The following is a 269,034-nucleotide window of genomic DNA, read 5'->3' on the forward strand; positions in this document are numbered from 1 at the left end:
GTGCAAGGGAGCATGAGCGAACCGAGCTCAGATATTTAAAAGTAAGCGGCGTGCGAATGCTGCACCCTGATGCAGGGGCTGGGAGTGCCTGGGTTCCTGGTGCGGGGCCGAGCAGGTGCCTGGGGGCTGGGCCTGAGCTCTGCGCCTGCTGCCCCGCTGTGTTCCCACACGCCAGCCTCGGCTGCCGGCCGTCCCCCTGGTGGACAGTCCCAGGCCCCAGGACTCGGTCTGTGGTCACTGCACACACTGGGCCAGGGCCGGCCCTCGTGGGCCTCCTTCCACTGCACCCAGGCCAGCGGCTGCTGCTCAGTCACCACCGCATCTCCGCCCGCAGGGTGGCCGAGGTTCCCGAATGCGCTGCACGCGGCCGGCCTGCCAGCCTGGGGGGTCTGCGCCCAGACAGCCTGCCGCTCGCTGCTGTTGGCTCCCTGTGTCGCTTGTCCCCAAACCCAAACGAGGGCATTGTCCCCACTTTAAACACGAGGACCTGAGACTCGTAGGGGATGGGACAGATGAGAAGTCAGGCCCCAGTGTCCCATCCAGTGGTGAAGGCAGGAAGGCTGCATGGAGGAGGCGGCGTCCTAGGGCTTTGGAGGGCTTTGGAGGGCTTTGGAGGGAGGGCGGGCGCCCTGGGCTGTAAGGGAAGGCTACAGGAGCTCAGGAGAAGGTGCGGCCGGCAGAGTGGGCAAGGCCGGCAGGGGCGCGGCTGGGCAGGCGCCCGGAGGGAACAGCCGAGGCCCAGGGGGCAGGGGAGCCCGGGGGCCACGGGCCGCAGGTGCAGGTCGGGGACTCTGAGGCCACCCCGGGCCGGACCTGCAGGAGCCAGCGAGCAAAGCTGGGCGGGGAAGGGTCCTGCTGGGCCGGCGGGCTCCCGCGCTGCCTCGGAGCAAGGCTTCTTTCCCAGCCTGGCCTCAGTTTCCCTCCCGCGCCCCCGCGCCCCCGTGCCCGGGAGCCCCGCCCAGCCCAGCCCAGCGCAGCCCAGCGCAGCCCAGCGCAGCCCGGCGGCCCGGGCATGCGCACAGGGGTCCGCGGCTGCGCCGCCTCGGAGGCCACGCCCCGCGTTGCTATGGCAGCCGCGTCCCCCCGCGGCGCGCGGAGCAGCCTCGCGGCGGGGGTTGCCGGGGCAACGGGGGCGGGGCCTCAGGGGGCGGGGCTTGTGTCCCCTCCCCGGGCTGGCGGCGGACCGCGGGGGGTCCGGGGGCGCGGGCCGGGGCTCGAGGCCTGCAGCATCTTCCGACCTGCGCCTTCCCCCCAGACGCCAGCCCCGAGCCCCGGGGCTCCCATGTGGGCGGTGGCAGCTGCCCCAGTACTGCCCGGTTGTCACTTCTTTTCAGGAAACCTGTCCTGTCCCTTTGCCTATTTTTTTTATATTATTATTATTATTATTATTATTATTATTATTATTATTATTCTCTGGTGTTCTGCGGGTTTGGTTTTATTTTTCCTATTGGGGACCATGTTGATTTCTCACTGAGCGTTTCTATCTGCAGTTCTGGAAAATTCTTTTTTTTTTTTTTTTATTTCTGGAAAATTCTAAGCCAATATTTATTCAAATACTGTTTCAATGTCCATCCCTCTCCCCGGAATTTCACGCGTCTTTCCCAAGCACAAGCCACAGGCTTCCCCCTGGCTTCCCGCCTCCCCCCGGGGACCCCACCGCCCCTCCTGGGCTTTTCTGCTGTATGCTGACCTCACCTGGACCTCCCTCCCGAACCCCAGCCGGGAGCCTTGTGGCTTGATTTTTTTTTTCCATCTCTGCTCAGACCCCGGGGACTCGGCAGGTGCCATCCTGGTGCTCCCAGAGCTCTCCCAATTGACCGGAACCTCCTTCTCCACTTTATTCTCCAGGTCCCCTCTGCACCTGCCAAACTGCTGTCCAGACATCACAATCCCTGCTCATCCCAAGTGGCTTGACTTGGCTGCAGCCAACATCACCGTTTTGAATTTCCTCCTGGCTGGTGGCACTTAGCTGGTTTATCTTTTCTGTTTGCAAGCTTGGTTTGTGGATTTTTGAATTTTGTGATATATTTTTCCGCAATTTATTTTTATTAAGTTAAACCATTTGAAATTACCATTTTTTGTAGGTCAAAAATAGTTGAACGTTAGCAATTTCATGACTTAACCTAACATTTGGAGCGGCTAGGGGTGGTGGGGGGCTCTTTCCAGATTGTTTAGCCATACAAAAGTCTACACCTCTGATAGGATTTAAAATTTTTTAAATTTTTATTAAAATTTTTTTTCAAATATTTTATTTATTTATTCATGAGAGACACAGAGAGAGAGGCAGAGACACAGGCAGAGGGATAAGCAGGCTCCATGCAGGGAGCCCGACATGGGACTCGATCCCGGGTCTCCAGGATTGCACCCCGGGCCCAAGGAGGCGTTAAACCACTGAGCCACCCGGGCTGCCCAAAATTTTTAAATTTTTAATGTAGTATTTATCATATTGTAAATTCAGAATGGTTCAAAAAGACAGCATAAAAATGAAAATGGGTCTTAATTGGGATCCCTGGGTGGCGCAGTGGTTTAGCGCCTGCCTTTGGCCCAGGGCGCGATCCTGGAGACCCGGGATCAAGTCCCACGTCGGGCTCCCGGTGCATGGAGCCTGCTTCTCCCTCTGCCTGTGTCTCTGCCCCTCTCTCTCTCTCTCTGTGTGACTATCATAAATAAAAAAAATTTTAAAATATGGGTCTTAATTTCTGCTCTTAGAGACATTGAAACAAAAACATATACCTATATAGGATTAGAAAATTCAAACTGTACATAAAGAAAGACTATATATGTATTTTTTAATAGTGAAGGCATCCCCAGTCTTGGCAAACACGGTGTCCATTTATTTTGTGCTTCCTTTCAGGAAAACAAAGGCAGGGGTAGCTATTATGCACACTCTTCTGTGCCTCTTTTAAATAATTTAACAAACATCCTGGTGATCTTTGCACATCAGCACATAACTTTTGAGACTCATTGATTTTAGCAGCTTCAGAAAAATCCCCCCTGGGGACGCCTGGGTGGCTCAGTCAGTGAAGCGTCTGCCTTCAGCTCAGGTCACGATCCGGGGTCCTGGGATGGGTCCTGAACCTGGCTCTCAGCTCAGCTGGGATCCTGCTTCTCCTTCTCCCTCTGTCTGCCGCTTTGCTTACTTGTGCTCTCTCTGTCAAATAAGTAAATAAAACCTTAAAAAGAAAAGGGAAATCTCTCCTGTATATACCCCCAGTTCATCCAACCAGTACTCATGGGGGAACACCTGGATGATCTCCAGGTTTGGGCCAAAGTTTTGTGTGTAGAAACCACAAGCAAACGGGTAGCCAGCAGGCTTCCTGGATCAAGGACGGGAGCCCTCTGCGGGCACGCGGCTGCCTCAGTTGGTAGAGCACGCAACTCTTGGTCTCAGGGGGTGAACTTGGGCCCCGCATTAAAGACAATAGAAGTGGGGATCCCTGGGTGGCTCAGCGGTTTAACACCCGCCTTCAGCTCAGGGCGTAATCCTGGGGTCTTGGGATCAAATCCCACGTTGGGCTCCGCGCATGGAACCTGCTTCTCCCTCTGCCTGTGTCTCTGCCCCCCCCCCCCCGTGTCTCATGAATAAATACGTTTTTTTTTTTTTTAATTTTTATTTATTTATGATAGTCACAGAGAGAGAGATAGAGAGGCAGAGACACAGGCAGAGGGAGAAGCAGGCTCCATGCACCGGGAGCCCGACGTGGGATTCGATCCCGGGTCTCCAGGATCGCGCCCTGGGCCAAAGGCAGGCGCCAAACCGCTGCGCCACCCAGGGATCCCCCAATAAATACGTTTTTAAACAAACAAACAAAAACAAAGGATACAAGCACTTTAAATGTGGAAACATTTTGACAAACCGCCCTGCAGAAAACGACTGCTTCTTGTCCTGGCCATTGCCACATCCTTTCCCCACAGCCCCGTCTCACTGGATATCACACACTCACATTTTTGACAATCTGATAAGTCAAAAAAACAAACAAACAAACAAACAAAAAACAACCCTCACTATTTCACTCTGCATTCTTTTAACTGTGATGACCTTTGCTTATTGGTCCTTCTGTAAAGTGTCCCTACATAGTATCTGGCCACTTCTCTGGTGGTCACTTGTATTTTTTGCTATTAGTTCACAAAGGCTTTTTTAGTTTTAGGAAATTCCCTTCATCTTCCTATGTTCTGCAATATGTTTTAGCATGGAGTCTTTCAATTTCATTTATAATGTTGAGGCCACAAAGATGTTTAGTTTTCATATGGCCTATCGGGCTTCTTTGGTGCTTTCAGGCTGCATGTCCTGATTTCTCCACCCCAAGATACTATGTCCAATCACACTTCTTTCTACTTTCCTAAAGTTTCTTTCTTTCTTTTTTTTTCATTCGTTTTTTACAATTAAATGTTAACTCCATCAGAAATTTCTCTTGATAATGTCCAGTGGTAGCCAACTCTATGGATCTCCCATGGTGGCCTATGCCAGTTACAAAATCATGTATTTTCCCCAAATTATTTGAAATGATACCATAAACGTTGGATCTATTTCTTTCAAGACTTAGAATTTTAGAATTTCATAACATGTTTTAACGTCTAATAGGGCAGACCTCCCCATTCGTCTCCTTTTAAACAAATTTCCTGATTAGTCTTACATGTTTGTTTTTCTTTCTTTTTTTTTTTAAAAAAAGATTTTATTTATTTATTCATGAGAGACACGGAGAGAGAGAGGCAGAGACACAGGCAGAGGGAGAAGCAGGCTCATGCAGGGAGCCCGACCTGGGACTCGATCCCGGGACCCCGGGGTCACACCCTGGGCTGAGGGCAGGCGCTAAACCGCTGAGCCACCCAAGGATCCCCACATGTTTGTTTTTCCACGTGAACTTTTACTGCTATTTTAATTAAGGCTACATCAAATGTGTACTTTTAATTTAGGGAAAACTGTACTTTTTACAATATCGCCTTTGTATTAACTTACCTTTTTTCAGTGGATTTTTAGTTTTTCTATAGAATTTCCTTACACATGAGAGATTTGCACATTTCTTATTGTTTCTGGGTGTTTTATGTTAGTGCTATTGTGCTCAGACTCCTGCATTATAGGCTCCAACTGTTCCCTCTGCTTTACAGAAACTGCTGTCCTCTCAGTGATGGTGCTTCCTGCGCACCCCTAACCCACTGCTTCCTGTGGCTCTTCACTCATCCCCCAGGTTTCCTAGGTAGACAATGACCTTATCTGCAAACAATGATCATTTTGTTTCCTCCTTTCCAGTATCTTTACCTTTCTTTCTCTCATTTGTCATTACTTCTGCATGGAACGGAGGTGACTGCACATCGCTCGTTGTCACGGGAGTCCTCTTGTGGTTCCTCCATGTGGCACACGGTCCACACAGGGCTCAGCGCGCGCCCGGCCCTGCTCTCTGCATGTCACCTGTGAGGTCCGTACTGCTCTTATCTCGCCTGAGGACCTGCGACAGGCATAGGGAGTGAATGAACTTGCCGGGAGTCGCACAGCAGGTGGAGAGCGAAGCCCACAGGAATCAGAGTGTGGGTTGGAGAAAATAGCGTGCAGGTGCAGGGCTACAACGTGAAGGATCTGGTTGTTGGCCCAGTCTCCTTGCTCGGGGAGGGGCTGAATTTCATCCTCATCATGGGAATGGGGAGTCAGGGAGTACTCAACCAGAAAGGGTCGCAGAGGATAGAGGGACCAGCGTGCGGCTGCTAGGCATCCCAAAGTCAGAAAAATCTTAAGACTGAGAGGAGAAAATATTTGAAAAGCAATGGAGGTTAATTTTCCAGAATGAAAAAAAATAACCTCAGAATGTAAGGCTCACAGGAAAATTCACCCCTTTAGAAAGTTCTAGAAGCATCTTTAAAGAAAGAACATGGAACGAGATCCCAGTGGACATGGGAGTTCTCAACAGCATACAAGACCATGGAGTGTTTTTTTTTTTTTTTTTAATTGAAAGAAACAAACATTGCATCTAGGATTTTATATCCAGCCAAGTGGAAAATATAGTAAAAGTAATCTCAGGAATCGAAGGGCTCAGAATGTTTTTCACCCCAAAATCCACATTAAAAGTTCTTTGTATTTCATAAACAACAGAAATCCAGGCGCAGCTTCAAGAAGTATGGAAAACAAGGATGATCAAGGTCCTTGGAATGAGTATTAATAATTTTAAACAAAAACGAGGACCAAAGAAAAGAAAAAGTATATCCACAATAACTCAGAACTATAATCCTAGACAATATCAGTGGCTGGGAGTAAAGAATACGTGGCCAGGCTGGAGAACTCGAATGTTAGGGAGGATGCATAATTACAGAGGGTACGTAGGTTATGTGAAAATAGTATTAAATTCAGGGCAAATGCCATAAGAATAAAATTTGAATGAGGATAAACCACCAGAAGAAGATTCACTATACTCAGTGTGAAATAGAAAAAAGTAAATACAGTAAATAAAATTTTGAATACGATGGCAAAACTCAGTCTCAATATAACAGTAATTCCTATAAATGTAAGTGGATTAAATTCCAATTAAAAGGAAGAAACCGGGCAGCCTGGGTGGCTCAGCAGTTGAGCACCTGCCTTCGGCCCAGGGCCTGATCCTAGAGACCCGGGATCGAGTCCCAGATCGGGCTCCCTGCATGGAGCCTGCTTCTCCCTCTGCCTGTGTCTCTGCCTCTCTGTCTCTCTGTTTCTCATGAATAAATAAATAAAATCTTAAAAAACAAAAAAGAGGTACAAACTGATTAGATTTAAAAATTCTAACAATGGGTAGCTTAAAAGAGAAACACTTAAAAAAAATACGGAAAGTTTAGAATAAAAAGCTGGCAAAAGACATACCAGGCAAATATGAACTAAAGAAAACTGGATTGACATCTTAATATGTGACTCTCAGACTTAATAAAAAAAAAAAACCCCAAAAACAAAAACAAGAAGAGAGGACATCCCATGCATACTGGTGAAATGGGCCACGGAATGATAATGCACACCCATCAGAATTATTGAATACCTAAGAATATGCCTTAATGCCTGTCATGCAGCATCTGCCAGATTTCAACAATTGTAACAGGAGATTTTAATTTTAAAAATAATGATTTAATAGCTCAAGCGGACAAAAGCCTAGCAGAAATCTCCAAATCCGGATCAACGTAATTAATAATCTTGAACTATTAAATGTACACAGAACTCTATACCCGTCAAGCAGAGAAATGCAGCCTCTTTGAGCGCATGTGGAGTATTCACAGAGAGACCATGTGTTAGGACCTAAGAAGCCTTAATAAATTTCTGAGGCGAATTCCCTGCCCTCTGGGCTGCTATGTTGGGTATGTGTTTCCAGGTCCCCTTTACCCCATGTGTTAAGAGAGCACCCTAAATGGACCTGTCAGTGGGTGCCCCTCCACCCAGCTGCCTCTTGGGCCCAGCCAGAGGGAGCACTCCCAGATCCAGAGAGTCGGGAGCGTGAGGTCTGATCCCTCCGGTGGGTGCTGGGGCTGGCTGCACCCTCGCTGAGGCCTCTGCCCCTACCCGCGGCCGCTCCCTCTCCCCCCCCACCTCCCTGCATCAGGCGACAATGTCAGCGCAGTGTCCCTCCGTCCTGTGGTTTCCCCGCTCCTACCTACACGTTTGTAAACAGCCTCTTTATCAAATGCTCCTCAAATTACCCGGTTGGAGTGTGCCATCCACTTCCTGCCAGGATCCTGACTCAACACAGACTTTGTTCTCAGACAATAATGCAATTAAATTGGAAAGTGGTAACAAAAAGTGATAATAAAGAAAAATACTGAAGCAGGCGAGCAAGCAAGCAGGAAACACTACTGGAGAGTGAATAACGTTATGAAGTAAGGCAGGGGTTTGTAACCTGCGAGGCTGAAAGGAGATCGGCAGGGACGATAAGAAATATTTAGATCTGAATGATAATGAAAACATCGTCCGTCCCAATTTGTGAGGCCCAGGAAGGCAGTGCTGGAGAGGGAATTTTGCAGTTTAAATATATCCACCAGAAAATTAAATAGTTCAAAAATAAATGAGCCTAAGCACTTAGCTCAAAGCGGAGCGGCATATCAGATTCCAAGAATCAGGAAGGAGGGAAATAATAGACAAGTGCAGGGATAAGGGAAATAGAGGGAAAGATGAGAAGACGAACAAAACTAAAAGTTGGTCCTTTGGAAATATCTAAAAAATATTAAAGCGGAGAAAAATGCAAATAAACAAAAGTACAGAATAAAAAGGAGCAATAACTAGAGACGCGATTGATCAAGAAATGAACACACGCTGGTGATTTTGAAAGCTGGATGACATGGATTCCTAGAAACATGTAAGATTTGGCTCAAGAACGAGAGAAGTCGACTGGATCAATACATACGATGAAAATGGAAATGATGAAGCCCCCTCCCCCCTTAGTTTTATTGTTTCTACCCAAAGTTTGGAAAAGCAATAATTTCTCTTTTACGCAGGTGGTTGCAGGAAATAGAAAGAGGGAAAGTGTCCGGCGGGGCCGGGGGTGGGGGTGGGGGTGGGAGGGCTTGGGGGACAAGGGGGGAGGGTGTGTCCTGTGCAGGGTGCATGTGTGTCTGCGCCCTTGTTGGTTTGGGGGCACATGCCCCAGGGATGCTGCACATGGAGGTGAAGCCCCCTCCCTCCCTCGTCCTGTGAGGATTAGGCCAGTGACTAAATAAGGCCCAAGGGGCAGCGCCTGGCACCTGCTGGGCGCTGGGGGAGGCGGAGCCCGAGCACTGAGGACAGGGGCTGGGCTGGGAAGGGGCCTGGGCGCCCCGCGTTCGCGGTGCCGTGACGTCACTGCACCCACCGCCGCTGGGGTGGGGGAGCGGGCCGGGGGCTTCCTCGACGTCCCCCGGGGCGGGGCGGGGCGGACGGAGCTCACGGGCGACGGGGATGCCAGTGCCCCGGGCCCGGACGGCCTCTGCGGAGGTCGGAGGTCGACGAGGCGGGTGCGCCCGCGGGGCCGGGGCGGCGTGTCTCGGGGACACAGGCTGGAGGCCGGCGGGGACCGGGGCAGCGGGGGCGCGGGGTCTCGCCCAGGGCATGCCGGGAGCAGGGGCGAGGCCGCGCGGTTGCATCATCCCTGCGGGAGGAGCCGGGGTGCTCGGGCCCCCCAGGCTCGGGCGCAGGCTGTGCGCGCGGCTGCAGGTTCACCTGTTACACCCGGATCGCCCCCCCCGCCGGCGCCCGCGGGCTTTGTCCCCCGCGCCGGGCGCTTGTGCCGCGGCCCCGGGGCTTCGTGTGCGGGGCGGGGGCGCAGGTGCAGGTGCCCGCGCCGGGGGTCGGGGCGGAGGCCGCGCGGGGTCCCGCGGGGCGGGGGTCGGGGCCGCCGAGGTCAGCCCGGGCCCCGCCGCTCCCCGCTCGCCGGCCGCGGAGTCGGCGGTGATGTCACGGTCGGCCCGGCCCCCGCCCCTCCCCGCGCGGCGAACCAGCTGGCGGCTGGGGCTCGGGCTCCGCGGCAGCCAACCAGCGCGGCGGGAGGGGCGCGGGGCGGGCCGGGCCGGGGGCGCGCAGCCCGTCACGCGGTGCCGCCGTCACAGCGCCCAGCGAGCCCGGAGCCGCCGCCGCCGCAGCTCCGCGCTCGGGGACCCGCGCCCTGCCGGTGCCCATGCGGGGCCGCCAGTGACGCCGGAGAGGTAAGGCGGCCGCCCGCCCGCCCGCACCCGCACCCGCACCCGCACCCGCACCCGCACCCGCATCCGCACCCGCATCCGCCCGCACCTGCCCCGCACCTGCCCCGCATCCGCACCCGCATCCGCACCCGCATCCGCCCGCACCTGCCCCGCACCTGCCCCGCATCCGCCCGCACCCGCCCGCACCCGCGGCCGCCCCGAGCGGAGCCCCGGCCCGAGCGCGTCCCCGTGGCCGCAGAGGCCCCTTCCACCCCGCTTGCTCCGTCTTTGCTCCCCCGTCCCCGAGGAGAACAATGGGGCAAATCGGGGTGTCCCCTTCGTCCCCGGCCCCGCGGGACCCCGGGAAGGGCCGCGTCGCTGCGGCGCCGGCTCCAAGGGTCGCCGCTGTGGCCCCTCCGGAGCCCCCTCCCTGGCTCCCGCGCTGCGGTCCCTCCCGGGGTCGGGGGCGCGGGCTGGGGCGCGGGGCAGCGGCCCGAGCCCGGGGGGGGGGTGGGGGGGGGAGGGCGGGTGCTGGGCCCGGGCGGCGGCGGCGGCGGCGGGCGGGGCGGGGCGGGGCGCGCGGGGGCTGCGGCGCGGGGCGGGCGAGGTGCGCACCGCGGGGACGGCCCTGCAGCGTCCCCCGCGTCCCCGTGCGCGGGCTCGGGCTCGGGGCGGGCTGTCAGCGGCCGGGCCCGCGTCTACGCAGCCAGCGCCCGTCCCAGGTGCGGCCCGCGGGTCCCCCCCGCCGGGCGCTCGGCGAGGGGCGGCGGAGGGCGCTCGGCGAGGGGCGCGCGGGGAGGGCGCGGGGAGGGCGCGGGGAGGGCGCGCGGGGAGGCCGCGGGGAGGGCGCGCGGGGAATGCCAAGTCATGGGCCTGCCGGGCGCGGGCCCGAGGCGCGCCCGCGCTCCCGCAGCCGGACCTTCCCCGACGGGCGGCGCTGCAGGCGGAGGCCGGGCCTGGCGCTGCGCTGCGGGTGCGGGGCCGCCGCCCGAGGTGGCCGCCGCGAGCCCGCGGGGACCGCGCACAGCCCCGCGCAGCAGCCGCTCCAGCCGGCGGGGCCGGGGTCCGCGGGCCGGGGCCGGGCGGGGCCGGGGCTGCACCTGCCGCGGCCATCTTGCAGGTGTGGTTGGCCGCGCGCCCCCGGGACAGGTGCGCAGCAGGTGCGGCGGCGCGGCCGGGGCGAGGGATGCTGCGGGCGGGCGGGCGCCGGGGCGGGGGCGGACGCCGAGGGGGCGGGGCGGGCGGGTCCGCAGGGGCCGGGACCTCCCTGCAGGCGGCGCCTCCGCGGGGCGCGGTGCCCCAGCCCCAGCCCCAGCCCCAGCCCCAGCCCCAGCCCCAGCCCGCTGGGCGCCCCGCACCGCCCGTCCCCGCCCCCTTCGGGTCTCCCTGGTGCCGCCACCGCCGACCCGGGGCGCCGAGTCCTGGAGGCAGAGCAGGGGAGTCCTCTGCAGTCCTGCGGGGCTGAGACGGGAAGGGGGCGGGGAGTGGGGACAGGACGGGCAGCGAGGCCTGGGGCCCGGGGAGGCCGCTCAGCCTGCACAGGCCGAGGGGAGCTGGGCGTGGCCGGGAGGGGCGGTGCTGGGGGCCGGAGCCCCGGGGCGGGGGCGGGGGCGGGGGCGGGGGCGGGGGCTGCCAGCCCCGGGATCCACGCCGGCCCCTGGGAACCAGGACGCGCCCTTCTTGCCGGAGACCCCACACCTCTAAGTGGGGGGCGGGCGGGGCCACTCAGCGCCTGGCTGCCCCCTGCCCAGTCCCCAGGGCTCCCAGGGGAGTGGCCCCACCCGCGGTCACCGCCGTGGTCTCCGCCGCCCCATCCGGCCGAGCATCTCAGGGCCCAGATGCGGGCTTGGGGCTGGACCACACCCGGCCCCGCCCCTGCAGCCCGGCTGGGGTGCCCAGCGCGGGTCTGCCCATGAGCCGAGGGGCCCCCCCAGCAGGCCGCGACAGCAGGCAGGGCACGGGGCGGGCTTGTAGGCGTGTGATCGGGCCCACCCAGACCGTGAGGGGCCCGGCTCTGGGCGCCCCAGCCCCAGGCCTCGGACTCTGTGGGGCGCCGGAGGGGTGCAGGCCCTACTGAGCCCGAGCCTCCCCGGAGCCCCCGGGCCCTCCGCAGCCCTTCCGAGGGCCTCTGTGCCATGCCCCCACCCCCGGCCAGCTTCCCCCCTGCTTCCGTAAGGTGAGCCCCTCAGGAGCCGGAGGCCTCCCTGGGGTGGACGGGGATTGACCTGTACCCAAGGACCAACCGGGGACTTAATCCCCTAATCCCAGCCTGCAGGCCCCGCCCGCCCTCCCAGGAAGCCGAGGGGGGAAGTGCCCCGCTGCTAGGTCTTGGGCTGGGGGGGGGGCTGGCCAGGACACCCCAACGCCCTGCCAGGCCTCCCGCCTCCTGCACGGTCACACGCGCACTCGTCCGTGCTCACACTCCCAGGCTCACACACTCGTCTGCACATTCACACGTGTGCACTCACGCCCACTCCCACGCACACCCAGCCTCACCCTCTCACACGTACACACTGTTCCACAAGCAGCCTCACGCCCCCACACTCGTAGAATCTCCCCCCCACAGCCCTCCCCACATACCCTCGTGGTTTCACGTACTCACACACTCACGCGCAGCCCTCACTCTCTGGAACATTCCACCCAACCTCCACAGGCGGTCCCAGGACCCCCTCAGATGCCACCACCTTGAAGCCTGCTGCAAGCCCCCACTGTAGGTGGTGGGTCGGGGAAGGAAGTGAACATTACCGGGTGCAGACTTGGGAGGCCTCCTGGGGCGCCCGCAAGACCCCAGCCAGCAGGTGGTGCCCCGCATCTCAGCCCTGGAGGCAAAGGCTCCCTAGACCCCAGAGAGGGGTACCCTTTGTGCTTTCTGCCCACCTCTCTGCCGCCACCCACCCCCACCCTGCTCCTTACCCCACCTCACTCCCCCACCCACCCCTCTACCCATCCTCAGCCACCCCCAACCTGCCCCACACCCCACCTACCTACACCCTACTACTCCCCAGCCTCTCTCCCCCACCCCATCCCTCTACCCATCCTCAGCCACCCCCAACCTGCCCCATACCCCACCTACCTACACCCTACTACTCCCCAGCCTCTCTCCCCCACCCCATCCCTCTACCCATCCTCAGCCACCCCCAACCTGCCCCACACCCCACCTACCTACACCCTACTACTCCCCAGCCTCTCTCCCCCACCCCATCCCTCTACCCATCCTCAGCCACCCCCAACCTGCCCCCCACCCCACCTACCTACACCCTACTACTCCCCAGCCTCTCTCCCCCACCCCATCCCTCTACCCATCCTCAGCCACCCCCAACCTGCCCCCCACCCCACCTACCTACACCCTACTATTCCCTAACCTCTCCCCGACCCCACTCCTCTACCCATCCTCAGCCACCCCCAACCTGCCCCTGCTCCCTCCTCTACCCACCTACCTACACCCTACTACTCCCCAGTCTCTCTCCCCCACCCCACCCCCTACCCATCCTCATCCTGCCCCCCACCCCACGCCTCTACCCCCATCTCCACTCCTCACCTCGTCACCTCTCCAGCCCTGACCTCTCCCCACCCTACCTCGCAGCTGCTCCCTACCTTACTCCTCTACCCCACATCCCCCCACCCCCACTTCCTCACCCTCACTCTTCCATCTCCCCTACCCAATCCTCTACCCTCACCGCCCCACCCACCACCCCTACCTGTGCCCTCAGACCCCCACCCCGATCCTCATCCCCACCCACCCTAGTCAACACACCGTGGGTGCCCAGTAAATGCTATTTTCTTGTTGAGCCAGTTGCTGTGGTGCAAGTGGGCCGTTTCCCGTGGACCATTTCCCGTGGGGCGGAGAAGCAGCCACGCTGGCAGGATGCAGGCCGTGTCTTCCTGTCTCCCAGTTAGGGCCCAGTGGTTCCGAGGCAGATGCCCCCTCGCTCTGGACCTCCTGCGCGGCTCCTGGAATGCAGCGCTAGGGAAGGGAAGGGGGCGGCCCAGCTGCTCCTGCGACCCCCCCTCCCTTGGGTCCGCCCTCAGAGTGGGGCTGGTGGTGCCCAGGAGTGCCTTCAGGGGTGTCAGGAGTCCCGTCCCTGCTCTCCTGTCTCGGCCCTGCAAGTAGAGCTCAGTTTCCTTCCCCACCTGCCATCAGCTCGGCCAGGATGGTGAGGGGCAGGGCAGGGCAGGGCGTCGGTGCCCGAGGCCTGTGGGTCATGGGGACCCAGCTTCTGGGGGCCGTCGTGGGGCTGGGGCAGCGGGGGGACTCGGCTGCTCTGCATCATCTGGTCCCCGTTCTTCACCTGCCTCTGAGGCTGGGGCCACAGCATGGCCATGGGTCCCCGGTGCCCGGCGGGTGCGGGGTGAGCAGGGGTGCGGTCGCCGGGCCCAGATGGGAGGAGGACACTCAGGCAGGACGTTCCTTAGTAGCCTTCCATTTCCCCGGCTCTCAACCATACATACTTTGCTGTCGTCCTTCCTGGCGACTCGTCGGGCCCACCTCCCTCCCGCCTGCCCGCCGCTTCCCCATCCCCTGCCTGGGGACTCTGTGTCTCGAACCCCGGAGCTGCTCCTTCCTTGGCTCCTGTCTTGTGTGACTTCCTGAGAAGGGTGACGAGCCCTTGCTGTGGTTGTGTCTGCTCTGTCCTCATGTCGGCTGTGGGGTGTCCCGGCAGCTCCCCGTCCCCATAAACACTCCCCTCTGAGCACGAGGCACCAGCATCACGACCTGCTGCGTCCACCTGCTTATGAGCGATGTCCCCCCCTTTTGCTTTTCTGTTTCCTTCCCAGACTTGCTGCGTTGGTCGTCTTGCCTTGTTCTTGTTTCTTTCTCTCCTGTGTTGTGTCCTATTTTCTGGGCGGCTCAGGGCTTCATTTTCGAGTTCCTTTTGGGATCCTGTATTTCAGCACTTGTGTTTCCACGTCTGAGAGCTCCTTCTTCCTCGTCTCTAGCGGTTCCCGTTTCACCGCATCCTGTTCTTGTTTCAGGGATGTATTGCCTTCTCGAAACATTCTGAGTCTATTCGTGGAGGGTTTTTTGCTTGATCGCTTGTTCGATTGTTTTTGCTTCCTCCTGGTTTAGTCTGGTCTTGAGCGTCGAAGCAGCTTTATCCTCTTCTGGGGTGTGTGGAAGGCCTTGGGGCCTGTTCACGTTGGGGAGGCCCACGGGGCAGTAGAGCCGCTGCTGTCGGATTCCGACCGGAGCCCGGGGTCGGGGGTGCGGGTGTCCATCGGCAGGCAGGCCTGGCTTCCGGTCTGGGAGCTGGGCGCGCGAGGTCCCGTCCCCCTCGGCAGCATGCGGGGTGCCAGCGCCCGTACCGAAGCACTCACTCCTGCCAGGCTGTGGGGAGGAAGCTTCCGATGCTCGCCTGGGGGTGTTGGCAGCCACCACTCTGTGGGGTGGCACGGGGTACAGGCCCCACTGCTCCTCGCGGCCGTTCTGCAGACAGACTGACCCCGCGACCTCCCCAGCCTCGCATCCTGCCGAAGCGCCCCACTGGCTCCGCGAGCCCCCGAGTCCAGACGCCCCGAGCTTCCTGCGGTTGTGGGGGCCTCCTCTGGCGTCCGCTGCCCCTGCCCTCCAGGAAGGTCACTCGGGCCTGAGGCCCTAGGGACGCCTCGGCCCTGCCCTGTACACTGAGGTGACTCCCGTCGCGCTGTGGACCCTGGCAGCGCCTGGCTGTCCCCTCGCCGTCCCCCCGCCGTCCCCCCACCGCCCCCCGCCGTCCTCCCGCCCACGGGCCTCCCACCTTCTGAGGGGCCCCAGCACGGCCGGCTCGGACTCTGATCACGTGTGTCTGACACTAGGAAAGACGGGCTGGGTTTGCTCAGACTTCGGGGAAGGCCGCCGTCCGGGGCCACGGCGCCCATGGGGCAGGGGTGGCCCTGGGGCTGGGCTCGGCCCGTCGCAGGCCGCCCTCCCCACCGTCTGTCCACGGGCTCGTCCTCGTGCTCCCCACCCACACTCCGGGCTCTGCGACGTGGGAGCCACTCCAGGCGCCCGCGGTCCCTGAGGGCTGGGCCCACCCGTGTCTGCGCTGCCCGGCCCTCGCGGGGCCTCAGCCCGTCTTCCCCGAGTGACCGGGCCCTGCCCGTGGCTCCGTGGTCCTTGCCACCGGTCACATCCTTGCCGCGCACGGCCCTGGCGCCCGGCCCCTCATCCTCTGCCCCTGTGGGGGACGCGGCCCGGGGACGGCACCCGCGGAGGGTCGGCAGGGCAGGCCTCCGGCTCAGGGCCTCCCGGGCAGCTCCGCAGGCGCTCCTCGGGCCCGGCGGCCTCCCTGCCTCCGTCCTCCTCCTCGCCTGGCCTCGAGGCTGCGAGCGGCTGGCCATCGGGCCTCGCCAGGCCCTGCCCGGCGGTGGGCAGCCTCGGCGGCACCTGTGGCCCGAGACTCCGCCCCCGAAGGACCACGTCCCCCTTTCCCGTGTCCTCAAGCTCCTCCCCCAGCTCTGTGGAGGGGGGCTGGCCCTCCTGCCGCTCTCCAGCACGTGGTGTGGCCGACGCAGCAAGCCCCAGCCAGTGACCCCTGTGCCCTCTGCCACAGGCAGGCCGGGCTCCCTCCCCTGCCAGGTCACTCTGATGCTTGCTCTCCTTCATGGCAAGACTTCTTGAAATAAGTCAAATCTTTGAAAAATGCTATCATGTGACAGGACCCTGGGAAAAGCATCCAGAGTATAAAAGGCCTCCCCAAATGGCCTTGTTTCAGAGATAAAGCGTTTTCCAACATGCACCCGGGACGCTGGTGCTTCGGGCAACCGCTCACCTAACCCTCACGGGGAGGAGGGGCTGTGTCGTGACCCCACCTCCCAGGCTTGGTGGGGGCCCACGTCGGGGCCGCGGACCGCCAGCGCCTCAGAGCCCTGAGCTGACCCGGAGGCGCCCGCCACCCGGACTCCGGCGTCCAGCGTGCTCAGGATGCCATCCCTGACCCCGAGGCTCCGGGCAGCTCCCTTGTGAGCGTGAGGCCCTGTGTGGGCCGCAGCCCCCGCGTGCATCCGCCTGCTTCTTGCTGGACGGTCCAAGTGACCTTTGCTGTCGTCAGATTCCCAGGGGCTGTGGCTCTGCCTCGCTCGCTGCCACTTCGGGACAGCCACCGTGTGACTAGGCCACAGTTGTCCCTCTCCGGACAGCGGACAGTCGGCTCTCCATCTCCTCCCACCTCCCTGCCCTTTCTCTTTTCTGCGGCAGGTACTGCAGTGTCTGGGGACGTTTCTCCCGTGATCCCGGGTGGGTCTAGTTGAACCCCTGGTGGTCTCAGAGTCTGCAGCTTTTCTGGGCAGCTCTGGATTGTTTCCACGGCGCCCGTGCTAGTGAGCTGCTCCCAAGTGGACCGTGCTGTTCCCGCTGCTCTATCCTTACGACATTCCCTGTTGCCACGTGTTTTCATGTTGTGACCTGATGAATATGGGTTTGTTTTTTTTAAAGATTTTATTTATTCACGAGAGACACAGAGAGAGGCAGAGACACAGGCAGAGGGAGAAGCAGCTCCCTGCGGGGAGCCCGATGCGGACTCGATCCCGGGACCCCGGGGTCATGCCCTGAGCCAAAGGCAGATGCTCAACCGCTGAGCCCCCCAGGCGTCTCTGGATATGGGTTTTTTTAACAGATTTTATCTATTTATTTGAGAGAGAGAGAGAGAGAGAGAGGGAGAGAATGAGCCCTTGCACACAAGCAGGGGAGAGGCAGAGGGAGAGGGACAAGCAGCGTCCCTTCTGAGCGCAGAGCCTGACCTGTGGCCTGAATCCCAGGACCCTGAGATGACCTGAGCCAAAGCCAGACGCCTAACTGATGGAGCCACCCAGGCGCCCCTAATGGACATGGTTTTGAGCCGCACTTTCTTGATTACCATTGTGGTTGACTGTTTTGTTGTATAAATTGCCTGTTTATACTTTTTTGCCATTTTTTTGCGTTCTTTTTGTTTGATTTATGCGTGTTCTTCACGTGTCCTGCTCGGGAACCTTTGTCAGCAGATGTGCTGCAAAGATCTCCAGGTGGGTGAGCTTCTCTTCCCCCACTAGCGGTGTCTTGATGTCTGGCCTTCCCTTTTGGTGCCTTCTGGGGCCTGAATCCTCGAAGGAGAACATGGAGGTACCACTTTTCTTCATTTTCTTCCAAATCTGAGGTTCACGTTTGGGTCTTGAGTCTGCACGGCATTTGGTTTGGTACAGAAAGGAATCTAATTTTGTATTTTTCCGCGTGGCCAGCCAGTTGTCTTTGTCTGGTCTGCTGTAGCAGAATAGCACGGACTGGGGGCTTGTAAACAACAGACACTGGTTTCTCACAGTTCTGAGGCTGGAAGTCCAGGATCGGGGTGCCGGCAGGGCCAGGTTCTGGTGAGAGCCCACTTCTAGGTGGCAGGTGGCCCACTCCTCGTCGTAGAGAGGAAGCAAGTCTCTTGGGATCTTTGTAAGGGCACGAATGCGATTCGTGCAGGCCCACCCTCATGAGATCATCTGAGCTTAACCATGTCCCACTGCCCCCTCTTCCTAATCCCAGCCCGTTGGGGGGTTGGGTTAGGAATGTGGGGACCAGACATTCAGTCCATAACCAGTTTTCTCACCAACACAACTTCACTGTTCCTTCTCCTTCCCACTGACCTGCAAAGCCCCCCTTGTCCTCTCCCAGAAGGGCTGTGTTTGTGCAAGTCTGTTTCTGGGTCCCTGTTACACTGGTGGTGACTTACCTTGTCCCGGGCATCCCGTCTTAATTACAAAACTTTACATTAAGTCTTTTATTTTTTTATTTTTTTTATTTTTTTTTACATTAAGTCTTTAAAACAATTTTTTTATTTAAATGCAAAGAATTAACATATGATAATGCATTATTGGTTTCAGAGGCAGAGGTCAGTGATTCATCGGTCTTATATCACACCCAGTGCTCATCCCATCACGTGTGCTCCTAATGCCCAGTGACCCAGTCCCCCCACCCACCCAGTGACCCTGTCCCCCCCACTTCCCCTCCAGTACCCTGTCCCCCCCACCCAGTGACCCTGTCCCACCCCCCCACCTCCCCTCCAGTGATCCTCAGTTCATTTCCTATGATTAAGGGTCTCTTAGGGTTTGTCTCCCTCTCTGATTTCGTCGTGTTTTATTTTTTCCTCTCTCTCCCTATGATCCTGTTTTGTTTCTTAAATTCCACAAATGAGTGAGATCGTATGATAATTATCTTGATTCCAGGAGGACATGTTGTCTTCTATCCTCCTGTGCTTCTTTAAGTGGGTCACTGGTATTCATAGCATCTCTTCCAAAAAAATTTTTAGCAGCCATTTGTCCACTTTCACAAAAAATCTGGTTGAGATTTCACTTCAAATTACATTGAATTTTTGACTCATTTGAGTGAAAATAAACATTTTTAAGATGTTGAAATTTTTCCATGAATAGGTTACAGTTCATTTATTTAGATTTTCTATAATATTTTTGTGAAGGCTAAAAATTTTCTAAAAAAAGTTATATGCATCTTTTGTGACATTTATTACTGTAAAGATTACTACATACTTTGGATTATTTTTTATTTTTATTTATTTATTTAAAGAATTTTATTCATTTGGGGGAGAGAGAGGGAGTGCACATGAGTGGTGGGGGAGAGGCCGGGGGAGAGAGAGAAGTAGACTCCTCACTGAGCAGGGAGCCTCGTCGGGGCTGAAGGCAGATGCTTAACCATCTGAGCCACCCAGGCACCTCTTTGGATTATTATTTTTTTTAATATACTGTAAAAAATATATATTTTAACTATTTATCTCTAGTGTATTCCAACTTTGTGGTACCTTCCCACTAATTCAAATAATTTGTCTGTGGATGCTCTTGATTTCTGTGTAGATAAGCAGATAGTCTGCAAATGATGACATTTTGGGTTTCTTCATTTCCAATCCATATTTTGTCATAGTTGTTTCTTTTTCCTGCCTTATCACTCTGGCTAGCACCACCACTCCAATGTGAAGTGGTGACAGGCAACCTAAACCTGTTTCTGAATTTAAAGGAAATGTTCCTAATATTTTACGGTCAAAAGTGTGATATTTGGGTAGGTTTTTAGTGGGCGGCTGTTATGAGATTAAAGAAGATTTCTTATATTTCTCATATTACTAGGAGTTTTGTCATAAACACATTTTGAAAAATTATTAAATGCTTTTTAAGCACCTGTTGAGGACCTCGGTGGCTTTTTCTCTTTAATCTGGTATGTGGTGAATTATATTAATATATGTCCTTATATTAAACAATATGTATACTATCATATCAGTGTTCTTGGAATAAGCCTAGTGCATTATCCTTTTTATTTGCTCCTGGGCCTTCCTGCTAATGTTTTGAACTTTTATATCTATATTCATCAGTGAGATCAGTCTCTGATCTTCATTTCTCAATTTTTTTTTTGTCTAATTTGATGCCACGGTCGTAACCTTTTCTCCTGTCTCCCTCTTTTTCCTGTTCTCTTAAAAAGGGTTTTTATACGATTGGAATTATCAAGGTTTTTTTTAATGTATGTTAGGGCTCACTTGTAAAAAGTGTCTGAGTCTGATGATTGTTTTTGGTAAGTAGATTTTTAAACTATTGAATCAACTTATTTAATTGTAAGAAAATTCAGGTTCTCACTGACTAATTTTTCTCCTGGTTATAGGTCATCTTTTCCTGCTTCTTGGCATGCGTAGTAATTTTTTTAAAAGGTTATTTATTTATTTGGGAGAGGGAGAGAGAGAGAGAGAATGCAAGGAGAGGCAAGGAAAAGGGAGAGGGAGAAGCAGGCTCCCTGCTGAACACAGAGCCCGATGCGGGGCTCGATCCCAGGACCCTGAGATCATGACCTGAGCCAAAGGCAGATGCTCAACCAACTGAGCCACTCAGATGCCCCAGTTTTATTGTTGCTGTTGTATTCTAGACATTTCTACATTGTGGAGTGTCTGAATTATACTTCCATCCTAGAAAGCATGTTGGGCTTTGTTTTGTCAGGTAGTAAATTACTTGAGATAATTCGAGCCTTGAAGACCTGATTTTAAGCTTTCCTAGAGTTACTCTAGAGTAGATGTCACAGGGATAGTTAAGCCCATTGCCCAACTATAATTTCCTTGGGGATCTACTGGATGTCTGGAGTAGAGGGGTCAAGGGGACCATTATGACTGATTAATGTGCAGATAACCTTCTTATTTTATGTGAGCTTTGGGAATCCCTGTGTTTTCTTTGCCTGGACTAGATGGGGATGTACTAGTCCTCTACAAAGACTCAAGGGAATCCCTATCTTGACCTCTGCTACCTGATGGCTCTTTCCTTTCCAGAACTCTGACTCACAATTTCCGGCTGTCTCAAACTATCCTAACCCCGGCCTCTATCTCCCCAACTCATCAAAGCTGCTGAGCTGTTGGGGTCCTACCTCCCAAAACCTGAGGTCTAGAAATGGCCTCTGGGCAGATTTGGAGTGACTGTTGGGTTCCCCTTGTATGTTCCCTTCTCTCAGTGATCACAGTCCTGCACTGCCTACTGTACAATGTCTAAAAACAGGTATTTTCATACATTTTGTCTGGTTTACAGTTGTTTACAGGATGGTCCCTGTATCTCCCATTGTTGCTGACTGTGAGAGTGCTGTAAATTTTGCTAGTAGTATTTTCGTTATCATTCCCTACTAGGTTATTTATACCTCCATCACGATTTCTTTTTTGTATGTGTGTATTAATTACTTAGAAGTTTATTTTTAAATTTTTTTCTTGGCTATGAATATCTGTTTCCTTCCCCAGTTTACGGAAGTTCTCAGCTATGGTTTGTTCAGATATTTTTAGATTTTCTAAACATAGGTTTTTAAATGGTCTTCTCTCGATTTTTGATTGTCTTCAAATTACAAGATGCATTTGGTACAGTCTTTGGCATTTAGTCAAAGGAGTTGCTTTGTGACCTCCTACATGGTAAAATGTTGTAAATGTTCCATGTGCGTTGGAAAAGAATGTGTTTCTCTAATTTGCAAGAAAAAGAGAGCACATGTGTTCATTAGTTCATGATTATCATGTTCAGACTGTCTACATCCTTGTTAATTATGTCTGCTTGGTCTGTCAATTAGGGAGCAATGCGTTAAAATTCTTGCTATGATGAATTAGTGAATTCTTTCGTGTTGTGTGACTTTTAATCTTGGCTTTATGTTTTCATCATGTTGTCTCTCTGGGACCATTCTGAGTAATTTTTTCTGATATGTTTTCCCGTTCATTAATTCTCTGCTCAGCTTCATTTAATTTGCTGATTATCATGTCTGCTAAGTTTTGAAGTTTGAAAGGTTATATTTTTATTTCTATAAGCTCTGCATGATCCCTTTCCTGTCTATTTCTCTAAACGTTTTAGGCAGACATATTTTGTGATTTGTATCTGACAGTTTCAGTATCTGAAAACCTTGATAGTCCAAGATGAGGATCTAATTCTGGTTCTCTTTTCCTTTTCCTTAACTCTTGCTCATAGTGAATTGCTTCTCTGGTGTTTGTTTAATATTTAATTGTGAGCTCACATTTGACTGGTCTTCATCTGTGGGGACCTGAGAAGAGGAAGCTTTTTCTAGGATTTGTATTTGCATTTATGATGTGCTGTAGTTGCGAACAGCCGAGACCTACTCCGAGCGGACTTCTCAAACTTGGGTTTCACTGATCACGTAGGTCTTGCAAATTTGAAACGCACGCTGGCATGAAGACAGGTCTGTGGCCTCAAATTCTCAGAAATACTGGCTTTTTCAGCACATGGAGCTGAGAATCATTCAGAGTAACTTCCCTGTGTCCCTTTAATGACAGATGGCCTTTCCCCAGCCTTCCACGTCACTGGGGTTGTAGCTTTAGAGGATCCAACTCTTCATGGTGATTTGGTTCCAGCTCCAGCTTTGTGTGTGTTTGGGGCCATGCCTCCCATCTCTATTCAGCGGGTGAAATCCAGGTCCTCCCATTTCTAGTGTCAGCGTGTGCCTGCAGCTTTCTCCCTGGTGGCCTTGCCTCTCTGATTCAGCTCTTCCTGCTGCCTTTTCTCCCCTTCCTCAGATATTCTCTTATGTTTGCTATATATCCTAAGTTTCTAGGTCATTCCTAATGGGAGGGAGTCTTGTCCGCCATGTTGTCAGCAGTGGAGGTTTCTCGTTCACCTGTTACTCCTGTTGGCTTGAGAAATGCTAATTTTTTAAAAGATTTTATTTATTTATTAGAGACACACAGAGAGAGAGAGAGAGAGAGAGAGAGAGGCAGAGACACAGGCAGAGGGAGAAGCAGGCTCCATGCAGGGAGCCCGACGTGGGACTCAATCCCGGGTCTCCAGGATCACGCCCTGGGCCAAAGGCGGCGCTAAACTGCTAAGCCACCCGGGCTGCCCAAGAGAAATACTAATTTTAATGAGCTAGCCATTTTTGTATTCTTGTGCTGGTGTTTGTCAACCAAAATGAGGTCTTTTTACTTGTTTACTTATTTACCTGAACCATTTGGTAATTTTTTTTTCAAGATTCTTTATTTGTTTGAGAGAGAATTTGAGCAGGGGGCAGAGGGAGAGGGATAAGCAGGCTCCCCGCTGAGCAGGGAGCCCAACATGGGGCTTGATCCCAGGACCCCAGGATCGTGACCTGAGCCGAAGGCAGATGTTTCACCAACTGAGCCACCCAGGCACCCCACCGTTTGGTAATTTTTAAAAAATCTTTAAATATGAACACAGTTTAGAAGAGTCAGATCGATCTGCAGAACTTATTTAGGAAATCACCAGGCTTTCCTCTCCATCCTCAATCTCTTGCAGCTCCCTTAGTGGTGGTGCTTGTTGATGCTGTTCAGCTCTATCTTGCTAAATAATGTGCTTCTCCTGCTATTTTTTGGCCTGTTTTACAAGTCGCATAGTAGCATTATGAAGAGTCTGCCCCTCTGTCCTCGGGTCATCTTTTCTCTGCGTCGTTTGTGAGGTTCATCCATCTCTCTTCTCTCCCTCCCGAAATGCCCGAATGTTAAAATAACAGTAAAGGTAAAGGCGAGAAAGACCTAAAGGCTCCTGGAAGGGAAGAGGAACAGAGAAGGCACCGCGACCCGTTCGGGCAAGTGAAGAGCTGACCCCTTAGCAGCGGAGCCCGGGAGCTGAGCGGCCGAGGCGGCTGGGAGGCGACCTGCGGTGTCCCCGGGCTCGGGACTGGGTCCCCGGGGTGGGGGCGGGATTCTCCAGGCCGGGCCAGGTCCGCGGCCGCAGCACCTAGCACCCCGGCTTGGCCGTCAGCTGCGAAGGCCTCCGCGCCCGGTGCTCACGGGGACCCACCTGTCGCCCTGCCCGACCCGCCCAGGTGCGCTCCTCCAGCGCCTCCCCGAGTGCTCCCCGGGCTCGCCCCGAGGGTCCCCCCCCCCGAGCCCCCCAGGGACGCCGGGGTCAGCGTCTACCTGGGAACCGCGTGCAGGCCGCCGGGCCCAGGCTTGCGAGTCCGCCTTCAGCTGCATCCCGCGGTTCTAATGTGTTCTATCTGCATCATCGTTCAGTTCAGAATCTTTCCTAATATCCGATGAGGTTTTTTTTCTTTGTCCCGTGGGTTATTTAGAATCATAGTTGCTTAATGTCCAAGCAATCGGGGGATTTTGTAGCTTTTGTTTTGTTTTGTTTGGTTTGGTATTGATGTATAGCCCGATTGTACTGTGGCCAGAGAACATACACCTTATGATCTCAATTTTAAATTGAAATCTGTTAGAGTTTGATTTAGGACTAGCCTATGGCTAATTTTAGTACATGTTTTAGGCGCACTTTATTTACTTATTTGCTCGTTTGGCTCCACTCCCCGCGTGGATCCCAACATGGAGCTTGAACTCACGACCCGGAGATCAAGACTCGAGCTGAGATCAAGAGTCAGATGCTTAACAGCCTGAGCCACCCAGGCGCCCCTTGATGTGCACTTTAAGGGAATGTGTGTGGCATGTATTCTTCCTTCTCAGGAGCTGATAGAAAAAGCAAGCCAAAAATTTTTATCCTCTATTTTCAACCTTTCTGTCTTTTTATTTAAAGGTGTTTCTTGAGGGTGCCCAGGTGGCTCAGTCGGTTGAGCATCCGACTCTGGATTTCAGCTCAGGTCACGATCTCAGGGTCATGAGATCAAGCTCCACGTGCGGCTCCGTGGCCCGCGGGGAGCGTGCTTCAGATTCTCTCCCTCTGCCCCTCTCCCCTGCTCGCACTCTCTCTCTAAAATAAATACATAACATCTTTAAAAAAAGATACCTCTTGGCAACAGAATAGAATTCTTTAAAAATCTGTTTCCACAGTTATAATGTTTTACCAGGAGTGTTTCTTGCATACTGATTGGGCTTTTATCTGCAGTTTTAAGTCTTCATCTTCCATTTGATGTAGCTTTTTTTGTAGTTCTGTTCTTCCTCCTTTGTTTCCTTCTATTAGATTAATAAAAAAGATTCACGTTTTTCTCCTGTTTCTCTTGCTACTAACTTATTTACACATTCTTTTTCTGCTCTTTTAATGATCTTAGCAGTTGAAACATGTATCCTTGAAAGTCTGATATAAAGTGCTCCTTTCCCCTAGTAACGCTGAGACCTGACCTTGTCTTGCGGCTTCCATCGTTGCTGCCCAGAGGTCAGCTGTCAGTCTCATTTTTGTTCCTTTAAAGGTTATTATGTGTCTCTTTTTTTCTGGCTGCTTTTAGGACCCTTCATCTTCGGTGTGCGGCAGTCTTACTAATAAGGTGCCTTCATGTAGTTTTCTTCATGTTTATCCTACTTTGGTGTTTGCAGAGCTTCTTGGATCTATGGGTTGAGGTGCTTCAGCAATTTTAGACAATTAAAGGTCATTATCTTCTTAAGTATTGCTTCTCTTCTGTTCCGTTTCTTCTCCTTTTAGATTCCAGTTATATGCATGTGAGACCATTTCAGTGTGTCCTCGGTTACTCTGACTCTACATCCTGTATTCTCTATTCATTTTTTCTCTGTTCTGTAATTTCTCCAGCTCATGAACCCTGCTTTCAGCTGTGTCTAGTCTCTTTCATTCTTAATGTCTGTTATTGTGTTTTCCATTCTAGCATTACCATCAGAAAATCTTTTTTTTACAGTTTTAAATCTTGCAGAATTCTCCATTTTTCCATTTATTTTCTCTCTTTATTCTCCATTTCTTTATCTTGAATATATGTCATGGTTATTTGAAAGTCCTTGTTTGATAACTGCTAGATCTGGATCACGTGTAAATATATTTCTTTTCATGGTTTTTTATCTACCCCCACAACTTGTTGTGAAACCTATAGTCCTTTCTTTTTATATGCTCTGTGACTTTGATTTAATGTCAGATCTTACCTATTGAGACACATTTGAGTGGCTCAGTCAGTGATGTGCCTGCCTTCGGCTCAGGTCATGATCCCCAGTGTCATCGGATTGAGCCCCGCATCAGGCTCCCTGCTTAATAGGAGGCCTGCTTCTCCCTCTCTATTCTCCCGTTCCCCCTGCTTATGCTCTCTTTCTCTCAAGTAAATAAATCTTAAAAAAAAAAAAAAAAAAAAGAAAGAAAGAGAGAAAAGAAACACAGTAGAGGCTCTGGATGGTTCGCCTTTTTCTTTCCAAGCAGATAGAGTGGACGGTCATCCCTAATTCAGGCAGAAACTAAGCTGAGTCAGGGAAGCATTGCAGTTTTGATAGGATTTATCCTCCCAGTGGTTCTGCCCTGGTTTTAGACTCTGCCTCCCAGGGCGTTTTTGTTTTTGTTTTTTTCCCTCCCAGGGCTTTCAAGCCCGTAGGCCCTGGTACGATTACTGGAGCCCTCCCTCCCAGTGGATCCTGAATGCCGACCCTTTTCTCCCCAGCACCCGAGTGAGAATGCAGAAGGCTCCTCTGATTTGCAGAGGCTTTCTGCTTGGGTCTGTAAGCTCCTGCTCCTCGGCTTCTGAGTTTAGCACATATCTGAAGGGGAGACCTGGCCGAGGGCAGCTCCCTACTTCCTTCTCCTGGGCTTTTGGCCTGTCAAGTTTGCTTCTCCTGACCAAGAGCTCAGTGGGTTTCTCCATCCCTCAGCAACAGCTCCCTGCCAGGGAAGACTCCAGATTCCCAGCCTCTTTGCCCCGTGCCCAGAATGCAAATGCCTTTGGGGAGAAAGTGCTGTGGAGTGTTGGAATGTTGTCTCCTGTCCGGGCAGCCCCCCATCTCTGGAATCTTGGCCTGCTGCTCCGCGTGGCTTCAGTAGCTCTTTGATTCTTTCCAACCAATTGTAAGATTTTACCCAGCTTCTCTAGCTGGGCCTGGTGGGAGGGACCTTGCTTGCTGCCAGCCATTCTACTGGCCTGTCCTTTGCCTTCCAGGCTTCGTGCCAACGCCCAGTCTCTACCCCGGAGCCACAGCATCGTCTCCATGTTTAAGACTTTCAAAGGTGAAATCCTCACTCTATTTTTTAACACGAGAGAATCCGTGGTTCCAATACCAATCTCACCGAGTTACCTAAAATGCTGCCTACCATCCGTTGGATGTGTGTGTGTGTGTGTGTGTGCGTGTGCGCGTGTGTCTATCCGTGGTCACGCTTTGACTTTTCTGCTGATCTCTCTATTTGTGGGTCATTAGTGGACTTTGGAAGTCATTAGAGCTTTATAGCAAGTCTGGTAGCTGGTAGGGTACGTTCTTTGCTTTTATTTTTCACAGCTCTCTTTGGAACTCTTGCAAAATTCCACTGAAGAGCCTGTTGGAATATTTTGCTTATTGGAATCGCACTGAATTAACGTGGCTAAATTTGGGGAGAACTAAAAATTGTGCAATATTGAATCGAACATCTGCTTTCATAAATATTTTCTTTATTCCTAATTATTTTCTATTTCAGTACTGAGCATCGCTTACTCAACACATAGAGCCCCCCGCCCCCCTTTTTTTAAGGCACAAGGCATGCTGCTAAATGCTCGAGATCACATTCCAGTTGACATCCTCACCAGGACTTCACAACCTTCTCTTGCTCTTCCCACCCCAGCTGGGACATCTTAATACTTTTCTCCATTTCCAGAGTGTGGAAATTTTCCAGGATAAGGAAACACAGATTCTCAGTGAGGCACATGCCTCCGGTCCCCTCCTGGGTGGTCATTTTTGGGTGTAAGAAGGGGAAACTGTTGAAAAAACACCTGTGGTGTGTGGATATGGGTGCGTGCGGTGGCTGAGGGCTCGGGGGTGTCGCTGGGCGTGATGCCAGGCCCAGTTCTGCGCCCCGCCCACCCGGGCTTTGGCTCATGCCCTGCACTTGTTGACTCCTGGTCGTCGCTGCTCTGGTGCTTCCTCTCCCCCTGCAGACTTTGGCCCGCAAGGAAGGTTCTGGTCCGTGTCCAGCCTTCCCTGGGGAGTGTTGAGGGGTCAAACACCAGACCCTGGGCAGGGCTGGGAGTTTATAGCCCGAGATCTGCATTGATCCTGCTGCGGGGTGGGGTGGGGGTCCCCTCCCTCTGCAAAGAGAGACGGCTCCCAGGCCCCTCCTCAGGCCCCTTGTGCTCTTGATCCCGGGGTCCCCAGGAGGTCCCCTGGGTGGGCGGTTGGGACAGTGCTGGAAAGGGGTCTTTGGGCAGATTCTCCTGAGGGTGGCAGTGATAGGTGGGAGAGTCTCAAGACCTGTCTCCCAAGCCTTTGCTCGTTGGATGCCTCTGGCGACGGGGGTTCACAGCCGAGTGGGCATCTGAGTTCATTTTACGCGGCAGTTGGTGGAAGCCCCGACTTCGTCTTCACATCAGGCTGAGTTCTGTTTTCTGGGGCTCCGGGCCATTCCTGCAACCGCAGCTCCCTGCCCTGAGCTTGCCCTCCCTGCGTTCCCAGGCCCCTGCCCCCCTGGGTAGCCAGCTGCAGCATCAGGCCGCCAGCCCCCTCAGTGGCCTGTGGGAAGGACCTTTCCAAGTGGCTGGAGCCGCACCGTAATTTTTTTTTTCAGTCAAAAATATTTTTTTATTTATTTTTACATTATTTATTTATTTATTTTTTAAATTTTTATTTATTTATGATAGTCACAGAGAGAGAGAGAGAGAGAGAGAGGGGCAGAGACACAGGCAGAGGGAGAAGCAGGCTCCATGCACCGGGAGCCCGATGTGGGACTCAATCCCGGGTCTCCAGGATCGTGCCTTGGGCCAAAGGCAGGTGCTAAACCGCTGCACCACCCAGGGATCCCTATTTTTACATTTTTTAAATTTAAATTCAATTTGCCAACATACAGTATAACACCCGGTGCTCACCCCATCAAGCCGCGCTGTAAGTTTGCAGGGAGTTTGTGCTAGCTTTCCTCCGGGTCCCTGGACCTGGGGGGTGGAATCACTTTGGGGTCATCCGCCTCAACCCTGTCATTTCGCAGATGGGTAAACCGAGGCCCAGGGGTCCCGCCACACGGCTGAGATGAAGGCAGAGCCTGGGCTGGGTCCTGCGTCCCTGGCCCGCACCTGCTTCTCTGTGACGCGGTTTGCTCCTCCTGGCGTGACTTCAATGCGGCCCAGGACTGCCCGGCAGCTGCTGCAGGACATCTGGGCCGGGTCGCGGCCTGGTCCCGTCGCTCACGGCTGCCCGCCCCGTCGGTGGGATCTGCTGAGCGAACCATTCCCTCTCCTGCACACCCGGCAGCCGTGCGCTTGCTGGCTCCGGCTGCCCCCAGAGCCCGGGAGGACATTCTGGGTCCCCTCGCCCGCTGCTTTCTGTCCTCCCACGTGCCTCACATGTCCTGGCCAGCTAGCGGACGTGCTGCGGACATGGCCGGGGCGCCGGGCCGGAGGCTCCGGGAGGGGCTGGTCCTGCTCGGTGGCGTCGCTCCAGCGGGACCCCCCCACCCTGCAGCATGGGCCCTGCTGTCCCTGGGGAGCCGCTTTGTGTTTGCGGCCGTAGGGCCAGCAAGTTCCCCTCCTGCTGCCCCGCACGTGCCTCTGCTGCTTTCTCTCTGAGCCCTTGGGCAGGCCCCGGCCTCGGGCCCAGCTCCCCTCCTGCCGTCCCCACGTCACCTGCCCATCAAGCTCGCCACCTGGGGCCCAGCGCCGTCCTCTGGGCCTGGACCCGCGTCTCGCTCCCTCCCGCGCGTGCCGTGTGCTCCCTCGCTGGTCCTCGGAGCATCTTCTAGCCTCTCCCGGGGTCTCCCCGCTCCTCACTCCCCTCTCGCGCCCCGGGGGTCCGGTGGGCCGAGCCCCACTGCCCTCAGCGGTTTGGAGGCGCTTCTCGAGTCGCCTGGCGTGTGTGCGGGATGCCCGGGCCCCGCCGACTCTCCAGGCTGGGTCTGTCGTGCTCCGGAGGCTCCCAGACTCTTCCGTGGGTGCTGACACGGCACAGTCTGCTTGGGGTGTGACTTTCTAGGGCCGCCAGGCTGGGCGGGGGCCTCTGAGTCTGGAGACTCGTGACAGGCGGTCCTGGGGGGTTTGCTCCAGTTCGCTCTTCAGCGGCTCCTTTTCACGGATCCTCACATTCTTTTCTCTCTCCTTTCACGGAAAATTACTTAATTCCAACCCTTTGGTTTACTTTTAAAGTTGGTGTTTTCGTATTTTTAATTCCCAAGAACTCTCTTATTCATTAAATGGTCCCTTTAAAAATAGCATCGTCCGCCCGTTCGTGGGCGAAGTAGCTTTTCTTTCTGAGGATATTCATTATGAGGAATTTATTTATTTTTTTTTTTTGTTTTTTTTTTTAATTTTTATTTATTTATGTATTATAGTCACAGAGAGAGAGAGAGGCAGAGACACAGGCAGAGGGAGAAGCAGGCTCCATGCACTGGGAGCCCGATGTGGGATTCGATCCCGGGTCTCCAGGATCGCGCCCTGGGCCAAAGGCAGGCGCTAAACCGCTGCGCCACCCAGGGATCCCCATTATGAGGAATTTAAAAATCATTATCTTCTCTTCCCTGTGCTGTTTCGTGCTGCCGTGTTTGTTTCCGGGTGGTTTTAGCCTCTTTCTTGCTGGACGGCGAGGTCCCGCAGGTGTCCCCAGCTAGGCCCCCCCACACGGGCACCTCAGTTGCACCTTAGGCCCTGTCTCTCGAGCAGGTGCCCCACACCTGCCCTCGTCTGGGCCGCGGGCCCCCGGCTGGGCAGGCCTCCAAGGGGGGGGCGTCTGGCCCTGCGCCCGGCAGAGGGGGGTCAGGCCTGGGTGTCTGCGGGGGGCGGGGGGGCCCAGGGGTCCTCACGGGTGTGGCAGGGTGCTGTAACACGGTCCCGCAGACTGGTGGCTTCCAGAACAGACGTACTGCCTGGGGTCTGGAGGCCGAGGGCCCGGGTCGGGAGCACAGGGCAGGCTCCTTCAGAGGCCACGCGGGAGCTTCCGCTCCGGGCCTCCCAGCTCGGCGGCCACGGCCCACCCTTGCCGCCCTGGGCCTGTAGGAGCATCGCCTGCGCCTCCGCCTCCTTCAGGCACGCTCTCCTGTGTGGCCCTGTCCCCTTGTCCTCTTGCTGTAGTGACACCGTGTTGAGTTAGGGGCGTGCGGCTCCGGCGTGACCTCGTCGTCACCAATCACGTGTGCAAGGACCCCGTCTCCAAATAAGGTCCCGTTCTGAGCTCCTGGGGCTTATTAGCATTTTGAGAGGACCTAATTCGACCCTGGTGGGGTTCATGCCGGCTTTCCACAAACACGGTTTGGTCCTGCCCGGACGACGCTTCCGAGGTGCCCGGAGCCTTTCTGGGTCCCCGGGCGGACGGGCTGTTCCTCGCGGGCTGCTGTTCCTGCCTCTGCAGCCGCCCTGCCGGCCCCCGGTCCTCGTGGACGCCCGGCTCGCAGGCGGCATGTGCTGGGATGTGGGGAGGGGGAGGCCCAGTCGCCGCCCTGACGTACCTGTTCCGCCTTTCTGGGTGTTGCTTCTAATTCCCATCTCCCTTTCTCTCAAGGTGTCTCCGCGCCCACTCGGGCTCCTGACGCCGCTGAGGGTGACCCACCAAGGCCGGAGCGATGGCCGGGGCCTCGGTGAAGGTGGCGGTGCGCGTCCGCCCCTTCAATTCCCGGGAGATGAGCCGAGACTCCAAGTGCATCATCCAGATGTCCGGGAGCACCACCAGTGAGTATCGGTTCGTCGGGGCGGCGTGGGCTGCCCGTCGCTCGGGGCCGAGCGTCCTGGGTCCCCCGGCCACACCCAGCGGCCGGCCCGGCCCCCAGCTCCCCATCGCCTGTACGGTTTGTGGGTTCCCTGGGCTGGCAGCAGCAAATGACCACCCGCGCGGGGGCGACGACGGTCTGAAGGCCGCTGTGTGAAGGCACCAGCAGGGTCGTGCCGCCCCGGAGGTTCTAGAGGAGGCTCCTTCCCGCCTCTTGCGGCTTCTGCTGGTCCAGCCACCTTGGCCTGCGGCCCGCCCCATCATGTGGCCTTGCGGGGAGGACCCTGGCCACCTGGCAGGCGGGCAGGCGAGGGGCTGGGTGGGCCCGAAGGAGGGCCCCTGGCTAGTGAGCTCTGGTGGCGTCCGTAGCGATGATCGCCGACACCTACGAGCGTGGCTGTTAACAACTCAGCGTTTAAACAGACTCGAAACACATAAGAGAAGGGAATGGGGGTCGCTGCACTCGGGAGCCCCCGGCCCAGCGTGACCCCCTGTACCGTGTGCAGCTACTCACATCTTCAGGGACCCCGCTTCCGGACCAGTCACCTTCCGAGGCTCAGGATGGGGGGCCTTTGGGGGGCACGCCTTCCGGGCCGGTGCGTGAGGTCTCTCACCTGGTTTCAGCTGCCCTGTGCTCCTCCGTTGTTTTGTCCTTGTCTTTCTGTCTTGCGATCCTAAGTCATCCCCAAGTCCCTGAGCGGTAGGAGGCCTCGGTCAGCGTGAGAGGAAGCGCGGCCCGTCGGCGCCGGGGGCAGCTGCCCGGGGCTTCTGGAGCACACGCGCGGCCGGGGCGGGGAGAGCCCTTGCTCTGAGCCGGACCTTGGCTCCTTTGGTTTGAACTCTCGTATGAGTTGCGCCTGCGTGTAGACGGGTGGTCAGAGCACGGCGTGTGGCTCGGCGTCCTCACTGTCTGAGCAGCCCCCGGACCAAGAAGCAGAGCGGTGCCGGCCCCCGGAGACCCTCCCGCCCCTGCCCCCCCGCCCACCCGGAGGCTGGCGGGGCTCGTTTCGGGCCCCGAGGAAACCGAGCCAGTGTTTGGGGACATCCCCAGCTGACTGACAGCCTGCACCCTCGCGTGGCAACTTAGAACAAACTCGGGGCTCAGCCAGACGGTTTGCCCCTGGGGTCCCTCGCGCGGTGGCCGCACTGTCACCCACCCGCAGGCTCAGCTGTGCCCGGCCCCAGGGGCTCATGGGTGCTTCACCCGCAGGCTGCAGGATGGGGCCCGCCTCGCCCACTCCCGGTGCTCTGCCCCCCGTGTAACCCCACCCTGCCTGCGATCCAGGTTCGGAGGGAGGGGCTGGCTGGGGAGGGCGCTTGCGGGGGGCAGCTGCCTCCCAAGGCCTGTGGAGGGGCTGAGGATTCAGGCGCCCCTGGAAATTTCTGGGCACCCGCGGGCTCTGTGGGACGGGGTGGGGGCTCGGAGGTGGTCCCTTCAGAAGCCCGTGGGGCTCTGTGGCCCTTCACCCCATGCAAGCAGGTGGCGGAGGCCCCGCTCAGAGCGTGCTCAGGGGCTGCTGGCTTGGTGTCCCCATGCACATCTGAGGTCTCATCATGGCTCGTAGGAGCACTATTGTCCCCACTTGGTCCCTGGACGCTGACCATGACGTGAGGATTGGGGCGTCAAGTGTTTATGGAGGACGTGGTCCCGGGATACTTCGGGGGAAGGACCTGGAAGCTGTGGAGGGCGCTGATGCACGGGTGGCCGCCACGGGCAGTGGGGCTCCCCTCGCTGGGACCCTCGCACGTAGAGAATGCACCTCTGAGTCGTCCTCCCCAGGGCCCGGCTGCGGCCAGCATCTCCCCCAACGGGGGCCGAGGGTCCTGGGGCCTGGTTTCCTTGTGACCGGAGAAGGTGGCTCAGGGGGTGTGACTCACGGCCGAGGGTGGGAAGCCATGGGCTGCACAGGACCGTGACCCCTGGTGGGAACCATGGCGTCTCGGGTGAGAACGGTGACCCCTGGATGCAAACCATGACCCAGGGTTTGAACTGTGACCCCTGGTGGCAACTGTGACCCCTGGATGCAAACCATGACCCAGGGTTTGAACTGTGACCCTTGGTGACAACTGTGACATCTGGTGGCAACTGTGACCCCTGGATGCAAATCATGACCCAGGGGGGGAACTGTGACCTCTGGTGGCAACTGTGACCCCTGGTGGGAGCTGTGACACCTGGTAGGAACTGTGACCCCTGGTGGGACCTCTGTGACCTCTGGTGAGAACTGTGACCCCTGGTAGGAACCATGACCTTTGATAGGAACTATGACCTCTGGTGATAACTATGACCTTCGGTGGGAATTGTGACTCCTGGTGGGAGCCGTGACCCCTGGTGGGAGCCGTGACCCCTGGTGAGAAGTGACCCCCGGGTGGGAATCATACCCCCTGCTGGGAGCTGTGACCTTGGGTGGTCAGAGGACACCTGCCCAAGGAGCTGACAGGGTCTGCTCTGTCGCTGTTGGGTGACCCAGGACATCAGGAATGACTGGGGGACCCCTGTTTCTTCGGGTCCAGGCCCTGGCAGTGCACCATCACCTTAGACGGCCGCTGAGGGTCCTGGCGGGAGGGGGGTCACAGGCGACCAAACCTCCAGGAGCCTCCAGAGCACACAGGACAGCACATGAGAGTCAGAACTCGGGAGTGGTCTCGGACAGGGTGGGAGGGCGTCAGGAAGCAGACAGCTGGAGGGGCTGAAGGCTCTGGCCCGCCTCTGGCTGAGAGACCACTCGGGGACACAGGGAGGGAGAGAAGGGTCAGAGGATGGAGACTCGGGACACTCACTTGGGAAGCTGCGTTCATCGTGGAGGAAGCAAAGCGGTGATGGTACTGGTAGAAAGTGCCAGAAGCCAGGTCAGAAGCGTGGGTGAAGGCTGAGGGAGCAGGAAAGGCTTGTCTGAGGGACGAGGCCGGCGGGCGGGCGGGCGTCCTTCCTGATGACCCCGGGGCGCGGGGCAGGCGGGGGCCCCGAGGTGGACACGCGCGGAGGCAGCCACGTTGTCAGTGGCCGTGGGGCCGGGGAGCAGGCGGGGACGGTGCTGCCGGGCGGGCTGTGCCAGGCGTCAGGGGCCGGCCTGAGGGCTCGGCGGGGAGCCGCTTGCCCGGGGTACGGCCAGGGAGGCTGCGGTCGCTGAACCGCGTGGCTGCCCGGGCCGCGCACCTGCTCATCGGCGCCCAGCGCCAGGCCCGAGGTGGGGTGGGGGGCCTGGCCCCGCTCCAGTCGCAAAAGTAGGTGCACGCGGGAGATATGCCGGGTCCCCGACGCGCCCCTCGAAGCTCCGTCGTGACACACGCATTAGAAGCGTTCACAGGTGACCGTGACCTGCCATCCCGTATTCTTCGCCTGAACAGAACCCTGCACTCGAACATTCCAGATCTCGAAATTTCGCCAGGCAAATTGTGCACCGCGTCTGCTCCGTCCGTCCATCCGTGGGGGGCTAGCGGGTTACTCAGGGGGGCAGAGGTCCCGCGTGTAGCCCCCGCGTGACGAGAGAGCAGACCTGGAACTTGAAGGGTTTCCTGTCTCCTTTCTGGGTCCCTCTGGCCCCGCAGAGAAGAAGCCTCAGGATGGGGCCTTCCCGCCCCCGCCCTGCCCAGCGGGCCCCAGAGGCGAGGCCGGGCCTGGGTCTCCACCCCTCGCGCCCATGGCGGGCCAGGCCTCACCCCGGGGCCCCCGCGCCTACGGCCGCAGCAGATCACCGCAGGTCATTGTCGCAGAGGCCAGCAGCGTGCCGTCGAGGTGTCCGTGGGGCGGGCCCCTCCTGGCCTGGCCGCGGTGGCTGCCACGGGCCTGCGCTTGGCTCCGTCCTCACCTGGGCCTTCCCCTGTGAGTGTCTGTCTGTCCGCCTCGGGGGGACGCTGCATTTACGGCCCCCCAGCCTGCACGAGCTCGTCCTCACCAACTACGTCCGCCAAGAGCGTATTTCCAAAGGTCACGTGCTGAGGTTCCAGGAGGATGTGGATCTGGGGAGGACGCTGCTCGTCCGGGACGGTGCCTCCGGAGCCCGGGTGCTGGACAAGGCCCCGGAGCCCGTGCGCCCAGGGCCTGCCCCCAGCCCCCCTCCTGGACCTGGCCAGCCGGGCCCAGGGTGCTTTCAGGCAGCAGACCACTATTCCGGATGGTTCCCTGGAACATTCCAGACCCTTCTCCTCCGCTCATAGTGGTCTTTCTCCCAAAGGCCCTTGTCACCTAGCAGCCCCGTGCACAGACCCCGGTGTTGCAAATGCCTGACTTACGTAAGCCCCCATCTGCCATCGCTGTTCTAGAATGTTCCAGGCTCCTAATAGAGTGAGCTTGGGAACCGAAGGCCGCAGAAGGGAGCTCGGCTGTGGCTGCAGAGGTGGTGGCGCTGCTGCGGGTCTGCTCATGGTATCAGTAGAGGAGCCCTGGAGGCCACCCAGGGAGCGGGTGCCCCTTGTCACTGGCCAGCTCCCCTGCCGGCCCCATCCAGGGACAGCGGCGGGGCCTGGAGCCGCCTTCTCCCCCAGAAGCCCACCACCCATTAGAGTCCCAACGTGGGTGTTGTGCTCGCGGAGTCGCCGTGTGGCCTCCGTTGCTGTCCCCGTAGTCCCACGGGGATGAAGGGTTCCCGAGGCACAGCCGGGACACCGAGACGCTGTGACGTGTGTCATCACGTGGCCGCGTGGAAAGAGCGCGGTGGACGTGGGGCCCCTTCAGTCGTCAGCAAGCATTTGCTGAGCGCGAGCCTTTATGGGGCTGCGCTCTGGGGCCCTAGGATAGCGGGAGGCTCTTGCTGTCGTCAGGGGTGACACTCCAGTGGGGAGGTGGGTGTTGCACACGCCAGTGCCAGGGGCAGCTGGACCAGCGGGGATGAGGGCAGGGCCCTGCGGATTCCAGAAGGGGCGTGGGGAGGGGGCGCAGGCCCGGCCGGGACGCGGGGAGGAGGAGGTGAGGAGGTGCGCGCTCCCCCGTGGAGGAAGGCCACGCCCGGGTGTCCGAGTGACCGGGAGGCTGTGGCCCCGCTGCGGGCGGGCCCCTCCAGGTCCTGTGAGTGGGGCTGCAGCCTGCTGGGGAGCAGCTCACTTGTGCACACGCCGCTCGCACACGTGTGCACCCACACGCACACGCGCGGCATAAATGCTCTCCCCGGGGCTGGTTTCAAGCTACCAACCGCTTAACAACAGGCTCGGGGCTTCCTCAGCACGTAGCCGCCGGCCTGGGGACGGAGAAAATCTCTCCGTTCAGCCCCGTCCCCCGGGCCCGCTGCACCCCCTGCCCCCCGGACCCCCTGCCCTATTCAAGCTGGGGTCTTTGTCCCGGGCGGGCGCCCAGGCCTTGCGCACCCTGGGAAGTTTGCAGGGGCCCCAGCTGCCCCCACCGCGGCCTGGCGGGGGCGGGGGGGAGTGTTCCCGTTGCCCCACCCAGCAAGCCCCACGAGGACCCCTCCTCGCCTCCGTCTCATACAGGAGAAGCTCCAGACCCTGGCAAGGAAGCCCGTGCTCTTGCAGACCCGGCTCTGTCCCCCGGCCCGCGGGCCGACTGCAGGGGGCCGTGAGCCAGTCTGCCCCGGGGGACGCTCTGGGGGTGGCCGGGACAGGCCCGGGTGTGCAGAACAGGCCCTGTGGACCCCGGTTCTGGTCGGACTGTGTCCGGAGCTGTAATGGCAGGGCAGTTGTCAAGACCCCGGGGGACCCCGAGGGGGCCTGGGGACTGGGGATGTGGGTCTCGAGCACAGAGCCCCTCTGGCCGCCGTCCCTGCCCGCTCGGGTGCCGGAGCCCTGCCTTGGGGGGCGCACAGCCCGAGGCCCCTGGCACACACCCCGGCATCGGGACGGCAGGAGGCAAGGCCAGCGCCTGGGACCGGGCAGGTGCCAGGCTGGACCAAGTGGGGTGGCCGGGAGGGGCGGGGGGCCAGGCTCGGCCCCTGGCGCCAGCATGATCCACGCTGGGGGTTCCGGGCGCCGCCACCCCGACCCGCAAGCCGCTCCGGGCCCCGAGCACAGCACTCGGGTGGTCATCCCCTGCCCCTTCCCCGGGCCTCCCCAGGCTGCCGGGCCGTCTCCCGGGACTCCCCACACCGGGGGGCTGGGTCCCAAAGCCAAGTAGTGCGAGTGGTGCCTCAGGCCGGCGCAGGGCTGGTTGCGGGGGGCGGAAGGGGGTGTGCACAGGGCAGCGCCACGGGGCCCACGACAGCAAACCTGGAGGCAAGGTGCCCGCGGGCGGGAGGAGCGAGCTGGATGCCGCGTGGTGGACACCCCTGGGGGACAGCTGGCACCGCCCGCCGCACACGGGGTCCACCTGGGAAGGTGGGGGCACAACCGTGCGGGGACGCCCCAGCCTCCTGGGTGCCCTGGGAGAGCGTGTGCAGAACAGACGGGGGAAGGCCCGGCGGCGCGGTAGACGGGCTGTGGGTCTCCGGAGGACCCAGTGTCTGCAGGGGGGAAGCACTGTGGGTGCCTCGGGGTGGCTGTGGGCGGCAGGGTCGCCGGACAGAGGCGTGGGAGCCCTGGTCTCGTCCGCTGGGGGGTGGCTGGCCTGGGCCCCCCGCCTCCGGCCTCAGGGTACCCCGGGGGCGTGTACCGCCTGCTGCCGCCTCTCCCCCCAGCAGAGCGCTCACTGCCACGCGTGTCCCCTCCGCAGCCATCGTTAACCCCAAACAGCCCAAGGAGACACCCAAGAGCTTCAGCTTCGATTACTCCTACTGGTCACACACCTCGGTGAGTGCAGGGCTGGGGCTCGCGGGGGGTGGGTGCTCGCTGGGTGGCCCCCCACCTGTCCCTTACCTCTCTGAGCTGCGTGTGTCTCTCTAAGCAGGGCTGCTGCTTGGGCAGGGGAGGGGGGCGGGTGCGAGGCTGTTCCCCACGTCCCCTCGTGTCTGACAGCCGGGTCACCCTGAGCGGGGACGTGCGTCGTCGGGGAAACGCCTGGGGCCCAAAGTAACCCTGTGCTCGGAGGTCACCCGCATGGCCTGGTCGCCTGTCCCGGGGCTCCGGGCGCCTCCAGCCCCACCTACCGGCCCACGCTCCGGGCTGCCCCCCACCACCGACGCCGTGGCTCGAGCGCGGGGTCTCACGCTGCCGCCTCTGCGCCCTGGCACGTGGGTCCCCTTGCTGACTTGCCCCATGCCCCCGAGCCGGCGGGGCTGGGAACCCCTGCGGGGAGCGTGCTCGTGCCCAGCCCAGGCGCGCCCAGCCTCCTGCAGCCGCGTTGTCTTCCAGCCCGAGGACATCAACTACGCGTCGCAGAAGCAGGTGTACCGCGACATCGGCGAGGAGATGCTGCAGCACGCCTTCGAGGGCTACAACGTGTGCATCTTCGCCTACGGGCAGACCGGGGCCGGCAAGTCCTACACCATGATGGGCAAGCAGGAGAAGGACCAGCAGGGCATCATCCCGCAGGCACGGCCGGCGCCCGGGGCGGGCCCCGCGGGGGGGCAGGAGCCCTGGGGGGGGGTTCCTGGGCAGGGAGAGATGCCCGCCGTCCGTTCACCGCGGGTGGAGACACGTGCCTGGGATGCTGCTGGGACCCCCCACCCAGCCTGACACCCCCCCACCTCGCACACAAGGGCGGCCCAGAGCAGGGAGGGAAGGTCCAGCTGTCGTCCAGGGGGGGGGGATCTCCGTGACTTGACAGCAGACAGCTGCTCTTCAGCTGCAGGCCTTCTCAGTGCCTTTGAGAGGGACTGTTGGGGAGCCACGGGGGCCCGGGGAAGGTGTCCAGCCCCAGCTCAGGCCGCCCGCAGCACCCCGGGAGCAGGGCCCCAGGAGCAGCCCCGTCGTCCAACGCGGTATCCTTGGCCCTGCAGCTCTGCGAGGACCTGTTTTCCCGTATCAATGACACAACCAACGACAACATGTCCTACTCTGTAGAGGTAGGAGGGGCCCGGACGGCAAGGGGAGGTGGGGGAGGTGGGGAGTGGGGGTGGAGTGGGGGTGGAGTGGGGGTGGAGTGGGGGGGCCCACCCAGACGTGGACAGCAATGCTTATGGGCAGAGGGGGCCCCGGGGCGTCCACATGGACTGGGCTGGGCTGGCTGTGCAGGGGGCAGGGCCGGCAGGACACGGGCTGGCACCCACCTTGCACAATCACACAGGCTGGGGGGTTCCTGCACGCCTTCCCCAGCCTCGCCCCTGCCCCAGGTCCCCGCTGTCGGCCTGTCCCCCCTGACGGTGGCCCCTTGCCCCACCCCAGGGCTCCACTGTCGGCCCCGTCCCCCCCGATGGTGGCCCCTCGCCCCACCTCAGGTCCCTGATGGTGCCTCTGCCCTGCAGGTCAGCTACATGGAGATTTACTGTGAGCGAGTCCGTGACCTCCTGAACCCCAAGAACAAAGGGAACCTGCGCGTGCGAGAGCACCCGCTGCTGGGGCCCTACGTGGAGGACCTCTCCAAGCTGGCCGTCACCTCCTACAATGACATCCAGGACCTCATGGACTCAGGGAACAAGGCCAGGTGCGTGCCCGCTGGCTCGGCGGCCTCCCGGTCCCCCCGGGGCTGTGCGGGTCCCCCAACCTGGGGAGGTGCCAGCCGGGGAGGGGCCTCGAGCACCCCGCCCTGTCTAGCGGAGCACTGTCGCTTAGGCGTGGGCGCTCCTCTAGGGGCCGTTGTGCCCTGGGGGTACCAGGGGCGTCCCTGGCGGCTCCCGGGGACCTTCCCTGCGGGCTCAGAGGTCAGAGGTCTGGAGGCCCAGCAGTGCCGCCTCCGAGGACGAGCAGCCCTGCGGACAGGCCCGGGCAGGGCACCTGGGGAGGGTCAGCCGTGGGGGTGGGCCCTGGGGTCACGGCAGCTGCCCCCCTCCCCGCCACCCATGGCCCCGGGAGGGTGAGGGTCCTGCGCGTGCTGCCGCAGGCGCATGGTCACCACATGGTAGACAGCTGGGGCACCGACGTCCGCGACCTGGGCTGGCACCATCAGCCGTCCTCACGGCCCGCCGCAGGGTGACGGTGACCCCGTGTGCCTTGTCCCCGCAGGACCGTGGCCGCCACGAACATGAATGAAACCAGCAGCCGCTCCCACGCCGTCTTCAACATCATCTTCACCCAGAAGCGCCACGACGCGGAGACCAACATCACCACGGAGAAGGTGGGTGTGGCCTCGGCACAGGGGCCACCTGGGTGGGATCAGGGGTCCGGGGTCAGGCACACTCGGGAGCGAGGAGGCCCAGGCGGCCGCCAGCCCGCCAGGCATGCACTGTGCCCTCAGCCCGGGTGCCGGCACCTACCGCCCCACCCGGCGTGGGCCTTCACCGGGCGTTTGGCCCCCACCCCTGGGTGCAGGCGGGGCTGGGAGTGGGGGGCGCCGCGGACCTGGCGTTTGCCCCCGTCGGCCTCCTGCCAGGTAGTTCTGGTGGAGTCGGGCCGAGGAGGGGGCGCCGAGGGCCGAGCCGTCCCAGGGGTGGCCGCGGCGGGGCGGCTGGCAGGAGGGTCCCCGGCCTCCACGCGCACGAAGCCGGGGCTGTGCCGCCCGCCCCACCCCAGCCCGGGTGCCTTTCCCACGTGGCTCAGTCGCCTCAGTGGCGCGGGGGTGGCTGTGTCCAGTGATGCAGCATGGGCGCTCCCGGGGGGCGGTGGGGCAGGCTCGGGGCCTCGTGTCACCGGTGCCTCTGGCCGTCGGTGTCCGGGTGTCTCTGTGTCATGCCCCTGACGTGCCGGCCGGGCCTCGTCCTGGGCCTGCAGAGCGCGTGGGGAGGTCACCCGCCCTGAGACCCAGGCGCGTGGTCGGCTCGGCCTGGGACCGTCCTCCCAGATCACAGGGGCCCAGGGGCTCCGGGGGGACCAAGCGGGGGCCTCCTGCCGCGACTGTCCCCCTGCCCTGGGCCCCGGGCAACGTCCTGCGTGCAGAGCTGGCGCGGGAGGGCACGCGGGCAGCCCCGGGCCCGGTGGCGTTGGGTCCCGTCCAGTCGCCGGGTCCCCGTGGGGCAGCTGAGCCGCGGCCGGTGCGCAGGAACCGGTTCACGACGCACCGGCCGTTTTAGGGGCGCGGGGGGTGCGGCCTGGGGGGGCTTGAACCTCAGGCAGTGGCCGATGAGCCGCGAGGGGAGGGAGGCCGCGGTCTGAGGCCCTCAGGCCTGGGGAGGGCGCGGTGCCTCAGGGGGGCGCCCCAGGGCGAGCTGGGGGGGGGGAGCCCCACGGTGGCCGGGGCCGTCCCGCGTGTGACACGCCTGCGGTTTCAGGTGAGCAAGATCAGCCTGGTGGACCTGGCGGGCAGCGAGCGGGCCGACTCCACGGGTGCCAAGGGCACGCGGCTCAAGGTGGGCCCCCCACGTGGGCGGGGGGTGAGGGCGGGTCACAGGGACACGGGCGGCAGTCGCGTGGGGCACGCGTGGGGCACGGTGTGAAGCCAGAGCCGCTGCCCCTGCCCCTCCCCGCGGCGGCCGGCTCGGGGAGCGGAGGGCAGCGGAGCGCGAGGCCCTGACCCCTGACCCCTGACCCCTGACCCCTGACCGCCTTCCCCGCAGGAGGGCGCCAACATCAACAAGTCGCTGACCACGCTGGGGAAGGTCATCTCCGCTCTGGCCGAGATGGTGAGCGCCTTGGTCCTGGGCGGTGCGGGCTGGCGGGTCCTCGGGCTGGAAGAGCCGCGGGGCGCCCCCCCCCCCCCCCCCCCCCCCCCCCCCCCCCCCGGCCGCGCTCGCTCCTCAGACCGTCTCCCGTCTCCTCTCCTGCAGGACTCCGGGCCCAACAAGGTGAGCGGCTCCTCGGCGCCGGGCTGTGCTCGACCAACGCAGGCTCCGGGCGCGGCGCTCGGGACGAGGCGGGGACGAGGCGGACGCAGCAGCAGCCCCGGCTCCGCCCTGGGCCCGTGTGAACCCCCTAAAGGGAAGAGATGGGCCGAGCGGGCCCGCGGGAGGGCTTCAGGCAGCGCGGCCGGAGCCTCGAGGACGGTGGCGGCGGGGCTGAGGGCTCAAGCGGCGAAGGTGGTTTCCGTGAGGGCTTGTGGGGGAGGACACGCGAGAACGTGCCGTCGACCACGGGCCGCCGTGTGGGGACACGTGTCGGGAGCGCGAGGACGCGCGGGAGGAACGACGCAGGGCTCGGGGAGCGGCTGCCCGTGGGGACAGCGTGGCCGTCCGTGAGGGGCCGCGTGAGCGCTTTCGCGAGGAACGGGCCGGGCGTGTGTGGAGCCGCGGAGGAGCCCGGGGCCCAGGAGCTGTGCGCGGGAGCAGCGGGGCGGCGTGCGGCAGGCGCGGGGGGGGCGGGGGGTCCGCCGGGGCGTCGCGGGGAGCCGCGTGGGCCGCTGTGGAAGCCCGCGCCTGGAGCTTCGGGAGGCGCGACGGCCGCGCGGACGCCCGGGTGAGCCACGGGCTGTGGCGCGGCCGCACAGAGCCGAAGTCATGTTCGGCACCTGAGGGCTTGAGTGCGAGGGCCGAGCGCGCAGCGCAGGAGGGGGAGCGAGCGAACGTGCGCTGCGGGCCGGGCTGTGCGGAGCCAGGCGGGAGCCGCGGGAGGACTGAGGAGACCGGCGGGGGCTGTGCGGGAGCTGGGCGGGAGCCGTGGAGGGCGCGGGCAGGGGGGATGGCGCGGGGCTGTGTGGGGACCGCGGGCAGGGGGCGCCCGGAGGGGCCGCGCGGGCACGAGGGCCCAGTGCGGGGAAGCGCGGGGAGGCGGGAACTGTTAGGTGCTGCGAGGAGCTGCGCGCAATGTGCCAGGAACCGCGGCGACACGAGCGCAGGCCTGAGCGGCGTGGGCCTGCGTGACGCCTCGGAGGAGCCCGTGTGGGACCGTGGCACACTGGCGACTGGGCGGACGAGGGATCGGCAGCGACTCTGCGGGGACGTCTGCGAGCACCGTGCACTCACCTGAGGGACTCGGCGAGGGACCTGTGGGGACTGTGAGGGACCATGACGGAGACTGCGTGACAGACTGAGGAACTGAGACGCTGTATGAAGACGTGTCGAGAACTATGAGAGAACGTGAGGGCCTCCTCCGGGACCCGTAGAGGAAGTGCCTGGGGACGCTGTGACGCAACTGCCCGGGGAGTGTGTCATCAAGTGTGTAGCGACCCGCGTGAGGGATCGTGTGGAACCTCGAGAGCAGGCGTGTGGAACTGTGTGAGGGAACGGTGGCGGCCTGTACGTGACCGCCAGGAACTGGGTGTGGGACTGTAGCAAGTGTGGGCTTGTGTGGGGCGCGGGGGAGGTGCGGGACTGTGAGGAGGCTGTGGGAGCTCTGGGCTGCGACGAGCCTTGGGCATGACTGTGGGTCCGAAGAACCATTGAAACGCACGAGAAAGTTTGTGGACCGGAGCGTAGAGCTGTGGAGGGATCGTGAAAGGGACTGTGTGAGGAACGTAGGGTCTATGACGGAACTTTGAGGAACCGAGGAATGACGAGATGCCTCGGGGAAACTGTGAGAACGGGAGCCGGGAGGGTCTGTGTGTGCCTTGTGGAATTGTGAGAGGAAGGAGGTGAACGGTTGGGACACGGTCGTGTGAGGAGCTGTGAGAAGCAATTTGAGAAAACACATGAGGAACTACATGATTCTGAGGATTTCCGTGAAGAATTGTGAGGAACGGGGGATCCCTGGGTGGCGCGGCGCTTTGGCGCCTGCCTTTGGCCCCGGGGCGCGATCCTGGAGACCCGGGATCGAGTCCCACGTCGGGCTCCCGGCATGGAGCCTGCTTCTCCCTCTGCCTGTGTCTCTGCCTCTCTCTCTCTCTCTCTCTCTCTCTCGCTCTCTGTGTGACTATCATGAGTAAATTAACAAAATTAAAAATTAAAAAAAAAAGAATTATGAGGAACGGCGTGAGGAACGGCGTGAGGAACTGTAAGTGAAGAATCACGAGGCACTTTGCATAACTATAAGAAACGTGTGAAACGGTGTGGGAGGGCTGTGCGAATTGTGTGAGTGAGTTTTAAGGAAATTTTGGGGGAGCTGTGAGGAACTCTGGAATGCCTGGGGGGCCACATGGAGAACTCTGGTAAACTTCGTGGGGAAGTTTGAAGAACTGAGTAGAACTGTAAGGATGTGAGAGAAACTATGACAAACTGTGTGGGGAGTTATGAGGAAATATACATGAACTCTGGGAGAAACCGTGTGGAACCGTGAGAGGAAGCGTGTGTGGGAAAGGACAGGGGCCGTGAGGGAACCGACCGCACGGGAAACCATGTGAGGGACAGTCCACAGTCGCTCCCACAATTCTCCTCAGTTACTTACCGAGTCCCCCACACAGTCTCAGTGCAGTTCTTCACACTGTTCCCGACAGTTCTACACGCACAGCTCCCACGTACTGGAAAAGGGAATGTGTTTAAGGAACTGTGAGAAACTTTTTTGGGGGGAGAAATGCATGCAGGACCGTGTGACAGACTATGTCAGGGATTTGTGTGGAAAATTGTGAGAAACTCCGAGGGAATGTGTGTGGAAGCGTGTGGAAAATTGTGTAGGATCTGTGTGTGTGTGTGTGTGTGTGTGTGTGTGTGGACTGTGGGGAGCTGAGGAATGGTGTGAACTGTGGGAAACCATGTGGAACTGTGAGAAGCTGTGAAGAACCGGGAGGAACTACGTGTGGATTTTGTGGGACTGTGGGAGGAAGCGTGAAAGATTGTGTGGGGAGCCGCGTGAGGAACCATGAGAGGATCTGAGATGGAAACTACGTAAGGCGCCACGTGTGACGACGGATGATGCCGGGAACTGAGAACAATGGTGTGAGGACCTGAAAGGAACTTTGTGAGAAGCCACGTCAGGAACTGCGAGAAGAGCCGCTTGACAAGCTGTGCGTGGAGCTGTGTACGGACTTGCGCGGTACCGTGTGTGGAGTTGTGTGAGGAGTTCGGAGGATCCGTGTGAGGACATGCGGGGGCAGTGCGAGGAGCTAGGCGAGAAACTGAGGAGCCGTTGGGGAGGACATGCGTGAGCTGTGAGGAACTGTGAGGAGCTGTGAGCGGAAGTGTGCAGCGCGGCGTGGGGACCGTGTGAAGCAGCCGAGGACCGTGTGGGACTGTGGGTGGGGTGTGAGGAGCTGCAGTGGGACTGCGGGGGGAACTGTAAGAAGCAGAACTGTGGGAGGGACCGTGGGGTGGGGAACTAGGTTGGAGCCGTGAGAAGCTCTTTGGGGAAATGGGTGAAGAACCGTGAAGGGCTGTGTCAGGGGCCATAAGGGACTGTGTGGAGCTGTGTGAGGAGCTCCGGAGAGATCTGCGGGGATCTAGGTGCAACCTTGGGAAGAACTAAATAAGGCGCCGTGAGAGGGAACCGTCATGAAGTGTGGGTGGGACGCGGCGTGTGATGGATCGTGCAGAACCGTGTGAGGGCCCGGAGCTGCGCGGGGAGCTGCGGGGAGCTGCGTCAGGGAGTGAGGAAGGGACTGTGAGGTGATGTGTGAGGCACCGCGGGAGCTGTGTCAAGTGCCGTGGGGCAGGTTGCGACAGAAACTTTCCGGAAAAAAAAAAAACAAACCTTTTCCGGGAATTGAGCGAGAAAGTGTTTGAGGACCAGGGCCTGGAGCAGGGGCCTGGGGGCACATAGACGCAGAGGCCGGAGCCGGCGGGGCCGGTGGACGTCTCAGTCTGACGTCAGGCGGTGGCCGATTGTGGCCTAGCGGGGAGCGGCGCTGGCCTGTCAGCAGGGCTCGCCGCCTCATTTCACCTGTTGCTCAGGCCGCCGCACGGAGGGCAGATGGGGAGCGGGGTGGCCCGTGGCAGGCGGGAGAATGGAAGTCAGCGCTGGAGGCCCCGGCGTGAGGTGACGGAGGCTGCCAGTGTGGAAAGAGCAGCGGCCCTGCAGGTGACTGGCCCTGGCCCTCGCGGAAGGGGCCGCGTGATCGCGGGGCTTTACCGTGGAAACGCGGCGTGTGACGAGGGCGGTGGCCTCGGGAATCCAACAGAAACAAGGTAGAAACGCAGCTTGCGCGCGCCAAGTCCGAGGAGGACAAAGGCGGCAGCCCCGGGAGCTGCGGGGAGGCCCGCGAGGCCGGGCAGCCCCTGGGAAGGCCGCCGAGCGGCTCCTGAGCTCCCCTCAGAACTGAGGCGGAGGGGAACCCTGGGGGGCGCGGTCCTGGAGACCCGGGATCGAGTCCCGCGTCGGGCTCCCTGCGTGGAGCCTGCGTCTCCCTCTGCCTGTGTCTCTGCCTCCCTCCCTCTCTCTCTATGTGACTATCACAAATAAAGTTAAAAATTTAAAAAAAAAATTAAAAAAAGAAAAAAGAACTGAGGCAGAGGATCTAGGATGAGCTGATGAGCTCGTGCCTGGGGTGGGGGTGCCCAGGGGCCGGGGCCGCGCGTGTCCGCAGGGGCTTTGGAGCAGCGGCAGCGAGGCAGGAGGCGCTGGAGAGTAGGACACGGCCTGGGCCTCTGTGCGCCCGCGTCGAGCCGTCCGAAGCCGTGGCTCGCCGCAGCCCGTGCACGCCGGAGCCCACGCTCCCCTGAGCCGCCTTTGCTCGGTGGCGGAACACGCCGCGCGGGAGGCCGGGGCTGTGGAGGACGCCTCGTCCCCAGGGTCCGCGGCGGTCACCCCCGTGCGCAGGGAGAGAGGCCTGAGTGCTGCCGAGGGCACTGGCGCCTTTCCCGACGGTTCTGCGTGAGGGGCGGCGGGCTCAGGTTGGGCTCAGGTTGGTCCTTCTGAGGGAGCAGAAGGAGGCCATCGGCTGCGGCCGGCGTGTGGCCCAGGGGCGCGGCGGGAGGACTGGGGAGGCGCCTGCGGGCACGTGACAGAAGCGGGCTTCCGGCGCTGGACACGGGCACCTGGGGCACCTCGTCCTGGGGTTTGGGGGGAGGCCTGAGGCCCGGCGCCCTGCCTGCAGCAGCGCTTGGCTCCGGGGACCCTGTGCCTTGCCTCCGCCCCCCACCCCCTCCGGTGGGCTCAGGGTTGACCTGGAATGTTCTTCCCACAGAACAAGAAAAAGAAGAAGACCGATTTCATTCCCTACAGAGACTCCGTGCTGACCTGGCTCCTCCGGGAAAATCTGGGTGAGGGCTCTGGGCCCCCGCGATCCCTGGGGTTCCGACCTCCGCCCCGGGCCCATGGCCTGCCTCCTCCTGGGAAGGGGCCTTCCGCCGCCAGGGGGCCCCTCACCGTCCTGGGCCGAGGCTGACACAAACCTGGGGATCCTTCCGGAAGGCCTGGGCTGGCGGTCGGCGAAGGGCTAAGGGGGCAGGTGCGGGGAAGCAGGATGCCCCCCGACACCTCTGTGGGTGCCCCCGCTTCACGCCCCTGACGCCCAGAGCAAGTGTGCACCCCTCGCTGGGACCCCGTGGTTCGGGGAGCCCTGCGTGCTTGCGGGTGTTTTGGGAGACGCCATATGTCACCCCTTCTCCCTGACACAGGGGGATGGAGACTCAAGCGTCCCAATCCTGATCCCCTTTTTTCCCAAAAATAGCCTTGGGGGTCTTCCCTGGCCGTGTCCACAGCTTGGGAGGCTGACACCCAGGAAGGTAAACTGAGTCTTGGGCTGACCCGGTGAATGTAGGCAGCTGGGCCCTACACAGCCGTCCTCGGCCTCGTGGCTACGGCCTGGGAGCCCCGCTGGCCAAGCCGGCGCCCCAGAACCATGGCCGCGGGACACACGTCCCTGAGTCAAGGAGAGGCCGGTGGGCCACCCCTGAGCACCGCCCGGCCGCTGACTGTTCTGAGCCCTCGAGTGATCCGGCGGCATCGGAGCCAAAGCCAGACGTCCGCTGCCTCGCACAGGGCAGGGCGCCACCCGACGCCGCGCTCCGCGCTGCCCCGGGCAGGACACAGACACGAAATATTCAGAAAAATGTTCTAAATGAGAAAGATGAAAATGAAAGAAATCGTTGCATCCTGCGTCGGCCTGGATGCTGAAGCTCTAAAGCAAGTAGCAGACGCCGTGAGCTTCGCCGCGCTGCCCTCTTCCCGGTGGGGCGGCCTGGCTGGTGGAGAAGAGCCCCACGTGAGGAAAGCACTGCCCGAGGAGAATAACCGAGGCGCCCGCTGCGGTGGGGAAGGCCAGAACCCCGTGCACACGTTGGCCCGTGACTCGGTTTACCTGTCTGGGCCTCGGCCTCCCCAGCTGCGCGGGTAGGAGGGGACAGGGCAGAGAGGAGCCCGCATGACGCGGCCTTCTTCCCGCAGGCGGGAACTCGAGGACGGCGATGGTGGCGGCCCTGAGCCCCGCGGACATCAACTACGACGAGACGCTGAGCACGCTGAGGTGAGGCCTGCCTCCAGGAGGACGCGGTCCCCTCTCTGCCCGCATCAGGAGCACCGCTTGGGGGTAGGGGTGCGGCCACCTCAGCTGGGCGGCTCCTCGAGGCTCCAGGGGGCTCCTTCACGGCCCCGTCCATTCCTGGCACCCGAGGGACCCCAGCAGCCCTGGATGCCTGTGGTCGCAAACCAGATCCTTCCCGAGCAAAGGGCAGGGGGTGTCCAGACGGTCCCCGTGGCTGCGCGTTGGGCGGCCGGGCCGGGGAACCTGGAGCTGGCCCTGCAGGAGGCCGTATGTTGCTCCGGGTCACATGCCACCAGTGGAAAAGCAGTGGGGCCCCCGTGCACACATGCACACCAAGCCGTGACACTTAGGAGTGCAGGCTACACTCGCCACTGTCACCCGGGGTCCCCCTCTGGTCACACTTGCTCCCCCCACCCCGGACCACAGGTCCAGGTGCAAAGGCCCCCCCCAGGGGGAGAGGTGCCACCCCATCCCTGCTCCTCCTGGGGACTCGGTTTCCCCAAGCAGGGGGGGCAGCCCTGGCTGACCCACCTGTAGGTCTCTGGCCGTTGGCCTCCTGACTCCAAGTGGGGCGACCTGCCCCCCCACTGTGCCACACCCCGGGGCCCCCCCTCCTCACTGCGGCTCTGCTCCGGGCCCCTTTGGGCCTGCCGGGCACGGGCACAGCCCACGCTCCCTTGGCCGCCAGGTACGCCGACCGGGCCAAGCAGATCCGCTGTAACGCCGTCATCAACGAGGACCCCAACAACAAGCTGATCCGTGAGCTCAAGGACGAGGTGACCCGGCTGCGGGACCTGCTGTACGCCCAGGGTCTCGGGGACATCACCGACAGTGAGTGTCTGTGCCCGCCTGTCCCGGGTCCTGGGCAGGCAGCTCCTCAGGGCCCCGGTTGGGCTGCCCCACGGCCGTGCTGCCCGCGCCCTAGCCCTGCTCCAAGTCCCCGGGCGAGCCACCTCGGGTGGGAGGCTGGGGTTTCCGGCCTCGGCCTGGGTGGACTGCATGGTGTGGGATTGGCGCTGGCCCAGGCAGGCCGCGACGGTTCCCTGGAGGCCACACCGGCGTGCCGTGGGTGCTGGGGTTGCGGTGGTCCCTGAGTGGCCGCCCAAGACCCCCGCCCCCAGCCTGGTGGCCGCCTGCAGAGGGGGGCCTCGGACCCTCTGGAGACAAACCTGTTCTTCTGTTTCTCTGTCTCTCCTCCTCCCCCACGCCTCCCCTCCCCGTAGCCAACACTGTGCCCGGAGGACCCAAATGTGTGTATCCCCCTTGCTCTCCGCTTCCCGCTTCTGTCCCTGCTCCGCGGGGTGTAGGGCAGCACGGCGGGAGGGGCCTGCCCAGCCCCCCTCTGCCGTCCCCCCTTCCGGGGGCTGGGGCTACAGCTCTCTTGCTCAGGCACCTGATGTGCAGGCGTCGCGCCCCGCGCCCCTGGTTCGGCCCCGTCCGTGTGGTCATCAGGCCAAGGGGCCCTCGCGGGCTGGGAGTGGCTGAGCTCGGCCGGTCGAGTGCCTTGTGCCCCCAGAGGCCGGGGCAGCTCGGGAGGGCTGGGGGCGCGGGGAGGGCCGGGTCTGCCCCTCCGGCTCCCGGCCCCACACCCCGAAGCCCCCAGCCCCAGAAAGGCCGCCAGAGCCCCAGCCCGCGTCTCCCTCTGGCCGTGGCCCACGGGGTGGCGCCTCCCTGAGCCCGGGGCCGCGGGGTGCCCCGTTCTGTCCTATTCTGCCCCGGCACCCCGTGCTGTCCTGTTTGCCGCTGCTCTGCTGTGTGTCTGCTTCTGCCAGGGGGTCTGGGCACCTTCCGCTAACCAGGGGGTGTCCTTGCCCCAAATCCCAGCCTTAGGGGGGGCACGGAGCCCCGGGGCGGCCCAGAGCAGGCTCTTTGGGGTGGGGGCTCCCTCGGGGATCCCCTGTTCTCCTGTCCACCAGGGTGTTCTTGGGGCCCATTCTGCGCCCGGTGGGGCCGGACAGGTAGTGTGGCACGGTCCCCGCACCTCGGGGGCACAGGGCGGGCGCAGAGAGGATGACGGGTGCCAGGGCCCTGGGTGCAGGAAGGCCACAGGGCGGTGACAGCAAAGGCGAGGGGCGGGGTGGGGGCACAGGGAGGCCACTCCCTGGCACGGGGGGCAGGGAGGCCGCAGGCCCGGGCAGGGCGGGGGTGGGGTAGAGAGGAGCTCGAGGGGTGCCCTGCTGCGCCGGGTGCTGGGGGCTCTGGGGCGGGGTCCCCCGGCCGGGAGGTGGCAGGCAGCCTTGCATGTGCTTGTCCGTGCGGCCCCGCGCTGCACCTGCTGGGGCTCCTGCTTCCGCCTCTCTCCACCCACCTCTTGCTCTTTCCCAACTCGGTCTTTCTTTTCTCTCCCTCCCGTGTGTCTGCGCCCCCCCTTCCTCCCGTAGACGTGTCCGACCTTGAGAACAATAACCGTAACCGTGGCGGGGCGGAGCTGAGTCCAGCCCCTGACAATCTCTCCACAGTGACCAACGCCCTGGTGGGCATGAGCCCCTCGTCCTCGCTCTCGGCCCTGTCCAGCCGCGCCGCCTCCGTGTCCAGCCTGCACGAGCGCATCTTGTTTGCCCCGGGCAGCGAGGAGGCCATCGAAAGGCTGAAGGTGAAGGCGGGGACGCCACCTGCTGGGGGGCCTGGACCGAGGGGCGGGGCCGAGCCCCCTCCTCCCGGGCCGGGCGCGCTGACAGCGCGGGGTGTGCGCCGTGTGCACGGGCGCAGCGTCCGGGGTACCCCCTCCAGTGCCAGCACCACTGAGCGGGCGGCCTGGGGGTCCTGGGACTTCTGCGCCCCCTCCCGGTGTTCTGGGCTCACCCCCGCCGGGTTCGCGGTGACGGACTGACTGGGGGGCTGGGCTGTGCGGGGCGGGGGCGGGGGCGGCTGAGGGGGTGGGACAGGGGCCGGACCGGGGCCGGGATGGGGCGCGGGGTGGGTGGGCGACCCTGGGGCGCGGGGCCCGGAAAGAAGCCAGGAGCTGGCGCTGACGTGGGCAGTGCTGGCCGTGCGCATCCCAGGAATGGCCGGGGGACGTCTGTGCCTCAGAACCACTCTCTGTCCCCGCGTGTCTCTTGGTGTCTCCATGTGTCCCTAGTGCCCTCGTGTGTCTCTCAGCGTCCCTGTGTCTCTCAGTGTCCTGAGTGTCTCTCGGTGTCCCCGCATTTCTCGATGTCCTGCGTGTCCCTGGTGCCCACGTGTCTCTGAGTGTCCCACGGGTCTCTCAGCATCCCTGCCTGTCGCTCCGTGTCCTCGTCTGTCTCTCTCTGTCCTCGTCTGTCTCTCCATGTCCCTGCGTGTCTCTCACTGTCCTGCATGTCTCTTGGCGTCTCTGTGTGTTTCTCAGTGTCCCTGTATCTCTCAGTGTCCCATGTGTCTCTCGGTATCCCCGTGTCTCTCAGCATCCCGGCATCTCTGTGTCCCCAGGTGTCTCTCGGCATCCCCACGTGTCTCTTGCCCCTGCACGTCTCTCAGCATCCGTGTGTCTCTCAGTGTCCCCGGGTGTCTCTCAGCATCCCCGTGTGCCTCTCATTGTCCCCACACGTCTCTCAGCATCCCTGTGTCTCCAGCATCCCCACATGTCTCTTGGTGGTGTCCCTGCGTGTCTCTCTGTCTCTTGTGTCTCTCAGTGTCCTCATGTCTCTCCATGCCCCATATATTTCTCGGTGTCCCGTGTGTCTCTCTGTGTCCCCATGAGTGTCTTGGTGTTCCCGTGTCTCTTGGTGTCCCCAAGTCTCTCGGCATCCCTGGGTGTCTCTCTGTGTCCCTGTGTCTCTCAGCATCCCCATGTCTGTCTCTGTGTCTCTCAGTGTCCCCATGTCTCTCTGTGTCCACACACGTCTTTCCATGTCCCCATAAGTGTCTCGGTGTCCCCATGTCCCTCGGTGACCCCGTGTCCCTCAGTGTCCCCATGTCCTTCAGTGTCTCCGTGTCTCTCAGTGTCCCTGTGTCTCTGTGTCCCCGTGTCTCTCGGCATCCTCGTGTCTCTCCATGTCCCCGTGTCTCTTGGCATCCCTGTGTCCCTCTGGGTCCCTGTGTCCCTCGGTGTCCCCATGTCCTTTGGTGTCCCCATGTCTCTCCGTTTCCCCATGTCTCTCGGCATCCCCGTCTCTCTGTAACCCCCACACATCCCTCCATGTCCCCATGTCTCTCAGTGTCCCCATGTCCCTCAGTGTCCCCATGTCCCTCAGTGTCCCCGTGTCCCTTGGTGTCCCCATGTCTCTCCGTGTCCCCATGTCTCTGTGTCCCTGCACATCCCTCCATGACCCCATGTGTCTCTCAGTGTCCCCACGTCTCTCCATGTCCCCATGTCCCTCAGTGTCCCTGTGTCTCTTGGTGTCCCTGTCTCTCAGTGTCCCCGTGTCTGTGTCCCCATGTCTCTCTGTGTCCCCGTGTCTCTCCGTGTCCCCGTGTCCCTCAGTGTCCCTGTGTCTCTTGGTGTCCCTGTGTCTCTCAGTGTCCCCGTGTCCCTCTGTGTCCCCATGTCTCTCCGTGTCCCCATGTCTCTCAGCATCCCCGTCTCTCCGTGTCCCCATGTCTCTGTGTCCCTGCACATCCCTCCATGACCCCATGTGTCTCTCAGTGTCCCCGTGTCCCTCAGTGTCCCCGTGTCTCTCCGTGTCCCCGTGTCCCTCAGTGTCCCTGTGTCTCTTGGTGTCCCTGTGTCTCTCAGTGTCCCCGTGTCTGTGTCCCCATGTCTCTCAGCGTCCCTGTGTCTCTCCGTGTCCCCGCACATCCCTCTGTGTCCCCGCATGTCCCTTCGTGTCCTGTGCGCGTGCCTCTCTCCCTCCAGGTTTATTTTCCCTTCCGTCTGTGGTCTGGCTGTGTCCACAGGAGAGACTTGTGTCCGTGGGCACGTCAACCTCTCAGCCCTGCATCTTGACCTTCCGGGCATCGTGCTGCCTGGGCCAACCCGGGAGCTGGGGCCTTGGTGTCTACTGACCTGGCCGTGCATCTGCCCCTTGCCTGGAGGCCCGGCCCGTGTCTGCTCACGCCCCAGGCCCCCAGCCTCACTCTGCTCTGTCCCGCTGTCCAGGAGACGGAGAAGATCATAGCCGAGCTCAACGAGACCTGGGAGGAGAAGCTGCGGCGGACGGAAGCCATCCGGATGGAGAGGTGGGCAGTGGGGAAACTGAGGACTCTGGGGCCCCCGCCTGGGGCTCTTGCTCCTGGGGGTGGTCAGGCCCTCGCGTGGGACAGGCTCATCCGCTCTCACCAGGGATTCCCACCCCCGTCACCCATGGCCCCGTTGACCCGATCCCTGATCAGGAGACTGGTCCTCCATCGATGGGGGTCCGCCCGGGGTTGTGTGGCCGGAGCCCTCCCGCCTCCTGGTGGGCCGACTGGTTGGTGGGGACGAGGCTGGTCCCGCGGCCTCGGGGCTTGGGCTGACCTGGACGCTGTCCCTGCAGGGAGGCCCTGCTGGCCGAGATGGGCGTGGCCATGAGGGAGGATGGCGGCACGCTGGGGGTGTTTTCTCCCAAAAAGGTAGGTGCTGGTTCCAGTTCTGGGGCACGGCCTGACCCGGACACGGCCGGCGGCCCACCGCCCTTTGTGGGGTGTCAGAGGGCTCCTCTGGGAGGAGAGGGGGCGGGTCCAGCACCGGCGGCCGCGCTCGCCCACCACCAGACCTTCCCTGTGGGGGGACCTGGCCCAGCCTCCTCACGGCGGGATGTCCCCGGGGCCTTAGGACGTCCAGGTGGGTGTCTCTGCTGAGGAGTGGACGGGGGCCCTCAGGGCTGAGGCCAGACTGGGGCAGGGTCGGGCTGACAGGAGGCTGGGAGGCAGCCGCCCTCTCGGAGCTCAGCGGAAGCGGGTCTGGCTGACCCGGCCGGGCCTCGGCTTCTCCCTCCCAGGCCTGGCCTCCTGGCCCCGGCCCTGTCAGCCGCAGGCCTCAAGGGGAGCAGAGCACCATCCCCTTCAGGAGCTCAGGTGGGGTGTGATGTGAGCCCTGGGGAGAAGTCTGGTAATTCTAGGACCCAGGTCCCCCCTTCACCCCAAGAGGGCCCGACCCTTAGAGCTCCTAGGAGCCAAGTTCCAAGCTGGGAGGCCTCTAAGGAGGTGGTGACAGTCTGCTCTGACCACAGCTCGGGGCTCCCCCGGCCCTGCCTATGACACAGGGTCAGTGAGGACGCACCTGCCCCCTCCCTAGAGCAGCTTCACCCTGGCTGGCTTCTCACCCTGGCTTTGGGGTGAAGCGTTTCTGTGTTGCCTAAACCCGAAGGCAGAGGCACGTGGAGCACCTGCAGTGCGGCTGGGGACCCCATGGCAAGGGGGGCGGATGCTGCTGTGATGCATTCATCAGCCAGATGGCCGCTCCCTGGGGACAGGGCCATGCACTCCGGGCCGGGAGCCAAGGGGCAGGATGGGCCAGGGCCCGGAGGCAGGGGGAGGAGGCGTGCCTGGGAGGACCTGTGGGCAGGCTCTGTGCTGGGGAGCGGGTGCTACGCTGCTTCACGTCCACCCCAACCCCCGTAGGCCTTTCGTTCTCATTTGGAATGGATTGTTTGTGGGCTTCCAGCCCCTGACCCTCCTGGGGGGGTACCCAGGGCCACCGTGCAGAGCCGTGGGGTGGGGGCAGGCGGCTGGGGCCGGTGGCAGAGGAACACTGGACGGCCCTGGTCCGGGCGCTGCCCTGGGAAGGCTGGCATTCCAGGGACTCTGGTGAAGTGCACGTGCCAGCTGGGCCCCTGCTCAGCCCGGCCGGCCAAGCTCGGCTCTCGTGCTCGGGAGAAGGGCTGGTTGGGGACAGTTGTCCCTGGTGTCCGACGACCAGGACTTCACAGTCCTGCACAGGGTGGGGGGCCTGTGGGACTTACCGTGGAGGCTGCTCGTTCTGAGGTGCCCAGTGGGAAGCCGAGGATGCTATCCCGGCCTCCGCCAGCTTGCGGGACCCTGGCCTGGCACACCGTGCGGGGTGGTGCTCCCGAGCTCAGGAAGTGGGCCTGGGGCCCCAGTGGGCGAAGCCTGCGGGGGCTGCTCTGGGAGGGGCCAGGCTGAGGGCAGTGCTCAGATAGGTGGTCACCTTTCACACTCGTGGATGAGAAGGGCCCGAGCCGGGCGGCCCACGGACGGGAGGGGGTCCGAGCCGGGCAGCCCAGCAGGGACTACTTTCACAGCGTCTGCTCCAAGCCCCAGGCCAGATCCCTGTCCAGTCAGCATCCTGATCCTTCTGGACTCACAGATCCACTGGGGCTTCAGTTGGAGCGGGGTACTGGAGCCCCCTTTCGGGGCGGAGGAAGGGACCCAGAGCATGGTGCCCCGACCCTGCAGGACCCAGCCTGCACCCTGTATATCCAAGGGCCCACCCTAGCCCCAGCAGCACCCTGGGCTCCCAGCCTGTCTGGAAGCCCAGCACCCACTAGGTGCCTTCCACCTGGCAGCTGCCTGCCCCCCTGGTTCTGAGCTCCTGGGCTCCTCAGAGAAGCCACCTGGGAGGACACAGTCCCCATGAGGCCAAGCCTGGGGCTGGTGGCAGTCTGGGCGTGAGGAGACAGGGGTCAGGTGGGTGGCCAGCACTGGGCGCCTGCGCCCCCCCGGGAGAGCTGACCCCCCCTTTTTCCTCAGACACCACATCTTGTCAACCTGAACGAGGACCCCTTGATGTCCGAGTGTCTCCTGTACTACATCAAGGATGGCATCACCAGGTGGGGGTCTCGGGGGGTAGGCTCCCCCTGCAGAGGGGCTGCCGAGCCTGGCATCTGCTGGAACGTTGCTCTCCACCCGTGCTTGTCGCTGGAGACAACGCCGACGGCTACTCTGTGCCAAGTGGCTCCCCTGGGCCGGGCTGTGTTGGGGCATTCCTCATCTGTGTGCACCCCGGGCGTTTCCCCAAGGAGCCTACTGGGTATCCCCACGAAGGGGCGGGGACAGGCCAGTGGGTGGCATCGTGAGCACACTGGGTCCAGCCAGCGCTGATGGTCCCCCACGTCTCCCCAGAGTGGGCCGGGAGGATGCGGAGCGGCGGCAGGACATCGTCCTGAGCGGGCACTTCATCAAGGAGGAGCACTGTGTCTTCCGGAGCGATTCCCGAGGGGGCAGTGAAGGTATCTCTGCCCCTCTGTGCCCCCTGTCTCCCCACTGCCCCTGGTGCTGCTGACCATCAGGCCTGAGCGGGGGCTTGTGGGCTCAGCCAGGCTCCCCGGTCAGTCCCGGGGAAGCCCCTTCATTGGATCGGGGCTCTGAGTGCTGGGCTGTGGACGGCAAGTGGGCCGGGGTCTTCTTGGGCGGGAGGATAGTAAAGCCGTGAGGAATGAGCCCGGATGAGGGGTGGAGAGCTAATTTTGGACCACACTTTCCGGGGGGCCTCGGGGTGGCCATCTGTCCATGACCCAGCCCGCCTGCCCGTCTTTGTCCCCGTTGCCCATCTTGGGTGTGGCCCTCTCAGGGAGGCAGCTGCTCTGTCCATGTGGTGTCATGGTGCCCGTGGCCCCCAGCACCAGGCTTCTCCCTGGCAAGTGTCTGGCTGCAGCCCACTGTGACGGGGACATTTCAGGATGACGCCCTGATGGTGTTGGGGATGTCGGCACTCCCAGAATTCTGTCCCAGAGCCTGCCCTCCGCTGGGTGTGGGGGCACTAAGCTCCGGGGGACTCTGGGACTCCCGGGGACATGCTAGCCACTATTTCCCGCCCGTGCCTCCGTGGAGACCCTGGCAGCCATCCTGGTTCTCTGACTCAGGCACGTGGCCTCTCCCTGCGTGTCACGCTCCTCATCTGTTGTGTGAGGCTCAGCCCTCCGCAGGCTTCCCCGGGTCCCAAACGCGGTACTATCTGCCGGCAGTCAGGCTCTGCAGCCAGCAGGGAGGAGAGAGGCCTCCTGGGGGCCACCTGGGTGGCCACCTGGGTGGCCGGGTGGGCCAAGCCCTGCCGTTGGCCAGAGGGCGTGACTACCCAGGATGACCGTCCCTCACAGTCCTCCTCTCCGTCCTACAGCCGTGGTGACCCTGGAGCCCTGCGAGGGCGCAGACACCTATGTCAATGGCAAGAAAGTCACGGAGCCTAGTATCCTGCGGTCAGGTATGGCTGGGGCGTGCACACGCTGGGCCCTTCTCCCCTGCTGCTTCAGGACGGGGCCTGGGGTCCGTGCACGCAGGGCAGGGAGGACAGGCCTCAGCTTGGTGTGTCCCTCCTGGGAGCTGGGCCCGGCTGTGATCAGGGCCCGAGGGCAGGGAGGGCAGAGCGGTGACCAGCTGAGGGTGGCCGGCCAAGGTGGCTGGGGAGGAGCGGAGGGAGGACCCGCCATGCACAGACGGCCCCTGCCCTGCTGTAGCCCATGGAGAGGCCGATGGGCAACGAAGGCCTGGAGCCCACGCTGTGGCCTACGGAGTAGCCGAGCACAGCCCCGGGGGTGGAGGAGCGTGCGGGGCCAGGGCACGGGGGGGAGGCCAGCATGGCTGGGCACTGAGGGGCTGGGCTTGGGGGGACAGTGAGGTCCCAGCCATAGGGCAGGTGCTGGCTGGTGCAGAGCGGGGACCTGTGAGGACCAGCGGAGCCAGCGCCTGTGCTCCACCTTCCCCCTCTCTCTGCCCTCGTCCCCTGCGGCCACCCCAAGGCCACAGCCCCCCTCCATTGCTGGCCTTGCTCGTCCCCCAGGCAACCGCATCATCATGGGAAAGAGCCACGTGTTCCGGTTCAACCACCCCGAGCAGGCGAGGCAGGAGCGCGAGCGCACGCCCTGCGCAGAGACGCCCGCCGAGCCCGTGGACTGGGCCTTCGCCCAGCGTGAGCTGCTGGAGAAGCAGGGCATTGACATGAAACAGGAGATGGAGCAGAGGTGAGGCCCGAGCTGGGGGTGGCCGCCCCGCCCCGCGCGCTCTTCCCGCCGCGCCCTCACCCCTGCCCGCTCCCGCAGGCTCCAGGAGCTGGAGGACCAGTACCGCCGCGAGCGAGAGGAGGCCACGTACCTGCTGGAGCAGCAGAGGCTGGTGAGTGCGGCCCTGCCCGCCGGCCGGGGTTGGGGGCCGGGTCCCCGAGGCGGGAGGGCGGCCAGGGGCCTGGTCTCCGCGCGGGCCCTCAGTGCCGTTTCCGTGGCCAGGACTACGAGAGCAAGCTGGAGGCCCTGCAGAAGCAGATGGACTCCAGGTACTACCCTGAGGTGAACGAGGAGGAGGAAGAGCCGGAGGACGAAGGTGAGGGGCTCTCAGCTGGCAGCGCCCGAGCCTTGGGCTGGGGAAGGGCCTGGACGGAGAGCCCCCGGGCTGCTCCTTTGCCCTGGGGTCCCGGGCCACCCTGCAGGAGCGGCCTCCTTGTCCCCCAGGCTGGCTCCCACGGTGCCGGGGCTCGGGCGAGGCTGTGCGGTAGCTCATGCTCGCCGGTCCGGGTGGGAACCACCTGGAAGCAGGGCAGCCAGGTGCTGCACGACTCGCCATCCCGCCTGCATGGGGCTGGTGCCCCTCCCCAGCCTAGGTCACTGCTCCTCCCTCGGGATCCTTGCTGAGCCCGCCCCCTTGCCCCGTTGACCTCAGGCCTCCGTGGGCATGAAGGGGGCCACAGGCAGGGCAGACGGGGTGGAGTCAGGCCCTGGGTTCAGGTCCCGCGTGGCCTCTGGTTGGCCTCTCAGGACTTTGTGCTCATGTGACCTTGGCCTCCCCTTGTGTGGCATCACCTACCCCGGGAGGCCCCTTCCCTCGGGACAGGAGCGCTGGATGAGGGCGGCCGGGCTCCCAGGCTCCCCTCCTGGGGCCCCTGCTTCCCTTCTATTGGGGTGCCAGCGGGCAAAGGCGTGTGAGCTGGGTCGGGGTGTGGGGCTGAGCCCTGGGTGGCCATCCTGGCCGCCCTCCTGTGGGCATAGGCCCCCCCCCGCGGCCCCCACGGGGCTCTCCCTGCGCGGTGGGTGGCCCTGTCTAGCTTACCAGGCAGGCCCTCCGGCTGCTCCAGGTCTGGTCCGCCTCTCGGGGGGCACATGGAGCCTTTCAGACCTTTCTGCCAGTTCCCCTTCCTTCCGAGCGCCCAGAACGGTGCATGTGAGCCTGGGGTCCAAGCACAGAGCCCTGGGTCCGGGCAGAGGGGGGCGTCGTGGCCTTTCTGTGATGAGCACGGGCGCCTCTCCCCACAGTCCAGTGGACGGAGAGGGAGTGTGAGCTGGCGCTCTGGGCCTTCCGGAAGTGGAAGTGGTACCAGTTCACGTCGCTGCGGGACCTGCTGTGGGGCAACGCCATCTTCCTCAAGGAGGCCAACGCCATTAGCGTGGAGCTCAAGAAGAAGGTGGGCTCCTGCCCCGCTGCCCGCTGCCCCCCTCACGCTGCACTGCGTGCAGGGGACCTGGTGCCGACCGTCCCTGCCCCCCCCCCGGGAGCACACAGCAGCCGCCCCTGACCTGGCCCCCTTAGAGCGCTGGGCAGAGTGAGGGAGGCCCGGGGGGCGGCCCCGGGTGGGCGGGCGTCCCTCCCGCTCAGGGAGCAGCCGGTGAGCTGCATCCGACGGACGCACCCACCCAGGGCTGATGGGCAGTCGTCTCCCGCCCACCACAGGTCCAGTTCCAGTTTGTCCTCCTCACCGACACGCTCTACTCCCCGCTGCCGCCGGACCTACTGCCCCCAGAGGCCGCCAAAGACCGGGAGACTCGCCCCTTCCCGCGCACCATTGTGGCCGTGGAGGTCCAAGACCAGAAGAACGGGGCCACCCACTACTGGACGCTGGAGAAGCTCAGGTGCGGGTGGGCACGGGGCGGGCATGGGGCAGGTGCGGTCACGGCGCTCCGGTGTCCGTGTGCTTGTTTCTCCTGCTGTAATTGCTTTAAATATCAAGAGGAAAAGCGTTATTATCGAGTCATGTTCTCCTTCTACTGACGCAGGGGTAAAGCCTACCGTGCTTTCCTGGAGGAAGGGGCGGATGAGGCCGGGGGGGGGGGCGGCGGGAGGGGGTATGGGGCCAGCAGAGCTTCGGGACAAGCCAGCCAGCCCCTAGGGGGTGCAGGTGAGGGGTCTCGGAGCGCACCGAGTGGGGCTGCATCCTCAGAATCGCTCAGCCTGGAGCCTCCCCACCCCGGGCCATTGGGATCTCCGGGGGAGATGGCAGGGGGCTGGACAGGGGGGCTGGACGGGGGGTCCAGCGTCCCTGTGAGAGACACAGGAAGGTCTAACGCGGCTTGAGGTGCCCTGGACGTGGGGCTGTGCACAGAGGCAGGGCCATGGCACCGGGAGGGAGGCACACGGGCGCAGAGCCAGGCGAGTCCTCGGCCACCGGGAGCAGGACCATCTACTGGGACCGGCCCGGTTGAGTTATTCTGGGGACCTCAGGACACAGGGCAGCCCCGTGGCCCAATGCCTGACCCCAGGGTGATTCTGGGCAGAGAGTGCGGCTCAGTGACGGGGGCTCACCCGCAAGTCGGTCGCCGGCTGGCCCAGCCAGGGAGCCCCCAGAGATGTCTCGATGTCGTAAAATACAGGGAGCGGAAGGTGCCACTAGTGCACACTCGCAGTCCTACCCGGGCACACCCCTCCACGCCTTCCTTCCCCGTGTGGCGCCTTCCCACTCGTGTGAGCAGAAGCCCAGGCTCACCGGCCCTCCCCACCCTCCCGCAGGCGAACGGGGCATGCCCGTCACTCCCCAGTCCCGGGGGGAAGGGACAGCACTTCCTTTCTCCTTCAGCATGTTGGCTTTTCTGGGGATGATCATTTTTAAGATACCTCCCGTGTCTGTATCCTATCCCACCGTTGAGCGCTAAGGGCTTTGCACAGGACGCCCCATCCCGAGCGTGAGGACCGCGTTGGTCCCCGGATGACGCTGAGCGGTGGCCAGAGCCGTGCCGGACGCTCCGCCGAGGCCCACGGTGTTCCCTGTGCCCCTGCAGGCAGCGCCTGGACCTGATGCGGGAGATGTACGACCGGGCGGCAGAGGTGCCCTCCAGTGTCATCGAGGACTGTGACAACGTGGTGACGGGAGGAGACCCCTTCTACGACCGCTTTCCTTGGTTCCGGCTGGTGGGCAGGTGGGCGCCTCCTTCCCTCCCTGGGCCAAGAGAGAGAGAGAGAGTGAGAGTGAGAGAGAGAGAGAAGGTGGTGGGGGCAGGGACGGGGCCTCCTCCCAAGGCCGAGCCCCCCGGCTGGGGGACCCCAGCAAGAGGCCCTTCCCCCCTTGACTCCCCTATCCTCGACCTTCCAGGGTCCGAGGCTCCCCACCCCCCAGCCACTCCTGTCCACAGACCAGTGGGCCCTGTAGCCTGGGGGACCGGGGAGGGCACGGGGTCTCAGCATTGCCCCCGACGCCTGCTGCGGGGCTGTGGCCGCCAGGTTGCACGTGTCCACAGGCGTGAATAGGTGGCTGGTCAGGCTTCCTGAGCCACCCGGTCCTCACACGACCTCCGCCACACCTGGCCAGGATCACGCCAGCCAGCAGGGGGCTTTCCAGAACTTTCCGTAGCCTTCCACTGGCCACACGTGCGGTTTCTTTCCAAGCCTGGGGACGGGGGTGCACTTGTGGTTCTCTTGTCTCTGAAAGCAGCATTCCTGATGGTCTGTGTGTTTGGTTTTGGTTTTAAACAGAAGCCCCCCGCCCCCACCCCTGTCCGTCCCTGCGAGTAGCTGGTGTTAACTTCTCTCTGTCTTGTCGTACTAACCTCAGTTCAGTCATCTCTGGCTGCAACAGCTACCCTCTTCTCAACACATGCATGAGCGAGCGCATGGCTGCTCTCACCCCCTCCCCCACCTTCTCGAGCCCCGACTCCGACGCCACCGAGCCTGCCGAGGAGCAGAGCGTGGGGGAGGAGGAGGAGGAGGAGGAGGAGGAGGAGGAGGAGGAGGACCTGGAGGACGACGTCTTTCCGGAGCACGCGCTGTGCGACGGCCGGGACCCGTTTTACGACCGGCCCCCCCTGTTCAGTTTAGTAGGAAGGTTGGTGAGGTCGAGGACGGCATGCTGGGAAGGAACCAGCTCTTTTGCGCAGGAGCACTGCTGCGGGCACAATTTGACCGCCGTCAGGGCGTGGCCCCCCGGTATGCAGGGGCAGCTCCCCCAGACCCCCCAGGCCGAGGCAGGCCAGGCAGGCCGAGGGGCTGGCCTCCCCGAGGAGAGGGCGTGAGGGAGCGAGAGGGCTCCTAACCATGCTGGAGTGTGCCCAGCAGGGAGAGTCGGGGTGCACCCGGAGCGCGGCCATCCGGCTCCGTGCGGGCGGAGCTCCTTCTGCAGACAGGCTCTAGAACCCTGGGAGGAGTCCTCGAGCAGGGCCCGTGGGGACATCTGGGCAAGTGGGGGTTTGCGTCTCGGCACCCACCACCAGCGGGGCCGGCTCCGCTTCCCTCTGCCTTCTCCTGCTATGGCCCGAGAGGCGGAGGCTGCTGGGTTGCTGTCCGTGCCGCTCCCTCCGGGAGAAGGAGCAGAAGGTAGAGGACGCGGTCCCGGAGGGCGGGAAGGAAGGCTGGCCTCAGGCAGGGCGGGGTCTGCCTCCAAAGCCTGGGGCCCCGGGGGCCCTGCCTCTCCCTGAGCCTTCGCTCCCCCGGCCTCCTGGCTGTCATGGCGGGAGACGGCACATGTGGCCCGTGCCCTCACGGGACGTGCCCTTTGCAGAGCGGGCCCCACTTCACTTTCTGGACAGAAGCGGGAGCCCAAGGGCAGGAGGTAGGGCAGAGGCCCCGGGGCAGCCCAGACCTTGCCGGCAGGTTGGGCAGATACAGCTGCCATTCATGCTTCTGTTGCCGTGGAATGGAAGCAAAACCGGCGAAGGAAAGATCTAGAACCCTAGCTGCAGTCGTGGAGCACCTGGCTCACGAAACAGCTGCGTGTAGATGTCACGCATATAAAAGGGGTCAGACGGCTCCAACAGCGACCCTTGCTGAGTTGGACATCGCTTCCTTGGGCCAGGCCGCTGGGAGCGTTTGCAAGTCTTGACCTCGGAGCAACCAGTCCCGGAAGCTGGCCCCCAGAGAAAGGGGGTTCCCACGGGGAGCCCTTGGGTGCAGACCCTGGAGTGAAAGCCCCACCAACGTGTCCCGCGGGAGGAAGCAGCTTCCCGCGGGGGCATGTCACGGATTTATTCTGATTAGTTTTCCACGAGCGTGACATGCTGGCCTCCTGGATAAGAACGTGGGGCTCTGACCCCGCGAGGCGCCCCGGGTCTGGGCCTCCCGCTCTGCGGGGCCCGACAGGGCGTGCCGCCCCGGGGCCCAGCTCCGCGCAGGCCTCTGGGAAGCCCCGGGGAGCCCCCGTGTCAGGTAGGCGTGGGCTCAGGGCGCAGGGGAGCGAGGGCACCGGGAGAAACGGGGTGCGGGCTCTGCAGTCTCAGCCAGAAAGAGCTGGGTCCTTCCAACACTCCCCCCCTCTGTGGATCTGAGATGTCACGAAACAACCCAACCTAAGTAAAGTCATCCGTGAGAGGCCAGCCCCCCGTACGGCGGGCGGCCTGCAAAGGGCTTCACTTGGAAACGTCCCCATCTTTTTGGTTTGGCAAGAATTGGCTTCTCCCGCGCAGCAGCTGTGCAGGCCCAGGCCCTGAGAAGGACCCATCTTTGGTTTCCTTTCATCCTTCTGGTAGCTGCTGGCTCTCTCCAAAGCTTAAGCAGGATTGGGGCGCCCACTCTTGTCTCCCTTCGGAAAGGCTTCCCTGGCCCCAGCATGCGTCTCTGCACCTCACCAATCTCGTGGTTAGCCCTGCCTCCTCCCCTCCCGCCACACTCAGCCCTGGCTCTGCCGCTCTGCCGCCTTCTCTCTCTCTCTCGGGGCGGGTTTCAGCCTGCTTCAAGGTGTCCTCCCCCGCGTGGACCCCCACGTCTTGACCGTGGGCTCCTCACCCACGGCCAGGGTTAGCCCCCCAGTGGCCTCTCCCTCTGGTGGTCTGGGGTGCCAGGTGAAGTGGGGAGGTGGGGTGGGCCCGGGGGCTCTGGGTTCCCCGACCCTGATTCTCCTCCCTGCCGGGAGCACCGCTTGCAGAAGCTGGCGGGCCGGGAGCTGCAGGAGGAGGGTGAGGGGCTGGCGGCTGGGGATGGAGGGTCCGGGGAAATGGGGCAGGGGAGGGGGTGGGGGACCGCCCCACACACACCCAGGGACGTGTTCCAGACTCTGCGTGGAAAAGTGCTGACTTGCTCTGTGTCCACACCAGGCCACCCGGGCGGGCAAGGCCGGTCCCTCGGCTCCCAGCTGGGTCCCTCTGTGTGTCGGGCCGCTCAGCCCGAATCTTTGCCAGCGAGGCTATGAGCCCGTCGGGGTGCAGTGGGTGCCTGGTGGCTGGCGGGGCCCTGTGTGGCTGCTCCTGATGTCAGGCTGTTTCTGGCACTTACGGGGCATGAAGGGGAGGCCAGTGTCTGTGACGCGGGTGCCCTCCCTGGTGTCCTGGCTTCAGGTGCTCAGGGTGAGGTTGGCCAGGGGTGCAGGGGTCGTCCAGCCCCGGCTCACAGCCCTTGGAGGCTGCTGTGCCCACCACCATCTCAAGGTTAGGTCTCCGGGATTAGGGGTGGCAAGGAGAGCGGACCCAGCATCTGGCACCGGATGCCCTATTACCTTGAGGGAGCATCCCACCTGGGCGCCCGAGGGGAGCGTGCGCCTGTGCGTTCACTCGCAGCTGGGTTATGGCAGGAGAGAAGGGGAAGGGACCCCAGGGGTCTTTTCATGGCATAACCCCCCACCTCCAATCAGGGAGAGGCCCCCAGCCCTCGGAGGCCCTGCCTCTGGGAGCACAAATAGGATGTATCTTGTCTAAGGATCTGAACTCGGGCTTTGCGGTCCTCGATGCCACGGGTACTCGCGTCTTCCTTCTCCTCTGGCAGAAGGAAATCCTAACAGATCGGGGAAGAGTTGATCTACTTAAGCAATCAGCTGTGTGAGTTGGGCAGGTGGGCGTTGAGCGTGGTGTCTGCCTCCACTGGGGCTGGAGAGGAGCCAGCCTGCGGGTTTAAACCCCGCCCCGGGCGCCTTCCTTTCTGTCCGCGAGCCTTGTGCGTTGATCCGCGAGGGGGGTACCGATGCCCTGGCGCCCCGGCTGTGATGTGCCATCTAAGACGCACCCCTAGGAGGGGAAACGCGGGCAGGTGAATACGACGTGCCATGGGTCACGGCAGCCCCGCTCCCACCGCCCAGACGTGAGGGGTGGGACCTTGGGAACTGACCGGCTGTGGGTGCACCTGCTGCCCGGTGGCCGGCAGCACCGCCGTGTCGTCCGGGCCCCTAGTGAGTGCAGGGGTGTGGGCTCGTAGGACTGCGTCATGGCTCTGCACCCACGGGCCACCAGTGGGACGATGCAGGCCTTGGGGTCATGAGAGGCCCAGCCTCCAGCTGGTTTGTGGGAACCTCAGATCTGCAGAGCCACAGGGACCCGCGGGTGGGCAGCGTGGTGGAGAGCATCCACTCGGGAAGAGCTTTTGTGAAGTGAGGCCTGGGGACAGGGCCTGCGTGTCACCGCCTGGCCTCCTGACCTGGACCGGCCCTGCCCTCCGCCTCAGTCTGTCTCTGGCCTGGCCTTTGTTAGGAACGGGGAGGAGAGTCAGGACGTGGGTGGGCATGGACCCTGAGGGCTCGGAAAGGGGGAGGGGTCGTGCTCAGAGCCGCCCCCGCAGGAATCGCCCCCCTGAGCCGTCCAGGAAGGCAGCCCCGGGCCAGGGGATCCGCCGTGGCCTGACCCTGGCTCACCTCCTGGCTCAGTGGCTCTCCTCCCAGGGGTTCTACTGATTAAGGACCCTGGTGTGGGGTGTGGGGTGTGGAGCCCGGGGCCTGGCCTATAGTGGCCCTGCTTCTGAGGTCGTCCCGTTGAGTATAGACGTTGCTCCTCCGTCCGTGCCCGGGGCCCCTGGGAGCCCCCCCAGTGCCTCTCTGCCTCCCAACACGGGGCTTTCCGCAGTGGGCCCTGCCCCAGGAAAGACGCCTTGCCCTGGGAGGTGGGCTTGGGGCTGTCCTGCTCGGTCCCTTCAGCTCTCCGACGTGCTGGGATGGCCAGGTGGGGCCCAGCCAGGGGCCCGAGTGGGATCTGGGCCCGTTCCTGCAGCCTGAGCCCTGGGCTCCCTCCACGTCCCCTTCCGACCTCAAGGCCTTGCTCCTTTCGTGGCCGCCCTCCCCCCCCCATACACACACATGCCCCCGATTTCAAGCAAAGGCTCTTGGCCAGGATTCCAGGGGCCCCGGGGGAGCAGGCCACCCGGACCCCTTCCCGGGTGGGTGCTGGGAGAGGGACCTGTCCACGGGATGCCCTCTGCCGCTGCAGCAAGGGGGCTTCTGCTCTCTGAGCCCCAGTTCCTTTCGGCTTCTGCCAGCAGCCCCACCCCTGCCCCGCCCCTGCCCGACTCCGGCAGAAATGCCCACGCATCCATCCCCACGGCTGCCCTTCAGCGAGTTCCCCAAGAGGACAAGGAGTTCCCTCAGAACGGTCCTCCTCCGGGGTGTTGTCAGAGGGCGCGTTTGGCCAGGGTAGGGGGGCTTCCTCCGTCCCGGGGAAGGGGCAGCCCAGGGTGACACTGAGCCCCCTGGGGCAGCACACCCTTCCCCTCTCGCTGGCACCTGTCTTGGTCTGGGAGGTGCCCAGGAAGTGAGAGGCAGTTGGCAGAGACAGACCCATGGCCGAGTCAGATAACCAGGTGGCCATGAGGAGTTATGTGACGTAGGGGCTGGGAGCAGAGGTGGGAACGGGCCTCGCTGGGTGGCGGGGGGAGCAGAGCATCTGGGGTGTCCCGGGAGATGGGGTGGCTGGGTGGCGGGGCTCGGCCAGCACGCAGGGCGGGTGGGAGCCCGGTGGGAGCCTGGAGCCTCCTCTGGCTGCTGTGGGGGCCGCGGGGGAAGCAGAAGGGCGGCTGGTACTCCAGAGAGATGTTTGGGGAGAAGCAGTGCGGTTGAGAGAAGACCCAGGAAGGTGCTCAGGTTTCTGACCCGTGGGCAGAGGGCCAGCGGGAGTGGGTGCACCTGACGGGGGGCACCAGGGCCTCGAATGGGGCCCTTGGGGAATGGCAGTCGTAGGGTGTCCTCTGGGAGCTCTGCTGGATGGTGTCTGACCTCTGAGCAAGCTGAGGGGGGCCGGGGCTGGGGTGACAGCTCTCCTCCTCCTCCCAGCTCCTCCCTGGGCCGTGCACCCCGGTGCCAGCCCCCACCTGGCCTGCAGAGTGCGCCCTCCCCTCCCCCACCTCCCCTTCGCCCCCACCCTCACCCCCACTGTTGCTCTTGCTTCCATAACCTCCTCTGTTCTCCCTGGCTGAGGCCCTGGGCCTCCCTCACCCCGCCTCTGCACCTGCTCCCCCACGCGTCCGACCCTTCTGTGTCCAGACCCTGCCCACCTTTGCCCAAGCTGTACCCCTCCCCTGGAGCCCCCCAGCCGCCCCAGGACCCTCCTGGGAGCTCAGGGCTGCAGCAGGAGCTGCCCGTCCCCCGGGGCCTGCGGGGAGAGCAGGGTGGGGGCGGGTCCTGCGCTGAAGCTTGAACAGAGCTGCAGGTTCTCACCGGGATTGGGCTCACGGGCCCACCTGTCCGGGGCCAGGGGTCCCCTCGGGAAGGTGCCCCTGAGAAGGGAGGAATCGTGCTCCTCATCCGCCGGCGCACCTGGCTGGATGGCCGGGCCTTCCAGGTCCCTTTAGTCCTCCCAGCTGCCCGTGTGACGTCTGCACCTTGGCTAGCTCAGGAAGTGTGGCAGACGCCTGGGTGACGTGGCCACTGCCCAGCCTGTCCTGCCACTCGCTGGGGGCACAGCTTGGGATGGGGAGGGCTCTGGGCCCTCTGGGGGTGGCGGGCAGGCTCAGCAAGCACTGCCGTGCGGTCTGGGGGTGCCCTTAGGGCTCTGCTCAGCCAACTTCTCTGGCACGGAGCTGGGGGGGTGCCCGTTGGCGGGCACCGTGAGCTCCCACCCGCTGTGTTCCTGGAAGGGTCTGAGAAGGAACCAAGAGCCATAATCCACCATAGGAGCCCTCCGTGGGGCCCTGAGGTCAGGGGTCACTGGGACGGGCGGTGTGCCAGTGTGGGGGTCCGAGCTCGGCGTGGCCGGGTCCCCAGGTCCTCCTCCTCCTTGAAGCAGGCTGAAACCTCCCTCCTCAGCTCTCAGACAGCGGGTACGGCCCTGCGGGCTTTGCCCCGTGCCAGCCCCACTCCGCACTTGCTCTCTGCCCGCCCTGCGCACGCCCTCCTCCTCCTCTGTCCCTCTGCCGCCTCCTGTGTCCTCTGCAGCCCGCGGACCCCCCCTCCCGCCCCCACCCAGCACAGCCCCTGCCTATCCTGCCTGCTCGCCGCCCCGGCTGCTTTGCGCCTGGCTCTGCTTCGCAGTGTTGTGTCGTGAGCCCGGGCCCCGCTGCCGCCAGCGCCGCTCCCAGCGCGCGCCGGGAGGGCCCTGACCCCGGCCTCTGCTCCCCGCAGGGCCTTCGTCTACCTGAGCAACCTGCTGTACCCCGTCCCCCTGGTGCACCGCGTGGCCGTCGTCAGCGAGAAGGGAGAGGTGAAGGGCTTCCTCCGCGTGGCCGTGCAGGCCACCTCAGGTGCGTGTGGGCAGCCCGGGTGGGAGGTCCCCGTGGGCACCCCGTGGTGGCCATGCCACTGGCCTCCATTCAGCCCCCACCCCTGTGGGCACACCGGCTGCCGGTGCATGGGAGGGCGCTCCAGGGGAAGCCCCCGCCGCCCAGCTCTGGGCTCCTTCCTTCCAGACTCTCCTGGGTCAAGTCTGCGGGCCCCCCGATGCCCGACACTGTGCAGGCGGAGCCCCTGGGAGCTCGGGGCCCCAGACCCCAGCCTGGTGCAGAGTGGTGCTCCCTCCCAGCTCCCCGCCGCCTCCAAGCCCTCCCCCACCCCCGTGGGTGTGCAGACCCTGGGCCCCGGGAGAGCTCTCAGAGCCTCTCTCCAGCCTCCCCACTGGGCTCCTCCTTCAGACCCCGGCCTCTCTGGAGCCGGCCTCCCTCCCCAGGGCCCGTGGGCCCTCCCTCCGCTGCGGAGGCTGACCCCCTGGCTGCCAAGCCCCCTGCCCCAAGCCCCCTGGCTGCAGAGGCGGACCCCCTCTGGCTGCCAAGCCCCCTGCCCCTGGCCGCGGCCCCAGGACAGGCAAGCCCCGGAATGAATGCCTGTGGACCGGGGTTTGCCTCCTTATAAATGGCACCTGTTTGAAGCCTCCTACGCAGCAGGAGTGTCGAAAAATCAGTGCAGGACACAGATGCAAGCCTGCTTACCTGGGCAGGAGGCTGCCTTGTTTGCCCTTGGGCCCCCATCCTGTCCCCGGTGGCCTCGCTCTTTCCCTCCCATGGCCTGGGCCCCCCAGGCGATCAGACTGCAGAGTGAGCCCCAGACAAGGTGGGGCTGGGCCGCTTCAGAGCGTGAGCACCCCCACTGGGGAGGTCTCGGGTCATCGCACCCCACCCGATGGCCCGGCCACTTCAGGTGGCTCTGGCTGTACCTTCAGGGCCTTTTTGCCAGAGTCTCACTAGCCCATCATTTCCATGGGCTCTTTATAGCACCTCCCCGTCATGTCAGGGTGGTGTCACGACCCCGGGACCCTGAACAGGGGTGTTAGGAGCATCTGGTGCCAGCCTCATTCCTCAGGGGGACCCCGTCCCTGTAGTCTTGGAGGGGCTCGGTCCCCCGGGGGGTCTTGGCCCTTTGCAGCCAAGCTGAGCCCCGGGGGAGCCGGTCCCACTGAGTGGCCTGCCCTCTAGGCGGATGTTGTGGACACAGTTGACCCTCCCTGTCTAATGGCTGCGGTGGAGAAGCAGCAGCTTTAAAAAGCTCCAGTGGCCACAAAAGTCCCACCTGCCCTGCGAGTCCTGGGCTAGCCCCAGGCCCTCGGCAGCCGGAGTAGAGAGCACAGCAGGATTTGTCCCCCTGGGGGCCCCAGAAGAGGAGCTTGGAGCCCTAGAGGGTGGTAGAGGCCTCCCAGGGTGTTTTCTAGGCTGCATGGCTGGAATCGGGGTTGGGGCGGTGACAGAAGCCAGGTCTCGGGGGACAGGATGGTGCCTCGGGGGGCAGGACGGGATGGGAAACCATGGGATACCCCAGGATGCTGTGAGGGGAGGGGAGTGCACGTGCGACGCTGAGCGAGGGGTGCTCGGGGGCCATGGAGGGTCCAGGTGGATGATGGTGCAGGCCCGCGAGGGTGGCGGCAGGTGGGCAGCTGTGATTCTGGGGGTGAAACCAGGAGGACCCCGTGCTGTGGCCTCTGCCCAGTGAGAATCCGCAGGAGTGTCTGAGTGTGGGGCGGGCGGGGGTGGCCGGGACCCGGGGGCGGGGGTCGCAAGTGTGGGTTTGAAATGTGGGGTTTGTGGCTGTTGGAGCCGGCTGTCCCGGGGTGCGGCCCCTCTCAGGCCTGGAGCAGCACAGGCTGGGGCCGGTGCCTGGAGGGCGGCCAGTCGTTCTGGAGCTGCGGTTGGCGCCCCGCGGCCCCGTCTCGGGTCGGAGCCTGTCCGGCTGCTGTGCCTCGCTCTGCCTGGCGGCTCGGCCAGGCTCTGCCAAAACTTCCTGCGGGACAGGCGGCGCCCTGACCCCTGGCTCCCTGCCCGTTTCAGCCGACGAAGAGGCCCCCGACTATGGCTCTGGCGTCCGACAGTCAGGCACGGCCAGAATCTCCTTCGACGACCAGCATTTTGAAAAGGTACGGCGGCGGGGTTGGCCTGGCCATCCCACCCGTCCCGACGGCACGCGCCCAGCCCGGGCCCAGACCAGCTGTGCAGGAGTCTCGGCATACGCAGAGCGCTCAGCCCTCCCCAGGGCCCTGGGTACCCCCGGGGTTCGCTCCCCAGGGCCCGTCCTGTCTCTCTCCGTCTGGTTGTCCTGACGCACTGGGTCTGCTCATCCCCTCGCCCTGACGCCCCTGGGTCTGTACATGGTTCCTCACCTGGACCTCGGCTGCAGGCTGGGCCACCGGACACCAAGATGCCTCAGGCCCCCCCAAGTGCCCCTTCTCTTGGGCCCTGTGTTTCCACCAGCATCTTTGCCACCCCCGCTGCGACACGCCAGCCATTAGACGAGCCCTCACAATGTCAGCGTTAGTGCTGGGCTGGCCCTGCTCCGCTGCCAAGAAACAAGGAGCTGCCCCTGCCCGCTCCTCATTGGTGCTCTCTGCCTGCACCCTCTGGCCAGGGTGGAGGAGGGGAGGGCCCTGCTTCGTGCCCCCAGACTGGGCTGAGCTCACAGGAGGCCCTTCCCCTCCCCTTAAGGCCCTTTCCTAACTGTCCCCACCTGGCCGCCATTCCCACTTGGCTGCTTGTCCCTACCTGACTGCCCATCCCCACCTGGCCACCTGTTCCCACCCGTCTGCACCTGGCCACCCATCCCCACCTGTCCCCACCTGGCCACCATCTCCATCTGGCCGCCCGTCCCCACCTAGCTGCCTGTCCCCACCTGTCCCCACCTTGCCGCCTGTCCCCTCTCATCCACCCCCCAGCCACCCGTCCCCACCTGACCGCCCGTCCCCACCCGTCCCCACCTGGCTGCCTGTCCCCACCTGGCCGCCCGTCCCCACATGGCTGCCTGTCCCCACCCGGCTGCCTGTCCCCAGCCATCCCCACCTGGCTGCCCGTCCCCACCTGCCCCCACCTGTCCCCACCTGGCCGCCCATCCCCACTTGGCTGCCTATCCCCACCAGTCCCCACCTGACCACCCATCCCCACCCGTCCCCACCTGGCTGCCTGTCCCCCCCCGTCCCCACCTGGCCGCCTGTCCCCACCTGAACACCAGTCCCCACCCATCCCCACCTGGCTGCCCATCCCCACCCATCCCCAGTAGGCCGCCTGTCCCCACCTGGCTGCCTACCCCCAACCGTCCCCACCTGGCTGCCCGTCCCCACCTGGCCGCCATTCCCTGCCTGAACCACTCCCCACCTTCCCCTCTGTAGCCAACACAGGCCATGGCAGCCTAGGAGGCTGAGGCCGAGGGAGGTGGGTGCTCATCTAGGCGGAGGCGGGTCTAGAATGCACCCACAGAAGCCCTGGTGGGGCTCTGGGTTGTCCATGGGTGGGAGTGGCCTCCCCACGAGCCGGCTCTCTCTGACCGGGGCCCCCACCCTCGCAGTTCCAGTCTGAGTCCTGCCCCGTGGTGGGGATGTCCCGCTCGGGGACCTCCCAGGAAGAGCTGCGCATCGTGGAGGGTCAGGGCCAGGGTGCAGACACCGGGCCCTCAGCCGACGAGGTCAACAACAACACCTGCTCAGGTAGGCTTCCCCGCCTGGCCCTGTGTCGCCTGGAGGTCCTGCCCCTCCTGGCCGGGCCCCGACGCCCGGGCTCCCCCAGGTGGGCCCCTCGGAGGTCCTGCCACATTGCTCTGTCCTTGGCCCCTGGCAGCCGTGCCCCCGGAAGGCCTCCTCCTGGACAGCCCCGAGAAGGCCGCCCCGGACGGGCCGCTGGATGCCGCCCTGGACCACCTGCGCCTGGGCAGCACCTTCACCTTCCGCGTGACTGTCCTGCAGGCGTCCAGCATCTCCGCCGAATACGCCGACATTTTCTGCCAGTTCAAGTGAGCCCTGGTGCCACTAGCTGGCTGCGGGACGTGGGCGGGTGGCTCTTGGCACCCCTGGGCGCCCCTGCCGGCCTGCGGTCCCCACCCCGCAGCCCTGGCCCAGCCAACCTCTCCCCCCTTGCAGCTTCATCCACCGCCACGATGAGGCCTTCTCCACAGAGCCCCTCAAGAACACAGGGAGGGGCCCCCCGCTCGGCTTCTACCACGTCCAGAACGTAAGTCCCAAGAGGCCCCTCCCCGCCCCCTGGGGCTTTGTGCGGCTGCCCTGAAGCTGAGCCAAGCTGTGGTCACGGGACGTCCCAGCTTCTCCCTGCCCCAAGCCGTGGGCTGGGCAGCGTCCGGGCATGCACGCAGATCCCCGGGTGCCAGGCGGGGGCTGGGCAGCAGGGTCCCAGTGGGCTTCTGCCTGGGGCTGGGGGCACCACGGGCAGATGTGCACACGGGGGTCTGGGGTGCCCGGGCACAATCTGGGGAGGTCAGGGAAGCTCTCCAGGACGTGTGTCCAGCCAGGCTGTCAGAAGAGCAGGGCCTCGGGGGTGGAGTGGCTTCGAGAGGCAGGAGTGGGGCTGGCCGGCCAGCGGGGAGAGACGTGCCTCAGTGGCCGTGCTGAAAGCTGCCAGGGGGCCAGGCCTGGAGTGCCCGCCGGGGCGTGCGACACTGGCCCTGAGCACTGTGGCTGCTGGGTGTGCGGCCCGAGCAGGAGGGGCCGCGGAGCAGCCCGTGTCGACCCCCTTCTGCCACTTCTCAGCCGGGGCAGACGGCCCGTACCGGGCCTCTGCGTCCTGATTTGCCCTCTCCACGAGGATGCAGGCACACTGGACTAGGGCCACCCTGATGCCCTTGTTCTGCCTCGGGGTTATCGCTGTGAAGACCCCATCTGCACATACGGGTCCCGGGCATTAGAAGTCCGACCTAGGAACCGGGGGTGGGGGACACAGCACAGCTCATAGCTCTCGGGGTGTGGGCAACGGCCCAGCAAGGGTCACGCCCGGGGCTTTGTGCTGTCTGCAGCCCCGTGTCCTGAAAGGGCACTCTCGGGGTAGGGGGTCGTGGCCCCCCGGCGCATGTTGGGAGGTGAGGCTGGAAGGACCAGGCAAGGAGCATCCCCCCTTTGTGGACGGAGGTCGGGCCGGGCCGGGGTCTCCAATCCAGTTGTCCGTGGAGGCTGAGCACTGACCTTTGTGACCCTCCTTCCCCTTCCTGACTGTGACGTGGCCTCGCCCTCCTCCTGCACCGCTCACCCACCAGATCGCAGTGGAGGTGACCAAGTCCTTCATCGAGTACATCAAGAGCCAGCCCATCGTGTTCGAGGTCTTCGGCCACTACCAGCAGCACCCGTTCCCGCCCCTCTGCAAGGACGTGCTCAGGTCAGCAGCCCTGGGGTGGGGTGTGGGGGCGGAGGGTTCTTCCATCTCTCACCCAGCCCCCTGCTGCCCTCCAGGGTGTGGGTCTCTCCACCTCCAGCCAGCGAAGCCACCCTGCCCCAGACAGGCCTGGTGTGGTGGCCGTGCAGCACGTGCCTCCCCCCTTCCCCACAACAGGGCAGCTGGTTACCCGAGGTCAGCCCAGCAGGACCCAGAGCAAGTCAGAGGTCCCTTTAGGACCGAGCAGTGAATTTTTTTGCTTTTGTTTTTAAGATCTTATATATTTATTTGAGACAGAGAAACATTGAGATTGGGGGGCAGGGTGGACACAGCAAGGGCAGAGGGAGGGGGAGAAGCAGACTCCTCGCAGGGCTGGGAACCAGACATGGGGCTCGATCCCAGGACCCCGGGGTCACGACCTGAGCCAAAGGCAGACGCTCAACCACTGAGCCACCAGGGGCCCCTGAGCAGCGAGTCTCTTAGAGGATTGCCGTCTAGACCTCGACCTCGGTGGCTGTGGGCCATTTAGGGCCAGGGAAGCAGGCACTGGGTTGGAGACGGGGCAGACGGCTCCTGCTGCCCCTGAGAACTCCTCTGTAGGGCCCAGCCATTCTGGTCTCCCCGAGCTCTCAGCCCCCAGACAGACAGACGGCACATCCTTCCGTCTCCCTTGTTCCGTGGGACCTCCTGGGGCCTCTGAGGGTGGGCTGGGGCGTCCCCTGTGCGCCCAGGTCGCGGGTGGAAACCACATGGGGGATGCGGGGAGACCTGCAGGTAGGCTTCTGGGGCAGTGGGAGCCTCTTGCTCCATCCGCCCACTCTCAGCTGTCCTGTGGGACCCAGGGCTAAGCGGGGCATCCAGGGTGTTGGAGAAGGAAAAGGCCTCGAGGGGTGCCGATTCCAGGGCGTCTGGGCCCACGAGCCTCGTCTGGCTTCGGGAGCACCAAGGGAGGCTCCATCCTGGAAGTCCCCAGACGGAGACCCGGAGCCAGACCCTGCCCAGTTCTCGTGGCTCATGGGGCCGCCCCAGCAGGGTCTGGGGTCCGCAGGGGCCCTCCTCCCTGTCCAGGCCGGTGAGGGCCTGAGCCTGGGGCCTTTCCTGGGCCCTGGGAGGCAGGGAGGCCGGCAGGGGTGGGAGCAGGTCGTGCCTTGAGCTCCCCCTGCCAGCCCCTCCCCAGGCTCCAGCTTGGGGTCCCGGAGACAGACCCCCTGCAGCCCCCTCACCCCGGCGCCTGTCTCCCCACAGCCCCCTGAGGCCCTCGCGCCGCCACTTCCCGAGGGTCATGCCGCTGTCCAAGCCAGGTAGGCGGGGCTATGCCGAGTCCACCCCCGGGGGAGCGAGGAGCCTGTGCTGCCCTGGACGTGTCCCTACCCCGGGCCTCATCCCTGAGGGGCCCCCGGGATGGCGCGGGCCAGGTTTCCCACCAGCGGGTGCCTCTCCCCTGTCATCCCGCAGTGCCTGCCACCAAGCTCAGCACGCTAGCGCGACCCTGCCCCGGGCCCTGCCACTGCAAGTACGACCTGCTGGTCTACTTCGAGATCTGTGAGCTGGAGGCCAACGGCGAGTGAGTCCCCGTGCCGCTGGGGTCGGGGGTCAGGGGACCCCGAGGGGGGGTGGGGGGTTGGGGTGGGGGCCCGCGGTGGCCCATGCACGTGCGTCCACTGAGCTCCAGGGACTGGACGGCCTCCTCCCCGCCGGAGGGAGGGGCTGCTTTTCCTGCTGGGGTCCGAGGGTTCATCAGGGCGCGGGGGTGTGAGGGGCCCGGGTGGGCGGCCGCGGGGCCTTGCCTCACATGTCCCTCTGTTCCAGTTACATTCCCGCAGTGGTGGACCACCGTGGCGGGATGCCGTGCATGGGGACCTTCCTGCTGCACCAGGTGCGAAGCCCCCCCTGCCCCGCCCACCTCTGCCCCCGACTCTGTGGCCCCCAGGCCATCTGACCGTGTCCTCCCTCCCCCCGGTGCCTGGCAGGGCATCCAGAGACGGATCACCGTGACGCTGCTGCACGAGACGGGCAGCCACATCCGCTGGAAGGAAGTTCGAGAGCTGGTCGTGGGTGAGTGGGCTGGGCTGGGTGGGCGGGAAGCCCCGCTGGTGCACACAGCCCAGGTGGGCCCTGCCACAGACCTGCAGGCAGGAGGCCGAGGGCGCGCCCCTCCACGGCCTGTAGGGGACTCCCCAGTGCTCTCCAGCTTGCAGACCCCTCACGCGGCCTCTTCTTGTGAGGACCTAGACCGGGGCCCCTACTCCAGCGTGGCCTCATCTCAGCCATTCACATCCGCCGAGACCCTGTGTCACCTTCTGAGGCGCTGGGAGTTAGGAACTCAGCACATCCTTTCTTGGCGGGGGAGGTGGCGGGGGCCACAGTCCGGTCACCACGGATCTGAGGTCTCTCCTCCCCGACGTCACGCTCTGAACCCTCTGGTCCACCAGAAACGTTCCTTTGGCTAAGCTGCAAAGAGCCGTCTCCCCAGGTTACAGGCAGGGGCGTGGACAACTGTCCGTCCCTCCCCTGCCCTGGAGCGGATGGATCCCTCCGGAAGCCCTTCCCTGGGCATTTCTGTGGCCAGGAGGGCAGCAGCTTGACAGTGCTGTCCCCAGGGCTCGGAGGAGGGACCCTGGGGGTGCAGGGGCAGGGACGCGACTGGGAGACCCATCATGCTGCGCCCCGAAGTGCGGGGCTGTAGGCAGTGAGCCCCTGGGGGATCTCGGACACACGCTTCTATCTTACACGCCTTGCATCTATCTCCGCACAAAAAGGCTGGAGCGAGCGAGCAAATCCTCATCCTACGTGTCGTGTAGGGCAAGTGTGAACCGGATTTAGGAAAAGATTAAAGCACATCCCCAGCCAGCGCACGGGCCAAATTCGAACGGGAGTGCTTGTCCCGTGTTGGGCAGAGGAGGGGTGCTCCTGAAAGGACGCGGGGAGATGCCAGTGCGACCCCCAGGGCCCCGCTCTGGGCTTCCCAAACCAAACAGACCTCCCAGGGGACGGTCTCTGCCTGACGGGGGCCTCCCGGGCATCACGTTTGGAGCGGGTGGAGCGCCTGGCCGCATCCAACGGGCAGAGAGCCGCTGCTGACACACACGCCCCAGGGGCCAAGGAGGGGTGAGGCTGGCACCTAGGGAGCTTCCTTGCTACAGCTGAGCCCACGGGGCGCCCCACCTCCAGCCATGGGGACATACCCTGGGAGCACTCCCTGGGGAGCCCGCACTTGCCTTCTCCCAGAACCGAGGTGTGGGAAGAAGATTCCAGGAGGTGGGGGCAGGCAGCTCCAGTGAACGTGGACACGGAATCCTGCGGGCCCTGGGCTGTGCCTCGCCTCTGTGCCTGGGGGACGGAAGGCCGGGGCTTCCTTATGGCTTCGTGGAGAAGCTTCCTTGGGGACACAGAGCACTCTGGCAGTTAACACTTCCCGGAAAAAAAAAAAAAAAAAAAAAAAAACATTTCCCAGGCAGGAGAAGATGAGCAAATCCGCCAGCGGGAGCCAGCACCCCGGGGTGGGCGTCACAGGGCTCTGCTGGGGTGTACCCCACAGAGGCGCTTAGGGTACAGATGGTCCCTCCCTCCCTTTCAGTATAAAGACGGAACATTTCTCCCGGGATTTCCTTTCCCAACAAGGGCCTTGTGCGTTCTGGGCTGAGCGGTTGGCGCCTCTTGGTGCGAGAGAGGGAGAGAGAGATTTGTGGCTGAGGAACTAAGGAGCTCAGGTTGCAGGAGGAGCGATGGCACAGTGGTCCTCTGAGTGCCGGGGCCCAGGTGGGCAGCGCCCCGCCACGGCCTCCCCGTCTGGTGCTCACGTGGGCACGTGCAGAGCCGCTTCCCTGACGTGGCCCCACGGTTCCGGAGCCCCGGCTCGGGCAGGGACCCGGCGTCCCCACCCGTGCTCCTGGAGGTGACCGCACTGTGGCCTTTCCCATAGGTCGGATCCGAAACACTCCCGAAACCGATGAGTCCCTGATCGACCCCAACATCTTGTCGCTCAACATCCTCTCCTCCGATTATATCCACCCGGCCCAGGACGACCGGTGAGTCCCCTGGGGGGGCGGTGGGTTCCGTGCCCAGTTCCCCGGAGGCAGGGTCGGGGTGGGGACCCGGGGTGTGTCCTCAGCCTGCCATGCCCACGGCTGACCTGGCTTTGTAAGGTCCAGGATGTGTCCAGCCCCCAGACCCGCGGGCCTTCGTATCTGACGCCTTGGGGCCCGGTGCAGGTTGGGGAGGCTCGTGGCCCTGAATTCAGCCCCTTGGTGTGTTTGTCTGCACGTTGTCCCATCACTGGCTCACGCATTTGTCCAGCCTGTTCATCTGGTCACCTGGTGGAGGGGCCGTGGGAGTTGAGGATGGACGAGCTGGCTTCTGTCCTCAGGGGGTTCTGGGGGGCGGGCGGGGGCGTGGGGGCACCATGGGGTGGTGGGCGGACAAGCAGGCCCGGATTTCCCCGGCCACACTGCTGTGGGTGGTCTGGGCCCCTGGCAGGGGTCCTCGGGCTGGGAGTCCCAGGGGCGGCTCGGGGGTGCACGGGTCAGCGGTTCAGCTCTGGGGTGAAGTGTGCCCTCCGGGCACTGCTTGGCACACGTTCCTTGTCACTGGGCTGTTCCTTTCCAAGCTTGCGGTTAATGGCCGAGACCTGGCAGCCTGGGCGTCCTAGCTCCACCGCACCCGGGGCCGTGGACGGGGTGTGCAGGCCCCCGACACACCGGCCTTGCTGGGGTTTGCCAGGGGTGGGGACGGGATGTGAGGGGTAGCATCTAGGGCCTGACGCGGGCTGGGGGCAGCCCGGAACTGCCGAGCACTGCCCCCTTGGTGGGGACACGGGCTTGGCTGTGTCTGAGATGCTGCTCTCTCGGGGCTTGGGGAAGCGATGAGGGTGTTCCAGGGTCCCGGACGGCTCTCCCAAGGCAGACCTGGCCTGGAGGGAGGAGCCGAGAGCTGGCCCTTGGAGTCTTCACGGGTTCCTGTGGCCGCGTGCACAGGAAAAAAACATCTTTGAGGGCTGGGTGTGCTCGGAGGGGGCCGGGGGGCCCCACACTTGTAGGGAGACCTGGTACCCATAAGGATAAAGGGTCCTCGGGCGTCCCGTCCTGTCCCGTCCTCCTGACCCCGGGGCCCAGATGGAGCCTGGGATGGTCGTGGACGCCCTGGGGAATGGGCTGTAGGGGAAGCATCCCCGGTGTGGGCGGCTGGGGGGCCAGCAGTCAGAGACCGGGGGGGTGGGGGCAGCTGTGACTGGTTCCAGCCCTGCCCAGGAACCTTCCAGAAGAAAGTCCCCTACACTTGAGTCCGGGGGAGGAGGGGTGGCCCTGGGAGGGCCTGTGCCACTGAGTAGGGGTCTTCCGTTGAGTGATCTCAGCATCCCCCTGCCTCTGACCCTGCCTTTGCCCCAGGCATGATTCTTGGGGCCAAAAGGGAGTGGGCGGCAAAAACCCAGGGGGTGGGGGTGAGTGGTTTCCTTCGGGGTCCCCTGCCCTGTGTGCTCTCCCTACGCTAAAGACCATCTCCGAGGCGTCCCTTTGTCCCACCAGCCCTGCTGCTGGGGGAGCCCCCAGGGGCCTCGGCTCGGGGCTAAGTCCCAGGCTGCTTAGGAGGCTCCGGCTGGACCTGGGGTCAGCAGGGCTTGGCTACACGAGTCTCCCCGCCTGGGGCCCCACGGCTGACGGGCCTGTGGGATGTCAGGCTGGCCTCGGGCGGCTCCGGGTCGGTCGGCCTGTGTCTGAGGCCAGGACTGCCCCGTTCCTCCAGGGGTGGAGGAAGGCCCGTCCTGGGGTGGGACCACAGAGCTTGCCCACAGCTGCTCTGGCCTCAGGCGTGGCTCCCGCCCGTGCTGGGACAGCCCCAGGACAGCGCCGAGCCCCCAGCTTTGCCCCAGAAAAATCTGGGGGACCCTCCCCACCTGGTGACCCAGGCAGGTGCTGCTCTGAGGCTTGACTGGCCAAGCCAGCAGCCCCCCCGCCCCCCGAGGACCTGCCTTCCCCACCCCACCCCAGCTGATGTCCTCGGAGCCCGCCCCGCAACGGGCCGCTTGGGTGGGCCCCTCTCCCCCAGAGACGCTGAGGCTCAGAGCCCCCGGGCTTGGCTTGGGCCGAGGGGCGCGGGCTGTCCACACGCTTCGCCACGGCCTCAGCTCCTCCTGCTCCGAGGCCCCGCGCTTCGCGGCCTCCCCAGCTCACAGTGGGCCTGCCGCCGCCGAGGACCGCTTCTCCTCGCGCTGCCCCCCCCGCGCTGCCGCTGCCCCGCTGCCCCGCTGCCCCGCTGCCCTGCCCCGCCGCCCCGCCGCCCCGCCGCCCTCACTAACCTGTAATTGTTTGTGTTTTGCAGGCAGTTTCTTGATTCGGACATGCCTAGGTATCATTTGTGCCCTTGGTTTTATTTTGGCCTTTCTCCCCCAGCCCCACGGCCCTGACATTTAATTTCAGCTTTTTGGATTTCTTCTACTCTCGCTCCCCTTTCCCTCCTGTCTCTCCATCTCCTTTAGTTTTATTTCCTTGGAATACTTTTTTGATTTTCTTTGTTGCTTCCTCTGCCCGCCCCGCCTTCCCTCCTGGCTGAGTCCCCTCCGCCCATACTCTTGATTTTGGCTGCTTTGGTAGTTTCCCGCCCCTCCTAGACGCTGGCTGGCCTCCCGCCCTCCTGCCCCCGAGCCTGGCCGCGCCCCGCGCTGACCCCACCCCCGCCGGAGCGGGAGCAGGTGCCCACTGCATGCAGGCCGGCGGCCAGGCCCCGCTCCCTGCCAGGTGAAAGAGAAAAGAGGGGGCGGGGGACCGTGGGCGACCCAGGACGGGAAGGCAGACGGGAACCAGCCCAGCCAGGGACCTCCACGCTCTGCACCTTCCAACCCTGGGCGTGGGCCCCTCCGCTGGCCGGGCTGGCGGTTCCGGCTGTGCTCCTGGCCTCGGCCGCCACACACCCTTTAGGGAAGTAGGGGGGCCCTTATGCTGTGAAGGGCCCGGTCGGTCTCCGGGCTCAGTCCGGTGGTCCCAGGCCCAGCGCCCCCCGGAGGCATGGCTTTCTGGGCAGGGGACTGCCTCCCCGCCTCGAGTGGGGCCCCTGCCCGTGCCCGTGGGGTGTGGGGTGCAGGGGGCAGTGAGGCCTTGGGTGTGGACGGCCTCAGCGTCCCTAATGGAGACCGTCCGTGAGACTCCAGTCTCTTCTGAGCAGAGGGTCGAGGTCATCTCCTTCGGGGTCGTGTGGATTGTGGTCAGAGCTCCGTGCCGGTGGTCCTGCAGGTCAGCCGTTTGGAAGGATGGAGTGAGCATTCGGAAGGTCCAGCAAGTGTCTGAGCCTTTAGGTTGCGTGGACAGGGACGAGGGTGGGGCTTGCTCCTGTGGAAGGAGCCCCAGCGTGGGGTGGGGGCACAACATGACCTCGGGGTCATGGCTGTGACGTCACCGTCACCGGGAGCGCACCGAGGTTCCTGCTGCTGTGACCCCAAGGGCATGCACGTATGTGCGCCTGTGTGTTGGATGCGGGTTTTCCTGAGGCTGCCGCCCGCCCTCCCCGGGGGCCCTGCCCGGGGTAATGGGTGAAGGGGGCAGCTCCCGCACAGGGCACAGCCACGTGGGCACAGAGCAGGGAGCTGCCTCCGGGCCATGGAGCGGGCTCACGGGGGAGGCCCGGTGGGGAGCTGGGCTGCCCGAGGCCGTCGTCCCCTTGCTCGGGTGCATCCGCTGGACGGGGCCCACGTCAAGGGCTGTTTCCTGGGCAGGTGGACGCCTCCAGGTCCCTCCGTGTGATTGCTTGGGGTGTGGGTGTTCAGGTCTGCGTCTCCACAGCCAGCGCGGTAGGCTCGAGGGTGGCTCGCGGGTCCCCGCCCCCCACCCCCGCACATGCCTCCAGGAGGCTTCGGGGCAAAGCGGGGAAGAGACCCCGTGGCCAGGCGGCGGCGCCAGGGAAGGAACAGGAACCGTTCTTCAGCCCCCAACGCCATGAGGCCCTCACCCCTGCACCCAGGCAGGGGCTTCCCCACGAGGGCTCGCTGGCCCCAGGGGGCTTGGCCTGTACGAGGAGGCCCAGGGTACTGAGGGGAAGGGGGCGGCGGCAGGGAGCCCCCGTGGGGGCCGGCCTGGGCCCTAGAGGACGGTGGGCTGTGGCGCGGGGCGGGTCTGGTCCCAGGTGGGCGGAGTGGGGCGGGGCCCCGGGCGGTGGGGACCCGGGCGGCCCAGCTGTGCCCCGGGGTCAGTGCCCCAGGCTGGCCATGTGCGTGTGGACAGGTGGCAGGGGCTTCTGGAACCTCATTTTCCTTCCCCCTCGGAAAGGGGATAACCCACCCCTGCCCGAAGTTGCTGGGACACAAATGGGATGATTCGTGAAAGGCGCTGGGCGGTCCTGCTTGCACACAGTTGTATGAACGCGCCCATGTGGTCACTGACCCCTTATCTCTCACCCCTGCCACTTACCCTCACCTCATCCCCTCACCCTGTCACTCCCTTACCCCCTCATCCCCTCACCCCTTCATCCCCAAATCTGTCTCACCCCACATCCCTCTTCCTTTCACTGCATCCCCTTTCCCCTTCACCCCTCTGCCCCTCACCCCTCACCCCTCACTACTCTCCCTTCACTCCCGTATCCCCTCATCCCCTAACCCGCATCCCCACCCCTTCATCCTTTTACCCCCTCACCCCTTTACCCCTTATCCCTCACCCCTCACCCCCTTGTCCCCTCACCCCTTCATCCCCAAATCTATCTCCTCACCCTACATCCCTCCTCCCTTCACTGCATCCCCTTATCCCTTCACCCCTCACCCCCTCACTTCTCACCCTTCCTCCCTTATCCCCTCATCCCCTAACCTCCATCTCCACTCCTTCATCCCTTCATTCCCTCACCCCTTTACCGCTTGTCCCCTCACCCCCTCACCCCTTTACCCCCTCACCCCTCACCCCTTCACCCCCTCACCCCTTCATCCCCTCACTACTTACCCTTCACTCCCATATCTCCTCATCCCTTAACCCACATCCCCACCCCTTCATCCCCTCACCCCCTCACCCCTTTACCCCCTCACCCCTCACCCCCTCACCCCTTCATCCCCTCACTACTTACCCTTCACTCCCATATCCCCTCATCCCTTAACCCACATCCCCACCCCTTCATCCCTTCACCCCCTCACCCCTTTACCCCTCACCTCTTTACCTCACCCCTTATCCCCTCACCCCCTCACCCCTCACCCCCTCATCCCCTCACTACTCTCCCTTCACTCCCGTATCCCCTCATCCCCTAACCTGCATCCCCACCCCTTCATCCCTTCACCCCTTATCCCCTCACCCCCTCAGTCCCGTAACCTCACTTCTCCATCCCTTCTGGTCTGAGGACTCTGTTGCTGCACAGTGGGGGACACCGCAGAGCCGTGCACGTGTGGGCATCGGTGCAGGATCATCCCCGAGGCCAGGGTGCAAGCCCATCCCCCTGCTCTTAGCTGTGGGGTCCTGCTGAGCACGAGGTTTAATTTTCAGATTCTCAATGAATCCGTTTGCATCAGGAGGCCCAGCCTGCCTGCCCCCGACACTTGTCACAAGGGCTGGGGACCAGTCACAGCACAGTTGCCTAAATGTGCGTTTTGAGGCCGTGTGCGGTCGGTGTGCCAGAGTCGCATGTGGAACGACCGGGCAGTGCCCTCCACTCACCCCCACCCTGGCCGCCGGCTGAGACCAGCACCCGCCCCACCTGAGCTCTGCGGGGACATGCGCGGGTGCTAAGCCCATTAGGTTAGGCCGGGCAGACGTGGTGGCTCCCGCGGAACAATGTGAGGGGACACGAACCCCCCTGTTCTGGCCGGTGGGGCCCTGAAGCTTTCTGAGCAAGAATCAGTATGGAAAAAACATTTACGGCCTATGATGTTTTTTTCCTTTGCCAACAAAACCTTTTAAGCGTGTTTTCAGTTTTCCCCAAGTGGGTCCTCACTTGTCAGATAGAGCTCCGTGCCCCGAAGCGGAGTCGGGGTCCTGCTCCTGGGCCCCCGCTACCCGACCCTTGTGGCTGGAGGGGGAGTCAGCACAGAGGCCTCCCAGCGGGTCGGAGGCAAGACGTTGGAGGTGGCACAGGGGAGGGCTGCCTGGGCTGGGCCCCAGGCCCCGCAGTCGGCTGCGGGAGGAATCGTGCGGGAGGGTGTTGTCCTTCCCGACAGAGGGTCCGGCAGGAACCCCGAGGCTCTGCCGTGGGCGCAGCCATGCCCTGCCTGCCGCAGCCGGTCCCGGGGAAGGGCCGAGCACCGGGAGCTGTGCGCAGGGCGTCGTTGGACGAGGGACACTCGGGGCCTGGCCTGACGGGGCCTGGACCTGAAGGGTCCGCGGGATGGGGGCGGCCCAGAGCATGGTGAGCGCCAGGGCGAGCTCAGGCCATCCGCTCACCAGGTGGCCCCACCCCAGTGTCTACCCCAGTGCGTCTGGGGTGGGGCCTGAGGATCTGCTCTGCGAGCAACGTGGTGCTCCCGAGTGGCGCTGCTGCTTCGGGTCCAGGGACCCCATGCACGCCCCCCCAGAGTCGTATCTAAGGGACGGGCTGCGTGGGGCCGGAGGGGGTGCTGTGGGGAGTGGGGCTCCCTTCCCGGGAGATCTGGACAGTCCTGTCCCTGCTCACACGTGGGCTTCCTGGCCCTGCACCCCTGGCTCTGGCTCTGGGTGGCCATGGGGCAGCAAGCAGTGGTCCCTGCTATGTCCTGTGGGCTCAGCACTGCCCGTGGCTGTGTAGGTCCTACGTGGGGGGCTGCCACTCGCCACCCCTCCCCACCCCAAGCACACCCACTGTCATCAGTGAGCCCTCTGTCTCTGCAGAGGCTTCAGGGGCTCAGGAGTGTTGTTGAGGGTGGGGCTCCCAGCCTGACCCCCATGACCGTGTGTGCCGTGGGGGGCTGTAGGCCAAGGGCCGTTCTGCAGGAGCAGCCCGGGGCTGGGGGCAGACCTGTGGTTTGGCACAGCCTGTGGGCGGCATCGCGGCTGTGCCAGGTCAGACCCCGGCCCCCTCGGCACCTGGGGAACGGTGCAGTGAGAGGCGCCATCCTGGGCTGTGGACACGGGCCCGAGAGGGGCCCCACCCACCACCCTACCCCACCTCACACATGAGACCCACAGGTTCTGGTTGTCGGACAGATTCTGGGTCCCTGGGGTCTCATCAGGGCAAAGCCACGTCCCAGCTTGGCTGAGGGCCTCTTGGCCGAGAGCATCTCCAGGGGCCCTGGGGGAGTGAGCCTCGTGGACAGGTGGGCCCCTTTCTCACGGCCCCCGCCAGTTCGGCACAGCCCATCAGTCCTGGGCGAGGCCCCTGGCTGAGCCCTGGGTTTTGGGGTGGCCTGACTGGGCCGAGCGCTGGGAGGGCCCGTCCTTCCTGAAGGATGCAGAGTGCACCCTGATATAGGGGAGCCCCTCTGGTCCCCCGTCATGGCACCAAGGTGTGGGGGCAGCTGGCTCCACACACCCAGGGCACTGGTGGGATCCGTAGTGACATCTGAGGCAGGAGAACAGAGGGGACAAGCTGGAGGGTTTGGGGCTGGCTGGCCCACTAGGCTAGGGCCCTCAGGCTAGCCTTCCCCCACGTGTCATCGGGGCCTCTCGGCGGCGAGCACCAGTCATGAGAATAGTGACCCTGGGCCCTGGCCTCAGCAGCTCTACTAGCCCCTTCACCTCGCAGGACACCTCCGAGAGGCAGGGACGGTGACTGCCAGTGGTTTGTCCAGGAGCAGGGTACAGAGATGTCTGGTGACAGCCCGAGCTCACGCGGCTGCGCAGCTGCCCTCGTCCAGCCCAGGCGGCAGTGGGCCTCTGGCTGTGCCTGCGGGCCTGGCCCCAGGACCTGGGGCACTTGGGAGCCCCCGGGGACGGAGGGCGTCCCTCTAGGTCTCAGTCACGGGTCCAGGGGACCCGCCCGGTCCTGCTGGAGATGGACCCAAAGCTCTGGCCGCAGACGCGGGGTTCGGGGGTCGGAGAGGGCCCCAGGAGCCGTCCGGGCGGCCGGCGGGCACGGCGCGCACCCCCGCTCACTGTCGTTAGCTTGTTCCCGGCCGTGTGACGGTGCTGTTCTGACATGTCCATCTCTTCTGTGTGTACGTGTGTGTCCTGGCTGCTTCCACCTTTAGCGTTTCATTCGGAAATGACACTAGGTACAGCTCACTTTTCTCTTCCGCACTTGCTTGGTCTGTCCTCTTCTGCTTTCCAACTTCCTTTCTCCCTCGCCGTCTCCCGCGCTCTCTGTTGGTTCTCTGGTCACCCCGCTGTCCTCACGGCCCTTCCTCCGGATCTGTCCTTGGTGACGTGTACGTGACCGCGGCCCCACCCCATCCCGCTGCTTCACCCTGCGCCCCTGCAGCGTGCCCTGGAGGGCCAGGAGGCCGGGTGCGCTCTGCGCCGCTCCTCCTGGCCGCCCCCCACCCCCGGATGGGGCCTGGCCGCGCCGGGCGTGCGCCGCTGCCCGCAGTGTGTTCACGTGTTCCTCAGCCTCGTCCTTGAGGATGCTTGGATGGAAACGGGGCGCGGCTGGGTGCAGCGCGGTGCCGCCCAGGACTCGCAGGGTGGCCACCCTTTGGAGGGAGGCAAATTCCCACCTCAGACAGGATCCTCACACGTGCACCCAGGCCCAGCAAGAGTCTAGGGGCTCTGGCTTCGGGTGCTTGAACACAGGAAGGGTCCTGTGCTGCGAAACCTGCTCTGGAGCCGAGGCCACGGAAGCCCCTCGGATCCTGGGCTCCTAGGGACGGCCTCGGCCGCCCTTGGAGGGATTCTGGGCCCCTGGCTTCTGCTCTGCCCACTTTCTTCCCGAGGTAGACACGGGGACACGGGGACATGGAGAAGAGCCTGGCCGCAGTGGGCGGGGGCGAGGCCGTCTGCACGGGCCACCCCGGCTTCCACTCCAAGCATCCTCCCCCAGGGGAGGAGATGGGCCACAGAGGCTTTTGGCAAACCAGGCGGGTTGGCCCCTCCTTGCTCGTGTAGGGCAGGAGGGGGCGGTCCCCGTTCCGCCCTCTCCCCATCTCTCACCCCTCCATCGGCCTCCACCTCCTCCACCCTCCCGCCCTGTCCTCCCCCTTGTTGCCCCCCTTGTTGCCACGTCCCAGCCCGCTTGCCTCCCTCCCTTCCTCCCTCCCCGCCCCCCTCTGCCCCTGCCCCCCATTCCTGCCTCAGCGCCAGCGCTGTGGGCCGCCCCGCCCGTCCAGGCGCAGGGACCCCCCCACGCCACCCGATGAAGGACGAGCCCGGTCTCCTCCCCACCGCCGCCGGGCAGCTCGCCCTTCGGTGGCCAGTCTGCATGTCCCCAGCCCACAAGCACGGCCTGCACGCTGCCATGTTTTACCTTCTCTCTGCTTCCTTCCAGGACCTTCTACCAATTCGAGGCTGCGTGGGACAGCTCCATGCACAACTCTCTCCTGCTCAACCGGGTCACCCCGTACCGAGAGAAGATCTACATGACTCTCTCAGCTTACATTGAGGTGAGAAATCCCCAAGGAGGCCGACCCCACGCCCATGACGCTTGCTGAGGGGCAGTGAGGGCGCTCGGAGGCCCTGGACGGCCCCGGGGGACCCTACAGTCTGCTCGCAGGACTGGTCAGGTCTTGTTGAACTCCGTGCACTCTGTGGCATGGCTCACAGTGACCCCCTCCCGCTACCTTCCGTGTGTGGCTTTGCCCTCGGGGTGGCAGGATGGCTGCAAGTGCACCCCCCAAAGATGGTTAGAAGGGGGTCTGGGGCCCGGGTGCTGGGGTGCTTCTGTGCCTGAGCCCCGCCTGCCCCCCGCCGCAGATGGAGAACTGCACCCAGCCGGCCGTCATCACCAAGGACTTCTGCATGGTCTTCTACTCTCGGGACGCCAAGCTGCCCGCTTCCCGCTCCATCCGCAACCTGTTTGGCAGCGGGAGCCTCCGGGCCTCAGAGAGGTGAGCCTGCGGGTGGGGGTGGGGGTGCCACCCGGGGCGCGGCTGGGGCGCCTCCAAGAGGTGAGCCTACCGCGGTGGGGCGTGCCCAGGAGAGGCTCCCGTGATAGCTGCTGCAGGCCGGCCACCATCCCAGCCCGTCCCCTGCACCCAGGTCCCTGTCGTTCACCCCTGATGCTGGGGTCAGTGGAGGCCGCGGGGCACGGGTGGCACGCTGAGGGGCGTGAGAGGCCGAGTCCACCTGCAGCCACGGTGGACAAGGCCTGGGGCTCTCCTGTGGGTGGTCTTGGGGCCCCCACTCCGCCGCCATGCCCGGACACCGCCCCCCAGGGATCTCAGGGATCATGCCATCAGGACCGGGGGTGGGATGCGACAAGGACACTCTGACAGAGCGCCCTGCCCCTTGGAGGTTGGCAGCACCTAAGGCTGTAGAACATCAGGCCCAGGACTGGCCGGACTGCCCTTCTTGCCCTCCCACGGGTCCCTGCATTCCTTGGGGGGGAGCGGGGGAGTGAGGAGGGGGCTTTGCCGCAGGCGCAGAGACTGCCATGGGTGCCAGGCACCTGTGCTCACCTTCAGCGAGTCTCCCCACGCTGTCTCGGGGGCTCAGAGAGCAGGACACTCAGGGTGCAGCCAGGAGGGCAGAGTATGGGGCTCAGATGTATGGCCTGGGGCTGGCTATAGCCGGGACATCAGGGGCCTCCTGGTGAGCAGGGACACTGCCTGCCGGTGGGCCACCTCCACGGTGGAGGGTGGTGTGCCCTCGGTGGAAGGGGCCTGGAGAGGTCTGGGATGGGGACCGTCATTCGGGGCTGCAGCTTGTGCCCCCAGTGCCCCAGCCGCCCCGCGCAAGGCCACCCAGCACGGCCCTGCAGTGGGGCTTGTGTCTCACGTGCACCTGCTGGGCCCTTGCTGGGCGCGGGGTCAACCCTGCCTCCTCTGCTCCCTGCAGCAACCGCGTGACGGGCGTGTACGAGCTCAGCCTGTGCCATGTGGCCGACGCCGGCAGCCCAGGTAGGCCTCTGCCCGGCTCCCTCCACTGCGGGGGGGGGCACCCCGTCAGGAGCAGGGAGCCAGGGTCCCCTGGGGTCACACGGGTCGCCTCAGCTCAGCTGCCGTTTCGGGGGCACCTCCCTTCTGATACTCAAGTGCTCGCCTTTGGACTTTGAGAGGCTGGAAGACCATGAGGGGAGAGGCCACGCTGGGGGCGGCCGCAGGGGCCGCGGTGCCGGTCACTCCCTGTGGGCGAGGTGCTCCCCGGGGGGCCGGCCTCCCTCGGGGCGAGTCCCCACCTGGACGGAGCCCAAGGCCCGGAGCCGGCGGGGATGTGGTCACACCAGGGCGCCCTTTCCAGGGATGCAGCGGCGGCGGCGGCGCGTGCTGGATACATCCGTGGCCTACGTGCGGGGCGAGGAGAACCTGGCGGGCTGGAGGCCGCGGAGTGACAGCCTCATCTTGGACCACCAGTGGGAGCTGGAGAAGCTGAGTCTCCTGCAGGAGGTGAGCATGCGCAGCGGGCAGGACGCTCAGGCCGCGTGTCCCTCTGAGGGCCGTGTCCCTCCGCTCGCCACATCCCCCTAAGCTCACCTCCAGTTCCTCTCCTCTCGCCCCATCCCTCCCTACGCTCACCCAGGTCCTCTCCTCTCGCCCCACATCCCCCTCCGCTCACTGCATCCCCCTCCATTCCCCACCCCCTACCGTCCCTCCATCCCCTGCACCCCATCCCTCTACTGGCCGCCAGCACGGACCCTGGGGCCGCAGATGTGAGACCGAGAACAGCGCGCTCTGCCTTGAAGGGCAGCCGGGGTCTCGCCACATCCCATCAGCACAGGGCCCGAGGGAACGGTGGGCTCTCCGGCCAGGCGCCCCCGGGGTGCAGCGGCCGAGCCGGGCTCTGGCTCTCATGCAGGTTGAGAAGACCAGACACTACCTTCTGCTGCGGGAGAAGCTGGAGACCACCCAGCGGCCCGGCCCCGAGGCGCCGTCCCCCGCCTCCAGCGAGGACTTGGGGTCCCACGGCTCCTCCAGCCCCTCATCCCCGCTCTCAGCCGAGGGCCGCCCGTCGCCTCTGGAGACTCCCAATGAGAGGCAGCGGGAGCTGGCTGTCAAGGTAGCTCAGCACCACCCTGACCCCGACCCCGACCCCGACCCCTCCAGGGCTCCGGGGACTCGGTCTTGTCCTATCAGAGCAGGAGTGGGGAGGACAAGGGGTCCCTAGAGGCCCCTGGGCAGCCTTTTACAGCTTCCTCCCTGGAGCAGGGACCTGCTACCTTGAATACCTGTACTGAGGGGGGAGCTCACCACCTCCATCCAGAGCTGGCTCTTTCTGCATCTTGGGACAATGCCACCCAGCCCCCCATCTTTGCCCAAGGCCCAGGGCCCACTCCCAGAGACTCCCCTGGCTCGCCATCACCTTGGAGGATGGAGGAGCTGAGCTGCGGTGCCCGGGCCCTCCAGGGGCCAGGCCTGTGGCAGGTCCGGGCACCTCCTGACTGGACATTTGCTCTCGTTGCAGTGCTTACGCCTCCTCACGCACACGTTCAACCGAGAGTACACCCACAGCCACGTCTGCATCAGTGCCAGCGAGAGCAAGGTGGGCAGAGAGGGGCTGCCCACCGGGCTGTTGTCACCAAGGGAAATTCCACCGCTATCCGGGGAAGGAAATAAGGGTTTTCTTAGAAACATACTCTCGCGGCCTAAAGGAGCACCTCGTGTCTGAGGGCTGGTGTGCGTGTGGGGTCCGTGGGGCGCAGGCCCACTCAGTACTGTCCCTGCCCCCCAGACCTGCCCACACGCAGCTCCCTCTGTCCCCGGCTGCTCAGGCCCCATCCCCGTGGCCGTCCTTCTCCGGGGGGGCTGGGCCTGGGCTGCCCCTGCCCCCCCCCAGTCAGAGGCTGCACATTGGCAGAGCCTAACCCGACCTCACTGGGGTCCTTGCTCGCTCTCGGGGGCCCAGCGGTCACGGATCCCTCCTGAGGCAGCACAGAGCCTGCAGCCCAGGGGAGGGCAGGCCAGGGGGCGAGTAGGGGCTGGGCGAGGTTCGGGCGAGGCTGGGCAGAGGGTCTGGCCTGCTGTTGGGAGGGCAGGGGGCCCTGGTGGGGGTACAGTGTGAGCAGAGGTGCAAGAGGCAGCCGCCGCGGGGGGGTCCCCACCCTGTACGCCCCCCAAAGGCTCGCTCTCCTTCACAGCTCTCCGAGATGTCTGTCACCCTGCTTCGGGACCCATCCATGTCCCCGCTGGGGGCAGCCACCCTCACCCCCTCCTCCACCTGCCCCTCTCTGGTCGAAGGGCGGTACGGAGCCACTGAGCTGAGGTGAGTGAGCGCCCGGCTGCCGGAGAAGTTTCCAGGGCCGCAAACTGCCAGATGACAGTGGCCGTGACTGAGGCGCAGAACACGGGGTGGGGCGGGAGGAGGCACGAGTGAGCAGGGGAGGGGTCCACGGCTGGCACGGCGCCCGGCTGGCGTCCAGGAGGCTGAGTCTCCAGGGTGCTTGTTTTCTGCTGAAGCATTAACGTAAAGCACAGTGAGGACTAGGACGAGGAATGGGTCAGAAGAGCACAAACCAAGCCGCCCTCGTCCCGGGGAGGTGCTCACCCCGTACTCAGTAGGGGAGCGGCGGCAGGTGGAGCCGAGAGACCCGCTGCTGTGCACGGGGACTGCCCTATTTATTCATGAGAGACAGAGAGAGAGGCAGAGACACAGGCAGAGGGAGAGGCAGGCTCCCTGCAGGGGACTCGATCCCAGGACCCTGGGGTCACACCCTGGGCCGAAGGTGGGCGCTCCACCCCTGACCCACCTAGACCTCCCTGATCCCTTAGATTTTAAATCTGCACGTGCCCACGTTTTGTTCATAAGACAAAAAGGCGTCAAGCCCTGTGGGCCTCACCTGAGACGGCCTCTCTGGCTGTCGTCACCCTGTTGGGGCTCAGCAGGCGCCAGGGCCAGCAGCGGGTCCGTGCAGGGAGACGTGTGACAGCCCCCGTGCAGCTGGGGGGCCCCTTTCCCAAGGGGGGCGGCTGGAGGCGCCGCAGGAGCCCCGTGGTGGATGTTGTGCAGCAGGCCCTGTGGCCAGTGCGGGACCCTCCCCAGGGTGCGGCCGGGCAGCCCCTGAGAAGTGCCCGCGGCCTCCCTGAGGGGGTGATGCTGGCAACAGGAGGGAGCCCCAGCCCAGACAGTCGCCGCTCCGGCCCCGCCAGGAATCCCCTCACCCGAACGCAGAAGCTCGGCTTTTCTTTCCAGGACCCCCCAGCCCTGCTCCCGACCCGCCAGCCCAGAGCCTGAGCCTGTGCCAGAGGCAGATTCCAAGAAGCTTCCCTCCCCTGCTCGGGCTGCGGAGGCCGATAAAGAGCCCCAGCGCCTGCTGGTTCCCGACATCCAGGAGATCCGGGTCAGGTGTGTGGGGGCCCTGCCCCAAACGGGGGTGCTTCTGCAGCAGCACCCAGCCAGCTCTGTCCCCAACCCAGGGTCGGCCACCCCTGACCTAGGGCGTCAGGCGGGAGGCAGAGAACCAGCGGACGGCACAGGGGAGGGTGGGCCAGGGCCAGGCCTGCCTGGCCCTCGCTGCCACGAGAAAGCCCCAGTCTGCAGGTTACGGTCGCATGACCCAGAGTGACTGCATTTTCTTAGTTTCTCCATTTTACAGCTGGGGAAACTGAGTCCCAGCAATGGTGGTTCTGGTCTCCGGCCTCCCAGGTTGGGGCTCTGTCGGGTACCTCGTAGCACCCGGGGCCTGGCTGCGCTCAGAGGCCCGTTTTCTGACCTTCCTGCGGCGGGCACCGCCAGGGGCCCGGGGAGGGGGCGGGGGGCCCATGTTGAGCACTGCCCCTGCGCCCCGATGCGGAGCGCGTGAGCCAGACGCTGTCCCCGCCCCGCAGCCCCATCGTGTCTAAGAAGGGCTACCTGCACTTCCTGGAGCCGCACACGGCCGGCTGGGCCAAGCGCTTCGTGGTGGTACGGCGGCCCTACGCCTACCTGTACAACAGCGACAAGGACTCCGTGGAGAGGTTCGTGCTCAACCTGTCCACCGCCCAGGTGGAGTACAGCGAGGACCAGCAGGCCATGCTCAAGGTACCGCCGGCCGGCCTGGGCGGAGGTGGGAGGCAGCGGGCCCCGTGTTCTCCGTGTCCCCCGGCTTGGCCCTGGCTCCCGGCGCTGGAGGCTGCAGTGCCCGCCAGCTGATTCTTGATGCCCTGCAGTGGGGCTGGGGGCACGACCTCCACCTGCCGCCCACACCTGCCCCAGCAAGGGCTCGGGCCTAGCGGAGAGGCCGGGCAGGGTCGCGGGGGAAGGAACCTCGGCCACGAGGGGGAGATGCAACCCGGGGAGGGGGTGCAGAGCAGCAGCGAGGTAGCCCTGGGGCCTGAGGAGAGGCCGCGTGTCCCGGCCGCATGTCCTGGCCTCATTTCTCAAGCGCCCACACGTGTGTGTTGGAAGGCGCCGTGCCCGCTGCAGCGAGTGGTGTGGCCAGGCCCGCCGTCTCCGCGGGTCGTCTTTCCCCCTCCTCACCCCCCGAGCACCGGGAGGCCCTGCACCGTCTCACATCCGCCGCCCCCGCAGACGCCCAACACGTTCGCTGTGTGCACGGAGCACCGCGGCATCCTGCTGCAAGCCAACAGCGACAAGGACATGCACGACTGGCTCTACGCCTTCAACCCGCTCCTGGCCGGGACCATACGGTACGCGGCTCCGTCCGCACAGCCCGCCTTGCTCTGGTTGGGGTGAGGGGGGACGTTCTGAGGACGTTAGGCTGCTTTTGCGGTTGCTGCCGCTGGTGACGTGTGAATCCCCGAGACGTTCAAGGCGTATGTCCTCCCGGGAGGGGGCGGTTATGCAGCTAAAAACACGACACACGGTCAGACTTGGGGACGGCCGGCCCTGGGGGGCGGGAGCCCCGCCTGCCTCTGCGACCTCTGCAAGGGGCGTCACGCGGACAGCACCGGGTCTCCGGTGATGAGGGCAGCAGAGACGGCGTCCGCGACCGCTGCTTATCTCCCCACCCCTGCAGGTCCAAGCTCTCCAGAAGGCGGTCTGCCCAGATGAGGGTGTGAGCCGGAGCCCTCCCGCCACAGCCAGCAGGCCGGCCCCCCCCCAGCCCTCATCACCACCCGTCATGTCACGCGCCCAGCCTGCCCCCACCAGCCAGCCAGCGAGTCCCCTCTTGGGGGACAACGCGCCGGGCCCCGCGAGCGCCACCTCTGGCCCGGGGACCTGCGCCACACGACCTGTCCTGCTCCCAGCAGAGGCTGCGTCTGTTCTTTATTCTTTCTGAGCGAGCCCTGGGTGGGAAGAGCTGGGAGGTGCTGGAAAGGCCAGAGGGCACAAGTCACAGGGGCATCGCTGCCGTTCTAATATTTTTTTAAGCATAGACAGACTTATAATTAATATACATTAGTTCGTGACACTGGAACAGTCCACCCAGAAATTAACTCTAAGACTGTGTTCTATTTATAAGTATTTATTTCTAATGCCTTCACCTAGACCTGTAGGATTCTGATGGACCCTGTCCCTTGCTTGATCCCATTCACATCCCCCAAGGCTCGTAGGGACGACCACGGCGAAGGCCGGGCACCTCCTGGTTGGCACCACGGGGGCTGCACGGGGGCAGGCCCTCATCCCGGGGTGTGCGTGTGTGAGCGTCAGGGGACCCGGTGCCCGGAGTCCGAGCCGCCCGCGTGCCATCTGCAAGCCTCCCCTCACGGCGGCCACTGAGCCGGGCAGTGCGGCAGCTTCTCCGTGGAAGCGTGTGCAGCCGGGGGAGGCCAGGCGGACGGGCTCCGGGGCCGGGGGGCTCTCCCGGCAGGGCCGGCAGGGTGCAGGCGGCTGGGGTTAGAGGCTGTCCAGGCGGCGAGGGCTTGTGGAGCAGCTTCTCCAGCTGCTGCGAGAAATGGGGTGAGCTCGGGGTGGTTGCTGGGGAGAAAGCACGGGACTTCCCACCTCCGCCCCAAGAGAAGAGTTTCCGGGGGGCCCAGTGAGAACATTCCAGGGGTCAGATGAGGGCAGCTGGCGGTGGGGTCGTGGTCGGCAGGGAGGCCTTCCTGTCCTGCAGCGAGGGTGTCACCTTGTGCTGTTCTTACAACGTCCACTCTGTTCTCTCTGCAGACTCCAGGCCTAAGGGCCAGCCCAGGATCCGCCCCAGGCCCGGGCCCGAGACCCGTCGGAGAAGCCACGGGGCCTGGGGGGGACCAGGGCCTGTTCCACACCCAGGGGCACACGTGGGCTCATTTCTCAGTCAAGGGTACACAGCAAGCAAACCCCAAACCCCAAACCCCCCTCCCCGCCCCGGCCCACCGAGAGCGGATTTCAGAGTCCGAGCGTGCCAGGCCCAGGTTCCCGGGCCTTCCGCGGGCTTTGCCGGACCTGCAGGGCGCCATTCGCTGACCCTCACCTTCCCCTCAGTTTGGATTGCCCCGTCCCACCCCAGCCAATGGTCCCACTCCCCACCCCCAGCCTGAGCTGTCCCCCACGGCACCGACGCAACATGCGGACCTTGTCCCGATTCTACGCATGAGGCCAGAAGCGTGTGTTTCCTCCAGAGGCTGAGGGCTCGGCTCCCACACTGGGCGAGGAGGTTCCCGTCTGAGGCTGACCGTGGGGGGCCTCCTAGAGGCCCCTTTAGCTCCGCCTCGGGCGTGGGGCCAGGCTGATGGGCTCGCCAGTCCGAGCAGCCCTGGCAGCGGTGTCTGGGCCACCAGCCGCACCAGCCCGGCGGGGCGCTAGACGGAGGTGCCTTCCCCACACCTGGCCTTGGGCAGCACATCCGTGGCCACTAGAGCCCACCGCTGCGCTCCCCGCCGGGACTTGGAAGGCCCCGTGGGGGCAGTAGCTCCATCACTAAGAACCACGTCGTGGGAGGCCACATCCGCGAAGCACAGGCCCGGTGGCTTCCGTGGAGACCGTCACGTCCCGGGCTGACCCAGAAACCGGACGTCCCTAGGCCGAGACGCGGAGAGCAGGGGTGCGGCTCTGTCCACACCAAGCACTTACACTGGCTTCTCTGATGGGCTGGAGGGCAGGGAGGAGGAGCAGGAGGGAGGGAGCGTGCCAAGATGATGTGGTTCCCAGGAGCCCCCGCCCGCCGCAGGGAGACCGGGGTGCGGGCCCACCCAGGCCGCAGCCCACTCAGGCCAGCCAGCCTGCAGCCGGGGCCTCGGGGGGTCTAGGCCCTCGCACCCGGGGCGCAGGTGTCTGAGGCCAGCCAACCTGCAGGGCACCTGCCTCGTGGGGCGGGCGAAGGAAGAGGGTCCCCCGAGGGTTCCTGGGAATCACCCTGACTTCGGGAGCCTCCACGGCCATGGAGGTGCGCCGACGACTGCGTCATTTTGGCCTGGGGCCGCTTGGCAGTTGACCAGGAGCCAGGTGTGGGCCACACGGACGCCCGGCCCCGTCGTCACCACCAGACCCTCGGAGCTCCTGGGGAGAGAACTCGAAGTCCGGAAACCTGGTCTCCTCACGTCTGCCCTGCCGGAAGCCACCCGCGTGTCACGTTAGTGGGGACAGGCGTCTAACAAACCGGGACGCGGTCACGTGTGTGACCCGGGGGCCCCCGAGGGGCTGCCCGTCGTGCGGTGCAGAGAGGAAAGTCGGACCTGGCTATTTCCCACTACCTTGGGGGGTGGGGGGGATCCAGAAAGCCACCTCGGGGAGGTTTTTTGTTTTAACGCCGATGCCGCTCGTTTTGGTTTAAGGGACAGCCGTCCTCGCCCAGAGAGGGGTGAGCTGCTGCCGCGGGCCCAGGAAGGGGTGCGGGGCTCCGAGGCTCCAGGCTGGCGCCCGGGGCGAGGGTTGGGGTGCCCCTACCTTCCAAGGCCGCCCCGTTCTGAGTCCACTCCCACGGTGCCCATGTTTCCGTCGCACACACACGCACACGCACATACACACACACACCCCGGGGTGGCTGCGGCGAGGTGCCCTCCCCTTCAGTCCTGGTCCCGACCCCGTGCCTGTGGGCGGGGTTGGTGAAGCCCCCGGGGAGGGCCCCCAAATGTCGCAGGTGTACGGGTGCGAGCGGGGGCGCGGTGCCGGCCCCCGTCAGCTCCCTGCAGTGTGGGACCCCGGAAGGCGCCCTCCTTTCCCCCGGGGCCAGGGCAAGCATTCCCCCGGGGATCAGCGGAGGCTGTGGCTTCTCCCAGGGCCTGTGCTTCGTGCAGCTATAGCCGTCCCCGAGTTCCTCCGTGGCTTGTACATATGTGGTTGTGTGGCACCCCCGGCCCCTGCACCGTAACCGCCATCCCGACGTAACGACTCTAGTTCCCTGACGTCCTAAACCTGAGTGTTAGGCTCTAGGCTCTGTACTGTGTGTGCACTAAGATCCTGTCCAGTTAAGAAATAAATGTGGCTCCTTATGCAACACCAGACCTGCGGGCCTCCACTGTGGCTTTATTGTCGTGCTAAGTCCGGGTGGCGCGGCCAGAGACCGGGGGTGGGGGGGCGGCCGTGCACCCCGGGAGCGCCCACCTGCTTCCCTCGGGCTCGCCAGGCGGCCGCACGCTTTTCCGTACGGTCACGTTTGCCTCTGGCCAAAACCACACGGAGATCCCAAGAACAACTACAGCCCAGTGTCCTTCAACAACATCGAAGATGAATATTTTCAGTTACATTTTACCAGGACGCCTGGAGGGCTCAGGGGTGGATCATTGGCCTTCGGCCCAGGGCGTGACCTGGTGTCCCGGGATCGAGTCCCACATCGGGCTCCCCGCAGGGAGCCTGCTTCTCCCTTTGCCTGGGTCTCTGCCTCTCTCTGTGTCTCTCATGAATAAATAAATAAAATCTTAAAAATAAAATAAAATGTATATACTGAAAATATAAAACATTGATGGGAGAAACCGGTCATTGGACGTAGACGTTACGTAATGAATCAAGGGTGTTCGCTGTACCCTCGGGTTAGCAATGAAAGTCCATGAGGAATTTTCGCCAATGAGCTAACAGAAAAGACCAACGGGGCAATAAAAACATACCGGGTCAATCAAAAAGCATGAAAATGGGGGATCCCTGGGTGGCGCAGCAGTTCGGCGCCTGCCTTTGGCCCAGGGCGCGATCCTGGAGACCCGGGATCGAATCCCACATCGGGCTCCCGGTGCATGGAGCCTGCTTCTCCCTCTGCCTATGTCTCTGCCTCTCTCTCTCTCTCTGTGACTATCATAAATAAATAATAAGAAAAAAAAATTAAAAAAAAAAAGCATGAAAATGAAAGGTAAGAGGGAAAAGAGCAGTTGGGCAAAAAAAGAAAGCAAATGCTAAGACGATAGGTGTCTGTGCAAATGGGCCCTTCGTGCCACCTGCTGGCAATGGGCGGGTCCTGCTCCGTGGGGGAGACGCCAGTGGCCCCGGCAAGGGGAGGCGGTGGGTGAGCGACCCTGGCTGGGAGCCCGTCGCGGCTGCATCACGGCCCCACGGCACGCGGTTATTTTCCACGAGAAAACGGAGGCAGGACGGGCTCCGCTTCTGGAGGAGGGGAGGGCGCCGGCGGCTGCAGCATCCCCCCCCGGCAGGCTTGTGGGTTTGGGGTGACCCCAGATCCACCTGTGTGTGACCTGAGCGAAGTCGTCTTGCTCTCGGGGCACGTGTGTTTAGCTGAGAAGCTGTTGGGTGGCTGTTCCCGACATCTGTCGTCTGCAGTCGCAACCGTGGACCCGGGCGTCAGCCCTGCGGGGCCAGGCGACTCCTGGCGGTGGTCAAAGCGGCCGACAGACACCGCTTCCCGCCAGCACAGCCGCTCCGTCCCCACCCCTCCCCGGCGGGCTCGGCCGCTGCGGACCTGGGCTTCGGGCCCCGGGAATCCGCCCCCGCTGGCCAGGCTGCCGGTGCCTGGACCCGCTCCCGGCAAGGGACGCCTCCGCTCCGGTGGCCTTCTGTTCCGTCCTCCGCCCTCGCCTGGAACATCGTGCGACCGATCAGCTGGAGAATGTCACCTATCGGCTTTTAAGAGACATCGTCCTGGAGCAGCCCGGGGGGCTCAGCAGTTTAGCACCGCCTTCAGCCCAGGGCGTGATCCCGGAGACCCAGGATGGAGTCCCACATCGGGCTCCCAGCATGGAGCCTGCTCCTCCCTCTGCCTGTGTCTCTGCCTCTCTCTCTCTCTCTGTTTCTCATGAACAAATAAATAAAATCTTTAAAAAGCAAAAAAAGAAAAAGAGACATCGTCCTGCGAGCTCTTGGCTTGGGAACTGTTCCTACTATAAATGACAACTCCCCGGTGGGCCTGTGTTAAATAAACTATTGGCAAAGATAAGTAGCAGTTTCTGAGTATGATTTGCCCCAAATAAAACATCCGGAAGGTGGCAAACTTTATGCAAAAAAACCTCAGTTCTTCAACAGATAAACCGTTATGATGAGCGCATGAAGCTCTCACCAGGCGGGACGTGTGCTGTTGGCGAAAGGGCCGACGAATACCTCGGTGGAGCAGAACAAATCCACGCAGAGTCCACGGTTGTTGCCAAAGGAGCAACAGCAACTCGATAGGGAGAAAATAGTGTTTTGTTGTGTTTTACGATTTTTTTTACTCATTTGGCAGTGAGGTTAAGAGACAGAGAGAGAGAGCATGCACACAAGCAGGGGTAGCACAGGGAGAAGGGGGAGCCGACTTCCCACCCTGCAGGGAGCCCCATGTGGGGCTTGATCCCAGGACCCCGAGATGTCGACCGGTGCCCAAGGCAGATGCTTCACGGCTGAGCCCCTCAGGCGCCCCCGGGACGGTCTTTCCAACAACGGTGCCGCAGCCCGGGACGCCCACGTGCAAGAAGCCAACACGACACCCACCGTCCGCCTTTCACAGACGCTGAGCCCTTAAGTCGAAATTGATTTTAGACCCAGACGTGAGGCACAAGACCGTAAAGCTTTTAGAAACACTTATCAAAAGACATCATCAGGGAAACGGAATCGGGTGAAAACATGTGAAACAATAATAGGACCGGGGACTTGGCTCCAGGGCGCCCACGGAATCCACGAGGAATCACTAGGACCTGGACAAGCACACACGGCCCAGTAAAATGCCGAGGGCCGAGCGCAGCGCGCCACGAGCTCCTGCCCGGCCGTCTGTCGCCGGAGGACGCAGGGGCCGCCGCACCGGGTCAGCACGGGGCGCGCCTTGGGGACAGATGCGACCCGGCCTCATAAAGCTGAGCAGGCCCCTGCCCTACGCTCTGCGCATGGGGTCCTCTGTGCTGAGCCTCTGTCCTGCGTGCTCTGCTCTGGCAGCTTCCTGCGTGACAGCCCCACGCCCAGGACACCTGCGCTCACCCCCTCGGGAGGGCGAAGGCACAGGCTTGGCTCGCCCACCAGCCGGCCTCCGCTCAGTGGGTAGGACCATGGGCGCCCACAGCCCCACGCGAGGCCGCCCGGCTCAGCCGTGTGCAGTCATCGGAGGCCTGGCACCTGTCGCCGGTGGGGCCTGCAGAGGACCTGGCACCTGTCACCCGGCAGGGTCTGCGGGGGGCCTGGCACCTGTCACCCGGCAGGGTCTGCGGGGGGCCTGGCACCTGTCGCAGGTGGGGTCGCGGGGGGCCTGGCACCTGTCGCTGCGGGGGACTTCGCTCCAAGGCTGCCCTGCTTCCTTTTAGCTTCAGCTGAACGTTAAGAACTGTGTGTAAATGCAGCCAATGCCCGCGGTCCTGGGCGCGAGGGGCGGGCCCACGGGGGAGGGGGGGGTGGGGGCCTCGAGGAGGACGCGCCCTGCCCCCCACACCACGCCTCGGCTCCCGGGGGCGGGACGGTTGTCCGCGGGGGGTGGGGGGGGCAGCAGGGGCTCTCCCGGCGGGTTCACTCTTCCTCACCCCTGTGCCCCCCCCCCCCCCCGCGCCTTCCCCGCCGCTGGGAAAGTGCCGGACTCGCGTCATCCACTGAGACAAGCGCAGGCGGCTGCTGTGCTGCGCCCCGACCCTCCCTCCGGGTCCCCTGGTCCCCTGCGCCTCAGTCTCCCCATCCGCGCAATGGGAGGTTGGCAGGGGGAGCCTTGGGGCTGCAACACTGCAAAGGGACCCTGGGGAGCAGCGGCCAAGGGCACAGGCGCGCCCCGCCCTCCGCACCCTCCGGCACCCCGCGGGAGGGCGGCTTCTCCTGGACCCTCGGGCGGCCCTCGGGCCTCCGGGGAAACGTGACCGCGGGGCGGGGCGGGGCGGGGCGGGGCGGGGCGGGGGCGCTCCCGGGCGCCTCCTCCGCTGACGTCACGCTCAGCCCCTCCCGCTGCGCTCCGCCAACTCCTTGGTGGGAAACAAAGGGTTTTGATGGGTTTGATGGGCGGTCCCGCCTCCCCGCGGGGGCAGGGGCGCAGCGGGGGGGGGGGGGGGGGAGGGGGGAGGGGTGCGGGGGGGGAAGGGGTGCGGGGGGACGTCAGGGCAGCTGCGGCGGGCGGGGGGGGGGGGAGGAGGGGCTTATGCGGAGACCCCGCCTCCGTGGCTCTGCCCCCCACCGCCCCCGGTGCCCCCGCCCCGGGGCCTCCCGCCCCCCTGCGTCCAGGAGGCCTCAGCCCCGCCTTCCCCAGCGGCCCCTGCCCTGCCCTCCTGGGGCGCCCCGCCCAGCCTCACCCCGCCCCCCAGGCCCCGCCCCCAAGCCCCGCCCAGCCTCACCCCGCCCCCAGGCCCCGCCCAGCCTCTCCCCGCCCCCCAGGCCCCGCCCCCAGGCCCCGCCCAGCCTCTCCCCGCCCCCGGGCCCCGCCCAGCCTGGCAGACCCCTCCCCCCCAGCTCAGGAGCCTCTGCTTGCTCCTCCGCGGTCCCCACCCCCACCCCGCCCAGAATGACCCCTCCACCCCGACCGAGAGTCCAGCCGCCCTAGGGGACCCAGTGCAGCGGCGGGATGTCCCCTGTCCCCTGCGGGGCGCTCCTCCTCCATGGCCTCCTGGGGGGACCGGGTGCGCCCGCGACCTCCAGGCCTGAGTCCCTGAGACCTGGCCGGTGTCCGGACACTGTCCCAATCTCCCCCGCGTGTCTGGACTCGGGAGCCCGCCCTGCGGGGTGCGGGGCAGGGGGGCTGGTCACAGGGCCGCGGGCCGCGGAGGGAGGAGGGCCGGGGGCTGCTCTTGCAAGGTCCTCGAGTCTGCCCATCGGTAGGAGGCACCTGAACTCAGCCAGCGCTGTCCTAGGGATGCGTTTTATTTGTCTACACTGCTAGGTGTGGCGGGCGGGTTTCTGCAGGTGCAGCGTCTTGAGGCACCCAGAGCAGTCAGGCTGGAGCATCCTCCCTCCCTCCCTCCCTCCTGCTGGAGGACCCGCCCCAGGGGACCTGGTGACAGGCGGGCCACAGCGCAGGTGCAGGCAGCCGCCCGGCTGGGCCCACGGAGCCAAGAGCGCGGGGCGTGAGTCACCAGCTGCAGTGGAGGCTTTGAAGCCACGGGCAGTGTCTACACCCACGGCTACCGGGCGGGGCAGGGGCTGGCGTGTGTCACGGCGGGGAGGACGCCGGACCGCGGGCCGCAGCAGGTGGGTGGAGGCCAGGGCACAGGTGTGGCATTGGCAGGGGCAGCCGCCCAGGTGCGCACTCCCACGGCTTGGCCTTGGGGTGGGGGCTGGCCACGCCTCGTCAGCTCGGGTCCCCTGCTCCGCCCTGCTCCGCGCGGCCCCCAGACTGATGGCCGGCCTGAACGTGTCCCTGTCCTTCTTCTTCGCCACCTTCGCCCTGTGCCAGGTGGCCCGGAGGGCGTCCAAGGCCCTGCTCCCCGCGGGCGCCTACGCCAGCTTCGCGCGGGAGGCGGTGGGCGCGGCCCAGCTGGGGGCCTGCTGCCTGGAGCTGCGGATGTTGGCGGAGCTGGGCCCCTGGGCGGGGGGCTTCGGCCGCGACGTGCTGCTGACCCTCGTCTTCCTCCTCTTCCTGGCCCACGGGGCGACCTGCGACGGGGCCTGGGCCAACCCCACCGTGTCTCTGCAGGAGCTCCTCCTGGCCCAGGCCTCTCTGCCCGGCGCGCTGCTGCAGCTGGCGGCCCAGGGGCTGGGCGTGCAGGCGGCCTGCGCCCTCACGCGGCTCTGCTGGGCCTGGGAGCTCAGTGACCTGCACCTGCTCCAGAGCCTCATGGACGCTCACTGCAGCTCCGCCCTGCGCACCTCCGTGCCCCACGGCGCGCTGGTGGAAGCTGCCTGCGCCTTCGCCTTCCACCTGACCCTCCTCCGCTTCCGGAACAGTCTTCCTGTCTACAGGGTGCCCGCCGTGGCCCTGCTGGTCACCGTCATGGCCTACGCAGGTGAGACCTGTGTAGGTGCCCACGGGGCCGCCCTGCCCACCTGCAGCCGTGGGACACGCAGGAGAGGCTGCCGGCCGAGGGGGCACCACCAGCCCCCAGAGACCGCGGGTGGCCAGGTGGTGGCCCGCTGCCCTGGACACAACCCCCATCTCCCATCATCCTCCCCCCATGTCCCATCCCCCATGCCCCACCCCCGACCCCACCCCTCATCCCCCATCTGTCATCCTCCCCCCACCCCCCTTCCCCCATGCCCCATGCCCCATCCCCCATCCTCCATGCCTGTGTCCTGGCCCCTGGGCCTCCAGACCGAGCTCCTGGGGTCCCTCAGCCCCGCGGAAGCTGCCCTCCCCACCTCGGGGGAGAAGCTGAGAGCCGAGGCCAGCGGCAGCCGTGCAGACTGCTGAGCTCCCCGGCAGCTGTCCCTGGCCGTGGGGACGGAGCTGGGCCACACCTCCGGGGTGCCAGGCTGGGGCTGCTGATAAACCCCCAGGGGCCCCGCCATCCTTCTCTGTGGGACTGGCTCCCCTGGAGCGTTCTCCCGCCGTGGACGCCTGCCCCCCCCCCCCCCCGGGGCACTGTGTGCTGGTGGGACAGGACGCCGGAGTGGGCTCTCCGGGCGGGATGGGGTGCAGGTCATGCCGCGGGCGCCTCACGCCTGCTCAGGGCACTAGGGCCACAACCACGACCAGCTCTCCCGAGTCTACGTCCGGGGCGGCGAGGCCCAGTGGGGACAGGACCAGACACTTCGTGCCCCGAGAGGCGCCACTAGAGCCCGAGTACAGGTGGGGAAGCTGAGGCACGGGTGAGCAGAGACTCGCCGGGAGAGGGCGCTGGGTCCAGAGCGCCCGGGCTGCGGCCCCGGGGACGGGGAGCTCCTGCTTCAGCCCCGCAGCGTCCAGGACGCGGCCGAGAGCCTGGTCTCCCCCACAGCTTCGGCCCTAGACGGTGCCGCTCGGCGCTGTGGGCGCTGGCGCTCTCCCGGGTCTCTCCAGGCCGCCCGGCCCCTCCCTCTCTTTTCTCACTGCCCTCAGCCCTCCCCGGTGCCCGTCTCTTTCTCTCCACATCTCTGTCTCTGTCTCCCCATCTCTGTCTGTTTCCCCATCTCTGTCTTCCTCCCAATCTCACTGTCTCTCCCTCTGTCTCCCCATTTCCGTCTCCCTGTCCCTGTCTCCCTCCCCGTCTCTGTCTCTGTCTCTGCCCCCCTTTCTCCCAAGGACAACCTCCCCCGGGGGGCCATGGGGATCAGGGGCCATGGGGATCAGGGGTGGGGGACATAGGTCACTGGGCCAAGCGCCCGGGACGGCAGTGGAGGCTCCGGGAGAGACTCTGGTGGCGGCTGCTCCTAGATGCGGGCGCTGGGCCTTGGCTGCGGGGCCTCCAGCCGCGTCCCACGGGCCCCGGGGTCAGGGGGCGGCCCCCCACAAGCACTGTGCGCTTCCTCCCACAGCTGGGCCTCTCACGTCCGCCTTCTTCAACCCCACACTGGCCACCTGGGTCACCTTCCGCTGCTCGGGCCACACGGTGCTGGAGTACGCGCAGGTGTACTGGCTAGGGCCCCTCGCAGGTGAGGCCGGAGGGCCCTTGGGCGTCCAGCGCTGCTGGCGACAGGCTGGGTGTGGGGTCCCTGGGCTCCTCCCTCCGTTTCTGGGCAGCTGAGGGGGACGGGGCTCCCGCTAGGCCATCGGGGGCGGGGCCGTGGGGCACCCACTGGCGGGGCCGTGGTCCCGGAGGGGCTGGCACGGGGAACGAGGGGCAGCCGGGATCGCGTCCTCACAGACCCTGAGCCGGATGCCCGCGGCGGAGAGGACTGGAGCCTGGCCAGGCCCCTCGGGCCCGGGGTCTTCCGGCACCTGGCCTGGGCCCCACCTCACTCTCCGTGCCCTATCAGGCGGTACGTGGGGTCCGGGGAGCTCTGGAAGCTTCCTCCACTTGTCTGCAGGGAGCACGGCCCCAGCCTCCCCAGCGGCCCCCGCGGCCGGCGGCCCCCAGAACGAGAAGGCCCATGGTCGGGACTTTCCGTCCCTTGGCCCCGTCCTTCGGCCCCACCCCTCGGCCCCATCCCTCGGCCCCATCCCTCGGCCCCGTCCCTCGGCCCCGTCCCGGGGGCGTAGCAGTCCCGTCGCGGCCCACGTCCCGGAGGCGGCCAGCGCTGCCTTGCCCACCGGGCTTCTCTAACGGCTTGCAGAGCCGCTTGGCCGGTTAGAGGCCCTCGGTCTCCACCCTCCCCGCCTCCGCCCCGCACACCTCCTCGCCCTCCCTGTGGGCCCCGTGGGTGAGAGCCCGGGGTGGGGGGGCTCCACGGGGCTCCGAGGTTACAGCTCTGTGGGCCTGGGCCGCCTTCTCGGGTCCCCACTCCGTCCCGTGCCCCAGGTTGGCCCCGTCCCTCCTGCTCAGTGTTCCCGTGGGGTTCCAACCGCAGCGTCCGTGGCCCGAGGGGCGGGAGGGCTCAGGGATGCCCCCACCCTGCCCCCACTCCCTGCTGGGTTGCAGTCCCTCTGCCTGTCGGGGTTACCCTGCCTCTCGGGGAGGGTCCCGAGAAGAGCCCCGGCTGGGATATAAGACCTTGGTGTCCTGGCTCCCACCTGCTGGGCGGCCTGTGGGGCCATGAATTCAGGTCTGGAGGGGAGGCCCGGTCCTGGGGGGAGGCCCCCCGGCCCCTGCACTGGTCTCCCAGGCTCCGTAGCCGCACCCACACCCCAGGGGCCTGCAGCCCCTCGCACCTGGTGCAGGTGAGCACGCAGGACTGCGGGTGTCGGGCCACGCGCCCCCAGCCGGGTCCCCCTGACTTCCTGGCCTCTGGTGGAGGCTGTCGGGCTGGGCCTCCCTTGGCTTGTGGCCGCTCCTCTGCAGTCTTTGCCTGCCCTCCGGTGGCCACTGCTGTGAGTCTGTCCCCTCTGCTCCTCCTCCTCGAGGGACGCCAGCCACCCTGGAGTTAGGCCCACCCTTCCCCACAGTGACCTCCTCAGCTTGACGACCTACGTACACAAAGATCTTATCTCAAATAAGGTCACGTTGTGAGATTCTGGGAAAGACGCGAGTGCGAGGGGTCACCATTCAACTCAGTACGGCCTCTGCCTCCGTAACTGCTGTTGTGGTGCCCAGAGCCACTAGCGTTCCCGTGGGGACTGGATGGGTGGGGAGGCTGGGGGTCCGCACCCCGTGTGCACGGGCCCGCTCTGCCCCTGTTCAGGGAGGGCCCCCACCCCCTGGGTGCTCTTGTGGCCCCGGGTCCACACGCCCTGTCTGTCTCCTGCCAGGGTTGGGGTGGGGACCGCCAGGCTGTTTCCATAGGATGGGGCACCCACAGAGCCAGGCACGCACAGGGATGGGGCTCCCACAGGGACGAGCTCCCACAGGGACGGGCTCCCACAGGGCCGGGGCTCAGGACGCGCAGCTCCTCGCACCGACTGCCCAGCCTCCTGCGGGCCGGCACCGGGTGCTCCCACCTGGGGGACCTGGCTGTGCCCTGCTGAACCTCGAGGGGTCGCGTCCAAGGGAGCAGGCTCTATCTAGCCTGGCCGTGCTGGCTGAGGCTCCTGCTCCCGGGTCCCACTGGCTCCTCGGTGTCATCTGTGGCAACGGTCTGTCCCCGCTGGTGGCCCGACCTTTGCCGGGTCTCCGTCAGTTTAGCGCAGCTGGGCCGGCGGGGTCTGGAGGGAGCCTGGGAACCAGGGCCCGGGGCCTGGCCTCGGCCTCCCGCTGTCTCCCCTTGGTCTCGCGTCCCTCGCTCACACCCAACCCGGCCTGCGCAGGTGACAGGTCCCTGTCAGGAGGCAGCCGGGGAGGAAGAGCCTAGCGGGGACACACGAGGCTGAGGGCGGGCCCGGGCCCCCGAGACAGCTGGGGGGGCGCGGGGTTCCTGCCGCTGGTCCCAGGCCTGAGGGGTTGACGCCTGGGAGGGACCAGGCAGGGCTCCTGGGGCTGGGCCTGCGGGGTCCCCGGGCCGCGTGGCCGGAGCCTGCTGGGCCCTGCGGTGTGACCCTGCTCCTCGCAGGCATGGTGCTGGCCGTCCTGCTGTACCACGGCCACCTTCCTCGCCTCTTCCGGAGGAACCTGCTGTACAGCCAGAGGAGCAAGTACCGAACCCCCAGAAGGAAGCCGGCCCCGGGGTCGAGAGCCACCCAGACCCCTGCAGAGGGGCACAGCGGCCGGGAGCCCGGAGCCGAGGGGGCCCAGACCCGCACCCCGCTCTCCCCCAAAACAAGTTGTCAATAAACCATATTCCTGAGACCCGCCTGTCTTCCTGGCCCGAGAGAGCTTTCCAGAAGGGCGGGCAGGGGTGAGCCCCGTGCAGTGGAGGCCCAGCAGAGGCTGCCCCGAGGCCCCTCTGTCTCCCCACGAGTGGGAGTTAGAATCAAAGGTAAGGCCCGGAGGAAAGGCAGGAGGTGCAGCGCCCGTCCCCGGGTGCTTGGAAGACCCGAGGGCACAGGTTTGCACCCTGGTGCCTGGCCGCCCGACGCACCCCGGAACCCACGGCCTCCTCACCCTGCCAGCTGCTGGAGCCGAGGCTGCACCCAGGGTCCCCGGCCCTCAGGGCGGCACCCCCGCAGGTCCTTGGAGCCTGGTAAACCACCGCTGCCATCAATGGGGTGACAGCCGAAGCCGGGGCTCCCCGCCAGGCTGGGGAGAGCCATCTCCTCCCCCGAGGACCAGACCTAATCTGGGAACCTGCACCCCAAAGCGAAAGCCCTCCCTGGCTTGGAGTCTCGGAGCCCCGGCCTGCAAGTGAGGCCGTCAGGGGCTCCAGCCCCAGGCTTCACCCTGGCCTCTGGCCGAGGGGGGCAAGAGACAGAAGACTGGGGTCCGGGTGACCCTTTCCCTCGTGTGGAGGCCGTGTCGTCCCCCCCCAGCTTCCCAGGGGATGGGAGAAAGCAGGACGCCCCACCCACTTCCTACGGCTGCCCCTTCACCCCCTGGAAAGCTGCCCCCCCCCCGACCCTGCAGTGAGCCTCCCCGTCCCTCCTTGGGGTGGCCGCCTGGCGGCTCCTGGACGGCCTGGTGGGGCTGCACGGAGGCTTCCAGAAGGAGGAGCCTGAGCACACAGGGGCGGCGCGGGGATGCGAGACCAACCGGCTCCCTTCGAAGGGGACTGTGCGGGCGGGGGGACGAAGCAGAGGTCGTAGCCCCAGGAAGGAGGGGAGGCTCCGCGGGGCGACCCCGGGCCGCACGCCAGCTGGCACGGCTGTCCCCACCGAGCATCCTCGCCGCCTCTGCCCAAGCACTTCGGGCCGGAAGCCTCTGGCGCTCGCACAGGAAACTGAACCGGTGAATTAGCATAAGACGAGCAAACGTGTGGACCTTGCAATAAAGCGCGTCAGCAAATTACCAGAATGTTCGGAGTGTGCGGTCTTCGTTTTGGAAAACTTCAACATGTAAGGTCATCGCCACGAGCTCAGGAGCAGACGTTCCTCCTAAGGAGCATTGGGTGCAAGAGGTGGAAGAGGACGCGACTTTCATATGAAGCTGTGATGAGCCGATTCCTAACAAGGAAGGCGACTTAAGGAATCTGGAAAAGCAGTTTAACACCGAGAATGCAAGAGTGGTTCAATAAATATACATGATTCACCTTATTAATCAAGAAATAAACTCATACAGTCCACTCCACGGATGCTTAAAAAGGCATCTGAGAAAGTGCAACATCCACTCCCCGTCCAAAAAAGAGCCGACGAAAAAAATACAAATAAAAAAATATAAATAAATAAATAAATAAATAAATAAATAAATAAATAAAAAGGAGCCGACGTATTAGGGTCACTTCCCAGCTGCACGCACACAGCGCGCACCTCCTTGGCGGGGACGGACCGCGGCGGAGACGTGGGCTGCGGCCACTGGACGGGGTGGAACAAGCGGAAGAACAGCAGTTCCTACTTGCAGATCATGCGATGGTGATACAGGAAAAACACAGACGACGCAAAATCTGACACACGCTGTCAGAGGCTCAGGACGGTCGCCACGTAACCAGGTGAGACCGGGGGGCTCCACGCAGTGGAGCGAGACCTAACAGCACTGGGTGTTATACTGGCAAATTGAACTCCAATAAAAAAATATACAAGAAAAGGGATCCCTGGGGGCTCAGCAGTTTAGTGCCTGTCTTCGGCCCAGGGCATGATCCTGGAGTCCTGGGATCGAGTCCCGCGTCGGGCTCCCTGCATGGAGCCTGCTTCTCCCTCTGCCTGGGTCTCTGCTTCTCTCTCTGTGTCTCTCATGAATAAATAAATAAATATTAAAAAAATATATATACAAAAAAAAACACTAAAAAAATTTAAAAATTAAAAAAAGAAAGAAAGAAACACTTAACAAGGAGTGCACGAAGCCGGGTTCCAGTGAAATTCTTTTTATTTTAAAGATTTTATTTATTTATTCATGAGAATACACAGAGAGGAGAGAGAGAGAGAGAGAGAGGCAGAGACACAGGCAGAGGGAGAAGCAGGCTCCATGCACCGGGAGCCCGACGCGGGACTCGATCCCGGGTCTCCAGGACCACGCCCCGGGCTGTAGGCGGCGCTAAACCACTGAGCCACCCGGGCTGCCCTCCAGTGAAGTTCTTAAAACTTCCCGAAAGACTTGAAAGTTTGGAAAGTCATCCTTTGCTCTTGACAGACAAACTCAGCATCCTAAGGATGTCAGCTCTCCCTGAGTTAATGTATAAATGTTAATAACACGATAATAATGAATGCTTATTAGCGTAAACTCATATAACAGAACTATAAATATATAATAAGAATAATAAAGCCAAAGTTTTTTTTTGTTTAATGCCAAATGCCAGATTCTAAGATTAGGATGAAAAAAATAAGCAAGCCAGACGGGCTAAGAAAGCCCCGCCTGAGACACAATCCCTCGGAGACGCACCTGTGAAAACCGGAAAATCGGGGCAACGCTCTTGCCAAACTGGGGAGCGGGGGAGCTCTTTGTAGCCACGATGGAGAATCCAGAAGCAACGGCGCCGTGGCTCCCAGAACGACGCCCTAATGAACCCGAGGCTTGCGGGGTGGCCGCTCCTGACGGCCGACGACCACCGGCGAACCAGCAGAAACCAGGCGGCAAGCTTTGTCCCGGACCAAAGGGAAAGACGAATGTACAAAATATGTTTAAAACATATGATCAGAAACAGGAAAAGAAAAAAAGGCGAAACACGAACAGAGGGTTCACAGTGGAAGGCGCAGGAACAGACGCAGACGCGCAGCCACACGGGAAGCTGAGCGCAAACCGTTTCGGGCACCAACTCTCGGCCCCGGCGCTCAGAGGCCCAAACCCCGACGATGAAATCCCCCCCGCCCCCGCCCTGAGCCAGTCATCCCTTAGGAGCCGCAGGACCCGCCCTGACCCACCCCTTCCTCAGCGCCCAGCCTGGGCGACCGTGTCCCCCACCCACCCGCACCCCCAGAGCCGGCCGTCTCCCACCAGCCCTGCAGGGCCCCCAAGCTGCCGCGCTGCCCCCGCAGGGCACAGGGGACCCCCGGGGGCTGCGCAGGTGGACAGCCAGGCAGCAGCCCCTGCTCGGAGCGAGGTCATGCCCGAGGGTCACGCTGCACGGCCTCCCCCAGCACATGTGCTCAGGGCCTGCCGACCCCCCCGCCCCGGGACCTTTCCCCGTCCGTGGGTGGGACCCCTCACCCGGGCCTCGGGCCGCATGCGGTGCCGGGACCACCGCAGAGCTGGGCAGTGGCCGACCCGGGGCCCTACCGACCTGGCCTTTCCCTACATCAGCCCCACGCGGTCAGCGGCCCCTCTCCGCATCCCACAGCGGGACGACGAGCCCCCCTGGGCCAGGCTGCGACCCCCGGGAGCTGAAGCTCCTGGTGCCAGGCCCGCCCCGAGGCCCAGCCCCTTCCGCCTGCGCCCCAAGGGTAAGGAGCCCCACCCACCTGCGCCTGGGGGTAAAGACCCCCCATCCACCTCCACCCCACCCCCTCCACCTGGCCCCATGTAAGCCCCCACCGCTGGCTCCGAGGGTAAATATCCAGACGTTTGCGCGGAGCCATTTCTTTACCAGCCCCTTTGTCCACTGTCCCCCTCCTGACCCCGTGGCCAGGCCCTCGGCCACCGCCCCTAAGTGAGCAAAAACCTGGACACGGAGGCCAACGGCTTGCGGCTCTGTCACCAGCTGCTTCGGTGCTTCCTCCTGTGGTCAGGGCGGTGGCCGAGGCGGCCTCCCGCCGTCCCCGAACCAGGGAGCCCCTCGCTGGCCGAGAGCCGCGCGTGGGGGACCGAGCGTGTGGCGCAGGAAGCTGGCACCCCCCGGGGGCCCCCCCACCGGTACTCACCCCTGGTGACATGCCGCCCGTGCGGATACAAACGTAAGGTCTCCTGGGCCCTGAGCTCCGCTGCAGTATTTGTCAGGTGTCACGCGGGACGTTCGGGGCCTTTCGGGCTCGGGGTTATGCCCTTGGGACCCATGCACCTCAGCCAAAACCCAACAGCTGCTGGCGGTGTCTCGGGGGGAAACGTGCTGGCCCGGCCCCCCAGAGTCACGGCTGCACGGTGCTCCCCGGCCTCCGCCTCCCCGGGCGCGTCCCCTGCTGCCCACGGGCCTGGGTCAGCTCCCCGGCCCCACGGAGCGCCCCCGTCCGCCTGCCCCCATAAAGGGCAGCTCCCGCGGTCCCGTGGCCGCCTGCCCCGGTGTCGTTCTGGGCTGTTCTCAAATAAATCCACGTCTTGCCGGTGGAACAGCGGGTGGAACCCAGGGCAGGGGGTCCTGGGTGGGCGGGCTGTGACTGGGCGGGGCGGGGCGGGCACCTCGCTGTCCAGGGGCACCGTGCTGGGAGGGCTTGCGGCCCCCGAGGGGACCCCCACATTGTGATGCTCCCTGGGCGCCCGCCGAGTTCTCGGGGATCCACAGAAGCCATACACGGCCTCGGGGTGCGCCCTCCCCAGTTCCTACGCGGGCATCCGAGCCCCAGATGTGATGCCCTGAGGAGGTGCGGAGGTCACAGGGCGGGGCCCCTGGAGCAGCCGGGCCATCAGGGCGAGGGCAGTGGACAAGGAGGCTGCCCCCCCGACCCCGAAGCTCGGCCTGCCAGACCCCGGCCCTGACGCCCCCGAGGTCTCCCTTCCAGCCTCGAACAAGCCAAGCTGTCCCATGACTGCAGCGCGAGTCTCCTGGGGCAGGCCTGGAGCCCAGGTCACCCGGGAGGGCCTGGGGACCACAGAAGCCCCCGCGCACCCTGCGTCCCTCCATCGGTGACCTACAACCTCGATCCTGGCGGGTGGGCTGGGTGCCGGAGGCAAGGGGGGCAACGGGGTCTCCCCAACCTGGGAAGGCAGTGCCTGGCTTTCGCCCCCAAGTCAGCGCTAAGGGCTGCCCCCGCCTTGTCCCTCCCGCTCCCCCCCACCCCCGTCCCCCCCACCCGCTCTTTTTCAAGATCCAGAACCGTCTTTGGGGAGAGAAAGGTGTTGCTCCAGCTGACCCCGCAATGCGCGACCTTTGAGGTGGGCATGTTAGGCCGCGACCCCCCCACTTGCCACGTGGAAGGGGGGGAGGACCCCATCCTCCCTCCATCACCTGAGGCTGTCAGAGCACCCACGTCTGCTTCCTCAGGCCCAGCAGGGGAGCCCAGGGCCTGCATACGCCCCCCCCCCCCGGGGCTGTCTCCTGCTTCTCAGTGGGGGTGTCTGTGGGGACCCCGTGACTCCACGCCCAGCCAGGCCCTCAGGCCCAGCCGGGTGGACCCGTCCCGAAGCCCACGGCGTCATGGGGGAGCCCACAGAGGGGCCTGGCGGGGGGGACGCGGGCCGTGGCGAGGCTGCCAGGGGGGCTGGGAGGTGTGAAGTCTGCGGCGGGGCACAGGGCCCCGAGAAGCACCCCACAGGCGAGTGCTGGAGCTGCTCAGCACTTGGGGAGCGCACCGAGCACGGCTTTCACCTTCACAAGCGGCGGCTGTGCCCCCGGGAAGGTGTCTCGGCTGGAGCCTGGCGCCCCGAGCCCTGGGGCCTGCGTGGGCTCCGTCCACAGGGTGTCACGGGCCTGAAGGGAGCGTTGGAGCTTCAGCGCGTCTTGCTCTCTAACCCTTAGAGGCGACGGGGAAACGTGTTGTCTGACAGTGTCCCCAGCCCCCGCCGAGGGGTGCTCCCTGGTGCTCCTCCCTCCCTGAGCCCCCGCAGGGGCGGAGGACGGAGGGCGGGAGGTCAGCTGGCACAGTCAGGGTCGGGGCATCCTGGAGCTTGGGGGCAGGCGCAGGGCTGCGGAGGGGGCGCATCCCGGGAAGGAGGCCGTGCCAGGGGGAGCGGCGGAGCTGTGAGGAGAGGGGTCTGGTGAGATCTGCATCCTGCATCCTCCTCGCTGAGCCCCAGCCCGCAGCCCCAGGGCTCCCAAGTCCAAAGTCAGGGTGTGAGCAGCGAGGCCGGGGGGGAGGGAGGAGCTGCCGGGTCCAGGGTGCCCTGGGCCTCACCCCGCGGGCCGTGTGGGGCTCCTCCTGCCGTGGGCTCCTCAGCGGCCCCCGTCGGGAACACCCAGGGCAGGGGGACTAGGACAGGGGGCGGGGCCAGGCCCCCAGAAGGGCAGGCCTGTGAGGAGGGGCTGGGTTCAGGTGTGGGGTGCGCAGGACGAGGGCGGGGGCCCTGGACGGGGTGAGCGACGCGGGGAGTCGTGGGGAGCCCAGGGAGAGGCTGGGCCACTGGGCCCGGGAGGGAGGGAGGCGGCCACCAGGCAGGGCCTTCCGGCTTCCCCGAGGGAAGCACGAGGGCAGGGCGCCCCCTCGACAGAGCTGGGCCGCTTCCTCTGCGTCCCCCAACCCTGGTGCAGCCCTGCGGCCCTACACGGGTTGTGGGGTGACCCTTCCTCCCTCGGCAGGAGGAGAGCAGGCTGTGGGCCTTCAGCGCGGCTCCTCCAGGAGCTCAAATAGCGCCCAGACCTCCAGATGGCGGGGCGGGGGGTCATGGAGAGCCCCGGGGGAGAGCCCTGAGAGCCCTCCGACCCTGAGTGTGGGCAGCAGGTGCACACGCGCACACACACGCAGCCCCACGGGCCAGGCCCAGCCCCGGGGGACACAGCTTTATTCCAGGCGCAGCGGAGGGCCGGCCGCCGGGCCTCACAGCGCGCGGGTGCACAGCCCAGTGACCCGGGGTCGCCGACTCACTGACTCACTCACACCTCAGTGCCCCCCGGGCCCTGGTCCCGACCCTCCTGCATCCCGGGGGGCAGGGCCACACAGCCCGGGTCATCTCCGCCCCGCCCCCAGAGCGTGCCCAGCAGCCACAGTGAGTTCCGGGGTCCTCCAGCAGGCGGGGAGCCTGGGACCTGGTCCACGTGCCCGTCTCCTAGGTGAGGGTGACGCTGAGAGAGTCCTGGGTCCTGTGGGCCTTGGCAACGGGCACCGAGGCCAACAAAGTAGCCTCCTGGAACTCCTTGGCCATGAAGTAGTAGCCGATGGCGTCCAGGCAGCAGTTGGCATCCGAGAGCTTGCCCGTGACGTACAGGGCGTAGCAGAGGGCGGGGGTGGGCCGGCCGGCGGCCGCGTAGACGGTCAGCACCACGTGGAAGGGCAGGAAGCAGAGCACGAACACGGCCAGGTTCGCCCAGACCATGCGGGTGGCCCTCCGGGTGGCTCGCGCCTGGTGTGGCCCGGAGGCCGGGCGCTCGGCCAGCGCGGCGACCACCTGCAGCGAGCAGAAGCCCAGCACGGCCAGCGGCGGGTAGAAGCCCAGCAGCGAGAAGAGCGTGGTGCCGGCGCCCTGCCGGCCGGGGTTCCGGAAGCAGAAGCCGCCCTCCTGCACCCCCAGGGCCCAGCGAAGCACCAGCGAGCTGCCCACCAGCACCCAGAGCGCCGCGCACACGGCCGCGGCCTGGCGCGGGGAGCGGAGCCCTCGGGCGCACAGCGGGTGCCGCACGGCCACGTAGCGGTCCACGGCGATGGCGGTGATGAGGCCGATGCTCAGGTACCTGTTGGCCAGGTAGATGCCCTGGGACAGCTGGCAGGACACCGTGTCCGTGGTGTCCTTGAGGGAGTGCAGGAAGAAGGGCAGGGCGCACAGCAGGCACAGGTCGGCCGCCGCCAGGTTGACCATGTAGACGCGGGTCTCCGTCCAGGGCCGCATCCGGCAGCAGAGCACCCAGAGCGCCAGGCCGTTGAGCAGCAGCCCCAGCACCAGCAGCGCGCCCGTGTACGTCCTGTCCACGTTCTCCACCCAGGTCGGGTGCGGGCGGGCGCAGGTGCCGTTAGCGCTCATGGCCCTGGCAGCTGCGGGCGAGAAGCGGGCGTGAGGGGGGCTGCGGGGTGGGGGGAGGAGGGGGGGTGGGGGGCGCCGAGGCCACACAGCTGCCAGCCCCCGGGGGAAGCAGAGCCCCTTCTCCAGAACTCAGGGCTCCTCCCCTCCCTCCCCATCCCTTCCCGAGGGCACAGTGGCCAGGATGCCCCGGGCGTCACCCTCCCTCCGGGTGCCCGCACCCCAGCTCTGCGCTGGGGGTCCCACCTGGAAGGGCCCCTTGGACCCTCCGTGGTCAGAGCCTTGTGGGCAGCCCCGCCCCTTTAGGCCCAGGCCCGAGGCTCCAAGCAGGCCCCGTGTGGCACCGGGAGTCCCCTGCCCCCGCTGCCATCCAGGCCACCCGAGGCCTGAGCCTCCACCCCCGAGCAGACCCCTCACTACCCTGCACACGCTGCACAAGGGCTGTGACCAGCCCACCGGGGTCAGGGGGACTGGGGCGGGGCTGTGCCACCCAGAGTGTGGCCTGAGGTCTAGAGATTGGGCTCTGAGGTCCCCCCCAGCCGAGCCTCGGGCTCCCCAGCATAAGGGGGCGTCGGTGTCACACCCGCAGGATCCCCAGCACCTGCACGGGGGCCAGTGTGCCCAGCGTCTGGGACGGCAGGGACTTGCCCACCAGGCCCCCACCCCCGTTCCTCTGCCTGGGGGGCCAGGGTGGGAGTAGCCTCCTCCCCGCACCAGGCCCCGGGGCTCCCGCCAACCTTGGGAGCCCCTTGGAAGGGGGGTTGCGGGCGAGGCCTCCTCCCGGCCTCCTCCCCACACAGGAAAGGAAGAAGCGTCTGGAAGCATCAGGTTCATGGGCGTGGGGGGGCCCACTTCCTGGGCCGCAGTCCCCGGGGCCCTCCGGGCCGCAGTCCATTAGCGCAGCAGAGCAGATTTCAGCCGGAAACAGCAATATTCCGCCCAATTATCCCATTTCAGCTCTTGGGAACCGCACGTGGCCCCCGCCGCCCGCCGCTCCAGGCCGCTGAGGACGCTCCCTCTTTTTTTTTTTTTTTAAGGATTCTGCTTCTCTATCTGTTGTGTGACACCCAGGTTCTGGGGCTCCACAGACCCCCCCAGAGCCCAGGGGGCCCGACCCAGAGACCCTCCCGCCGTGCCCGCCCCCCGCAGCCCCCCCAGGAGCACGGCGGCCCTGCCGGGTGGGCGAGCTGCCCCAGGACGCTCGGGCCCTGCTGGGGACGTCCCGCGATCGCGCAGTCGCCGTGCCGGGCACTGGGGGGTCCTTCGGCCGCGGGCCTTTCTGCCCTCCCGAGCTGGGTCGGGGACGGGCCCCCGCACGAGGACCCGTGTCCAGGGCAGGTGCCCCCGCTGGGCTCCCGCTCAGACGTGCGGGTCCCTCACCTCCCCCGGGCTGGGCACCACGGTCCCACGGCGGGGGCCCGGAGTTTCCTGCTGGGGGGGCTGGGGGGGGCCAGCACCCCGAGCTTCCACTTCCTTCCTGACTGTGAGATCCGTCTGCTCCCCACGGAGTGGCAAGGCGCCCTCTTCCCGCCCTAGACCGAGTTCCTGGACAGTGACCCCAAAGGAGCCTGCGGTGGCATCTGGGCGGCTGACACATGCCACAGCCCCCCCGCCACCCCCTGCCCGGGGCCCGGAGCGTAGTGGGGTGTGCCCAGATGTCTGGGCGCTGCAGGGGCCCCTGGGGCCGGGCACCCGCCCTGAAGTACCCAGGCTGCAGGAGGATGGCCACGGGACACGCAACGTCACGTGACACACGGGCCTGTAGCTGTTTTCTACTTTCTCCAAACCTGGTCACAGCTCCCAGGGGGAAGCGGGAGTCCTGACCTCGGGGTACCCCGAGTTACCCTGCATTCGTTGCCCATGCCGGATGCCCCCCCCTCATCAGGAGGCTCCCCTGAGGTTCCAAACCCGCTCACACTCACCCCCTCTGAGCCCCCCCCCACCCCGAGCCCCCTGACCCTCACCCCCTCCGAGCCCCCCCAGCACCCCCACCCCCGGCTCCAGGGTTGGTACCGACCAATGGTAGCCCCGGTTCTGCAGCTGAGCTCTTGCCCAGGGCAGCGCTGCTGTCTGGGGTGGGAACGTGGGGCGCCCTGCACGGCTGCACCCCTGAGGCAGCAGGCCGGCTGACAAGAGCAGAGGGGGGGCTGGGGCTGCTGCCGGGGCAGCTCAGGGCTGCCTGGGGGAGCTTCTGAGAAAGGAAGTGGGGGCCAGCACGGCCTTCCTGCCCACAGGCTGGCACGCTCGGTGAGACGGAGTCTTCTAGAAACAGCCCAGGGCAGCAAGGCCACACTGCCCCCAGACAGAGGGGCCTCCCCAAGGCTGGGCCCCCAGTGGCCGTGCGGTGGTGTCCCCTGCGTCCGGGGCCAGCATCCGGCGGGAAGGCCACAGGCGCCGCTGACCAGTGACCGCGGGGCAGAGACCACAGAGGCCAGCCTCGCAGGGCCACGCAGGTGACTTCCGCCGCGCACCGCCTCCCTCCCTGCCACCAGCTGCCCCTCCTCGGAAGGGACCCCCCCCTGGCTCCTCCGGGCCGCTGGCCCTGCTCCGGCTTAGCGCCCGCACCGTGGGGACAGGGACCCCGAGGCCCGCGTGCGCCCCGCAGGGCCCCCCAGCTTCTCTCCCTGCTCGAGCGCGCCCACCCCTGCCGGTTCACCGAGGCCCAGAGCAGGGAGGCCAGGTGGCGCCCAGAGGCCGGGCGGGGGGGGTCTGGAGGCCGCCCCCCAGCGCCCCGTCCCCCCCCCATGCTGCCAGCAGCCCGCGGTCTGGCTTTCTGGACGGATCTGCCAGGCGTTGGGGCGGCTCTCTGTGCCCCTGGTTCCTGCTCGGGGCTGGGACCCCTGCTCTCAGCCGCGGGGGGCTGGCGCAGAGCGGGGCCACGGACCAAGCTGGTTCCTGGCTCCCGGGGCTCCCCGCGGCAGGGCGGCATCGGCCGGGGCGCCCCCGGATCCCAGAGCGGCCGCTCTCCCCCGCCTGCACCCCACCTGCCCACGCCGGCCCCCGGCCCCCCGCCTGCTTCACACCTGCAGAGCCCACGTGCGGAGGCCGCTCCGGCGCTGCCCCGGTCCTGCCCTGCAGGCCGATGGGACACTCGCAGCATCCGTGCGGCTGCGCCTTCTAGGGAAGTGAGCGGGGGAGGCTGAGTCACCCGCAGGCCGGACCTGGACGGGGCCCAGGGGCGGGCCCAGGAAGCGCGGCAGACTCCGGGGGCCTCCCTGCCACCCGCCGTGGGACCAGGCCCCCCCCACCCCGCCCAAGGAGGAAGCTGAGTGCCCAGGAGGAGGACGGGGGCCCTGGGGACGTGGGCCGGCACCCACCCACCACGGGCGACCCCCGCGGACACCCGTCCGCTCTGAGCCCCTCTACTCCCCGGCCTGCCTCCTCTCTGCAGCCGCCCTGGCCCCGTGCCCCACGCGGACGCTGCCAGCCGCCGAAGTGTCTCGTCAGAGGCCGGCCTCAGCTGCCCCCACGCCCCCCCAGGCCCCGCCAGCTGGGCCTGCCCCCCCGCAGCCCTGACCCCAGGCCCCCCAGCCCTGCCCCCGCAGGTTCCCCCAGCTCTGCTACCCCTCCCCACCCCCCAGAGCCCCCTGACCCTGCCCCCCCCGCCCCCCAGGCCTGCTACCCCTCCCCACCCCCAGGCCCCCCCAGCCCAGCCCCAGGACCCTGTGGACTGGACCAGAGAGGCCCCAGAACCTGGAACCCGTGGGTTGCAAGTCAGGGCTGCCTGCACCCTTGAGAAGGGAGGACCCGAGCCACCGCCGCCGCCACTGGGACACTTTCTGTTCCCCTCTTCCCAGAAACCGGGTGGGTGCAGGAGATTCCTCCCCTCAGGCGGAAGGGCTGGCCAAGAGCCAGGTGAGGGTGCCACTGCGGGGGCGGGGCTCCCACCGGCATCACCCCGCGCCCCCACCCCCCCGCCCGCTGCTGCCACACCAGCTGCCGCTCGCTCTCACCCCAGATCCGCTCAGTGGCCCAGGAGAATGAGGCCCCCCACGTGGAAAGGCTCTGGAGCCAGCTCCAAACCTGAGCCCCGCGGCCCGACCCTAGTGGCCCCGGCGCTGCCCCGTCAGGAGAGCTGCTTCCGTCCCGCTGTCCCTGGGCCCTGGGGGCTTCCCTCCGCGTTCAGCCCCAGCCTCCACCCCCCAGAGCGAGGGGACGGTGACACCTTCCTGGCCACGCTGCCCCTTGGCCCTCTCCCGTCTGGCATCGACCCCGTATCCCAGGAATGGTTGGGGTGCAGGGAAGGCCGAGGATGAGCCCCCCCCCAGCCCAAGCCCTCGGCCCGGCCCGTGGGGGGCAGCCCCTGACGTGGTGCTGGACGATCGCTGCCTGTTTCCAGAAACTGGCTCAGAAACTGGTCTAGGGTGGCAGGAAGAGGCCGCGGTCCCCTGGCCAGACGGCCAGCGCCCTGACATGCTGACACACCCTGGCCAGGGACCTCTCGTGCCGTCTGCCGCCAGCCAGCCCATGCCAGGCCCGATGGGCAGAGGCCCCGTGTCGGGGACAAGCCCTCGGGAGCCCTGCAGCCCTGCAGCCCCGGCCCGGCCCCCAGCGTCCCCCGTAAGTCCTTCCCCTGGCCCCGACGAGGTTCTGCTGGGCTGCCCGGGACCCCGCGGCACCGAGGGGCTGCTCAGGCCAGGTGCTCAGGGAACACGTCCACGGTCCCTCCCGACCTGGCCCGAGCAAGGTGAGAAGGGAGCTTTGCCAGAGAGAGAAGCCACCAGAGGACCAGTGACGCCGGGCCACTAGGGGACGTGAGGGCATCCTCAGGGGGTCCTGAGGGGTCCTGAGGTCTCGCTGACCTGGGTCGGGCTGCTGCCACTTGTGGCTCCCTAGGTCACATCACAGGGGTGGGCATCATGGGAACAGGGAGCCCGAGGGTAGGTGGGGGGCTGCTGTCGGGTCCCCCCAGCCACACCCCTCTGCTGCGCAGCCACACGCGGGCTCCGCACCAGGCGCCCGGGCACCACCCTGCCCTGCCCGTCGTCAGGCCTGCGCCGTCCCCTCCAGCAGCAGCGCCCGGCCTGCCACAGCCTCTGCCCTGGACGCTCAGGGCGGCTGTCCTCGTCCTCCTCCCGCCCCTCTGCTTGTGCTGGGCCCGGCCTTTGGCTCCTGCTGGAAGGTGCCTGGGGCATCTGGATCCCGGGGAGGAAGGCGTCCCCACCTGCGGGCTGCCCCACCCCAGCACCCACGCTCACCTGGCGGGGTGGGCCGCAGACCCCCGGGCCCCCGCTGCCCCAGGAGGGCTCACTCACCCTGTCCCTGGGCTGGCTCCTCGAGGGGCTGCCGTCCAGCCTCCCCTGTGGCCCCGGGCCCTCTGGGACCCAACGGGCAGGGGCAGTGGGGGCGCCCTGGGCCACTGCTCCCCACCAGGGGTCACAGGTTCCTCCCAGGCGCTTCCCGCTCCTGCCGACCGCGGACTTGCTCCTTTGCCCCCCCGGGCCTCCTTCCCCTTTCTCTGCCTGAGGCTCGCTGACAGCGGCTGGCCCCTCGCCAGGTCCCACGCTTGGTCTCACGCCTCGGATGTCGGATGCTGCCTGCGGGCGCCACCCAGCCTGGGTACCCGGGCTCACCCGGCAGGGAGGGCGGGCCTGGGCCAGCGCGGGGACCCGCCCCCTCTCCCTCCCCCTCCGGGGGCCGCTGCCCCACCTGCCGCCAGGAGGCCCAGGGCGTCCCCGGCTGAGAATGTGCAGCCGAGAGCAGCAGCTCACCCGGTCTGCAAGTCGCTGGTGACTGTGCGGCAGCCCTTGTTCGTGGAGCAGGACACGAAGGGGTAGAGAGGAAAGGAGCCACGAGAGGCAGGCGGCTCGCTGGAGGTCCGAGAGGATGCTGGGCGCCGGGGAAGGGGCAATCCCAGATTACAAGTGCAGCGCACACGGCCTGTCCCTGTCGGACGAGCTGCCTCCCAGCGTTTGACGCCCCCCCGCCTCCCCCCCCGTGGGGAAACGCCTGGACGTCATCCGTGGGTGTTCAACAAGGTACGAGCCCCAGTGGGGGGGCCCTGCCCTCCTGCAACGTCAGAGATGCCTCGCCCCCTGCCCCGGACTCCTGCTTCCAGGAGCCTGTGCCGGACAGACCAGGGAGCGGAGCCGGGAGAGGCCGTCCCTCGTCCCTGTCCCTCGTCCCTGTCCCTCGTTCCTGTCCCTCGTCCCTCGCAGCCAGCACAGCCCGGAATCCCGCTCAGGGGGCGCCCGAGGGCCCTGCGTGCGAGATGCCGGCCGTCCACACCGCAGGGCACCAGGAAGTCGCACAAAGGAAGGCGGGCTAACCCCTGACGCTAACCGCTTTGCTCGGGCAGAGGCCACCGGGCCACCCGACAGAGAGCGCGGGGGCGCCTCCGGGCTGCTCGGCTCCCAGCAGCTTCTTTCTTCGCAAATGGAAGGAAGAGCCTCGAAGGGGCCTAACGTAAAGGGTTAGCCACAGGGAGCGGGTGGGGGCTGCGGAGGCTGGACTAGAGCCCAGACTTCTACATACAGGGATGAACCTCGCTTTGCAGATCGGGCTTTAGAGCCACATGAACACGTGGCTGGGGGGGGGGGCAGAGCACTGTCCTCCGCGTGTTTCATTCACGCGGACATCTTGATGATGACGTGATGCCTGGCACTTGCCCCGAAATGTTCCAAGCTGGTAGATGGAGCGCAGGGGAATCGGTGCCGGTCATCGTGGGCACGTGGGGTCATCCCCGTCCTATTTCTGTTTGAAAATGCCCCAAATAAAAAGGGTTTAAAAAGGGATGGCCACACGCCCCATAAACAGGAAGGAAAGGCCATCTGGGGCTTTTCTTTCAAGCCCTCGGTAGTGTAGGGGCAGGGCGACCTCGGGTCCTGGGGCAGGAGAAATCCCTGAGAGACGGGCGGCCGCGGGGAAGCCCAGCAGGGGCCCCCAGGAGGGGCTCCCGATGGAGGGTGGCCCCGACACGCACACGTTCACGCACGATACCGCGGACCTGAATGAAGCACAGCCTTCCAGGGCGGGGCTGGCAGCGGGCAGGGACCCACGGCCGTAGGCAGACCCCACGGGTGGGGAGAAGGGTCCCGGCCCACAGCCCGGCAGCGAGAGGCGGCCCAGCCGTGGGTCGTGTTGGCGATTTCCTTCTAGACGCGGACGTTCTTGTGGTTTGCACCAAAGCCTGGTCTGCGGCCCACGGCTCCCACGTTGTAGCCCGGCGTGTGGAGGGGGCGCCCGAAGGAAGACGCCGGCCCGTGGGGTGCCCATCGGCGCCCCTACCCCTGCACCCCTGCACCCCTGCCTGTGTGCCGGCCCGGAATCCCTTCAGCTTCCACAAGGTGTAAGACGCAGGACCGTGCATACGCTGGGCGTTCTCCTCCCTGTTTCCAGTCCCAACCTGGGCCCAACTGAAACTCTTCTAGAAGCTCCGAAGTGCATCTTGCATTTCCCCCCACGTGCTCCGCGGCCCTGCCCTCCTCTCCGGAGCTCTGCAGCCTGTCTCTCCGCCACCCACAGCGCACCCCGCTCTCACAGCCCGTGCCCCCCGGAGCCCCCCTCTGCTCTCCGCTCCCCAGCCGTCCTGCAGGGGGGGCCCCACTGCACCCCACCGCCGGCAGCCGCCCCACACCACACCCCCGCCAGGCCCGGCCTCCTCTGGGGGTCAGGGCTGCACCTCACGGGGTCGCACTACAGGGTCGTGGAGACCCCACGGCCTGGCAGCCAGAGGCACGGCCTGAGTGGGGGGCCGCCCCGCCCCCGTGGCCCCCGCGGCCCCCGCCGCGTGCGGAGCCCTGCTGGAGTCCGCGATGGCCCAGGCCTCAGATCCTCCTGAAGGAGGGGTCTTCGCGGAGTCCAGTTCCTCAAGCCCCCCTAGTGCTCAGCCACTGAGGGCTGGGTCCCCCCACGGTCAGACCACAGACCCAGCAGGCACCTAACGGGCAGCATTTTACTGGACCCCCAGCGGCATTCGGGATGGTTCTGCTTCTCCCTCTGCCTGTGTCTCTGCCTCTCTCTCTCTCTATGACTATCATAAAAAAAAAAAAAATAAATAAACAAAATGTACGGCCATGGACACATCCACAAGTAAGGAGTGGGGCTTCCAGTGGCCCCCGCATCCGCCCAAGTTCTGAAACCCTCTCACGGCGACCTCCCGGTGCTGGCACCCAGCCACGGGCTTTTTGGGCTCCAAGGGGGCACACTTGCCCCGTCCTCCGTGGCCCCTCCCTCCACACCTGTTTCCTCCACTTGGGTCCCTAAATTGGGGTTTGTGGGACTTGGTTCTAGACCCTTTTCTTGCCCCAACACACACGCTCCATAAGCAGGTCCACCCACTCCTGCTTGTTCAACAATCGCCACTACGCCCACGACCCCACCTGCCAGCTCCAGCCAGGCCTCTGGACCACGCGTGGCGCTGCCTCCGGGCATCTTCTCTTGGCGCCCTCCAAGAGCCCCAAGTGCCGCGCGTCCAAAGCTGACAACATCCCCCTTCGGCCAACACCCGGGTCTAACTCTACTCTTCCTCTGGACTTCCCCATCTCAGGGAATCATCCTCCTTGCTCCCCGACCGGATACCTGACTGCCGCTCCTGACGCTCAGTCTCCTCCCCTGCTTTCCCCTCCCTTCTGCATCCAATCAGTCATCAGTAGGTTAGATACGAATATTGTAAACCCAATAGCAACCACTGGAAAAATAGTCACAAAAAATAAGCCAATAGAAGAGACAAATGGAATACAGAACAAGGCATGCAGTCCAAGAGGGAGGCAAGGGTACGAAGAATAGATGAGATAAATAGAAGACAGATGCGAGATGGTAGGTTTCGCCCAACCACACCCACACTTACATTAAATTGGTCTAATGCTCCGTCTAAAAGGCAAGGATTTTTCAAACTGGATCAAAGAAGCAAAAAGCAACGATCTACTGTCAAATGACACATACTTTAAATATAAAGGTGGGTTAAAAAAAGTAAACAAAATGAAAACATGGAAAAATAAAATGCAAACACTGGTCTCAAGGAAGCTGGAATGAGTAAATTAATATCAAACTTTTTTTTTTTTTTAAGATTTTACTTCTTTATTCATGAGAGAGAGGCAGAGACACAGGCAGAGGGAGAAGCAGGCTCCCTGCAGGAGGCCTGATGTGGGACTCGATCCCTGGACCCGGGGTCACGCCCTGAGCCGAAGGCAGATGCTCAACTGCTGAGCCCCCCGGGTGTCCCCAAAGTTAACTTCCATATAGGGAATATAAAGGAACATTTCATAACAATAAAAGGATCAGATTGTCAAGAGTGTCTAACAGTTCTATTTTTTTTTAAATTTTTATTTATTTATGATAGTCACAGAGAGAGAGAGAGAGGCAGAGACACAGGCAGAGGGAGAAGCAGGCTCCATGCACCGGGAGCCCCACATGGGATTCGATCCCGGGTCTCCAGGATCGCGCCCTGGGCCAAAGGCAGGCGCCAAACCGCTGCGCCACCCAGGGATCCCAATGTCTAACAGTTCTAAATGCGTATTACCTCATAACAGAGATTCAAAATATGTGAAGTTCATAGAACTAGCAGGATAGGGAAACCCACAACAGCTATGGGAAAAAAAAAAACAACAACGATGGGTTATTTTGACCATGTCTCAGTAACTACGAGAAAACTGATAAGGATAAAACTGACTTGAACATCAACTTATCCAAGCTGATGCTTAGAGACCAGTTGCCCAACAACAGCAGAATACATATTTTTTTCAAGTACATGTGCAAACATTCTCCAAAATAGGCCATATGCTAGGCCACAAAATATGTCTCAAGACAATTAAAGGAATTAAATCATACGGAACATGTTTTCTAAATACAACACAATTAAATTAGAAATAACAGAAATATATCTAAAGAGTGCCCAAATATTTGGAACTTAAACAACATAATTATAATTAACTCGAGGGTCAAATACATAATCAAAGGGAAACTAGCAAATATTTTGAATTAAATGATAATGAGAGCACAACGTATCAATATTTGTGAGATTAAAGCTAATGGAATGTTTCATGGAAATTTTGTAGCTTTGAGTGTTTATATTGGACAGAAAAAAGGCCTAAAATCATTGATCTAAGATTCCACTTGGGGAACCTAGGAGAAAAACAACAACCAAGTAGGTAGAAGGAAGAAAATAAGGAAACGTGGAAATTTAATATAATGCAAAAATAACATAGATAAAACCAATAAAATGAAAGTTCTTTTTAAAAAAAGATTGTATTTATTTATTCATGAGAGAGAGAGAGAGAGAGAGAGAGAGAGAGGCAGAGACACAGGCAGAGGGAGAAGCAGGCTCCATGCAGGGAGCCCAACGTCGGACTCGATCCTGGGACCCCAGGATCACACCCTGGGCTGAAGGTGGCGCTAAACCACTGGGCAACCCAGGCGTCCCCCAAAGTTGTTGAATTCTTAATTTAAAACCTTTCCACAAAAAAAAAAAAAAAAAAAAAAACCTTTCCATAAAGAAAATTTGTGACCAGATGGTGTCACTGGTGAATCCTATCATTTAAGAATAAAATAATATCAACCCTAAACACTCTCAGAAAATATAGAAGGAGAACACCTCTCAACTCATTTTCAAAGGCGAGCTTTACCTTCATTCCAAAACTAGACAAAGCTTTACAGGAAAGGAAAAATAAAGGTCAGTATGAACATAGATACAAAAATCCTTAATAGGATATTAACCAACGGAATCGAGCGTATACAAAACAAATAATACATCACAAACAAGTAGCCCAGGAATGTAAGATTTTTAACATTACAATGTCAGCCAGAACTACCTTAATAAAATAAAGGGGGTATTTATAGAATCCTCTCAATAGATGCCAAAAAAAAAATTCATTGATAAAAATTCAGCACCTGTGTATGATAGAAATTCTCAGCAAACTAGGAATAGAAGGAAGTTGCCTCAGTCTGACAAAGGGCATCTACAGAAAAAGATCATACCTAATGGTGAAAGACTGAATGCTTTCCTGCTGTGATCGGGGACAAGGACAGTGGCTCTCACCACTTTTATTCAAAATGGTACTGGAGGTCCTAACCAGCAGAAATAAAGCGAGAAAAAAATGCATTCTGATGAGGTAGAAACAGAACTTTCTATTTTCACATATGACATAATTGTGTATGTAGAAAATCCTAAGGAATTTACCAAAAACCCAAACAAAAACAAAAACAAAAAAAACCCCGATCCCAAAACTATAAACTAATAAGTGAAGTAGCAAGGTTATAGAACACAAAATTAATACACAAAAAAATGTGTTTCTATATACTGGCAACAAACTGGAAGAATGAAACAAAATACAGTATCATTTTGCAAGTGTCAACAACCAAAGTAGTTACGAATAAGTGTAGGGGCCAGGTGGGTGACTCAGCGGTTGAGCGTCTGCCTTTGGCCCAGGGCGTGATCCTGGAGACCTGGGATCGAGTCCTGCGACAGGCTCCCTGCATGGAGCCTGCTTCTCCAACTCTGCCTGTGTCTCTTGTGAATAAATAAATAAAATCTTAAAAAAGAAAAAAAAAGACTAAGTGCAAAATGTCTATACTCAAAGCTACAAACTATTGCTGGGAGAAATTAAAGACGTCAAAAAAAAAAAAAGGTATACCACGTTCATGGATTGGAGGGGATGGATCGTCACGTGGATCTACCTGGTCGATCTGATGATGCATCAAGCGTCACGTTCTGCTAGTCGTGCCTGACAACTATACCTCAACCCTGACCCCTTCTCTCCACCTCTACCACCTTCCGTCTGGCCGGGACGCCGTTGTCTCTCCCTTGACGTCTGCATCCGCCTTCTGTGTGGTTCCCTCCCCAACCAGAGACTTTGACCAGAGAGAGGTCACACATGCACATATCAGACAGCTTAAAACCGTGCCGGGCTCCCTACCACCCGGACGTAATACCCAAGCTCCTCAGTGGACCTCGAGGCCCTCACCGACTTCCCAGCCTCAGCTCCTGCCACATCTTCTGAGCCTACTCCTCACACTGTAGGCGCGGAGAGCTTCTTTCCATTCCCTGAGTGTGCGCGGCTCCTCTGCCAGCCCCTGCCCTGCACTGCCGACCCCAGGCTGGTCAAGGACCACTCTGTGTCATCTATCCGTCACCATCGGGACTATCCAGGTGACCTGTGTGCAGACAGTCCTCCCTAATGGATCGTGTGTGCTTCAAGGGCAGGGGTGCCGGGCCTCTTGGCCACACCCATCGCACCCCACGCACACTCCCGGAGGAGCTTCAGAATGAACAGGGGCAGCAGGGCAGAGAGCCATGTGTCGATGCTGATGGGTCTTCACCATGGGGTGTGGTGGATGAGGGATGAGAGCACATCAATGGGATCACAGACACACGCAGTCACAGCATCCCAACATCACATTTGTCCAGGCCCTAGGAACCCACTGGGGACCAGTGCTGACCCCTAATAGAACAGCCAGCCCAGCCAAAGCCAGGGCTGTCACCTTGTCCGTCAGCCTCCCCTCCTGGGTGATTTGTGAGGGGACAGGCAGCTGAGGTCCTGTGGGGGGCGGGGAAGGAGAGCATGGGGTGAGGGGGGCTCTAGGTAACTGTGCACAAGTGTGGTGACAAAACCTCCGTGCCCGGTGTTCCCAGGACCCTGGAGGAGCAGGCTCCCAGCCCAGACTCGACCACACTGTCTGCTGGGATCAGAGGGTCCCAGCGAGGGCCCTGCATCTCAGGTCCCCTGGACGGGGACTGGGCCTCAGAGCTGCAGAGCCGAGTACTCCTGGGGGCTGGGACACCCAGCCTCATCCTCAAAACCAGCAAAGACCATCTCCTTGATGGAGGCACCATGTTCAAGGCCTTGCACTGGGGTCCCCCAAACCCCAAAGTGTCCCCAGGAAAAAAAGTGACTCCTGTATTCATTTCAAAAGGTGCCACATCTAGCTTCAATCTGTTAAGTATCAGAGAAGAAAGAAAAAGGGGCTGGTCAAACCAAAGACGCAGGCACGGGGCGCTGAGCGGGTGATGATTAACGGAGACAGAGAGGAAGCGGCCTGGAGCATCCAAGAACCCACTTGAGGCCCACTGGGCCCTGCCCCGGCCAGGCCCCCTCCCTACCGCGCTCAGGGCTCCAGGATCTTGATACTCACCCGGAACCCCTGTCTCCCCAAGGCTGACCCAGGCCTGGGGGAGGGGGCAGGCGAAGCTGAGGAGAGCAGACCTGGGCCCAGGGCTGGGCAGGACGCGGCTCCCGAGGGGAGGGCACAGGCCACCTGGCTGAGCAGGAAGTGGTAATGAGAAGGAACCTGAACAGGTGGCACAGGGCAAAGTCTGCCGGGAAGGCTGGAAAGGTGCTGCTCCCAGCGGCACACACCCGAGCCTGCCCACGTGGGTCAGCCGGGGCCGGCCAACACAGGACGGGGGCCCTTCACCCTACAGTCCCCGCCAGCAGGTGCACCACTGCTGTGGGGGCCCCTGGAGCCTCCAGTCCGTGCAGGTCAGCGGGGGGGGGAGGCTGCCGTAGGCCGGCCTGGAGCCCGTGGGCTCTGTGGTCTGCAGCCCCCACTGGGCCCGGCGGATCCTGCACGGGGCTGGGGGGCACCACGCCAGACCTGAGAATAGGGGCGGCGGCTGGGGGCCTCTGAGGTGCGGGGGCTCTGCCGCAGGTGGGAGGTGGCACAGGTCGGTTTCCCGTCGCTCCCCCTCCGCAGGACGAGCCGGGCTGTGCCAGGGCAAGGACTCCAGGGCAGAGCCAGCGCCCGGTCACTGAGGCCCAGGGAACATAGGCCGCCTGGAGATCGCTGCGCCCCGAGGTGGTGCCGCCTGCGGGGGATGGGGGGGCAGCCTGCGGCCACCTGAGCATGCCCAGGGCAGCATGTGCTTCAGCTGGGCTCCCTCCTGCTGGGGCCCCGGGGGCTGCGGCCAGGAAGGTGCAGGCGGGGGCACCCTCAGCTCCCTCCAGCGTGTGGGCCACGGCCTGTGCCCCGCTGCCCCAGCCCAGTTCTGGAAGCCCCGCTGGGGGCCGGCTGCCTCCTTGTCCCCGAGGCCCTTCCCCATCCTCCACTCCACCCCAGAGGGCGGTCACAGCCAGGCCACTCCTGCAGCAGCTCCAGCTTGTCCCCGCCCTTTGCCCCCGGAGGCCACCCTGGCTTCTGGAGTTCCAGGGGAAGGGGGTGGGGCAGCAAGCCAGTGAGGGAGCAATCAGGGCAGTGGCCTGGTGACCCGGAGATGCGGAGGTGGCGGAGAGGAGATGAGCGCCTAGTGCGTGCATCCAGCTGGTTGGGGGCCCAGAGGCCTGCAGGGATGCGTCCTCCCACGTCAGGAGCAAAGGACTGCACCTGGACCTCCAGGGGTCTCCTGGGCACCTTGGGGGGGGGCGGGGCATCAGCGTGGCCACGGAGGGTCATGACCCACGCCAGCTGGCCCGCCTGGGCCCTTCCTCCTGCTCCTGCACTGGGGCACGCGCCACCCCAAACCTCTTGGCCCCGCTGCCTCCTCCCCACACGGGTCCACCTACCTCGCAGGCTAGGTGGGCCCGTCCTGGAGGCCATGGTCACCCTCTGTGCCCGAGCAGCCAGGCGACGGCCCCCAGGGGAGGCAGGCCCGGGCCTTCCCCTGCAGCTCCCCGCGAGTGGACTCGGCCACCAGCTTCCCAAGACGAGACTCATCCGTAAACCTCTCAGTATTCAAGTTTATTTATAAAGTTACTTCCTAAAAACGTTGCACATAAATATCTAAACGAGGTTTGTCCTGCTATGCGCTCCTCTGCCGCAGGTCGCTCTTGGAGCGGGGGGGCGGGGGGGCAGGCGTCCCGGAGGGTCCCAGCCGCGGAGAACACACCCTCCCACGGCACCTGCTCCCCATGGCCACCTCTGGCAGGACGGGGCTCTCGGCCTGGACCCTGCAGCTGTCGCCACGCCGGGGCCGGTGGCACCTCGCCAGGGTGCCCCTGGAAGCCCCAGTCGCCGGGGCTGACGCGGAGGCTCATCCAGTCAGGTTTTCATAACTGCCAGGAAGGAAGACTGCAGGAGGAAGGGGGGCGAGGCTGGGCAGCGGCCGTCCTGGGGTGGCAATGCCGGGTCTGCCAGTCCCCCGGCCCTCAGGGTGCCTGTGTCCCCGGGCACGGCCCGGCCCGTGGCAGACGTGGCCCTGGGAGGAGCGGGGGAGGCAGCCCCGGGGGAGCACTGGGCCCGCCCCGACTCAATCCCGCACTCACCTCCTGGAGCAGCTGCCCCAGCCTCTCCCGGCTGTGGATGGAGCGCCTGCAGGAGAGGGGACACGGTAGCCACGGGCCCCCGCCCCCCGCCCCCCGCCCCCCGCCCCCCGCCAGGAGGCCGCTCTCCCAGGTGCTCCTCCCCTGCTGCTGCCCTGCCTGGGCAGGGAGACGGGGAGGGGGACACCAAGACGCTGCGGGAGCCCCCGGCCCGGGCCCCACCTGTCTATCCTGGTGGCGATGGTCACCGTGAAGGCCCCCTCTGTGTCTGGCAGGTAGGTGGAGGGCACAATCCGGTAGGTCCCCGCCGACAGGTGGCACAGCCGGCTCACTTCCTGGGCGTAGCAGTGCGGCACGCAGCTCAGCAGAGGCTCCTGGAGCAGCAGGCAGGGCGCGCCCGGGCCGCCCCCGTCCACCGGAACCTGGGGGACACACGGGCTGACGGGGAGGCCTGTGGCGGGGCTGCTGTGACCACCCGGACCGCTCTCCTCCTCGGTCGGGGGCTTCACTCCTCTCCTGAGGCTGGGACGTCGGGGTCGGGAGGAGCCGCGGCCGTCGGCCCAGATCTCCCAGGGCTCCACGCCCGGGCCGCCCTTGTCACACGCCTGACCCTGACCTCTCCAGGGGGACACCTGCCACCCTGCCAAGCCAGGCTCACATGGCCCGACTCCCGTCAGGGGGGCAGGAGGCCCCAGAATCACCACTGCCCGGGGCTCCTTCCAAGAGTCCTGACTGGCTCCGGGCAGGTTTATGAAAGCTCCCAGACGCCCCCAGATGCAGGATGAGCCCTCCGCTCCCAGAGCACAGCGGGTCCCCCGCGGGTTCAGAAGCTTCTCGGGGACGTTCCTACCCTTCCTTCTGTCATCTACACCCCAGCCCTCCTCCGGCGCCCACCAGGTCATGGAGCTCGTCGTCCAGGGGCCCCGAGGAGGAGCACAGCAGGGCTGGAGCCACTTCAGTGCGTGCAATCTGGGCGCCTGACCTCTGTCCCCGGCACCGTGCCCGGCCCCGGCCCTGCCCCTGCTCGGCTACGTGTGTCCTGCATCAGCGCCGGGAGAGCAGCCGAGGCAGAGGAAGGCCTGGGGCACCCGTGTGACATACTGGCCGCACGTCAGCAGGGACGCACCTCCTCTCCACCCACGACAACTTTCGGTCTGAGGATCCTCCGGGCAGCTGCTCACCACTGTGTTGGCGGCTGGGCCCCTCCCCCTTCCTACTCTTCTGGGGGAGCCGGTGCCGCCGCAGCCTGGTGCCCCCGCTGGTGCCCGCTGCCCGGAGGAGCAGCCCAGGGGTGGGGGGCACGGGGCACGCCCTCGGGCCTCCTGGGCGGGAAGCACCTTCTGGGGGCAAAACTGACCTCGTGACACTTGTGGGCTAGGGGGCGGACGGAGAACGTCACTAATCTAGGACCCCAGCGAGTCACAGACTTTGTGAGACCAAGAACCGGATCCTGCAGGCGACCGGCCAGGCTGGCTGGGCCCCACGACCAAGTCCGCGCCTCTCTGGGGAGCCTGGGCACCTGTGTGGACGCACCCCCATCCGGGAGCGGGAGGAGCTTGCCTGGAAGACGTGGAAGCCGATGGGGCGGCACTGGCTGTCCTGGCAGTGCTGGCGCAGGGTGATCCGGACGCAGCGGGGGCCTGCGCCGTCAGGGACGGCGAGGGGGAAGCAGGGGTTGGTGGGGTAGGAGGCGAAGTTCCTGCTGCCCCCTGCTGTCCGGCCGATCCTCCAGGAGCCGCGCAGCTGCACAGTCTCCCACTCGCCCGCGGGCAGGGCCTCCCCGGGGCCCGGGCTCTTGGCCACCGGCTTGATGGCGCTGCGGGAAGGACACAGCGGGGGCGCTGGCAGGGCGCTCCCCACACCGGCCACAGACACACCCCGCCCTCCAGGAAGCCGCCCGGGCCGCGTGCCCCTTCCCTCGGCCTGGAGCCCGGCCCTGCCCCTCTCACCTGAGGGAGACTCTCCCACTGGAGAAGACCCGCAGCAGAAACTGCCCCGGCACATCCTTCAGGAAGGTGCTGGGCACGGCCAGGTAGTAGCCGGGGCCGAGTTCGCAGCGGACGTGCACCTCCCGGTCGTAGGCGTGGCACACGGTGCCGGCCACGGGAGGCGTGGACAGGACCCGGGGCAGGCTGACCCGCCGCTTCTCCACCTGCACAGAGCAGCACCGTGTGCTGGGCCTCTCCGACGAGCTAACAGAGGCAAGAACCCAGACCTGGGGGCCCCATGGGGCAGGGGCAGGGGCTGGCTCCAGCTCCAAGTGGCCACCAGCCCAGGGCTCTCCCATGACCCTGGAGGCAGCAGCCGTCCCACACGTGCACCCACAAATCCTTCTGCTTTGGGAGAGACCAGACCCCCTAGATGGGGCCGTGTCCTGTGCCTCCGGCCGGTCAGCCAACGGCTGTCTTTGTCCCGTCTCTCTCTGCCCGACAGACCCGGCTGGGCCAGGCGGAGCTGGGTCTGTGGGAGCTACAGTGGGTCTGTGACCCCAGAGCACCAGATGGGCCGGTGGGAGGCACGCGAGGCTCCCGGGGGTCGCTGGTGTCCCAGTACCCAGACCCTGAGCAGGGAGCCGGGAGCCGGGGAAGGGGTTACCTTCCAGATATGCAGGCCCACGGCCTGGTAGTCCTCGCCCAGGAGGCTGGCCGGGCTCCACGCGGCACGCTCGCCCCCCGCCAGAGCCCGGGCCCGGCCTGCACCGGCCGCTGTGCGCACCCGGGGCCTCTGCAGGACAGCAGCAAACACCTCGCTGGGTTCCGACACCCGCAGCCAGAATTTGGGGTTGCTGGGAAAGCCGCTGTTGTTCCGACAGCCTCCTGCCGACTGCCCCCTGACCCAGGCCCCGGGCAGCTCCTGAGTGTGGCACAGCGCCCTGTCTAGGGGACCAGCGGGCAGCAGCGTCAGGAAAGGGCCTTCCTGCCACGCTCACCTCCACCAGCCACGGCAGCCTACGGGGGCCACGGTCTCTCCCGCCACCTCTGGCCGCCTGGGACCGGAGCGCATGAAGCCACCTCTGCACATGCACAGAAGCCAAGGAGCCCAGGGCCTGGGGTCGTGCCGGGAGCCCCAGCCCGCGCGGGGCCTCACCTGAGTAGAGACTCTGCAAGTGGCCGGCCTCCGTGATGGGGAAGCCAACGGTGACCTCGTCGAACTCCCGGAGGAACTCCTCCTCCTCCACCCAGAACTCTCCTTCCTGCAGCTGCGACAGCAACTCAGACCCGTCGGCGGGGTCCACCTGGCTCCAGCCTTCGCCCCTGGAAGGCAGCTCAGGTCAGTGGCGGCCTCCATCCCCGAGCACGGACTGCGGGGCCCTTCCTCGGGGCGGTCACCCCTCTCTCCCTGAGGCTCCTGCCCCTGGACAGGTCTGCCCAGGCTGTGCCCGTCAGCGGGCCAACGACAGATGTGCCCGATCGTGTCAGACGGAGCTGCCGCCGGCCTCCTGGCTCAGGAGCAACAGTCGGATATGTGGACCTGCTGCAGTCAGCCAAGGGGTGCAGACCCCGTGCCCTCCTTCGAACCTAGTGCCCAGCGTCAGGAAGACCTGAAGGCAGAGCTGAGCACCGTGACCTGGGCACCGCTGGTCACTCGCAGGCTGACCGGGGAGCCACCATTCCGCGGCGCCTTCCAGACAGGAGCCCAGGGCCTGGGGTTGCCTCGGTCCCAGCCCCGGGCACAGGCCCAGGGCCCACCAGCAGGTGCTGGGGGCCTTGCGGAGACCAGCCACGCGCTGTCCTGCCAGCCGCAAACCACCGCGGGCGCTGCAGCCCAGGCACATGCGCGGTTAGGATAGCTGTCTGCTGTACTCGGGCCCCACGCCCCGCCCCCCCCCCCCCCCCCCCCCCCCCGCCAGCAGCACAGCCCCGGGCCTCACCCACACTCACCCCTCTCTCCAGGGCCCCTGCCAGCAGCGCCGGCCCCAGGGGTTCTGGATCCGCAGCAGCAGGATGCTCTGGCCGGCCCGCCCGGGCAGCTCCCGCACATCCGAGACCACGAAGGCGTGGAACTCCCCCAGCTCCCTGGCCCCTGGGTGAGGAACACCGTGCTTGTCGGCAGGAGGTCCCCAAAGTGACTGCACACGCAGCTCTGTCTCCTGCCCTATGGGACGCACTAGCACCCCCCCGGCCACGTCGGCGCCCAGTACCCACGGAGCCCTGGGGCCCTCCTCCCGACAGCTGCGCACAAGTGAGCTCAGAGCCACAGCACGGGACCTGGGTTGGGACCGTGGCTCAGCTGCCACAGGCCCGGCAGCTCATTCCCCAGTCGGGGCCTCGGTCCTCGCCCGGGGGGTGAGAGGCCGGCCGCGGGCCGACCAGGCACCAGGGCCCCGGTGCAGGCCAGTTCTCAAACACGCGGCTACAAGCAGCGTCGCCGGCAGCTCCGTGACGGGCCGGCGACCACCGAGAGCATCTCCTGGCGAGGCCGGCCGGGGGGAAGGCTGGAGGCCCCAGAGGGGAATCAACACCTGCCCGGGCCCTGGGACAAACCATGTGGAAGCGGAGGGGCCCCACCTGGGGGAGAGTGTGGTCCAAAGAGAACCCAGAGGGACGCTGTAGCCGCCACCCTGGGTGACTGCCCGAGTCCCCCGCCCTGGGACACCTCAGTGGGATCCAGCTGAGCGCCAGCAGCCCCCTCTTGGCCTGGGTGTCTGCAAAGCCCGGGGTGCTGAGAATCAGCCCTGCCCACCCCAGGGGCCGCGGACGCTGACCCTCAGGGGAAGCACTGATGCTGCGTCCGGCGCGTCAGCACGGCCCTCTGCGGGCGGCCCTCGCCTCCCAAACGGGGTGGTGGACCCAAGCCGCACAGCCTTAGCTGCACACGTGTCTGTTTATCTCTGCGTCTGTGCTCTTGGGCCCTAAGCTCCGTTACGAACGTCATTCTAAACGTGAGCTGTTATGCGTCAAGACGTTCAGTAACGTGAGGAACCGAAAAGACTAACTGTCGGGCATTAAGGGAAAGAGCAAGAGAACACGGCAGCTCCGCCAGGAACCAGGTGCCGACGGTGTACAGAGCACCTGACCAAGCGGCACGTCATGCAAGAGGCGACACGCACACCTGCTGGTGGAAACCCGGAGGTCCACAGAAAGTCAAAACAGCTGTTTGTGTGGCATTTTTCTTTCGACAAACTCCAATGAGCATGAACATCCCTGAACTGAAAACCTGAGCGTTGACTTTGGCAGGTAACCCGTGGGCGAGAGGTGCAGCCACCCCGTCTCCTAGAGTCCGTGGGGCAGCTGCTGTGGCACAGGCTCAGCCTCACCCTACTGGTGAGTTGGGGAGAAAGGACAAAAGGTCAAGGGAAAGAGGGAGCCTCCCTCTGGAGGACATGTGGCAGGGGAAGGTCGCACGCCAGACACCAGCTGCGCAGGACAAGCGTCTTGTTTCCCCCTGGCTCTGCGGGGACCCAGAGAACAAGCCTGTGGCCCCAGCCCCTGCCTTACCTGCTCTGGGGCTGAGCACCGAGCAGCTTATCAGACAGCGGTCCTTGAGGCTGAGCAGCTGCCGGCAGGTCCTGTGCTCCGAGCCGCCAGGCCCAGCCTGTTGGCCACTGGTTCTCGCCACATCCTTCAGGTTCCACCTTTCCGCCAGGCCACCGGTGAGGTCCACCAGGGCATCTGCCACCTGCCCTGCCCACAGGTGCTCATAGCACCCATAGATCCTAGGAAGACAACCACAGGAGTGAGCCTCGGGCATTGGGGCATGGCGCCGCCTGTCTTCCAGCCCTGCGTCTGCAACACCCCAAATCAGCTCACCCCCTACTTGAGTCGCTCTTTACTCCTGCCTCGTCCTCACCAGGAAGGGACAACACCTGACCCTCAAAGGCCGTATGGCCCAGCGGCCCAGCAACGCCCTGCGGCCTCCAGCGCGGACACAAGCGCGAGGCGGTGTGGGGCGCCGGGCTGTGAACACCCGCTCCTCCACCCTGGCCATGGACGGAGGCGCACCGACGTCGCCGCAGCCCCGCCATCAGTGAGTGCGGTGCGGCCTCCTCAGGAAGGCTGCGCAATGCACTCAAGGAGGGAAGTGCTGCGATTCAGACCCAGAGTGAGCGTCTCGGTCTCAGGCAGGACAATAAATAAGCACTGAGACCCGCGTGGCTTCGCTCGTCCCATGGTCTGCAGTGGTGAGTGATGCACATCCTCTCTCTGGACGTGACGGCTCCACGCCTGACTGTGAAGCGAGGGCAGGGAAAGGGGGGGGGGGGGAGATGCAACACGGGCCACGTCTCAGACTTCCTGCCTCGGGACCGGTAGCCCCACCCCAGGCCTGGCTGCCAGGTTCCTGGAACAGACTGGGGCGCCGCAGCCCAGGGAGACGGCAGACGTGCTCCCCAGGCCCCCGCCCCCCCGAGCCTCCGGCACGCGTACTTGGCGTAGACCTTCTCCAGTAAGGGAAGCCAGAACACATCCTCTCTCTGGCACCGGGAGAAGCAGAGTCTCCCTGCAAGACAAGGCAGACGGTCATCTATGGTCACCTCCACCCAGCGTCCAAATTGCCAAACTCGACAGGTAAAGGAGCCACGGTACGTTTGGTCACACCAGCTCGGCTGTCCTGGAGGAAAGACCTACCACGCACAGGGAGAGGCAAAAGGAGGGCATGAGAGACAACGCACGCGGTGCTTCCCAAGCATCGTCACCGGAGCCGCTGCGCGGTACCCGCTGTTCCGCCGGGGGCCCTACTCTGATGGACACCCGGACGTCAGTGTCTGTGCGCAACCCAACTGTCACGCAAGAAACAGACTTTTCAGTACAACACGTTGGGACCATGGGAGGGAACCAAGTGTGTCCAAAAGCTTAAAGCCAACCATGATGTCCTATGGACCCAATAAGGTCTCGACCCAAATCTGAAACAAATGTGACTTCCATAGGCAGTTCTCCACGGGGCGGGCCGCACGCGGCAGTCACAACGCCCCCCAGCTGCGGGCCGGTGCCTCGGGGACTCCGCCAGCACCTGGGCCCGAGGCGGTCACTGCAGGCTCTGGTGTTCTGGCCCCATAGCAAGCAGCGCCGGCTTGGCACCCAGACAGACTGGTCCCGGCCCTGCAGCTGACTAGCTAGGACCACGGTAACAAGGGCTTTAGGGCCCTCGTTTGTAAGCAAGGGGCAAGGCCAGCGAGGCCTGTGAGAGCGAAGGCCAGCAACTGTGGTGCTGAGCAGGGCTGAGCAGGGCCTGGGGACTTGGGAGTAGCTGTCAACGCTGCCGCCCTCATCTACCAAGTAGCAGCCAAACGCAAAGCTGTGAATGCCCCTGGGGAAGCGGCCCGAGCAGGCCTTTATACCTGTGCTGGCTGTCTAGCACCTAGTACGGTTTTAATCACCTTTTGCCAACTTAGACTCAAAACTCTTTAAAAAAAAAAAAAAAACCAACTAGCCAAGGAAACTTACTCCAACCCAGGGGCATTGGACCCCTCAGCCAACCCTGCCCTACTCTAGGCTGGTGTGCTCCTCTTTTCCTCCCAAATGCTCCACCTGCACCAGAACCCAGGACTCAGGAGGGCAGAGCAGGGCAGAAAGCACGGGCACTGGAGCCCTGGGGACCCGCGGACAGTGTCTGCACCTCGGACGCCCTGCGGCCCCGAGCAGAGCTCCCTCTTCCCAGCAGCCACGCTGGGCGACTGCAGCACAACCCACAGAGCAGGAGCTGCAGCTGCCCTGCCTCTTGCTTCCTTCCTGTGTGGTGCAGACAGGAAGGCTGCCCCGCCACAGATACCTGGTCCAGGAGGTACTGGCTCTTCTGCAGGGCGGCGCAGGCACACAGGAGCCAGCAGTCTCCCAGCAGCCCTTGCTTCACCTGGCCCTCCTGCGGGTTATCTGCAAACAGCCGCGGCGTGGCACAAATCTCCTGAAACAAAGCACATCACCCAGTTACATCCCGTCTAAAAATAAGAACACAGGATCTAGGCGACAGGCACTGGGGATGAGCCTTTGTGGCCCACGTAGCCTGAGAGGGGAGGGGAGCAGCTGGCCTCTGGCAGCCACGATGTCAGCCCTCCTGGGGCAAAAGTCCAGCTCTGGATGAATCCCACCACCCCCTTCTCCAAAGAGCTAGCCCTGGCCCTAGACAACAGTTTAGATTTAAATTCATAACAGCAAAGCCCAGATGGGTCCTCCAGAGTGCTGGAGATCAGGCTCACTCCCCCCCCCCTCAGGGTACTTTGTACCGTCCCCTTTCTCCCTCTTCTGCTCACTTCCATGCCCCGCCCCTGCCTGGTCCACACCCCACGAGCTAGGGACCTTGCTAAGGACCTTGCTGGAAGCTCGCTCAGAAGCGGCCCCACCTGACCCCCTCTCCTGCCTTCAGAGGTTCCCCAATGTCTCCCACCCCTGCAGGGAGAATTGCATCAGCAGAAGGCAGAGCGAGAGCCCCGCCCTCTGTAAGGGACTATCCCCTGCAGTACTTCCCCTGGAGGCTCCCTTTGCTGACAGACTTCTTGAAAGAACAGCCCTTCCTTCCTCCCTCCGTCCTCCCTCCCTCCTGCTCACTCAGCACGGTCACCTGGCAGCATCAGAACAGCGGGTCCTGGTGCAGCCACTCTGGAAAAGTGTGGAGGTTCCTCAAAGAGTGAAAAATAGACCTGCCCTACGACCCAGCAATTGCACTGCTGGGGATTTACCCCAAAGATACAGAAATGCCGGGACACCTGCACCCCGATGTTTCTAGCAGCAATGTCCACAGTAGCCACACTGTGGAAGGAGCCTCGGTGTCCATCGAAAGATGATGAATAAAGAAGCTGTGGTCTATGGATACAATAGAATATTCCTCAGCCATTAGAAACGACAAATACCCACCATTTGCTTCAACGTGGATGGAACTGGAGGGGATTATACTGAGTCAAGTCAGTCGGAGAAGGACAAACATTATAAGTTCTCATCCATTTGGGGAATATAAAAAATAATGAAAGGCAATAAAAGGGAAAAGAGAGAAAATGAGTGGAAATATCAGAAAAGGAGACAGAACGTGGGAGACTCCTAACTCTGGGAAACGAACTAGGGATGGTGGAAGGGGAGGAGGGCGGGGGGTGGGGGTGACTGGGTGACGAGCACTGAGGGGGGCACTTGACCAGATGAGCCCTGGGTGTTATGCTGTATGTTGCCAAATCGAACTCCAAAAAAAAAAAAAAAAAAAAAATTAAAAAAAAAAAAAATTAAAAAAAAAAAAAAAAAAAAAAAGAACAGCGAGCCCCTGTGCAGGCCCCGCAGGCCCGTCTTGGCTCCCATGGCTGCACGGGCCCCCGCCGTCCTTCCACCCCCTGCCTGCGGCTTCTCCACGCCACCTGCCCGGGCCCCCGCTTGAACCCGCTGGTCCCCTCAAGGCTTGCCTCCAAGCCGTCTCTTCTCCAGACCCACGTTCTCCCGGGATACTCGGGGCCCAGGCACAGACCCCGTTACGGTCCCGGTGCCCAGATGGAGCCTCCAGCCCTGGGCTTCCCGAGTGCCCGACCCTCCTGCCCACCTGTCTGCTGGCCGCTCTGCCTGCACCTGCGAGAGCAAACCCGAGCGCCCCAGCGCCTGCCAGTGTCCCCCCGGCTCTTGCAGGCTCAGCTCTGGAGCCCGTCCTCGACCCTCGCAGCATCCCCTCTGCTTGCAACCGGCCGCTGAAGCTCATCAGCTCCGCTCCAACCTGCTGCTGGAGCCCACCCACGGCGCGGGGCCCTGCGCCTTTCCCCGGGGTCACCGCGGGGTCAGCCCGCCCCCGGCCGGCGGGAACGACGAGCTTCGTGACCGCAGGCCCGCGCACACCCCTGGGGCTAAAACCCTCCAACGCCCACACTGTGCCCCGAATGCACGTTCCACGCACGCGGCCCCGGCTCGGCCCCGGCTCGGCCCCGGCACGGCCAGGCGGCCCCTGCGGGCCTTGCTCGGCGGAGAACCCGCCTCCAAAGACGCCCACGCGCCCCGGGCCGGGGACCCCCTGCGCCGCCGCCTCCGACGTTCACGCGTGAAAGCGCGGGGCGCAGGTCCGCGGCGGCCGGGCCCTCCCGGGGCGGGCGGGGTCACGCGCGGCTCCCAGGGACCCCCCGCCCGAGGCCGGGCCCCGCGCCCCCACCTGAGGCCGCCGCCACGTGATGTCCTCGCGGAACTGGGCCAGCGGCGTGGAGAAGCTGGACAAGAGCGAGGAGTCCGAGGCGGGGAAGTCGGCGTCGCGGAACAGCTCCCTGGCCGGCGCCCGCATCCCGCGCCCCGGCTCCCATGGGCGGCCCCGGGAGGAGCGCGCCCGCCCGGTCGCCGCGGTAACCGCCGGGCCACGTGACGCAGCGGCGCGCTCGCGCGAGAGCGGCGGAAACGCGAGCTCCCAGGGGGCGTGGCTCCCGAGCCCGGCTCTCGCGAGACCGCGCCGCCGTCGCCCCGGCTGCGCGAGAATGTCCCCGGGCGGCGTCCGGGAAGGGAGCCCGGTCGCAGCTCAGCCCGCGCAGGCCGGCGGGACTCGCGTCCTCGTGTTCTCGAGTCCTCGAGTCCGGCGTCGGGCCGCTCGGACTGGCGGGCTCCCGGGGCTGAAGAGGCCTCCTGGGCCGAGGTCGGGGCGTGGACTACAGGTCCCAGCATGCCGCGCCGCCTCCCAGAATGCGCCGCTGCTTCCGGCGCGCGGCGGCCGCACAGCCTGTTGGGGGAGGAGCCGGGGAGGCGGCGGCGGCGGCGGGCGGGGCCGAGGGCTGGGCGGCCGGGGACGCTGTCCCGAGGCCAGCGGAGACCAGACGCACCGGACCCTGCGCGGGGCAGGGGGGAGTCCGCGGCGGACGGCGGGGCAGGCAGCGACGTGCTGGACGTGCTGCGGGGGCGACGGCGCGGCTCTGGCCGCCTGCCTGCGTGCTCCCGGGGCCGCCCGAGCCGCCGCTTCCTGCTTCCCGGGTCGGACGGCGGCCAGCGGAGGTGTCGGTCCGCCCCGCCCCCCGCCGCGGCCACGCGGCCACGCCCCCGACGTAGCCACGCCCCCGCCGTGGCCACGCCCCCCACTGTGGTTCGCGCGGATACTCCTCCTCCCCCTCTCCCCCCTCCCCCTCCCTCCTCCCCCCTCTCTCCTCCCCCCTCCCCCTCCCTCCCCCTCCCTCCCCCTCCTCCCCCCTCCCCTTCCCCTCCTCCCCCCTCCCTCCCCCCTCCCTCCCCCTTCCCCCCTCCCCTTCCCCGTCCCCCCCTCCCTCCCCCTTCCTCCCCCCTCCCTCCCCCTCCTCCCCCCTCCCCCCTCCCCTTCCCCTCCTCCCCCCTCCCTCCCCCTCCCTCCCCCCTCCCTCCCCCTTCCTCCTCCCTCCCTTCTGCCCCTCCCTCCTCCCCCCTTCCTCCTCCCCTCCCCCTCCTCCCCCTCCCCCCTCCCTCCCCCTTCCTCCCCCCTCCCTCCCCCCTCCCTACCCCCTCCCCCCTCCCCTTCCTGCGCAGGCCTGCAGCAGGAAGCTCCAGCTGGAGTCACAGAGTCACCCCCCAGGTGTTTGGGGAGCCTGGGGTTCGCCGCCCGCGGAGGTTCTAGGAAGGGCTGCGTAGGTCAGCAGCGGTCTCTGGGAGGCCCGGCTCCCCGCCGCTCTGCCTCCCGAGGCGGGGGCTGCCCTGGGTGCTCGGGACTGCTGGGCCCAGGGGCTGCGCTGTGGCTACAGGGCGTCCGGAGAGGCCCGGGCCCTGCTGCAGGTCGGGGTCCTGAAGGCGAGCACTGAGGTTCCTCCTGCCCTGGGATGCCAGGCGGTCCCCCGCACAACACGCCCGGGTGCTAGCCGCAGGTCGGGGCCAGCCCAGCCACCCGGGCTCTAGGGGCCCTCGCGGGGCCTGGTGGCGTCGGGGGCTGCGCCCATGCCGGGGACTGGCCGGGACCCAGGTGTCCCTTCTGCAGGCGCACATCTCTTCCCCGTTCAGTGGGCAGTAAGCAGGCACTGCCTTCTGGTGGGGACGCGGACACCAGACACTGGTGTCCTGCCCACACGTCCCCCAGGCCCCAGGGAGAGCTCAGGGCACGGGGGCTGCACCCAACACTGCCCCCTCCACTAGGCCCCGTGCGCCCCTGACGCTGCCTGGCCAGCCGGAGCCCGACGCAGGTGAGCAGCAGAAGGCATCTGGGGAGCCAGGCCTCGCCCGCACAGGGCCAGTGTCCACCAGGAGCGAGGGCCCCGTCCGAGGCGAGGGACGCAGGAACAGCCCTCCGGGGGCTGTGGGACTTCCCCGCCACCTGCCCGGGGCACGCCGGGTGCCAGCCCTTGGAGGCGGCCCTGGCTGCCAGCGCGTGGGGACGTGGTCGCAGGAACTGCTGCGGTCGGCTTGTGACCGCTGGGGAACATGCCAGGGCCACGTGCGCAGACCCCAGAGCGCAAAGACGAGGACCCCGTTGGTGTCCCAAGCCCCTGAGCCCAGCCCTCGGATCGTCCGCCTCAGGATTCCGGGTCCTCGGTCGCAAACAGCCGTGCAGCCCGAGGAAACTTGGACGCCTTCGTGTAAGGATCATGCAGAGACCCGTAACTCCGTCCTGCCGCGCGTCAGGTTGCCCCAGACCTGGGCCCTGATCACGTCGCGGTTTACGTGGGCCAGGGGTGTGCCTGCAGCACCCACAGAGGGTCTCGGGATGGCAGGGTGTCGGCCTGGAGCCTGCTGCAGGGGGGAGCCTCGTGGAGCTGCTTGGTGGCGGCTGGCGTCTCCCGGAGTGAGGGAAGGGGGCGGCAGCGCCGTGGTTGGGGGTGCACCTGGGGTGTCCTGCTGTCGTTTCCTCGACGGCCCCCTTCGCTGGGAGGGAGCCCCGGCACAGCCCCCGCTCCTGGCAGAGAAGCTGTGAGCACACCCTAAGGACCCTGGGGGGGGTGCGGGGCATGTGCAGGGACTGGAAGAGCCGCTTGGGGGCCTGTGGAGGGTGGGGAGGGGGTGGCGGCCCGGGGCTCCCACTACCCCGGGGTCCCACGCTGTGGGGTGGGCCGGGAGGAGGTTTTCGGGCCCATGGTGGGAGGGTGAACCAGACCCAGGTTTTGAACCAGCGAAGGACGAAGATTTAGAATCTTTGGAGGTGCTGGGTCACTGGTCACAGGGTCACGGGTCACAGGAGTCGGGGAGGGGGGTGCCGCAGGACGGTGGTGCCAAGTGAGGCCGCCCGGGGGCGCTGCGGAACGGGAGAAGGACTGGCTTAGGTCCCCGTGGTTTGGGGAGGTCACGGGACTCCCAGCAAGAGAACCGGCTTTGTTCAGGGACGTGCCTTGACTTGGGCTGGCGGTTCTCAGTTCCGCCGCGGGCCTCAGTCGCAGGACAGATTGTGGCCCACGGAGCCGCGCTGGCCCCGGGTCCCCCCCCAGCAGCCAGAAGGGGGCCCAGCGTCCTGGTCCCGCAGGCCGCGGGGCACCTGCTCCTGGGCGAGGCCGTGTCTGGGACTCTCCAGATGCGGGGACACTGCGGGGGGAGGTCCCGCAGCTCAGCCAGGCCCGCAGCGGACAGGACAGGCAGGAGCAGCCTCCCCCGGGGCCACCCCAGCGCTGACGCTGTGCGGGACTGAGGGACAGTGGACAGCCAGGCGGCCACCCAGCAGGTCCCTGAGCCCGCACCACTCTCAGGTCCCCTGAGCGAGGGTGCTCCCAGCTGCTCTTGGCCTCTGTATCAGCCGCCAAGCCCAGGAACGGGGGCACCATGCAAAGTGCGCGGCCGGCCCCACGGCGGGGGGGGGGAGTCGGTGAGGGCCTGGGCCGTGGGGGGCGGTCGGCGAGACACTGTCAGGGAGCACGGACTGCGTGGAGTGGACAACGGGTCCTGGAAGTCGGGTCTCCCGTTCCCCCGCTGGAAGGTTCCAGCTGAAGGACCTCCCGGGCGGGGCTGGGACGGGGCCACCGACCGTTCCCCTAGAGAAGCGGGTCGCGCTCCTCTGAGACGCGGCGTGGAGTCCGCATGGTCCTCGCACATCCCAGAGGCACGTGTCACTGTCCTGCATTAGGACCAGGAGCCTGAACTTCAAAGGGAGGAGGTGGTGGGCCGGGAGGGCTGCCCCGAGGTGGGGGTGGGGGGCACACGGGGGCGCCCCCGGCCCGGCAGGCCCGGCGCACTCTGCTCACTATGGCACAGGCACGGATCCTTCCCCGGTGATGTAAGTTGATTTTTTTTTTTTTCAAATAAAGATAATACCAGCTCCTGACAGGAACGTGCCCCCCGAGTACTGCTCTAGAGCCTTCCTTGTGCCACATTCCAGCCCCCGAAGCTTCCCCGCACTGATCTCTCTCGAGTTTTCTTTCCTTTTTGAGGGCCAGGGGGTGCCTCTATCCTCGCGATGGCTCCCTAAAACCACTCTGGAGCCGCTGGGCCGATCTCCCCCGTAGGCCTCCGCATCCCGCAGGAGCGAGCCTGTTTCACGGCGGAGGACCTGGAGGGGCTCCCGGCAGCCTGGGGCACCGCACACAAGCCCACGGCCACCCTCCTGCCGTCCTCAAGTGTCCCCTCTCCTCACGGCTCCACCAGAGCCCATGCTCGAGGCCACTGCCAGCCCCTTTCTGGATGTCACTGCAGCTGCCCGACTGCTCCCTTCTCTGTCCCCAAAAGCTGCTGTGTCCCAGCGTCTGCCCTCGGCCCCGCGGTGGGTGCGACTGCCACTCGTCACCCCCTTGGGTGCACGTGGTGGGAGAGGCTGTGCGTCTCCAGCGCGTGTCCTCGGCCCGGCCGGCATGAGCCCCTCCCCGGCTCTTGCTTATCTCTGGCCAAGTGCCTGGAATGTTCCAGATGTGCCCTCCTTCGTGGTCCCTGAGGAGCCACGGTGACGGGAGGCCCACCCCGCCGCCCGCCTGCCCGCAGCACGAATGAGAAACAGCCCTCGTTCAAGACGCGGATCTCCCGGGTTGTGGCCGGACCGTGACTTAGCCCGTGGCCCGGAAAGCGGCCCCAGGGAGGGTGCCGTGGCCTGGGCTGGCGGGGCCGGGACCGGAAGCTGGGACGTGGCCACGGTGTCACGCGGTGGCGAGGCCCGGCGGGGGCGGTGACTCACAGGGCAGCTGGTGCACGAGAGCCCGGGGCTGGCGGGCGCGGCGGCGCAGCGGCCCCGGGCAGTGTTGAGCAAGACGTGACAAGGGGGAGCCGGGTCGGGCGGGATCCCGGTGCCACGCTGCGGGGAACGGGGGTCCGAGGCCAGGGATGTGGGGGCTGCAGGGCTGGGAGCCGGGCAGCGGGGGGCCAGGCCAGGCTGCCGCTGGGGCAGTGCTGGGGACGTGGCCGTCACCCGCCTCATGGCAGGGGGCGCACCCAGAGGGCCCCCGGGAGGCCCGTCGCCGCAGAGCTGCAGGCGAGTCTGAGACCAGGGCCCGGGGTGGGAGAGGCTGGGGTAGCTGGGCCCGGGGACGGCCTCCTGAGGCCCGGTGGACCCGCTCTCGCGGGGGCTGTGCAGGGCGCTAGGGCAGGACTGCGGGGCGCCCCGGGTGACCCCTCGGGGTTGCTGCTGCAGCGCCCGGGCCTGCTCCCTGCACAGCAGGGCGCGGCCTCCAGGTCACAAGATCCTGGGCCCCGCTTAGCCCTGGCGCCAGCCCTGCCATCCCGGGGACCCTGGCGTCCTGACCGCGTGGGGGCCGGGCTGTCTCCCAGGACGAGGGCTCTGGAGCACAGAGCAGCTGATGGGATGTGGGTGACCTGGCGGCGGGGCATGGGGCCGGGTTCTCCCCCCACCCCGGGTACAGCGGGGCTCTGGGCCTGGGCCCGGCCGGCGGCTGAGCAGGCCTGTCCTCTCCTGGCCCCGCGTGAGGCCACCTGGGGGCTGTCCCGTCAGCTGGGTGGTGCGGGATCGTGAGCCTGGACCCAGCCTTGGTCTCAGAGGCTGCCTCACTCCCACCGCCCGCCACCCAGTCGTCCCCTGGGGACCCCCAAGTGGAGGCCAGGCCTCACTCCCTCCTCCGGGCCCCCCCCATGCCCGTCACCTCCGCTGCACCTGTTGCTAGTGGTTGTTCTCAGCCCCCTGCCCTTGGCCATCCCAAACTGGCCGCCGCCACGCACCCCTGCCTTCGCCCCAGCCTGGGATGGGGGCTGCTGCTGAGGAGGGCCCAGAGCGAGCGTGGTGACAAGTGGCCTCTGCTGTGGTGTTCGAGGGTCAGCGGGGAAGGAGCAGAGGGCCCAGGGCCCGGGAGGGCGGGGCGGCTGCTGCAGGGAAGGACCTGGGGCCTCTGAGGGCAGAGCTGGGAGCGGCCGGAGCGCAGAGGGACGGCCTTCAGCCCCTCGGCACCCGGTCGGAGGACAGGCCCTGCACGCTCCAGGCCCCAGCGCGGGGGAGCCCAGTGCACGCGGAAGATACGTTGGGTGAACAGGCCGGGAGGCTGTTTGCAGAGTGGAGGTTTAATGGGACAATCGCGGTGACCCTATTGCAGCGGTCCCCCGGGGTAGTCCAGCTTGGGCTGCCGGGGCCCCCAGGCCTCTCCCCGCACGGTGGGCCTAAAAAGAGCACCAGCACCACCTGCTGTCTTCCCTTGGGGTGTTACAGCCACGAGGCAGACTGTCCTGTCCCACTTCCCCTGGGGCCCGGGACCCCGTGTTCCCTGAGGGGCTAAGGCTTTCCGGGGACCCCTCCCCAGGGAGGTCCGCCCTCTCCTCAGCGTCCCCTGACCCTACACTACGGGCGTGTCTGCGTCCTCGTCCTTCTGCCAGGGGCCAACGGAGGCTGCCGACCCCAGGGGCGGGGTGCGGGGCTCCGCGGGGTGGAGGCGCGCTGTGGGGACGGTGCAGCCTGGGCTTCCCGGCAGGCGTAAGGCACAGTGTGGCGGTCGCCGTGGGACTGCAGGGCTGTCACCCCAAGGGCAGTGCCCGGCGGTCAGTGTCGAGACAGGGAGGCATGGCGTGCGCCGGCCGCTCGGGGCCTGCAGTGCAAGAGAGCCGGGGGGACCGGGTCCACGGGCAGCGCCGGCCACGAGGAGGTCCCTGGAGAGCCCGCGGGAGGGTGCGTGGGCCCCGGCGGAGCTCAGGCCCAGGGCCGAGGCACAGTCAGGGCGGGCCCGGGCCGCAGAAGGCACAATCGTGGCGTCTGGGAGGTCAGGCCTAGGCCGACACGTTGACGTCCCTGAGAGAAATGGCGCTGCTGGGGGCCTCGTCCCCGAGCAGCAGGGCCGGCGCGTCCGCGTCCACCCCCGAGTCCGCTGTGGCACTGGCCTGCTCCGCGCTGGGCTCGGCGCCGGGGCCCAGGCCCTGGGACAGGATCTGCTGGATGGTCCTGCGCAGGTTGGGGTGCAGCCGGCCCTGCGTCTGGTAAAACACCTCCAGGGCAAAGGACTTGAGCGCGCCGGTGCAGAGGTCCTCGTACAGCGGGATGGTGTACATGCGGGACATCTGGGGACGGGGGCACACTGAGGCCGGCCCCCCCGCGCTGCCCCCAGCCCCACCCTAGATGACTTCTGCAGGGGCGGAGGGGGGCCCTGGACAGCCCCGGGCCAGGCCACACCGTGCTCCCAGCCCTCCCAGCCCCCCGAGGATGGGTGGGGTGCAGGCTTGTCAGTGCTGTGCGCCCCCAGGGGCAGCCCAGGCCCCGCCTCTCCCCCGCCCCGTTCTGCTGGACGCCCAGCCCGTGAGGTAGAACCAGGCGGCCGTACCTGGCTCTCGAGGAACCGCCGGACCCGGTGGAGGTCGGGGTAGTAGTCGTTGCGGACCACGATCTGCAGCCAGCGGATGCGGATCTCGGCGTTCATCGAGTCCAGCAGGGAGGAGTAGCACTTGGACAGGCTCATCACCACCTCTGCGGGGCCACAGGCAGGTCAGGGCCGGCAGACACCCCCCCGCAGGTCCCCCCCCCCAGCCTCGGGACCCACCCTGGGGCAGCGGGGACCCATCCAGGAGCCGGTCCAGGAAGAGCGCCGTCTGGAAGGTCCTCCACTTGGAGATGTCGATGGCACTGGCCGAGGCGGCAGCCTGGTCCAGAGGCTCCGCGGTCCAGAGCTGGAAGAGGGCCTCCACCGGCCGAGTCAGGCTGGATCCCTGAGACAGGTCCGGCTCGGCCAGCGGCGGGCCCGTGGCGTTGAGCCAGCGCTCGAACTCCAGCCCTGCGGGGGAGAGGCCATCCTGCGGTGCCCACGCAAGCCGGCTTGCCCGGGAGCCCCAGGGCAGAGGCGGTCAGGGGAGGCCTGGGTCGGCTCCAGCACCTGCCACCTCGAGCCTCAGGAGCGGCTCCGTGGGAGGCCCGGGGACACACTGGTGACGGGGGTCCCCTGCCCGCCGCGCCTCTCGTGGGTACCCGACAGCCGGGCACTCTGAAGCCGACCTCGGCGCCGGGGTGTGGAGGGGGGCTAATGGAAGGAGGGGTGTGGGGGCTGGCCGGCGGCCCGCCGATGAACCCACAGTCCTGCTCTAAAGCCCTGGGCCGCTCGGGGGCAGACGCTGTCTGCTCCCCACCCCAAAAGCGTTTGGTGCACCCACTAAGACTTCCACGACAGGCATCCTGCCCAGACTGTCGCCCGCCCCGGCCCCAGCCACACCTCACTGCTCCCAGCAAGTCTTGGCCTCTCCCCAGACATCAGACCCTTCCAGGCTCCCCTCTGGCCTCAAGTCCTTGGACCCCCCGAGACGTCTTTACATGCATCGCACGGTGGGGGGGGGCAGCCAGCCTCAGGCAGCTCTGAGGCACACCTCCCTCTGCCCAAGCCACCCTGCCCCGGGCCCTTCGCACGTCCTGCCTGGCTCAGCCTGTTCACGATGTGCCCCCTCCTCCGGGAAGCCTCCCGGGCCCCGTCAGGACGGGAAGCACCCTCTCCTCCCTGCGCCGTGGCGTCCCAGCCTGAGGCTCACAGCATCCAGCTAGGGTTGGCTGGAGGAGGGAGGCTGAAGCCAGGGGCCTTTCCCGGGGGCAGAAGCGGCCGTAGAGCGCCCCCCACCCCTCCGCACAGCCACGGCTCCCCCGGGGGGCGAGGGCCAGAGGTCACGGACACGCGGCCGGCAGCGGGCCTCACCTGCCCGGCAGTCCACGCTCTGCTCCTTCAGCTCTGGGAAGAAGCTCAGGAAGGAGTCCAACAGGTCCTGGGCGACCACGCTGGTGAACTTGTACTTCTCCACGTAGGCCTGCGCGGGTCGGGGCGTCAGCAGGCCCGGGGGCTGGGCACACTGCCCCCCACCAGAGCGGCACCCACGGGGCCACGTGGGCCTTGCCGGGCGGCTGGAACCCCGGGAGGGAGCTTGAGGGAGCAGGCGGTGCCGCGCACTGCTGCTCTCAGGGCGCCCGACTCCCCGCCACGCCACCTCCGGCGGGGGGCGCTCAGGGTGGGCGGAGGGCAGGGCCTGCCCGGGGAGAGGGGTGCTCACTCGGAGAAAGTCGTCAAAGCGCTGGGGGTCTCCGCAGAGCTGGGACAGGTAGTACACGAAGCAGTAGCCCTTCTCGTAAGTAAACAGGTTCATCAGGTGGCTGGGATTCACTCCTGCAAGGGGGACACGGCTCTGGGCGGCGCCCCTGCCCTCCCGGGCCCTGGGGGGCGGGTCCTCACATATCCCAGAGGCCCCGGGGGTGTCTGCACATCGTGGTGGCCGGCGCTCAGAGCCCGTGGGAGGCAGGGGCAGGCTGGGGGAGCCTCAGCGAGGCCTTCCGAGGGCTGGGGGCACCTGGCGCTGCCGCGATCCAGCCAGGGACAGCGAGGGGCGGAGGGGAGGTCCCGAGGAGCGACGTCTGCAGGGCCCAGGGCGGGGCCCGGCGGGAGTGGGTACCTGGCTCCAGCTTGACCTGCAGCTTGCTCACTGGGCTGTCCTCTCCGAGGAGCTTCATCTGCCTGTGTAGGGCATCCAGGCGGAAGGCCGTCTCCAGACAGGTGAAGGCAGCCCCTGGACAGGGGCGGGGCGACGGGGGCGGGAGGGGGCAGGGGCGGCCTGAGCGGCGGGCAGATGCGAGGCTGCCGGCCCGGCCCCCCCATGCCTGAGCCCTGCGGCGATGACCCAAGGCCGTCCTGCTGGACACACGCGTGGCAGGGGACCCCACCCCGGGGAACAGGCTGGGCTCTCGGCCCCTTGGTGGCGCCGCCCGCCCCGTCCGCCCCAGGCCGGCTGCGGGCAGTACCGTAGGTCTCGGTGGTAATACGGCGCTGGGCGTAGGTGGCCAGGCCCTCGCTCAACCACATCTCCTCCCACGTGGCGTTGGTGACGGCGTTGCCGAACCAGCTGTGGGCCACCTCATGGATGACGTCGATGACCAGGAACTCGTCGCTCTCCAGAATGGAGGAGATGATGAAGGTGAGGCAGGGGTTCTCCATGGCCACGATGGGGAAGGAGGGGGGCAGGAAGACGATGTCGTACCTGCCCGGGGCGCGAGGGCGGGCAGGTGACCGTGAGAGGCGGCCCCAGGTCCTCGGGAGGCTGGGAGTTGCCCTCTGAGCCCCGTGCGGCCAGCCGGGCTCCCCGTGCCCCAGGACCTACCTGCCCCACATGTAGGGCCCGTACAGCCGCTCCGCCGCGCTCAGCCACTGCTCCACTGCGCCCGCCAGCTTGCTGGTAGCCGTGGGCAGGAGGCACGGCTCGGCCCACACGCGGCTCCTAGCACGGGCGGAGAGGAGAGGGTGGGCAGAGGCCGAGTGGCCCCCGCCCCGCGCACCAGCGGGCCTCCCCTCCGTGTCTGCCCCCAACGCCGCCCGCACCTCGGGAAGCGCCCAGCCTGCCGCCCGCTGGCCCACCTCCCTCGAGCGCACACCCTTCCCACGGCCACGGGCAAGCCCCAGGCTGAGGGGTTCCTCCTGTCGCCAAGTTGAGAAAATGCACGCGAGCCTGCGGGTGCCTGGGGTGGGGTGCAAGGAGCCCGGCAGGGATGGCCTGGGGGGCGGGCAGGGCCGGTCCCCGCAGTGTGGGGGTCCCCACAGGCCTCACGCCCAGGCCGTGGTGGGACTTCCCCGGGGCCGGGGCCGTGGGCAGCAGTGGCCACAGGGAGCGAGGGGCAGTGGCCCTACCTAGGCCCGATGTCTGCCGGCTGCAGGTCCCCGGCCACGAGGGCCACGAGGTAGGCGGGCACAGGGTGTTCCATGTGGAAGCGGTAGACGCCCTCCTCCTCCACGTAGCTGCTCTGCGTGGCGCTCATCAGCACCTGCACCCCCGACGGGGCCTGCGTGGCAGGAGGCCCACCCGTCAGGGCAGCCGCGTCCTTGATGGGGAACCCCGCTCTCTGACCCCCACAGCTCGGGTCAGGGAACCCCACATCCCCCATCAGGGCACCCCACGTCCGTGATGGGAAATCCCGGCCTGCTGTCGGGGTGACCCGTCTCCCGCGGCAACTCCACACAGCGGCTCCGCAGAAGGGAGCCCCACGACCTGGGCCCGGGAGCCACATCCCTGGCAGGCCGCCCCCCGCCCCCGCCCGCACGGGGCTCCCTTCGGAGGAGGCAGGCGGGCCCGGCGCACGCTGACCTTGACGACGGCAGAGTAGGTGCACTTGACCGCGGGCGTGTCGAAGCAGGGGAAGAAGGAGCGGTTGCACACTGAGTGGCCCTGGGTGAAGACGAAGGGCTTGGCGTTGCCGTAGGTCAGCTCGGGGTCCAGCCACCAGATCTGCGGGGGCGGTGGGCAGGGCCGGTCAGCAGCCAGCGCCGGGGGTCGGGCCTGCCCATCCCCATCGCAGCGGGGCCGCGGCCCCTCTCCCCGGCGCGGCACAGAGAGCGGCACGTGGGGACGCCAGGACCCCCTGCCACCCGTGCCTTGCTTCCGGGAAGCTGCGCAGGTTTCCTGGAGAGAGCAGGGCCTTAGCAGCGGCCCCAAACCTGTGGTCCCTGGAGCAAACTGGATTGTTCCTTGTCCACTTCAGCAACCCAGCACACAAGGGTCCTCCCAGGGCCATGACGGAAGGACGCCCCCGCCCCGGCCAGCCTCCGCCAGGGATGGGTCCGTGGAGTCCACGGCTGCTGGCCACGGGCAGCGGCTCATGCCAAGATCACAGGCGTGGTGGGCGCCACACCCGGGGGGCTCCTTCCCCACAGACCACAGGCCCCAGACCCCCGTGGATTCCCAGGCCTGGCAGGGCGACCCGTCCGGTTCCGGCCAGACTCCTGCCAGGGTTCACAGGCTTCTTTAAAACTTCCTCTGGCTGCGAGGTCTCCGTCCCCTCACTATGGGAAGCCTGCAGGGGGATGGTCTTTCTCCGCTGACCTCCCGGCTGCCCCCGATGTGCACAAGGTCCGGCTGGGGAGCCCGTTCAAAACTGCAGCCTCGTGGGCCCCACCCCAGAGCCTCCCGGGGCACGACCCAGGAGTCTGCATTAAGGAGCCTCTGCAGTGGGTCCTTGGTCCACACTGGGGACAGGCCCCCGCAGTCCCCAGACCATGTCAACCTCACGTTCCCCTCTCACACCTGCTCCCCGACTCCTCCCTTCCCTGGGGCCCTCCCCAGGCTGTGCCAAGCTCAGGCCTCCTGTTCCCACCACCCTTGTCCACCTCTCAGCCCGGCCAGCACTGGTCTGTCTGCCCTTTGCCTAGCAGAGACCAATGGGGTCCCGAGTCCTCCCTGGGGCACAGTAGCTGGGGGGCTAGTGGAGGATGCAATGGACTCCAGATGCCGCAGAAGAAATCTGTTCTTGCTGGGGTCGGGTTGGGGCGGGGGGATTCAGGAATGGGATGCAAGAGACATCCCAGAGTCTGCAGCACCCCAGACTGCCTGTGGAGGTGTGGGGACCCATGCCCAGGCAGCTGCACCCTCGCCTGGCACACGAGCAGGCTTAGGGATCTAGGCCTGAGTTCTAGACAAGCCACGAAGAGGACAGGACTCCATGCACCAGCCCTGAGCTCTGTGGTGTTCATGCGTGATGGTGGGTGCTCGGGGTCAGCCGCCAAACCGTCTGTCATCTGCAAGTGCTCCAGCTGCACTATCCGTGGGGACCATGACACCCCTCCCTGCTCCAGCCACCCAGGTCATAGAAGGCCCAGGGACAGTGGCTGCTCTTGCTGGCCTCACCCTCTATCCCCAGCAGCCTGCGGGGGGGTCCTGACCCCAGCATCCCACCGGTTGTGGGCTTGAGTGGACCCTTGGAGCAAGGGCTCCAAGCTCACAGATCGAGGCCAGGGAGAAGCACATCTCTCTGTTCTGGCCGCCGTGCTGGGAGGCATATATGCCACCTGTCAGAGCCCCAGGTGACCTGAGCAGGAGGCAGGGGCCAACCCAGCAGGCCGGCAGCCAGCACACCCGTGGGAGCTCGGCCTAGGAAGTGAGGCGGCAGGGCCTGTGGGGGGTTCCTGGGGATCGGGCAGGAAGCACGGACACGGGTGTGTGTCTGGTCTGGGCTCTTCCCACCTTAGTCGATGACCTGGCCCGATGCCACCTACAGCCCCCTGTCCACGTGCATGCTCGGGGCAGTGACAGCTCGAACCTCCCAGGGCCTCCCAGAGCGGGGGAGAGTCGTGTCACTTGTGTGTGGTCCCCATGGGAACCCAGGGAACCCCAGGCTGCAGGGATGAAACCGCGGCAGACGGGGTGCTGCAGCCGCGCTGCCTGACCTGAGCCACCTGGGCTTTCCGGGAGAGCCTGGGGGGCAGCGGGTGCGGGATTCCTGCTGGGATTCGGGGGCACCTGCCAGTCCTCACGCGGGGGGGCCCGAGGCCCTGGGGCCCACCCGGCCCTCTCTGGCTCTGGCGGGCCGAGCCGAGTCCCCAGAAGAGCTGGGCCACACGCAGGCCGCCCACACCGGGCACCACCCGCCGGCCTGCCCCAGCGCCAGGTGCAGCCGCGCGTGCACCGTGCACCGGCCTGGCCGCGGGGAAGCCCTGAGCGACTGGGGGAGGAGCCTCCGTCCCCTGGGCCGGCACCAGGACGGCGGCGCGGGCTCCCGAGGCTCCCCGGGCTCCCTCTGGGACTCCGGGCCGGTCCTCTCCGCAGCCCCCCCCCCGCCCGCGGACTCACGGCGGGGGCGTCGGTCGAGGTGTAGCGCAGGATGACCTGGAAGGGCTGGTGCGCCTGCAGCTCGGGCGGCAGCGTGACGGTGAGCGACGAGCCGTAGTCGGTGAACGGGTCCACGCGGAAGGCCAGCGGGCGGCAGGCGGGCTCGGCGCCCGGCGCCTCGGGGAAGGCGGGCAGCGGCGGCCCGGGCCCCGCGGCGGCGAAGGCGAAGGCGCAGGGCGGCTCGGCGGCGGCGGGGGCGGCGGGGGCGCGGCGGAAGGCGGCCGAGTGCAGGCGCAGGGCCGGGTGCGCGTCGAGCACGAGCGCGGGGGGCGCGGGCCGCAGCGCGCACAGCTCGAGCACCAGGCACCCCGCCAGCTCGCGCGCCTCGGGCCGCAGCTCCAGGCCCAGCTGCAGGTGGCGGAGGCGGAAGAGCTGCGCGCTGGAGGCCGAGGCCACGTCCAGGGCGGGCGGCGGCTCGGGCGGCGGGCGGGCGGGCGCGGCCTCGGCCCCGGGCGCCTTGCAGCAGCAGCACTGCGCCGCCATGGCCCCGCGCTAGGTGAAATCCATGGGCGGCGGCCGCGCCGGGCCGGGGGAGCGGGCGAGGGGCCGGGCGGCGGCGGCGGCGGCGGCGGCGGGGCGCGGGCACAACAGGAAGTCGCGCCGGGAGCCGCCCGGCCCGGCCCCGCGCCGCGCACCGCCCCGCTCGGGCTCCGCTCGGCCGCCGCCGGGGGCGCTGTGCGCGGGGCCGGGCCGGAGCCGGGGACGCCGCGCGCTCGGGAGCGGGGCCGCGGGGCGCGGGGCGCGGGGGGCGGGGGACGGCGGCGGGGGAGCCCGGGCGGGCAGCTGAGGTCCGGGCGCTCCAGGAGGGGCCGGGGGCCGGGGGGCTGTGCGCACGGGGGCGAGGGGCGAAGGAGCCGTGCGCGAGCAGCTGAGGTCCGGGCGCTCCAGGAGGGGCCGGGGGCCGCGGGCTGTGCGCACGGGGGCGGGTGCGCGAGGTGGCGAAGGAGCCATGCGCGGGGGGACCGGGGCGCGGGGCGCTCCATGAGGGGCCGGGGGAGCTGTGCGCACGGGAGCGGGGCGCAGGGCGCGGGGGGCAGTGGCGAAGGAGCTGGGCGCGGGGGACTGGAGGTCCGGGTCGCTCCACGAGGGTCTGGGGAGCCCGGGACGCAGTGCGCACTGGACAGGGGGCGCGGGGCAGGGATTGGCGAAGGAGCAGTGCCGGGGGGAGCCGAGGTCTGGGGCGCTCCACGAGGGGCCTTAGAGCCGGGGACGCAGTGCGTGTGTCCGGGGGCAATGCGAGGGGTGGTTAGGTGGGTTTCAGCGCTGGGGAGCTGTAGGCGGGGCGCCGGGTGCAGAGGGTGCGCTGGGTTCTGGGGACACCTGCAGGCCGAGCAGCCTCCCAAGCCCTGTGCTCTTCTCACCTGGCACCTCGGGGTCCTGGGGGCTAGGTTCCCGGGCAGGGTGCAGCCTTGGCTTCCCCAAAGCCATGAAGTGTATACACCCGCACCCCACCCCCATGAGACCAGTGGTCTGTGTTGTGGGGCTGGGGCCCTTGGGGGGCCTTGGAGCTGCCCTTAGGTGAGGGAGTGCCAGTCAGGTGCGGTTCTTTAGATTTCAGTGAAATACAGTTAGGAGCTTAGTTCCTCGCGGGTGTAGCCATATTCAAGGTCTCCCCGAGCACGGGGTACTGTGTGCTTAGTGGCAACCGTATGGGACAGGGCGGCTGTTCCATCATTGCAGAAAGGGCCGTTGGACAGTAGTGCCTTGAGGGCCGGCCGGGCCCTGGAGGCCGCGTTGTTCAGGGGGTGAGTGCTGGGGCGCTTCCAGGGATCTGGCCTGCACCCATCCCACCTTGCAGGGTCCTGTCCAGAGGCCTGGGCCCATGGGACAGGGCTGCCCACCAGTGGGGATGCCTAGTGAGCAAGGGTCAGGTGGATCTTGAAGCCATGCAGCGAGAGGGGCTCCCAAGATGTTGCTGTTACCCTCGTGTAAGAATTCAGGTCTTTGGGGAGAAGGGGCTTTGGGCCGCGGAGAGTATCCGGGAAGCTCACCCGGCTGCGCTCTGCAGGTCGTGGTGTGGGGCAGAAGCAGCTGTGGGGTGAGGCATCATCCCGAGTGGTGTTGAATCCTCCTGGACGGTGTCCCGGTCCGTAACCCATGTGGTGGGGCCCACCTTCCTGGGCGGGGTGGGCAGGGTGGTTGGCTCCGAGGACCTCGTGCACTTAGGCATTGTTTTAATTCTCCCAGGGGTCCTCTCAGCTGGGGTAATGCAGCCTCCCCGGGGGGGGGGTGCTGTGGGCCCAAACTCCCCAGGAACCCCAGGGCTCATGTAGGCACCTGGAGGAGGTCAGTCCTACGTCTAAGACTCAAGAGACGAGACTGGTCCTCGCTAAGGTCAGGGTCCCCGCCCAGGTGGCAGGGTCCCAGGGCGCCAAGGGCAGAGGGCTTTAGATTGTACTGCCCGTTTCAGGAGCTTCTCTGAGCGCCTCCCCCGAGGCCCTGGTTGGGCTGGAAGAACAGGACTGCCTGTGCCCACACTGGCCTGCTCTAGTCCCCTGACGCAGGCCGACCGGCCACCGTGCCCTCTCGTCTTCCTGGTACCTGGGCTTGGGGGGCAGGGGCTGCATCTCCGTCTCTGCTCTGCGGGAGGGCCCTGGGCATCTCCCTCAGGCCGGTTCTGCACGCAGGGGGGTGGAATGGGGCAGCCCCGCTGGCCGCCCGCTCTTACCACCTCTCCTCTCAGGCTGGGGTGCCTACTACCCCACATTTATGTGGGGAGCCAACGAGCCAGTGTTCAAGCAAGCAGATCTGTTCCGTAGGACTGAAGCCAGCCCACCAAGGCGCCTCGTGAACTGAGGCCCACAGGTGCAGGGCTCTGGTTGTCCTCACCCCACCCCGTCTTGCCCCTCGGAGCCTCAGCCTGCTTCCTGCAGGCCGTCCCGAAGGCGCCGCCAGGGGATGGAGGCTGGGGCAGCTGCAATGCACTTCACCCCTCACCCCGCCCCGCCCCAGGGGAGGAAGGTGGGAGGGGGCTGTCGGGCTGCCGCTCCTCCCACAGGAGTTTTCACACTCCAGCCTTCTGGTGATCAAACCCCAGCTGGCGTGGGTGGGCTGAGGCAGCCCACGCCGGCCCTCCCCTAACGCTCATGGGCTGGCACCACCGTTCGACTACGCCGTGCCAGAGACCGGAGCAGCTCCCTGGCCTCACCTGCTGCGGGGGGTTGGGAGGGCAGGCAGAGGTCCTCGGAGAATGGGGCGTCCCGTGAGAGCCACGGTGGGTGGTTCTCAAACAGAACCGGTGGGATAAAACACTGATGTGACCTCCGGGTGTCTCTGAACCTGGCCCAGCTGTCGCCCGTGCACCTGTTACCCAGAGCCAGGTCGGCCCGTGGGGGTGTCCCATCACAGCTGCTGTGGCATGCTGCGCAAACGCGTGGACTCAGGGCCTGCAAATGGCTCAGCTCCAAGCCACCGCAGCCTCGCCTGCCGAGTGCAGGCAGCGGCACAGCTTCCACACGGGAAAGGGGTGATGGCAAGGTGACTGAGCCCGAGGGGCGTGGAGAGAGCAGACAGGCCCTGCACAAACATGAAGGTTGGCTTGGCTGCAGCGAGCTGCAGGCGGGTCAGCCAGGGGCACGTGGGCCCGGGAGCTGGGGTCTGGTGACGCTGCGGGGGGCTGGGTGCCCACCTACAAGGTGTGGTACATGCTTGCAGCCAGGGGCAGCGGAGGGTGTCATGCCTGTCCCAGAACCCAGGTGCAGGTGTAACGGGTGGGCAAGGGGCCCTTTCACGACCATCCTGGTGCCTCACTCACAAAGTGTGAGCTTCCCATCCCTACAACTTGGGCTCCGCTGCATCAGAGTTTTGTTTTGTTTCAAAGGTTTTATTTATTTATTCATGAGAAGCATAGAGAGAGGCAGAGATCCAGGCAGAGGGAGAAGCAGGCCCCATGCAGGGAGCCCGAAGCAGGACTCGATCCCAGGACCCTGGGGTCACGCCCTGGGATGAGGGTGGATGCTCAACCGCTGAGCCACCCAGGGGCCACGGGATCAGAGGTTTGGTTCCCAGGTAAGATGCTTCTACCAGGGACACGCGTGTTCCCCTGGACGGCAGGCTGAGACACCCTGACCACGTTGGGCCCCTCGGGCCGCTAAGGCAACAGGCAATCGGGGGCTGCTGTGCTGGGTGCAGTGAGTGATCCTGACTAAGGAGCCCCGGGGTGTGGCTGCTGCTCAGTGGGGCTGAGAGGAGGTGGAGGAGCTGGAGGCCACAGCCCCAGCTGGGCTGCTCAGGGCCCTTCAGGAGGCGGCTCAGGTCACCTCACCAGGAAAGGCCAGGCTCAGCGAGGTGCTGGCTGGAAAGAACGGGAAATATTAAGCACTAATTATGATATTTTATTAATTGCCTTGTTGTGTATAGAGTAGTACCTGTTAACCAGGGGCTGTACTACCTGTAATTCACAGTGTAACCCAGTTTCTCTTTTTTCCCCTCCTGCTACCTTGTTTAAGGGGTGTTGATGGTGATGAATCTAGTACAGTCTCTAGGCCGTAGGATGCAGGGGAGGGGTGTCTGGACCAGGAGAGGAATGAACACGCTCAGACATACAGGGGCCGGTGCACCTCTGACATGACCGGGGCTGCAGGATGTTAAGCCGGGGTGGGTGCTGTTGTTGAGACTGGGAGGGCAGCAAGGCACAGGTGTGGAGAGCCCCAAGGGCACCCATGCCAGGCTGGCATGAGGCAGCCTCACATCCTGGCCTGTGTGTTGCAGTAGTTACAAGTCTGGGTCCCAGGCCCGACTCTGAGAAGGGACCACTGTGAGGTTTGGGGAAAGCCCGATGGCTGGAGCAGGAGGCAGGCAGCCAGGATGGGGCGGGGTGGGTCTCCGGGACGTCCCCATCTCCTGGCTCCCTGGCCTTGCTCTCCGGATTGAATACTTTCCTGCCTAAAAGTTCTCAGGTGGTTTTGATTTTCCTGACCAAGGCCTGTCTGGTAAACCTGACCAGGAAGGGATGCTTCCAGTGCCCTCGGGGGACACACTCCTGCAGTCCGTCCATGGAGACAGAAACATTCGAGCTGCATGTCCGGAAGAAGCAGAAAATGAAAACTGTGCAACAGTAAAGAAAGAGAAAACCCCCGCCAGGCAGCGCTGCAACTACCTCCAGCTCCATGCGCCCTGCTGGGGGCGGGGTCCTCCCCGAGGGGTGAAGGTCTAGGGCTCACTCTGGGGCTCATCTCCGGTTCGGGAGCCCTGTCCTGAGGGCTCCCCGGTCGGCGACGGCTGGGGCAGGGACTGCAGGGTCGCCTCGTACTGCTGCAGCTGAGACCAGAAACCCGGGTTGGGCTCGGCCACCGGACGGGCGCTCTTCACCGCCTGCGTACAGAGGCGGAGGCTGAACGCGGCGCCGCAGGGTGCTCCCTCCGCGCTGCTAACGGCAGCCCACCCGGGAGGCCCGGCCCTCACCCCCACCCCGACCCCGCTCCCGCTCTAGAGGCCAGGCCACCTGGGAGATCCTAACACCGGGAGGTGCCTCCACCCGGGGACCCGCCCTCCTGAGGAACCCGTACCCCGCCCTGGGAGGCCAGGCCCACCTGCAGCCCCTGACACCCGGAGGCCCCCCACCCGGGCACCCGGCGCACCTGGGGAGCCCCTCCCCGCCCCCCCCCGGAGGCCAGGCCCACCTGCAGCCCCCGACACCCCGAGGCCCCCCCCCCCCCCCCGGGCACCCTGCGCACCTGGAAGGCCCGCGCCAGGCTGAGGCCGCGGTGCCGCATGAGGTAGGCGGTGCAGACGGCGGCCGAGCGGCTGCGGCCGTTCTTGCAGTAGACCAGGCAGGCGCCGCCCGCGCGCACCGCGGCCTCCATGGCGGCGCAGGTGGGCTCCAGGTGCGCCAGCAGGTCCTCGGCCGGGTCGTCGAACACGGGCACGCGCAGCTCGGCCACGCCGGGCGCGGCCGGGCCGGGCTGCTGGCGCGAGACGTTGACGCACAGGGTGACCCCCGCGCGCGCCAGCAGGGCCGGGCAGGCCGCGGCGCGCGCGCTCCCCAGGAAGAGGGACGGGGCGACGCGCGCGAACGGCGGCGGCGCGGGCGAGGCGGCCCCGGGGAGGTCGCGGCCGGCGGGTCCCGGGCGCATGCTGGGCGGCCCCCGGGCACCCCGGGTCCTAAGGGCCGAGGGGCCCTCCGATTGGCCGGGCCGGGCGGCCCTCGCCCTCTGATTGGCCGGGCCGGGCGGCGCTCGCCCTCTGATTGGCCGGGCCGGGCGGCGCTCGCCCTCTGATTGGCCGGGGCGGGCGGGCGGCCCGGGGCACGCGGAGGTCGCGGAGCTGCCCGGCCGCGGGGGTGGGGGGGGGCTGCCGGCTGCGGTGCGCGGCCCTGCGCCTGCGCCTGCGCCCGAGGGGCGGGAGGGGGCGCGCGGGGTGCCCCGCGGCCGGGCTTTGGGGCGTCCCGGGGCGCGAGGAGCTACTCGTAATTGCGCTGACGCTTCCGTCCGTTCCGTCACCTGCTTCCTAACACGCTGCCCCCCCCCCCCCTTTTACTGCAAGACACGGTTCATATGAAATAAAGCCCTTGGCTGTTGACTTTTCATCATTTCCTCATAGGCCAGTATATTTGTTATTTTTCTTAAGTTTTGGTTCATCACTGTAACTTTAAAAAACTCACATCCTTTAGGGGTTCCCCGGGGGGCTCAGGTCATGGTCTTGGGGACCTGGGGTCAAGCCCCGAGTTGGAATCCGTGCTCAGCAGGGAGTCTGCTTCTCCCTCCCCTCCTCGCTGGTGCTTTCTTTCTCTCCAAGATAAAATCTTAAAAAAAAAAACCCACAAAACACCATTATTATTTAATGTGCATATAGTTGCCACGTAAGACTTCAGGAGGTTTTTCTGACGACCGGTGTCATTCAAGGATGTCTTTCCAGGATGCGTTTTGGTGGAAAGTAGCTATCTTGCAGTCCGCTCTACAATGATGCTACAGTTTCAGTTTTCTTCTAATAATATTCTAATAAAAGTTTGTTTTTTTTTTCTGATTCATCTATAACAAAGCATTACAAACTGGCTTAACACAACAGGGCTTTATTTTTCCCTGTGTGTTTGGGGTCTCCAAATCTCGCTCTTCTTATAAAGACGCTAATCACTTAGTTTAAGGCACATCCTAATCCATGACCTCTTGATTATTTGCAAAGACTTTATTTCCTTTTTTTTTTCTTAAAGATTTTATTTATTTATTCTTGAGAAATAGAAGGAGAGACAGAGCCAGAGACACAGGCAGAGGGAGAAGCAGGGTCCATGCACCGGGAGCCCGACGTGGGATTCGATCCCGAGTCTCCAGGATCGCGCCCTGGGCCAAAGGCAGGCGCCAAACCGCTGCGCCACCCAGGGATCCCCGATTTTTAGATTTTATTTATTTGTTTTAGAGACAGAAGGGAGGGGCAGAGAGAGAAGGAGAAGCCGACGGTGCACAGAGCCCCATGTAGGGCTGGATCCCATGATCCTGAGACCTTGACCTGAGCCTGAGCCTAAATCAAGACCCAGACCCTTCACCGGTTGAGCCACCCAAGCCCCCCTCAAAGGAATTTTAAAGACAGTGTAGTATGTACTTCAGTTCCTAAGCTGCAGGACAGAGAGATGGGACCTGAGCGGGAAGGTAAGAGGTCGAGAGAGAGGGGGATCCAGGAACCAAAGTGGGGGTGAAGGGAGACGAGAGGTGAGCTGGGAGGTAGAGGGCTGGAGGGAGCACCCCAGAACCCTAGCCACTGGGGAGGGGCCTGGGCCTGGTTGAGGGGCAGCCCGGGTTGAGAGGCCCAGGCCCTGCGCCTGCACAGAGCCCCCCTCTGCGTTGCAGAACCCGGCAGGCCCCCGCGCGTCCTCGTCCCCCTCCCAGCCCCCGTGCTCCTGCTGGAGAGCTCCTGCGCATCCTGCGAAACCCCATCCTCAGGACTCCTCCGTCCAGGCTTCCGTAGCGACGCCTGGGTCCGCACGGCCTCTGGGTCGCCTCCAGGGGCTCCCGTTCCGTGCCTCCCACGAACTGGAACGGAACCCGCACACCCCGCTTTGGAGACCCGCGGGGCTCGGGGTGGACACATTGGCCCGCTGCGCCTCGGCGGCCCGGGGGCGGGGCCGGGCAGTGGGCGGGGCGCGGGTGTGGGCGTGTCGGGGGCGGGGCCGGGCAGAGGGCGTGTCGGGGCGGGCCTGTGTGGGCGGGGCGCCGGGAGTGGGCGGGGCCGGGGTGGGCGGGGCGTGGGCGGGGATTGGCGGAGGCCGAGAGCCGCAGCGGTCACGTGGGCGGGGGCCGGTCTCCAGGGAAACCCGACGCTCTGGGCCCCCGCGCTGCGCTGGGCTGCTCCGCGCCGGCCGCCGCCTGGGCCGACCGGGAGCGCTGGCTGCGAGCTCTCCGAGCGTCGGTGCGGCCCCGCGGCGGGGGTGCGGTGGGGACCCCGGCGGGAGCGCGGGGAGCCGGGCGGGGGTGTGGGGGGGTCCTGACGCCCCCCGGGCCGGGGCCAGGCAGGAAGTTTGGGTGCCGGCGGCTCGAGGTCGGGGTGGGGGGCGCGTGCACCCTGGCGCTGGCTTCAGAGCCGGGGGCGGAGGGGGCGCCTGCAGCCTGGAGCCCCTCCCCGCCATCAGCAGGCCCTGAGAGGCCCTGGGAGGGTGGCTCCAGCCCCACGGAGGGACCCGGACGCCCTCGGGGCGCTGGCGGAGGAGCTTCCAGCAGGAGGGGGCCGTGGCAAGGTTGGGGGTGTGGGAGCTCCCAGGGCGAATGTGGGTCCCTGGCTTTGCTTCTAGGTTCGAAGACAAGCATGGAAAATGGTAATTCTCCAGGCTGTTATTACGAAATCCCAAATGTGGGCATCTCCCAAAACCAGCCGGTGGCGAGCGGCTGCACCCCTGCTGACAGCGAGGACTTGAGGATCCTGGAGAGCTCCAGGACGATGGAGATGTTCTTCAGCAAGAGGTGCGGGCTGGGGGTGGGGGGCTCCCGCAGGGGCTCCCGGGCCCACCCTGGGGACCACTCCGCTGCCATCCTGCATTGGGTCGGGTTTAAAAACCGCTCAGAGTTATCTTGTGCCTCGAAAAGTCGTGTCTGGAGAGAGAGGAGGACCTCCCCTGAGGAACTTATAGCACTGGGGACTGGAGCCCCCCCCAACCCTGCACACTCCCTTCAGCCACCCCAAGCTGCCTTTCTGGGTGGGGAACATTTGCTTCATACCGTGGGCTTCCCGAGCTCCTTCACCCCGCGATGTTAATTGTCGGCAAGAACTGATACATGGGAGGCCTCCTCTGGGCCCGGGCTGCCCTCAGCGCCTTATCTGGGCCTCTTGTGAACTCCGCCCCATAACGCTGTTGTCTGTGTCCCTGTTAGGGACGGAATTGTGTCCCTCCTGGTCTCTCCCACCCCCAGGATTCATGTGAAAGCCCTAACCCGCAACGTCATGGTGACCTGCGTTCCTTCGTCAGCGGGAGCTCAGCGTGGGCTTCAGCCCCAGCCACCCTGGCCTCTGTGCTGGCGGCAGGAGTCTGCCCCCCCCCCCCCGAGCTCCGGCACATTCTAGGTGGAGGACTGGTCTGGGGGCCCCCACCTGCAGTTGCTCCTGGCCGGCTGCCCCCTGCCATCCCCCATGCTGCAGCCCGAGCCCCCGGTTGGGAGGCTGCTCTGCTGTCCTCTGGCGAGCACAGCACTCCCGTGGCTCAGCCATCCTCCACGCACCCCCTGCTACACCCAGCCCCGGAGATGGGGCTTTTGGGGAGTACTTAGGTATAGATGAGGTTGTGGCTCCACGGTAAGATTAGTGCCCATGTAAGAAGAAGAAGCTAAAGCTTTCTCTGTCCACCACATGAAGACGCAGCTAGAAGTGCCATCTGTGAACCGGGAAGGCGGCCGTCAGTGGGAACAGAGTCCGCAGGCACCCTCATCTCAGGCTCGTCCAGGCTGGGAGAAATAAATGTGTGTGGGGGCTCTGTAATAGTCTGAGCGCACTGACATAGTACCCCCTTTAAAAAAATTTTTCTTTTTTTAGGATTTTATTCACTTATTCATGAGACACACACAGAGAGAGAGGCAGAGACACAGGCAGAGGGAGAAGTAGGCTCCATGCGGGGCGCCCGATGTGGGACTTGATCCCGGGACCCGGGGTCATGCCCTGAGCCAAAGGCAGGTGCTCAACCGCTGAGCCCCCCAGGAGCCCCTAATCCTCCCTTTACAGATGAGGAGAGCCACTGGGTCACAAGAGGGTAAGGAACCTGGTCTGGTGGCAGAACCAGGTGGCCAGGCCCTTGCTCACCTGGCCAGCTGGCCATTCCCACCCTGCCGTGGGCCTTGCAGCTGATTGGTTGTGTTCATGATTTTCTTGCTTGATCTTAGCATCGTTTCCATTTATTTTTTAAAGGAAAGTTTCCATTTGTTCCTTTTTTTTTTTTTTAAAGATTAAGCAGGTAAGATCTTTGCCACGTAGCCAAGTGGGAAAATAGGTGGTATACGAGTTTGTTGGTGCTGCGACAGGATAGCACAGGCTGAGTGGCCCGAGATGGACGTGTGTCGTCTGTCGGTCTGGAGGCTGCAAGTCGGGGGTGATTTCTTGTGCGGGTGTGAGGGAGAATCTGCTCCAGGCCGCCCTCCCTGGCTTGTAAGGGGCTGTCTTCCCTCCCTGTGTCTGCGCGTCACCTTCTCTTTGCATGTTTCTCCGTGTCCAAGCTTCCCCTTGGCAGGAGGACAGCAGTCCCCTCAGAGCAGGGGACGACCTCACCGTAACTGGGTCTCCTGTGTGAGGATCTGTGTCCAAGTGCAGCCACGCGGTGCGGCGCTGGTATTCAGGCTCCGGTACGGGGCCCTGTGTGTGTGTGTGTGTGCAGAGGTGGGGCGTGGGGACACAATCAGCCCGTAACCACAGGTAAGCCAAGAAAAAAATGAACCAAATCGGAGCCCCCGGATTTTTTATCCTTGTGTCTGCTTTTCCTGGTGTCTTTCTACAGACACATAACAGGGCAAACGGAGGTTCCTGTGTTCAAAGATTTTGTGTCCCTCCTCCTCTGGGCGGTGCTTCATGAGCCCTCCGTGGCTCAGGGCTGGCACTGGAGGGCTGGCTGGTGGAGGGGGCTCAAGGTCTGGGGTTTCTGTGCGTTGAGCGGCCAGCTGGGCCATCCGCCTACATTTTTTTTTTAATAAATTAATTTTTATTGGTGTTCAATTTACCAACATACAGAATAACACCCAGTGCTCATCCCGTCAAGTGCCCCCCCTCAGTGCCCGTCACCCAGTCACCCCCACCCCCCGCCCTCTTCCCCTTCCACCCCCCTAGTTCATTTCCCAGAGTTAGGAGTCTTTATGTTCTGTCTCCCTTTGTGATATTTCCCACACGTTTCTTCTCCCTTCCTTTATATTCCCTTTCACTATTATTTATATTCCCCAAATGAATGAGAACATACACTGTTTGTCCTTCTCCGATTGACTTATTTCACTCAGCATAATACCCTCCAGTTCCATCCACGTTGAAGCCAATGGTGGGTATTTGTCGTTTCTAATGGCTGAGGAATATCCCCTTGTATACATAGACCACAGCTTCTCTATCCATCATCTTTCGATGGACACCGAGGCTCCTTCCACAGTTTGGCTATTGTGGACATTGCTGCTAGAAACATCGGGGTGCAGGTGTCCCGGCGTTTCATTGCATTCTGTATCTTTGGGGTAAATCCCCAACAGTGCAATTTCTGGGTCGTAGGGCAGGTCTATTTTTAACTCTTTGAGGAACCTCCACACAGTTTCCCAGAGTGGCTGCACCAGTTCACATTCCCACCAACAGTGCAGGAGGGTCCCCTTACTCCACATCCTCTCCAACATTTGTTGTTTCCTGCCTTGTTAATTTTCCCCATTCTCACTGGTGTGAGGTGGGATCTCATTGTGGTTTTGATTTGTATTTCCCTGATGGCAAGTGATGCAGAGCATTTTCTCATGTGCGTGTTGGCCATGTCCATGTCTTCCTCTGTGAGATTTCTCTTCATGTCTTTTGCCCATTTCATGATTGGACTGTTTGTTTCTTTGGTGTTGAGTTTAATAAGTTCTTTATAGATTTTATGATCCTCTCATTAGATGCAGAGAAAGCATTTGACAAAATACAGCATCCATTCCTGATCAAAACCCTTCAGAGTGTTGGGATAGAGGGAACTTTCCTCGACATCTTAAAAGCCATCTACGAAAAGCCCACAGCAAATATAATTCTCAATGGGGAAGCACCAGGGGCCTTTCCCCTAAGATCAGGAACAAGACAGGGATGTCCACTCTCACCACTGCTATTCAACATAGTTTGGAAGTCCTCGCCTCAGCAACCAGACAACAAAAAGACATTAAAGACATTCAAATTGGCAAAGGAGTAGTCAAACTCTCCCTCTTCGCCGATGACATGATACTCTACATAGAAAACCCCAAAGCCTCCACCCCAAGATTGCTAGAACTCATACAGCAATTTGGCAGTGTGGCAGGATACAAAATCAATGCCCAGAAATCAGTGGCATTTCTATACACTAACAATGAGACTGAAGAGAGAGAAATTAAGGAGTCAATCCCATTTACAATTGCACCCAAAGCATAAGATACCTAGGAATAAACCTAACCAAAGAGGTAAAGGATCTATACCCTAAAAACTACAGAACACTTCCGAAAGAAATTGAGGAAGACACAAAGAGATGGAAAAATATTCCATGCTCATGGATTGGCAGAATTAATATTGTGAAAATGTCAATGTTACCCAGGGCAATTTACACGTTTAATGCAATCCCTATCAAAACACCATGGACTTTCTCCGGGGGGGTTGGAACAAATTATTTTAAGATTTGTGTGGAATCAGAAAAGACCCCGAATAGCCAGGGGAATTTTAAAAAAGAAAACCATAGCTGGGGGCATCACATGCCAGGTCTCAGGTTGTACTACAAAGCTGTGGTCATCAAGACAGTGTGGTACTGGCACAAAAACAGACACATAGATCAATGGAACAGAATAGAGAACCCAGAAGTGGACCCTGAACTCTATGGTCAACTAATATTTGATAAAGGAAGAAAAACTATCCACTGGAAGAAAGACAGTCTCTCCAATAAATGGTGCTGGGAACATTGGACATCCACATGCAGAAGAATGAAACTAGACCACTCTCTTGCACCAGACACAAAGATAAACTCAAAATGGATGAAAGATCTAAATGTGAGACAAGATTCCATCAAAACCCTAGAGGAGAACACAGGCAACACCTTTTTGAACTTGGCCACAGTAACTTCTTGCAAGATCCATCCACGAAGGCAAAAGAAACAAAAGCAAAAATGAACTATTGGGACTTCATCAAGATGAGAAGCTTTTGCACAGCAAAGGATACAGTCAACAAAACTAAAAGACAACCTACAGATGGGAGAAGAGATTTGCAAATGACGTATCAGATACAGGGCTGGCATCCGCCTACATTGACACAGGTCTGTAGACCATAGACGTCCCCGAGACGCAGCGGGACCAGAGAGCGCTGATGACTTGAGAGGGAGCAGAGGGAGGGGTCGAGCGATGGGGAGTCAGAGTAGGTCCCCTCTTAGGTCAGGGTTTGTACTTTAGATGGTGTGAGCAGCAGAGAAGCACACGGACCTTGGCGCACGTCCCCTGCCTCTCCCGTGCACCGCCTGCAGCCTTCTGCCCACCCGCCCGCTCGCTGCGGCTCCAGGCCCAAGCTCCCTCCCCTTCTTTAGACCCGTCGCTGGTCCATGCGTGTCTGCCCCGTGTCCGCCTTCTGCCCAGCTGTGGGCCCAGCACTCTGGGCGCGTGGGGGACACACAGCTCACCCAGTCAACAGCTGGAGCGGGGCAGCCCTCCGCTTCCGGGCAGCAGAGCTGGTGCTGCCTCCCGGCCACCGGCTGCCTCTCAGCTATGAGAGACATGGGCTTGCCGGCCTCCTGTGCGACCTTGGGCCATCGCTGCACCCTCATGCCTCAGTTTCTCTCTGCAGAATGGGGGTAGCAACACCCTCCGGCTCAGGGGCTTGCTGGGAGGAGGAACTGAGATGGCGTGTGGTTCCCTGCGCCGTCACCCCTCGGGCCTGTGCCGATGTTGGCCTTCTGTCCTTCTGTCTCCCGCTCTTCGCCTCTCTAGGGACGTCCCAGATGCCCGGGAGGAGGAGGAGGAGGAGTCCGAGGGTCCCCCCAGGGAGCAGGACCTGAAGGAGGCCTACATCCAGCTGGTGCGGGGCATGCAGGAGTGGCCGGACGGCTGTGTGTACCGAGGGGACTTCGGGCTGGGCACGAAGCTGGGACACGGTGAATTCTCTTGGCCCACGGGCGAGGTCAGTGGCTTCCACGGCTCCCTCCCTCCTGTCTGGGCTCAGCCAGCGATGCTGGCTCTCCTCCTCCCGCTCCTCCTCCTCCTCCTCTTTTAAGTGAGGGGGGTCGGTGCAGGGGCAGAGGGAGAGGGGGAGAGGGAATCTTAAGCAGACCCCGATCCCGACTGGGGGCCGCACCTCGTGACCCCGAGATCCTGAGCCGAACTGGGCGTCGGATGGGTAACGGACGGAGCCCCCCAGGCGCCCCGGTCTCCCCCTTCTAAGAGGGCCGTGCGGCGGACTTGCAGGCCGCGGCGGGAGGGCGCTGGGCCAGGGTCTTCCCGACCTGGGAAACGTCTGCGGAGAAGCATCCTCAGACTTCCAGGGCCCTGGCCGCGGTTGGCCTGGTGTCCAGGGGGAGGCCTGGGAGCTGTGACCGAAGATACACTCTTGTCCAGGCGACTGTTTTGAAATCTCAAATGACTGTGTCCAAGTTGTATTTCTGTGGGTGAAGGCCCTGGAGCCTCAGGGTAAACAGAAGGAAGGGATCTTTTTAGCAATCAAATGACAGGGGTTCTGGAGGCTGCGCAGGGGGCCGGTCCAGGACCCCGGGGGGGACGCTGGGAGACGGGCTCTGCAAGCTGCTGCCTGCGGGGCTCCGGGTGGGTGGAGCAGCAGGGCCTGGGGCAGGACCGTGCCAGGCGCCCCGGGCTCCGGGCTCCGGCTGCCTCCCCTTCCAGCCGGGAGGTTTTCAGAGCGGCTCCTCCTCCCGTGAGGCGGGGCGATGTCCCCTTAGGGGGCTTTCGCTCAGTAGCTGCAGGGGCAGTGGGCTGGGGGGACCCGGCTCGGGCCCGTCCCCCGCCCGGAATGCACCCCGAGCTCAGGGAGCCCCCAGACCTCCCGCGGCCGGGACGGGGCCAGGATGGCTGGGGCCAAAGCCGGGGCCGAGCTTCCGTCAGCAGGTGCACGTTGCCGTGGCGTTGACGGTCAAGCCCCGATCCCTGCGGTGTGTCTGCGACTTTAGTCCTGGGCTACTTTCTCTCTCTTACCCAACACTGTGGTGTCCCGGGCCCGCTCAGCCCTCGTTCACGGCCTTGGGGTTCGGGTGTGCTGACCTGTCCGGTGGAGCCCTGGGAGGCCACGGCCAGCCTGGTCCCTGCCTGGCAGACCTCCAGGTCCACCGAGCAGGTGCTCGTCCAGCAGGACCTGGAGCGGCCGGGGGACCGGAGGGCGTGCCGCTGTGAGCAGTGGCCTTAACGGCGTTAACTGTGTTCAGAGGACCGGGCCAAGCACGTCAGCTCGGGGGGTCAGATGGGGCTCCCGGGCTGGGCGGAGGGCCAGGGAGGGATGCAGCGAACCAGGGCCAAGCCCCCGTGGTGCTGCCTTATCCCGGGGACTGGACGGAAGGGTTAAATGTCCCCCCTGCAGTCCTACACAATCTGCAAGTTCAGATTTTTTCTAAGAGGTGGGTGGACTCTGATGTGCCCCACAAACCACGCAGATTAGGTGGGTGTTGGCAGAAGGCGCAGAGTGTCCTGGGGCTGCACGGGCTCTTCAGAACCGGAACTGAGTCCGCACTCAACCCAGGTGGGACCCAGAAGGGCCTTTGCTGGCTCTCGTACCTGGAGAGTCCATCAGCAGGGGCCATGCAGCCCCAGGCGTGGCCGGGTCCAGGGGCTCCAGTGACCCTGCCGGGCACCTCCTCCCCATCTCCATGTCGGTCGTGACTGACCCTCCACCATCTGGCGAGCCCACAGGAGCCGCATCACACCCGCCTGGAGGAGAGGAAAGGCCGTGGCAGGCCCGGTCTGGCTTGGGCGTGGGTCCTGTGGCCAAACCCAGGTCAGGGCCGGGGCCGGGGGCCGGGAGCCCTCGGGTTGGCCAGGCTCGGTCCCCTGTGGCTGGGCACTGCGGTCAGTCCACCACCGACCCCGTGGGGCATCCTGTCCGCTGCCAGAGGGAAGGGGGGACGCCAAGCAGGCAGCGGCTGCCATCCCGTTCGTGCTGGGTGGCGTGTAGGCGTTGCCCGGCCAGCCTGCTCCTGCCGTGGAAGGAGGCGTGAGCGGTGCCCGAGGCCAGCGCGGCGGTTGGGAAGGGCTCGGCGTGGGCAACACACTCTTTCTCCGTCCTGAGGCCTCAGTAGAGGGGCCAGGCTCGGACGGACGCGCCCCTCACACCCGTGGGCTTGGGAAAGGGCCCACGGGCCCACATCCGTGGCTCAATGTAGACGAGTTTTAAATCAAAGCCACGCCGGTGTTCCCAGCAGGGCCATGGCCTGCTCCTGGGGCTCCACGGGGGCGCCCGAGGCTGGTGCTCCCTCCACCCCCCGCCCCCCCGCCTGGGCCAGCCTGCCCCCTGTGAGCCCGGGCAGGATGGGGGCTGAGCCTGGGCCAGAGCTCTGAGGGGGGACGGCCCCCACCCAAACCTGAGCTGGGGGGTGGGCGAGATGGATCCGGCCCCGGGGGGCTGACCGCCTGGCACCTGCTCCTTGGGATGCACGTGACCATCTCTACAGACTCGGAGGGGGCCTTCGGCCATGTACCCCGTGCTGCCCTCACTGCCCGCCTGGTGTGCTGGCCCCGCCGGGGGAGGGGGTTCCCGGAGCCGCCTCCCCGGCACCTCCTGGCACCGGCTCTCTCCGCAGTCTTACCGGGGGCAGTTTTACCGGGACCACCGCCACGGGCTGGGCACGTACCTGTGGCCCGACGGCTCCAGTTTCACAGGCATGTTCTACCTGAGCTCCCGAGAAGGCTACGGCACCATGTACCTGAAGACGAGGCTCTTCCAGGTGAGGGGCGGGGCGCCCGCGTGCGGGTGTGCAGGGCCGGGCCGGGCGGGCCCTGGGGTTCAGGCCACAGGATAGGAAGACCCCATTTTCCCGAGCAGGGCCGGGGGTCAGCGCGCTGCGTGTCCTTCAGGGCCAGCTGTAAACGCACAGAGATGTTGAGGTTTCAGTACATGGATCGTCCCACAAGTATCATCTTGAAACCTGCCTTTTTCCCCCGGAGAACATTCCAGTTTTGCAGAGAAGCTACCTTCCCCCTTCGATGTCACCACGGCGTCAGTCACAGCGAAGCCCACCCGCGTTAGTGCAGGGGCCTCACCAGGGGTGGCTGCTGCCCCCTCCGCGGCCCCTTTGGGACGGGCTCTCCTCGCGCCCCAGCCGCGGGCCTGTCTCTTCGCCTGTAACTTGCCTTTGCAAGAACCTCACCAAGCGCAACATGTAGACGCTCCAGGCCGGTGCCTTTCACGCAGCAAAATGGCTCTGCGACGGCATGTGTTGCGGGGGCCACGCAGCCCCTTCCTTGTTGCCGGGTGCTGTCCCCGCGCCCAGTGCCACCAGCGCCGTCCGTTCCCCGCAGACACACACCCGGCTCGTTGCCAGCTCTGGGCGACTATGATCCCGCTGCTGTAGACACTCACGTGTGGCATTTTGTGCACGTGGGCGTGTAGGCGTGTGCGCTCGTGTGCACGCGTCACCCCTGCCCCCCCCCCCCCCCGATCTCCAGCCCTCGATGACCCTGTTCTGCTTGTGGGCACCGCTGTCCCTTGTCCGTCATCTCAGGCCACCCTGCAGCGGGGTTTCCTCTGGGGCAGGACATGGTTTTGGAGACTCAGACATGCTCGCGGACGTCGGCAATCTGTCCCTTTTGCTGCGAAGCGGATTCCATCGTGCGGATGGGATACGGTTTTTACCGGTTCCCCGAAGGCTGCACGTTTGAGTTCTTTCAAGTTTCTGGTTCCTATGACCGAAGCTGCCCAGAGCATTGGAGCGCCGGTCTTCGCGTGCCCGCGCGTCTGTCTTCTCCTTTGGATGAGCACCTGGGCGCGGGGCTGCGGGCCATGGGCCGGGCGTATGGTCAGTCTCACACGACGCCTCCGAGTGGCCTTCCCAGGGGCCCTGCCGTCCGCCGGGTCGGCCCGTCACATGGAAGGTTCTCGCCGCTCCGTGTCTCCATCAACATTTGCTGCTTTGGGATCCCTGGGTGGCGCAGCGGTTTGGCGCCTGCCTTTGGCCCAGGGCGCGATCCTGGAGACCCGGGGTCGAATCCCACGTCAGGCTCCCGGTGCATGGAGCCTGCTTCTCCCTCTGCCTGTGTCTCTGCCTCTCTCTCTCTCTCTCTGTGACTATCATAAATAAATAAAAAAAAAAAAAAAAAAAAATTAATCTTTAAAAAAAAAAAAAAAAAAAAAACATTTGCTGCTTTCATTCTAGCCACTCTGAGGAGGACCAATTTTTCTTTCCTAGTTCTTGTTTTTTTTTTTTTTTTTTAATTAATTTATTTGTTTATGAGTCAGAGAGAGAGAGAGGCAGAGACCCAGGCAGAGGGAGAAGCAGGCTCCGTGGAGGGAGCCCGACGCAGGACTCGATCCCGGGACCCCGGGGTCACGCCCTGGGCCGAAGGCAGAGGCTCAACCACTGAGCCCCCCGGCGCCCCAGGTCTTGCCTGTTTATATCCCAGCTACAAGACCGTAGGTTAACCCGAGGCTACTGGGATTTTCGTCTTCGTTCTGTCCTCCGTGTTAGGGTTTTAGCTCTGACATCGGGGTCCGTGGCGGATTTCGCGTTAGCCTCGGGATTTCACGGGAAGCGAGGCCAGGCCTTCCCCCTCCGCCGCCGCCCCCAGGCTGCCCAGGTGTTGTGTGCCCTTGGCTGAGGAGGCCCTTGCTTCTCCAGGGCCGGGCTGCGCGTCTTTGTCAGGAACCACATCCGGAGACACGTGTCCGGGGTCTTTCTTCCTGCGATGTCGGGATTGGTCCGTGGGGGCAGGGTCTGTCCCGATAGTGGTCTCGCCTCCCTTCCCATGACCTTGGAGAAGATCGGTGACCGTTATTTCGTTAGAGGGCGCGAGACAGTGACTTTCTAAATCTACGACTCCTTCACGTATTAACTTTCATCTACATCGTCCAACCGTCTGGTTACCTGGAGGGAGTTTACGGGAAAGGCAGCGTGACCCTTGACGCTGTGCCAGTTGTCAGCCAGTGAGGTGACTGCCACCCACGTTCTTCGAGGCTCCTCAGTGGGGCCTAGTGGGGTTCTTAAGGATCCTGATAAACTCATGGATTCTTCATATATTTGGCTTATCTCAGCACGTCGTTAAGCTTCTCGATGCCCAGTTGTCACTCTTCGGTCGGGGGAGCCTCTGTGGCTCGGGTCTTGCAGTTGACGCCACTCCAGGAGGCTTTGGTGGTTTTCTTGCCTTTTGCCGTGAGGAGGAGACGCCGGCTCGTCCATATGCTTCCTGCCCTGGCCCCAGAACTGGCCGCTTACCCGGAAGGCCTGGTTCCGGCAGTGGGACATGGTGTTTAGACACCACAGTTTGGGTGCTTATTACTACTGTGCTGATCTGGTTTTCATTTTTAGGTATTTTCCAGTAGCAGATCTAGAAATTCTTTTTTTTTCCTCCCCTAAATGAGGAAAGACACCACCAGTTCATACGGACGTCTCCAAATCCAGTTTAGGAGCGTGCAGGGTTTTTACTCAGCAGCCGTGATGCTGTATTTGCATATCTTTTCTCTTGGTCCTAAAAATCATTTCTAAGTATTAACAAAATTTCTTGTTTTATCTCATAAAAGAGTTTCAGAATAATAATACAGCACGAGCACTGCTGTGGCTCCTTCCATCCCGGGCTTGCCCCGTGGGAATATTGAATCCAATCACGGGACATAAGTCCTCTCTGTGCATGACCTTCCACCTGAGGCTAGAGCCGCGCTCCCTTGTTTTGCTTTCGTTTTTTGGGAATTAACGTTTTAAATCTTGCTTTGATTTTGCTTTATGATTGCGTAAACAGCTGATGTTTTTCTTTTTTTTAAATATTTTTTTCTTTATTTATTTATGATAGTCACAGAGAGAGAGAGAGAGGCAGAGACACAGGCAGAGGGAGAAGCAGGCTCCATGCACCGGGAGCCCGACATGGGATTCGATCCCGGGTCTCCAGGATCGCGCCCTGGGCCAAAGGCAGGCGCCAAACCGCTGCACCACCCAGGGATCCCCTACAGCTGATGTTTTTCTGAAGGCAAATCTAGCAACCAGGGTCAGCCCAGAGTCCAGCGTCCCTCCTTCCTCTCCTGTCACAGGCGATGGTTTCTGGGGCTTTGTCCTCAGGCCTGCATGCAGCAGGGCGTGCTCTCTGCGTTCCTCCGTCGGTCGCCTGATGTCCAGACGTCTCGTGTCCTCGCGGCCGCCTGGGAAGGACTGACCACACGGGCTTTTCTCCGGTCTGTGTTGTGCCATCGGGCGCGGCGGTGACGGCCTGGCTCAGTAGTCACTCTGTGCTGTTGTTGGTGATCTCTGGGACTCATTCCTAGGAGGGCGTTGTCTGGTCACAAAGTGAGTGTGCAGCGAAGACGATTTCTTGAGCCTGTGGCCTGTTGCACCCTGTGGCACGGCCTCCTTTATTTAGCCACTATTAGGGTTGTCGTCTGTTGTTAGTGTTGTAATAGTGTAACCACAGTATTACTGGTAAACTGTTGTGAACGTGCGTATGAGCGTAGCTTTGGTGACGTTGGGGTCCTCTCGTTAGGATAGATTCCTGGCGGGGGAGCTCCCAGGTCAGCTCCGGGGGCACGAGCGCCCTTGGGCTCCTCATTGATCTGCAGCAGCTGCTTTTCCGACTGCCTGCCTCCCTGCGCCCCCTTTTCCTGCTGTGTCCCCAGCTCTCTTCCGGGCCCCTCCGCCTTGTAGTGAACGCGGACCCCCGAGCAAGCCACTTTCGCAGACTGCGGTGGCACTTGGTGCCCCCTTGCTACTCGGAGATCCTTCCGGAAGCACCTCTGCCGCCCCCACCCCACTCCTGCACCACGGGACCATCCTCCCACGTTTGACTCCCCCTTTTCATTCCTTTGGCTGCTCCAGCCGAGCTGCTTGCGGGCAGGCCAGGAGTCAGGGCCTTCCCCCCGAAGCGCCCAGCCCGGGCCTGCCCCCGAGTGCCCCGCCCGGCCCACAGACAAGGGCGCAGCTGCACGCAGTGTCCGTGCGTGTCAGCCCCTGCACCTTTGTCTGGGCTGTCCCCAGCCCTCCCGGGGACCCCCAGGTGGCTTCGGCGCCAGCGCAGGCAGCAGGGGGCTCTCCTGGGAAGCGGGGCCTCTCTCGGAGCTCCCTGTGCACATGCTTCTTTCCAAGTTTCCTGGGGGGGGGGGGGGGGGCAGATTCGCCTTTCAGCCAAGGCTCTCAGCCCTTTCCTCTCCACGCGTCCTCCACCCAGCAGACGCGGCCCGCCCGGTGGGAGCACCCAGGGAGGCCCAGACATCGCTGCACTCTGCCGAGCTCGCTGCAAGCCAGGATTAGCTCCTCCTCCACCCCCCGCTCCTCCTGCCTTCTCAGTCTGTGCCTGCTGGGGTCTCTGTGACCCGGGGCCCGGGCATCTGGGCCCCACACGCGGCTGGGGTCCTGGGCTGGGCCCCCTAGTGCTGCGAGGGGTCCCCTGAAATGAGCCCACACGTGGTATCCCCGACACGCTTCCACTGGAGACCCCGGGGCATTCCCCACTTCCCAGGGAGGCCAGCCCGACCACCCCGGGCCTTAGGTCCTGTCTCCGCCACTGTGTTCCCCCTTGACACGTTTGCTTTTGTCCCCCGTCCCTGGTGCGTCCTGAGGCTCCTTAAATATTTGCTAAGTGAGCAAATACATTTCTTAGGGATGTTTTCTTTTCTTGATTTCGAGAACCCGCTGCAGAGCACAGGGCCCTGCTGAACCGTCCCCTCTGCCCCCTGAACTCTGTCTCGCAGGGACTGTACAAAGCTGACCAGCGGTTTGGGCCGGGCGTCGAGACCTACCCCGACGGCAGCCAGGACGTCGGGCTGTGGTTTCGGGAGCACCTCATTAAGCTGTGCACAGAGGTCGCCGGTGGCTTCTCCATACACAGCTACCCGGAGTACTCGGCCTTCCTCACGCGCTCTCCCGCTAGCATCAGTCTCTCGGACGAGGAGCGCGTAGAGCGGGAGCCGCACGAGGGAGAGGACCCCTTTTACTACGACTACAAGCGCTTCCTCCTGGATGATGACCTAACTCTGCCTCCAGAAATGTACGTTTACTCCACCGACAACAGCCACCTGCCCGTGACCTGCTCTTTCCGCAAAGAACTAGATGCCCGGGTCTTCCTTAACGACATCCCCCCGTTTGTTGAGGACGGAGAACCCTGGTTCATAAAAAACGAGACCCCTTTGATGGTCAGAATCCAGAAGCAAGCGTACAAGTACAGGTAAAGGTCCCGTCTTTCTTCCCACCTCCGCGTCTGGGAGCCCTGCCCCCCACTGCTGCAGCACACGGGCTGCGCTGCGGGGCCCCGGCGGCCTCGGCACCGGCTGAGTCACCTGCAGGGCTGTCGGTCAGGTTGACGTAAATGTGCTTCTCCCGTTTGACTGAGGCAGCCGCACGGGGCCGTGAGCTGGGCCGTGCTCCCCACGTTGTGAGGACGGGGGTGGGGCAGGCAGGTACCGGGCCATCGACACCTGGAAGGAGTGGTCAGGGGGTGGCTTGGTGCGCGTGGGGCCAGGGCAGTCCCTGGAAGAGCATAGAGCCTTGGAAGGGGATGTGGGGCAGGGTCAGCTCCTGAGTGGTGGTGCTGGGTTCAAATCCCGGCTCTGGGACCCCGTGTGTGTCTCCAGGTGGGAGCTCGGGCCCAGCCTCTGTAGGTCGTGTGTGTGACCAGGTGTTTGTGGGTCAGGCATCTGCACAAGGTCCGCGCAGAGAGGAGGGACTGCTATTACCAGACCCCCCCACCCCGAGAGCCAAGGGTGGGAGGCCCGGGTAGGCGTAGGCTGGGGGCTGGCTGGCTCCTCCGAAGTGCCTGGGAGACGTGGAGCTGCTCCACGTGTCTCCGAAGACCGCCTCCCCCCACCCCAGCCCTGGAAAAGTTAGTAGCTACCTGAGGAAACCTGGTTTTTTTAAAGTTAAAATTTTATTTTATTATTATTATTTTTTAATCTAAGATTTTATTTATTTATTCATAGAGACAGAGAGAGAGGCAGAGGGAGAAGCAGGCTCCATGCAGGGAGCCTGATGCGGGACTCGATCCCAGGTGCCCAGGATCACACCCCAGGCTACAGGCGGTGCCAAACCGCTGCGCCACCAGGGCTGCCCTAAAGTTAAAATTTTTAAAAAGATATTATTTATTTATTCATGAGGGACACAGAGAGAGAGGCAAGGACACAGGCGGAGGGAGAAGCAGGCCCCATGCAGGGAGCCCGAAGCAGACTTGATCCTGGGTCTCCAGGACCACGCCCTGGGCTGAAGGCAGGTGCTCAACCACTGAGCCACCCAGACGTCCCTAAAGTTAAAATTTTCAAGAGTATTTTCATTGGTTTACTAAACTTTGTTCTCTGGTATCACTAAACTGTTTTAGAATTCATGCTTTGTGAGCACAGGTGGCTACTTCTGCACTCATGCATCCACCCTCCCATCTACCCACCCATCCCTCCATCCATCCATCCACCTGTCCACCCACCCACCCATCCATCCATCCACCCGCCTATCCACCCTCCCCTCCATCTATCCACCTAACCGTCCATCTGTCCATCCATCACGCAGACAGCTGAGACAGCCGTTGTTGATAACTGTTGGGTACAGAAGCCTCCCTGAATCCATGATTCTTTTTCTTTTTTACAAGATTTTATTTATTTGTTCATGAGAGACACACATGCACGCACAGAGGCAGAGGTAGAGGCACAGGCAGAGGGAGAAGCAGCCTCCATGCGGGGAGCCCGACGTGGGACTCGATCCTGGGTCCCCAGGATCACGCCCCGGGCAGAAGGCGGCGCTAAGCCGCTGAGCCCGTGGGTTGCCCTGAATCCACGATTCTTGGCTGTGTAGGACGTTATGTGGACACAAGAGGCTTCAGTGTGGCGCGGGAGGGGCCATGGGGCTTGCATGTTCTCTCCTCAAATAGAAAAGCAAATGGGCAGAGGCGGGATGTGAGCGCTCGGCGCCGAGTGCCAGATCCACGTGTGTGCCCGGCCGCCTTCCCAGCCGGGGCCCCCTGTGGGAGCCCCTCGCCCAGCCCGCACGTTGGGGCCGCTGAGTCAGGGGCGCGCAGGGTCCCCTCGCAGCCATTCCTGCCCAGGGCACACGAGCAGCTTGAGCGTCTCCCCGTGGGCAGCGCGTCGCACCACGGTGCTGCGTCCTCGCCACTGCGACCCGCCGGTGGGCGGCCCCGGGGCTCAGGGTGCCTGAAGAGTGGGCTGTAAGGGAGGAAGAGGCCGGGGCGGGGCAGGGTGAGGAATGCAGAGGGGGTGCGGGGGGCCCCGAGTGGGGCCCGGAGCTGGCCCGGCCACCGAAGCCCCCGTTGCCAGGAACAAGAGGGCTCACAGCAGCTGGGGCATGGGCGCCGTGCTGGAAGGGGACCGGAGCGGCTTTGCGCGCTGCGGGCCCAAGGAGCGCTTCGCCGAGGACATGATCCTGAGGGCCCGGGACGGGAGCTACGACTGGATCTACGGGATCCTCCGGGACGGGCTCGCCAGCGCCGACGTGGCCGATGCCAAGGGCTACACTGCGCTTGCCGCGGCCGCCGTGAGTCCCCCGCCGGGCGCCCCCGGGAGGGCGGAGCAGGCCGCCCGGGCTCCTCGGCAGCGTCAGGGGCCGCGTCCTCCCAGCCCAGAAGCAGGGGACACGGGGTCAGGTGACAGCGAGCGGCCCGGGGCGCCTCCACCTTCCCACGCCGCGGCCTCGAGCCTTGCTCAGGGCCTGCCGTCCTCACGAGCCCGGCCTCCTGCCTCCAGCTCCACTGTCACAAGGACATTGTCAACCTTCTGCTGGACAACGGGGCCGATGTGAACAAGTTCACGGACGAGGGGCTCACGGTGCTCAGCATGTGCTTCCTTCTCTACTACCCGTCCCGATCCTTCAAACCCAACATCGCCGAGCGCACGGCGCCCAGGCCCCAGGTCAGCGCCTCAGCCCCACAGCCCCCCAGCCCGGCCTGGCGTCTGCACCACCCTGTCCCCCGCCCCCCACCCACCTACCCCACGTCCCCGTCCCTTGTCCCCCATCCCCTGTCCCCCGTGCCCATCCACCTGTCTCTTCTCGCAACGCCCACCGGTCTCCCGCTGTGTGGATCAGCTTCAGGTGGGGCGAGGGGACATTAAGGCCTGCGGGGCGGGGAGCGGGAGGCAGGGCCGTTGCTGGCACGCTCGGTTGGCGTCCTGAGCTCTTGCCTCAACGCCAAGGGGTGCGTGTCCCAGAGGAGCCACGTGCGCAGCGGTGGGGGCCCCGAGACCCCTCCTGTGGGCCGCAGGGAAGGAGACAGGGAGGGAGGGAGGAAGGGGGAGGAGGGAGGGAGGAGGGAGGGTGGGCTGGCGTCCAGGAGGGAGGCCCACCTTTGCCCACTGTGAATAGTGCTGCCCGGATGGCGCTGGGCAAGCGTCGGTGTGCGCTCCTGCTTCCGCGTGTTTCCCGTGGGATCTGGGGGTCACATGGTGTCCTGTGGTTCATCCAGGTGCCTCTGAGCCCCTGGCCGCTGCAGGGGCGCCGCCATCCGCTGGGTTCCTGTGCCCGGTGGGGCCGCCAGCCGGGCGGGCAGTGCCCGAGGTCCCGCTCCTTGCAGTCCAGGGCCGCCTCGGTGGCCTGTCCCCTGAGCACTGGCCGGGGGTGGGGGGCGCGTCTATAGGGGTTGCTCTCACCCCTTGGGGACCCTGGCACCTGTCAGGGCTGTGAGGCCACCCAGTCTGGGACTCGCGTCCACCCAGCAGGCCTTTGGGGTGGGGGGGCTGCTGCTTTCCCCGCGGTCGGGGCCTCTCCTGGGCCGAGGGAATGGCGCACAGTGGGCCCCTTCTCTCACCTCGTCCCTTCTCCTGAATTCCTTCTTTGAGGAGACGACCTTACGAGCCCCGGCCTGTGCCCCACAGCGGGCAGAGCACCTGTTACCCCAACATGACCCCTCTGCGTCTCCAGCCCCCAGCTTCTGCCTTCAGTTCTCTGAGGTGGGAGCACAGCAGCAACCAGGGACTTCAGGGTGGCGGGGCCCACGGGCCTCGGGTCCTGACCGCGTGGGGAGCAGGTGCAGGTGGGGAGGGGGCTGGGGTCACAGAGTCCCGCTGCCCCGGGTGGGTGGGGGGAGCAGGTGTGCATGGGGAGGGGGCCGGGCCCATAGGGTCCCGCTGCCCCGGGTGGGTGGGGGAGCAGGTGCATGTGGGGAGGGGGCCGGGGTCACAGGGTCCCACTGCCCCAGGTGAGGGGGCAGGGGGGAGCAGGTGCACCTGAGGAAGAGGCCAGGCCCACAGGGTCCCGCTGCCCTGGGTGGGTGGGGGGAGCAGGTGCACCTGGGGAGGAGGCCGGGCCCACAGGGTCCCACTGCCCCAGGTGGGTGGGGGAGCAGGTGCACCTGGGGAGGAGGCCGGGCCCACAGGGTCCCGCTGCCCCGGGTGGGTGGGGGGAGCAGGTGCACACGGGAGGAGGCCTCCCAGGGAGGCAGGCGCTGAGCACCCCACAGGGAGACGAAGGTGGAGGGTTGGTGAGTCCGCGCTCCTTGGCTGGAAGTTGTTCACGTACAGTAACGAAGTTCAAAGGTGATCGTGTGGACGCGGTGGGGAGATCATTTCCTTCCCTGTCCCCCCTTCGTTGCGAGCTTCCGGGGGCAGGGCCTGGCTTTTTCCCGTGGCTTCTCCGGGCCCGCGGCGTCCCCCTGGCCGTCGGGGAAGCCTCATCAACTATGGGTGAAGGCAGCCGGAGTCCCCGAGAGCATTTTTTCCGTATACTCAAGGTTCTGGTAAAAATCACTCCTCTACCTTTTAAATTTCTTATTCTGAAAAAACACTGCCCGTACACAAAATAAGAGGAGGCGGCGGCACGTGCGGGAGCACGCGTGGACCGTCGCGCAGACCGAGGCGTCGCCAGCTCGCGGCGCACCCGCCGCGTCCACTCGCCCGCCGGGCCCCAGCCGCGCTCACCTTCAGGCAAGTTCCACGTGTGCGCGCTCGGGCCGCGGGGCCGGCGGCGGAGGACCGGTCGTCCCTCTGCCTCTCAGCACCCGCAGTGTTGCCGGCGCCCCGGGAGCCCGTGGGGGCAGGTTCCCTGGGTTCCCACGGCGACTCCTCTTTAGAACGGAGGCCCCGCGTCCAGCCGCAGCCGGGCTCACGCACCGCACTGGAGCCTTCCTTCCCGGCGGCCTCCCCGTGGGCGCGCCCCTGTGCCCCCTGCACCCCGCGGAGGCCCTGGGCCCAGGAGGCCTCCCCATCTACGGGGGGCACGGAGAGCTGGCCGCACCCCCAGCATTTCTGCCTCAGGGGTCTGGGCTGGGGCCCAAGAGCCCGCCCTCCTGGCCACAGGGACGCCGGTGTCCCGGGACCCCCTGGGGGGACAGAGGCTCTGAACGGGGCCCCGGGCAGCCTCCGTGGATGTGGTGCAGCCACGTGGCCATCCTGCCCTGTAAGTGTGTAGGGTTGGGGTGCGGGCGGGGTCCTGGATCGAGCCCCACCGGGCTCCCCGCTCATCGGGAGCCTGCCTCCCCCTCTGCCCTCCGCCCTGCGCACGCTCTCTCGCTTTCTCTCGAATACACTAAATCTTAAAAGTCTCTAGGAGCCACGGTGAAAAAAAGTGGTAAACCAGGGGGAATCGATTCTGAGAAGGTATTTTGTTCAACCCGAGCGTATCCACGGGCGAGCGTCTGTGTGAGGAGCGCGAGGACCGAGGCCATCGGCTGTCTGGGCCCACGCTCGCCGGATGTGGCCGGGCTCCGTGCCGCGTGGCTCAGGTTTCGGGGTGTCCGCAAAGTGCTTCGGCGTCGTCGGCCCGGGAGCCCGGAAGCCGCCGTGCACCGTGCGCGCCGCTTCTTGCTAAAGAAGTTGGTTTATCTTCTTTAGGTTCAGGGTTGCGCTCTGACCGCTCGTTTCTTCTAATGGGACGCGTGCCTCCCCTCCTCCCCCAGGAAGCCCCGAGTGTGCCGGTGAGCCCCAGCCGCTCCTCCTCACTCCCCGAAGCCGCCAAGGAGCCCAGTTTGGAGGAGTGGGTGCCCACGCCCGGCAGCCAGGAGCGGAGGTCCGTGGTGTCGGGCAGCGAGGAGGACGGCCCCTCCGTGGGCACGCAGCCGTCTCGAGAGTCCCCCGACCCGGGGGGCAACCCTCAGAAGTGGGAGCCTGTGTCGCCGCGGGGCAGCGTCAGCGACCTGGAGAAGGGGATGGTTGGCGTGGCGGGGAGTCCGGACAGGTGCACGCCGGGCAGCCAGGAGACGGACTTCGAGTCCGACGTCTGCGTGCACAACTACGCCATCGAGCTGTCCCAGGACCTGCTGGAGAAGAGCGCCCAGGCCCACAGCACGCTGCAGAGGCGGTCCCTCGGCGCCACCGGCTCGGAGAAGGGCACCATGAGGAGGATGGCCCTGGCCATGATCGAGTAGGTCGCTGGAGCTGAGCGCGGGGGCCGAGGGCCACGCTCGGGGCGGCGAGCCTGCAGGGACGCGGGGGGCCCGTGCCGGGCGCTGCCGCCCGGGGTGTCAGGGTGGCCACTGCCTGTGGGGCCCGGGGCTGGGGGCCCAGGTACGACACGGGGGGACAGTGGCAGTGAGAATCCAGGAGCGCCGGGGCCCCCGCGGGGGCGCACACGCACGCCCACCCCGCGTGCACCCAGAGCCGCACACACTCGCTGGCTCGCCCTCGCTGGTCCTGCACGTTCATACACGCGCTCGCCCCCTCACCCCCACTCCCCACACGCTGCCCTGCACACGGTCCTACACACACGCTCACCCGCCCCCCGCCCCCCTGCAGACCCTCAGCCTCCGGCCTCTCCAAGCACCCGCAGGGGTCCCAGACTGTCGGGGAGTCGGGGGGGGAACGATCCTCCTAAGGCTCCTCAGACATCACCTGCCCTTCCGCCCTGTGACACCCGCCCCGCGTCTCCTGCCCCGCACACACGCCGCTGGGAACGCACGCGATGCAGCAGCGGGGGCTTCTCAGCCATTAAATCTTGACCCCGAGGCCGGGCCTTTCTGCTGCTGTGCGACAAGCTGGGGGTCCCGAGGCTCGCCTGGCCCCCCCCCCCGGCAGGACGGTTCTCCCGAGGGAAGAGCGTCTCCAGCATGGGTGTCACGGGGGGCGCTGCCACCGTCCCCGGAGGGACACCCCCTTACTTGCAAGAATGACCAACTGGCACGCGAGGGTCCCTCGTCCTTGTACACACGCTGAGCCTCGGGCTCTAGGAGACCCCCGAAGGGTGTGTGGCCAGTGGTGACGTCTTGGTTCTCGGGAGGAGACTTGGATTTTGGACGCTGTGCACCTGTCACCGTGTGCCCCCCCCCGCAGCGTCCGATGACACCTGTCAGCCTCGGGGAGAGCTCAGTTCTTTCCACACGACCAGGTCCTGATGTCACAGACTCCCCCGGGCTTGGGACCCTCGCGGTGCTGGATTCTGGTGCAGCCAAGTGCACGTTTTTTATAAAAGCTTGTTTTTGTTAATATGCAATGGGTTTATAATTGTTTTAAATGTATTAGTATTTAGGCATTTTTCTCATCTTACCTGTACTGCGGTAGACACGGGTGGGTGGAACCTGCACATACAAAGCTCTTTGGGGTCCTCGAGGGACCTTAGGAGTAGAGGGGGTCCCAAGGGCGGGCGTTTGGGCGCCACTGCTCTGGGCTGACCCGGCCTGCCCACTGCGCTCTTGCCTGCCCACCTGCGGCTGCGCTGGCGGCGGGGTCAGCGGGCCGGGCCGGACCCCCTCTGGTCCTGCTCCCCTCCCGCCGTACAGCCCGCTTGGCTGCTCAGCACGTGCTCCTCCGTCCCCAGTGGGGCTGTCGTCCCCGCCGGGTCTGGGCAAGGCTGCCCTGCTGCTGCTGGCCCCGCGCTGCTCGTAAGGGAGGTGCAGTGCACAGACGCACGTGTGTGTGGCGTGTGCAGGTGTAGGTGTGTATGTGTTGTGCACGCGTGTGTGTGACATGCACGGTGTGCAGGCTGTGCTGTATACGCACATGCATGTGTGATGTGCACGTGTGTTTGTACCTGTCGTGTGTGTCCGTGTGTGCACGTGGTGTACGTGCATGTGAGTGTAGGTATGTCCCATGTGTATGTGTGTGTGGTGTGTGGTGCGTGTATGTGTGCACACGCTGTGTGTGCACGTGGGAGCATGCACGTCTGGGTGCAGCATCGTGCCCCGCGTGTACTAGGTGCCCATGGCCACCGGGGAGGGAGGGCTGGCCCCCAGCTCATGCCCCATGTCACAGGTGACCGCAAGGCTGAGTGGCCACCCAGGGCTGATGCGGGCAGGGCCACGGGGCCTGGAGCCTGGCGGGGTGGCCAGCTCAGGGTGGCGACAGGGGGCCGCCCTGGGGCAGGGCAGGGGCCGGAGGTCTCTGGAAGGTGGGGCCGCGGTGTCCTCGGGCCAGGCTGTGCCCGCTGGGGCTCCGAGCGCCTCTCGTGACCCGGGCAGGGTGCTGTCCTGTGCCTGTCCTCCGGGCCGTGACCGTGTCACACCGATCCTTGCAGACGCCGAAGCCGGTGGCAGACCATCAAGCTCCTCCTGCGCCGGGGCGCGGACCCCAACCTGTGCTGCATGCCCATGCACGTCCTGTTCCTCGCTGTGAAGGCCGGGGACGTGGCCGGGGTGAGGCTGCTGCTGGAGAACGGCGCCCGGACGGACATCCGGCTCCCCGCTGAGGTGGGACCCGCGGGGGGCTGGGGAGGCCTGGGGGGGGGCGGGGCAGGCTGACCAGGGCCCCGGTGGAGAGCTCAGAGCCCTGGTTCTGCAGTGTCCTCGCGGAGCTGGGCTCGGGGGTGCACTCGGGGGTGCGCTCGGGGGGGGGCTGGCCAGGGGCCGCGGACGGCCCTGGGCTTCGGCGCGGTCGGCTGCGTGCTCCTGGCCGGGCTCTCTCGCCTCCGTGTGGCTGGCACGTCTCGACAGCGCCCGCAGGGGGCCAAGGGCTGCCGTGGGTGGTGCCGGGCCCGGGCGGGACTGCAATGGGCAGCCGGGTGGCTGTCCCCGTGGGGGCATCCGGAGCGGGGGCCCGGCAGGACGGCAGGGCGCCTGTCGGAGGGAGGCGGGGCCGCTGGCTAAGGTGCAGACAGGCCCCGGGGCTGCGGGCCTGGCAGGTGGAGGCCCGCGGGAGCCGTCGCGGGAGCGCTTCGTTGTCCCACACGTTGCAACGAGGCCGGGAGCACGTGGCCGTGGGGTGTCCGAGAGGTGGGGGCAGGGGCCGTGCCCTGGGAGCCGGCCTCACCCGTGCCCGTGTCGCCTCTGCAGCTGGGGGCCCTTACCCCGCTGCACATCGCAGCCGCCCTGCCGGGGGAGGAGGGCGTCCAGGTCACGGAGCTGCTGCTGCACGCTGTCACGGACGTGGACGCCAGGGCGGCCGACCAGGACGACGTGTACCAGCCGGACAAGGTGCGCTGCCCGGCCGCGGGGTGAGGGTGCTGCGGCCCCAGGGCCCTCCTGTCCGAAGTTCGGTCTCATGCCGCTGTCCCCAACGAGCTTGACTAGTGCCCCGTGTGCCCCGCGCGGCCAGGGTCTTGTGCGCGGCTCCCTGGGCAGGAGCCCGGCTGGGCAGGGGACCGGCTCTGAGCCCCTCCGCGTTTCACTCCGGGGACTCGCAGCCGCCGTCTGGGGACGGAGGCCACTGGCTCATGCTCCGCGCCGAGCTCGCACCTGCCGGCGTCTCCCGGGCCAGCCTCCCGCCGGGGACGGGCACGGGGCCAGCACGTGTCCCCTCTGCATGCAGCTAGACCTGCTGCCCTCGAGCCTGAAGCTCAGCAACGAGGCAGGCCCCGCCAGCATCTACCACAGCCAGCGCGCGTCGGCGCCCGACGAGGGGGGCAGGACGGCTCTGCACGTGGCCTGTGAGCGCGAGGACAGCTACAAGGTGCGCCGGGCCCCTGCAGGCGGGCGGCGGCGTGCGCCGGGTGGGGGCCCGTGCGTGTGTGCATGTGTGTTCCGCGGGCGCCTGCCTGTGAGCGTTCGGGCACGTCTGTGTGCGCGCCTGTGGGTCGGCGTGGGGGCGTCTGCGCGTCCTGCATGTCCGTGCTCTGTGCGTGGGGTGGTCACTGCAGCCCCGCCGGTCACCGTCACCGACCGTGCCAGGCCGGGACTCCCTGGGCCGCGGCCGGTGCCTCCTGTCGGCCTCGGGGATTTATTGTCAGCAAGCAGGTGCGGGGACCTGTCGGAGGAGGGCCGGGCGGTTGGGAGGGTGTGGGGGTAACTGGGAACCAAATCTGGGCGTGGTGCGGCCAGCGCAGCGCGGGTCAGTAAGCCTGGGTGCACTCAGTAGACCGAGCCTCAGTTTACCCCAAATGAAAATGGTAGCCAGCCGCTCGGGTCTGGGGTGTGGGTGGTTTGCCCCCGCACAGGGTGATGATTGTGGGGCTGTGAGGACCTGCACGGGGGTGGGCACAGGGTGAGGCTGGGTGGGCTGGTGGGCGGCCCCCACACACCACCCCACTTCACTGCGTCCCTTGCCAAAGCCTCCTGGGGCCCAGGCCAACACTCTGCCCGTCGTGTCTGCTCCGGTGGGGGGGACGGGAGAGGGAGGCCACCTTGGGCTGATACCTGGCCGGGGGGGGCGCGGAGGGAATGGGCCTGGAGGTGGCCCAAGCAGCCCCCTGGGTCTGCCCCTGCAGGGGGAGCGGCAGCCTGGAGGAGTCCTTGTGGCGGGGGACCCGCAGCACCCGCGGGAGAGGAGGAGGGAGAGAAGGGACGGGCCCTTCCCACGGGGTGCACCCCCTTTGCTGGGGCCGGGCTGCTCCTGCGCTCGGTGCCCTCCACGACCCCTGAGCCCCGGGGCGAGGCACGTTCCTCTGGCCGGACGGACGCGCCGGCCTTGCTTCCACGGTCACACGGTCCCGACGAGCTTTCCAGCCGTTCGTGCGTCATGTGTCCCTCCCTGCCTTGTGCTGGAAACGCTGTATGTTTAGGAAACATCTTGCCAGTTTGAGGGTCCGGGCAGCCTCCACCCGCCGGGCCGCGCGTCCATCCGAAATCCAGGGCGCTCCCCGTGCGCCGGGCAGGGTGCCCGTCTGGAGGAAATGGCAATTAAGCGGCAAACTTGATCTTATGGCGTTTGAGTTAATGGTCAGCGTGAGGTGCCCCTGGGAGTCGGGGCCCCCTCTAACCTGTGGTCCTGCCTTTCTCCCCACCCAGTGTGCCAGGGACGTAGTCCGGCTCCTCCTCTCCCACAAAGCGAACCCCAACATGCTGTGGAGCGGCCACTCCCCACTCTCCCTGTCCATCGCCAGCGGGAATGACCTGGTGAGCATCTTGCACACCCCCGATGGCGCTCCTGCAGTCTCTGCCTCACCGTGACCCCCTCCCTAGTCAGTCTTCGGGATTTGCTGCTGTTGGTGGCAGCGGGGCCGCGTGGATCCCTCCCCGGGGGATGGAGCACCTCAGAGAGAGGAGGGTGTGGAGAGGGAGGGGAGCAGTGAGGATGAGGGTTCAGCTGGGGGACGCTCCTCAGGGTGGGTGGGTCACCCGCCTACCCCAGACATGGACCCCTGGGGCCCTGGGAAAGGCACCCTGGCCAACGCCCACCTCTGCCGCTGGCAAGGATGTGTGTCCACCGTCCACTCGTCTGCCTGTCCGTCCACTCATCCACCCGCCCACCTGCGTCCATCCACCCACTCACCGAGCCGTCCACTCACCTACCTACCCACACTCACCCACCAGTGTGTCCTTCATCCATCCATCCCTCCCTCCATCCCTCCATCCGTCCATCCTCTGTCCATCCATCTGTCCATCTATCCACCATCCATCCTTCCATCTGTCCGTCCATCCATCCTTCCATCCCTCCAATCATCTGTCCTTCTCTCCTCCATCCATCCTTCCTTCCATCATGCCTCCCGTTCATTCCTCATCCATCATTCTTTGTTCCTCCTTTCCTTTTTCCTTCCATCCATCCGTCTGCAATACGTGCCCCCATTCATCCTTACATTTAACTGTTGTTTTGTGAGACCCACTGTGTGCCAGGGAGGCACCACTGGAGGCATGAGGTGCCAAATAAAACAGGGTCCCTGCTCTCAAGGATTCTACATTCTTTTTTTAAAGATTTATTTATTTATTTATTTATTTATTTATTTATTTATTTATTATAGAGAGAGGGAGAGAGGCAGAGACACAGGCAGAGGGAGAAGCAGGCTCCATGCAGGGAGCCCGATGTGGGACTCGATCCGGGGACTCCAGGATCACGCCCCGGGCCAAAGGCAGGCGCTAAACCACTGAGCCGCCCAGGGATCCCCGGATCCTACATTTCTAGTGTGGGGGACACACCATAATTGAGTGTGTCACAAAATTTCCGGCGGTGATAGGTGCTGTGAAGAAGTGACAGCTGGATAAGGAGTAGAGAATGACGGGGACGGGCTGTTTTAGCGGGTGGCCAGGGGCTGCTCGGTGAGGTGACATATGGGCAGAGGTCTGAGGAAGATGAAGGCGTGGTTGGTGAGGGGCGAGGGGGCTCCTGTGGTCTCTCTGTCCCTCCTCCCTTCCTCTGTACCCAGGGTCATTCACTGAGCACGTTATAGGGGCACCTGCTCTGTGCCCGCTCGGGTGTGGGGGCGGGGGCAAGGCAGGGTCGGGAGCTCCTCGGGGGGGAAGGAAGCTCTTGAGAGCCACACGCCAGTGCGTCTCACGTCCAGCCAAGTGACTATCACTCCTGGCTTCCTGGTGGCCCCGGGGCTGGTGGCTGGGGACACAGCAGGGAACAAGCGAGATGTGCCCCACTCAGCGTCCGGGCAGGTGGTCGCAGTGACTCAGGTGCCTAAGCGGCAAGGGCAGGCTGGTCCCAGGGAGGAGGGCTGATGGGACCCACCAGGCCGTGTGCTGCCCCCGGGCTGCAAAGCACGACCCGAGCCAGGAGCTCTCTGCGGCAAGCGGACAGGACAGCGCGCAGAGGAAGCGCCAGACCTGGGCTGTGGGGGTGCGCGGACCCCCTGCCCCAGCATCGTCCTCTGGGCCGGGCGGCAGTGGCACCTGTGGGTGGCAGGCAGGAGCCCCGGGTGTGGCGGTCACTGTGCTCGGTGCCGCACAGCCTTGGCCCGGGGGCTCCCTCCGCTGGCGAGGAGGGGGGACCTGGCGGGCGCTGACGAGCCCGTGTGTGTCCAGATTGTGAAGGAGCTGCTGTCCCACAGAGCCGACCCCAACCTGCTGCTGACCAAAGGCCTGGGCAGCGCCTTGTGTGTCGCCTGTGACCTCACCTACGAGCACCAGAGGAGCACGGACAGCAAGCTGGCCCTGGTGAGGGGTGAGGCTGGAGGGGGCGGGCGTGCAGGGCATCGGGCTGCCGCCCCCGGGGGGTCTGGGGGGCTGTCGTGGCCCGGGTGGGGATCTGGGGGGGGCTGCTGTGCCCTGGCTGGGGGTCTCAGGGTGCTGCTGTGCCCCAGGTGGGGATCTGGGAGTGCTGCTGTGCCCCGGGTGGGGGTCTGGGGGGCTGTGCCCTGGGTGGGGATCCAGGGGGGCTGTCATGGCCCAGGTGGGGGTTTGGGGGCAGCTGTGCCCCGGGTGGGGATCTGGGGGGGCTGCTGTGCCCCAGGCGGCTGTGCCGTGTCCTGGCCGTGCTGCTGGTGGAGCTGTTCCCCCGGGTGGGCTCAGGTGTGAGAGCAGGTGCGACCCGGAGGCCCTGGGCTCTGTGGGTCCTGGAAGCTGCGCTGTTGCCTCAGCCCCTGTCTTCCCGGCTGCTCAGGCCCCGCCAGGCACCCAGGCACGGCCCCCGTGCGTCTGCCCCTCGTCACTCCCACCCAGGGCCCGGGGTCTCCGTGACAGCTCAGCCCGGGAAGCCCGGCCCTTCCCACACCCATGGGCGGCTCTCTGTGGGCCCTCGCAGCCCTGGCTCCCTGGGGGACACCGTGTGGGTCCCCGGGAGCTGTTAGCACCAGAGCTGGGGCGGGGACAGGCGGCTTCCGGAGGCTGTCACGCTCGACGCTCGACAAGAGCTTAACTTCAAGTGAAGAGAACTACGACCCCTTTCCTTGAGCCCCTGCTTCTGGATCCCATTTTCGGGTCTGGATGGGGGCTGGGGGGGGCAGGTCGGCTCCGCCCCGACCACGCCACCCGCCTCCGCACCTGTTGGCAGGTGGAAGGACCAGTTCTTTACCCTTGGGTCATCCTGTCTTTGACCTTGGGAGCCTCACGCCTGCCTTGCGTCCTGCTGCATCGAGGGTCCCTCAGTCGCCTGCGGGTTCCGGCCCCGACCCCGAATCAGCCAGCCAGTTGGTTGGTTCAATGATTTAGGGACCTGCGGCTCATTCATTTACTGATTTTGATTAACACAAACCCATGGAGGTCAGAGACCAGCGCAGGGACACCGCAGCCACGCACCCGACGCGCCGGTCCTTGCGCCTGGGCTCACACACGTCCCCGCCTCCTGACCGCCCCGGCCCCCTGCGCCGGCCCCAGCTGGTGCCCATCGTGCCCCCGCCAGGAAAGCCCACATTTACCGGATGCTTCACGGGGTGTGCAACACCCGGTCCTCCCCAGACCCCGGCCACCGGCCATCGCCAGGCCCTCCGCCCCCTCAGGCTCGGCCCTCGGGCCCACTGTGACCTTCGACGGCTCCCGCCCTGACCACGACCGAGCTGGAGCCGCGTTTCCCCTCCCCGCCGCCCGGAGCTCGTCCTCCAAGCCGGCGTCTGGCTCCTGGGTCCGTGGTCGTGTCTCAGGTGTGAGCGGACGGTGAGGCCGAGACCAGGGGCTGGCTTCCCCGCTGTGCCTCCCCAGGAGAACGCACCCCCCCCCCCCGGCCCAGCGCCCTCGTGGGACGGGGGCTGCTCGGCCGGAGCGGAGAGGCGTTGGCACCTCGGGGGCGGGCTGCAGACAGGGTCGGTGCATCGGGGGACAGGCTTGGGGCCTCCTGCCCGCTGGCTCTGTGCTCCGCTGGCCGTTTGGGGACCGCCGTGCGCCCCCCGGGCGACAGCCCCCTTGCCCTTGGCCCGGAGGGGCCCATGCGCGGCGCGGGCGGTGCAGCCTGGGTTTCCCCTGCTGGGCCGGGGCCGTGCCGGGCTGGGGTCTGCGGTTGTGTGGAGGCTCCCAGCTAGCTGTGAGGCCGCGCAGCCCCCGGGGAGCCCGGCCCTCCCTCCTTGGGGCGGAGGGCGCCTCCCTTGGGTGCCATTTGCCGCGGAATCCGTGGTGAGCCACTCGTGCAGCCTCCAAGCGCACTCGCGTGTCATCGAGCCTCCGGGACGTGGTGGGGCTGGGGGGCCTGCGAGCGGCCCAGCCTCGACCTACCCCATGTCCACCTAACTTCTCCTCTGTGGGGTCAGCCTGTCTGTCCGTCTGTCCGACCGCAGACTCCCCGGGTGGCCTCCCTGGGCCGGATGGGCGATTATGGCCCTTGGGGGCAGCCCCTGTCGTCCTGCTGGGGCGCTGTCCTTGGGCTGCCGTCCTGCCTCAGGTGACGTGGGGCACAGCTTCCAAGTCCTGTGTCCTGGCGGGGGGCGTCCACGCATGTGACACAGGCTCTGCTCTGCTCAGATCGACCAGCTGATTAACTACGGGGCCGACATCCTGAGGCCGGTGACGCTGACGCAGGGGGACAAGGTGGCTGTGGGCACGGCCGTCGACTACGGGTACTTCAAGTTCTATCAGGTACAGCTTTGTGCGTCCCGTGGCGGGCGGGCTCGAGGGCCGGGGCCTCGGGGTCTCTCGGCGAGGCTCGGCCACCGGCCCCCCCCCGCCCCCGACCGAAGCCCCCTGCCCCCGGGCCTCCTGGGAGGGAAGGCCAGGCCACCCTCCGTGCGTCCTGCCCGCGTCCTGACTGCGGCTCCGCGGGGTCCGCCGCCCAGGGTCCCCCTGCGGTGGTGGCTGGGGCCCCGCGGTCCCTGGCGGTGACCGGTGTTGTGCCGCAGGACCGGAAGATCGCCCACTGCCCCTTCCACATGCTGACGCCGGCCGAGCGGGAGGTGTTCGTGGCGCGGAAGAGGCTCCTGGAATACATGGGCTTCCAGCTGCGCCGCGCCGTCTTTGCCAAGGAGAGCCAGTGGGACCCGAAGGTGCTGTACCTGAGCAAGAGAGGTGGGTGGCAGCGGGCTCGGGGGCCCGTCGTGCGATCCCCGTCTCCTGGGGCAGCGCGGGCGTCGGGGCTGTTTGCTGAGGCTGTGGGGGACGCACCAGGGCGGGACCAGAGAGGCCAGCTGCGGCCCCCTCCCCGGAGGCCAGCAAGAGTCACGGAGGGAGGTGGGGACACGAGCTGGGAACAAAGGCCCAGGGCTCCCTTGCCAGGGGGCACGTTTGCCTGGTGCCAGGGGACACCCGCTGTGACTTGGCACCAACTACCTACTGCCTGTCCTGTGCCACAGGTGGAGGGCATGACACCTGACCCCCACCTCTGCACCTGGGGGACAGGGTCCCGGCTGAGCCGCTCAGGCTGCCGTGGGGCCTCGTGTGGGAAGGAGCAGGGGTGCACGACAGCCCGGAAGCCCCAGGACTTGTGGGGGGCAGGCCCCGCTGCTCCGGAAGGCGGGCAGCTGAGTGTGACTTCAGGACACTCTGGGCCGGGTGGGCTGGTCGGCTCTGGGACGGGAGGAGCAGGGACCTTCCCCGCCCTTTCCTCAGGGAGCTGCGTCCTGGGGGCTGGGATGGTGACTGCGCCCCTGCCTGGTGCTGCCGGCTTGGGGGGCAGCCCTGGTCCTGAGGGCCCCACACGGTCTGGCTGGAGGGAAGGGCTGTAGGGTCATTTGACTTGGGAGACAGGCTGACGGATGCGGAGAAGGATCTGGAAAGTACCCAAGTGCACACAGGGAGTGTGCTGCTTCCAGGTGGCAGTGACGTGGCTCCTGCTCCCACAGAGCACTGCCCTGGCTGCCCGACCCCTGTACCTGGCTGCCTGACCCCCACCTCTGCACCCTGGCTGCCCGCCCCCCACCCCAGCACCCTGGCTGCTGGCAGCCAGACCTTCGAATGAAAGAATGGCTTAACAACAACAACAAAGTCAACATAACACCACATTATTAGACTGAAGAAGAAAGATCACATAATCATTTCAATTGATGTAGAAAAAGCATTTGACAAAACCCAACACCTTTCATGATAAAAGACATACAGCAAACAAGGAATGGAGGGGCCCTTGCCTACCCGATTAGGGGCACCTACGAAGGGGTCCAGCTGACTCAGACTCCATGGTGGAGGACAGGCTGCTTTCTCCCTAAGTCAGGGGGACAACAGGAATGGGTTCTCTCTCCATTTGTTTGGCGTTGTGCTGGCGTTGCGTTGCTGGCCAGCGTAACTAGGCAAGAAAAAGAAAGTCGTTCAGATTGGAAAGGAAAGACTTAAGCCATCTCTCTCTGCAGAAATTATCTTGCAGATTGAAAATCTGGGGAATCCACTTTTTAAACTGAGACTAATATTAAACTAAATATATAAATATTAAAATATCACTATAAACATAAAACAATTACGCTATTAAAACCAACGAGTGCGTTTAGTAAGGTTGCAGAATATAAGATCAATATGCAAAGATCAACAGCATGCCTATAGCATTGCAGCAAGCAAACCAAAAATGAGATTCTAAAAAGTTTCATTTACAGCAGCGTCAACAGAAATAACATACTGGTGAATACGTTGAACAAAAGCAGTTCAAACTTACTCTCTAAAAACTACAACACGGTGCTGAAGTTAAAGGAGACCTCAGTACATGGGAGGATATTTCCTTATCAGAATCCCACTGCCGCCTTTGTACAAATTGGGAAGCTGATTTTAAAATCCATATGGAGGGACTCCTGGGTGGCTCAGTGGTTGAGCGTCTGCCTTTGGCTCAGGGCGTGATCCTGGGGTCCTGGGATCCAGTCCCGCGTCGGGCTCCCTGCATGGAGCCTGCTTCTCCCTCTGCCTGTGTCTCTGCCTCTCTCTCTGTGTCTCTCATGAATAAATAAATACAATCTTTTTTTTAAAAATTTTTTTAAATTTATTTATGATAGTCACAGAGAGAGAGAGAGAGGCAGAGACACAGGCAGAGGGAGAAGCAGGCTCCATGCACCAGGAGCCCGACGTGGGATTCGATCCCGGGTCTCCAGGATCGTGCCCTGGGCCAAAGGCAGGCGCTAAACCGCTGCACCACCCAGGGATCCCAAATAAATAAAATCTTAAAAAGAAATAAAATCCATATGGAATCACAAAGGTCCCGGAGTGGCTAGCTATAGCAAGCTTGAAAGAAAAAAGCAAAGTGGAAGGACTTGTACTTCCTAAATTCAGACTCACTGCCAAGACAACAATAAAAACAGTGTGGCACTGGCGTGAAGACAGACACACGGGCCAGTGGAATAGAATACAGGTCCCAGAAACAAATACGTGTGGATGTCAGCTGATTTTCAACAAGGATGCCAACGCTTTTTAACGAGGGTAAGAACAGGACTTTCAACAAATGGTACTGGGACAAGTGGTTATCCAGACGGAGTACAATGAGGTCTGACCCTACCTCACACCACATACAACATTTAATTCAATTTGGACTGACGACCTCAATGCAAGAGCTTAAGATATAAATCTCTTCAAAGAAAATGTAGGGACAAATCCTCATAGTCTCATAGTTGGCAGTAAACTCCTAGATATGACACCAAAAGCATAAGCAATGAAAGAAAAAAATGGATAGATTGGCTTTCACCAAAATTAAAAATTTACATTCTCCAAAGGACACAATCAAGAAGATGGAAAGACAGGGCAGCCGCCTGCAGCCCAGGGCGTGATCCTGGAGACCCGGGATCGAGTCCCACATCGGGCTCCCTGCGTGGAGCCTGCTTCTCCCTCTGCCTGTGTCTCTGCCTCTCTCTCGCTCTGTGTCTCTCATGAGTAAATAAAAAATCTTAAAAAAAAAAAAAGATGGAAAGACAACCCTGGTAGGGGAGATACATCAAAACTCACATATCTCCTAAGGGACTCGTATGTAGGATAGATTAAAAAATCATACAACTCCCTAATAAAGACGAATAACTGAATTTAAAAATGGGCAGAGAGCATGAACAGAAATTTCTCTGAAGAAAGACCTACAAGCGGCGAACAAGTGCACGTGAAGATGCTCCGTGTCGTTAGCCCCCCGTCATGTACAAAGCGAACTGCACCGAGAACCACTTCACACCCCCAGCGTGGCTGTCGTCAGGAAGTCGATAATGAGTGTTACGGCGACCATGTGGGCAACTCAGAAGCCTCCGACACCGCTGCTGGGAAGGGGAAACGTGCAGCGTCCTCAGAGGGCGGCCTGGCAACTCCTTAAATGCTCCTCACAGACTTACACTACGGCCCAGCAATTCCGCTCCCACGTTTAGACCCGAGGGACGTGAGAGCACACGTCCACACAAACCCCGCGCTTGGATGTCTATAGCAGCAGCGTTTACAAGAGCCACAGAATGGAAACAACCCAAACGTCCGTGAGCTGACGAATGGAAAAGCAAATGGTGGCACAGCCCTGCGATGGGGTGTTACTGATCCACCAAAGGGCGTGGAATACCCGTGGGTGCCACAACGTGGGTGACCCTCAAAAACATTTTAAGCAAAAGAATCTAGGCACCAAGGGCCACACACACACTGACTCCGCTCATAGGAAACGTCCAGAATCGGCAAACACACGGAGATAGAAAGTGGGTCGTGGTTGCCCAGGACTGGAGCGACGGCGGCTACCGGCCTGGGTTCCGATTTGGACCGGCGAGCGTGTCGTGCAGTCGACACGGTGCGACTCGGCCGGACCCTGAGCCGTACAGGTCCACAGAGGTGTCCGGGTCCCGCGCTCCCGCTAACGGTGCTCCTCTGCCCCACCCGGGGTGCGAGGCCGTGGCACCGCCACCTGGGCCTCCAGTTCTGCCTCGCCGGAGCCTCGCCCAGAAGTTTGCCCTGGTGCCGCGTGGCCCTCATGACCGTGGCTTTGACTCCGCACACCGTGTCACAGAGCTGGGCTCCCGGGCCCACGCTCTAGCCGCTGGTGCCGCTGCGGTGCAGCTCTGGGTGCTGGTGGGCGCGGGGGGGATGGAGAGGAACGAGGGGCCCCCGGCTTCTCTGCTCCTGTGGTCAGCAGGACTTTGTGGGGTTCCTGCCGACTTAGAGGTTAGGTGGCCTTCCTGGGGGAGGGTGGGCACTGACGTGCTATTTAAGGAGGGGAAGGGGGACAGCAATTGGAGGGGGCCTCATGCCCTTGGTCCCCAGCCCATGTGTACCCTGCTGCCAGCCCCCAAGAGCAGAGCCAGGAGGCTTCACTCCAGAGAGGACTGTGGGCTGGTCAAGGCCAAAGCCTGGTGGCCCTTTATCGGTATGGTGACAGGTGCACTGAGCCATCCCAGACGGCAAAGACGCAGGGGGGCCAGGAGGTGCAGCTGCATGGCCGAGGGTGCGGGGCAGAGGGAAGCCTCGGGGCCAAGCCCCGTCCCCAGAGGCTGTGGACTCCCCCGCGGCCCTGGCCCTGCTCAGACTTGCCAAGGGGCTGTGAAAGGCTTGGGGGCCCCCCGCGTCCCCGCAGTGCTGGGAACAGGCTCACCGCGGGACGGTGGTTGAGGTGGGCAGCTCGGGGCCCCTGTGCTGACGTGCTTCTCTGTCGGCGCAGCGGAGCTGACCCCCTACCAAAGGATGAAGCGGAAAAGCATCAGCATGTCCAAAGCCCTGCACTTGGAGGAGCAGGAGCTGTAAGTGGCCGACGGTGGCCGTGCCTGGGCCACCATGGGGGGCAGAGGGGCACAGCTGCACTCGTGGAGTGGCCCAGCGGGCTTGAGCCCAGGCTTGCTGTCCCAGGGGGTGTCCTGCCCTGGGCCCCTGCACCCCTACCACCCCTCCAGCACCGGCCCCTCCCTGGGACCGTGGCTCTGCACCCACTGCTGTTCCAGACCTTGTAATCCCCGAGGGCATCCTGGGAGGTGCCCGTGCTGTAAACGCTAGAGGGTGGTGAGGGGGTGATGAGCGGGCACAGGCCAGGGGTTGCATCTGCCCTGGCCCACCCTCCCCCGAGACAGGGTGCAGCATGCCAGGCTCACCCACAGCGCCGCGGTGTGCCTGCCGGGCCTGCCCCCCGATGCTGTGGCGCAGGAGGGTCCCGGATGCCCTGCGTGGTCACCCAGCCCCGGCGGCTTCCGGCCTCAGTGTTTCCTATTCACGGCCCTGTGCCGGGCCCCCTGGACGGGGACTTCGTGGGGCTGCCCCTCAGCACCCCCTCGGGGAATGGCAGGGCGCAGGTGGTGGGTGCCCCCCCGACGGCCCTGCTGCTCCCTGGCAGGGTCCCGTTCTTCAAGTTCTGCTACCAGTGCGGCCGCTCCATCGGGGTGCGCCTGGCGCCCTGCACCCGCTGCTACGGGATCCTGACCTGCAGCAAGTACTGCAAGACCAAAGCCTGGGGCGACTTCCACAAGAGGGACTGTGGCACCCTGTCGGCCATCGGTGAGTCCGGGCGTCAGGCGGGCTGCTGGGACGCAGGCCCCCGCCTTGGGGTGGCCGAGCAAGGTCTCCCTTGTTCCCCGAAGTCTCGCGGGCTCCGGCGACTCTGCAGACCTCCCAGGTGGGCCTGGGGTGCAGACAGGGAGGGCGCAGAGCCCACTGCTCCTCCCCTGGGCGTCATGTGCCCGTGGCTCCCTGGAGGTGGGCACGGCCTGGGCCCCACAGAACCGGGACACCGGACCTGGGGGCTCCCCCGGACGCGTGGGGGCCCTGGTGGGCGCTGCTTGCTCTGACCACAGGGTACTTGGCCTGGGCGCTGCATCTGGAAGCTTCTGCCTAGCCCGCCCTCCCACCTCCCCTCTTTGGGATGACCTGGGAGGAGCTGTGGGCATGTGGGTGGTGACCCGGTCCCAGGCTCCCCTGCTGCGAGGGGAGCTAAGGGTGAGCAAGCTGTCCCCTGGGATTGGGCCAGGCGGGGGGAGGCGCAGGGGTTGCTTTGCGCTCTCCCAGAGCCGGTCCTTGGTGTGGACGGACAGACAGGCGGGGCTGACCGGGCCTGGCGCCCGTGCCCCCGCAGCCGTTCCCTCCGGGCTCTGACTCTCCGTCCTCCCCACTCCCCTTCCGTAAAATGGGGCTTTAATAACAGGCTCTGCCTGCGGGGTGCACGTGGATCTGCACCAGGCTCCCTGGGCTTGGGGGCTCCAGGCTGGGAGTCCCCCTCTTTGGAGAAACTGAGTCATTGCCATGTGCAAGCATGAAGCCAAGCAGGGCAGGGGTGGGGCCCTCGTCGCTGCGCGTGCAGCGGGGAGCCCGGGGCTCGGAGAGCTGAGGGGGGTGGTGCCAGGTGACAGCCCCAAACAGCCGCAAGCTGCGGGGCCCACAGGGAGTGCGTGCCCGCTGGGGGCCGTGCCCCAGCCCCCCGGGGGCACAGCGCAGGCCCCTCACCTCCGTCCTCCCTGCCAGTTCCTTGTCCAGGGCCCCACCTGGAGGACTTGCCGTGGAGGGTGGAAGAGACTCAGTAAGGAGCCGCACCCGGCGCCCGTGGCGTGGGGAGGGCCCGGCGGCAGCCTGTGCCACGCTGCCTCCCCACCGCGGGCACCCACAGCTCGGGCCGCCTCCACGCCGCTGGCCCGGCGTCGTCTGCCTCCTGCCCGGAGTGTGCCCCGCGGGGCTGTGTGGCACCGTCTCCCTCGGGACCTCACAATAAAGCGCCCTTGGGTGTGAACCCTCTCCGCCTTGCTCCAGCTCTGCCCCACGAGCCCGGGCTTCCCCGGCCGCTGGCACCTGGCGTCTGTGGGCCGCGGGAGGGCGGGTGGATGTGGGTCAGCGTGCCCGGGAGCTCCTGCCGGGAGGCCACTCGCGTGTCCCCTCCACGTGCACGTCCTGAGTGTCGGTGCGGGTCCAGCAGGCTCTGGGGCGGGCGGTGGGTGTGAGGGTCACCCGTGGTTGAGACCTGGGGGTCTGGGCGGGACTGAGTCAGGAGCACTGCACCGGGGTGATGGTGGGCGGAAGGGGGCGGCGGGGCCTGAGGCCTGGGGTGTGCGCGGGCCAGTCCTGGCCCCCAGGCTGCCCTCCCGTCTCCTGGGGGCCCTCCCGGGAGGCGGCGGCTCCCACCACACCTGCCAGGGAAGGAAGTGCTGCCAATGAGCACCCCTCAATTTTGAACCGATCCGTGTTGACGATGAGAATCTGGAGAGGACGCAGGTACACGCGCCAACGGTTGGACGGCGATGATGCCGGACCCGGAAGTGGCCACCGGCAGCGCCTTGGCGTGTCCTTCCGACGGCGCGTGTGCCCGTGCTCACACTGCACGTACCTCACACGCGCCGCTCCTCGCTCGCACTTCCCGCGCCGCCCGCCACGCCCGTCCGGACGTGGGAGCGTGATCCGTATGTTCTAACTCAACCTCGAATCTCTAGGCCGTTACATGTTTTTCTGCAACGTAAGGTCCCCCCAGGGAAAGTCGTATTTATTCCCATTACGCGTGCACCACAATAAGGACAAGGCAAACCGCGACAATCCTCCCGGTCTTGCCGCTCGGGATCGGTGGGCTGAACGCGCTGGGTTCTGGGCTGTGCACGGGGGCGCTGGCAGAGGGCACACGCCTGTTGCACGCGTCCGACTGGTTTTTCACTAAGTGGCTCACTTTGTCACCCTCCCCGGCCTGCCCGAGGCACTGGGTGCGTCCCACCAGCGTCCTCAGGGCCCGCAGGCACCTGACCCCCCCTTCCACCTGGTTTTCCTTCTAGAAGAATTCACAGAGGTCGCATTATCAGATTTCAGGAGCCTTCGCATGGCCACCCTGGCCTTCGCCTGCTTGCGGCAGGGCTGCGGGCGTGTCTGCCCCGGGACACCTGACGGGGCTCTGAGCACTGCCTCAACCTCCCGCCTCCCGGGGATTCACGCGGGACATGAGCGTCCCCCCACACGCCCAGGCGGGGCTCCTCCTCGGCTCCGGCTCCCCTTACTGTAGAGGCCCGCAGACCCCCGCGACCCCCGCGACCCCCGCGACCCCCTCCGGCCTCCGAGCGAGCGCTCCCTCCCTCCCGACCCCACGCCCTCCCTGCTGCCTCTTGTGGCGGGTGGGGAGGACCCTCTCTCGGTTTGAACTTTGCTCCGTGGACTTTCTCACTCTGTTGTCAGGTCCACGTGTCCTGCCCTTCAGGGCCCGGTTCGCTGGCCGATTAGTGCCCAGACCCAGATCATACAAGTCTCGCCCACACTCAAGAACACTCCTCACGCACCAGCATTTTACCGATTTTATGATCGGCCGGAATTCCTGCGTGAGAGCGAGAGCCAGCCCGCGGGGACGGTCCCCCACGGCTCGCGGCGACGGAGTCCTCCGTCTGCCGGGCGCAGCGGCAGGTGTCGGCGGCGCCCCCTCCCCGGACACCCCTGCCCACGCTGCGTGCCCCCCCCCCGGCGTTCCCCGCGAGCTCAGATGAACCGCGGACTTGGCCCGCCCGGTTCAGGCGTGTGGTGGTGCAACCGTCCTGCTCGTCTGCATGACCCGGAGGCGTCTGGCATCCTTGGTGGCTTCAGGCTTCCGGGCGAGGCTGTGCCGTCGGGGTCCAGGTGGACAGGTTCCCGAGCAGAGAGCCCCCCAAGGTGGCCCTCGGGGCCCCTCCTCACCCGCAGCCCTGCCTTCAGCGTCTGGCCCAACCAGGCACGTCCAGAACTCCTGCCACCGCCGCTGCCTCCTCTCCGTCCCTGCGGCCACGGGCACCTGCAGCGGAGGCCACCCCTGTTGCTCCTGCACCCACTTGCGTCCCACCAAGTCCTTTGCGGGGCCGTCTCCCTGCACCCATTGTCAGGGTCCCCTTCCGACGGCTCTAGACCCCCGTCGCCCCCACCGGGCTGTGCCCGCCTCCCACATGCCTGTGCCCCCCTCCCGCTCCCAGAAGGCTGCTGCGGAGTCTTCTCCCGCTTCTGGGTCGTGTGCATCGAGCGCTCCCGGCCCAGCGCTGACCGCCGGGCTCTGGGAGCCTGCGCCCCGTCCACAAGATAACCGGCCCCTTCCCCGCTGGCTGTCCCCGAGAGCCGCCCTGTGGGGAGATGCCCCCATTGCCAGGCTCCAGCGGTGCTGTTCCCGCCGCACCTCGGCTGCTGGGAGGACCCGGCTAGTGCAGGGCCCTCGGCTGGTCCCGCCAGGACCCGTGCGACCCGCCTCCCTGTGCCCTGGGGTGGCTCCCGGATTCCCACAGGGCCTGGTACCGGGGCTCCCGGGCTGGTGGCCGGCAGCACGGATGCCACAGGGTGCAGTGAGCCGGAGGCCAGCCCCCCAGGTCCTGAGAGCTGCAGGCAGCTGGACGGGTCTTCAGACTGTGGGGGCAGCACGGGCCTCAGCTGTCCCTGCACTCGGTCCCCTCCGCAGACCAGGTGGTGGTTCCACTTGGCGAGTGGGCCGAGGGGCTCCTGCCCGGCACCTGCAGAGCACAGCCCCCTCCTCAGGAGGTTCGGTGATGCCAGGCCCCTCCACCTGCTCCTGCTCTCGGGGTGTGGGGTTCCCGGCTGCTCTGGGGGACCCGCCTCCCTTCTCCTTGGCTCCCTGCGAACCTGGGAGCCCTGGTTGCTTAGCCCCTGCTCCACAGTGGGGGTCCCAGCAGGACGAGGAGGCCGTGCCCAGCCTGGGCCCCACACCGAGCCGCCACCCGTGTCCCCGCTGGTCTGCGCCCCAGGAGCCTGCAGGCCGCTGCTGTGTGGGCTCCCCTGTCATCGGGTGTGGGAGCAAGGTGGTGGGGGTGTGCGGCCCGGGGCTGGGGCGCAGGCCCTGGGGGAGGGGAAGGGCCCACCACAGAGGTGGGCAGGGGTGCGGGACGGAGGGGCGCTCGGGGGAGAGCCCGCTGCTGAGAATGCGCTCGCGGCCCAAGGAGGACGGACGGAGCCCTGGGGTGCACGCGTCGGTGGGGAGGCCGCGCTGGCCGTGCCCTCCCGGCCGGTGGGTCTGTGCGTACGTGTGCGTGTGTGCGTGTGCGGAGTGGTAGCTGGTGCGGGGCGGAGGGCTGGGTCGGGCAGGGGGCTTACCAGGCAGCCCGAGGGGGGCAGCTTGCTGAGGGAGGGCGGAGACCAGCCCGCCCACCTCCCTCCCTGCCGCTGCCCCGGCCGCTGGCTCGTGAGCGTGCCCAGACCCTGCTCAGCGTCCCCTGGGCCTCTGGGCTCCGCTCGGCCACCTGCCTGGACTCAGGGTCCTCCTCTCGGGCTGGGAAGGGGAGGCCGCCTACCTCCCGAGCCGGAGAGCGGGGTGCCGCCGGGTGAGCGGGCTCCGACGTGCCATGGCCCTCGAGGGAGCTGCACCCCGGCAGAGTCCGGGTCAGATGAGGGGCAGCGGTCAGGTGACGGGGCCCGGGGACGAAGGAGCAGGTGGCGGGTGAGGGAGGGAGGCTGAGGCCGAGGAGCCAGGCGGCAGGACGGGCGAGGGGCGCTCGGGAGGAGGCCAGGTCCAGGGGTGGGGCGAGGGGAGCCCTGCAGAGGGGCTGTCGGGCTTCCCTTAGGTCGGGGAGCCACCCGGGCTGGCACTGCTGATGCCTTTGAGGGGAAGCCCCGTCCTCAGGGACAGTGGGGCCGGGTCTCGGGGGACCAGGCTGGCTGCTGCTACCCCTCCCGGGCCCTGCACCTGGGCTCTCGGAGAGTGGGCAGCGGCCCGCGGGCTGGCCAGGGGAGCTCAAGGGAGCTGGGGGGGCAGATGCCCGGGAGGGGGGACAGGGCAGCTTCAGGGGCCCGAGGGGACCAGCCAGGTGAGCCGGGACGGAGAGGGGTCGTCAGACTGGAACGCTGGTGACCACACAGAGGGCCTGGAACCCACGGTTGTCAGGGTCCCCCCGGAATCCAGCCTTCCGCGGCCTCTGGGGAGACGGGCCGTGGGGTGGCCAGGCGGTCCCAGGAAGGCCGCAGAAGGCGCAGGCCCGGGGCTGCGGGTCCCCCGTCCTGCCCCCGTCTCCTTCCTCTGGCCACCGCCCACACCGACCACAGGCCAGGGCATCCAGCTTGGCTTCGTTTGTGGTGTGCGCGCTTTTATTTTAAAGGACCGCGCCCCCCCCCCCCCCCCCGTTCCCTTTAGCAGCTTCAAGGCCCTCACCCCTGAACATTTAAAAAAGTGAACACGAGACAAGGAGCCCCTGAGGCAGCAGCACTCGGGGGACACGTGTCCTGCGATGCCTGGGACGAGTCGCGGCCGGCCTGCGCCCTTACCCCGCCCCCGGTCTCCCTTTCCGTTCCTGTGTCCCTGAGGGACGTGAGACTGTCCCACCGTGGCACCGCCCGCCGCCCCGTGCTTGGGAAAGCCTCTCTCCGCCTTCCCTGACGGCGACCAATGACCATCCTGTTTATTAGTTGACCTATTTATGTATTGGAGAGAGGGCGAGGGCGAGGGCGAGGGCGAGGGCACCCAGGGGCTGGGGCAGGGGCGAGTCCCGCTGAGCGGAGCCCACTCGGGGCTTGAGCCCACGCCCCTGAGCCCAGGGCCTGAGCAGAAGCAAGAGCGGACGTTCCCGACCGCGCCACGAGGCGCCCGCTCCTGGCTTTGTTCGCGGGGCACTTGGCGCCGCTGTCCGGGCCCGGCCGCCGCGGGGTGCGATCGCTGCCGTCCTCGTCCTCGCCGCAGGAGCCTCCGCTGTGCCTGCCGCCCTGCGTCTGGCCCTTGCCGGGAGGACGCACATCGGGGCCGGGCGGTCGTGGCTCGGAGAGCTGGCTGTGCCCTGGGTCCCGGGTCCCCGCGGCCTCCGTGCGGGGAGCGGGCCTGCACACCCGGTTCTCACTCGTCCCCAGCGCACTAGCTGTCGTGAGGGTGCGGCGGCCGCAGGGCTCGGCCAGGGCACAGCGGGTGATGCCGTGTGCTCCCCCGGGCCCCCGGGCGGCTCCCCTCTGCGCCCTTCTCCAGAATTTCCTCCACAGGGACTCAAAGGGCCTGGTCGTCTGCAGCCGGGGCCGCACTCAGGCTGCCATCCCGTGCGTGACGGGCAGTGGGCTTCCCTTTCTCGGGGCGGGGGCTCCAGTCCACCTCCCCACTCCCGGCTGGACCTGCTTCCCCCGCGCACTGGCCTGGGGGCACCGACCTCCTGCCAACCTGCCTCCTGGGGGGTCCTCACCTCTGTGGGGGATCCCCTCAATCCATGGGGTCTTTGCTTCCCATGGGGGATCCCCTCCTCCCGGGAGGTCCTCGCATCCTGTGGGTCTGACCCCCTCTTCCTGGAGGTGGATCTGTGGGGGGATCCCCTCCCCCTGGGGGTCCTCGCCTCCCATGGGGGTCCCCTCCTCCCAGGGGTCCACACCTCTGTGGAGGATTCCCTCCTGGGGGGTCCTCGCCTCCCGTGGGGGATCCCCTCCTCCCCAGGGGTGCTAACCTCCCATGGGGGTTCCTTACCTCCTGTGGGGGTCCCCTCCTCCCGGGGGGGCTCCTCGCCTCAGCTCCAGGTGGTGCGGTCCCCAGCCTCCTGTTTGCTCCTAAGCAGTGGGCTTGTTCCAACCCGCGGCCCCCGTGTCCAACCCCACACCACACTCCGCGCCGTCTGCCCAGCGCCTGCGGGGCTCGGCCTCCAAGCAGGGGTGTCTTTGGTCGGTTGTAAGCTCTGAGCTCCCATCTGGGGGTGTCCCTCCCCATCCCCAAAGGTGTCTCACTCTGGCTGCGGGGAGCCCCCCCAGTACCTGCCGGGGGCCACGGGAACCCCTGCTCCGGGAGCCGCTGTTTCTGGGCTGAGCCCTGGCAGCAAAGCTCCCCCCCCCCCGCCCCCCGCCGGCAATGGCGAGGTTCCCTTCCTCTCGGAGTCCACGCTGCCCCGGCAGCCCCCACTCCGGCCTGCAGGGCCCCCCACTCCGTCTGGTGCCCACAGGCGGCTACTGACTGTCCGGTACGTGGGGGCCGATGGCGTGAGCGTCCACACTGGGCGCTGCCTGTGCTTTCCTCCCGCTGGCTGGACCCCGGAGGCTGCTGCCAACCCCCTTCCCTGTGCCCAGGTGGGGCCCCGGGCTGACCCGACGCCTCCTGCTAGTCTGTCCAGGCTGCGAAGGAGGGAGGGAAGTGTGGGGTGTGCGAGGTTGGCCCTCGCCGGGTCCCATCCATGCCCGTCACCTGCCCAGATGCCGCCCCTCGAGGCTCGACCCCCGACTTGCCCCCCGTCGTTCCCGGCCGGAGCGCCGGCCCCTGACCCGGGCTCCCCGTGTTCACTAGGGGTCTGCTCCCCACCCTGAGCGGAGCTGGCGCTTCCGTTACCAACGCGATCTCTGGGCAGAGGGCTCGTGTCCGGGGAGAGCCCGGTGGGGTCACCTCGAGGGGGCAGGGTGCCTTCCCCGTGTGCACGTGCCCGCGGCCCCCCGGATGCCCGGGGCCTGGATGGGAGGGAGACCCAGGGAGGGGCCTCCCCCCGACCAGCCCCGGGTCCGCCGTGGGCAGGGTGGGCCCGTCCCCACCACCCCACCCCGTCCCGCGCTGGAAGCCCACCTCACTGGGGGTCCTTCTCGCCCTGCAGGGAATACGAACTCAGCTCCGTTTACACAGAACTTCCAGAAGCCCACCAGGCTCGGGGCCGAGAAGGCGGGCCAGAAGCCCAAGCCCCGGAAGCCGTCGAGCCGGTGGAGAAGCTTCACGTACAACCACGAATGAGCGCCCAGCGCCCCACCTGCTCTGTGGACTCCGAGCGGGGCCGCCCAGCGCCCCAGGGACGGAGGCCTTCACCCCCACCCGCCTCCCCGGGAGCAGCGGGGCCGCCCAGCCCGCCCAAGACCCCCGGCAGGGGAGGCGGGGGAGGCTACAGCCGCCGCTCTTCAGGGGAGGCCGCTGCTTGGGCCAGGCCAGGGGCCACCAAGGGGCTGCAGCCCCGGAGGAGCCGCGTCTTCCCTGCCAGGGCAGGCTGCCCGGACCCCTGTGCCGGCCGGGGCTGGGGGTGGGCTCCTGGCCGCTGCCTCTGAGCACTCCAGGCCCGAGGGGACAGAGAGGCTTTGTCAAATGTCCGCCGGGCAGACCAGTGTGGCTGCGATTCCCAAATAAAGTGACCCTGCAGCAGCTCTTGCTTCCAGGCTGGCCTCTGGGCCCCGCCCTGGGGATGATGCCCACGAGGCCGGTGCCCTGGAGGGGCTGAAGGGCGCCCGCGGCGGAGGGGGAGAGGCTGGCAGCTTGCCCCAGTTATGATGCAGGACTCCAGACGGCCGGGCAGCCGGTGGGGCAGGAGGTGGCTGCCCTGGCGAGGCAGCAGGGCTCCACGGCCCTGGGGACGGGCTGGCCATCGGGACGTCATGCTGGTCCCCAGGTGCTGGCCTCCTGGGCACCTGAGGCTACTTGGCGGGAACCGGAACCTTCCAGGCCATGCATCGGGACGTGAGTGCAGAGCAGGGGAGGGGACAGCAGGCGGGCCTGGCCTTCTGCTTCCCTGGGCAGTGCGTGGGCCCAGGAGGGAAGTGGACGCCGACCACAGGTGCCGCGTACGTGCCAGCCCCACCCACCTCCCCGCGTGCCGAGTCGCGTCCTCTGCACACAGCCCACCGGCACGTGCTCACCCGAGCTGGGCAGGATGGGTCACGGCGGCCACACAAGCTCTCCAACCTTTTATTCGTACAAGGACTCAAGAGCAAATGACGCCAGTTGACACCGCGCAGCAGGACACAGCAGGCCTGGCTACCGCCCGGCCGGCGACTGTGCCGGGGCCGCCCCCTCGGGCAGGTACAGCGCGAGCCCCCGGGGGGAGGTCCACGTGCGGCCAAATGCTGGCGTCCGGGTGCACAGGCGGCCGCCGCCCCAGAGCCCCTGAGAGTCCAGCGGGCCGTCACCTACGGGGAAGGAGGCCCCAGGCCCGGGCCCTGGTCTGGCACGAGCAGGGTTATGACGGGGTGGGGGTGCCCGTGGGGCTGCGCGGCCTGGTGGGGCACAGGCGGGGGGCCCTGAGCAGCGTGAGAGGCAAGGCAAAGCAGTGCTAAGTGGCCCCGTCGGGCCCGGGTGCTGGTTAGGACTGCGTCTCTGGCCACGGGGGCTCAGCACCCCCCGGCCCTCGAGGGTCCCCTTGCCCGAGCCCCTCTCTGGCCGGGTCCAGCAGCAAGGGCCCGGGAGGGAGGGAGCTCTGGGGCCGGGCGGGCTCGACAGCCTGAGTGAGCAGGGGCGCCCCAGGTGTGGGGAGCCCCAGCCTTCCCCAGCTCCGGGTGAACAAGTAGAACACGGGTGTGAACGTATGTATGTTTGGAAAAGCCCTTAACTGTCAAAGCGCCCCCCCCCCCCCGTCCCCCTGCAGCCGCTGGCTGGGAGGGACCCAGGCGGGGGCCTCTGGTCTCTGGTCGGCAGGGCCAGGGGTCACCTCCAGCCCCGCCCGCGTCAGCCCGGGCTGTGGGGACGAGAGGCAGCGGCGTGGGCGGGCGGCACCTGCGCACAGCGGCCCCCACCTAGGGTGCAGGCGTGGGGCCCGTGTTTGAAGGGGGTGCCCACATCCACACGGGGCCGGCCTGCTCTCCTGGGATGGCCGGGGTGGGCACCCCCAGCCTCACACGAAGGTCCACCAAGTGCTGCGATGTGCCAGGGCATGACCACCGCGTCCACCTGCGCGCCCCGGGGCCCTGGCGGCTGGTCCTGGGGAGGAACGAGGTCCACCCGCGCTGGTGGGCGAGGCTGCCTTCCTGTTGGCACTCGCCCGGCGCGGAGGCCTCTGGGGCGCGGCGTCGCGGGGCCCTGGTGAGTCTGGAGGCGTCATGCATAATCTCAAGGGCCCTGCTGCACCCCGGAGGCCAGAACCCCCGAGGCCCCCCTGGGACACCGGGCGCCGAGGGCTGGGCCTCGGTTCCGACCCTGGAGCCTGGCAGTTCCCACGGGAGGAGGCAGGAGAGGAAGGCACAGGCCCGCGCTCTCCAGCGGGACGCTGCTCGGGGAGCTGGGGCCGGCGCAGGCGGGCAGGCGGGACGTGGCCCCCGGCAGCCCCCGGGTCCCTGAAATACATGGCTTTTGGGGACATTGTTCCTGGCTGACCTGAGGGCCTCATACAAAATTAAAAGCCAGGGTGGCGGGTGGAGCCAGGCCGGGGCGGGGGGTGGGGGGAGCGGCACCCCCACCCCATCCCCCCGCAGTCACGGGGCCGGGGGGGTCCCCGCACCCCCCCGTCCTGCCCCGGGGCCTCTAGGCCGAGGAGAATTAAATATCATCTGTTCTGCGTTTTGGCAAAGTCAGTTCTTGGCCTCGGTCCCTGGGGCCTGGGGCAGTTACCGCCACGTGGGCCTGGCGGCCGAGAGGACCAGGGACAGGAGCAGCAGCGGCAGGGACGCGCAGGGCTGGGGGCAGCTGGCGGCCGACGTCTTCTGGCCCTCCTGCTCCGACAGGCCGGGGAGGGCGTGCGTCAGGGTCGTCCGCGAGCTGGAGCTCTTCTTGCTGACCCTCCGGTCACAGAGGTCGTCCGGGCAGCTGTCCCCACTGCCCGAGCCGCTGCTGTCGTCGCCTGGGGAGGAGAGGAGGCTCCAGCAGGCTGGCCCCGCTGTGGACCCCACTGTGGACCCCGCCCCGGGGGCCTCCCGTGCCAGGTGATGCCGGCCCCACCCCGAGCACAGCTGCCCGACCCGCCCGGGGCCTGCCAGGGCCGGATGCACACCCTGGGGACTGGGGTGCGTGTGGAGCAGGGTGCTCGGCGTCCATGCCCGGGCAGTGGCAACAGCCCAGGACCGGGGAGGGTCCCTCCTCTGTGCCTGAGCCCGCCCGCCCGTGCCTCCCGGTCCCCGGGGCCCTGCCCGCACTGGCGTCCTGGAAGTCCACGTCATTGCCGCTGTAGGCGCCGCGAAGCCGGTTGGTCATGACCTTCAGCTGCATGATCTGCTGGCGGACGGTCATGTCGGGCTTGGTGATGTCCACCTCCACCTCAGGGTTGTTGATCTGATTGGCCAGGCCGTCGCCCATCACCTCTGGGAGGTACCTGGGGGCCGAGGACAGGCCCTGGGTCACCGCCTGCTCCCCGCAGAGGGGCACTTCCCCGGCATGCCCGAGACCCCCGTGGCCTTTGGGGGCCCGCCAGGAGCCCAGAGTGGGGAGCGGATGCACCGAGCGTGGTGCTTGCTGCAGGGAGCTGGGTCCTGCTGCGTGTCCGGGGTCGGGCATGGCCCTGTGCACGCAGCACCTGGTGCCACGGGCCAGGCCGGGGACCAGGGTGAGGCCACAGGGCCGGCCCACGGTCAGCCAGGCGGCACCCACCTGCCTTTGGCCATGCCGTTCCAGCAGCGGTCATCGCTGGCGCTGCTCATGGCCATCTTCTCGCTGCACAGCATGCCGGGGAGGCTGATCCAGAAGTCCTGGGCATCGCGGAGCTGCGTCTTGGCCTCCGAGACCTGCAGGGCAGCGGTCAGGCCATGGGGCGCCCTGCTCGGCCCGCCCGCCCCGCCCACCCAGGGCCCGGTGGCTGAGGGCCGCTCACCAGCTTCTCCAGCGTGCCCGTGGGAGGCTTCTCCTGTAGCACCAGCTTGCCCTGGCGCCGCTTCTCCTCGGGCCCGGAGCCCTGAGGGTTCACCTTGGGGTTCCCACAGCCCTGGATGACCTGGCGGCAGAGCACAGGGGTCCTGGAGGGGCACGAGGCCACACGTGGGATGCCCCTCCACGCCCACGGTCCCCGCCTGCCCGCACCTTGGCGGTGAGGATGTCCCTGTTGTCCTGGAGGGCGTTGATGGCTTCGGCCAGCCACAGGTGCACGCCGCCGATGACGCTCTCTGCTCCGGAAGGGCCCCAGAACTTGTCGGTGATGAGCACCATGGAGTCTGGCACAAATACGAACACGCGCACGCACATTTTGTGAACACACACGTTAGCCACCCGCTGTCGACGCGTGAGCTCAGGCGGGGGTTGACGCGCACACTCGCGGCCCGCCAGGGGTCCGGGCGTGAACGTGTCAGCTCCTACGTGCGTTGGCGTGTACATATGTTGAACGCACGTGTACGGAAGCTCAGGCGTGAGTTGGCCCACCGTGGGCGTGTGCGAGCTCACACGTGCTGGCTCGAGTCCCATCGTGACGTGTCCACGTTACACGTACACTGATGTGGTCAGGGCCGGCCCACTACGTGCCAGCAGGCGTCCACGCCGGCGACCCGCCCGTCAGCAATGCGTGCGCACTGGCCCACACGGGTGCTGCGTGTCCGCGCGGTGGGGCGCCTGCCCAGTGGGGGGGCGAGGAGCCACGACCCCATGGGGCTGCATACCAGGCTCTGCTCGCCACAGCCTCCCTGTCCCTCGACCCCGGGCCCACTCCCCTCCGGCGGTCGGGCCTGGCTCTGTCGCCTCCACCCCCCTGTGGGCCTCCACCCCCCTGTGGGCTCAGGCGCAGCAGCAGTGACGGCTCACCCAGAAGGTTCCTCCACTCGGCGTCGAGGTCGGCCTGGTTGGCCAGGCAACCCTTGAGCACGTTGCGGCAGTAGTCGGGGCACGGCCGGGCGCCGGGGACCCCCAAGCAGTGGGCGCAGTAGGCCAGCTTCATGACGGCCCTGGAGCACTCGGGGCCCAGGGGCACCTGGGGAGGGAGGCAGCCTGAGCCCCACCTGCGGGCGTGTGCGCCCCCACGGAGCCCCAGGGTGGGAGGGCGCAGGGGCTCTGGGCAGAGGTCAGGAGGCCGCAGCTCCGCCCCAAGCGCCGTGCGCCCTCCGCCGGGCCCCAGCCCTCCTCGGGGACCCTGTCTGTCCTCAGATGGTCACTCATCCTCATCACTGCTGCCATCGCGGCATGTGACTCCCCAGGGTACGGCTGTGACCGAGCCTCCGGGGTAACGGGAGTACACCCCCACCACGCAGATGAGGGGACCGCGGCGGCAGCCGGAGGGGGAGGTGGCTCCCGTGGGCCCCGGTGGGGAGGTCGCCTGCTGGTCCTCAAAGACGCGGGCCCCACCCAGCCTGCTCTGGCCTCCGAGCATGTCACCCTCTTGGCTCTGGTCGCCCCGCCCCTGCAGTCCTCTGGGCATCTCGCCCCCCGCCCGTCTCCCTCCCTGTCCTGCGTGGGCCCTGCCCGATGGGACGGACGGCTGCCCGCATCGGAGCTCAGCCCTGCGACGTGCTGTCTGCACCCCGGGGCCGCGGCAGGTTGACGGCCAGAAGGCCGCAGGGCCCAGGGGGCGGTGGGGGAAGGTCGCGGGGGCATCCCGGGAGCCCGGGCCGCGGTGCGCACCTGGGCCACCTTGCGGACCACATCGCCGGCCACGCCCAGGCCCTGCACGAAGGCTCGCGCTGCCACGAAGGCGCGGGTGGCCCGCAGGCGCAGCTCCCGCGGAGCCTCCCCGAAGGGCCGCAGCGCGTCGGCCTGCTTGCCCAGGCAGTCCAGGTAGTCGTCGGGGAGCAGCAGCTGCGGGTGCAGCTGCCTGAAGAGGCGCTCGAGCAGGCGGGCCCAGAACTCGGCCAGCGTGTCCTCCAGGTGCAGGTTGGCGCCGCGGTAGTAGAGGCGCAGCTCGGCGTACAGGTCCCGGAAGGCCTTGGCGCCCTGCGCGTACAGCTCCCCGAAGGCGCCGGGGAAGGCGTCCTGCAGCGCCCGCTCCGACTCGTTCAGCAGCTGCTGGAAGTGATCTGGGGCCCGGGGAGGTGGGCGTGAGGCCTCCGGGGCCTCCTGCCCGCCCCCCCCCGCTGTGAGGCCGCAGCAGGACTCGGGGCTCCTCCTGGGACCCCTGCTGCTCCGGGAGATTCGGATCCCAGGCTGCAGAGGCTGCGAGGGCCCCGGGCGCCCCCAGGGCGCTCGAGACCTCCCCCACCCCCGAGGCCGAAGGTGCAAAAGCCCTCCTGGGTCTCAGGGCCTCCCGCAGACGTTTCTGGGCTGGGGACGGACACAGGGTATCAGTGACCTACTGGGATCACCTGGAAGGGGGGCAGGAGGATCCTCGGAGCCGGGGGGGGGGGGTGCGGAACCCACCGCCTTCCTGCTCTCTCCTCCTACCCCCGAGTGTCTGGCCCCCTCTCTCCGTCTTTCTCTTAGATGCTCTCCCTCTGGTTCCGGAAGCCTCAGCTCTCATTGTGTCCCCCAGAAGCTGGGCTGCCTGAGGGCCTGGGGAGGATCCCCTGAGCCTTTGGGATGTGCCCAGGGACCCACCCGGGCGTGAAGCCTTCCAGCAGGGCAGGAACAGGTGCAGCAGACCTCTGGGGCTTTGGGGACACGCCCCTGTACCCTCTGTGCCCAGCACGGGGCCCCCGAACAGTGCCCACCCCCTCTGGCAGCGAGACTGCAGTTGTGGCCACACAGGCCCTCCACAGACCCGTCCCCCAGAGCTACGGCCACCCTCCCTGCGTAGGCTGCAGGACCCTGGTGGCCAGGGGGTGGGGGCTCCCCTCCACCTACCCCAGCCAAGGCCGGGGGCTGTCGCGCTGGCTGGGAGCCGGGCCGTGCAACGGTGAGCCCGGGTCGGGGGCTGAGGTCATGGGCCTGTCGGCTGCAGACGCACCCTCTCCCTCCGGTTAGACTGCCGGCTCCGACCTCAGCTCGGAGGTCACTTCCCGGGGGCCCCACCCCAGCGCCCCCGCCGTTCCCTGGACGCGACCGCGGTGGACATGACTACGCCAACCCACTCTGTGCTGTCCAGGGCACTCGGTCTGCCCGGACCTGGCGCGAGACCGGGCGAGAGTCAGGCACTGAGGGGCGCCCCCGGCAGCTGCCCTGGAGACAGGACGGCCACCCCCGGGGCCCAGACTCCTGCTCCCACAGCCGGGCGGGCCCATCCTCAGGCCGCTGCCCCCCGTGGTGGCCAGGGCAGGGCCCGTCCCTGCCTGCCGGTGACAAGGAGACACCTCTAGAGCAAGAGGGTCCCCTCCGAGGGGCCGATGGAGGGATGGTCCTGATCTCTGCCTACGTGCCCAGCATGGGGGGACGAGGGTGCCCGCAGCCGGCTCCCGGCCCCGTGGGTCCCTACGTGGGCCCCGCCGCGGGCAGCCTTCTGCTCCTGCCTGGCCAGGGGAGGTGTCCCTGCCTGTGGTCCCCAAGCCCGGTGCCTGCTCACCATCGAAGCTCTGCAGCTGGGCGGCGAGGGTGGCCTGCAGGGCGTGGGCGCTGTCCAGGAGGGCCGTCTCCAGCTCGGCCCGGCTGCGGTTGGCCAGGTTCTCCTCCATCTCGCTGGTACAGCAGGTATAGCCCTGGGGGCAGATCCGCAGGTGCTCTCCTGTGGGGAGGGGCTGCTGTGAGGAACGGGCGCCCCGGAGGCTGGTGGGGCTGGGCAGGGTGGGCGTGGACGGCGACCCTGGGAGGGGGCACGGCTCCGGCAGGGGGCGGGCCTGGGCAGGACACGGGGGTGGGCAAGAGGCAGGGGTGAGGAGGGCTGAGCCCCAGCGCAGGGATGTGCCAGGTCAGCCCCCCTTGGCTCCTCCCAGCCCCCACCCCCTGCCGCCACCAGGCAATGAAGGGGGCCATCGGGGGCCCTGCCCCAGCAGAACTGCCCCGGGGCCCCGGGTGGGCGCAGAGGGCCACGCTGCCAGACTCCGGGCCCCCGGGGTAAGCTCCCTGCCTGCAGGGCGCCCCTTGCCAGGGCCCAGGCTAAGAGTGGGGAGGGAGGAAAGGACCCCCGAGGAGCATGCCAGGACACCCAGAGCCTCCTTCCCCCATGCCAGGCCAGAGCTGCAGCTCCCAGGGAGGACGGCTGGCCCGGGTGGGGCTACCGACCAGGAGGTGCGCCCCGCCCCGCATGTGGGGGGGCAGCCTAACCCGGTCAGGACGGGGCCTGGATGCACCTCCGCGCCCTACAGCCCTCCTGCTGCAGCCCCGGGCACTGGCTCCTGGGCACCGCAACACCCACGTTTCCACCCGGGGCTGCGGACAGGTGCTGAGGCCACACAGCCCAGCGGACTCGGGGCTGCCCGCGCAGGTGCAGGGGGGCGGGGGCGGGACTGGGAGGGAGCTCCTCCAGGAAGGCGCAGGTGCTGCTTTCACAACTGCGGTTCTGGGGGGGTGCTGGGATCCGTTCTACAGACCGGGAAACTGAGGCCCGCAGAGACTGGGCTCCCTGTCCAGTGCACAGGACGCAGGGAGGAGCCGAGCTGCTCCCTCAGGTCCCACACCCAAGGCGCCACCTGCACGGGTGCCCCTCACCCCTTCCCTGCCCCCGGGCCCCACCCCCCACGACCCCAGTGGGAGTGGAGGCGGGTCTGCTGCGCACAGGGGCGGGGTGGAGGGCTCACAGGGCCCAGAGGCCTGGGGAGCTCTGAGGCAGGGGAGGGTCAGAGCCTGGAGGGCACCGGCCACCAGGGTAGACGCTGGGTGGGGGGCGTGACAAAGGCCTAATTATCCTGAGGCTGAACTGGTCCAAAGGGCCTGTGGGAACCGGGGGTCAGAGGGGTGGGGTGTCTCTCCGGCCCCCGCAGGTGAGAGAGCGGAAGCGGTGTGTGGGCTCCGTGCCCGCCAGTGACCGGGAGGCGCAGGGTGCCCCGCAGACCACTGCACTGGGTGGGATGTGGCGGGTGAGAGGAGGTGTGGGGGGCACGGGAGGGGGCAGAGGCAAGAAGGCCAGCCTCTTCTTCCCTTCCAGATGTGCCTGAGGCTCCCCCAGGGCCCCAGGTGCCCGGGCTCGGACACCTGCACCCTGCACCTGGCCCGGGCGCCACCACCGCTTCTCCCGGCGCCTGGAAGTGATGCTGGCAGGGCCGCCTGAGGGGCGCTCTGGTCCCCCCACTGTGGGACACGCCCGACCTCGGGGTAGACAGGCCACCGTGCCCGTCTCCGGGAGGGCCTGAGGTCCGTGCAGGTGTGACAGCGGGGCTCTGAGACCTGCCCCCTGCGTGAATCGGGACTCCCCGGGGCCTGATGCAGAGGAGGCACCTGCCAACGTTGCTGTGCCCCTTCTCTTGGGTGGGGGCAGGTGCCTCCAGGCAGGAAGGGCTGGGCCTGAGGACACCTGCCATCCTCTGCCAGGGGCCTTTGCCGACTGACATGCGGCCCTGGACCAGCAGGAGGCAGGACACCTGCAGGATGAGGGTCCCCTCGACGGGGTCCCTGTGCACCCAACCAGGAGGAACCTGAGCTCCCTCCCCCAACACGGGCCGGGAGAGCATCCTCTGCCTGCCGGGCTCCCAGGGGTGCTGGGGGGTGGGGTGGGAGGTGAACCGGGGGGTGTGGCCTGGGGCAGCGGGCAGGTGCCTGCCTGGAGCTTCTGCGGGGCACCCGGGACTCTGCCGTGATGGGCGCTGGGGCCAGGCTGGCTGGGCCGCCCGGGCTGCCAAAGCGTAGGTACTCGGAGGCCACGGGGGACAGCATCTGTGACCTCGGGCCCGGGAGGGGAACACACCCCCGCCCCGAACCTGCCGCTCACGCAGACAGCAGACGGGCCGAGCAGCGGAGGGAGGACGAAACCGGGGGGACACGGGGGCTCCCTGGCGCTGGCAGCAGGCCGCCACCCCCCCAGCGGCCGCCCCGCGGCCCCCCCGCCCCGCCTGGCCCCCTCGTCCAGCCGCCCGGAGGCCTGCGCTGTTCCGGCTGCCCCAGCACAGCCCCCGTCCCTCCCTCCCTCCTCGGACACACGGGAGTGAAGACACGGAGCCAGAGCCCGGGCGCCGGCCTGAGGCCCCGGGCGGGCTGGGCCGAGCGGCCCCCGCGGCGGCTGCGGGCAGACGCGGCGGCTGTGCCCGAGCGAGCGGCAGTCAGGACGCGGCGCCTCGTGCTCCCTTCCTGCCTGCCCCGGCCCGGCCCGGCCTGGGTCCGCACACCCTCCGATGGCCGGGGGGTGGGGGGCTGCGCGGGGCACCCCCTGCGCCCCCTGGCCGGAGCCAGCTGGGGTGGGGGCCGCCGGGCGCGACAACGAGCTCCCAGCCCCCGGCAGCGTGGGATCCCCCCCCAACGGATCCCGGTACTGGCATCCCAGACCCCTCGGCCCCCAAACGCCCACCTCCCCCTCTGCTCCGTGCCTGCAGGGGAGCGACGCCTTGCCAGGAGGGGGAATGCTCCCCTGGCACCCCGAGGCCTCCGCGGGTCCCCTCTTCCCACTGAGCCCCCTCAGTTGGCCGGCGACCACCCCTTCTTTCTCCCTGGTTTTGCCACAGCTGGCCACATCCACATCCTTCCAGAACTCTCCCTTCCTTAGCTGGTGGGACACTTCCTCCCACCGGCGATCCAGGTGTTTTGGGGGGGGAAAGGGGAGGCCGGCTCACTCCCACCCCAGTCCCTGCAACACCTCTCCCCCAGGCCCTGCGCCGAACCCCAGATGCCCTCTGCCCCTGCTCCTCAGGTTAAATTCCCTGCCCCCACGTCCCTAACCCAGCAGCAGCTGCCTCTCCTCCTGGGCGGCAGACCACATGTCTGTCCTCTCCCCTGAGGTCACCTCAGATCCCCGACTTCTCTTCACCAGCCCCAACCGGTCCGGGGCTTAACATCTTTGAGGCTCCCGCCCTCCTGCCACCTGCTGAGCCTCTGCCCCCAGCTGTCCGGTCTTAGCGGCCTCCCGACAGCGTCCCCACCCAGCAGCCACCATCACCAGCACTGTCACCCCCGTGCTTTAGCCCAAGACCCCCGCCCCGGCAGTGGTCACACCTCCAACGCCGCACACAGACCTCAAGTGTCCAGGCCCAGCCTGGCAGCCACCTGTGACTGGTGGCGCTGGAGCCCTCCCAAGGAGACTGCAGAGGGAAGATGGCGCCATGCCAAGCCCATCTCTCCAGAAGCTTCCAGGCTCACACCAGAGGACGCAGACTGTCAGCTCAACCCGTCTCCACAGCCACATCCCTGATGCTCTGCACAGACCGACCCAGCCACCCCCGAGCACTAACTTGCTGTAGACAATCAGCCCGTGCTGGGCTGCGTGTACAGCTGCAGGCGCCAACGCCACCAGGTGAGAGGCCCAGGTCTGGAAGAGAAGGGGGGGCCGCTTGCCCACCCCCCCCCACCCCCGGTTCTGGACCTTCTGGGTCTTGCTGGTGGACTGGGGGTGGGCAGGCGCGGTGGCTGTCCCCAAGCAATCCTCTTCTCTGGACAACTGCCCCCTCCTGCCCCCGGACCCTGTGCAGCTGCAGTGGCCGCAGGATCCCCCTGGCACGTCCAGCAGCTGCCCAGGGTGGGAGGCAGGGAGCACAGGAAGGTCCCGGGGTGCTGTGCACACCCGCGCTCCACACCCTCCTGTTACCTCTGCCCCGGAGACGTCTGCCCCCACCGGCCCCAGGACCGCCCAGGCTCCTCGCAGAGGGCTGGCCGCAGACCCACCTTGCACAGGACGTTCCAGCCACCATCTCCTACCCGCTCCCTGCGGGCACGTCACCAGCACCCAGCACCCAGCACCCAAACCCCTCCTGCCTCCCCCCCAGCCTGCCTCCCTGCCCGGACCCGCCACCCGGAGCCCCCAGCACTGCAGGCGAATGACGGCGTCACCGAGGAGCCCCGCGCGCTGGGACCCAAAGCCGAAGGGCACCGCCGGCGCCTCCTCCGCGGGTGGGCCCGGGGCCGCGAGGGGCTGCTGGCGGGCGGGGAACAAAGGCCGGGCCCGGCGGGAGCGGAGCGGAGCGGGAGCCGGAGCCGGAGCCGGAGCTCGGTCGGTGCTGCAGGCGCGCGGGCGGCGCTGGTGCAGTGGGCGCGGCGGGCGCGGGGGCGCGGGGGCGCGGGGGGGGGCGGGGGCGCGGGGGGGCGGGGCGCGGGGCGGCGATTGGCGGGGAAGGGGCTGCCGCAGTGGGCGCGGCCGCGGGGAGGGAGGCGGCGGCGGGATCGCGGGGGCTGCGGCAGCCCGAGGGGAGGGAGGGGAGGGAGGGGAGGGAGGGGAGCGCAGGAGGGGCGGGGGTGGCGGGCGGCGGGCGGCGCGGGGTGTGGGGTGCGGGGTGCGGGGATGCGGGCGGCGCGGGGAAGGGCGCGGGGAAGGGCGGTGCGGGGCGCGGCGGGGATGGGGAGCGCACGGGCCTGGCGAGGGCGCAGCGGCCGGCGGGGGCTGGGGGCGCGGAGGGCGTGGGCGGGAGCCGGGGCTGGCGGGAGCCGGGGCTGCGGAGGCGAGGCGGAGGCGAGGCGGAGGCGCTCCGGGCCGCGCGCACTCGGGGCGGCCGCTGCGGGGCGGGAGCCGGGAGGAGCTGCGCTGGCGCGCACGGCGAGGGCGAGGGCGAGGGCGAGGGCGAGGGCGAGGGCGAGGGCGAGGGCGAGGGCGAGGGCGAGGGCGCGGCTCCCTGCTCCGGGCTCGGCTCCAGCGCGGACGCGCCTCCCCTCCCCGGCCCCTCCCGGAGCGGCTCCCCATCTGCGCCCGGGCCCTCCCAGGATGTTGACGGGGTCGGGGTGCGCAGGCCCAGGTTTCCCGCGGGGACCCCCTGGACGCAGAGCCACCACCAGGGAGCCCACTGGCCCAAGCCCAGCCCCTGACCTCAGCGACCTGGGCCTCCCCCTGGGGCACAGTGAGCCACCTGACCCCTCAGGCCCTGCGCCCAGCCCGTCCCCCCCCCCCCCCCCCCCGCACCCTCCCACACTTGTGCCTCACCCTTCCCTCCCACGGCACCAATAGCCCCTACTCCCTGGAGCCCTGGGCCTGGCCTGGCCTCCAGCTGGCCGCCACCCCACGGGACACCACCACCCTCACCACTCGGGCCACCCAGCCCTCAGCCAGCCTGCGCACGGAGAGCCTGGCCTGGCGGGCCGCTGTCCACCCAGACCCCAGAAGCGGCGGCTTCACAGCTAAGCCCTGGTTCCCGCTCAGGGACCTCCTGGGCAGGCCCCCCCGCCAGTGGGCACCAGGCTTGGGGAGGGTTGGTGAGGCAGTGGGGCCCCTCGCCCCGGCCTCCCCAGGGCTGCTTCAAGGTTCACAGCTCCTGCCATGGCCTCAGAATGAATCAGGACGTAGGGGTTTGTGCCACCTGTGACCTCAGGTCTTGGCTCTCCTGGGGTCCAGGGCCGAGTGCCCCCTGGAGCCGCACCCATCCAGCCAAGGCTGGGCCTGAAACGCTGCCATGGGCGCGTGCACACGCCAGTCCCCGCTGGGAGCTGGGCAGCGGTGGCTCCGCACAGCCCTGCTATCCCGCCCGAGTGCCCGCCCTCCCCTGGGGCCCGGGGCAGCCGGGGGCGCCCTGTGACAAGTCCGCAAGAACAGCAGAGGGGCGGCTGCAGCTCAGAGAGCCTCTCGGATGTGTCCCCCGTGAGGATACCCTGCAGACGCCTTGAATGCCCCACAGGTGGAGGTGACACAGACTCCGCTGGGCCGGGACACCGAGCAGACCCTCCAGCGGACGGCCTGTGGGCGCACCGCGACCTGGGCCCGCTCTCAGCTCAGGCCCCATAAATACGGGGGCTGCCAAGACGGCCGGGGACGGGCAGGGGGCTCAACCGATTCCCTCGGACCCAGCCACTGCCCACGAAGCCTGGTAGCCACGTCCACAGTCACGGCCAGCCTCGGCCCGGCATCCCAGCCCGTCGCTCCCGGCCACCTTGTGACCTGCCACTGCCCTAACTCTGGATGTCGGCTCCTCCCCCTGCCCAGCCCTCTCAATGCCCCCCTCAGCCTTCCCTCCAGGAAGCCTTCCCAGGTCCCTCGGGGCCACAGCACCTGCTCAGTACCGGGACCCCCCCCCCCTGCCAGGGCCTTCCCCAAGTCCCAACCGGCCACCCTCCCTGGCAGCAGGAGGGCCACTCCGCGTGCTGCTGGGAGCCCCCACCTCCCTTCTCTCGCCCCCCTGCCCAGCACCCAGGCCAGACCTGGGTCAATAAACAAATACGTACGAAGAAACTGCACAGAGACTCTTTGTCCGTGGTGGCATCCCAGGCTGACCACGGCGGCCCCAGCGTGGCAGCCCCAGACCTCCGTGACCTGACCCCTCCCCAGAGGCAGCAGGACAGCCAGTGGCACGCGGGTGCCACGGGGGGCGGTTCTCGGGGTGAGTTTGCTCCCCACAAGGGCTCCCTTGTTCGTCCGGAGAGCCCGGCACCTCGCAGGAGATGGAGGAGCCGCTGCGTGCTGTGCAGGGTGTCAGGATCGGCCCCCTCTTTCCCACCTGGGGCGATGCCGGGCCCTCGGGGGCCCCCCACCGTGCCGCTGAGCACTGTTGGCCTCCCCCAGCTCTCCGGCCACAAGACCTCCCCTGATCCCAGGCCCAGGGGACTCCTCCCAGGCGGGCAGAGCTGAGGCAGGAGTGGGCTCGCTCTGCAGGACGGCCTGCCGCCCGGGGGGGCCTGGGGGGTCCGGTCTCCTCCCCTGTGACTGGGAGGCTGCCAGCACCTCCGCCCGCCCCTGCGCCCGCCACCCCAGCGAGGGGCTGCACGTACAGACACAGGTTCATTTAGAATTTTAGATAAACTGCCTAATTTTTTTAGTGTATAAGGATCTGGCTCCAGAGACCTGAACGCAGGGACTCGAACAGAACCTGCACAGTCCCGTTCAGAGCTGCGTCCCCACCACGGCCAAGGGGTAGAAGAACCCGAGTGTGCGTGGGTGGGGGGCCGGGTGGCGCTCACGACGTGGTGCGTCCATGAGACGGGACGCGGCGTGGCACTCACGGCGCACACAAACCCCGACCTTGGAAGGTTACGCCGGTGACGGCGGCCGACCCGGCACAGCAAACCCTGCTCGCCTCCACTTACGTGGGGTCCCCACAGCGGGCAGGGACGGCAGCGGGGTGGGCGCAGGGGCAGGGGGCACGGTTTCAGTTGGGGGACGTGGGACGGCTCCGCTCTGACGGCGCTGGTGGCCGTGGGGTGCACTGACGGCCCTCGGCCGGGAAGGAAGCAGCTAAGGCGAGGACTCTTCACGCGTATTTTAGCGCCAAAAAACCAAGCACACCCCCCCCCCCCCCGCCGCAAACCTGCAACACCCTCACGCTCAATCTGGGGGACACACCTTCCCCAAGATTTATCATTTGCTTCAAATCATTCGGGACAGAGCTGCCGGTGAGATCATAAGTGACCCGGACGCCAGTGCAACCGGAGAGCCCGCAGTTCCACCTGCGGACCCCGGCAGGCCTTCGGGGGGCGCCTGACGGAAGTCACAGGGGTGGGGCCTCCCTGCACGTCCCCCGCGGGGGTCCTCAGACCCACAGCCCCAACGTCCTCAGAGAAGGCGGGACCTGGTATCTCCACCAACAAGAAGGGACGCTGGTCCCCATTTTGCCGATGGGGAAACTGAGGCCGGGAGACGTTCCGTGACATGCTCGATGTCTCGGACCTGCTGCCAGATGCCACGGGCCCATGTGCCCCTTGCCTTCACGGAGGTGGAGGAAACGGCAGCTTGGGAGTCCCAGGTAGGTCAGGGGGCCTCTCCCGGGGCACTTGCCAGAGCCAGGCTGGGCCAGTGATGCTGGGGGGGGGGGGGGGTGGGGACGCCTGCGAGGACGCTCCTGCCAGGACACGAACCCACCACCGGAGACGCCCCATCAGCCCTGCGGAGCACACACGGGGCTCCCGGACCCGGGCCAGGCGACCTCAGCGCTTGCCCGCCGGCTCGGCTCCCCAGAGGTGCTACCTCGACCTCGTGCGGGTCCTGGGAGCAGGGGGATGTTGGGGGGCATCCTATGCCCCGGCTCCTCCAGCTCAGTTTCTCAGGGACACTCCAGCTGCAGGCGTCAGCGAAGGGCCAGGCCCCTCTGGACGGGGGGACGTCTGCTCCCCAGGTGCCCAGTGCCCCGGCCCCTGCCCCGTCCAGCAGGCGGACGGCACAGACCACAGCTCTGCACACAGGCGGGATGGCCCTGCCCAGGGAGTCCCGGAGCGGCCGGCCGAGGGGACGGGCCAGCTCCACCTCAGAGGGGGGCCGCAGGGATGCTGGTAAGGGCCCCGCGCCCCCCGTGAGGAGAGGCCCCCCAGTGCAGGCCGCCAGACTGCAGGCGGACGGTGTGCGGGGTCCTGCCCCCACCATCTCCTACCCCCTGCAACCTCTACACGGGGCCTGTGCTGCCCTCTGCAGCCTCCCCACCCATGGGTCTCTGCACAAAACCAGCTGCCCCCCGCCGAGCCCCCCCCAGTCACGGGCTGTCCTCCGGGATGACCCCTCACCGGCTCTCCCTGCAGGGCTCATTACCTGAGAGCAGGGCAGGCCGGGCAGGGAGCTGAGCCCACCCCCCGCCCCCCGGGTGTGAAGGAAGCGGCAGCGGGTCCTGACCAAGGCCAGCGTCCTCCTCTCCGTCCCGGGTCCTCACTCCCCGCCGGGCCTCCTCCCCCACGGCCCCCTCCGGAAGCCTGGACTTGGCCACAGAAGGCCTGTCCCCGCGGTGGGCACCCGCAGCACGGCCCGGGTGGGCACACGGGTGCACTGACCCCACCAGGCCCCTCGCAGCGGGCCCTGCCTCCAGCCTGTTACGGACAGCGCCCCGCGGCGCAGAGGGTGGCTCACCGGCTCGGGGTCCCCCCGTAAGCGACTGCGGAGCCAGCCCTCGATCCCCAGCGGGCCGGGTGTTGGGCTTTCCTAACGCGATGGCCACCGAGGATGGCCACTGGGTTCAAGGGACAGCGGCCCTGGGCCGGGGGAGGGGCCTTGCCTGTCAGGCCAGCAGGCGGCCCCTGCAGGGCCCGGGTCCCTGCGCCCCGCCCCCCTCCTTCCGGCAGCCCCTCCCCTCGTGGCCTTCCTGCCGTCCTCCCCGCCCCCCAGGCTGCGGGCACCGAGTGTCCGGGACCTCTGCCGCCAAGTCTCAGTCCCAGAGAAAGTGGGGCCGGGGCACAGCACGGGGCAGGGGTCCCGGGCGCCCCACGCGGGGAGGGGTCCCAGCTCTGCAGCCCGGGCTCAGGGCCGCGACTGCAAACCTCACGCAGTGTCTGAACTCACACGCCGGCTGACTCCCGACTCACGAAACACCACGCGTGGGTGCGGCCCGCAAAGCCACAGCTCGCACGAGGCTGGGACCCTCAGCCCGCGCCAGCCGCCTCCCCACAGGGACCCCGGCCCTGGCGCGCAGCAGGGGCTCAGCTCCCGGGGCCGCGTGGACGGACCCAGGTCTGGGCGTCCCCGTCGCCCGCAGCTGCCCCCCTCCCCGCGCCCAGTCCCTGCAGGCCCTCCTGGGGCACACGCTGCCCATCCTCCTCCCGGCGCCCCGTGCCCGGGCACTGAGCCTGCCGGCCCCTCCTCAGGGTGTCTAGGGAGTCGAGGGTCACGCAGAGGATCACGAAGGACGCCAGGTGAAGCGTGACGGTTCACAGACAAGGAGAGAAATCTGCGGCGTGGGGCCGCACGTCCCCCACCCCCGTTATCTCCACGTTGCGATGCGCCCCACAGGTATTCAGAGCCGCACCTGCCGCAGGTGTAACACATCCCGGGCGCAGCAGCAGCTCCCACGGGCGCTTGCGTGCCGGACACCGGGAACCCATCGTGGCCGCGTTCACAGCCCCAGAACACGCTGCACGTTGGCAGGAGGTGGGCACAGCCACAGGCGTCCTCTCCTCGGCCGCGGTCGCCTTTCTCTGGGCCTCCCCGCACCCGTGGCCAACGCCAGCCGTGGGCGACCTGCCCTCCCGCCGGGGTCCGTGCACCACTAGGTGCTCCTTCCAGAGCCGCCCCCCGCCCCCCACAAGGCTGCGGGGCCGCAGAGCCAACGGTGCGCCCTCCTCTGTGCCCTGCAGCCCCCCCCGCCCCCCACCTCGCCCAGAGCCCGGCATCAAGCGCTTCCCGAGAGGACCTCCTGGCGTTCCCGGGAGCCGCCTCCTAGCTGCCCAGGGCGTCCAGCTCCTCACAGGGTCCCTGGCCACCCCAGCATCCCTGGGACAACTAAGCACGCCCCAGGGTAACTGCTCCTGGTTGGAACAGCCCCGATCCAGGCCCGCGGCTCTAGCTGCGCGTTCTGAGCTGCGGCGGCCCCCCGGCCCCCTGGACGCACCGTGACAGCGAGGTGCCCATCTCCGGGTCCATCGTCTGCAGTGTCGGGAGTGTCGAGGCCCCACGTGGCCCCACCTGGCGCCGGGCACTGAGGACACGTGCGGACGGCCACACGCAGGCTCAGGAGGCAGGTGCCCAGCGCTGGGGACCTTGCCTGCAGGTCGATGCTCAGGTCTCCGACCTGCGCCGATTCGGGCGTTGACGGGGAGGGAGCCCAGGGGGGCGCCCGGCGCAGGGCCCGGCTGCCCACAGGGAGGGAGTCACGCTGGCCCGTCCCCCTGGCGTTGGCAGCACCGCTGCCGTCCCAGGACGGAGCAGCCGGGGTGCAGACGAGGCTCAGTCTCGGCCAGTGGCCTGCCGGGTGTGGGACGGTCTGGAGGCCCCGAGCTTCTCACCAGCCCCTGACCCTCTGGGAGGCTGAGCCCACGGCTCCTCCCCTCCGTGTTCCAGAAAGCGGGAGAGGTGAGCACATGGTGGGATGGATGGAAGGGGGGAGGGCCTCGCCCCCTGGGCCAGCCTTCCTCATCCCTCACAGGGTCGGCACCACCAGCGCTGACCTCGGGAGGCCCTGCTGCCGTCCGCGCTCACGAGGGCCGTGACGGGGCCTCACGTGGCCTGCGGGCTCCCCGGCCCCCGCCGGCTGGAAGCCCTCAGCCCTGGGGCCTCGGCCCCCGGCTCTGTCCTCTGGCTGAGCAGAGCAACCACCGCGTCCTACGGGACAGTGCCCCGTGCCCCCCATCGAGGCAGGTGCGCATGGCCTGCCCCATCCCCGCTCCGCCCAGGGCACCCCTCTCAGGTACCCAGCACCCACGCCGGACAGCACTTGGGGGACAGAACTCGGGGACCCCTTTCTGGGGTGCAGTTTTCTCACCCACACATGAAGCCCTCCGGCCGCCCTGCAGACACCCCTGGAAGGACCGTGCATCAGCAGGTGGGAAGGACGGCCCAGCCGGGCTCCGGCTCCAGCCCACTTCCTCTGGCCCAGTCCTCAGGTCCACTGTGGGTCCCCAGGCACGCTCACAGCACCCCCAGGCCCCCCGGCCCTCGCTCTGCACCACCCCACGGTGTGAGTCTGGTTTGTCCTCCCACCCTCAGCCCCCACCCGGGGGTCTGCAACAGCCTGGGGTCTCCTGCAAGACGCAGCAGGGAGGCGGGGTCTGGCAGGCTCTGGGCCCCTGGGGCGCCGAGGTCGGGGCAGATGGCAAGGGAGCAGCGTTGACAGAGTCCCACGGGGCCGCCCTGTCACCCGGCCAAGCCTCCGGAACCCAGGGAGCACCTCGCACAAATGAGCAGCGCCTCCTCAGCGGGGCGTCCGTGCCAGGAGCCAGCTGTGCGTCCTGGGCCTCATCTCCAAGCCTGGTGCCCCTTCCGGGCTCCCCGACCCCTCCCTCCCCCCGAAATTCCACCTGGGGGCTCGGCGCCTGCCAGGGCGGGGGCTCCCACTTGCAGGGAACCCTGAGCCCGTCGACGGAACAGCGGCGTCGCTGAGTCACGACCACATCAGCCAGGCCCCCTGACCCCACGGGCCCTTCAGGCCGGCCCCCTCAGTGCCCACCTGGCCCCAGGTGCTGGCGGGTCAGCAGCGAGCAGGCGCTGGGCGCTGCAGCCCTGATCTCCCACCCTGACCGGGACAGAGAAGTCCAGGCTCACGGGGCCCAGAGACGAGAAGGACCCAGCGGCAGCCGGGCCCGGGCCTGCGGTCCCTACACCCACCCACACCAGGGATGAGCCCCGAGAAGCCTGCGGGGGGGCGGGGCGAAGAGCGGGCCAGGCTGCGGGGCTGTCGTGGGCCTGGCTCCCGCTCCTCCCTGCTGGGCCCCTGAGCCTGTGCCAGACGTCGGGGGGCGCCACGGTCATGGAACAGCCAGCGCCCAGGTCGCTGTCGCCAGACGGAGAGCGCCCGAGAGCCCGGAGCAGACGGGCCAGGCCACCTGCTGCCACGGGCCGGATGGCAGCCCTGACCCACGAGCCGCAGGCCTAACCCCCAGGGGACTCTGCGGACGGCACTGGGGAAGGCCGGGTCCCACGGAGCTGGGTGGGCCCCTGACGAGGAGGAGAACCTGCGCAAAGACGCAGGGACAGAGGACGCCCGGGGCGGGCAGCAGCCGGAGGTGTGGGGAGGCCCGGGGCACACTCTGCTCGGCCCACACCGGGACCCTGAGCTTCCAGACGAGAACCTTCTGGTGTGTGCGCGGCCTGGGCCCGCCGCGGGGACGCTGGTGCCCTCCCGACCCCCGGCACCTGGCCAGGCCTGGCCCGCGGGAGGCACCTGGAGTCACGTACCGCTGAGGCCTGCCCGGGCTTGGGGAGAGCCCTGGAGTGTGGGTGGCTGGGGGATGCCCGGGGACGCGGGGCGGCACGGCCACGCCCCCCAGGGAGGCGGGTGACCCCCCCCATGCTGTGGGTGGGCGTGGGGAGACCTACTTGGTGGGAGGGGGTGTGTGTGCCAGGAAGGCGAGCCAGCCGGGAGCTGGGGGGCGACCCCGAGGCCACGGCAGAGGAGGGGACGGGGCTGAGCTGGCCCCGCAGGGCTCCTAGATCCCCCCACGGGATTCCTGCGGGGAGAGCCCGCGTGCGCCCCACCGCAGCCTCCCCAGCACCACAGCCCAGGCCCTGCGCCCCCGTGCAGAGGACACAGGGGAGGCCGTGCCCGCCCTGGCTCACACCTGCCTGCCGCGGCTTCCCACCTGGGAAGGTGGTGGGGTACGGCCTGGGGCGGGAGGAAACACCCCCCGCCCCCGCCCCCCGGAGACTTCCGGCAGCTCGGGGCCCCTGCCCAGGCCTGTTCACAAACACGGCAGGAAAGGCCGCCAGCCGCCGCGGCAGCCAGGAGCGGCTTCCAGGGTGGGTGGCCTCGGGCTGCAGCCCTCCCGCCCTCAGCCTGGCTGTTCTCCCAACGTGGGCACGGCCTGACCCCCCGGGCTGTGCCGACGGCTGGGCGTGAGCCGGAGGGCGCCGGGCGGGGAGGCTGGACGGGGCCGCGGGGTCGGGTGAAATCACGCAGCGCGGAGCCGGGCCCGGGAGAGGAGCCCGTCCTCCTGATGCCTGGGCATGTCCAGGCCCGGGGGAGGCGGAGGCTGGCCCCACGGCCCTCCCGGCTCACGGCAGCCTGGGGGAGCCCCTCTCCTGGCCGGGGAGCCCGCAGCCAGGCTCACACCCGTGCCTGCGGGCGTGGATGTCCTCGCACGAGCGTGGGCACACCCACACCGCAACCGTGCTCTGCTGCTGGCTCTGAAGCCCAGCCCGCTGCCCGGCCCGTGTGTCCCAGGCCCCTCCCCGGAGGCCCGTGTGACCCCGAAGGCCTGTTACCCTCCGGCGTCCGCGGTTCCTTAACTAGCGCCAGCACGGAGCCCGATGGACGTCCCCCGCCGCCCAGGCTCACTCGTCCCTGATTTGTCCGTGGGTCCCGGGGGACGGGGCCGGCGTGGCGCTGCTGCGGACCTGCTGGCCAGCGACACACAGCCGGGCCGTCCTGCGTACGCCCAGGCCCCGAGGCCCGAGGAGCTGGCCTCCACCGACGGAATCGGGACAAGGCGGAGGATGAGGCCCAGCTACCCGGAGGGCTGATTCACCCACAGCGCAGCCCGGTGGAGGCCGGGAGGCCGGATCAGAGGCCGCGGGGGGTGCCCGTCAGCACGTGTTCAGAGTGGGGCGCAGAGACGGAGCCGGGCCCCGAGAGGCAGCAGGAGGAGGCAGCGGGGGTCTCCCAGGGCCTGGGCCTCGGAGTCCTGCTCCAGCCTCTGGACCGCGAGGGTCGGGGCCTCCAGGACACTCACAGCCCAGGACTGGGCGGCGGCGAACGGCACAGGCTTTGGGGTCAACAGGGGGCTACGTGGCGTCCCGGGGCGTCCTCCTCGTCAGTCAGGTCCACGAAGACCCTCTCTCGTCTGACCCCACAGGCAGACGCGCGGTGAGTGTGGGTCAGAACGAGGCCTGTTAAGAGCCGGACGCCACTGACCGACGGGTCTGCACGGCCTGCAAAGACCTCAGGGCAGGGCCAAGGGGGGTTACCCGCGGGGCCAGCCACACAGTGCGTGGGGCCAGCGCCCCTCCTGGGGACCTTCAGGGGCTTGTGACTAGTCCCCTTGGGGCGTGCGAGGAAGCAGAGGCACAGAGAGGTCAAGTGGGGCGGGCGGCTTGTACAGCAGGACTGTCACGTGAACCAAGGCCCAGGGAGGAGGTCCCTCGTCTCGCAGGAGCGTGGCAACGTGTCCAGCAAGGTGCTCAGACCGTTGCATCATGCAGGTGGCCCCGTCAAATCCTGGCTCCCCTGGGCCTCCCCACTGCGGGCCTCCCCCTGCCTCAAAGCCGAGGATGATGAAACCACAGGTCCTCGAGCAGCGGGGGGACAGAGCAGCGCTGCGGTTGGGGGCCGAGGACCGCCTGGGGACCCGAGCCGGGCACACGGGGTGCTTCCTGCTTCTGAACAGGACGGGGTGCACAGAACTTCGTGGTCTGGGACCAGGCCACGTGCCCGGTGGCTTGTGAGAGCCCCGCAGACCACAGCCCCCCGGACAGAGGCTGGGTGGGTTCCTTTGGGTGAAGCCAGGATGGCCCTTTCTGGGACCCTCCCCCAGACCCCCCCACCTGTGGTCAGAGCCAGCACACCAAGAGGTGGTCCCTGCTGTGGGGTCCACGGGACCCTGGGACCCACTCTTGCTGGCAGGTAGGCCTCAGCCCCAGGGCAGAAGGGCAGCCAAGCGGTTCTCATGGCACCAAGCCCCGGGGCTGGACCTCTAGACCCCTCCTCTGTCCAGGCCTTCCCCCCCCCCCCCCCCGCTGACCCTGCGTGGCCCAGCAGCGGGTAGTACCTGCGTGGGTCCCCAGCTGCTCACTGAGACCCTCCCTGGCGCCGGGCACTGCGCCAGCCCCCGTGGCTACAGCAGAGAAGCCTGCGGCCAGGGGTGGTCTCCATCCCCAGCGCCCCCGCGGAGGGTCAGAGCCGTATGAGGCCGGTCACTGAGTGTCGGGAGGCCGGGCTGGGGCTGAGGAGGCCTCTGGAAACCAGGAGCAAGCTGGCGGGCGGGGCGCCAGTGGGCGTGTGATTCAGCAGGGGCCCTGCGCTTGCCCGGCGCCCGGCACAGGGACCCCGGCGACCCCCACTTTCTCTGAGGCACGGGCGCCCGAGGGAGGGAGCGCCCCGGCCTTCGGCTGCTGCCCCCCAGGCCTGCTTGCTGCTCCCTCACCTGTACAACGACAGCCGTCAGCACCAAGTGCCAGGCACGGCCGTCCAGGGAAACCACACGGGCTCTCGGACGGGAGCCCCAGGCACCCTGACGCCCCACTCACACGCCCACTGTCGCTTCTGGTCCCCGGACGGACACAGGCTGTGAGCACCGCCCGCAGAGCCAGCGCCACCTCCTCGCCTCCCGGCGGCTCCTCGGGGCCTGGGCCAGCTGAGTCAGCGGGGGTTGGCACTAGGGGGGTGACCCCAGGCCCCGCGCGGGAGGAGTTGGGGGAGCAGGCCCCTGGGAGAGGAGACCCAGGCGGGGCTCCCCGGAGGCGCGTGCTGCACGGGGCCAGCAGAGGGCGCCTGGCCCACGGACGTGGGGCCCAGTCGCAACAGGAGGGGACTCGGGCTTGCTGCTGCCCCGCGAGGTCACCCTGTATCCTCTGCTCCACGTGGCGCTGGCACTCATCTCGGCGCCTGGGCCCCGGGGGGCCTCTGGAACTCCAGTGCCCACGGGGGCTCTGGCCACAGGAGTCAGGGAGAGTAGCTCCTGGGATGGAGGAGCCCTGGGGCTTGGGGAGAGGGGGCGCGGGCAGGGAGGGTGGTAGCCCTGCGGGGGGCACAGTCCCTGGCCTTCCAGGCCCCGAGGAGGGCGGCAGCCGAGGCCCTGGCCAGCACGATGTTTGGACAGCTGCTGGGTGACCTACTCCCCCAGCTGCGCATGCAGCACCCCATCTCTACCCGTCACACTCAGACCACCATGCACTCTGACGGGGTCCCTAATCCACTGCACCCCCCACCCCAATGGGGACGAGACCCAGCCCCCAGCTCAGCCTCCCCCCGCGCCCCGTTTGCCCCACTCTCTCCCAGCCCTTGGCAGCTGCCCAGACGCTGCCACCCTGCTGCCACCCTGCTCTCGGCCTAGCCAGGACAGAGGCCTGTGGACTCGAGTAAGTTCAGGATGGTTGGTAAAGACACAGCGGCCAAGAGGGAGCGGATACAAGAAGGAGACGCGCAGGGGAAGGCTTCCACCCGAGATCCGGGGCTGGGAGGGGGGCAGCTGGGGCAGGGCCCAGTGAGAAGGCCAGGGACACCCAGGAGAAAGTTCCTGTGCCTGTGTGGGAGCGGAGCACGCACCAAGCCGTGCAGAGGCCCTGTGCTGGCCCCGGCGCCCAGTATGCCCACCAGGATGTCCCGGCAGAGGCGGCCCTACACAGGAACTCTCAGCAGAATGCGACACAGAAGGACTGCGTCCTCGTGGGGTCCTCGGGAGGGGGCCTCTCCTGGACCTTGGGGGGGGCGGGTAGTTCAAAGATCTCTCAAGGCAGCCCTCAGAGTGCCCGACCTTCCCGAGGCCAGGCCAGGCCAGGACCAGGCTGGCTTCCTCCCCCTCCCCAGCAAGGCGTGGCCAGGGACCCCACGGGGTCTGTAGCCGGGTGACCCCCTGCCCCCCTGCCCCCCTGCCCCCGGCCTGGGGGTCTCCATCCGAGCAGAGCAGAGCCCTTCCCTGCAGCTTCCCCCTACTTGGGGAGCCACCTCTCCCTGGAGGGATCTGGCTCTGCCCTTGTCCACTGCGCCTGCCCCCTGCGAGGAGCCCGGGGGTCTGGGTGGTCCCCGGCAGCTGTATGCACCCCCCTCCCGCACACCCGCACACGCTGGCGGCTCAGCTCCTCGGAGGCCTGCAGGGAGGCGGCGGGCGGGCCGCGGGCAGCTGCAGGGCTGAGGATGCCTGGGAGGGTCGACGCTCGTACAAAGAAAAGACGCGGCCCCTGGGCGGGATCCAAGGCGCGACCACCTGCAGCTCGACTCCCCGCCGGAGGCAGCGCGAGGGCCGGGCCGGGCGCGCACAAGTTCCGCGGGCGGGAGTCGGGCCCGAGGTCGCGGCGCCCCCACCCCGCGCGCAGCTCGCGCCGCACCCGGGGCCCCGCCGCCCAGGACGGGGGGGGGGAGAGGGGTCTGGTGCGCGCAGGGGCTGGGGCTGCGGTCGCCGGGCCCGCGGGGGCGGGGGGGGGCGGGGGGGGGCGCAGGGGCGAGGGGGGCGGGGGGCGCCGGGGCGGGGGCGGGGGCGGGGGCCGCGCCCTCACTCACCCGAGATCTCCGCCTGGGGCACGTCGCTCAGGCTGAAGCCCTTGGCGCCGTAGACCTGGCGGACTTCGCTGCAGCTGCGGCCCTTGCTGGGGTCCCCGCGGGCGCAGGCGGCCAGCGCGGCGGCCGCGCACAGCAGCCACCAGCCTCGGGCCCGCGGCTCCATGGCGGGGCCGCCCGCCCGCGCGCCGCCCTCGGATCCCGCCCGGGGCCGCGCAGCCCCCGCCCGCGAAGGGCAGAGCCAAGGTCCCGGCGCGGCCCGCGGCCCAGGAGCCGCCACAACAAAGGCCGGCGGGGCGCGGGGCGCGGGGCGCGGGGCGCGGGGCGCGGGGCGCGGGGCGCGGGGCGCGGGTCCGGCCGCTCGGTCGGCGGCGCACGGCGCGGCGGGGCGAGCGCGCACTCCCGGCTCGGCGCCTCCCCTGCCGGGGCCCGGCCCCTCGCGGCCGGGGGGCGGGGCGGGGCGGGGCGGGGCGGGGCGCGCAGGGGCGGGGCGGGGGGGCGGGGCGCGGCGGGCGAGCTGCAGCCCGGGGCCCGGCCGCCCGGGGGGGGGGGGGGCGGGGCTGCGCGGAGGGGGCGGCGCGGGCCGGGCCGGGGTCCCCGGGGACGCGCCCCCCACGCCCGGAGCCCGGGGCGGCGGCTGCACCTGAGGGGGCGGGGCGCCGAGGCAGGGCTTCCCCCGCCGGACGTGACGCCACGCGCGCCGCGCGCCAATCAGGGCCTCCCCCGCCCAGGCCCCGCCCCCGGCCCGCCCAGGCCCCGCCCCCGGCCCGCCCCGGCCCCGCCCCCGGCCTCCCGCACCCTGGCAGCGCGCCCCGCCGGCCGCTCCCGCAGCGCCGCCCCCCCGCCCCCCCCCGCCCCCCCCGCGCCCCCCGCGCCCCCCGCGCCCCCCCGCGGCCCCGGCTCGCACCTGACGCTCCCAGTCTCACCGACGCTGCAGCCGAGCGGGGACACCGGGCCCCACCCTGTCCCCGCCCGGGACGAGCCCGAGCCCGGGTCCCCTGGGCGCGGGGAGGCACAAGTGTGACCGACGTGGCCGTGTCTGCCCGCTCGGGTCGCGGCGCGGGGAGGGCCGCCCTGGGAGGGGATGAGGTCGGGGCCAGCGGCAGGTCAGGGAGCTGGGGGAGGAGGGGCGCAGGCCGGAGGGCTGGGGGGGGAGGCAGGGGGCAGTGGGGACAGGGTCGGGGCAGGGGTGAGGAGCTGAGGCTGCCTCTTCTCTGCTCCTTTCTTCCCCAGCCTTCCCCAGACGTGCACCCCTGCCCTGGCCTCCTGCCGCCCCCCTGCCATGTGGGCAAAGGCCTCAGAGACCGCCAGGCCGCCAGGCCAGATGCCTCACTGGCACAAATGGAGCAACGCAAATAAGCGGGCACCCCCGGTGGAGGACCCAGAGATGCCCGCCGCGTGGCACGGGGCACCCAGCCTCGCATCCTGCCAGGAGCAGCCCCCACCCCGGTGCTCCCCACGCCTCCCGACACCTGCCTGCCCAGCATCAGCAGCGTGGGCCGTGTGCAGGGAGGGGGCTCCGGCCCTCCGCAGCCCCAGGAGGGGCCTGGGGTCTCCTGTCTGCCTCCCTCGCAGGCTGCTCCCTTCACCCAGAGACACTGAGTCATTGTACGGAGGCTGTGGGGACCCAACCCAGGGTACAGACCTCCTGCCCTCCCCACGCACCTGCTGCCTCATCGTGTCAGTGACTCACAGACCCCTGTAGAGCGCGTGCGTGTGCGAGCTTACACACACACACACACACACACACACACACACACACACACGGGCCTGCTCCTTCTTGCCTAGGCCTGGCTCAGCCACCTGGACACCTCCCCCCTCCACACCACATGCCTGCCTGGGTCAGGCCACCCGGGGAGGGGTAGGAACACTGGCCCAGGCCCTGTCCAGGGGCTCACCCCCGGCCACGTGCCTCCCAGTCCCGCGGGGGCCCCGACTGGGGCTTAACCCGCCTGGGGCGCTCTCCGTCCTGTTGTTATGGTGATCACTGTTGCCACCGCTTAATCCAGCCAGCCTGGGAAATTCCTCAGGGCGGGGTCGGTGTCCAGCGCATTTCCGGGTCTTCAGACAGCAGCGTGGCCAGAGTGTCCACGGCCACGCTTACGTGGCAGGTTGCCAGGACGGCCCCACCGGGGCACCTCCTCGGTGTAGCGGGGCTCCATCCCCCGGAGAGATCCTCTCACTACCTGCAAGGTCTCCTCCGAGTCACTTCAGTGTGAGTCGGGGGCGAGGAGAGGAGCTGTGACCAGAGCCTCTCCGCGGGGCTGGTACATGGCCGGGGAGTCGGGGGCAGCCGGTGGGGGGATCCCCCAGCTCTGATGGGGCTGCACCTGGCAGAGAGCCTTGTTGACAAGCAGCAAGGAGGCCAAGTGCAGGGGGCAGCTGGCGAGACAGTGGCAGACCCATGGCCGCTAGGCGGTCACCGCTGCAGGTGGCTCTGCTGAAGGCGGCCAGGTGTGGGGACCCGGCCGCGGGCGCACGGGGAGGAAGTGTTGGCCGCGCTGCAGAATCCGTGTCCATCTTTTTTGTCCGGTTGCCTGGCCCACAGAGCCTTCCTTGCTCCCCCACCCGAGGGGCGTCGTGCTTTACAGACATGAGCGGTGGTCCCCGAGCAGCTGCCCCAGGTGCCGCAGAGCCCTCCTGCTCCTGGCACCCCGACTCTGTCGGCGCCCTGCCTGCCCCCGCGGGCCTGGACGTTCAGGTTTCATGCCCGTCTAGGATGGCCCTGGATGAGGGGTGCCCCATGGCCAGGCCCGGACACAGTGTGGCCCAAGCGGCTGGGGCATGGGGAGCCGGGCTGGGTCACACTGGGGAGGGCCCGCCAGGTCAGTTCCCCAACGCCCCATGCTGTCACCCACGACCTCCATCAGCTGCGCAGGAGCAGCCTTGGGAGTGGAGCGGGTTCACCGTGGGGAGCCCTGGGGTGGGATGGGACCACCCCTGCCTGCTTTGGGGTGCCGGCCTGTCCACTGTCTGTGCGGACACAAACATACGACAGCTCAGACGCAAGGCACGACGGAGCCGGTTGTTTGCACACTCGTAGGAAAGGGAAATTCTCTGGTCCCTGAGCAAGCGGCGTGTGACACACACTGGACTTGCCCTTCTGCTGACACCAAGGGAGAGCTGGGAAGAAAGGGGCCATTTAGAGTCATCGCGGAGGGGGGTGTGTGGGCTCCCCCACATTTCCTCCTCTGGAGGAGCGACCTGAGGGCCAGAGGGCATGTGGTCCCGCTGCCCTCCCTTCCTGCCTCCGGCCAGGAGGAGTCCGGGAATGCGGTCCCGCTGCTCAAGAGAGGGCGGATCTGGGGGCCTCTCCGCCTCCACTTGATCGCAGAGATGGGAGGTGGGGCTACTGGGGAGCAGCAGCAGGGTTCTTTCCGTGTTGGGCTTCAGGGGGACGTGTGGCAGCCCCAAAAGCAAGTCTCCAAATAGATTGAACAGTTAAATCACTTCCACCCGCGTGTGGCCGCTCAGAGCGACACTCTTGACTGTGTCCCCTGACACGGGCTGGGTCCTGCTGGCAATTAGATGCGCCCTGGGGCGCCACTGGGCGCGGCTGATGGACAGGGGGTCACGCTGGGCCTGGCGGAGGCCCACCAGGCAGGCCTCACGGCGGCACTCAGAGCCGCTCCTGGGCAGACGCTCAGGCTGGCGGCCTCTGGGTCGCTGGGCAGGGCCGTGGGGACAGAGGGCAGCCGCCCCTTGAGGGTGACCCTGCGGAGAAACGCGTTCGGTCTCTCACATCAGCGCCATGAACTGCCCTCTTGTCCTTCCGAAGGCCCCGGGCCGAGGATCACCGCCGGGGGCCGCTCCTCGGTCTGGCTCTGCTGGACACTCGGTGGGACTCTGGAATCTCACCCTGTCTACACCGCCCACCCCGCTCGCCACAAGCCTAGGCCTGGTTCCCAATCCAGAGGAGCCTGGTGAGTCTTCGCAGCACCGGCTCTTGCTCCCGAGCTCGCCGGCTGCCCTGGGGGCAGGGGCCGGGTGGAGTTGGCAGGACACAGAAAATCCGGGTCCCGCCCGTACCCAGGCCCACCTCTCTCCCAGCCCCCCTGCGGGCAGCGGACCTCAAAGCGAGGCTCCTTGGCGGCGGGCTGGGCGCAGCAGGCCCTTTGATCAGCCGGGAGTCTGGGCATGCCTCTCTCATCCGCGGCCAGGGCGGGGGAGGCCGAGGCAGCGCGAGGCTGGGGCACCCACACGGGGCGGCCGGGCCGCACCCCGAGGCGGAGCTGCTGGGGGCGGTTGCCCGGGTCTGAGCGCAGAGCCAGCTGGAGGACGGAGCCCACACACTCAGCTCTGGCCTGGGGCCGGGTGCCGTCTTCCCCGGGCGCCTTCCGCTCCCTGGCTCCTTGGCCTGGCTCCTGGAGGCAGGGGGAGGCCCAGCCATGGGACACCCAGGCACAGTCCGACGTGTCGGGACGAAGCGCCCATGTGCCCGGCGCACGGAGACGCGTGCACGGCCCCCTCGGGCACCCGCGCCCCGGAATCGAGCTGCTTTCCTGCGGGCTGCTGGCTCTCCCTGCACGCGTGGCTGCCCCTCCCTGCGCCTCTGTCCGTCCAGAGCCCCTGCAGCTTCTCCGTCTGCACAGCCAGGCCGGTGCGCCCAAGCGGCTTCAGTGGAAAGGCCGCCTGGACTCTGGCCGCGGGGCACAGCAGGAGCGCTCCCAGGGGCTGTGCGTCAGGCCCGCTCCCGGCCTCACAGCTGACCCCACTGGTCCGGGAAACCAAACTGGACACTTCCCCGCTCCCCAGATGTCTCTGGTTTACCACCAGAACCTTCCCCTGCTCCTAGGGCAGGTTTGGAGCCGAGAGGCTTAGTGTCCAGGAGCTGTGGCTCCGGGGACCTGGCGGGGAAGTCACTCCTGCCCTGGGGGGCCTTCCACTGACCCTGTATCCCCCTGCCCAGGGTGCCGACAGGCCTGTCCTCAGGGCTTGCTCAGTCCCTAAGACTAAGAGCAGTTTCCAGGGCGCAGATGAGCTCAAGGTGTCCTCGGAGAGCCTGAGGGGGGACTGACCGAGGACAGGTGTGGCGACCAGGCAAGGCCGGAGGAGAACCTGGCTTCCGTCTGTCATTTTGAAAAAGGAACATCGGCATCTAAAACCAGCTGCCACCTTGCCGTGTGGAAGCCGTACCGTTGCTTAAAGTTGCGCAGGCTGGCCTGGCCGGATGCCCCCAGGTGCTGCGCTCGTGGCCGGTGGCTGCGGCAGCCATCCCTCCCTGCCTCTGGCCTGGGTCCACTGGGAAACCCGCCCCCTCGGCATCTCTGCCCCATCTCTCTCCGCTGCATCCACAGACGTGACCTCTCGCACTCACCCCCGCGTGCTTTGTGAGATCCCGCGGGGGTGGGACCTGCGCTCCCCTCGTGGGCCAAGATGCTGAAACACAGGACACTCGGTGACTCCCCCAGACCACACGGCCACGGAGCTGTCCTCAAGGAACAGACCTCCCTTCCCCACGTCAGCCCGGGAGGAGCCGAGAGCAGTGAGGCCCAGGCCCGTCCCCCCGTCCTGAGCAGGGGCCGGGGTCTGCCCACCTGGCTGAGGAGGACCCAGGCCCATCTCAGGCCCGCAGGATGCTCAGACCAGCCTCCCCGCGGGAAGCTGGCCGGCGCAGGGCAGGGCCGGGTGAGGGGAGGAAACCTGGGGGCTCCCCGGGAAGGCCCACGTCTGAGAGGGCCCTTCCAGAGCCTGCGGCCAGGGTTTGCCCCCTTCGCGGGCTAAGTCCCACGGGGGCCTGTGGAGGGCACTGACGGGTGAGGCTGAGACGGGTCAGCGGATGGAAAGAGCCGGGTCTGCCTGTGTGATTCTCAGGGCGGAGGGAAAATCCTGCTGGCTGGGAGGGAACACCTGAGGCTGACCCAGCGGCCCTCCCCAGGGAAACAGGGTCCTCTCAGGACAGGGGCAGGCTGCTGGTCCCGGAGGCGGGGACGGGGTGGGGATGGTCGGGCCGCGTGGCTGCGAGCGGAGGCCAGGGAAGGTTCAGGCTCCCCGCGCGGGTCCTGGGCGGCTGCAGCCCCGAGAGCGCAGCAGGGACGCGCCGGGGACGAAGGGGCCACAGAGCTGGGACCCTGCCGCAGAGGCTGCTGAGCACAGCCCGCTGCTGTGGGGAGGCCCCTGGGTCAGCGCCGGGCCAGCAGGCGGGCCCACGCCGGCCACTGTCGGCACCCACCCGCAGAGAGCATCTGGGGAGGTGAAGGGGACAGACACGGCCTGGATCGCGGACAGCCCCACCCACCCCTGGGCTGAGCTGGGTTGGCTGGGGAGGAGGGGACGTGGAGCGCGGAGCTGCGGGTGCTGCCTGTGCCCTCGGCCTTGGCCCGGGAGCTCCCAGGGCACTGGCCTTGTAGGGACACGCAGGGGCAGGGCTTCCCGAGCAGGCCCCGGGGGTGTCAGCCAGGTGGGGGTGGAGCCGGGGTGAGGCAGCGCCTCCAGGTGCTCCCGACCCCGCGGACTTGGTGCCCTCAGCCCCCCGGGAGCCCAGTCCCGCCATGCCCCCCAGCACGCTGGACCCCGCTGAGGCGCCCTACAGCGCTCTGGCTCTGGCTGCAGCTGCCTCCATGTTCTGAGAGGAAGAATGGGCACAAGACTAGGCTGCTCCCTGATTCGCCAAATGGTCTTATAAAAACACCCAACAAGGGACGTCTGGGGTCTCAACGGTTGAGTGTCTGCCTTTGGCCCAGGGCGTGACCCCGGGGTCCTGGGATCGAGTCCCACCTCGGGCTCCTTGCAGGGGGGCCTGCTTCTCCCTCTGCCTGTCTCTGCCTCTCTCTCTGTGTCTCTCATGAATAAATAAATAAAATCTTAAAAAAAAAAAGACACCCAACAAGACCAAGTTGCTCACTCTTCCCCATTTGAAAGCTTCCTGCGGAACCACAAGACGAGCCCCAACAGCATGACACTGGCCCACAGGCAAACCTATAGACCAAGGGGGTAGAACGGGGAGTCGGAAATAAGCCCGGATACATTTCGGGCAACTGATTTTTGACGAAGGAGAAGGAGCCACGAGCATTCAACAAAAGCAAGAGTGGCCCTTCCAGCGGATGGTGCGGGGCCCTACCTCACACCACACACAAACGTGAACTCAAAACGGATGAAGACCTCAGCGGAAGAGCCCAAACTATAAAACTCGTCGAGGAAAGCCCTGGGCGGAATCTTCACGGCCTTGGACTCGGCGACGGGGTCCTACCTACGACACCAGAGCACAGACATCCCCCCCCCCCAAAAAAAGCAAAAAAAAACCCCAAAATACCCAGATCAATTGGACCATGAACATTGAAAACTTCTGGGCGTGGAGAGAGTGAAGACAGCTGCGGGAGGAAACGTCCGCAGGCCGCCTCCCCGGGAGGGACCTCGTATTCAGGATGCAGGATGGACTCAGGGCTCGGCCACGGAGGTCGAAGAGCCCTCTGGAAAATGGGCGGAGAACGTGGACAGACTTTTTTCTGAGAGTAAAGTGATTGTGGCCGGAAGCACATGGGAAGCGGCTCCTCCTCGTGCTGGGTCCTCAGGGAAGCGCAGGCGAGGCCTCGGGGGCTGGAAAGCACCGCGACAGGGGTTGGGCTCGGGGACAGAGGCCAGACCCGGGAGCCACCTTGCAGTGATTCCACTCACGGGGAGCGTCCGGGGCTGCGCGAGCCGGAGAGATGGGGGCGCCGAGGGCGGCCCGGAGCCCGGCCACGCGGAAGCAAGGAGCGGCCGCTAACGGGTCGGGGCTGCTCTCGTGGAGGGTGAAATGTTTCGCGGCCAGACGGAGGCGGAGATGGCGCAGCACCGCGGAGGCGCTGGGTGCGCTGGGCACGTTTCAGAGTGGTTAGTTGTACGATGCGTGGATTTTAGCTCAAAACCAAGCCAGACGCAACTGGGTTGTCCTGGGTGTGAACTGGATTGGTCCCCGAAGCCGGGCGGGGCGGGGCGGGGTGGGAGGGCCCTGACATTCTTGCGAGGACGCGAGCCCCCCATGGGTGCCTTCCAGAGGGCGGGCAGCCCGGGCCTGGGAGTTCCAGGGGAGAGTGAGGGGTCCTCGCTGTACTTTCAGGCCCCTGGCGGACGGCACTTGTCACTGTGAGGCTGGGGTTTGTCCCTGGGAAGCCTGGGGTCGCGGGCAGGGCCGCAGTGGGTGCAGCTGCACCCCGCCAAGCCCCTTCCCTGTCCCCACCTCTGGCTCCTGAGCTCGGGAACTCCCAGTGGGGGATGGACGGGTGGGGCGGAGGGGGGGCAGGGACAGTCACCTTTGCTCGGGCTTGACTCAGCACCCAAGTGTGTGCCCGGACGTTGCCACTCGCCCTGGTCCAGGCCGACAGACGGGCCCCGGGGCTGGTTCCTACCACGAGGACTGCTATCGACTGGCCCCCAGAGCCCTCCTCTGTGGGTGAGGCGCACAGCCCGGGCTCAGAACGAGGCTCGAACGTGTGCAGCGTCCAGCAGCCGGGTGGGTCACCAGCCAGCGCGCTTCCCGCTCCTCTTGTCGCCTCAGGAAGACCCCCAGCGCCCGGCCCCGCCTCCCCCGGCCTCGGGCTCCTTCCCAGCCCGCCTGCAGATTTTCCGGAAGGAGCTTTCCTCCACGAATGCCCAATTCGACAGCTGCACCTTCGAGCCATCTGGAACCGGGTGTTGCGATTTAGACTGTGGTGTGGGAACACACAGAGGCCTCGCCTGCCGGCCGTGACCCCGTCCGGGGCCCAGAAACACCCAGGGGGACGTGCGGTGGCTGCGCTGCGCCGACGCCCGGCGCCTTAGCAAGTGGGTCTGCAGCCCTGGGGCTCACGTGTCCACACACCGGATCTGAACCCGCAAGGGGCCGTCCCGTCAGGAGGGTCAGCTCGCAGGGCGGCAGGGACCCGGAGCTCCAGCCGCTGCCCCCGTCGGAGAGGGCGCAGGTGCCGGGGAAGGGGGAGGCCACGGTGGCCCAACACGGCTGCTCTCGGCCACATCTGGTTTGTGTGTGACCAACAAACCAGAATTTAACGTTTTCTAAAAACCTTAAAAAAAAAAAAGTAACAAAACCCCAAACTCTAGTAACGCACGTCTATGTGATCATTAAAACAAAATTCCAGGGGATCCCCGGGTGGCTCAGCAGTGTAGCACCTGCCTTCAGCCCAGGCCGTGATCCTGGGGTCCTGGGATCGAGTCCTGCATCGGGCTCCCTGCATGGAGCCTGCTTCTCCCTCTGCCTGTGTCTCTGTCTCTCTCTGTGTATTTCTCTGTGCCTCTCATGGATAAACGAATAAAATCTTAGACAAAAAAAAAAAAAAAAAAAAGAAAAGAAAAGAAAATTCCAAATTCCGAAGTATATGAATAATAAAAACAGAAAGTCCCCTCTCACCCTCTCAGATCACAGGCTCCATCCAGGGTGATTGAGGGCAACACTGCGGGCATGGCCTTCCAGAACTTTCTCCGGGCTCTGACGTGGTTACATTTGTTCAGGTTGATCAGGTGTATTGTTGTGCAGCTTTTCTTGTTTTTTGTTTTTAACTAAGCCGAAAGTCCCAGCGGTCTTTCCGCATTTGTGTCTGCAGATATGCTTGGTATTGGCAGTGCGTTGCCCGCACTCTGCTACTCGGCTGCGACTCCCCGCAGGGAACCCAGGCCTTGCCCTGGGGTGTAGTGATTTCGGGCAGGGTGACATTACGGGTGCACTTTGTGGGAGCACGGCCCAGGGTTTCTGTAGGAGGGTCGCCGAGCTCCGGGACGTGCATCTGGATGTTTTCAAGAGACGCGGCCCAGTGGTCCCCCAAGGGGCGGCACCTGTGCACGTGGGTGCTTGCTGGGTGCCACCCGCAGCCGAGAGGGCCCGCGTGGGGTGGTACCTGCCCCGAGGGGGGCCGTGGGGCGCGTTTCCTCGAACTTGCAGCCTGTCGGCTCGGCCTGCCGACCTCTCTCCTTCATCCTTGCTGCTCGTCGTCCTGATTTTAGAGGAGCCCTTGGTGGACTCGGGGTTGGGCCCTCACCGGGCACCTGGGCCGCACACATCCCTCCGCCCGCCTGCCCGGCACTGAACCCCTGGGCCTCCTGGGCTGCCCCCCAACTAGTTCCTTTATTTTTGTTCTATGTCGGCTCCATGCCGACCGCGGGGCCCGAACTCGTGGCCCTGAGATCAGGAGGCCCGAGCCCCGCGGACTCAGCCAGCTGGGCGCCCCGATTATCTGGCGAGTTCCGACAGGATTTCGGGTGCCCGTCTCCTGATTTCTTGCAGCACCTACAATTAGCCAAGTCGTTTCATTTCCAAATGTTTATGTCCTTTCTTCTTTTTTAAACATGTTATCATCTCGACTGGGATCTCCAGTCAAATATTGGTGGCTGATGAAATGTTTTAAAATATCAACAATTGTCAAGAACATTCGTTTTTTGTTTTTTGTTTGTTTGTTTGTTTTTTCCCCCCTGCTGACTTCTTTTGAAAGTTTGACCGCTCATCATCGTGTTGGCTGGAGGTTTCTAGAAGAAATCTTTATCAAGTTGGGGAAGTTTTCTTCTATTCTTTCCTTGCTGAGAGGTGGTATGTATGCATGTATTTATTTATTTATTTATTTATTTATTTATTTATGTGTTTATTTATTTATTAATGTTAATGTTGGTAGGGAGGGACATGGAGCTTTTCGGCATCTGTTTGGATGACCCTGTCGCTTCTCCTGTCTCTTCTCACCGCCGTGACCTCTCTCCCTAGTCACTCACGCCGAACCTTCCCTGCGTCCTCGGATTGAACCGACGTGAGACGGGAGCGTCTTCAAGGCGGTCCAGGCTGCGTTGGCACCGTCAGCCCCAGCCCTTCGGTTCTGACTCTGCGCGGGGAGGGGCTTCCCCCAGGCTGGGGCAGGTGCCCGTGGGTGGCAGGGACCGGGGGCATCACCGTCCCCGTCTCACTGCTGCTCAACCAGCGTGTGCCCCACGGCCTGTCGGCCTGGCCCCCGCGGCTGGCTTCTGCTGCCGTGGCCTGCAGGCGGGCAGGCTCTGCGTGGATCCGGCCGCCTCCTGCCCCCCCGACCCCGCCCAGGGCTCCCCGGGCTCCACTCAGCCTCCCCCAGCATCGCACACGCTCAGGACAGCGCCGTCCTGCCTCGGGGAGCCTGGCGGTCGGCCTTTCCCAGGGTGACGTGCAAACGGGTGGGGGTCTCCGGGGGGACTGCACGTCCTCTGCCTGCCCGGGGTGGGGGGGCTCCTGCACGGGCCTGCCGGCTCTCCTCCCACGGCATTGGGAAGTGCTCGGAGGAGCACAGCTAAGTGCCTCCCGAAGGCCAAGGGCAGCGATGGCCAAGCCGCCCAGGCCCGGGTGCCGCTCTGGGCATGGCTTTCGGGGACTTGGTGTGCCCAGGCTTCTGCTCCCGGCTGGATCCACGGGAGGGGCAAGTGGAGGGGATGAGGGTGCCCAGCCCTTAACCCGGCTGGAAACCACTGCTCAGAGCTGTGGACCCCCGTAAACAGGTGGCTTGTCGTGACACATGGATGTGGGGCCCGTCAGCAGGTGGCGTGGGGCCCTGCAAGGCCCAGTCCCATCCTCCATGGAGGCCACGGGAAACACACCTGTGCAGGACGTGGGACCTCGGGGAGGAGCCTTGTGAACTCCCGGCCAGGGGTCTGCATCTCGGGCGCCCGCCTGCCCGTCCTGAGGGCCCAGCCAGAGCTCCCCCATGCCTGGCACCTGCTCATGCGGGAGACTGTCCTCTGTCCTTCATCTGTCACCCTATTTTCCAGGGGGCTCTCCCGAGGCAGGACTCAGGTCCAGCATTGGCTGTGACCTCCAGGCCTTCTTCATGCTCCATCCTCAGCCCTCACGGCAGTAGGACAGCCCCTCCCTACGTGTCTGAGAACACTGAGTGGAGCCGGTCTGGGCCTTTCTGATGTGTGGGTGGTGCCTGCTGGTCCCCGTCCATCCCGGCACACCGGGGAGCACACCGGGGGGGTCAGGTGAGTGACCGGGGGACCCCTGGGCTCTGCAGTGGACGGCGGGGTGGGGGCAGGCCTCAGAGCCCAGGAACCCCGTGCAGGCTGGGGTCGGGCCCGGCCTCTGGGTCACCGGCCCTGGGGAGGGGTCTCGGCAAGCCCCACCTGGCCGCCTGCACCCTGGCCTGGCTCCTGACCCTCTGCAGGGGCAGCAGCTCATTGACAGATGAAATCAGATAAAATAAAATAAAATAAAGTAAAATAAAATAAAATAAAGTGAAATAAAATAAAATGAAATAAAGTGAAATAAAATAAAGTAAAATAAAATGAAATAAAGTAAAATAAAATAAAATAAAATAAAATAAAATAAAATAAAATAAAATAAAATAAAATAAAATAATGCAGGAAATCCCCTGGCTGGGGGGGAGTTTCCGTGAGGCTGTGTGACACCGAGTAGCTTCTCCAAAGCGTGAGTTTGAGGACGGTGGCAGGACCGGCGGCCTGCAGACCGAGCTTCCCTTGAAATGTACAGTGGTTTTGTTTTTTGTTTTTTTTCCCTCCTTAAATTATAGGAGGAAGGAGCGCTTGGCACAGTGCAGCTTGGGATTTGCCAAGCCCAAACTATTTGAAAAAAAAAAATCACAAGATTTTTTTGCCCAAACTCTAAAAAGCCCTTGATTCTGCTTGAAATCCAAGGTCTGTGTGGAGGGCCTTGAAGCCGAGCCCGGCCACCGGGTGGAGGTGGAGCCGTGGGCCGGCCCCCGTGTGACCGCAGGGTGGCCCTGGGCGGTGGCCGCGGTAGGACCCCACCCCTCGCCCCCGCCCCCCGACCGAGAACACCGTTGGAGGAGCCAGTGGATGATCCCAGCCCCCACACGTCTGGGGCTTTCCCGGGTGGGGGCCTGGGGACGGGCAAGGCCCGGCCTCACCTGACACGAGTTCGAGGGCACAGTGCACACGAGACGCACTCGCTCCGACACCAGCGACCGGCGTGTGGCCCCCAAGACCCCCCGCAAGGCCTCTGACTCGCGGGGAAGGCGCACAGGCCCATGGAGGCGGTGATGCCTGGGTTACGGCGTCCCCGGGGCGACAGTGGCTGTGGGGGGTGCAGGGCAGGCCCAGGACACGCTCTGCCCTGGAGCTTCCCGTCCCCTCCTGGGTCAGCCCTCCCGCGGCGACACGTGTACCCGGAGCATGGCCAGCGGGCGGCCCGGCCCTGTCCTCACGGGGCGCCAGCACTCGGGCACAGGCACCAGGCGTCAGCTGACCCCAGGCTGCAGGCCTGCAGAGGTCGGCTGGTACCACGTGACCCGAAGCCCCCCGCCCCCCCATAGGGCACTGCCCCTAACTGGTGTCCCCAAGGCCCCCAGGGGAACAAGGTGCCCCTACCAGGCTGGACGTTCCAAGGGTTCAGAGGGCACCTCCCAGAGGCTGGGGGCAGACCTCAGTTAGGGCAAGGTGTTCCCCGCTACGTAGGCCTGCTCTGGGGCGCCTGGGGGTGCTGGGGGAGACCTGCATGCTCTGGGACGCCTGGGGGGGCTGGGGGGACCTGCCTGCCTTGGGGCACCTGGGGGGGCTGGGGGAGACCCGCCTGCCCTGGGGGCACCTGGGGGGGCTGGGGGGGGACCCACCTGCCCTGGGGGCACCTGTGGGGTGCTGGGGAAACGAGCTTGCCCTGGGGCGCCTGGTGGGGGGCTGGGGGAGACCAGCCCAGCTTCTTTGGCAGCCCGCAAGCTGCACAGTTCCTGGGCTCTCCCTGTGTCACCCAAGATAGGTCTGGGGGCCGCCGTGCACCGGATTCCCTGAAAACGAGGGCAGACCCCAGGGCGGCATGCTGGGGGCTCCGGGGGCCTGGGGTCTCAGGTGTGGGGTTGGCCTGACTTCCAGCGCTGCCCACGGAGTCCCCCGTTCTGCAGCACGCAGGCCGCATCCCCCGGGTCACCCCAGGGTCACTGAGGGTCCCGCATGCACGGCTGGGGGTGAAGCCCCTGCCTCAGGAGAATGACCTGGAGCCCAGCCCGAGTCACTGCAGGTCAGAGAAACGGGAGGCCACTGGCCCCCTGAGGCCCCCGCCCCCACTTGGTGGCAAGGGAAGGGAACCACGGAAGCCGACCATTCTGGAATCTTCCAGGGGCGAGGCTCCATCCAGCCTGCGTGATGGATGACAGCGCTGGGGCTGGCTGCCAGGCATGGCTGCGGGGGGCTCCCTGCCAAGGCTCTGTCCCAGCCCTGCCCGCGGCGCCGGCAGCTCCACCCCACGTGGTCCGCGGGACCGGGCCGGGCTGAGCCGCGTCCACACGGCGCGGAGGGCTGGAGCCCGGCGTCCCTCGGCCGCAGTGCCTCCTCCTGGGCGCTGATGGGGCCCGGCTCCTCCACCAGCGGTTTGCAAGCGTGATTTTTAGCAGGAAATCCCCCATTAAAGAACGGCTTGCACCGACCCCACCCCGGGGTGGGCACTGGACGAGCCTGAGGCCGCGGCGCCAGGGGGGTCATCTCGTAGGGCGTCCGCTGCCTCTGGGCGCCCACCCACCTGTAACAGGCCCCTCCAGCGGAGCGTCCCGAGTGGACACGTAACACTGACCGTTGTCCCGGGGACATACGGACTCCAGGACCCCGGGACCCATCGGTAGGTGCCTCCAGGTGACTCCCTGGATGTGCAGGGCTCGGCCCAGCTATGGTCGGGACCCTCGCCCCACCCGGCGCTGGGAGCAGCTGCCCCGAAGAGCACACGGGGATGGGGCTGAGCAGAGAGGGAGGGACAGGCGGGGTGGCCCAAGGCCCGGCACGTGTCCGCGGGACCCCTCCCTGGTGCAGGGGACCTGCCTGCTGGACGCCAGGGCCCGTGGCCGCAGCCGCTGTCCCGGGGCGGTGGCGGGGGCGGGGGTGAGACAGGCTGCAGAGGCCTGGGGGCGCTCCCCCTCCGCGTGAGCACGTTCATTCATTCATTCATTCTGCATTAATGACACCTGCTCTGCGCCACCCGCTGCCGAGCCGCCGACGATTCCAGAAGGCTTACGGCCAGCTGAGGTTCCTGGCGTGAAGTCCGTCCCCGCTCAGAGTCCAGAGCCGCTGAGGGCTGCGCCCCGGGGCTCGCAGGGAGGCAGGGCGGGCGTCGCAGGTGCAGAGCGCGGCGATGGGCAGCGGCTTGCCTGCGTACACGCGTGCGCCGTCTCTCCTGTCCCTGCTCCACACTTGACGCCCCCTGTGCTTTCCTCCCGCGCGGCGTGTCCACGTGCCCTACATCTCCCCGCGTGTCCGCGTGCGCTCCGCTCGCCTTCTGGGGCTCATGGGCACCGCGGGGTTCCCAGGCCGGTCCTCCAGTCATTGCTCTGGTGTGGAGGCCGCCGGCAGGCTCCTTCCCGGCAAACACGGTGTAATTATTTTCTGAGGGTTAAATTGTCCCCCCCGGGGGGGGTCACCGACGGACACCCCCTCACCAAGGCGGGCGGTCCCTGCCTCCCCGGATCCTCGCCTATGCGTTTCGCCCACAGGGTGGTTCACCGGGGGGGACGCGGGGCGGGCAGTTTTGTCCAGTTCTCTCCCCGGCAGCGAGCGGAGGCTCTTCGCGCTCCGGGGCCAGGTGCTTCCCGTCGCGGGCGCCCGGGGCCTCTCTGCGCGCAGGAGCTCTGCACCTGCTGGGTGCTGCCCTCTGAGCTGAGGTGCCCGCGCCCTCCGTGGTGACCAGTCCCTGCGTGTTCCTACCGCGGAGGTCAAGGCCGAGCGGCAGGGGACTGTGTGTGGGGCCACGTGCCGTCCCCCTCCCCACGCGGGAAGATGGGCAAAGGAAACGGCTGCGTAAGCCGCTCCTCACCCCTGTTGGTTTTTAAAGACTCTTTATTTTTGAAAGACCTGTAGACCCGCAGGAGAGTTCCCACAGACCCTGGGACCCCTGCCTCGAGGTCCCCCTGCCCTGTAGCCATTGCCTTCACCCGGGTGCAGCCCTGTTCACTAAACCCCGGACACAAGACGGGCCATGCTGGGCCTCCTGCCGCCCCGGCCCAGGGTCCCCAGTGCCGGGCCTACATGCACCCCCCACCCTGCACGTCCCAAATGCAGGGGGGTCCTTGTGGCCGCCGCAGAGACACCTGCCTGGCATCACACAGAACTAGGGGCGCGGGGGTTTGTCCTGGTCGCCCACTCGTGCAGCCCCCAGCTGCTGCGTGGCCTGAGCTACCCGGAGGCTCCCCTGAGCCCCCTGCGTTGCCCCCCCATGCAGCCAGGCCCAGGGCAAGTGGGGCCCCCAAGGGCGTGCTCCCTGTGTCTGGTCCCCCGGGGCCCCCACACTGTCACGCCAGCCCCTGCTGGGCCCGAGTGACTTTGTAGAAACGTCAATAGTCTCTGGCCTGGCCTTGCTGCCTGTGGGGCTGTGGGGCCGTGGGGGGGTGGTGGTGGGGGTTGCTCAGCCCACCTGCGTCCCCAGCTCAGGACCCGGCGGCTCCAAAATCACGATTTTGATGGCTTGTCTCGTGGGGGGCGGGCGCGGTGTCCCCTTGATCCTTCTTTCATCCCAGAGTCCGGAGTCTCCTGAACTACTTGACGTACCATGTTGTTCGCTCCCAATTTCAGGGCTTCCGGACGCGGTCACCTGCGCGAAGGCCAAGGCACAGGCGGGCACCTCCCCCCGCAGGTTCTCCGATGGGTTCCCGGTTTCCTCGCTTCTGCTCATACTGTTGACTCTCTGGTGTCACAGGCGAGGTCCTCGAACCCCCCCCTCCCCGCGGCCAGCTCTAGCTGTCCCAGCGTCACCGGCCGAGTCGCTGCCCCGGGCGGGGTCCTGGGGTGGACCCGTTTGCCCATGGGACGGCGTCGCGTGGTTGTAACTATGATGCTTCGTAGTATGTTCTGATTTAACTGGATTTAGTTTTCTATTTAAAACATCTTGGAGGAGGGTGGCGGGGTGGCTCAGTGGCTGAGCGTCCGCCTTGGGCTCAGAGTGTGACCCTGGGGTCCCGGGTTCGAGTCCCCCGTCGGGCTCCCGGCACGGAGCCTGCTTCTCCCTCCACCTGGGTCTCTGCCTCTCTCTGTGTCTCATGAATAAATGAATAAAATCTTTAAAAAAATAAAGTCTTCCAGGCGTTTTCATTGGAATCACATTAATGTTTCAGATGAGGCTGCAGGGAATTGACATCTCTGTGACGTTGGGTCTGTCCACCCAGACACACGCGGACCTTTTCGTTCGTTCAAAAGACATCTGTGACCCAAAGATGCATTTAAAAAATGTTCGTCACGTCGAATTTTTGTATGTCTGGTTAGGTTCATCCCTTGGGGTTTTGTCAGTTTTGTTACTATGTTAACTGAGATCCCCTCTGTCCTGTCCTCCTACGATTTATTAGGATTTATATTTATATGAGCTATAGGTTTCTACGCTATTTTATTTTTATTTTTTAAGATTTTTGTTCATTTATTCATGAGAGACACAGAGAGAGGCAGAGACACAGGCAGAGGGAGACGCAGGCTCCAGGCAGGAGCCATCATTTCGGGTCCACGCAGCTGGCGGGGGCCTGAGGGAGCCTGCCCTGGAAGGGTCCGGGCTCCGGGCGCCTGGAGAGGTCACCCGGGGGTGCGGCTGGAGCCCTGCACCTGGACAGGGGCTCCTCGCTGGGCAGAAAGGCTCCCGTGTCTCGAGGCCGGCTCCCCTAGGCCAGACGGCAGCGCCCTGAGCCCGGGACCTGGGGTCCAGCCCCCGGGACTCAGCCTGAGCAGGGGACAGGCAGGACCATCCAGAAGGACGCAGGGGGACACGCGGCTCAGACAGTCCCTGGGGCTGGAGTGAGAGGCCGTTGGCGGTGGGCGGGGGGAGCGGGGGCGGCCCGCGGCTGGCAGGTGGGCACCAGCCTTATCCGGGACCTGGGAGGGGAGGGGCCTTATCCTCGGGGACTCCGTCCTCTCCAGCCTCGGCCTCCCTGCCCGGCCCTTGGGGGCTTCAGGGCCTGCCGGAGCCCTGGGCTCCTCTGAGGGGCCCCCACCCCCTCCCGGCCATGGTTAAGTGCCTGGGCCGGGGATGGCCTCTGGGAGGAAGCTGGGGACCCCCGCCGTCCCCGGGGGGCTACGTGGACCTGCTTGGTGCACACGCAGGGGGCGATCCCTTGCCCACCCTCGGGTCTCCCCGCTGCCTGCCGGTGCCCCAACTTCAAGCGGGTGGTCAGGAGCCCCGCTGCCCCCTCCGCAGCTTCCCACCCGCCGCCCCCCTGGCCTCCCCGCATCTCCCTCGTTTTCACTACAGTGTGAACTGCAGCCGCGGAGGGGCAGGGGCGGCGCGTCCCGCGGGGTGAGTGACGCCCTGTGCAGGGCGCGCCCCTGAAACCTGCACCCAGAACACAACGGGGCCCCTCCCCGGGCCGTGGTGCCCGGCCCCGGAGAGGCGGGCACCGTGGGCGGTGCTCACCCGTGTCTCCTCCGCGGCACCCGGCGGGGGCTCCGTTGGGGCCGAGGGCGCCCGGGTGAGCCAGCCCCGAATCAATGCTTAATGCGGGTTCGTTCCCTCGACTCCGGAGGTCGGGCACCCCAGCGCCTGCGGTCAGCCGGGCGGGCTCCTTCCAGGCGCTCCGAGGGGACCCCTCCCCCCGCCTCCCCACCCCTGGAGGCCCTGCACCTCGTGGCCCTGCTCCCCTCTGCCTCGCCGGCCCCCCGGCCTCCCCCTTGCGAGGACCCAGGTGGTGGGTGACATGCGCCCCCAGGAAGCCCAGGGTGATCGCCCACCTCGGGATCCTCCACCTGGTCCCCCCGCGTGAGGGGTTATGTTGCAGGTTCTGGGGCGCACGGTGTGGGCGTGTCGGGGTTGTGATTCTGTGGCCAGGGGCCGTCACCAGTACCGCAGCTGAGGACACCCTCACCCCTGCAGGGGACACGTGTGCTGCTGTCTACTGGGAACGCTCTGGGCCCACGGCGGGTGTACGCTCGGCTGCCTGGCCGGGGCCTCTGGGGGGCTCGGGGCTGGGGCTTCGGGGCCGGGCTGCGTGCTGCCCCTCCAGTGTCCCCCCCGACCCTGAGCTGCTAGGGGAGCCTCTGTCCTGCCTGCCGGGGGCGACACAGGACATCCAGATTGCAGGGGATGGCCCTGGCCTGGGCAGAGTCATCCAGAGGCCAAGGGACTCCCCCCCGCCCCCGCCCCGGATACCCGGCCCAACGTCAGGTCCCGTCTACACGGGGAGGGGCCGTGGGCAGGGCTCTCAGTCAGCCGCAGGGGCTGCAGTCTGTCCGTGTGTGTGACCCAGCACGGCCAGGCCTGGGCTTTCACGTCTGCACGCACGGGCCACCTCCGAAGCAGGTGCACGGTCCCCACCCCCGGCCACTCCCACAGCAGGTGCTTTTGGACTCCAGTGGGCTCCTGAGAGCGTGTCCAGGAGCCAGGCCGGCCACCCCCGCCCCCCGTCCCCAGGAGAGGGTCCGGGTGCCTCCTCTGGGCCCAGGCGGGGCTCTGCCCAGGGTGTGGAGCCGGGGAAGGGGGCTCTGGGGGGCAGGCCACCCCCTCTTGGGGCAGGCGCTTCAGCAGCAGGCACAGCTTCGGAAGGAGGGGGAAGGAGGGGGAAGGAGGGGGAAGGAGGGGGAAGGAGGGGGAAGGAGGGGGAAGGAGGGGGAAGGAGGGGGAAGGAGGGGGAAGGAGGGGGCCGCCCGCCCGCCGCAGCCTGCCTGCCTCTGCCTGGGCCTAGCTCCTTTGATGTGCGGTCCGGGTCCAGGCCGGCCCTGTCTGGGCAGGCAGGACAGCCCCACCTGCTGGGCCGTGGGGCCCGAGGGCAGGGGCGTGGGTGCAGCAGCTGCAGGGAGCAGGGCAGGGCCTCCCACTGCCTCCCCGCCCCAGGCTCCCCCTCCAGTTCACACACTTCAGTTCTTTGATCTTGAACCCTCCGCGGCTGTCCTCAGAGGAGGGGCTGGGCCAGACGGGCAGGGGCCTGGGCCGGGGCTCGGGCTGCTGCCCTCCTGGCCTCGCCTGATGGGACCGACCCCCCGTGAGCCACCGCGCCCGGGGCCACACGGCCTGACTCGTACCAGGGGCCCGGGCGGGGAGGGTGCCCGGCCTTCCGCGGGGGAGATGCTGCAGGTTCCTCGTGAATTAGAGACGTCACGGGTACTCCCAGCCGTACTGACGGTCATGTCTGCCTTTAGACTTCTTTTTTGCAGTTTCTAAATTTTCTTTTTTTTTAAAAGGATGTATTTATTTATTTTAGAGAGACAGAGAGAGAAAGAGCAGGGGGAGATGCAGAGGGAGAGGGAGAGGGAATCTCCAAGCAGCCCCCCCTCACCCCCCTGCCCGCTGAGTGCGGAGCCTGCCGCGGGACTCGATCTCACGACCCTGAGGTGAGGTCACGAGGTAAGCCGAAACCAAGAGTCGGACACTTAACCAACCGAGCCACCCAGGCGCCCCTTCCGGTGTTTTATTTATAACCAGAAAAGGGAGGTGTGACCCGCATGAGGCGAGGCGTGTCCACCTGTGCCCCCCAAGGGCTGAAGCCCGGCAAGGGCGGGTGAGCGCGTGGGGAGCACCGCGTGGATACCAGGTGCGCTCAGCGTGCGGACGGGGGTTTGGGACCGGGCCTCTGCAGCTGGGGTCCCGCGTCACAGGCCTCCAGCCCCCGCCCCGCCCTGCCCTGCAGAGGCGAGCCCCCCCCGACCCCGGCACCAGGCTGCACACGTTCCTCACACTGGCTGCCGGGCGCAGCACCTTGCTGCCTCTCACGCGTGGGGGCCCTTGGCCAGGGGGGCGCCCGGGGTCCTCGGACTGGGTTCACCCTGGCGCCCCTCCCGGCGGTGGCTCCCGGGCAGGTGGCTGACCCTCCTTGACCTCATTCTCCTCACTGGACAGAGGTTGGCGGGATCCATTTTCTAGGCTGCCTGTGGCACGTGGATGACAGACACGCAGAAGTGGCAAGTGGGGGCGAGTGCCTGGCCTTGGGTCAGCGCTTCTCAGCAGATGCAGCCCCACCGGGACGGCCAGGGACCGAGCCCCGACTTGCTGGGCTTGAAAATATGCGGGGCTGGTTCCCTTCAGCAGAAGTTGGGGGCCACGTGGCGGCTCCGAGGTCTCATCAGGGACCCGGGCTCCTCTTCTCTGCTCCTCCACGGTGCTCGGCACAGCGTGCTCATGGCTGCCTCATGGTTAAAGACGGCTGCCAGGGCTCCCTCCTTCATGTCTGCATTCCAGGTTGGAGGAAGGGGACAGGCCCAGGGCGGTGGGGCCGACCTGGCCTGCTCTCGGGAGTTGCCCTAAGCCCTAGAGCGCGGCTTCTGCTTCCCTCCGGTGGGTCCCTGGAGCTGCAGGGAGGCTGCGGAAAGTGTGTCCTGCGCATGTGATCGGAGTCGGTGCGGCCGGCCTGGGAGGGGCGTGGGGGAGGACCCGGTGGCTGGTGGGGCCGGGGCCTTTGCATGGATGGCCCCCCTGGGAGGTCCTGAGGGCCAGCGGGCCTGGTCGGCTGCATCCACGGATGAGGTTCAGAGAGGTGGAGCGGCCGCCCCGTGTGATTCAGTGGCTGCGTGACGAGCAGGGGTGACAGCAGCTGGCCCGCCGGCAGGCCACACCCTCGCTACACCCCTGCCTGCCCCCTCTGCCCATGGCTGACCGCCCGTCGGCCCAGCCCCCAGCCCCCAGCCCTGGGAGGGGCCGTTGGGCACAGCCACGTCCTGACCTGACCCCCCCACCCTGCAGCCAGGGCCCGGCCTCCTGTTGCCCCCCCTGTCCTGGGTGGGCATCGGGAAGGAGGCTGGTGCCAGGACCCAAGTGCTGACCCTGGCTTCTCCCCACATGCTCCCCGGAACCCCTTCCCTTTGGATCCGCAGGTGAGGGGGCGCTGGCAAGAGGAAGGGCCCCCGAGCCCCCTGGGGACTGGCGAAGACGTAAACTTCGGGGCAGGAGGCCCGGCAGGTGGACGCTAGGACACAGTGGAGGGGTGGTGGCTGCTGGCCTGCTTGTCCCAGGCCTCCCGGGGTGCAGGGTCAGGGTATGGGGGTCACCATGATGGAGGCGGGGCCTGCTGTCTTGCTCCCCCAGGCCCCTAGCCCCCCTTCTCCCGCCCCCCAATGCCAGGCATCCGCCTGCAGTGCCCACTGCCCCCACGGCCCCGCAGGTGCCTCTGTTCATGTTTCTGTACTTGGGTCCCCTGTAAAGGGGACTCGGACGTGCTTTGGGACATCTGGAGCCGAGAGCAGGGGAAGGCCGCAGCCCGACGCAGGCGGGGCGGGGTTTGGGGTGCCCACTGCGGTTCGGCCTCTGTGGGTCACAGACGCGAGCTCCCGGCCTCCCTTCCAAGCCCGGCCGCCCAGCGCCAAGGGCCCCGCATCCAGCCGGTCACACCCTATTTTTAGACGCTCGGGAGCTGGGGCTGAATGTAGGCCACCGGGCTGGACCGGCCCCAGGGCCTCGCGCTGTGCCGACGGGGACGGGGAGGCCACGGGGCCGCCTTTCCCGGGCTCGCTTTGAAGTGACAACAATGCCCAGGCCGTGGGCAGAGGGTCAGTGGGCCTCTCGGGCCACCGAGGACGGGCTGGCAGGGCCTGCGAGGAGCCCTCACCCAGGACGGCCGGGAGGGGGGCTGCAGGGGGCACAGCTGGGGTCCTCTCGGGGCTTCTGGGGGACCCCACTCTGGCTGCAGGGGGAGGCCACTCTCGGGGTCCCCCGGGGCCTTCTGGCTGCGTCTCCCCAGGCCCTGTCCCTTTCCTGGCGACCCCGGGGCGAGGCGGGGAAGGCTTTGCTGGCCCTGGGACACTAGCTGGGGCCTCCATTAAGGAACAGAACTTTCCAGAGCGGCGGTGGGGAGGGGCTGCCCCCACCGGCCTTGCCTGGCTCCGCAGGTCACGGAGGGTCACGGGAGGGGGGCGGGGGGCACCCTCCAGGTAGGTAGGACCCTCAGGGCTGGGAGGGCTGGGAAGTGGAGGGTGCTGGGGAGGGGGGCGGGGCGCCCCAGGGCAGGGGGCGGGGCCCTCCCTCGCTGGCTGGGTCTCCGGGACCTCGGCCGGCCCTGATTGGCCTCTCCCGGCCCCGCCCCTCCGCCCGGCCCCGCCCCCCGGAGCCGCTGGCAGACGCAGGTGGCCGCGCAGGTGCGCAGGTGGGCCGGTGGGCAGGTGGGCCGGTGGGTAGGAGGGAGGACCCGGTGGAAGGTCTCAGCTCCCTGGGCGGGCGGGAGATGCAGCAGACGGAGAAACGACACAGAAAACCCACTTCTTCCCGAAATCTGCCCCCAGCGCAGGCCTGCGGCCCTGCCCGGACCTGCGGGTGTTCCAGGGGATGCCTCACCCCACCTCAGCGTTCCCCGGAGGGGCCCCGTGGGGTGGGGGCGCCTGCGGAGTGGGGGCACCCGTCCTGGAGGTGGGGGACAGCCCTGGGGGGCAGGGGGCGCCCAGCCTGAGCCCCGGCCGACCGCCTCCCTCGGTGCAGGGCCCTGGGAGTGCTCATTCCTGGGGCAGCGCTGCCTCCAGAGCTGCAGGACTTGGGGTGGGGGGGCCGCCTGCATGGCCCGGGGTGGGGGGCCTGGAGCCACACCCGCTCTCCCCTGAGATCCTGGGATGCTCTGGGCGACGAGGCCGAGCATGCCGTGTCCAAAGGCCAGAGGCCCCACCCTGCTCTTGATCCCGTGGGTGGCCCCACCCTGCTCTTGGAGCCCCGGGGGAGGGCCCCACCGTTCAGCTGGGTGGGGTGTGCTCCGCTCATTTCCTGGGGTGGGGCCGGGGCAGGGGTCCTGAGTCCTGGGGCCGGAGACAGCAAGTTCTAGGACCCCCAGAGCCCAGGCTGGCTGCGTGGGTGCTGACGCCCAGGGCAGGCGTGTTTGTGCGTCGTCTCCCACCAGCTTCCGTACCCCCGGGCTTGATCGTCAGACCCCACTGAGGACCCCCCCCCAAGCCCCCTGTTGCTTCAGGATGAATCCAACTCCCCGTGTCTGTGAACTCACCGCCAACCCACTGCCCGGAGTCTCGGCACATTTGGCCTCAGGCCTCGTGAGGGCAGTGGCACCCCCACCTTGCCTGTGGGCACGGGCCTGGGTGGGGCCCCGTCCTGTACAGCCCGGTGTCTGCTGGGCTGGCCTCTGCGTGGTCAGGACAAAGGATCTTGCTGGAATGACAGAAATCCAGCTCACAGATTGAGAATTCACTGTCACCGCCTGCTCCCCAGGCCCTGGTAGGTGTGTGACCTCAGGGTAGTCGGGGGCAGAGAGAAGGTCCCAAGGCCACTAGAGGGAGGCTGGGGGTCCACGCCATTCCCTGGAACCCTGCTTCATGGGGATCTCCCCGGGGGCACACTGCGTCCCAGGCCCGGCCGGAATCCCGAGGTCAGCATCTGGGCGGCGGGAGCCCGGTGGAGGCCTGCGGCAGGGGGAGCTGTGGGAGAGGCAGGGGCGTGGTGAGGGGCCGGGGCGCGGGGGGGGGGGGGGGGGGGGGGAGCGGGCGTGGCGGCTGTGCAGCTGGGAAGCTTGGCCGGGACTGGCGTGGGAGGCAGATGAAAGGGCCCGGGGCGGGGGGGCTCTGTGGGCGAGATCGATGGAGGTGTCGGGGCCCAGATCCCCTGGCGTCCGGTTCCTGCTGCCTCCAGCGTGCTGCACCCACCCTGCTCTGTGGCCGCGCCTGCTGGTCCCTGGGGCCGGGGCTCCCCACCCTCGCCTTCCCCAGTCCCCCGGCCCCCGGCCCAGCTACTGGAGGGGGAGCCCCCGGGGAGCAGGTGCATTCTGCGTGCCCAGCCCTGGGACCCGGGTGCCTCGCGGTCCACACCCTCCCCTGGAATCCTGCTTTGATGGGTGTGAGCACCCCCCCAGGAGCAGATGGGGTCGGGGTGCTGGAATCCAGGGCCTTGGCTGGAGGGAGATGGGAGGCGGCCTGGTGGGAGCAGAGGGGAGGGGAGGGGGCATGGGAGGGGGCGCGGTGTGTGTGGGGCGGCCCGGGTCCTCTGCGGGTTCCGTGGCCTCCAGGACAGGCATGGGTGGGTGGGGACAGGGATGGGGCTGCGGGGAGCAGCTGTGCCTCTCTCGGGCACTGCCCTGCTGGGAGGGGCGGCCTGCGGAGACCCCAGTGCCCTCTGTGGGGGCCCCGGGCCTGGGGCTGAGCGGAGGGGCCTTCCCTTCCCCCTCGACACCCCTGCCGCCGCTGCTCCTGGAGGGGGCCCGGGCAGCACATGCAGTGGCTGCCCACTGCCCGAGTCTCCAGGGGGCCGGCGCCCCGGGTGCTGCCCAGCACCATGTGAGACTGGATGGCATGATCACGCGGCGGGTCCCCAAGGTGGTGCCAAGGCTCAGAAGGCCCCACACCGGGTGGGGGTCCCTCGGGGGGCAGCTCCCAGTCTCCGTGGCTGCAGAAGCCGGTGTCTGGGGGAGAAGTGCAGCCCCAGCTCCGCAGCCCCTCGGTCCCGCTGTGGATTCTAGGGCCCGCCAGACACTCTGGAAGTCCCAGTGCCGGTCCCGGGTCCGGCGGGGGCCCCGCGTCACAGCCCCGGCCACCGGGCCCCAGCTCCTGATGTTAAGGACAGTGGCCGTGCGACGGGACGTCGCCGTGTTGGCTCCTCCTGCGGCAGTTTTTAGTTGTGTCGACGGCGCTCTGGGGGCCTCTGTCCTGATGCCCGGGTCCTGCGGCCCCTGATCCGGGGGGGCCATGAGCAAACACCTGGGCACTCTGTGCACTCCCCGGGACGGCCGCGGGCGGACAGGAGGCTCCAGAGCGTCGCCCAGAGGCTCAGGCCCGTCCAGGACCCTGGGGTGGGCTTGCTTCGCCTTCCCCGACTTGTCTCCCCGAGCACGACGTTCCTGGCCCGAGGGCTCCTTCCTCCTGTGTCCAGGCTCCGGGGACGTGGGGGCCGTTTGCTCCTCAAGGCCTGGGGGTCTCCTCCCTGAGCATCCCGTTCCCCCACACTGAGGCCTCCCAGCCTCCTGCCCCTCGGACGCGTGGGGCCCCCTGTCCTGGGCAGGCCCACCCCACCCCCGTGGCCTCCAGGGGGACCCCGTGTCCCTCCCGCCCACACATCTGTCTGGTGGCTTCTGGGGTCCCTGCCCAGATGCTGGTGCTGCGGGTCCCCGACCCAGTGGAGCCCTCCTCCCATCCGGACGCAGCTCCCACCTTCCGCTCCCTGCCCCGGGCTCTCTCTGCGCCGCAGCCAAACGCGTCTCCCCAAGTGCAGCGGGCTGTCCCGCACCTGGTCTCCTGACAAGCCCCCCAATGGGGGCTCTGTGGGCCACTCGGGGCCCCAAGGGGCCTGCCTTCCCCGTGTCCAGGGCTTGATGAGCGCCCACATTGCTTGTTGGAGGCTCGGTCACTCCCACCCTTCTGGACACCTCGCTCGGGCTGAGCTGGCCTGGGGGACGCTTGCTTCCAAGCCCCAGCTCTGTGGTCCCCGCCAGCGCTCCCTCGGCCACTGCCCCTTCCCGTGTGCGTGCCCACCGGGCCGGGAGGGGTTGTCTGGGCAGAAGGGCCGGGCCCCTGTGGTTGGGCTGGTGGGAGGCCTGCAGGTCTAGCCGCCACGGGGGACCTGCTGGGGGCCGGGCGAGGGTGCGACAGTGACATCGGGTGGCCCTCAGGTGCCAGAAGCACTCGTGGGGGACGCCTGGGGGGCTCAGGGGTGGAGCATCAGCGTTCAGCCCAGGGCGTGACCCCGGGGTCCCGGGATCGAGTCCCACGTCAGGGTCCCCGCAGGAGCCTGCTTCTCCCTCCGCCTGTGTCTCTGCTGCTCTCTGTGTGTCTCTCATGAATAAATATATAAAATCTTTAAAAAAAAACAAAAACAAGCACTCGTGGAAGGGGCCCGCATCCCACTGAAATGGGCACAGTGCCCAGGGCCCAGCGGCTGCAGAGGAGCCCGGCGACCACTCGTCAAGAGGTGGCCCTCAGGGCCCTCCTGGGAGGATGGACGGCAGCCAGCGGTGGGGGGCGGGGTGGGGGCGCGGGATGGGGTGGGGGTCGCCCCAGGTCAGACTTCTCTGGACAGGCTTTCTCCAGCGGAGACTTCTGGGGCCCTTCCAGCGCTGGGGCTCCGGGCCGGGGACGCGGTGACTCAGCAGCTGAAGATGACTCAGGGATTGTCAGGTTTATGGCTCGGCCTTGGGGAGCGCATGACTCGACTGTTTTCAAGTCCCTGTGATTCATGCACCTCAAAGCGCACAGGCTGGTGACTTTGGGATTGTGTCATTGCCCTGGGGGTGCCGTGGTGCTTCCCACGGGGTTGGAACGCCAGCTTAGGTTTACCTGCGACTTGGGGTCCCTGGGGCTCTAAGGGAGGCGGAGGCGCACGGAAGCCCGAGGGCTTTGTTACCGGCGCGGCGCGCCCCGACTCCCGGGGGCAGGGCTGTCTGCCCCGAGAACGCAGGGAGGAAGGAGGTGGTTGGGTGACAGGACGAGACGCCTCCCGGAGACGACCGGTGCGCGGGACGCGGCGATCCTGGTGTTTGCAGGCGCGGCTCTCCCAGTCTCTGCCCGGGAGCGGCCTGCGGGCAGGGACCCTCGGGGGCGGCAGGGGGCGGGTCGGAGGCGCCGCCGGGGCTGGCGTTAAGTCCCAGCTGTTGGGACAGGATCCACTCACGGCCAGTGCGCAGCCCGGCGGCTCGCAGGGCAGTCCTGGGACCTTCACCGCTGCGTGATTCCAGAAGGCCTGTGCCCCACTGACGGCAGCCACTCCTGCCCCCGCCCGGCGCCCCGGACACCAGTCCTCGGTCTGTCTCGACGTTTGTCTGCCCTGGACGTTTCACGTACACGCGATGCGCCCACACCGGCCTTGTGTGTGGCTTCTGGCCGTGAGCACGTGCAACGTGCGCTAGATTCTTCCAAGAGCCCCTCTGGTGCTTCTCCCATCAGACCTGGGCTCTGTCTCCTGCTCCCCTTGCCTCTGGGCTGCCCTTGTCTCCTGCAGCACCCGAGGGAGCAACGTGGTGCCGCCCCATCCTAGGTGGCACCCAAGGCTCCTCTATGCCGGTCTGGGCCTTCACACTTACCAGCCCATGAGCTCAGCATCGGACCTAGCCCAGCTCAGCTCAGGGCCCAGCAAGGACCCAGCCCAGGACCCAGCCCAGCACCCAGCCCAGGGCCCAGCTCAGGGCCTAGCCCAGCTCAGCTCAGGGCCCAGCAAGGACCCAGCCCAGGACCCAGCCCAGGACCCAGCCCAGGACCCAGCTCATGGCCCAACTCAGGGCCCAGTTCAGCCCAGGACCCAGCTCAGGGCCAGCCCAGCACCCAGCTGAGGACCTAGCCAAGGACCCAGCTCAGGACCCAGCCTAGGACCCAGCCTAGGACCAGCTCAGTTCAGCCCAGGACCCAGCTCAGGCCCCAGCTCATGACTCAACCCAGGACCCAGCTCAGCTGAGGACCCAGTCCAGGACCCAGCTCAGCACCTAGCCCAGCACTTGGCTCAGCCCAGAACACAGCCCAGGACCCAGCTCAGCTGAGGACCCAGCCCAACACCCAGCCCAGGGCCCAGCCCAGCACCAAGCTCAGCCCAGGACCCAGCCCAGGGCCCAGCAAGGAACCAGCCCAAGGCCCAACCCCAGGACCCAGCCAAGGGCCCAGCCCAGCACCCAGCTCAGCCCAGGACCCAGCTCAGGGCCCAGCCCAGCACCCAGCCCCAGACCCAGCTCAGGGCCCAGCCCAGCCGAGGGCCCAGCTCAGGACCCAGCTCAGGACACAGCCCAGCTCAGGACCCAGCGCAGTTCAGCCCGGCCCAGGTCCTGGCCGTCTCGTAAAGCGGGGAGTGCTTGTGGGTTGGATCCTGTGGCACTTGGTGAAGTGCACATTGGAGGAGAGGCCAGGAGAGGACCTGAGCCATGCAGCTGTGGAAGGTAGGACCAGCCCCTCCCTGGGTGGAGCAGCAGGTGGGTCAAGGCCAGGGGTTGGATGTGCCACAAGTCATACGTGGCTGGTCACAGTCCACTCAAATCAGCACGAGCTTCCAGCGCGTGGAGCCAGCCCACGTCCGTCCGGGGACCTAAGGCGGGTAGTGGTCTGAAGTCAGCTGCGTTGGCGCCATGGGAAGGAGCGAGCACTACAGTTGGTCCTGGCCCTTCTGAGCATCGGTCGCTGAGCATTTCCCAGTGCACCGCCCCTTGCACGGATTTACTGCACCTTAGGGTAGATTCGGGGTGTCCCCGGAAAAACGGCCACCTCACCCCTCCAGTGCTGCAGGTCCTGCGGTGTGGACGGATGTCGCCCAGGGAAGAAGGGGCCTGGGCCCACGTGGGCTCCACGTGCAGTGGGTGTTGGGAACCTTGATTAGGAGCAGCCCCGGATGGGACCCACCTGCTTCCAGCGGGGACTCGGCGCCCACACCCCGGACAGCTGGGGCCAGAGCATTTGCAACAGGACCTGCCGGGGTGGGGCGGCCTGACCCGGTGCTGGCTCGTCCGGGGAGCTCTCCAGCCCCCTGGAGGACCCCCAGCACAGCCGGGTGTGATCACTCTGTCCCATGAGCACGGGGTGGGGGGCTGGGTCCGGGGGTCCAGTGGTGACTGGACAGGCTCTGTCCTCAGGCAGCCGTAGGTAGCAGGGGAGGGAAAACATGAAAGGAAAAGGAACAAGAAGACAGCGTGTTTAGTGCAGCCCGCGGGGGTGGGGGCGGGAGCTCGTCTGAATCTCCTGGGCCTTCTCCGGGACTAGGCTTCCGGCACCCTTGCCTCCAAGGCTCCTTGACTGACGCGTTCCCAGTGAGTCCCGTTCCCGGCCACTGAGGCCCTCCCAGACACCGGCTTGCCGGCCGGCCACATGGACAGGCTGCTTTGGGGCCCTGGGGACAGCCAGGGCTGGGGCCAGGGCCGGGGCCCACCCGCTTAGCGGCCGCCCTTCTGCCCTGGGCCCAGCCTGTGGCCGGCTCCTCTGTGGGCGTCTGGGCTGGTGGCACGGCACAGAGACGGTGCCTGGGAGTGCACTTCCCCTGCGGCGTGGGCAGTGCCGCTGGAGGGCAAAGTTGGCTTCGGTATCGAACTGGACGGGGCATGTACACTGTGAAATTTATTGTTTTAAGATTTTATTTATTTATCCATCAGACATGGAGAGAGAGGCAGAGACCCAGGCAGAGGGAGAAGCAGCTCCCTGCGGGGAGCCCGACGCAGGACTTGATCCCAGGACCCCGGCGTCACGCTGGGCTGGGCTGAAGACAGACACTCACCCACAGAGCCCCCCGTGGACCCCAAACTGTGGATTTTGAGAGCTCAGAGCAGCATGTGAGAAATCTTGCAAGGCTTTACCCGTCTTATCCGTGAGGACGGCCCAGGAAGCCGGCAAATGCTGGAGCAGAGGCGAGCAGCGCCCGGGCAGGTGGAGAGCCCGTCCTTCCTGGCAGCAAATCCCCTCCGCCGTGGGACACAGCGGGGCTGGCGGTGGCCACAGATCCCTCAGCCTCAGAGCTCGCACACACCTTTCCAGGGCAGATTCCCCCCCCCACCCTTTCTTTAGTAACCTTTCCACCGAAGAATAACGTAAGCATGGAAAGAGCTCACAAATTGTAAACGCACAGCTTTGATGCATTTAAGTCTTATTTTATTTTATTTATTTATTTATGATAGTCACAGAGAGAGAGAGAGAGAGGCAGAGACACAGGCAGAGGGAGAAGCAGGCTCCATGCACCGAGAGCCCGACGTGGGATTCGATCCCGGGTCTCCAGGATCGCGCCCTGGGCGAAAGGCAGGCGCTAAACCACCGCGCCACCCAGGGATCTCGCTTTGGTGCATTTAAAGGAGCGACCACACCCAGAATCCACCATCCAGACCAAGACACGGACGGCTTACCGGGCCCCTCCCTGCCTCCTCTCAATGACCCTCGCATAGGGGGCCATGTCACCGACCTCGACCAGCACCTGCAAGCTCTGTCCTGGGGTTGAGCCCCCATTGGGCTCCCCGCTCCACGGGAAGTCTGTCTCTTCCTCTCCCTCTGCCCTTCTTCCTGCTAGTTCTCTCTCTCTCTCTCTCAAATAAATAAATAAAATCTTAAAAAATAAACCCACCCCACCTAGGTCGTCCCTGTGCACCAGTGTCCACAGCAGCTTCGCCTGCACTGCCCACACAGGGAAGCCGTCCACACAGCCTGCAGCAGGTGAATGGGTATATGAGCTGAAGCTCATTGGGACTGTGGGATATCGCTCAGCACGAAAAAGAGGCCACGGAAAGACAGGGTGGGAGGAGGGGGATGCGTCTTACTCAGTGAAAGATGTAAACCTGAAAAGGCCGCACACCGTGAGATTCCAGCTCTGACCTCCTGGGAAGGGCGAGGTTACAGAGACCGTGGTTACTAGGGGCTGGGGAAGGAGGAGGGATGAGCCAGTGGAACACCGAGGATTCCTGTAGGGCAGCGACACTCCTCCGCGTGATGCCCTCTGGATGGATCCACGCCGCCACACATTTGCGCGAACCCACGGAGTGCACAACACCAGGAGTGAGCTGGCCGTGAACGGAGGGTGTGGGGTGGCTGTGAGGTGTTACCGTGGGTCTGGGTCCGGGGAATCGTGTCCTGCAGGAGTCGGAGGGTCGCAGCTGTGCGTGTGTGGGGGCAGAGGTGCCTGCGAAGTCTCTGCACGTTCGGTTCAATTTTGCAGCAAACCCGAGACTGCTCACAAAATGAAGTTTATGGATTAAAAATACGACCTTGAGAAAAGAAACAAGAAATGAAATACCATTCTGTATGATCTCATTTATATAAAAGTGACTTTATAGAATTTATCGAGATGTCTGTTTTAGCCTAATACGCGGACATTTTCAAGCAGCGCGTGGGTGCTGGAAAAGAGGGTGCAGTCACCGGTTGCAGAGTGTGACGTGTATCACGCAGGTGAAAAAACATATGACATTGTAAAGGTTTATACGCTTGCATGCATATTTTCAATTATATCAAGTTTCATTAGTGAAATCTCTAATATTTTTGTGCGGCCAAAGGGTTTTTCTGGGCAGAACCCAAGTGCAAAGGAATTGCTTTATTGAAATCCACAGTAGTTGTCGGTGGAGGCCTGCCTCCCGCCATCCCCGCTGCCCTCCTGGCCGCCCCACTCGCCCGAGGTGCCGGGGGTCCCTGTTGGACAGGGTTCACCTCCCTGGGTGTTGCCGGGCCGCCTCCTCTCCCCCAGGCCGGCCGCACCCCTGCTCTCTGCTCCAGGGCGCCGAGGGCCCACGCAAGTCTCCTCGCCAACACGGAGGGCAGCGTTCGCTCCGCGGGTGCTCGGTGTCGTCGGTGCCGGGATGCCGGTTTCCGTCTGCTGCTTTGGGCCGTTGTGACCTTGGGAGCAGGGGTGCGGCTTTACATCTGCCCTCGAGTGTGTTCCCATCGCTTTCTCCTCACCCTGGTTTTGAGAAGAGCTGGTTTCCCCATGTCGGCGTTCACGCAAAGTCACCGGGGCCCGAGCCTGCATTGGGAGGCGTTTACACGGCCCCGGCCTGGCTGTTTTCCTGCCTTCTCTCCCTCAAACCCACCCTTCCCGTGTAGACTGGGCCCAGGGCCCTGGCTTGGTCCTAGCCTGTGGGGACTGAGCTCCGGCGCCAGGACCGGGCAGGACCTGGGGTCGAGGTGTGGGTGCTTTTGGCAAAAGTCGAGCTCCCTAGAGCCCTGCCCGCAGCCTGCGGCCCCTCAGTGTCCCCACACGGCCCAGGGCGGAAGGGCTGCCGGCAGGGCTGGAGGCACGGGGAGGGCTGCCCAGTGTGTGGGGCCCGGGCCGCGAGGGCGCAGGCGAGCGGTGGCCTCTGGGAGCCATCTGCTCAGGCCCGGCCGGGTTCCAACCCCTGGTCTGTGCCCCAGAGCATCACCTCCCAGCCCGGGCCCTGTTGTCCACCTGTCCTCCTCCCGTCCTGGAGGACGGTGAGCACACGGCGGGTACGTGGGCCCCCAGCGCCTGGCAGGTGGGAGCGGCCCTCCCCCGTTAGGGGAGCGGCCTGCATGCCCAGGGACCCTTTCCCTCCTGGGGGATGGGCTGACGCAGCGCCAAGGATGGGGCCCGGCTGTCCCCACCCGACACTCCTGGCCGCTGGCCATCGTTGGCCGCAGCCGGGGGCAGCTCTGGGTGGGCAGCTGAGGCCTTGGCGTCCCGGTGGCGCTGCCCAGACTGAGTGCACGGGCCTGCGTCCGAGCTCCGCGGTTGGGCCGGAGACACGAGTCCTCCTCCCTGGAGGCCGCTGCCGGGTGGGGGCTGCTGGGCCTGACACGCCACGCACAGGCTGTCACCACCCGCTCCCCGGCAAAAATCTGTGCTCCCCCTGCCTGATGCCCCCCCCACTCCCTGGCGCCCCCCCACGCCCTCCTTCCTGACGCCCTCCCGTGTGCAGTCTTGCCCCTTGCTGAAGCCCCCCGGCCCCCCTCCCCACACCTGGGTTGGCCCCCGGTGCCTCATCTGCACTTGGTAGACCCTGGGCTGGGGACGCCTGTCCCGCCCCAGGTGGCTCCTGGCCTGAGTGTCGGGTAGGGATTTGTTAAGTGAATCAGTGGCCGAGCCCTGGGTCCCAAAGGGGACAAGCCACAGCCTGGAAAGAGGTATTTGCAACAAGGGACAAAACCTACACCCAGGACAAGGAGCCCCCGCGAGGTGGTTACGGAATAGCGGTGAGCCCAGGAAAGTGGACAGGACTGTGTCCCCGGGCGCACGAAGCCCGTGGACCGTGCCCGGCGCCCTGGTGGTCAGGGCACACAGCGAGTTACCACGACGGCCGCCGGTGGGCGCAGCTGCCGTGGGGACAGCACGAGGATGCGGCGGGAACTGGGGAGGCCGCTCTGGGGAGCTGGTTTCGTGCCGTCACCCGGAATTGCAGACCCTCGAGTTGGCTCATCTTTGCTCCTGGTACGATCTCCGGAGACATCGACCGTGGCTACGGCACCAGGACACATGGCCATGCGGTCCCCACAGCTGGTGGCTCACAGCTGGCAACGGGGCGGAGGAGTGGGGCGTGGTTGGGGGTGAGGCAGGGGGCCCGGAGGGCAGGGCTCCCCCCACTTTCATGTCCTCCTCGCCCCGCTGTCTGCAAGACGAGCGGGGGAAACTGAGCCATGGGCCAGGGCAGCTGCGGGCACGGGCACGGCAGACTGGAGACCCCGTGACGAGGGTGGGCGGCGGCGGTGCCCTCGGCGCCGGGAGCAGAGCTGCGCTGAGATCGCGACTCCCGCTGTCTCCAGGCGCGATTCAATGTTATGGTGAAGCCGCCTGAAGCCAACCCGGAGCCGCGGGATTTCCCCTTAAAGCTGTTCCCGGGGCCACAGGGGCAGGGCTGGGCCCCTCGGGGTCCTCAGGACCCTGAGCCCGGGCGCTGAGACGGATGACCCGGCCGCGGCCTCCCCGGACCCTGACCTGCCGCCTCCTGCAGAGCCCTGGGAGCACGCGCCTGGGACCCCGGCCCCTCCTGCGCCCCCGGAGCCTCGGGCCGGTGCAGGGCGGCGGCGTCCGAGGCCTGATCCTCCGGTGAACGCCCGCACCTGGGCCACAGGCCGCTGGCATCGCGGGCCCTTCTCCGCCCGGCTCTCCGGGCCCCGGCCGCCCCTCCCACCCGGACCCCGGCCGGGGAGCGGCGCGCACCTGACCTCGCCGGGCCCCACACGCGCGGGTGCAGAGCCTCAGGCCCGGGGGCACGTCTGTGACCGTGGGGGAGGGCGGGGGCCGCTGGGGCCGGGCTGCAGAGGCCGACGGGCCCGGGGGGTGAGGAGGGGCCTGTAGGCCTCCCGGGGCGGTGGCTCGCAGCCTGGAGGCCTGGCGGGGCGGGTCTGAGCCCCCGGGCCCCGCAGGCAGCGGGAACCGAGAAGGGAGCCTGGGGCCGGTCAGGGGCTTCCTGCCGCGGGTGCTGGGCTCCGGGAGCCTCGGCCACGGCCACGAGGTCGGGGCGGGGGCGCCGCAGAGGCTCCCACAGGACCGCGGGATGGGTGCTCCGGGACGCCGCCCGCTGCTCCCACTGCCCCGGCGGAGTGCGTGCGACTGCACGTGAGTGTGTGGCCGCCGAGTGTCGAGTGTCGTGGGGTGAGCGTAGGTGCCCTGGGCCACCGCCCCTCAGGGCGCCTGGGAGCGTGGCGGCTTCCCTCCGCCGGGCACAGGACGTCCTTCAGCTCCATCCTCCTGCCTTACGATGGAGGCTCCCGGATTTCTCAAGCCACGTGACGGCGTTTATGATTTTGTTAAAATGCGTGTGTCCTAGGAGCTCTTCTGCACACACGAGACGCTCAGGGCTCGGGGTGTGACCACGAGGACCAGATTGCCCTGGTGGCAGCGGGACAGCGTCGGACGTCCCCAGCGGGCGCAGCACCTCGCGGCTCCCGGGTGGACGTGCGGGCTCCCCCCTCGGGTCTGCCGGGTGCACCCTCAGGCCCCCGTGCCCCTCTGGGCTCCCTCCCGAGGCTTCCATCCGTTGTGTCCCCTGCATAGTGAGACAGGAGACCCCGCCAGCCCAGGGCGGAGGGCGACACGCAGGGGCTGGGGGCGGGGGTGAAGGGGTCCCCCGGAGGTCACGATGAGAGGGACCGGCTGGGGTGGCCCCGGATGCCCGTCCTGTGTGACGCCCGTGACGTCTGCTGGGCTTGGTCCTCAGGGGCCTGGGCACATGACCGCTGGGGGGGGCAGGCTTGGCTGAGGGAGCAGGGGAGCTGGAGAGAGCACGAGAGAGCGAGAGAGCCTGTGGGTGCTGGGCGTGGACCCAGAGGCCTGGCTCCGAAGGCAAAGTGGGTGCAGACCCTGGGACGCAGTGGGCCGGACACTGACGCTGGCCGTGAGGACCCGGTGGGAAGGGACGGGGGAGCCATCCGAGGGGAGGCCTCGGTGTTCCTGGGGGGGAGTCCAGAGTGGGTCCCCGGGGGCCGCACCTGCCCTCCTGCTCCTCACATCCCCCCTGAGCCCCCGGCCCCCTGCCTGCCGCCCCCGGGGCCCCCCCGCACCAGCGCCTGGGCCAGTCCCTGTGAGCCTGGCCTCCCTAGACGCCCGCAGGCTGCCCCTGGGCCAGCAATCATGGGGCCGACAGGCGGAGGAGGGAGGCTCTTCTAATTCCTGCAAAGACAGCTGCTGCCGTACCAGCTTCCAGAAGCTTCTGCAGAGACCACCTGCTAGAGCACCAGAGAAGCGGGGAAGCAGCTGACAGGCAGAGGCCAAGCCTGGCCAGTGTGGGGCCGAGGCCGGACCTGCAGACTCGTGTCGTCAGCACAGGTCCCCCTCTCAGGAGACGTAGCCCAGCCTGGGGTCGCCCTCACACCCCCCCGCCCCGCCCCCATCCAGTTTTGTCGCAAAACGTGTCCCGGGCCTGACTGCTTCTCAGCAGCTACCCCCAGCCGCTTCTCCATCAGAGAAGGAGGCAAAGTCCTCCCTCCGCCGCCCCACCGTGTCCCCTGCCCTCACGCTCCCTCCTGGCTCGGTTTCCGCACCTGTGGCCACGCTGACCTCCTGGCCCTCCTTGGACGGGCTGGGCGCAGGGCTGCCCCAGGGCCTTTGCACTGCCACTTGGCTGTCAGGCATGGCTTCCCTGGCACACACGCCCCCTCAGGCAGAGGGAGAAGCAGGCTCCACGCGGGGAGTCCGGTGTGGGACCCGATGCCGGGACTCCAGGATCACATCCTGGGCCAAAGGGACACGCTCCACCGCTGAGCCCCCAGGGATCCCCATGCTTGCTTTTTAAATTCAGGCTTAAAATTTCTGTCCTGAGCCCACAGAGACCCCACCTGCAAGAAAGCGGGGTGGCCCCCTGTCTTGGGGGCCGGGGCCACGCTCCCTCCTGCACGGGGGCTTCTCGGGGCCACATCCTTCGCTCCTCGGCTTTGGGACCAGACGGGCGTGCAGATGGGCCGTCCGGACCCAGCGCTGGGCAACGCAGGGCAGGTGGGATGGGGTGCCCGTGGCCCCCCGGCCCCCGAGGGCCCCTCCCGGCCCCGGGTAGGGGTGAGGCTGTGGGCGGCGGCCTCCTGTGCCGTGGGCGGCCCCCCTGCGGCTCTGGCGCGTCTCCCGAGGGCTGGAGCTGGCTCTGAGGCCCAGCAGGTGTGGCGGGGCAGACAGCCGGGCTGCCGGGGATGCCTGCGGGGTGAAGTCAGCTGCCAGCCCTGGCCGCGGGCCGCACCCCGGGCTATTCTGGGAGCTCAGGGCCTGGCCTTGGTGCTCCTGCCCCCTGGATCCTGGAAGTCTGCTCAGGAGTGTGGGTGGTGGTCCTGCTGCCTCGCATCTGTCCCCACCCCCCCAGCACAGCCGGCCCTGGCCCAGGTGGGGACGGCTGCCCGGCCCGGGGGAGACTGGCCTCGTGCTGGGACCCCCGAGGGGACAGGCTGGCAGGGCGATCTGGGCCCCGTCCCCAGCTGGCTGCTGCTGGGAGCCCTGAGCCCATCCCCCTGGATGCTCCAGGGCAAGGCCCCCGCCCCCGTGGCAGGGAGGGTTCTGGAAGGTTCTCCCACTCCCTGCCCGTCCCAGGGGAGGTGGTCAGGGTCGGAGAGGGCCTGCTGTCCCTTGCCCTGCTTGTAGGCACACGGGGCACTATCTGGAACGGAGAACAGCTCCTTGTACAGCGATCAGCCCCCCGTGTCCACACCTTGTCAGGTGGAGGGACATACAGGGTAATGCTGAGTGAGGGCCCCGCCGGCCCCGGGCCAGGGTGACGATGGGACACCTCAGGAGGGGCCGACGAGGAGCCAGTGGACTTGGGCCCAGCTGGGCGTGTGGCCCTGGGGAGGACAGTGGGCGTCCCGGGCGCACCTGCCTCTTACCTGTGGGCGTCGCTGGGCCTACCCTGCTCCTCGGGGTTCCTGTCCCGGCAGCCGCCCCCGCCAGGTCGCAGGCAGGCAGGACCCTCCGGGAGGGCAGAGACCAGCCCCTGGGCTGCAGGGGGTGGGCAGTAGGAGTCCTCTGGGCGTCTTCTGCGGCGATGAACGCCCCGGTGCCCTCGAGGGGAGCGGCCCTGCACCCAGGGAGGGCATGGCTGAGGGGCTCCCAGACTCCCGTTGGGGGTCAGCAAGGCTCCATGCGGAGTTGAGGACCTGGGGACAGACCCAGGGGAATCGAGGCCAGGGCTCACGTTGTCATGGCCTGGGACCGCCATGCCCCAGGGGCCCCAGGTATGCTGAGAGCCTGACTTGGGCTGGGCAGGGACCGATGTGCCTGC

At 65.7% G+C, this 269,034-nt stretch overlaps 11 protein-coding genes and 1 long non-coding RNA gene across 57 annotated transcripts in view; 5 read left to right on the forward strand and 7 right to left on the reverse strand.

The window, feature by feature from the left end:
- Positions 1–2,813: 2,813 nt before the first annotated feature.
- On the reverse strand, positions 2,814–7,406 carry LOC112911271 (uncharacterized). Its single transcript, XR_003233352.2, has 2 exons — positions 5,258–7,406; positions 2,814–3,151 (listed from the first exon to the last, which is right to left on the reverse strand). It is a non-coding gene; the product is annotated as an uncharacterized lncRNA (long non-coding RNA).
- Positions 7,407–9,331: 1,925 nt separating this feature from the next.
- Positions 9,332–97,471, forward strand: KIF1A (kinesin family member 1A). Of its 30 annotated transcripts, none has more exons than XM_072718945.1 (51): positions 9,332–9,615; positions 31,320–31,486; positions 38,119–38,195; positions 38,697–38,876; positions 39,284–39,349; positions 39,749–39,927; positions 40,446–40,557; positions 41,648–41,725; positions 41,933–41,998; positions 42,143–42,160; positions 47,302–47,377; positions 48,504–48,582; positions 49,289–49,431; positions 49,824–49,850; positions 50,982–51,193; positions 53,618–53,697; positions 53,994–54,069; positions 56,149–56,228; positions 56,521–56,627; positions 57,515–57,598; positions 58,175–58,355; positions 58,434–58,506; positions 58,617–58,710; positions 59,637–59,785; positions 60,052–60,230; positions 61,374–61,511; positions 62,144–62,413; positions 68,831–68,949; positions 70,960–71,045; positions 72,464–72,602; positions 72,733–72,904; positions 73,032–73,122; positions 74,156–74,274; positions 75,517–75,572; positions 75,727–75,835; positions 76,081–76,147; positions 76,242–76,326; positions 78,194–78,299; positions 80,587–80,613; positions 86,330–86,353; positions 87,562–87,676; positions 87,987–88,120; positions 89,070–89,131; positions 89,472–89,617; positions 90,027–90,227; positions 90,633–90,710; positions 91,306–91,430; positions 92,358–92,510; positions 92,993–93,185; positions 93,675–93,793; positions 94,123–97,471. In XM_072718945.1, the coding sequence occupies exons 2-51, from the start codon at positions 31,381–31,383 to the stop codon at positions 94,163–94,165; spliced, it is 5,499 nt and encodes a 1,832-aa protein (XP_072575046.1). In that variant the 5' UTR covers positions 9,332–9,615; positions 31,320–31,380; the 3' UTR covers positions 94,166–97,471. The 30 variants fall into 30 exon arrangements, with proteins under 30 accessions (XP_072575046.1, XP_072575051.1, XP_072575048.1 ...); XM_072718950.1 differs by having other exon boundaries at positions 51,060–51,193; XM_072718946.1 differs by lacking the exon at positions 9,332–9,615 and adding an exon at positions 10,210–10,313.
- A 5,073-nt stretch (positions 97,472–102,544) lies between these two features.
- On the forward strand, positions 102,545–107,512 carry LOC112911245 (putative aquaporin-12B). Its single transcript, XM_025987701.2, has 3 exons — positions 102,545–103,282; positions 104,730–104,846; positions 107,277–107,512. The coding sequence occupies exons 1-3, from the start codon at positions 102,676–102,678 to the stop codon at positions 107,495–107,497; spliced, it is 945 nt and encodes a 314-aa protein (XP_025843486.2). The 5' UTR covers positions 102,545–102,675; the 3' UTR covers positions 107,498–107,512.
- Positions 107,513–110,677: 3,165 nt separating this feature from the next.
- Positions 110,678–129,093, reverse strand: GPR35 (G protein-coupled receptor 35). Of its 3 annotated transcripts, none has more exons than XM_025987682.2 (2): positions 128,513–129,093; positions 110,678–115,458 (listed from the first exon to the last, which is right to left on the reverse strand). In XM_025987682.2, the coding sequence occupies exon 2, from the start codon at positions 115,445–115,447 to the stop codon at positions 114,539–114,541; it is 909 nt and encodes a 302-aa protein (XP_025843467.1). In that variant the 5' UTR covers positions 115,448–115,458; positions 128,513–129,093; the 3' UTR covers positions 110,678–114,538. The 3 variants fall into 3 exon arrangements, with proteins under 3 accessions (XP_025843467.1, XP_072575080.1, XP_072575079.1); XM_072718979.1 differs by lacking the exon at positions 128,513–129,093 and adding an exon at positions 120,700–120,830; XM_072718978.1 differs by lacking the exon at positions 128,513–129,093 and adding an exon at positions 118,468–118,565.
- LOC140593806 (uncharacterized) lies at positions 118,646–123,427 on the forward strand. 2 transcript variants are annotated; one of them, XM_072718977.1, is made up of 2 exons: positions 118,646–121,856; positions 122,543–123,427. In XM_072718977.1, exon 1 carries the CDS (start codon positions 120,304–120,306, stop codon positions 121,219–121,221), a length of 918 nt encoding a protein of 305 aa, XP_072575078.1. In that variant the 5' UTR covers positions 118,646–120,303; the 3' UTR covers positions 121,222–121,856; positions 122,543–123,427. The 2 variants fall into 2 exon arrangements, with proteins under 2 accessions (XP_072575078.1, XP_072575077.1); XM_072718976.1 differs by having other exon boundaries at positions 118,646–121,422; positions 121,678–123,427.
- A 940-nt stretch (positions 129,094–130,033) lies between the features above and the next one.
- CAPN10 (calpain 10) lies at positions 130,034–141,432 on the reverse strand. 4 transcript variants are annotated; one of them, XM_072718975.1, is made up of 12 exons: positions 140,620–141,432; positions 138,283–138,414; positions 136,326–137,137; positions 136,014–136,231; positions 134,457–134,598; positions 133,663–133,829; positions 133,171–133,451; positions 132,525–132,727; positions 132,136–132,391; positions 130,798–130,997; positions 130,579–130,624; positions 130,034–130,384 (listed from the first exon to the last, which is right to left on the reverse strand). In XM_072718975.1, the coding sequence occupies exons 3-12, from the start codon at positions 136,538–136,540 to the stop codon at positions 130,355–130,357; spliced, it is 1,758 nt and encodes a 585-aa protein (XP_072575076.1). In that variant the 5' UTR covers positions 136,541–137,137; positions 138,283–138,414; positions 140,620–141,432; the 3' UTR covers positions 130,034–130,354. The 4 variants fall into 4 exon arrangements, with proteins under 4 accessions (XP_072575076.1, XP_025843456.2, XP_025843455.2 ...); XM_025987671.2 differs by having other exon boundaries at positions 136,941–137,137; positions 140,620–141,430; XM_025987670.2 differs by having other exon boundaries at positions 130,034–130,624; positions 136,941–137,137.
- Positions 141,433–146,801: 5,369 nt separating this feature from the next.
- On the reverse strand, positions 146,802–154,924 carry RNPEPL1 (arginyl aminopeptidase like 1). The gene is made up of 11 exons (XM_072718989.1): positions 154,317–154,924; positions 151,839–151,979; positions 151,385–151,536; positions 150,861–150,977; positions 150,505–150,740; positions 150,159–150,272; positions 149,763–149,875; positions 149,414–149,522; positions 148,280–148,510; positions 148,064–148,206; positions 146,802–147,803 (listed from the first exon to the last, which is right to left on the reverse strand). The coding sequence occupies exons 1-11, from the start codon at positions 154,836–154,838 to the stop codon at positions 147,516–147,518; spliced, it is 2,166 nt and encodes a 721-aa protein (XP_072575090.1). The 5' UTR covers positions 154,839–154,924; the 3' UTR covers positions 146,802–147,515.
- Positions 154,260–206,281, forward strand: ANKMY1 (ankyrin repeat and MYND domain containing 1). 9 transcript variants are annotated; one of them, XM_072718980.1, is made up of 20 exons: positions 162,584–162,692; positions 163,072–163,240; positions 168,401–168,590; positions 171,211–171,354; positions 176,295–176,767; positions 178,857–179,073; positions 179,283–179,447; positions 180,372–180,482; positions 181,335–181,454; positions 182,426–182,889; positions 184,975–185,146; positions 185,729–185,869; positions 186,204–186,344; positions 187,619–187,726; positions 189,575–189,706; positions 191,939–192,052; positions 192,313–192,478; positions 196,986–197,064; positions 197,649–197,809; positions 198,770–199,036. In XM_072718980.1, the coding sequence occupies exons 2-20, from the start codon at positions 163,086–163,088 to the stop codon at positions 198,826–198,828; spliced, it is 3,312 nt and encodes a 1,103-aa protein (XP_072575081.1). In that variant the 5' UTR covers positions 162,584–162,692; positions 163,072–163,085; the 3' UTR covers positions 198,829–199,036. The 9 variants fall into 9 exon arrangements, with proteins under 9 accessions (XP_072575083.1, XP_072575084.1, XP_072575085.1 ...); XM_072718982.1 differs by lacking the exons at positions 162,584–162,692; positions 180,372–180,482; positions 198,770–199,036 and adding exons at positions 154,260–154,395; positions 205,768–206,281; XM_072718983.1 differs by lacking the exons at positions 162,584–162,692; positions 180,372–180,482 and adding an exon at positions 154,260–154,395.
- Positions 158,158–160,480, reverse strand: DUSP28 (dual specificity phosphatase 28). Of its 2 annotated transcripts, XR_011994100.1 has the most exons (3): positions 160,031–160,480; positions 159,454–159,668; positions 159,179–159,370 (listed from the first exon to the last, which is right to left on the reverse strand). XR_011994100.1 is itself a non-coding variant. In XM_072718992.1 (2 exons), exons 1-2 carry the CDS (start codon positions 160,427–160,429, stop codon positions 159,507–159,509), a joined length of 561 nt encoding a protein of 186 aa, XP_072575093.1. In that variant the 5' UTR covers positions 160,430–160,480; the 3' UTR covers positions 158,158–159,506. The 2 variants fall into 2 exon arrangements, 1 of the variants encoding a protein (XP_072575093.1); XM_072718992.1 differs by having other exon boundaries at positions 158,158–159,668.
- Positions 206,282–208,424: 2,143 nt separating the features above from the next.
- Positions 208,425–231,507, reverse strand: GPC1 (glypican 1). The gene is made up of 9 exons (XM_025987710.2): positions 231,197–231,507; positions 213,208–213,366; positions 211,398–211,789; positions 210,585–210,750; positions 209,874–210,004; positions 209,668–209,787; positions 209,448–209,581; positions 208,997–209,172; positions 208,425–208,704 (listed from the first exon to the last, which is right to left on the reverse strand). The coding sequence occupies exons 1-9, from the start codon at positions 231,357–231,359 to the stop codon at positions 208,472–208,474; spliced, it is 1,674 nt and encodes a 557-aa protein (XP_025843495.2). The 5' UTR covers positions 231,360–231,507; the 3' UTR covers positions 208,425–208,471.
- On the forward strand, positions 216,440–219,972 carry LOC140593807 (uncharacterized). Of its 2 annotated transcripts, XM_072718991.1 has the most exons (3): positions 216,440–217,017; positions 217,487–217,710; positions 219,320–219,972. In XM_072718991.1, exons 1-3 carry the CDS (start codon positions 216,819–216,821, stop codon positions 219,953–219,955), a joined length of 1,059 nt encoding a protein of 352 aa, XP_072575092.1. In that variant the 5' UTR covers positions 216,440–216,818; the 3' UTR covers positions 219,956–219,972. The 2 variants fall into 2 exon arrangements, 1 of the variants encoding a protein (XP_072575092.1); XR_011994099.1 differs by lacking the exon at positions 217,487–217,710 and having other exon boundaries at positions 216,883–217,017; positions 219,320–219,457.
- A 29,993-nt stretch (positions 231,508–261,500) lies between the features above and the next one.
- Positions 261,501–269,034, reverse strand: part of LOC140593808 (uncharacterized) — a 10,765-nt gene continuing 3,231 nt past the window's right edge. The window contains exons 1-3 of the mRNA XM_072718993.1: positions 268,640–269,034; positions 267,611–267,959; positions 261,501–262,593 (exon numbers count right to left, since the gene is read on the reverse strand). The exon at positions 268,640–269,034 is cut by the window's right edge and continues 3,231 nt beyond it. Coding sequence (XP_072575094.1) covers positions 262,150–262,593; positions 267,611–267,959; positions 268,640–268,971 — 1,125 coding nt within the window. The 5' untranslated portion in view covers positions 268,972–269,034 and the 3' untranslated portion in view covers positions 261,501–262,149. The remainder of the gene's footprint in view (positions 262,594–267,610; positions 267,960–268,639) is intronic.

This window comes from Vulpes vulpes, chromosome 9, assembly GCF_048418805.1.
Source record: "Vulpes vulpes isolate BD-2025 chromosome 9, VulVul3, whole genome shotgun sequence".
NCBI lineage: Eukaryota > Metazoa > Chordata > Mammalia > Carnivora > Canidae > Vulpes > Vulpes vulpes.

Coding starts and splice junctions, on each gene's coding strand:
- KIF1A (XM_072718945.1), top strand. CDS start 31,381: ATGGCCGGGGCCTCGGTGAAGGTGGCGGTGCGCGTCCGCCCCTTCAAT. Junction 60,231..61,373: donor TGGACGCTGGAGAAGCTCAG/GTGCGGGTGGGC, acceptor GTGCCCCTGCAG/GCAGCGCCTGGACCTGATGC. Junction 93,794..94,122: donor CTCCTGGCCGGGACCATACG/GTACGCGGCTCC, acceptor CCACCCCTGCAG/GTCCAAGCTCTCCAGAAGGC.
- LOC112911245 (XM_025987701.2), top strand. CDS start 102,676: ATGGCCGGCCTGAACGTGTCCCTGTCCTTCTTCTTCGCCACCTTCGCC. Junction 103,283..104,729: donor CACCGTCATGGCCTACGCAG/GTGAGACCTGTG, acceptor TTCCTCCCACAG/CTGGGCCTCTCACGTCCGCC. Junction 104,847..107,276: donor CTGGCTAGGGCCCCTCGCAG/GTGAGGCCGGAG, acceptor TGCTCCTCGCAG/GCATGGTGCTGGCCGTCCTG.
- GPR35 (XM_025987682.2), bottom strand. CDS start 115,447: ATGAGCGCTAACGGCACCTGCGCCCGCCCGCACCCGACCTGGGTGGAG.
- LOC140593806 (XM_072718977.1), top strand. CDS start 120,304: ATGGGAACAGGGAGCCCGAGGGTAGGTGGGGGGCTGCTGTCGGGTCCC.
- CAPN10 (XM_025987670.2), bottom strand. CDS start 140,745: ATGCGGGCGCCGGCCAGGGAGCTGTTCCGCGACGCCGACTTCCCCGCC. Junction 132,392..132,524: donor AGTGGGAGAGTCTCCCTCAG/GTGAGAGGGGCA, acceptor TCCTTCCCGCAG/CGCCATCAAGCCGGTGGCCA. Junction 130,625..130,797: donor ATCGCCACCAGGATAGACAG/GTGGGGCCCGGG, acceptor CCTCTCCTGCAG/GCGCTCCATCCACAGCCGGG.
- RNPEPL1 (XM_072718989.1), bottom strand. CDS start 154,838: ATGGCGGCGCAGTGCTGCTGCTGCAAGGCGCCCGGGGCCGAGGCCGCG. Junction 150,741..150,860: donor GGGCCCTACATGTGGGGCAG/GTAGGTCCTGGG, acceptor CGCCCCGGGCAG/GTACGACATCGTCTTCCTGC. Junction 149,523..149,762: donor GCTTTGACGACTTTCTCCGA/GTGAGCACCCCT, acceptor CGACCCGCGCAG/GCCTACGTGGAGAAGTACAA.
- DUSP28 (XM_072718992.1), bottom strand. CDS start 160,429: ATGCGCCCGGGACCCGCCGGCCGCGACCTCCCCGGGGCCGCCTCGCCC. Junction 159,669..160,030: donor GCCTGGCGCGGGCCTTCCAG/GTGCGCAGGGTG, acceptor CTCTGTACGCAG/GCGGTGAAGAGCGCCCGTCC.
- ANKMY1 (XM_072718980.1), top strand. CDS start 163,086: ATGGAAAATGGTAATTCTCCAGGCTGTTATTACGAAATCCCAAATGTG. Junction 186,345..187,618: donor AGCGCGAGGACAGCTACAAG/GTGCGCCGGGCC, acceptor CTCCCCACCCAG/TGTGCCAGGGACGTAGTCCG. Junction 187,727..189,574: donor TCGCCAGCGGGAATGACCTG/GTGAGCATCTTG, acceptor GTGTGTGTCCAG/ATTGTGAAGGAGCTGCTGTC.
- LOC140593807 (XM_072718991.1), top strand. CDS start 216,819: ATGGCGCCATGCCAAGCCCATCTCTCCAGAAGCTTCCAGGCTCACACC. Junction 217,018..217,486: donor GCAGGCGCCAACGCCACCAG/GTGAGAGGCCCA, acceptor CCTCCCCCCCAG/CCTGCCTCCCTGCCCGGACC. Junction 217,711..219,319: donor GGAGCCGGAGCCGGAGCTCG/GTCGGTGCTGCA, acceptor AATGCCCCACAG/GTGGAGGTGACACAGACTCC.
- GPC1 (XM_025987710.2), bottom strand. CDS start 231,359: ATGGAGCCGCGGGCCCGAGGCTGGTGGCTGCTGTGCGCGGCCGCCGCG. Junction 211,790..213,207: donor CCAGCTGCAGAGCTTCGATG/GTGAGCAGGCAC, acceptor CCCGGGCCCCAG/ATCACTTCCAGCAGCTGCTG. Junction 210,751..211,397: donor TGGTCCGCAAGGTGGCCCAG/GTGCGCACCGCG, acceptor CTCCCTCCCCAG/GTGCCCCTGGGCCCCGAGTG.